The sequence below is a fragment of the Drosophila hydei genome, unplaced genomic scaffold (genome assembly GCF_003285905.1).
Source record: "Drosophila hydei strain 15085-1641.00,03,60 unplaced genomic scaffold, DhydRS2 tig00000063-arrow-pilon, whole genome shotgun sequence".
NCBI lineage: Eukaryota > Metazoa > Arthropoda > Insecta > Diptera > Drosophilidae > Drosophila > Drosophila hydei.
The window spans coordinates 3573761-3862118 of NW_022045657.1; the positions used below are offsets into that span (position 1 = coordinate 3573761).

Consider the following 288358-nt stretch of genomic DNA (forward strand, 5'->3'; position numbering starts at 1 on the left):
GCTGTGCTCGAGTGGAAGGTCGGGTAAACAAATCCTTAAAGACATCCTTCGCTTTGTTGATTTCCTCTATCGTTTGGCTTGTTTGCTCTCCGGTGAATGACGTAATGCCCGTCTTTGATTTATGGGCACGCAGTGAAGCAAATCGCATCGAATCGCAAATTAAATGTGACAAATTCTCAATCAATTGCCATACGCAAGTCAGATGAGGGCGTGGCAGTTGTGCGAAGCTCGCCAGTTGCTCGACTGATTGCGCGACTATAAACGACAACAAATTGAGTTAATTAACTGAATTACCCATGCACTATATACATTGAAAGGCTGATTATATCTAATAACGTTTCCTCCTGGCTGTGCTTGCATTTACAACTTGTCAAAGGAGTGTCCTTTGCCTCGCACGACACTCAATTAAGCCAGGCACCACTTGGGAATTATAAAATGTAATTTGTGGACATAAATATTTTATGACTCATACAAGCTTCGGTTAGCATAGAAAGTGGAGTGGGTCCTGTATATACTCACATATGTATATATATATCAGTATTTGTATGAGTAATGTCAAGAATAGTCCAGTAATGAATCAGATTAGTAAGACAACTTAGTGTACTTGAAGTTTACTCAAGGCACAGATCAGCAGCTCAATATCTAGAGTTGCTGTAAGTGGGCTATAGAGCAGCTTGAAGTAGTTTCCGCAGGGCATACAGCATAGCAGCACCAGTTGTAATGTTGGCTTATGCTAGACAAGTTTGAGAAAGAGCATTTAGTGTTCATCATAGTCGTATCCACCTGTTGTGTTCTATTTCAAATGACCGCATGATAGCGTCACCAGCCCGGAGGCTGTCCAAAACATTGACCTTCGTTTGCTTCAGCTTGACCCACAAAGTCAACTTAAACAAGCGTTGTCAACCTCTTGCGAACGTAATGCAATTTGCATTATGAAGCACGTTTCGAGTGTTTGACACACACACACACACTCACACACAGGCACTCAAACACATATGCACACATCACATTCAATATTTAAACAACTTTTCTACCTACCCAGCCGCCTGAGCGGCGGGGTCAAACGTAATCCCATTAAAGGATATGCGCCGTATGAAAAGCATTTCATATTTTCCCAGAAAAACGTATGAAGAGTAAAGTTGTATATTCGAGAGGCTCGCTGCTTGTGCTCGTCTGCTGATGATGTTTTCATAAAGTGGCCGCAGGGATGCATGTGAGATATATGTAAAGCAAGCAAAAGTTTGAGCGCTAATGAAACCTGAGCCAGACACACACCTGAGCTGCCCAACAGGCGGGCTATTAAATTAGCTAGCAACTTCAAATGGACAGAGAACAGAGGCGTCCAGTGCGAGGGGTTTTTATTAACAGACATTATTATCGCCTCAATCAGTCGACAGGCTAAATGCGAAGAGAAAACCAAGCCAACAGCAAAAACTGGAATATTTTGCTTATGAATTATACACAACCTTTCTTTTTTGGTAGTCCCCATAAAAAAGCCATAAATTTGAAAGGAACTACAGCGGATTGGGAGTGGGTTGAGGAAGCAGGCGGCCAACTAAGCACAGGTGGCTCGTACAAAAACAATACACAAAAAATAATGTAATAAGAGCAAAGAACCACGCACGGAAATGGTTGGGGAAACAATTAAGAGGAGGCAGTTGCAAAATGGTCGACTACGAGATACTACTTACAGGTCTTCAAAGGTAAGTCTTTCCTATATTATATAAATATAATAAATTTAAATAAATATAAAATATTTTAGCCAAGGGAGTTGTATGATTAAAAAATAGACTGTACTATATGCTAACAAATAATATATATATATGGTATAACATGCTGAATCTGCAAGTTGGAGATGTTATACTAAAGATATAAGGCTATAAATTTACTATAAATAAATAATTTTTTTAAATTTATTGATATCAGTGAGATGAAAGTATGAACGCATGGCCTACTTTTGGGGGATCCTTCAACCATTTTTGTATACTTTATTATATTATATTATATACCGTAAAAGCATTATATCCACGTAAAATTCATTATGCTATAAAGTTTCAAAAGTTTTTATTAATATATATGCTTTAAGTGACTTTGTCAACTTCAGTTTATACTGTCCAAAAGTTAGAGCTCTATTCTCGCTGACGACTGCAAAACTGTTCGCATTTGTCATGAGCCCAAAAATGGATACATGGCCAGCTGCAACAATAACTACAGCTAACAAAACACTGAGCCACGCCCATTGTTGGGCCTCACTTGATGCGCCCTTCAAATGTGGTTACACTTTAATTATGCCAAGCGTCAAGTGCAAAAAGGGAGGCAACGCAGGCATAACAAAAAGTTCGTGAAATCCTTTCGCGCGTCATAAATGTCTGTCACCGCTGTCGTGGCGACTGTCTGTCTGTCTGACTGTGACTGTGTGTGTGTCTGATTGTGTCAGCTTTTGCTGTCAGGCTATAGCTTGCTTTGTACATGTCACGGCACTTGTGGGCTGACAACACGGCGTATGCGTAACTCGGACAATGTTCACTTTTAAAGGGAGACACACTCATACACATTTGTTGTATACCTATACACCTATACACCTGTACACCTATACACCTGTACACCTATACCTATGCACAACGATAAACAGCAGCTTAAGCGATAACCAGGGGCCGGACTCGCCACTTACGACTGCTGAATTTTTAATGTTGGATTGCAATTTAGCTTACAGTTTGACAGCAACTGCTGCTGCTGCTGCTGCTGTGGCACTTAAATTACAGCAAAAGGTGACCAAGTAACAAAGCCGCACAAAGGACCCACAAATGAAGCACAATTGCTGGTGACACTTTTGCTTTTTGTTTTTTTTTTGCCTTCACTTTCACTTGGCTATTGATTCGAGCAGTTGGAATTGTCAGCAAAGGAAAACGCGCGCCGAATTTCGCTGGCGGCGGGCGCAACAAAGCGACACAAGAACAACAAACGTGGCGCCTCGCACGCGTCTCGAACACAACTGAGCCGCAGTCTGACACACTCAAGGCGCAGCGTGTGACCCACATTTGTCCAGCTGAAAACGACTCAAAGAGCAAGAGATTGACTAACAAGAGAGAGCGAGAGAGCGCGAGCTGAGCTTTGAGCGCCATTTTGTAACGCAAGGTCGCATTTTGTTTACGTTCGTTGCTATTTTTGGCGCCAAACTGACGAAACAACTGTTGCAACTGGCACTAGGAGTCTGAGGTGTGTGAGCGTCTGCTAGAGGTGTGTGAGGCGTGTGTGGCTGCTATAAATATTTGCTTAATAAGCAAGTGCAGTCACATCACTGCGCTTTATTGGGATGAATTCGGTTTTAATTAGTCGAATTAAAACTAACATATTTAAATATTTATGTATATTACGAAAATATTAATAATATATTTATATTATTATTACATTATATATATTAATAATATATTTGTTTTATTTTATTAATACGTAGTATAAAATAATTAATATTTGTTTAACAACATTATTAAACACTTCAGACCAATTAAGATATATGTATTCATGACAACGATGAGGTTTGAGCATGCGTACAGTTTGAGAGCCAATGTGCTTTGCTAAGTGGCCAGACAAAAGCATAAAGTTTGGGTGGAACTGTTGAAACTATTTTTACTTTAGCTTTTCATGGAAAGCATTTTTAACGGTTTGCATATTTTGAAAAAAGGTTTTTGAAATTAAAATAAATTGATTTATTTGATTTCATTTCATTTTCAATCATTTTTTTTGTGTTTTTTACTATAATTAAATCTTAAATAAAACGAAAGTTAGCTTAGTTTTTTTAAACTAAATTAACTTTCAAAAACATTGTTAATTAGTCTTGTGATGTTTGGCTGATGTCATAAAGTCGGGCTTTACTGTATTACAATTGTAGCTTTAAAATAAAAAATGAAGTAGGTTTTTATATTAAACTTCGTCTTCATTATTTTCGAGCTTCTTTGCGGCTACATTCGAATTGGCTATCATCTTTTATGTGGCTGTGTGTGGTGGGCCATAAAAATGTCATTCTAATTGCTTCCACGCACAGGTAAATTCATTAAAATTTTAAAACCAAGTACAGTGCATAAAATAATTTTGTAGCGACGAGTTGACAGCATTTATAAGCCAACTCTTTGTTAACTGTCGACTATTTAACAGCTCCACCAAATAAACTCTGTTCGCTTTAGCCTCACATCACGGCCGTCAAAAAAGCATTTTTAATAGCGTCATATTTTGCGTGCCAGTTTAGTTGGCACTAAAAATAAATCAAATCGGGCTATACACAATATTTATATTTATACAAATGTATATATAAAAAAATAGATAAACCCAAAGAGCGCAACAACGGCGCGACAAATCCAACAGCGCAGCCCGAAAAAGAGAAAAGATAAATACAAGTTTCCAAAAAATTCCTATGCCGTGAAATTTATGAGCCAGTGGATTTTTTATTAATAGTTTAGAATACTCTGTCCACAAATCCACAAAATACAAGAATCTCATCAGAGAGTGTGACAAAAAATCCAAAAATTTCTTCAATATTTATGGCACATTAAATGCAAAAGGCAAACAACTGTGTCACCTATCGTCCGTCACCCTTGCAATCCGTGCTCCTGGCACTCCCTCAATAAGGGGTTAAAATATGGTTTTCCCTTGCGACGGCACACGACATGCATAATAATAAATACGCGCAGAGGACGCACAACAATCCATATAATCATAATAATAATAATAAAAATATGACAAGAATTTCAGTTGGTAAAACAACATATTACAGGGGCTGCAGTCACAGTCGACCGAGTAACTTAACTCCACGCATGCCCAGGCAACATCATCCCACTACATCATCGAAAGTCCTCTATCTTAACTTGATTTTGACTTTACGACAGAGACATACAGCATAAATAACATATATGTATGTCTCTACATATGTATTTCTTGCTATATACATATGAGAACTCTGTAGGACCCCAAACATGTTCATATTATATGAATGAACTTCTTGAAGTATGTGTGGCAGAAAGTATAGATTTGTTTAGCATATATCTGAATTAAAAAATCAGTTTCAATTTAATTCTAACTGTAAAAACAAATTCATTGGCTTCCGATTCTGTTGAGCTCTTTTGTGCAGTAGATATCTATATCTATATCTATATCTATATCTATATCTATATCTATATCTATATCTATATCTATATCTATATCTATATCTATATCTATATCTATATCTATATCTATATCTATATCTATATCTATATCTATATCTATATCTATATCTATATCTATATCTATATCTATATCTATATCTATATCTATATCTATATCTATATCTATATCTATATCTATATCTATATCTATATCTATATCTATATCTATATCTATATCTATATCTATATCTATATCTATATCTATATCTATATCTATATCTATATCTATATCTATATCTATATCTATATCTATATCTATATCTATATCTACATCTTTATCTATATCTATATCAATGTCTATATCTATATCTACATCTTTATCTATATCTATATCTATATCTATATCTATATCTATATCTATATCTATATCTATATCTATATCTATATCTATATCTATATCTATATCTATATCTATATCTATATCTATATCTATATCTATATCTATATCTATATCTATATCTATATCTATATCTATATCTATATCTATATCTATATCTATATCTATATCTATATCTATATCTATATCTATATCTATATCTATATCTATATCTATATCTATATCTATATCTATATCTATATCTATATCTATATCTATATCTATATCTATATCTATATCTATATCTATATCTATATCTATATCTATATCTACATCTATATCTATATCAATTTGCTTATCGATTTCTTCATCTGTAGCCCCATCTATTTATCAAGCTAACAGTTCGAAAAGATACTTTATGTATGTGACGCTGTCACTCGATGATAATCTAGTGCACTTTAAATAACTCACAATCAGTCGCATTTGAAAAGTACATCCACATGCAGATCCTTTCCTTTTGCCAACACGCATACTTCTTTCTATTTCGCTATCTCTGTCTCACTCTGTTTTTCCCGTCTCGCTCTCTCACACACGCTCAGCACGATAAACCGGAAGTGCTTGACGCTTTTGCATATCCTCAAGTGCCACTAAGTGGTGCTATTGCTTTCATTTGTGTGCGGCTTATCGCACTCTAACTCAAACACCGCACCAACTCTGGCCGTCTCCCTTTGCCCATCCTTCCCCTCTGACTATTCCTGCCTCCCTTGTGTCATGTGCACAAGTGTTTGTAACTGTTCTATGGTAGTTTTTCCCGGTTTCGCAACAACTTGTTTTCTCTTTTTTTGTTGTTTTTATTTTTTTTATTATTTCGTATCGCTGACCATGACAGCTTTTACCCGTAAAACCCTTTGCCATGGCTAACTGTCCAGAACATAAATGACATTTATATTGGTTATAGAACGTATTTGAAGAAAATGTTGTTATTGTTGTTCTTATATGTTGTAGTTGTTGTTATCGTGTGTACGTGCGACCATTTTGGCCCATAAAAGCGTAACAATAACATGCAATGTTTACGACACAGACGTTGCCCAAAAAGGTCAAGTTATGAAAAATGACAACAAGAATAACAACAACAATTGCAGCAACAATAACAGCAAAAGTAATGTCAAAGATTTCTGCTGGCAGCAGCATTGAAAAACTTTTCGCAATATTGCCAAAAATAAAAAAATAAACTAAAGCAAAAATTAAATGAAAAATAATTGGAAATTCATGAGGCGCTTGGCCAACACGAGGAAAGGCTGCAGTCAAAAATATTGCGTCTACGAAGCGTTGCGAAAGCACACTCAAAGCCCCAATGGTAGGTGACACAAATGTGTGCGTGGTTAGGCAAAGCGCGTGCTTTTGGCATATTTGTGTGCCTACGCAATTCACACACACAAGCACACACACACACCCACATGTAGAATGCAGTCTGGCATTTAAAGTGAGCGCTGAACGCTTTGGCTCATAAATCCATCGCCACAGCCAATACAAATAAACCACGTTGGGGCTCAGGGCGGCGCAGACTGTTCAAAGCAGCAATAGTTGGATGGACACACCCACACACACACAAACCCAGAGAGAGCCCTGTGAATATCCTCACACAGACACTGCCTCGCCTAACATTAAAAGCCGCAGCCTTGCGCCTGACACGCGCTGATTAAATTCTCTTTAAATGTCCCGAAAATCGTACGTGTCAAGTTTATAGGCTGCACATTAGCAGCTAGCTCAATACACTTCGACAAAAACACTATAAAGATAAGATATTTTACACGTTTAAATTAATCTAAATTAGGCAACTTATGAAATACGAAGTGAGCTTTGATAACATTCAGCAGATAATACCTAAGGACAATCTGCAGATATATGTGCATAAGATGTAAATATTGGCAGCTTAAACAATTAAATTTATGCATGGCTTATCTTATAGTACTAGTAATTTAGATACTGACTTAAAATTTAATTAACTAAATTTCATCTAAGTCAATTAAAGCTGGTTGACATTTCTAAGTCTTAGATTGGACTGCTTACGGCATACGCATCAGTCACGGCATAGATGCTTCATTAGCCTGCAGCCCAGTTGTTGCCCATCTAGTTATATGGCTATGTGAAGCTGTTTGACTTAACAATTTGATTGATTCTTGACCCCAACTGACTTTTATTGTATTGTAAATGGATGCTTTACAAAAATTCCTCTCGAACTTAGCAAGTGAATGAAAAACAGTGGCATAAAACCTTTGGTTGCCAGTCAATCATCTTTTAATCAAATTGATTTAAAACAAATTTTGAGACGAGTTTTCTTTTCAATTTTAATATTTATGTCAGACCTTTGATAAGCAGAAAGCAAAAAAAAATATATATATATATATATTCTAAGGTGGTCTGGAAATCTCTGCAAATTTCACATCAAAAACGAAGTACAGAAGTAGATATAGAAATATGTTTTTTAATAAATAAATATAATATATAAAAATCAAATATAAATAAATACAAATAATATATGTAAGTTTATTTAATTAATTTTGTTTCTCAATTACTTAAATTAATTTCCGCGCTTCGTCTCTGGGTCACCTCAGTGTATTTGTGTGCTGAGCAATTTTTGATTTGTTGTTTTTTTGTCCGCCCAACTTTTTGGCCATGCGACATAACTGGCTATAGATTTGTGTTTATTTTTTCATTGTTTTGTTTTCTGTTGGGATTTTTTGTTGTTCTCGAACCTTTTTGGCCAAGGGTTGCCCGAAAGTCAGCCATGCATGGAGCGTTTGCGACCCAAACAAATATACTTTAAATAGCTTTGGCCCCTTGGGGGAATTTGTCCTTTTTTTGTGTTTCTGCTGCGGGGTGCCTAAATCATATTAATGAATTTTCTTCTGGTCATGTTTGGGCTGTAGTGGCACATTAATTATGCAAAATTAAATTTTATATCGTCGCATTAAAGGAGAACAACAAAAAAGGCAAGAGAAAGGCCAAAAAGGACGCCTCAACGCCTTTGCTGGCTGGCCATTTTTTATCGCGCGGCTTATTTAAATTTATGAATTGAAAAAATATTAAATGCCAGCAGTGCGAGACGTAATCCGTTTGGGTCATTAGGATGCAGTGTTTTTTTCTTTTACACACGCACACACATACACGCACATCCGGGGGCAGCTGTGACTTTTAGTTAAGCGGCTTGCATGGTTACACATCCAATTTCAGCTTTACTACGGTGGACCTCATTACCCTGCAGTGGCCAATAGTTTTTTTGGAAGCTTTTATATTTAATGTTTATCTACAGCCCGTTCATAAATCACGTCAATATGCTGGACGCGAACCGGCGCCAAAAAGCGCTGCAACTTTGTCGGCAGTCAAACTAAATGCTAGCGAGGCAGACAAAGCGGACTAATTAGACCGCAGGTGACCGCAGCTGGCAGATATGCCCAACAGCAGTCACAACCATAGCAACAACAATATGATCAGCGAAAAATATGTATAAATTGCAATTCATGTTAGTAAGCGTTAGTAATGAGCGTAAATGACGCAGCCAATGGGGCGTATGAGTGATAAACAGCTGTCAAACTTGATGCCAATGAGTAGCTGAATGAGCAGTTCAACTAATTAGCATAGGCGCCTAATGGCTTAATGTCAATCAACAGTATTTGAACACTTCCAGTCTAGACTTTACATTAGTTGCTTTCCAGTTTAACGCGACTTTAACAATTAGCTTGCTGCTTGCAATTGCTTGATGAATGGGAGCACTTATAAGAATATATTTTTAGTTCATTTGAAACACTTAACGATTCAGAAAATTTCCCCTCAAATCTCAAATGAATAAGGGATACCCGAATAGGAGAATTCAAATCAACTTAATTAATAATTGAAACAAGTCTCGAAAAATATCGAAGCTTTGCTAAATTTGCTAAATTTGTAAACCAAGTTTGTATGCAAAGTAAAGTTTGTTTTTATATTTTTTTTGTTTTCCTTAAGTTTTCCTTAAATTTGAAGCTTATACTATTTTTTAACCAGACGTTTTCACTCTGTCTCTCTCACTAGTCCTTTGCATCCACAAAGAATGGAAGTTAAGAAGATCTCCCTGCTCTAAATAACCCTGTTGGGATTCGATACGTGCCAGCCGTTTAAGCAGAAGTTGCAACCAATGGACCGACATAAACCCAATAACTAAGCGCTCAATGGGCTCTACCTTGGCGTGTGTGTGTGTGTGTACCTGCGTGTGTTATACGGGCCAATTTGCGCACGGTGCCGAGACCAATACTGAAGCCGAATACGGGTTTGGTCTACGTTTCTGCATAACCTACAACATTTTTGGTTCACCCCACTTGCCACGCCCTCTCTGGTTACTCTGGCAGCGGCGGCATTTGCAGTAGGAGCCCAGTTAGTGTCTTGCCAGGACGAACATGTAGTTACGATTAAAAGTTTTTTCCTGTTGCTGTCATTGGCAAATGTCTGTGGGCAATCAAGCTGCATGAGTGCATTTGGTGCCGGCTGCTGCACCTGCCACATTCCATCAGTCACCTACACACAGTCACCTACACACACACTCATACAACCATACAGCCGCGAGCGTGCAGCATCATTAACGTGGTCGACTGTTCGTGTGCAGCGTTTTAAGCCTTCGCCCAACTGTTGTTTTCCTTGTTGATTGTGTTGCTTTGGCTTCGGGTTTCGGCTGCATAAAAGGTGCGCCAAATCCTTTGTGCGTCTCTTTAATTATCGTTATCAATAAGCCAGCCAAACGCAGTTACCATCGTCTTTCATTTCATTACAAAATTGTATATAAGTATATATAAAGGAAACTCTACTACAGCTCCTTGTATCTCTAGCTGATGAGTTTTTAAATTCGTGCATTTAGATTTCTTCCCTCTAAAATTGAATTCGAATTTCAAGAAGCAAATTCAATCACTTTCGAGTTTCAATTATATTATTCTGTTCCCGTTGGTTAGGGCTTATCATGCGAAATGCAGTTTACGCTGCGTGCACGCAATTCCATATGAGGAATTCTGTTTGTAATTGTGGTATGATTGGAAATAGGTAATGCTTCGCTTGTTGGCCGTGCGAACTTGCTTTATGCACATCCAATTCAATGGCCCTAAAATTGGAGTCATTGACAAGCAACATATATATATATATATGTATATTTATATATGTATGTGTATTGGTGGGTCCTGTTTGCGTGTGCTCATCAGAGCCTGCATAATTCGATTGAAAATTAAATTGTTATTAGTTTGTGCAACAGGCAATTGAATATATTGAGCTCCGTGTGTCTCTCCCAGTTATGGACTGGCATAAAAGCTGTCTCATTAGCATAGAGACGATGCGTCGCGTAGCTGCCGCAGCGTGGATGCCACACAAATTTACATGCAACACTAAAAATAACATAAATATTGCTAGGCGACAGCAGCAGGCGACAAACGAAAAAAACCGAAAATAAAAAAATTACGAGAAAACGACAAAAAGTGAAAGAAGGCAAACAAACCGAAGCAGAGGAAAACTACACACAAAAAAATGAAATTCAAATATACCTTAAAATTGACTTAGCGACAGCAGCGACGCCGGCAGCGACGGCAACTGCGACAGCCAAGGCGACAGCCGGCAGCACAAGAAATTAACACAAAATCAAAATACATAAAAAAATAAGAAAAAAAGCAAAAAAAAACAAAAATGTTAAAGCAAAAACGTCAACAGCGCCGCTTAAGCCAGCAGCAACAGCTAAGCACAAATCCCTGAACTCGCACTTGTTAACGACTATAAAATACCCTTGAACTATAAGAGCTGTCTGTATGCCAGGCTATTTGCTTCCCTGAGTTTCGCTTATGAGTCAGCTGTGACTAGCTTTCCACAAGTCGGAGACGCCCGTTACAACTACCTAATGCTGTTGTTGTTGCAATTTGCTGTTGCTTGCCTCGATGGCAGCATGTTCCACTGTAGCTATGCTAATGCAGCACATCGAACTTGAACATGTTGCAAGCGAGAGTCGACATTGAAGTTGTATGGCAGTGGTCAGCGCTAGGCTGAGCTATAAGTTTTACTTTGTCTTTTATTTTAATTTAATATTAGATTCAATTCCTTTAATAAAGAATTTAGATATCGCTTTTCGTAAATTGTTATATAAAGATATTTAAAGAAAAAGAAAATAAAATAATTGCAAAATGAAAGTTCCCATTTTTGATAATTAAAAATATTTTATGGATTTTAGATATTATTATAAATAATATAGTTTGAGCTTGGCATTTTTAGCAATATTTCCTGATTCTTGTACTTAGTCAAGCTCAGTCCCACTGTGCCGTTTGTCGCGCTTAAGCCCGCTCTTCATGCCACCCACTCATACAGCCAGAGTCACACACACACGCAGAGCGGCACTCGCACACAAGCAGGCAGCAAACAAGTTCTCGACCAAAGTTCAAACGCAACCTGGTTGGCGTTGGCTGCCGGCGATGGCGACGTCGACGCCAACGTCGCCGCCAGCTCAGTTTGTTTATAAATTTTGTGCTGTGCGGACGTCAGCGCATCGTTTTGTCGCGCATTCGTGGATCGCATACCCGTTTTGTCGTAGTCGCCCGTGGCGCGGTAACTGCCGCACCTCCCCTCAGCTCCTCTCACGCACTCTTGCCGCCTACGCCGGAGCTAAAGGCGCGCGCGACAAGTGAAGCACACAGTTTATACATACATACATACGCATCTATATTCATCTATATGCGTGTCGGTGTGTGTGCTTGAGTTTTTGCCTATATTTGCATTTGTATATCGTGTTTACCGTGTGTCGCGTTGATTTCTTTTGTTTGCTGGCCAATTGTTGGGCTTAATTAATTGCAAGTAGCATATGGCGCAGCAGCAGCAACAACAACGACCACAAATACATTGAGAGACGTCGAGTCGAGTATATTTCGCAACAAATGAAAAGGTATTGAAAAAAAGTGCTTACTTCTCCACCAATACACATACACAAAAGCCAGCACAAGCAGAAAAAGCAAACAGCGGCAAACGAAGCAGCAGACGAAGCCAACACAAAACCAGTTTTCGACAACGCAAGCAGCGCAGTCGCAGCGGTCCGATAGGTAAGTGTGTGTGTGTGTTGTGTCTCTGTGTGAATATGTGACTTGCTGTTGTTTTATCAGTCTGTCTGTGGCAGACGTCATCGTTGTCGTCGTTGTCGCCCGCCCACACGCCTACGTCGACTGCGCCTGCAAAACTGGCTTCAGCTTTGAAAATTTAACTTTAATTTGATTAAAGAACTGACTCAAAAAGCTCGATGACTCCATATTGCCATCTCGCTCGCCCGCTGGCCCTGCCAGAGCAGCGACAACTTGTTGAAAGAATTTTATTTAATATGCCAACTAGTCGAACACACGCAAAAGACGCAGACAAAGAGGAAGAATTCGAGTCGTCAGCAGTTGCTAAAGGACAAAGCATGGGGAATAATTTAAATCATGCTAAATTAAAAACAAAACTAATTTGCACAGTTTTGCAGTTGGCTCCAACTTTGTCTGCGCTGCTTCTGTTGACAGGAAAAAATACTCATTTAGACAGCCAGCAGAAAGAAGAGCAGCACCAACAATATCAGCAACAAAAACTGCATCGGCAACAGCAAAAGCAACTGCAACAGCAACAGCAACAGCCATAGCAACAAAATCCTAGCAGCAAACTTTTTAATTGTCAACTTTTAACTGAGTCGCAGCATCGACTCAACTCAACTCGAGTTTAGCTTAGGCCGAGAGTTCGACTCAAAGAGAAGCTTTCAGCCGTGTTTTAAAATTTTTTTTTTTTTAAGTTTTTACTTGCATTCACTAATTGAAATTGAGTTTGTTCTCTTTTACTCGCATGCAGTGTGTATATATTCCTTTTGATAGACCAAAGTTTTGGAATCGCTTTGTAGGAAATTATTTAGAAGCTCAGTGAATGGACCACAATTTAAAGCTTACATTTGAAGTGGAAGCGTTGCAATAATTGAAAAAGGTTGAACTGGGAGCTTTATCAATTTTATATGAAATATACTATGTTATTTATGTTCAACTATGTTAAACCTGTAGTCCATTAGAAAATAATTTTCAAAATATTTATTGTATAACAATTCAATTGAAATTACAAATTAAGCTCGTTGTATGTTTGCATGCATATAATACCTGTTATAATATAATTATAATTAGATCATGCAATTTGCTTGTCTGACATTTAGTAATAATAATGTATTGTATATACTCAAATTCCCAATATATATGTAATTAATATATAGGCTCTCCAATAATCAAATATTCACTCAACTTCAAGGCGATTTTTGACTTGTTTTAGCCATAGTTATATTTGAAGCTAGACCCATCATAGATAAGTCACAAATGACTCAATTAACGTCTCCATGTGGTTGTGAAGCTCTTGCTAAGCTGTAATGTTGCAAGCACTTAAATCCTCTTTAAGTGTCTGTCTTAATACGTTTCTAATTGTTGACAGTCACTTAATACTATCTTTCAATTAGTCTGCAGTGAGTCGAGGCTTAGAATAAAATTATTGCCACATATAAATATAGAATGTGCTTTCATTTAGTCGTCAATCAGAGACTCATTAAATGGTTTATTTGTTTTGGATGTCCACACAACTGTTGCCTTTTGTTAAGTTAATTAGTTGATGCACTAATTAGTTCTTGCTAATATGAATTTATTCGAAAGTTTTTTTTAGCATTTCTTACAGGTTTTCTTTGCTTCGGGTGGGAAACTCTCATATCAACTACAAACTCGACTCAAAGTGTAGTAAAATAAATTTAGAAAAATATTTGGGCAACACGGCATTTAGTTTGTATTAGGTAAGCGCTGGAGCAAAAGCAAGCAAAACTTTCTCTCCTACAAGTTAGAGTATGTGTATGTTGTATATGTGCCTTTTCCTATGCACATCCTGCCAGCCTGAGGAGTTGTGGCAAGTATTCAACACTTTCGCCAGCCAAATATTTGAAATACATTTTGATGTCTGCGCCGAGCTTTGCATAATTTATGCATGTGTGCAAAAATGCTAATAACATGCGAAGTCATCTCTCAGTCCCTCATTCACTCCCTCTCTTTCTGTTTCTCTCTCCCTCATTTATCTTTCTCTCTGTCTGCCGTACTGTGCTGTGCTGCCTGTCTCCTTGCTGCCAGACAGTTTATATTTTTCAATCAGTGTCACAACTCTCGACAGCCTGTGATAAGTTTTATTGCCACATATCCCCAATGCGGTTGCTGGTATTCTTTAATTGCTTCGAATTTCATTAGATGCCATAACCCTAAATAACTGAGGGTGTTTTACTGGGCAGTGACCGACTGACAGTTATCCTGTCAAGTATTCTTTGCCTCACTCTATAAGCAATTTTTTAATATTTTCTTCATTTATTAAATGAAAGTTGTAAAAAATTTGATAACTGATATTTCGAATCTACCATTTGTTATTTAAATAATAATTATAATATAAAGAATTTAATTGTTTATGTCGAGTTTGTCGCATTTCCTTAGATAGATAGATCAGGAATCCTAAGCTGAACATTGATTTAAATCGATATTAGGGAAATTATCAAACAAAGAATATATTGCTGGGAATATATTGTCTTTTATTTTTGTAAATAGCATGCTTGCCCATATAGAAAATATACCCAGATTTAGGCATATTTTATGGTTACTGGGTAAAATAAATTTAGGCCAAGTCCCAAATGAATGTCATTCAAATAGAAAGTAACAATATTGAAAAGTCAATGGCAAATATATAAATGTACGTTTCAGCTCTATGCAACCAAAAAATATTTCACTTTAATTGTTTTCCTTCAAGAAATGTGCTGAAATATATTGCCATAAACTACGGTAAAAATTCTGTGGCAAAACTTTTCCAGGTGAGACAGAGAGAGAGAGAGAGAGAGAGAGAGAGAGAGAGCTATGCTGTAAATGACACTGCCCCATTGGGGCGTCTCCCGGCGTTGGCCTCGGCTTTGTGCTAGCAGATTGAAATGTAAATAGAAACCGAGTTCACAATGTATAAGCAAACATTTGTTAAGCCTGCGGCATGTGCCCGCCGAGCATTCAGTTGCAGTTACGTCAAGTCCTAACGAGCCTCGAGCTTATAGAAAAACTTTACATCATTAGAAAAGTAATTCAAGAGTGCAGTTAACGAGGTCACGAAATCAATCGAGCGACAATTTTTAAGTATACGAGCTTATCGAAACCTTTCGATAAAGAACGTGAAATGACAGCCGCAGCCAATTTAATAAATTAATGCTGAGAGATCGGCAAAAGTTAGAATCTGCTGAGACTAATTTTAGTCTCAGCTGGTTAACAATTGACAGGGTATTTATTCGGATTAACTTTGCAGCTTATGATTAAATAAAAACTGTTATAGTCTGATTGTAATCTATATTTTAGGAAGTAGCTTAGCAGTCGAATTGCGTATGTTTTACTTTGTCGTCCCACATATGTAGCGCCCACTCAAGATAATATCTGAGCAGAGCATACCCGAACTGCAAATGAATTATATTGCAATTAAAATGCACGGCGCATGCAAGGGGTACGAGCGTCAAGACGTGTTTCATATATATAAATATAATATATACATACATACAATTATTTATATATATATATGTATAAGTATTGGTGAGGTCTCCTGCTGAATCGATTGAGCGCTGACTGCAGGTCGCAAATATTTCAATTATCTAGAAACGTATCTTAATGAGTCATCGTATGAACGGGGCGGGGCGGGGTAGTTGGCAACAATAAGTCAAGTAAATATTTAATATTAAAGTAAATGAATACGAAATTGAATTTAAATAAATTAAGCTTTAAGTGCTACGCCATGAGGAAATAGGCATGAAATATAAATTACGTAGCACTTAATCTCCTCGTACCTCAAAGATACATTGTAACGCGAATGGTTGCTCATATTTTCAATTGTTTTACCTTTTGCTGCTGGGCCGCTGTTTTATTTTTTCTTATTTTCATACGCATATTTTAAAATTTTTATCTACTCTGTCTGTGGCGTGCAAAAAGTTTCAAGCAAGCAAGAAAAAAAAGAGACATTTTAAACGAGGCGTTGAAACGAATTTATTTTATGACTCATGTGCGGCTTTTTGCATCTTGCAGCGAACAGCAATGCGATTCAGCACAACTGCCACAACAGCAACAACAACAACAACAACTGCAACTTAATTGGCGCGCGTGTCAAAGAGGTGAGTTATAGACGAGAAGCCCTTGAACGAAAGCAAGCACAAAAACTGGCTTTAAGACTCGAGAATCGCGTTGTGTCAGATGCTTTGAAATGCAAAATGTCTGGAAGTAATTTGACTGCGGGGCATGCCACAAGTGGCTAACAGCTCTGCCAGCTAGCGGCAGGTGTGGGCAAAACGATAGCGAAGCCTGCTAATTGTATTCTTTTTTATCAATGGCTAAAGAAGGGTATACTTGAGCCTAAGGATATGTTGGACTTGGTTAGATTATACCAGTTAATAAGCTAGATTGTGTTTATTCAGTTAAATTAAAAACATTTTAAAGAAATTTCACTCTTTGTGAGTTTTAAGAAAATTTGTTGTTGTCTATAAATGCTATAAATGAAATTAAAATTAATTTTGATTGATGGAATTCTTGCACATCTTTACCGAAAGCTGATTTAGTTCAGATTTTCGAAAACTGAAACATTAAATGATGAGAACTCCAACTTTCTTTCATATCAACAATTTGGACAGGCAGAAAAGAAAATCGTTTAACTGAGATGTTTATTGTGCTCCCTATCTGGCTAGACATCTGTTTATATAGTATTATAATATTAGCTGACCTGCCCACAGGTGTTTTCAAGTCGACTAACTTTAGCTTTACTTTTACTGCCTTACTTGCTATGCATTACTTTTTCGCTTTTCTTTTTGTGGTCTGTCTACGGCTTATTTTGTAAATTACGGCGTACTTAGAGTGGGGGCAGAAGTGGGTGGCTGCACAGAATGTGGGATATAAGCAGGAGGATTACAGCTGTCAGCTCTCTTACTATGTGTGTGTGTTGGGGAGACGCCACCAACTTCGTTGCCACATAATGCAACGTTTTTGCCCACTATTGTGTGCGGTGGGCGTGTCTGGCTTGACTTTGGGCTGGGTAAGGTCAATGCTACAGGCGCCAGCAGAGTAAGAGACGGAGACGGAGACGGAGCCGGAGTGTAAACGGAGCTGCTGCCAGCTGTAGTCGAGTGGTGCACCGAAATTTACATTTAATTAAACATAATTGCAGCAATTTATACGGCAATTTGTTTTAGGCTTTCGGGCGTGGGGCAAATGCCTTATAGTGATTCATTGAAGCGTAATTTTGTGTCCTGATTTTCTATGGCAATTGTGGAAAGTGTCTGGAAATAGCATTTTAATTGCATTATAAAATTAATTATACGTTTTTGATATCCATATCCGAAATGAACTGTTTACAGCCTATTTGTGTCTCTGTTGTACAGTAGTGGAAGTAGCAATTAAGAAGTTATAAAACTGACAAACTGATTGATTGCTAATCACTGTACGTTATCTATCTTACAACTGGGAAGAGCTGTTGCAAATTGTTCTCTTTAAGTTTGTTGTTTATTTCGCAATACATGGCCAAAGCTGTGAGATCTACTCTTGAATATAAGCCAAGTTATTTAAGGTCTAAGATCTATTTAAATAACCCTTCAGAAGTGACTGAGTAGCACTTAATAAACTATATCCTTACATAGTATTATTCTTAAATAATTGCCATTATAATATATCCTATTATTCGATATTAGCTTCGGACTGCATTGCACTATTTTATGATGATATTTGCAAACACTTTAAGCAATTCAATTCGTTCATTTGGCATTCGAAATTCGGTATCTGCTCGATCTCATAATTAATATGCAAAATTTGATCTATTTTACTTAGCAGCAAATTCCGGCTGCCTTTAGTAAAAGTTTCTATCGTTGGCTTAGACTACCTTCTCAGTCAGTTGCAGCTGCCCATTATTTATTAAAGTTTGGCTCTAGCAGAAAACACACACTCACATATTTTGTGCATCATTAGGGCTTACAGATCTCCTACCCACCTGCGCGCACCTGTCCGAAGTAATTTCCTAGCAAAACTATTTTCGTTGCTGAACTTCTGGCCGTAGTCAAAGGCAGGCAACGCCTGTAGTGGGCTAAAGCGTAGGTACTTAAGGGGGGTTGAAAACCCTCTTCTGGCTATCGCAATACTTGGGTGGATTTAATTGCAATTTGATTTGAGTTTTAAATGATATTTGCTCGAAATGTGAAAAAATGTCAAAAGGAGCCTTTTTATATACAAGGGGCGTGGCAAGAGGAATTTCCGTTTATTTCCCCCATTTTTTCAACATTTCGATAGATTCGTTGTTGAAAACTCTTTGGACAGTTATCCTTGAAAAGGCTTGTGACACGGGGCGTGGCTATGGTGCAGGTGGGATGCATGGCCAAAGGCGTGGCATGTGGAGAGCTGTTCAGCACGCTTAATATTTGATTACCCGAAATGCAGAGGCTGCAATATGGCAACTGCTTGCCAATGGCAAATACCATAAGTCAGATGTTTGTTTATGCAGATTTCTCTCTCTCTCTCTCTCTCTGTGTTTGTGTGTGTGCTGAATTTGCTAGCAATCAGCATTGCATAGCCTGAGGGTTATCGGGCGAGTAAGAAGGAGCTGAAATAATTGTTAGCGAGCCAGACAAATATTTAGTCAGTTCATTAATTTTGTTGCCATTCAATGGGCATTTATGTGCGCAAATTAATATTTTAACTATAAAACAATATAAGTATAAGTAATAAATAATAAATAATAAATAACTTAACATTCAAATTTCAATTAAGATTTTAACACATCAACTTAAAGAAGCCTACATTAATTTTCCCAGCCGCATCTCACCTATATTTGCGGCTTACACTTTCAATGATATGAAGTAAACTTAAACTTTCAGTTAAAAGTTTGCTCGAAATTTGTCCCACTTTTGTGTAAAGCTTTCGCCACTAATGAATTATGCATTCTTTATTCTCTCAAGTTATTTAGAACCAATTATGTCATTTGATGTAAACTTTAATCTTTGAGTTACACATTTTTCTCGATGCTATATATACTGCTTATGCTATGATTTTTCTCAATCATTTGAACATTGATTTATTTGACCTTTGCTGCTTGGTCGGAAAAGTGCAACTACTCGAGGATTGCCTTTCACTCTTGCATTTCGTAATGTTAACCCACTTGCAGTTACCTCGTGCTCATGTGCCTCCATCAATATCTTGGACAGCTACTTCTTCTTCTGCTCTAAGTACCTTCTACCTAATGGCAAACATATTTGAGTACTTCCGGCCGGGCCGCCCGCACTGACTGCACTGGCCCCCAGGCCATGCTTCACAGCAAGCTGTTTTTTCAACTTGAGCGATTTATTTGCTTTAACATGATGCAGGTCACAGCCAACCAGCAACCAGCAGCCAGCAATCACCCCCGCTCTGCCCACAAATACCTCGCACTGCCATAAAAACAAACCTAAAAGTCAATAGCGCAAAATATATAAACCCGAGCAAAACTCGTAAAAAATCATTTCTTATTTATTTGAGCGCTGAGCGCGAAATGAAATATTGCGCAAGCAATGAAATTACATTTTTCCTTCATTTTTTGTGGTCGTTATTAGCGGCGCTGCTGCTGGAAAGAGGGAGACTTAGAAGACGAGGAGGGTGGAGCGGCTTACGCCAGTCGATGCAGTGTAAATATTTGCACAAATCTAATGAGCACTTGTGAACCGATGTTTAGGGCTGCGAAAAGAACGGGAGAACTAAAAGATGACGCTTGAAAATGTTTTGAAAATGATAACAAATAACCCCAAGTGAAATCATGCTAAAAGAATTCAGAGGTGGTCAGAGTAGAAGATACCCTGTAGAAGAGCTGAAAAGTGAAATTGAAGAAAAGTCAATATATATCGATTTTCAATAAACTAGATTACCTATTTGCTCTTAGCTACAACTAAATAAAATCTGAATATATTTTACCAGAAGAAAGGAATATCTTCACATCTATATTCAGATATCGATAAGTACTGAATAGTGAATAGTATTCCCATCGATATTTATCGACATAATTATATTGTTAGCAAGCATTTGACGCTCCCACATCACATTAAGTTTCATAACTTTAATTCAGCTTTAATATACCCAACCCGCCTATTGGCAAGTTATAAGGTAAAACACAACAAGAAAAGAGCAGACATAAAAATACGAGAATCTTTTGCACATTTGCGGTGCCAGCTCCCCGAGGCGTCGGCCCGCCTTCTACCCCAGGCCTGATAAGAAACTTGAGCACTTTGTCTCACTACCTTGGGTCCGCCCACACTTCAGATCAGCTGCCCTTTAGGCCAGAGCCAGCGAATAAGGCAACTAACTTGGTTCGTTGCGCATTGTTCCATTGGCACTATGAAGTAGCTGTCCCCCCTTCACCTCCCTTCCTCCTCCCTTTGCATCTACTATATCATGTTATCCACCCACTTGCACATGTGTTTTCCTTTCGGGCCATGGCCATTGTATATGGCAGCTGTTGCCCCTGGCCCTCCGCTCTGCCATCACAATCTTAGTTATGTGCTTTTTGCTTGTTGTCCTTCGCCAGCTTCGGCCTGCTACTGTCTGCTGCTGTCTGCTGTCTCACTGTGACTCCAGCTGATCATTTTCCCCTGCTTGTAGTGCCGGCATATTCCATGCTTCATTTCATGCCCAGCTGAAGTGTGTATATGGTGTATTAATAATGATTTACCTAGTCATAAAGTTTTTAACTTATTAAAGGAAAAAACGAATCAACTGCTGTTGCTGCTGCTCAATGCTGTAAAAGAAGAAAAGTAATTGAAGTACATCTTCTGGAGTTCAGATACAGGTTTCTAAATATCCTTTCTCACGCTCTTTTATATGATTACCTTTTTTGTCGAATTCCTTGTCTTGACCGTGCGCATTGGCGCTTGCCAGTCCCGGCTTCATAACTTTTGTACATCCTTTTATGAAGTCCTTTTTTGTTTTTGTTACTTTTGACTACTGGCATTTCATTATGCGTGTTGGTACATTCCCAATTTTCGTTTTATTCTTTTTATCGCATTCCGCTGCCTCATCGCTGCTTGCAATATTTACGCCTGATTAATTTTTGAACTTCCGAGACAGAGAGCGGGTCGGCCGGGACCGTCTTGCTGAGACGTTTTATCACGCGATTTTTTGCTTCCACACCAGCTCCATTTTTGGGCCTAATTGCATATTTTGGCCTTAAACGTTGCGGTTATTATGTGCACAGTTTGCTGTTGTTGTTGATTCTGTGGTTGTTGTTGCTGTTCCTTCTGAACTTATTAATTGTGTAATTTAGTTTGGTGTTGGCCTGGTCAATTTCAAAGGCCCATTTGAGCTGGCCAATCCACGTTCATGCACCGATACGCCTATGTTATTTTGCCTTTTGGCTTTGCTTTTGCTGCTTTTCTGTTCACAAGAATATATATAATCAAAAAAGAACTGACCATGCGTATCCAGTCGAGACATTGGGGCGGCTTATAGAGCCTATGTTTGTGGTTTCTTCTTTCTTTCTTTTGTTTAAATAATAATAATATATTTCGATATGAAGCAATAGAAAATTTGACTGAATTTAAGACAGAGAACAACCAAAATAATATTTAGTTTTAATCATAACAAATTTATTTTCTAGATATATTAATCTATATAAATCCTTCCAATGAAATGAATAAGTCTGCATGAAAGCATTCAAAATTCATTTGCAAATTAAAATTAAGCCTATTTTACATAAATCCTACAACGTCTTTCGTAGGCTTATACATTTTAAAGGTCTTTACTCTCATAGAGGGGGGGGGGGGGGTTTCCACGAAGGCCAATACTTCAGCTGCGCTCCGTGCGCTCGCCTCTCACAATTTATTGAATTTCTCGCCTAATTTACTTGGTTTTTATTTATTGTGCATGTATGTGTAGGTATATATGAAGACGTGTATTCATAAGCGAGCATTTTGTGCGCTTAACCACATTGCGTATACGTAACGTAATTTATAACTGCCAAAACACCCAAACCCACCCACATGCATGGGCTCACACATGCAGAGGCCGAGCAACTTTTGGAAACAACATTTGAAATGAATGGGCGACTCTTGGGGGTTCTTGCCTCAAGGATTTCAGCCTACCCACTGTCGGGAGGCGGCTTATTAGTCTTATGTTGCTCTTGTTGTTGTTGTTGTTGACGTTGCGGTTCGCGGCGCAAATTCAATTTCGACTCATTGTTAACAAAACTTTTCGCTCTGTGTTTGACGAGATGACACGAGCGCCGAGAAATATGAACACAAAATATGTAGCCAGCATTTCGTATGTTTGACTTTTAATAAAACCAACTTTCGTAGAGTTGCGATTCATAACCAAACTTTTCGAATATGATCCGGTTCTGCATGTTAAACACTTATTAAGTGCCTGCCGAACATGGACACCGACCTGATGCCGCCAACAACGATTCCATTCCCATGCCTGGCATAAGACACGCATTGCCATCCACTCCTCTCCCCCACACGGAGCTCCGTTTCAGACCTACAAATCAGGCTCAGAATAAAAAACCAGTTCTACAGCATTTTTATTTGAATTTTATTTTTGTATGTGGTTGAGCCACTCGATATGGCAGAACGTGTCGAAAAGGAGACTCACGAGCAGCGAAAGCAAAGGGGAAACGAGAAACCAAAGCGATTCTTATACTTATCGTACTGGGAATACTCTTTAAAAAATGCTGATCTTTTAAATGTGCAAATTATATAAAAAATAAATGTAAATATATGTATAAATTTCAAATTTCAAACTTCAAATTTGATATAATATGTATAAAGATAAGTATTATAATATTATAAGAAACAACACTCGGACGGAATTTGTTAAAAGTTTCTTTACTTTCAATTTGTTGTGTAAACTATGAAAATATATCTGGTAAAAATATTGGAAAAGTATATTGAAATTTGACATTTAGTTTTAAGAACTTTGAAGGCATCCTTAAGAGACATCGGGCTCCCGGCTCCATATTCAATTCCAGTTTTTCTGCGGTTGCCTTTTCTCTAAAGCTGCAAAAATTTGTGTGTTTTCGGCTTCAGTTTCAGTTTAAGCTCATCGTCAACTGCCACGCCCCCACCCGCCCCACTCATACTCTTGAATATTAAATGCATATTGGCGTGCCGCATGCCCAGTCACTGAGCAAATATAACGCGGAATGAACACTCAACAAGCAACACCAGCAAAGATTTTCGGAGAAATAATAAAATAAATAAAAAAAAATGAAATGCACGCATAAAAAATAAATGAATATTCGCTGTGCTGACTGACCAATGCTGAAGTACCCTTAAAAATTGCATGGCAAATGCATTTTGGTTTTAACTGATTGGAACCGAATGGTGTTATTCCATTAATTGCATCCGATACTCGCATTGGCATTGTTAACGTTCGAGTAAATAAAGAAGAGCTTTATAATTTTATTAAGTAAGAATTGTGGCGTCTGAAAATGTGTTTCCACTGATAAATTAACATTATGAACACGTTAATAACTGAGCATAATTAAAGTAAATAGTTTTTTATTTTTTAGTGAACTTCTATATATTGAATATAAATACTTAAGTATATAAAATATATTTTATTTAAATAATTAAGTAAATTATTATTTATCTGTTAATGCTTTAAAATTATCTCTTTATCAATTGAGGTCGCGTTATGTAAAACACTCCTTGCGCCATTGACCTTATCAAACAGAAGAGTAGACAGACTGCCGACTAGTTGTTCAGCTATATACCAACTATAATAAGACTAGATATAGACAGCGATATTCTATGTCCTTGGCTTTCTTTTTGCGCATATGTATTTATAGAAATGTATATACGGATGATATTATATATATATCCCCTCGGAGAAAACACAAGCTTACAACACTACCACAACAATAGCAATGGCTGCTGCCGCATGCAAGTGTGCCACAAATGTGGCAATCCTCTTGCTATGGCGAACAGTTTTATTGGCTTGTGGCATGGTCGCTGGCTAATATGTCGCGCAAATAATTTAAATTTACATTTTGAAAACATAAACATAATTTTTAATTGCACACTGCGGACGCGCTCAGCTGCAAGAATAATCGAAGGCTAAACGTGAAGTTGGATTCTGACAATAATTGCGCATACGCCACGTGTTTCGCACCCCATTTTGTTTGTACATATGAAATTATTGCCAGCCTCGCTTGCAGGATAATTAGACACAAAACGTAAACAAACATACATGCACACACACACGCGCACGCAACTGTCATGCATTTGACATTTGTATTTAACTGTTAACTGGTTGCGGTTGTGCTCGACAGACTGCGCCACATCGGAGAACAAACGGAAAATGTTTTAGCTGCGAGCATTTCATTTAAATTTTACATGAGTCAAAGCCACAGCCAACACACATGCACACACGCACACACACACACCAATGAGTGTGGGTCAACTTTTAGCCGAGATTGTGTAAAGAGATCGTGCCCCAAAAATTTAATTACTCTCCCTTTTTTGGTATCAGTCCCGCAACATCGTCCAGCCGACTTTTGTCATCGCAACGCAATAAAAAATTAAACTTTGCCAATTAATTTAATTCACATGCTGTTTAATATCAACTTTAAGCTCATTTCCGTGCCGCAAATGTTTGCGCTGTGTCAGCGGAATAGCTCGTGTCGCATGCTTGCAAATATCTAAGACATGCGAGTCATAACTTAGCTCGAGCATTAAAGAAGGTGCGGAAAATTAAGTTTATGGCTTAAGCAATGGGTCTGCTGGGAGCCCAATGGAAGCTCTTACCCAATGAACGTCAGCCACATTTGCATATTATTATGTACAGTTATAGCCGGAGGCTAGGTATGTATGAAATGTTAAGTATACGGCTATTAAATCTGAACATTTTCTATTATATCGCCAGTGTTAAGTGGTATTTTTAATGGGTTTGCGTTTACGATCTTACTATGTGTGTTTTTTTATCTGAACAATTTATCCTTAGGTTATTTTTAACTTTAATTTAAATTGAGTTGAGGTATTAGGAACTGACAGGAGCAGGAAAAGTTTATCTTTTCTGATCTGCATGGAGCTTCGATATTTGTCTTACTTGAATCATTTCATTTCTTTATAATTCGCTTTATACATTCTTGAACTATGTTTGCAAGTCTTTTAACCTGATTGCGTCTTCATTCTCTTCAATCTTCATTTCCTGCACCTTCTATTCTCCACATCCACGTGACTCAAACGCCCATTAATAGAGCGAAAGTAAATTACAAAGTTTATCAGCTATTTACCTCCCCCTCGTCGTCTTCTTCTTCGTCTTGATGCACGTTTCCGTTTTCATTATGTCAAATTTCATGACAAAGATTACGACTTGGGGCACTATATGGCATATAATACGTGCACGATGATAATGCTACGCACTGACATTAATCATTTCTTTGGCTTGTCGCTCAACTTTATAATTTCGGCAAGGCTTTATAGCGCATCTGTCTGTGTCTGTGTATCTATATACAAGTGTGTGTCTGTGTGTGTAGCTACAATTTTTCATACGAAACGATGTCATTAAACAAAGAACTGTAACGAACCGGCAACAATAATGAGCTCAAGCTGCACGGAAACCAACGCATCAGTGCAGGACGAACGGCAGGCAGGCTGCAGCATAAGCAGCGGCAGCAGCAATGAGCAGCAATGAGCAGCACTGAGAAAAGAAGATGAGAATGTGGATTGGATGTGACACAAAAATTGTGCGATAAAATCCCAAAACGATTTATATGAACCAAGCGAAACGAAGAACAACAACAAGCACAACAGGGGAGAAAATTTGGCCCAGACAAAAGTGACATAAACTTGGTAATACGTTAAGGCCCGGCCCATGCATACTTACAAATAATGAAGCAACAAGGCGTCCCGCTAGTAAAGTTGTTGTCGACAACGTGTTACCTCTTGACACGCGCCGCATCTACAGACAGTTTTAAGCCCAGAGCGAGGGCTGTTCGAGGCAAGGCATATGCTAGGAAAATTTATTTTGCCAGCTATTAGAAAATATACATATCTTAGAAAAATATTCTTTAAAGACTTTTATATTTATAGTTATATCTTTTTAAATTTTAAATATAACGAAAACAGATTTTGGCAAACGATTGCCGAAGGCAAACGACTTTTCCCTAATATTTACTGCTTAACTATATTAAAATATATATTATATTGTTATCTTATGTAAGCCTCTAAATTGTATTCCAGCAACAAAACAAATTGAATTTGATATCGTTGCAAGTGAAAACTTTCAATTTGATTCACTTTGCTAAATATACACTTAATCTAAACATTTTTCACTAGCCACTCTCGTCTATGTGCCTATGGCCGTAAGCCAAAAAGTTGGCCAAAACGGATGCGTCGAGTTGAATGGCTATAAAAGCGTTGAATGATGTTCTGACCCGTCGGACGGGCGGCTCATCAGCGGTATATGGCAAGTGGTTCTGGTGGCTTACGACACGGCATATTTTGTATGCAAGTCGGCAACACGAAAACAAATACAAACACACACACACACACACACGCACACTGACACGAACACACATACAGGCTGTCACACGAACACAGCGCTTTACACGTACTTATAGGAGGGCGCAGTACACAACATTTGGCCGTTTCCGTTGCGGAGCCTCAGCGCAAATCACGAGGCGCAAACATTTCGTTAACTAGCCCGGCTTTCAGGCGGGGCATGGTGAAGGGGTTAGGTTTTTGATAGGACGTGAGGTTGGCTTAGAGTTCGGGGTCGAGGCTCACCGATGACGTTGAATGACGACGAATTTTGAATACGAATTTCATTATACGCACCACTCAATTATTCAGTAATCTAGTTGAGGCAACAACAGTTTGTGGATCGGGCTGGAGCGGGCGGCAACAGCAGCTTGGATGTTGCTAAGAGACGAGCTATGCACCTCTCACCAGCTTCCAAGCCAATATTTTGGAATGTTAACAAAATGTTACAGTTGCTGCGCAGCACAGCTAATTAACGTAGTTATTTTTTGTTTTTGTTGTCGCTGTTCAAAATGCAAATCTGTACTTATATAACACGCAGCATAGCACATAAAACACAAATTGCTGCATTGGTTGGCAACACGCGCACGTCGCAGGCCGCACAAATTGCCAATTCTTTTGAATTTTGATGAGCTTTTTGTCAGGTTCGAGTTCGAGGTTGCTGTTGCTGTTGTTGCTATGTGCCCGTTGCTGGTTTTAGTCAGCAACTGAACAGCCGTTAGTTGCTGCCAGTAATTATAATTATGCATGTGTATACTAATTAATTATGCATGCGCCATTTGAAGTTCGAGCACATTTTGGGGGAGGAACAACAGCAACTGCTGTGCGGCTTAGCCGGCTCATAAGTCGGCGGGGTGTGTGCCTGTTATTGTGTCACACAGTTGATGATATATCAGGACAGTTTATTGAGCATTGAGCCATACGCATGTAGCAGCAATTAGATTAAAGCACTAATCGCCAGAATTTTGCGGCGGACCAACGGGGCGTATGGAATAATGAAATTAGTGTAACCAAAACAACAGCTAATAAATGGGCAACAGAGGGTCGTGAAAAACAGTGATCCACAGAGAAAGTGAGTGAGAGAGAGAAAGAGCGAGAAATATATAAATATATAATAAATATCTCTGAAAGCTTATCTAAATTGTAAATAGTTATTGTTTACTGAAATCGATGCAATAAAGATGAAAGTAATACCAATTAGAATCCTCTGTTAATGTAGAAGGAATGCACTTCACAGAAAATACACTGTGAACTATATTTCAATTGACTTTTGCTATTTAATTAAGAGGAGAATTTTCCTTTCGTTTACATTGTGAAAACTAATAGACTAAAAGAACGAAACTATTCCAAATAATTGGCATTTCGAGCTACCACCATTTATGCAAAATATTACCTCAAGAACTCCAAGAGATGTTGTCTGGAAATAATATGGCTGTGCTAGAAGCTTTGCTTATTTTATGAGCGCTGTTCGAGAATAGCCTTGAGTAAACATTCATATTATTTCAACTCTTCGTATAAGTTGAGTATGAAAACAATTTGCACAGACCACAAAATGCAACCAATTATTATGCAAAACTCAATTTTATTCCCCTTAAAATACTGTTTATCCAGCCAAGCTTTCGGTCTTACTTATGCATGCGCCGTTAAGTACGATTTGTTTATAGAGCAAACGCAAGAATCTTGCAATTTATGCAACTTAATTCCAGGACCCTCACGCCCTGCAACCACAGGACCTTCACATGCCAACTGCGGTTGCTCCAATTTCCCGGCACCTTTTGTCATTTTCTCCCTCTTCGAATGCGCCGTGCTGAAAATGCAAATGTAAATTATTGCAAATAATATGAGACAACAGACTGCAGTTGTGCTGTAATAAAGAGATAAACAGCAAGGGGCAATATGCAAAAATAAATAATATGCGCCACAAACTGTTGCAAAATGCCATGCACTCACTCACAGCTTGCGACCGCGCAGGTGTGCAGAAATAAAAAAATCTGAACTGACTTTATAAATATTTATGTCCGTTTATTGTGACATTTTATGAAAGCAAATTGTGAAAATATAGAAAAGTGAAAAGAACTTTTCGTTATTTTATTGGACTGCAACTGGAATAAAAAGAATGATATTTAAGACATATATATATGAAAGAGATATTGAGACATGCAAGAAAGTTTTTGATACTTTGGATAATTCTTTTTTACCAATAGCCGAGGCTTTGTTTGAAACTCTGCACTTAACTAGGGTAGGGTATCCCACAGTCTGTCACTCTCATCTAGTATAATCGCACTCATTTGACTTCGCAACTAACTGCTTCCAGCTGATGCAATGTCCACTTACATCTGCTGCCGCAACAACAGCAAAATTAAACTTGTGCTCATTCCAAACTTTGCATATTGGCAAAGATTTCATTTAATATATATTTTTTCAAGCAAAAATAAGTTGTATAACTTTCAGCAACCCAAACTTGAGTCTCACAATTCCATAGGCAAAGTTTCTTCTGTAGTTTGCGCTTTAAGGATTCGTCTGTATTTTGCTAAGTTGAACGGTTTCGGGCCTTGCTGTTTCTTGTCAACTGAGAAGACCCGATTCTGGCATTCTGCTTTCTGCTAGTTTACTAACATGTGTGACAAATGGCATTGGTAATTGCTACTCACAATTTTCATATCACAAGTCAGGGAGCAAAAGTCAGTCCTATGAAGGAAGCAGACAACTTTCAGCTGCATACATTGCGTATACGTCATGCGGTGCAATGGAATGCATAACCGTTGACATAATTGTTAAATAAGCCATCAAGAACCATTATGTGCACACAGCTAATAATTTAAGCCTCTTAGTGGCAAATGTACTTGTAATACCCTTCAAGGCGTCCATTAGTCATCAATTCAGTTGCTGCAATTAGGCGCAAAAAATATACTCATTATTTTTGAGAGCATTAAAAAAAGATGCACTTAAATTTAATCTGTCACTTCCCACATGGTCACTGTGGTTGAGAGGCTTATTGAATATAAGTCTGATTATTTATATATCTCAAATGTAAAAGTTGCTTGTGCTCCACATACACGCGAAGGCAGATCAAATTCAAAGAATAATCCTTATATATTTATACAAATAATTTCTAGATTACGGGTATCATTCCAATAATTGTCTAATATCTCAATTGTGTCATTATTTATATGCTGAATGCCGACTGTTGATTGGCGCTTTGTTTAATTTGAATTTGAATATCGAGTATTTGAAATGCATTCAACGGCAGTTTCCATTCTGCTTTTAAGGCCGTTGACAATGCAAATAATATTCTTAATGAAATTAAACACACATGTCAGCCAGCTGCAATAGAAACAAAAGCCGTGTTTAGGGTGTCCGAAGGGAGTTTACAATTACAATTTACAATTTCCGTGGATGGCAGAAAGCCGCACAAACTGTGTGAAATGTTTTGAAAGACTTTATTCATTTTTTGTTGATTCATTTGGATTATTTGGTGGAATTTCACTTTAAAACATACTCGTTTTCCCTGCTGCAATACAACAAAAAAAATATTGAATATAAAATCCGCTGCGGTCGGCTAAATGGTCACCGAAAAAATACTATGCAAATGAAATTATATAGCAGCAAAGGCAAACATCAACAAAAAAATATTACCGCACAATACGGTGATAAAACAAAAATTGCATTGAAAATGATATACAAAATTGAAATGCAGGCAAATAAACATTTAGTTCGACAATTGAACTGCCAAATGTATCGGGCTGCATTCGATCAAATGCAATTGAAATCCGCTTAAATTAGGAGCAAATTGGAACGGTAGCCAAATTTAATAAACTTACCTGATAATTAGATGTATTAAATTTAGGGAATGTCAGATAATTACAAAATGTGAATTCGGTATGTAAAGCTTTTGCTGTTACACAGTTTATTTAAAATTCTTTTGACGGAAATTTATACTTGTATTTGCCAATAGAATTGTTTGGTCAACACATGCATAACTCTTATGTATAACAGTAATGAATAACAGATATGAGTAACAATTATGCATAACAGATTTAAATAAGAATTATGTATGACAGCTATGTATAGTAGTTATGTAAAACAGTTACGCTTAACAGCTATGTATAAATAAAATATAAATATAACTATAAATGTATATATAACAATTATTTGTATAAGAGTAATTTTTATAACCGTTTTATACGAAATGTGTACATTAGTATTAAGCTTGGACTTCATCAATTTAGCTAAGTCTCTAGTTTTCCAATATGTTCAATATCTAAATAACAATCCAAAGATAATCAATAGCCACAAACAAATAGTCGCATATTCAACTCTCTCCGTTCTCAATAAAAGAAGTTTTTAAGGAATTTCCCAATCAATCGTATGATTAATTACAGTCTAAAAAAAAACAAAGAGAAATATTCACAAAATAGTCTGGTACCCATTTCTCAGCTACTTAGAACGGGTCACCTCAATCAAATTGGGTGCCGCACTTACCATTGGCTGCTCACATAATGACCCCAAAAAAGTGTTTCTATTAATAGAGGCGACTGCTAAGCAGAGCGGTTAACTGTGCGACATGCCAGCTCAACTGCACCCCGCCCGCACTGCCCCGCTGCACGGCTTCCTTGAAGCAATCGTCGCCCACTTAGGTAAAGTAGAACCCGTTGTGTAGCTCGTTTCGTAGACATTTTTCTCGTATCTGTATTGAATTTTTCTAGCCCAAGCAGTCGAGCATCTTTCTTGGCTACTCGCAGTCTGCACTGCGCCCTCTCTTTGTGTATCCCTATGTTCGTGTGTGTGTCTGGGTGTGTACACACTTTAGCGTATGTCACCAAATGTCATTGACACGATTTGCTTTATGCTGCATTTTTTCCAACCTCACCACAAAGCAACAAAAACAACAACAACAACCACAACTAGCAGAAGAAGAAAAAGAAGAGCGACGTGTGTAAGCATTATATATCTGGCTATATCTGTGCCGACGTTTTACACGCCGTTTACTTTGTGGCAGGCCACCTCAGCGTTTTTATACCCTGTAGCCCATGCAATGGTCTTCAAAAGGTATATTGGTTTTGTGAAGCTGTGAATTTTAATAAGTTCCATATATTTTTGCTTAAAATACTTTTAAATTATATAATAAAAGCTTAGCAAATTATTAGAGATCCAAAGCTATATACAAAATAGTATAGGAAATGTACTAGTCGGGCAAGCGCACCTAGAGCATTCTCACAGTGTTTGTCTTTGGTGTAGTTCGCCTACCCATTCAGCGATAGCAATGAGGCTGGGCGAGAGGGGAACACAAAGGGTCGAGAACTACATGTGAGTTGATTGTTATCAGTGTTGGGAAAAATGCCGACACACGTAAACGTAAACGCACACACACACACATACATATGCACTCACTAGAAGTAAAAGCTGCCATAAAATTCGTCCAATGATTATTGATCTAAAATTTGGGTCGTTGCACAGGTGCATATGCCAATTAACAGCAACAACAATAAGCATAATGCAAATTCGCCGCAAGCCATGTATGCAATTGTAACAAATCAATCAATCAAGCAGTCAAACAGCTAGTTAGTCAGTCATGCAATGAGTCATTTGGCAACTTCAGGCAAATTAAAACTAAATATTTGAATTGCATTTTATATTTTCAAATTGTGTGTGGCATAGAGATGATATATGCTGGCATATATAATACTAAATAATACAAATATATATATATGTAGAAATATATAAATATGATACATTTGCTGCTGTAGCGATGATAAGTTGGCCAACTAGTTATGCAAATAATTTGATTTTGCCTATCAATTAAAGTAAATAACAGAAAAATCCCATCAGTTGAAATTCTTTTACTGACCCATCACAGGTGAATATATAGCTAGGCGTATGCTTTAATCGTTATATATAACGGAAAATATTTAAAGTCACAAACTAACTAATAAATTATATTTATTCTTTCAAAGCGAAATACAAATTGAAGTTAACTTAAATATTATTTGCCGTATTCAAAGATGATTTCTCTTTACATAATTTTCTGTCAGTTGAAATTCAACTAATTAATTAATTAATTATAATTAACATATAAAAACGCGCAGTTGTTACAAATTGCGCACATACTTCATAAAAATAAACTAATGCAATTACTTATAGCAGCTGACATTTATTGCTTTTTTCTTTATTAATTTACATGAATTTATTAATAATTTGAATTAAATTTAATTTACATGATTCAGTTAAAATTCTTTTTATGCAATTTTAAATTTTTATTGAGCAGAAATGTTTAAAATGCTCAACGTTAAGTTTCTGACAAGGACAATCGATTAAAATGGTTAACGAAACGTGTCAAATTGATTGAGTAGTTGGTTGGCAGCGAATTAATAATAGGTGGCAGTAGCTGCGTCGATGGATGAGTTAAACAGATTATTATTGAAATATCCAAGAGATCTGAGACACAGTAGCAGCAATTAGAAGAGTTTGTGGGTCTTAAATAAATTTAATTGCTGTATATACACATATAACAGCTTGTATAATATAACAGTTTATGTTATACTTTGTTTAAGTCATGCCCAATACTATTATACTTCTGTTGCATAGCATTTTATAGACATTGTGCTTCATAGTTTATCGGGAAATTTAGATCGCTTTCTAAATATGCTCGTAATTATATGATGCTATACAAACTGTTATATGTACTGGTCGCTTAGACATATTTAAACTGTCATTTTCTCCCCAGCTGAAACCCACTGCAAGTTGTCAAAGCACACCTTTCTTCATTCCCTCCTAATAGTCTCCATTCATCCGTTTGAGGTTTATTTAAAGAACGTGAATACATTGGACGTTGCGTTAGAGCCACGCGCATTTCCACAACTCAGCAAAAAGCAATGTCTGCAGACAATCGTCGAACTCCACACATTTCTATGCACACATATACATACATCTATATATGTGTATAGAAATATATATATGTGGTTGTGTGTGTGTGTGGTATATCATGGTCTGTGAAATGTTTTGCATGTTTACTCATGTATTTGCATTTCGTGTGACATAAATCACGCACATGACACAACACAATACAACACGATGCGCGGCCCAAGGCACAAAGAGAAATGCCGAACGGTAGCGGCAGGCAGTGGGCGTTGCCTTCAAAGCGCAGGGGGCCGCCCACACAACCCATTCCCAATCCCATTACCATTTTCATTCCTGTTCCACAGCTACACAGTCGCTGCAACGGAAATGTCGCTCTGCATTTTTCAATGAGCGCGTTGATTATTCCGCTAGCCCTCGACCTTCCGTCACGGAACCCTCGTCCGCCAGTCATCCGAAACAGTTTCTTCAGTTCAAAAAGACAAAAAAATATTAATACCAAATGAAAATAAAAAATCATTGAGCACAAAGCAGAAGCGAAATTAATTAAGCTGCCACCTGCCACGTACTTTTAATCTAAGAATTCGCATTTGCAACATTTTGATGGATATAACAGCCTAAAGTGACTGAACGCACTGATAAACGAGGATAATTAACTGTAGAAAATGTATTCATGGAAATACTACAAAATTTATTCAAATTGCAAAAAAAGCAGTTTGAATTGAATTAAAAATCTTTATTAAAAGGATTTCATACATTTCATTTAAATATATATATATATATATATATACATATATATATAAACATATACATATACATATACATATATGTATAACATTTTTAATTGAAAGCGCATTTAAATGTCGACTCGATGTCATTCCGGCTTAATCTTGGCTCACTTTGCATTTGCAAATGTAATTTACGCATTTCGACTATATTAATTTCGCATTCCTTTTAGAGTCTGACGAATGTTTTACATTTTCTTGACGTTGATTGATTTGCGAGTAAAAGCCCAACTCTTGTTAATCAAGTACAGCCTTATCAGTTGCTTGTCATAATCGGGTTTGCCATATAGTGAACTCAAGGCAATTACCCAAAGAGCAGCCACATAAGACGCACAGCTAATTTGGGGCACTCAGCAGCAGCAGCTCATTTGATAGCCAATTTCATGGCTCTATTAACAGATTTGCCTTTGGCCGCCTATAACTGGTGGCTAATCCTGCTGATGCCACCTGGAATTTAATTATATTCAATGCTCAATTGAGGTGCCTTACAGGATTTACAAGTGACTTCCGATTTCCGCCTTCCTTGTGTCACATGACACAAATGGCACGCAAATCCCGGCCATAGATATATCTGCAATCACAGCCAAACATATCTTCCGGGCCGACTGGCCCAGGTCTTGTGGGGCAAATGTAATCATGAAATCACGACCGTAACCCCAAGAGGAGGAGGCCAACTGAGCAGTCGCTAATTCAATTAGCGCCCCAAAATATAAATTCCCTCAACTGTCCCCCCAGTTAGCAATTCAAAGTCGAAATTAGACTCGGAGTTGTAACTGCCGCTGGCACTTCTGCTTAGCCGGCCCATATAATTGGTTATAATGTGTACATAAATCAGGGGCGTTTGTCGTGGGCGACGGCGGCTATGAGAATCTGTGACTACAGTTGCGCTCAAACACATAACGCGTCATGATTTGCGGTGGGCTTTATGACAACACTAGCTAACATAGAACTTGAAGCAGCGAGTCGTCTTGGCGAACTAACTGAATAGTTAAGACAGGCTCATAATATACAGAAATAAACAGCGTATTGGTCCACACAAGTGCCAAAAACTGTCGCTTCTTATTCGGAATCTTAAAGAATATTTCCTAAATAAATTTTTATCATTGCAAGCTATTCTAGTAGCCTTTATTTGAGACTCTGCCTTCAGCTGATATTTATCTTTTATCTATCTATCTGAGCTTCCCTCTTTATAGACTGATTTTATTAGACATGTATTCAAATTGGTTCTTAAGTTTACTCTTACCACAAAGTAACTTTACTTTCCATTCTGCACAGCACTGGAAAGTCTTTGCGTGCAACCCGTAGGACAGTGTTGTGAACCGTAGCAGAGAAATGCAAATGCAGAAGCCTGAAAGTGCTTGCAACTGCTAATAATAGGCATTATCATTATGTTCAGGGGGGATAGGTAGGGTGCTCGTAGAGGGAAACTCGATAACTATTTCACACAGACATTCGGCTTGTTGAGTTGCACGCTGTGCGGGCAACCGGGGAGGGGAGATAGAGAGAAAGAGTAGCAGTCTTCTTGGCTGGGGTTTCGGTTACACACGCACACACACACAGGCAGACGGTTGCACACCCACTTGCACTCCTGCTTTAACATGCATTTCTCATGATACGGAATTTTGTTCAGTTGACATTTTGACATTTGGCAGCTGGTGCCAAATTAACGCGGCATCAATGCAAGCCAGCGTGGTTTAGGGGAATTGCGGTGTAAGGGGAACAGGGAAGGGCAACTGCTACAGTTGGCTGTGCTGAAAAATGAGGTTGAGCGCATAAACCCAGCCACAGAATGGCGCCCAAGGGGTAATCCGGGCGACTGCTAACCAACTGCCTGACGCACTCACTAATTTATCATGTTCGACAGTTGTTATTGTTGACAAGCTACAACAGACAGAGAGTGCAGCAATGTGTTAAATTCCAGGCCATGCTGGAAGTCTTAATTGAAACAGATACCCGGCTCTAGGTGGCCACTAAAGTGAGCTGCTCAGCTGTATAAAATATGCGTAAAGGATGTGGCAGGACAATGGAGTTTTGAATAATATACAGCAGCCAATCAACTATGCATGACAGGCAGCTCATATTCGGCATAGAATTTCAATGAACTATACCAAGAATCAGGCCTGATGAAATTGGAACTAAAATTATTCAAGACTAAATGGCAAAATCTTCAACTAATGCGTCCAAGGATGTAAATATAAGTCGATGACTCCGTGTTGGCGGGGGGTGAGGTGGAATGTGTGTGGAGGCGTCTGTTGTCAAAATCAGGCTCAAAGCCAACATGGACAACAATAGATAATGCATGTGACACATATGTGTACAACAAAGACAAGAGGCATAAAGAAACAGGCCACACGAATACAACAAGAGCTTGCCACAAACAGGAGCAGCAACAACAACAATAACAAGCGCAAGCAGCCTCAGCTTGACGATGGCCAGGATTTATTGTTGGCAGCCAAGAGCTGTAATAAATCGAAGTCAAGCAGACACTTTGCCGCTGCTTTTGCCATTAAAAGATAAAAAATCAATCTGCAAGAGAGATAAACGAGAACAACGCAAGAATGGAAGCAAGAACTCCGAAGCTACGCTATACATTTTCAGATTTGATATTAGTTAATTGTGTTCTTATTAGAACTTTATTAGACTGTGATGGGAGTATCATAGAAATGTAAATATGAGATATAAAATCTATGCGCATGCAATACAATGAACCAAGCAAATCAAGTGAGGTAATTCAAGCAGACTAACAAGGGAAGACACAGCTTCAAATTTGCGCTGGAAAATCCTCAATATTGTAGTTGTGGCAAACGTAATTTGAATCATAACAAAAGATAAGTTGACTCAATTTGAAATTTACTTTGTCAATGTATTTGCGACAAGTTGAGTTCTTTGTCCGCTCTCGAAATCCTTGCCACTGAGCTCTGCACAGGGACTGAGAGTAGCAACTAAGTTTATTCACATTTCATTCGTTTACCCACTCACATACACTCATAAATTGCCTTGAAGCTGCAAGTGGACCAAGCAGGAGTTGCTTGGCCAGTCAACGTGACGTATGCGCAATGTGCCAACACTTTGACTAAGCACTTAATTTAAGGCTGCCTTCATAAACAGAATGCAAACATGTGCCCAACTCTTGAGTCCGGCTGCACACACTTTGCCAGATGCTGGGCTCGCATTTCAATTAAGCTCCGGCTTTCGTAGCATTTTTGCAGACAATTAGTCCACAGCATGAATTATGGCTTGACTTTTATAAGTAAATCATGGTCAGAGCTGGTCATAAAATAATTTTAAATAATGGCCAGAAAAAAGCAAACGCAAAAAAAGAGTAAGCACTAAGAAAATTTAAAAAAAAAAGATAGATAAAAAACTTAGCTGCATGTGTGTAGTTAACTATTATGGCTGTGCCTGTGTGCCTGGGCACAGCTTATGCTATGCAACTTTTGTGCTTCATTTCCGTTTCCGGCTGCTCACATGCACATTGACTGCAGGCAAAGTCAAAGACTAAGAGAAACAGAGAGACAGGAAGAAAGAGAGAGAAGGATGAATATGTGAAAGCATATGCATAATGGCAAACGTGCCGAAAGCCAAAACTATATGCCCAAAAACAATGCTAGGGTGTATACTGAAAGAGGACACATATGTGTGTGTGTGGGTGGAGCAAACTGAACCTCGTTTGTTTTGACTTTCAATTGGAGAGCTGTTGCTTCTGGCTGCGAACGGCTGCTCGCTGCCAGCCAGCCAGCCAGCCAACCAGCCCCCCGCCAGTCAGCCCGATTGCTGTCTGTTTCCCGTGTGCCTGGCTGCCTGCTGCTACTGGCTCCTTGGCGAACTTTGGCCATTTGTTTGCTGCCTTTTGGAAATATAATAAAGACAGCACTGGGCACATAATGCATTTTACTTGTTTACATAAATATTTGCACAAGATGAGAAAAAAGAAAAACGAGAGCCGGCAATAGCAGGATGCTCGCCCACAATGCACAAAGGCCACCTATGGCAAGGCAATTCGCACATATTTTCTAGTATATTATATGAAAAATCTTTAATTTTGTTGTCAAGCTGCATGCACCATGCAATTTCTTCATAGGAACACAAATATTTGTGCCGTTTATTCAATATGTCTAGTCATATTTCGTTGTTTACACGACTCACGCTGCCATCTCTAGCATTTGGCATAACTTGCTTATCCTTTAATATATCCTTGCTCCAGCCCTTAGCCAATTGCTGTTGCTGTTGCTTATCAATTGCAATGTCTCGACTCGTTTACTTCATTCTTTACATTGTCTTGTCCTGGCCAAGAAGATGATGGGTTCAAGTTGCAATTCTGAATGTTTGTTTTGCAACCCCGGAGCAAATGTTCTTTGGTCCTTCATGTCTCGCAGGTCACTTTGGATATTTATCACAATTTTTATAGAACTTTTTATGTGGCAGCAGCCCCAGCAATAACTATGAGCATCAAATGGAAAAAGTTTCATTTGATTAGTCAACCAGCATGAGCAGGGGCGAGGCAATGGCAACACCCCTGAGATTTAGGCAGTTGACAGCTTCAAAATAAGTAATGAAAAGAAAAAAAAGCCAAAAGCAAATAGCAAATGGCTAAGGCTAATGGTAAAGTTGAAGTAAAAGTTGCTTCAAATAAATTTTGAACTGGAAATTCAAATGACTCGAGGACATTAATTGTAGAAAACTTTTTAGATAACTCATCCTTTCAAGGCAGCAATCAACTGTGACCTGACACATGTCAATTGCATTATAAAGATTAAGCAAAAAGGGTTAACTTTTAATTACTTTTATAATATATAGCTTAATACTTGTAATAACTAACTAACCAAATCAACTATTTCCATTGCAGCAGCAGCTCAAGTGAATCGGCTACATTAAATCAACTCAACTCAGCATATACCTTACGTAAAGTAAGTTTGATAAACTAAGAAATATTTCAACAAAGCCAACAGCCAGCCATATTGTCTTACATTAAGTTTTTATTTATGTATAGTTGGACACTTGTACAGTCTGCATTTTCGTAAATATTGAAGTTTTTCTAATTACAATTTGATTGGTTTTTCTTTTGCAATCAATGTATTCTATGCACTGTCAAAGGCCTCAAGCATTTGCTTTGGGATAAATACTGTAGGCAGACTGACTGTGCTTACCCAACACCCAACACCCAACACCCACACTTTTCAATTACCCAGGACGCCCGAAGCAAGGCTTAAGCAACCATGTCAATTTGTTGGGTACATACATTGCTCCACACAGAGCAGTTGAAGAGGAATGGCGCATAGGATAAAAAACGGAAAAGTGCAGCTCAAAGTCATTTGCACTGTTTGGTTTCCACATCCGCAGTTCCAATTACGTTTTGTGGCCGCGAAGTAAGCATTGGCTGTGCTGTGCAATATGAGATGTGCGTGCCCAAGGAATGCTGTTCTTTGCTACAATCTTCTACTCCCGTTTGACTGCAATCTCTCAGTTGCCAGAGCAGAGCGTACAGCCTTCACCCACATTCAGCGCAAATAAAGCAAAGTCAGTAGCAATGATTTAATTACGCAAACAAGCAGCTTAAGAGGTGGCAAGGGGTGTGCCGGCTTGAGTTGCTTGCCAGTTGGGAATATGTCAAAACAAACATAAAATGGCGGCTTGTGCCACTTGAGCTGCACGTTGCTCATACGTCGCGTTGTCAGCCTCCAAGGCGCATTCTCGACAGCTGTGTGCCCGTCTGTTTGTCGAGCGCCTTCTGTGAATTCACTCAACTCCACTTCCCTCTCAACTTCCCTTTGGTTGGGAAGCCTTCATCAGTCGCCGTCTTGAACGAAAAATGCAATTCAAGCAATTTTCAATTTTCGTTGCAGGCACGTCGCGCCCCTGGCACAAGATGCGCATAGCTACCCAACCAGAACAGTCTTTACTGTTGGCCAAGCCCCATCTTCCACTGTCTCTCCCTCTGTGTTCACATCTTACCCCTGGCCTTGCCAGTAAGCCTGCTTTACATCAAATTGAAAAAGCAAACTTGTCGCGCTAAAAATTTTTATCATTCCGCAGGTCTACTGCCAATTTTTTGCTTAACCCAATCCTTATCCCGCTCAGAGCAGCTGACGTTAGCTCCCTTGTAACCTGCTGCCTGACCCCTATTCGGCGTAACCCTCTCTCCTGATCAGCTACTTTCTACCAGCCCCTAAGCCTGGGAGCACTTTTATGGCTTAAGCAGCGCTTTGCAATGCGTTAAAATCGTGCGAAAACTTTTTGCACAAGATTTTATTTTATTTTTTCTTTTTGCTAAAAGTTGCCTGTTAGACGCGTTATTTTACACTCTCTCTCTCTGTCTCCTTCGTTCTCTCTCATTTTCTTTCTCGTTCTCATCACTTCGCTTGCAACTTTCGCTGTTGAGCTCAAAATTAAGGCATTAATGTTGGTTTTATGGATTCGTCTAAATTGGTTTCCCTTTCGCCTGGACTTGGCTCGAAGACTGTTGGCCTGGCAGTTAGTTAGCGAAATGTGCTTAAAGTACAGCAGTAAGCTTCGCAGCATTGGCAAGTGCATTCAAATAACTGTAACAGTAAACATTTAGTTAATCTCTTTTGCTTTTGTTCTTTAGCAGCTGCTCTGCAAATCTTTGCTAAACGAACTGAAATAATCTGCGAACTGGCCAACATTTTAAGTATGAGCTAAGACCAAGTTTAACGAGATTTATGTTTTTATAATGTTGTAATGAAATACATTAACAATGAATAGAAAACATTTAAGAATAACTGCGCCGAGATTGTGCTGCAACTTTGACATTTTGAACTGATTCATATTTACTCGAAATCGTTTACTTAAAATCATAAATACCAAAGCTTCGAAAGCTATGAAATTGGATCAGATAATAACCTTTTTTGAACTTAGCTCCGAAGCTTGTATCAAGGTTGTAATGGGTTCAATGATACATTAAATAATGCAAATACAGATTAAGACCCAATCAAACTTCATTGACACTAACTCAGATACTTAAAGCCAAATATAGGGTAAATATGAGAATCAAATAAAATTCTGTGGTACAATCTGGGCGAATTCTTATTTAATGTCACCAAATTTTCAGCTTCAGCTTAGTTAAGTATCTGTCAATGAATGAGTCGCAGGTCGAGCAGGGTTCTTAGCTTCGCCTTAGCCAACGTAAGCTTCTCCTGCTCCAATTTAGCTTAGCTGATAACTTGCTCGATTTGTACAACGAGTAAAGTTTTCTCTATTACGGCAAAAACTCATTAGCCCGAAGGTAGACTTCTATGTAAACACGTAGTTTGGACTGTTTTACATTTCGGCACAGCACCAGTAAAAAGTGAAACTTTACTCGTCGGCTTACACAACGTTTTGCTGCCTCTCACCCTGTCAGCAGTTGGCTAAGAGGGCCTACACACTTTTTCAAGCCCAACACTTGTCAAACAAAAAGCAATTTACAATGAGAGACCTCGACGATGGGAATGGTTGGGCCGGTAAAGCCTTCCAATGCACAAATGCAATGCTAAAACAGCAGCAACAGCAAAAACAAAAACAACAACAACAACGATAACAAAAGTAATACAAATGACTGCAAATACTCGAAGCAAACAGCAGCAACAAAAACAAAAGCGTTGAAAAAAAAACCCATAAAGAAATGAAAGAGATTTTCCAAAGTCATTTGGCGAGTGTCGAGCGACGAGACGACGACGACGCCGACGATAACGAAACCGAAGTAGGAGGGCCAAGGGCGGCGAGTGGCAAAGTAACGAAAGGAAAGCGGCGAGTGAAAAGTATCAAGTGCCGAGCAACAAAAGGCAGGCGACGAGCTGCGAACAATGCAACTGCTGCAACAACAGCAATTAAAAAATGAGTCTAAGTCTTGAGCAATTCGAATCAAAAAGCTGAAAAGCAAACCGTATAAAGCAAACACTAAAGCAGATTATATTCCAACCGAACTGCAAAGCTCAAAGGAAAAGAAGATGAATATGAAGAGCACTTCACGTTCGAAGGCATATTTAAATGAGAAGATATAATTTGAGAGTAGAGTATAATTCCAGAGTAGAGAGAGAGCTCGTTGTTCAAATATATTTATAAAATATTTCATTTATTTCTTTTTGAACAAAGGTGTTACATTACACTTTTAGCCGTAACTGTAGCTGGGACTTTTTTTTATTTTCAAATAGAACACAATGAACTCTTGGCCTTTGGTGACCAATCAATCTTGCGGCCCAGTCCTGGCCAATCCCAACAGCCTGGCCATATGCCTGTCCATGTCCATGTTCCCGTGGACCGTTATGCCGGCTGCTACTTCATCTTCATTCATTTCGGCAATTGCTTCGGCATTGGCTTTTACCAGTTTTCCCAGTTTTTTTCTCGATGTTCTTTTTTTCTTGGGTGGGTAAAATGTGTGTATGTCGACGATGGCGACAATTGCAAATATTTTGCAATTTTCCTGTTTTGTTAGTTGGCCATTTCTCTTACCCCAGCTCTTTGTGCGCTGCTGCTTGTTCCTCTTTCGGCACTTGCTTTGCATTTCGACTAGGAGAAGGATTGTCGTACCTCTGTTTGCCAGTTTGTTTGTTTCCTCTGACAAGTACAAGCGCGGGCCGGGCAGCTGGCTGGCTGGCTGGTTGGCTAGCTGGTTCGACTTGTCATGCTTGAGTGCTGTTGCCTGCAGCGCCGAAAGTATGCAACTGACTGTACAACTGACAGCAGGCCCTGCTCAGCCAGCCAACCAAACAGCCCAACAATACCCTATCCTCAACCCGTTTGCCTCAGCAATGAAGATTGATCACAGTTGGCGCAAGTTGAGCGCCGTTTTTACAGCCCCAACTGCAATTTTTATTCGTGCCACTTTCCGGCGACCTTCTGCTGCTCCCCATATCCACCCTCCCCGACTTCGCCATTCCATTCCATCCGCTGCCTGTCGTTTAATATGAAAAATTGCGCCAAATATTTGCGAAGCGCGGCAAAAGATGCAGCAAACGTTAAAAGTGGCGCCTGCTCTAATTGTATGAATTTGTCAGTATTGTAAAAGGGATAACAAATTAATAGTTGGCCCGTATCCTGAACCAAAGGAGCGTTCTGAACAAAAAGTGTCTGAGTAAAATTACACGAAATAAATTATAAGTCTAGTCAGAAATGTCTACTAAGATAAGAAGGCCCTTTCTGTTTGTCTGTTATATTGCCACCTGCGATGAAATTCATTGGGGCTTAGATCATAGAATAGACTATGGAAATACTTCTAAAAGTTTCTTCAGCTATTGCTAACAGAAGCTTTCGGCTTTATGCAATCCGAGCACATAAAATTCTTGAATATATATTATATCCACTTATATATTGTTTATTAGCTAATTTCCAACATATGCAGCAAAAAGTATGCAGTCTATATGTTGGACAATAATTTTGGCTATCATAATATTTTTATTTTTTATTTGTAATTATAATTCTGTTAAATATATTTTGGACCTCTCGGGCTTTTATCACATGCTTTTTCTCTTTAAATTTATACTAATTAAATAGTTGTTTAATATTCATTTAATCATTTTAATTGTAGATACTTTAGGGCATTTATGTATATATAAATATGCAATATATGTCAATTTCCAATTCCCATTAATAAAGCTAGTGAATATATTATACTATATGCAATCAGTTCCACATTACGTATACGTAAAATAACCCATACCCACAATGAGGTCCCAGCATTCTTCAACCGACATTCAAAAACATTTGTTCAAGCCACAACAATAGCAACAACAACAAGAACAGCTCAGCCGTGTTGGCCACTTTGTTTGTGCTCACTCGAAGTGCCCTGCGAAATTGCCGTGTCGCTGCGGTTGTCATTCAGCACTGCTGCTTTGCCACTGTGTGCCAAAAAGCAACGAGTGTGCAACCAACTGTTGCACGCTTACCCATTGACTAACGGACTGTCAAACTGACCCCTTGGCAGGTCCCTTTGTCTGGCACTCTGACCTCGTGCCCCCTGTCCCTCTGCCCGGTGTGCCCTTTGCTTAGCTGGCTTTATGGCTGCTGCTTTAACCTTAAGTGCCGTTGGCATAGTTTTAGCAACTGTCAGACGACGATGTTCCCAAGGCGTCTGCCACTATTTATAGCCGCTTCACTTCGCCCACATTTTGTTACCTTATTGTAGCGTCGCTCAAAAGCAACTACAGCGAGTGTTTTTTAAAAGGGTATACTTACTAAAGAGGGTATATGACATAGGAATAAATAAGCTAGCTTTCGGGATATCCTTTATTTCCAGTTTACTATAGGTGTGTAGAAATTATGTGTTATTTATAAGCCTTCCATATGCTATGATAATCGTATTAGTTAACACATCAGTTGTAGCTATATTACACTAGGTATTTTGTAGCACATCATACCCTGTGTACACTTGAGACGTTTGTCAATCGTTGACGCGCCTTTCTTGCTGCCTCCACTTATTGCTCTACTTCTACAGCTAGCTGTTAGACGTTGTTGGCGTTGTTGTTGACTTTCCATTTCACATTGCCCTGCGCTGAACGGCTTGGCCCGACGCTGACTGTGCTGCCTGGGCTTAGTTGCCCTCACGGGAGCTGTCCATTTATCTGTTGGACAAAGAGCAAAGGCGCACGGCAAACAGCTAACTGCAAACAGTGAAAGAGCCTTGGACCGGCCGCCAGCCCGGCTCAGCGCCACGGCAGAGATGAGATGAGATGAGATGCGCTGAGATGGTTGAGACTGGGCTGTGTTCAGACGGGGCCATGCATGGCAATCCAATTATCATACGCCCCGTGGTAGACGCTCTAATTGGAAACAAACAGCTGCGAGTCAAAGCTAAAAGCGCCAGCATAAAAACATTTGGCAGATTTACATTTCTCAAACAAGCGGCGAGTTTTATATATTTTCCTTTTTCATAAGTTTCCGCTTTTTTTAGTGCTGTAGTTTTTTGTTTTATCAGCGCGCTGAGAGCTGCACACAAATTTCAAATGCAAAATATGCCAAGTGAATGTAAAACAATAAAAAAAAGAAGGAAAAAGCTGATGCGTTCATTTTCTTTGGCTTCGTTTTTACTAACGCTGCTTTTTATTAAAAATTCATTCCGACTTTTTTATAGAGGGTAAATGTACGAACTCCCTCAATTTAAAAAAAACCCTTCTCAGAGTACGATGCGATCGAAAATATTGTAGTTGAGTGCCTCCACCTCGCACAAAATTACACACACACACTGATAAAACACAAAACCGAAGCACTTTATGTATTTCTAGCTGGTTTTTGGATAACAATAACAACAGAAACAAGAAATACTAAAACAAAAAAAAGCAGTTGTTCATAGAGCCAGAGTGCAAAGTTTCCATTAGAAGCCACAGCAGATGTAAAGCTGCCAGGGGGCGGCGGCAGGAATCAATAAACCGCGGCGATGCTTTCACGAGTTAGACACAGTTTGTTTCGTTCGCTTAAAAGTGTTGCGAATGGAATTTGGCAAAAGGAAACAAAAATACATTTTTAAACGGGTTTCGATACCACCAACAGACAGAATAGCTCGATTTAACTTCTTTTTTTTGGCTTCAAAGTTAACCGTTTCGCATGAAATATAGCCTGTCTAAGTTGATTGGTTGATAGTTTTAGGCAATAAATAAACAAACATTTCAATGCAGTGCTCATATATTTTATTCAATATTCAATTAAATACACTACTTAGCAGGAGTGCTATCCGTAAACTTTTGTCATTATTATATAACAGTAATTCAATTAAGCGTGTACAAAGTAGAACTTTCAAACAGTCTCAGTTGCAATTGTTTTTGTGCTAGTTTGCTGCTAGTTCTGAACAACAGTTTTCGACTTTTTAATGCTATTCAGAGGCAACTGCCTCAACGGGCGCCTAAAAATATGCAAACGAAAACAGATCTGGACAAAACAAAACGTCCCCAAAACAGTAAAATAAAAACAAGTAATTCCATATTCAAAGAGCTAAATGCCGCCACGAATTCATCAGAGCGGATTTATAATTCAACGCGGGCGCTTTAATGCAATTTGTAAGTGTCGCGCGAGTTGGCCGCGTTTCTGGCATATATTCGGCCAAAGCGAGAGTGAGTGAGACCGACTCGCAGTGTGCGAGTAAATTGGAGGAAGGGAGGGCGAGAGTGAGACGGCCTGCTGCAAGGCAAATGCATATTTGTGTTTTTCGATCTGGCAACGCTGTTTGGCCAGGGCAATTGTGCAGCTCAAAAATGACAGGCCGCACTCGCACTTTCACACTCTAAACAAGGCACACGCACGCAGGCAACCTCCGCCTTTCTCTTTTCCTGCCGCTCTTGAACATTTTTAACAATGCTCGTCGCATTCCTTCGTCATGGATCGCAACTGACAGCTGTCGGCTGTATTCGAAAAAGGATTGCAAATGCTGCTGCGTCCGCTCTTATTGTTTCCTTTGTTGGGCAACACGTGCAATGGCGCTTGGGAAGCATGCATACCTACATGCATCGAGAATGTTGCTGCCTGCTGCTCTTTGTATTCCAAGTGCTTTATTCCAATTATCAATTTGAATTCGATATACGCTTTAAGTGCTGCTTCACTGCCACCTGGGCAGGTGAATGGGCGTTTGAGAATCAGGTGCAGATTACAGTCGAACATTCCCAGCGTCGCCAGCAGCTGCCGAGCATTTAAAGCGAGGCACTAAACGATGCCTTTATGGCTCAATAAGTTCAACGTGCACGAACTGGATGTGAGAATACTTGATTTCAAATTGCATCGCATTTTATTATTGCTTGATTTTTTGGTTTATTGCGTAGTAAACGCATAAAATCCAGATGCCACTCGCAGTGAAAAAAGTATTGCTCAATTTGTTGAATCCATAGAATAATATACCTAAGCCAAATCCACAATAAATTCCCATAATACTTCAGCTAAGCTTCTAAATGATTTTTTGATCTGCATACAATTCAACCCAACTCCCCACATGCTTCATTTATGATATGCATGCCATTTATGTTATGCATACACCACTTCATATTTCGTCTATATTTAACATTTCATTCATATTTATGCTCATCATAAACCCGTTCTTAATTCACTATCTACATGGCATTCACGTAGCTTCCAACAGCTGTCCAATTTATCACCTCGTTCCGGGCTATAACATAATCTTCAGGTTGCAGCCTCTATCACATTTCAGCCAATTGTGTTCAAGAGCAGAAGCCACACACATCGCCGTACCTTATATAATTTTTTTACAACTTTTGTGGCGCGAACTGCGTGCGAAAAGTTTCCCAGACACAATAAGGGGAAAAGACCCACAAAGCACTTCGCACTCGCAGTGCCCCAGTGGTCGAGTGGCCACGCTCCCAGTTACTTTTATTCCGGTATTCAAGTGCAATTAGCAGTCTGCTAATTAGTCTAAACGTACCGAGCACTGTGGAACGTGGACCACGCCTTCGGCTACGTGAGGCACACAACTTGACACCGGACTTGGCGACTCAATGTGCGCTGTCTCGTAATTTTTACTTCACGCGGTGCAGTCATAATAAAATTATGAAGCCAACGTGCGCCAATTTTGTATTGCGGCCAGTGGAAGTGGAGAGGTAGCTGACCGCGGGGCACAGACGCAGCAGACGTTCCTTGAAACCACTCAGACAGAGCTTCCTGAATATGGACGTGCACGTGGATGTGAACGTGGTCGTGGCTGTGTCCTGTGTCCTGTGTCCTGTGCGCAACTTTACTAATTGAGTTACATGCGGCTGTTTGGCGACTGCAGTCGCATTTAATTGCATTTCAGAGCTGTCCTTATTGCATTTCCCTGACAAAGGCGTATCGAGCCCATCAGCGAATGAAAACCCTCACGCCACACGCATGCGACCCATAGCTGCATAATTTATGTTGAAGGAACTAAAGTAGGTTTTGCCACTTGGCCAGCAACTTTGGCCAAAAGTTTTTTAAACTTTTGTTTTTTGCTTAATGACTGCAGTGCCAAGACATTAAACGCTTGTTGGCCGCATTAGCTTTCCGTACTTCCAGCAATTGAGTCTAATGCAGTTGGCAACACCAAGTTGCCAGCGTTGCCAAGCGGATTAAAGCCAGCCATTCCAATTTTAAAGCGATTTGCAACACTAGCTAACTGAGACGTGACTTGGCCAGCGCTGTGCATGCCCAAATAAGTAGGCAACACATTGTGCTGTCATCGCAACTCGACGATTATCAGAAAATAATGCCAAGTGAATAAATAATACAGAGTCGGAATCATGTTAAGCGAATGAATGTAAAGAAAAAATTCATATTTGTATATTCATCAATCACAAATCGTGCACCATTTTGTGGGATTTAGAAAAAGCGCTTAATTTATGAAATGTAATCATGATTTTAGACATATGGCTTCATTGAACATGAGCTCTATTTCTCAGCATTCATTCGGAAAATTATACTTGGAGTGGAACATCAGGGAGAAGGATGTGTGTACCTTATCTACAACCGCTGTAAGAGCTATCCACTACTATCGCTCCAGTTGGCTCTGAACTCTCCTTAGTTGATTCTCTCTACATTTATGCTCTAATTATACTACACGTAGACGGTATACCGTCGCGTGGTACAAATTGAGTGCCCACCACCTATCGCTAACTGTATTCCGCTTTGCATTTGCCATTTTCCCAGCTTGTCATCCACATCGCTGACTCTCTGCTTCCCGATCCGACCACCCACATCCACAAATGCAACTGTTAAGTGCCTGGCACTTTACGGCTAACGAATTATAAAAGAGAACGTACTGCGAATACAAAGCACAAAACTCATTTTTATTTTTATTTTTTTGTACTTCATTCGCTTGTTCTTGTTATTATTATTATTATTTTACGCGCAAAAAGAGAAAAAACAATGAAACAGCAACCAAAATATAAAAACAGTTAGGGCTTAACGAACGTTAAATACACTTACAAATTACAGTCAGAGGCATAAGTTACTGTAAAAATATATTACACAAGAAAAGAAGCCAGAGAACCACATCTTCAATTTACTACGACTTGTGATAAACTAAAAAAAAAAATATAGAAAAATATTTCCATTGGCTTTTTTTCTTGCTTTTACAACTAGGTAGGAGGGGTACTTAACCAAAAACAATGTAGTGAAGAAAGTGGAATATTATTGCAACAGTTAAAACGCGCGCGCACACACACAGACACGTAGCCTCTTGAACACGTTGCAAAGTAACAAAAAACACGCGCGAGTTAAATTTTGAGTATGTGCAACTCATGGATGATTGTGTGTGGCTGTGTGTGTGTGTTCACATTAGTGTTCTGGCTTGTTAGGCAGCCAAACAGGAAGTGACACACACTCATACACTCTTTTGCACACGCTCACAAACACAGCAAACGCTTGACTTCAAGTGCTCGCCTCCGTCCGCCATTTTGCTTTTGGCTTTACAAAATGTTTTCATTTTTTTCGCCCTTTTCTTGCTTTGTTTTGGGCATAAAATAGCGTTTATGCTTTGCTGGTTTCTCCGCACAACAATAACGAAATGCAGGTGCGCAGAAAAAGAAACAAAAGCTGTAGCTCCTGGCAGTGTTGGTTAACGTCAAGCTGACACTCGCTTCACGGCTCTGCTGCTTCGTTCGCTTGTGCTTATTTCATTTTTTTTGTTTTTGTGTTACTCTCAAACCACATTAAAGTGTCAATATGCATGGTTGACTGTTTGCTGAGTCCTGCAACGTATTTGCCAGCTGAGATAATTGGCAATCAGAGATGAGAATGGAGGCCATTAAACTGCCTTTAGCTTTCAATTTAGGGTCAGGTATTCGAAGCCCTCATTAGCATTGGATGACCCCTAGCCACAGCTGAACGCGTGGACACATTCCTGTTACAATAAAACACCAGGAATGAGACGGCGTCAAGCAGACAGTAGACACTAATGGACTCATTTCGCAGTGGCCAGAAAATGTGGTAATCCATGGTCTGGACAAAAGACATAACGAGAGGCAGAAAGCAACAGAGAGAGAAAGTGGGACGCAGGGAATTTAATTGATCCATACTTTTTTAGTAACCATACGTTAATCTAATAAATTATATTACACTCAAAATCGACTTGTTATACCTGTATTATTTTAATATGTAAAATGCGTTACCAGGCGTATAAACGTAATTATATGCTATTTGACGCGTAGTTCAAATCGACTCAGCTTCATTTATAGTAAATTTTAATTAATAATAATAATAAAAATAATAATAATAATAAAAATAATAATAATAATAATAATAATAATAATAATAATTAATAATAGTAACCAACAAATTTCTGAAAAACATCCAGACACGATTTAATTATTTATTACAAACATTGTCAGGAAATCTTCGTCTGTTAAATATTGTGAACACTCCAGCTCACTCTCTTATGCTTCTCTGTCAACAAGTCCCTTTCAGTACTTGATATTTCACAACGAAATAGTATTTTCAGTTAGATTTCATTTAATAGAGTCTTTGCTTTTTACATTTTATTAGTTTGTTTAAATAAAACACTTTAAGGTAAATGTCTTACTCACTTTTCTTTGAAATATTACTTATTTAGAATTCATACCTAATGGCCTTTTCTCTGTCTTTATTATGTAAATTAAATGCATGTCAAATTCCTACACACACTGTTAAATGAAAGCATTAATGCAAACATCAAATTTAAACGGTAATTAAATTGTATTTATGTAATAACTGAAATACAATACATTTGACTGAAATACAATACATTTTACATATATACCTGAACAGAAATTAGGCAACAAAATTACATTTACAAAGGCTCTTTTATTATTATTAATTCTTATCTGTGTTTGCTACCAAAGTTTAAGAGTGTTTCGTCGTAAGCGCATTGATTATTTCGCTTAAGCTTTAAAAATGTTTTTTGGCCATTTCTGTGGCTGGCTTTACCTCTTGTCGATGCTAAACAAATAGCAATAAAAGCCGAAAAATAATAAGGTTTACTGCTGCCTGCGGTCGAATGAGCGTGGGGGGTACAGAACAGGTGGTGCCAGTGGGTGGGTGGGTGTTTGAACTTTATGTGGATACCTCGTCAGCTCGCTTGAGTGCCCTTTTGGCGTTTATTGTGGCTGGAGCAACCAAAAACTTTGGCACTAAACAGAAATTACCCATACGCTGTGGGTGCCGTTGATTGGCACAGTGGCTGTGGTTAGCTGGAGCAGAGACTAGACAGAGGCAGAGTAAGGGGAGAGATGAAGAAGATGCTGTACCATGCTTACCCTTTCATAAGCTCATAAATCTGCTACTTGCGTAGCATAAATTTGCCGTCATGTGAGAGCTGCATTTTGTGGCTGGCCTGTTGGTTTTCAGCTCACTTTAAAATACGTTCGCAACTAATAAAACATCTGCACTCTACTATTAATTGCAGCTCCGTGTCGTCTGGCTGGTACGAGATGGCCAAGGAACCGCAGATGAACCCTCAAACGCTGCTTGCGGCCTTACTGGCCATTAGCGCAGCCCTCTCGCTGGGCAGTGCTGAGAGCTCATCAAGCTGTGGACCCAACTTTCCGGTTGCCTGCTCCTGCGGCAATGAGATGTACGAGAGTGCCGTTCAGTTCATTGTGAACTGCACCAATGCGGGCTTGCACAATACCAGCGTTCTGGAGTACATGCCGGAGCAGGTCGAGATACTCATCTTTACGGGAAACTATATAACGGAGCTGCCATGGAACGTCTTTGGCAGCATCAATGACTACAAACAGCTAAAGATCGTGGACATGAGCAGCAATCATATACGCGAGATTCGTGGCAAGAGTTATCATCATGTGCCACGCGTTGAACGCCTCATCCTGAACCACAACAATTTGAGCATTTCCCGTTACGACGACGAGGTGAATCATCATCATCCGCGCGTCTTCTCTAACTTTGTCAATCTGCAAAGCCTTCATCTGACCGACGCCTTCGAAGACCACAGCTCGCCGCAACTGAGCGAAGATCTGCACGATATTTTCGTCAACAGCCAGCTGGTGAAGCTGGAGAAGCTGCATCTGGAGCAGAACGAGATAACGCACTTCAAGGATCGCAACGTGTTTTGTGATCTGCCCGCACTACGCGATCTGCATTTGGGCGACAATCTACTGAAGGACATTAATTTTGAGGTGCGTTGTCTAAGCAACCTTCGTTTTCTGGATCTTGAGCGGAACAAGTTTGAGTTTGTCAAACCCAGCGATATGCGCCTGCTTAACGAACTGCAGGAGCGCGAGAATCGCAGCGTCAATCTGATCGTCGACTTTAATCTGAATCCCTTTGTCTGCGATTGCAAAATATCACCTTTCCGCACGTGGCTGCAGGCGACGCGAGTTCAAGTGCGCAATCAGGATAGCCTCATGTGCTTCCATGGCCTGCAACATGTTGATCCGGCGCCGGCGCACATCCTTCAACTGGACATGGGCGAGTGTGCAGCCACAATGGCAGCGGCTGCCTCGTTTCTGAATATCGCCGAAAATGAGCAGCTGTACGGCCAACTACAGCCACATATTAGTGGGCACACGGCCACACTGATCTTTCTGCTGATTGTGCTTAGCATGATACTGTTGGGTCTGCTGGTGGCCCTCGTCTATGTCAGCCGCGACAAATTGAAATACATGATGACTCCGGTGTTCGACAACGTGGCCAAGAAAGTGCAGTATACATCGATCAAGGATGAGGATTGCCCGGAGGTTCATGTCTAAGCACAACTGCAAATCCCACCCACACGTCCATATCAAACAGTAGCAACAGAACTAAGTAAAGTTTCGTTTGATTACCATTTTATTTTTATTTTGCCATTCGCATAGCGCAAATGTGTGCCATTCACAGGGAACGACGTCTAAGAAAGTAAAATGTATGCAACCAGCCCAAATCTTTTGAAGAAACCCTATTCAGTTAACTGTATTTAAAAGCAAAATAAACACTCACAAACCTATTGTTTGATAGTACATAAGTGAATTGTTGCATTTAAGATAATAGAAGATCAACTAAAATGTGGCAAAGTTGGTTGATTACACGCAATTACAGCAATAATGTTAGCGATTGTCTAAGTAGCATTAAGCCTTAACTGTTATGCGTTCTTTGATTTCAATGGCCTGACAGCTAATAATATTTCAAATCCCCAAACATACGAATATAGTAAAAACGTACTTACCCTACATATACATACATGCATACACATACATACATATATATTGTAACAAACACGTTAGTGTAATCTGTGATTTAAGTTTAGTAGCTTTACTTTGTTAAAACTCAAACGAACGAAAATTGATGCATATTAAAACTTCAACTTGTATAACATACATATGACGTACTTAAAAACATATACATACATACATTATATATTATATTACTTACACTTATGTTTAAACTACCTATAAATGTTATTAATCATTTAAATCGTACTTTGAATTGATTTGCACTTTACTTTTTCTGTAATTAACACACAGTTTTTATAAATAAACTTTAAAAATTATACCGGTTTGTTTTTCTTTTGAATTCAGCATTTTTCGCCAGTCCCTCATTTGGGACTTGAAAGCGGTGCAGCCAAACTCTTCCAAGAAGTTGATTACATGCGAATTTGTTTGCTAGCGGAACATAATTAACATAAATTATGGAATATAGGTGATCAAAGCAATGGAATTGCACATTGTCATATTAATATATATATATATATATATATGTATAAGGAACCCATGAATAATCAGACATTCTGTTAAATAAATAGAAATATGTATTTAATTTTATGCATGCTTCAAAGTAAATACACCTATCAAATTTCCATTTTTCTATAGAATTAAAAGGCATTGCATATTTTCTTTTTTAAACAGGGAAATTGCGCGCATTTTGATTGAAACGTGCATCCCTGGTAACAGTGTTGGAAAACATGTGATAACAGCTGTTTGAGCGCTTTTAGCCTCAAGCGCGTTAAATTTTACACAGATAAGCCGATTATGTTTTTGCAATATTCTTAATTGACAATAAAGATAATCATTTGTGTGTTTTAGTCTCCTCCATTTATCTACACCATCATCATCATCAGTGTACTTTACATGAGATCGGCTGGCTGTTGGTTGATGTATGTATATGTGTGTATGAGTATGAATATCAGTATATAAACAATTTAGTCTTTCTTTTTACGTCGTTCGAATTTTGCTTGTGTGCTGTGTTCCTTATTTGCATTATGCAATGTCACATAGTTGTAAATTAAAATCAAAGTGTTAATAAATTATTGTTTCGTTGAAAGTAATTTTGCATTTATATATTTAGAGTAGACCACACTCACACACACACCCAAAGTAGATATGAACATTAACACTTAAACATTTTTATAACTGGAAATTTTCGCTAAATTGTCTCCATTCCAGATGCTCAAGAACTGTCGACGTGTGTGTGCTTTGTCTCGTCACACTGTATGTTTGAATTCTTTCAGCCAGCGGCTAAGACACATCCACAAAGTGCGCCCAGTGGCCAACAACAGCATGGACAAATTTGATTTGCCCAAGCGCCTTCAAGGCAGCACGCCCAGTGTATGGAATGAATATATTGCGTTAGCCATGCAATATAAACCATTGAATCTGGGCCAGGGATTTCCTGATGATGCAGCCCCGGAATATGTCACTAACGCACTGGCGGACATTGCCAAGGATGAGAATCCGTTGCTACATCAGTACACTAGAGGAAATGTATGTGCTTTAATTTCTTCTAATATCTTTCTAATGAGTAAAATTTATTTTAGGGTCATGTACGCTTAGTAAATGCACTGTCTAAACTCTATAGCGGTCTCGTTGGTAAAGACCTAAATCCACTTAGCGATATATTGATTACTTCCGGCGCCTATGAGGCACTCTACTCCACCATAATGGGACATGTGGACGAGGGTGAAGAGGTCATTATTATTGAACCCTTCTTCGACTGTTATGAGCCCATGGTCAAAATGGCCAGAGGCGTTCCTCGGTTCATTCCACTTAAATTGGTAAATTAAAGTTAAAAAATAGTTTTAGCAATCTTTAATATTATGATTTCTTTAGCGTAAAAAAGACGGTCCGATCAGCTCCGCCGACTGGGTGTTAAATGACCTTGAATTGGAGAAACTGTTCAATGAGAAAACAAAGATGATCATATTGAACACTCCTCATAATCCCACCGGAAAGGTCTTCCATCGCCAAGAACTGGAGCGCATAGCGGCATTGTGTCGCAAGTGGAACGTGCTCTGCGTTTCGGATGAGGTATATGAATGGCTTGTCTTTGATGGTGTCGAACACGTGCGCATTTGCACTTTGCCTGGAATGTGGGATCGCACGATTACAATAGGCTCGGCAGGTAAAACCTTTTCGGTAACTGGCTGGAAAATTGGTTGGGCCTATGGACCTCATCGCCTGATTAGAAACTTGCAAATGGTCCATCAAAACTCAGTTTACACATGCCCGACACCACTGCAAGAAGGCGTAGCGCGCAGCTTTGAGGTGGAATTGGCTCGTATGGGAAAGCCAGAAAGCTATTTTCTTACCTTGCCGCGCGAACTGCAGCCCAAAAGAGATTTTATGGCAAAGTTTCTAAGTGATGCGGGCATGCGCCCCACAATACCAGAGGGTGGTTACTTCATGTTGGCCGATTGGTCGCCGCTGGCACCGAAGCTCGACTTAAGTTCAGAGCTGGACAAGCATCGTGACTATAAATTCACTAAGTGGATGACAAAGAATATGGGTCTGCAGGGCATACCTCCTAGCGCTTTTTATAGCGAGCCTAATAAACATTTGGCAGAGGACTTTGTGCGATATTGCTTTATAAAAAAGCAAGGAAATCTAGACAAGGCAGCTGAATTGCTCAAAATTTGGAGTTAAACTTTGTTTGTAGTAAAACTATGCATTTACTTATGTCAATAAACGAATTTGTTTTGAAAGAGTCGATTAATCGTTCATGCATGTTTGAACGTGTACGCAAGTCATAACCTGCCCATGGTCATTACATAACAAAAAGGAAACCAAATGTTTGGGGTGGTAGCCTTACTCCAATCTCCTTTTATTTGCAATCCAATAACATGTTCATCCGCACGAAATACATTGGAATTGTGTGTGTGTTTCTTGTTATGTGTTAATTAAACTAAAGGAAAACGTTTAAACAAACGCCGCCTTACATATCAAAAACGGATTTGAGAGCCAATTCGGGCTTGTCGTAGCCCAGCTCCTCGATGGTCGGCACGCCAAGCTCCTTCAAGGTTGGTGTGATTTTCTCTAGCAAGTAGGGATAGAGGGTAGCCTGCTGGTCGCCACATTTGTCCTTGCAACCCTCCAGCCACCTAATAGCTAGGGCGATGTCGTTGACACGGCGGCAGGCGCGCAGTCCAGATTCAATAATTTTTGGGCTGGGCACCAAATCCATGCCAAGCAGGTCGTTCATGCCTTTACGTACCTCCCATCCGTCAATGCCTTCACGAGCGAAATACTTTTCGTAACGCTTATCGAACTCTTCAGCCGACTCCTCAGTTCCGTGCAGGCAGCGTACGGCGACAACACGGGTGGATGTAACTCCAAGGCTGCCGCGCATGGCGGTAGCGAGTTTACCGGCAGTAGTGCGCAACATGGCTGTCAAACGAAAATCAATTAAATAATTTAATTTTCCAAAAATTTGGTTAAGTAACAGCTTCGACTCACTTTAACACTCTTGCTCTTGCTATTTTTTCACACAGATGACAGAACTGCTAGTGTTGAACAGAATAGTCAAGAAATATCGAATAAACGTTTCGGATTTGCTTGTGTTATCGACACAGTGCTGTGTAATGCATTAGCTGTCAGACTATTGGACGAACGTTCTCGAACACTGTGTGACTTACTGAGTAGTCATTCTCATTTTGTGCCCGACAATTCGGTTGAAAATCGCATTTTCTTCTGAAAATAGACTTGCGAGCAGTGACCGCGGCTTAATAAATTAACATATAGCCAACTCAACAACAATAAAATGTCGACAGCAGGGTAAGTGCAGTAAAAGGATTCGCACACCGTCCAAATTTAGTCGGCTGAGTTCGAAATTTCTTCTTTTTGTGGCTTCTTTGTGCGACGCGTGCTTTTTGCTGCAGCAGGGGCATCGGCGGCGTCTATTTTCTGTAAAGAGCATAGCCAAGTAAATTTTGCTTTGTGATAGATGCAAAATATCCCATACGCATTTGATGTATTTGCTGCCCCCAGTGTCATTCGGTGGGTGTGTCCAATGCGCAACTGCATTGTAGTATTTTTGGACAGTTCGCAGTACATTACATTTGAGGTTATGTTTGGGTTGGCGCTAATTTTGTATCTGAGTTTCCCCAATGGTCAAACTCTTACAGCATGGACTTTTATTTCATGCAAATGAAATAATGAGTTGTATAAGCTTGCACTTTGGAACCGCTTCTGGAAAGAACGATATCTGGGTTGCCATGCTACGATAAATACAATACGCGTATCCAAGCCGTGTTCCAGTTCCTTGTTTGTTTATTTAAGCAACTCATTTGGGTTTCATTACAGTTCGATTCCGCCACCAGTTTCGTGGGCTCAGCGCAACGATTTGATTTACGTTATCATCGATGTGGAATGCAAAGACATTGAACACAAGTAAGCCTCAATCACTCGCTTGATAAATAAAATACGTTTACGTTTGATCTCGTTCACGAAATGCAGAGTGACAGACAAGAGCTTCACTTTCAAGGGTGTGAATGCGCTTGATGCCTCCAAAAAGTACGATGTCACATTGAACTTTTACAATTCGGTTGATCCGGAGAAAGTGACAAGCAAGAATATTGGACGTTGTTTGGAGTTCACAATACCCAAGAAGGAGAACGGTCCCTACTGGCCAACACTGACCACAGATAAGACCAAATTGCACTTCTTAAAAGCCAATTTTGCCAAGTGGCGTGACGAGTCTGACGAAGAGGAGGGTGGTAAGTATTAAAAACTTGGAAGTTTGAGGTTGAAATTTAACATACGTGTTTTAGATCCTAAGGACAGTGGAATGTTTAACAACTTCCTCAATAGTCCGGGAGGCGACTGGAACAACAAGTTTGATGATTTCAATGTCGACGAGGATGACGATTCCGACGACAACATACCCAGCCTGTCGCAAAATGATGATGAGGATGAGGGTGGGGAGGGTGACAAAGACAAGAAGCCGGCTGCCTAAGCAGCTTGCTGTACGGGCATTTTTGAAGTAATAGAGTCGTAGCGTTAGCCGAGACCCCTATACCGTTAAGTCACACACACATACACATCTACACACACACGAACACGATCATACGTTCATTAATACTTATTCCGAAAACAAAACTAGAGCAGAATATGCGACATGATAGCAGAAACAAAGGAGGAAAAATTGAACAAAGGATGCATTAATTTAACGCTGGATTTTCGCCCTTATAACTACAACCGGAAAAAAGCTACAACCAATTCATTGCGAAGTTTCATTTGCAATTTATTAATTTTCGTTTCCTGTAAATAAAGGGAATTAAAATAAAATATTAAAAATCAAAAGGTCAAATTTGTATCTTTCTATTTGATGTCACACACACACACACACACATGCACAAATTGAATTGCGATCATTAAAAACACAAATGGGTGGCAACTCTAGCAACACAGTTGCTTTGGCAACGCCGGGTTTCAAATTTTGTTTGCCCTAACAAAGTATGCTTGGTGAAAAAAGGCATTCCTCTGCTGCTGTCAGTATCAGTAAGTACAGATTGTGTATGAATTGTTATTATACAAAGTAAGTATACAATGGCACAGAATGGCAGGCTCTCGTTTATAGCCGAATGGTTTCATGTTGAAGCCGGAATAACACGCAGTTACCTATTAACATATCATTTAAACGACAATGCCGTTGAGTTGGTAAGTTTGTTATGGCATAGTAATTGAGATCAACTTAAGCTTTCCTCCAATATGCAGTATGATCAGCGCAGTAAGAAAACCTTCTTGCGGCGCACCAAAATGCCCGAGTTAACGCCTCGCGATTTCTTTGTGGGTTCCAAAATCAATGTGTTTGGACGGCCATTTGATATTGTGGACTATGCGGACGAAATATCTCGGAATACGTTGGCCAAATATCGCAAGCGGTAAGGCAACTTATTTCCATTGTATACAACTTATTGTAAATAAAAGCCTTGTTACAGCGGATTTGTGCTGCTCAAGAGCAGCATGTGGCCAAAGAACTTAGGCGAGTTTCTCACTACGCTCATTGACAATAAAATCAATATCAACAACGCTCAAATGGTTCAGTTTACACCGACAACTGTGACACAGTTCTTGGCCAGCAAGCAGGACGATGATGTGCACACCTCGTAAGCTTTCTAAATGCATTTAAAGAAAAACAAATTTACCTTAAAATCTGCCTCAACAAGTGTCTTGATGAACGAGCTGCTGGCTGGACCGGCCATTAGCTTGGAAGTCATAGGTGATAATGTGGTTGAGATTATATATGCCTGTTCAAAGTACAACACAGAGAAGGCCTCAACCAAAATTGTATTGTCGCCCAGCATGCAGCGCTTGTTTGAGCGGGAGGATGTGCGCTATGGTTTCTATTGCTCCGAGCGGGAAGAGAATGTGGCCAAGGACTTAAAGTTCTTCTTCGAGGAACGTCACAGTATTATCAAGGATTGCCAGTTCAAAAACACCACATTGGCCATCATAAAGCCTCATATAATCAAGGACGGATTTTTAGGTCAACTTTTAAAAGAAATCCTTTCATCTGGCTTTAAGATAACTGCCATGCGCATGCTGCTTATGGCGCGTGTGAACTGCGAGGAATTCTATGAAGTCTATCGCGGTGTCCTGCCTGAATTTATACCTATGGTGGCTCAGCTGGCGAGCGGAGTATGTATGTGCCTAGAGATAGCCAGTGAGGATCCAGAAAAGAATTCGCACCAGGAATTTCGCAGCTTTTGCGGTCCAATGGATCCAGAAATCGCCAAGCTGTTGCGTCCCCATACGCTGCGCTCCAAGTTCGGCAGTTCCAAAGTGCTGAATGGCATTCACTGCACCGATCTGCCGGACGATACAAACCTTGAATTGCAGTACATGTTCAAGATACTCGAATGATACCAATTACTTATATATATATATATATCTTCAGTTTATTCATTTGTCATTCGACCTAGGTGGTGTGTGTGCAAATAAATTACAAGTAATTATATTTAAATACTTATTTCACTTCTAGGCTGTGCAATCACCTATACTTTTAAAGGTTTTCAGCCAATACTACACACTTCCGCCCCGACTACTGGAGCTAGGTATATTGTCCGTCGCATTAGGCAGCAGCACAACCAAATCCCTTGTCTGGATATAGCCCTTGCGCTCCTGTAGTACATAGTCATAGGCCAGAAGGGTAAAAATTATAATGCAGACCAGCATTAGCACGGCATAGAACAAGTACTCGGCCTTTTGAGAGCTTAGAGCATCAAGTTGGGTCACTATTACAACGATGAGATTGCCAAAGGCATTATTTAAAAACCAAGCAGCTGTGACCACAGATTTCATGGATGACGGCGCCTGCGTGAACGCAAACTGTAAGCCCGGAATGGACAACAGCAGTTCACCTAGCATCAGCAGCAGGAACTGAGGCAGCTGCCAGGCAACGTTTATACTCTGAATAGGCGATTCCTATAAGAAAAGAACAACTATATTTAATGCCCAATTTGTAGCACTCATTGTGCACCCACCATAATGCGATCTTGTAGAATGCCGGCACAGAGAAATGCAGCAGCTGAACAAATGCCACCAAGGGTGACACTGTGCAGCGGCTTCAGCTCCCAGTTTAACAGTCGCCGCAAAATCGGAACTGTCACATATTGCCAAAGAGGAATGAGCATAAAGAGAAAGACAGGCCCAACGGCCTTGGCCTGATCCGGCTCAATGGTGACGCCCAGCACTGTCGTATTCATCATGGTTGCTTGAAAGGTCCAGCTGGAGTCCTGCTGTGCGAGCAGGGCAAAGTAAACGGGTAGTGGGATGAACAACTTGCTGATCTATAAAAATAATTGATGGACAATTGTGAGACCTAGCATAGGGAGGCGAGCACCGTCTTCTACTCACCCGCAACACCTTGGATACATCATTCACAAAATTCGCATCGTATGGCCCGATGGCATTTTGTAGCCAATAGTTGCATCGCTTGGCAGACTTGCGATTTCTCCACTTCTGCACCAATGCTGTCTTAATACAGCCACAGTACCTGAAGAGTATATTATCTCCAAATAGTTTCTCCTGCTTGTAAAAGCATTTGCCAATCAAAAAGATGACTGGAAAAAGCAAAGGTATATAAGCTGCTATAATGGAGATAAGGTTAGCCAACTACTTACTCCATGCGACCATGAAGGAACTGCCCAGCGTACCAAACACAGCCGGATAGCATGTCGTCTTATCGAAGCACTGCGTGTTGGCGCGCACCAGAGGTGGCAAAATTTTGCTCAAGAATATGCCGAAGTAGTAAACAAAATAATAGAAGGAGAAGTACTCGGCCAAATGGACTGCTTGTTCCGGCAGCTTAAACTGCAGCGCACCCAGCGATGTGATACACGCCCGTATAGATCCATTGCCCACCGCTATGAAGGAGATCGAGACCAGCAAACTGTAAGTAAGAAGAAACATTCATGCATACAGATAAATAAACGAAGGACTGGAAGACTGCTACTTACAAAGCCGTCACAGACATGCCCAAATATGGTACTGATGTCATCGTCAGCAATAACCAGCCAAAGCCATAGAGAAAACAAAATCCCGATATGGTCCGCACATTGCCCATATAGCTGTCCGCCAGCATAGCTCCAACAATTGGACAGAACTGTCCAAAGAAGTTAAAAATGTGCAACACAATCGTGGAGAAGCTTTCCGTGAAGTTAAGATCATCGCGCAAAAAGAGCACAAGGATCGCTGAAGAAAGAGTTCAAATATGTAAAATAAAACATCGGGACCTAGAAATCTCGGACAATTGAGTAATAAATATTAGTATGTCTATAATTTATGTAATACTGCAGATATCTTAAATTACAAATTACAGATTCATTTAGTAACTTGAAGCTGACTTGAAAAAGTAAAATTCGGTTAATTTGAAATATTTACTGTGTGTGAATTATATTATTATATATGTAAATAAGCAATAGTATTCGAAATGTAACAAACTTTGTTGATTATAATAACAATTTGATTTATATCCAATTGCTTGAAACAGAAACTGCTATTTACATAGCACATATTCCACCTGCGTAAACAATTTTTGGATTATTAAAGAATTTTCCATTAGCTTTTACTCTCAAGCCCTATTCACACAAAATATACATACATATATATAAAAGTATATACAAATATATATAGGCAAATATATATTTTTATTTATATTTATATATATCTCTCGAGCTGTTGCATCTCTTAATGAGACAAGGCCATGTGGTCATTCATATAAGCTATCAATAAGACCTCCCATTGTGCATGCGCTTCTGCTAGCTGATAAGCTAGACTTTTAGAATATTTCGACAATATAATGGAAGATTATTGTAAACGACCTAAGGCAACTGCATTGTACTGGTATAAACTGGGTCATATGCCTGCCCACATCTGTTCCACTTACTGCGCATGCCGTTTGCTGCAAAGGCCTCAAAGAACTTCGTAGCCAGTATAAAGCAGACGGCGCGTGGGTATTTGTATTCGAGGCGTATGTTGGATATGGGTGCAAATCCATAGTTGGGCAATGAGATGCGTGGCTTTCTTAGCTTCTCGCGCTCTCTAAAATCTGATAATGATTCAGCCGTACTCTGTGTGAGTTCCGCTAATGCAGGCAAAGCTGTAAAGCCAGGGAGATAAAAAGGTACAGAGACATTTGGTAGAATCTCTTAATAGTTGGATTATCTTATCGCTTGCAACTCACTTTCTTCGCTGCCGATTTCCGTGGCGCGGAACATTTTCCAGGTGCTTTGACCGCTGCTCAACCTAACGAACTAAACTGCGCCTCACAGTAAACGTTTCTCTGTCTATTTCTGTTGTCTTCGACTTGAGAGCTCAGGTTACCAACGCTGTGTCCGATTCGTTTACCTTGCGGCTTTTGTGGGTCGATTGTGGTTGAGGCTGTGCAGTCTGCCTGTTCGTTCGCTGCTCACCCACGCCGAGCGACAACCGTTGCGCAGTACAGCAGAGAAGCTACTAAGTGCCAAGATGTGTAGCCGGCGACTGTCTCGATTCGTCGACAGCGTAGACTGCGTGCACTCAAGAGCAAACATTGTGATAAAAGCAATAACAAAGCAAATGCATCTTAGCGACAACAATACGAATGCGGCAGGTTATCGCTGTGTTTGCAAGTCATGTGCCTGGGCCTCGCTAGTGATAAGGCCAAGCCGCGCTCAGTCAGGCAGAGCGAGTCACGGGACTAGCCCGGTGATAAGGATGCTGCACCGCTTAGTGATGCAGTCACAGTTCGTATTTTACAATGGATTTTTATTAAATTAGGCAGAAAAGTATTTAGCTCGGCAGACGAAACCAACTAGACAATTAAAACTAAACACGGATCTGGATGATACATCGATGAAATTCGCATTTGTAATTTGGTTGCATACAAAACGAGATGAAGGTAAAGCAACCAACAACCATTGCCGCGATACGCCCTCACACCAGTTTTTTGGCTTCGAAGAAACTCTTGAGATGACGCATCTGCCAGAATCCCATGCAGACGAGGACTACAGTCTGTGCCAACGACCACCAGAGGACACGCGAATTGGTGCTCTCGCTTGTGTGACGGAAACGTTCCTCTCGATAGCGCTGGTAGTTCTGCTCCTTGGTGATCTGTTCGACTTGGTCGAGCAACTGGCGAATGCGTAGCTGCAGTTCGGTTAGCTTCTCTTTTTGTGCCACATTGGCATAGTCGATAGCATGCTCGCCCACCTGAATATCGAGATGCACACGCAGCTGGGCTCCATTGAACCAGGCGGTGCTATTCGAGTACATGCAGATGACATGCTCGCCGGGCGTATGCGATGTGAACGAAATACGTCCCTGCGAGCTGTAGACGCGCGACAGAATCACTTTGTCATCACTGTCGCGCACCTCTACATGCATGCCAATGCCTGGTGAGGATGGCATGAAGCCATTGGAGCGGGGATCATAAAGTTCCACCTTGTACTTCACTGCAAAACAAAAATAGTTCTCACCCTCCATGCCAACAAGCAAATTATCATGTTGCTTACCAATTACAGTTGTCTCATCAGGAACCTCCTCAATGAAGCATTTGCGCTCCGTTTCCGATATGTGAAAGTATAGACCGCAGGCGCTATGCAGCGCACACAGCACCAGGGCAAGGCAGATCCATTGGTCTCGCATTTTTTGTAGAAATTCCACTTGAGCTTAAATTATTTGTATTATAAAAACTATGCTCGCCGACACGTCATGAGAAAAAGGCAAAGTGGCTACATTGACAAATACCCGTTTGACAGCAGCAAAAGAGCTGCCACTTGGCAATAAAAACACACACACGCACACATGTATTTTTATATAAAAGCATTACGGTTGAACATAACTGGCAACGCTGGCTAAACAGCTGTTGGTTTTGTTGACGTTTAACTTTTGGCATTTATGGTGCAATTTTGAATAAATAATGGACTTGATATTACTTTTTGGCATTGCAATTGCGTTGCTGGTGATCCTGATAACTCTTTATTTCCTGCAGAACAAGAATTCTAAGACAGGTATGTAATTTAAAATAAAAAACAAATAAATTTTGATATACCCTGCAACACTTTCCAATCAGAAACAAAGGCAGCTGCGCAACCTCAACGTGGCGTCCCACAGCGTGCTCAGGAGGGCGTGCCAAGGCGTGCTCAAATTGCGCGGAATCAGCGCAATCGTTTACGAGCGAATCAAAATGCTCCAGCGGCTGCAGCTGCAGTGGCTGCCCCTGCAGCCATAGACACTGATGATGACGAAGCGGCGGCAGCTGGTGACGAGAATGGGCCACGAGTGCCGCAGGGTGCTGTCCTGGATGAAAAGATGGGCGCGAAAAAAAGAGCAAAAATGGAGGCGAAGGAACAAAAACGTCTGCAGCGCGAGCAAGAGCTGCACGATCGTGAGCAGCGTAAGGTGAAAGAGGCCAAAGAAGATGCGGAGCGCAAGCAGCAGGAGGACCTCGACGCGGAAGTGGAACGCAAAAAAGTGGAGGCCGAACGACTGGCCAAGGAAGAGCGCGAACGCAAAGAGTACGAAGAATATCTTAAAATGAAGGCGGCGTTCAGCATCGAAGAGGAGGGATTCGAAGAAGGCGATGCTGATGAAAAGGAGAGTCTGCTAGCCGACTTCATACAGTATATCAAGGACAATAAAGTCGTTTTACTAGAAGACTTAGCCACAGCATTCAAATTGAAAACCCAGCAAGCCATCGAACGAATCCAAGAGCTGCAGGCAAATGGTACAATAACCGGCGTCATTGACGATCGCGGCAAATTTATCTACGTCTCAGAAGCGGAATTGGTGGCCGTGGCCAAGTTCATCAAGCAGCGAGGTCGTGTATCGATTGCCGAGCTGGCAGAAAGTAGTAATAACTTGATTAATTTAACGCCTGTTACAGCTGGTGAGGGTGGCGTAGAATGAGATTTGTTAACTATTTTGTATAAACTAAATATAGTTAAAAATTTTACAAAAAGTTATTTTCCGGACTAAATTGTTCTGTAAGCTCTGTGAAGGGAGAGATTGCTAGTAGATAGCCAAAGGTTTTAGAAGGTTTTTTAAGCTCAAGCGTGCAAAGTATAGTTGATGATGATCCATTTTGAGAGAGGTATGTAATTGGATTACAATCAAATTATCTTTAAGAACCGAAAGATCTACTTCATTCAATTACTCGGCTGTATCCGAGCGGGCTATTAAAATAGTCAAATTCACAGTTTTAAAGTCTAACGAAGTAAACAAGAATATTTAGCAATATATATTTTAAGGGTTATATTCGTAATAACAGTAGTTCGATAGGTTTATTTTTATACATTTCTACCCATAAGCGGGGTATACAATTTACAATTTAATTAAAGAAATTAGTAATTAAACTCATTGCATATCATCGTCATCGCAATCGTCCATATCCTCATCGTCGTCATCGTCCTCGTCACTTGTCACATCAGGATCAGAAGCTTGTGCTCTGCACTTGGGACACTGACATACGAATATATAATTTGCGCGTAACGTTTTATGCCTGGAATGGCGACTGCGTTCCAGCTGGCACTCATCCAAATACGAAATACATATCTCATCGCCCTTTTGTATTGGCGCCACAGCTTTCAATACGACAATGTCGTTGGAGTAGGGAAACGTGGACTGGGCGTTGGGCACACAACTGTGATTGATCTTGCTTTGTAATATGTACAAGCCGGAACCCTCATTGTTCAGGAATTCGCCAGCAACTGATTAAAAATTAGCAATATTATATTTTTTTGTATTAAAATGGAGTGGCGGTAACTTACAATCACCCACTTTCTCGTAGAGCTGGTCAATCACTTTGTCCAGGCTTTCCTTATCCCCATCAGGCAGCGGTAAGTCGGATACTTTGTTGACCCACTGGGCCAGAACGCTAGTGGCAATGCCTTGGCTATTGGTGCCCAATATGCCCATCAGGGTTTTGAAAGCATCCGGCGTAGTAAACTGTGAAGCAGATTGTACTTCTTAGAGCTGTATAAAACGCAAGCTTGAGGCGTCACTTGCCATCGCAAACTCCTCGCTCTTGAAAGCATTGCAAAAGGCTACATACAGTTGCTCCATTTGCTGCTCAAAGTTCTCGCCCAGCATCTTGTGGTAGATCTTCTGTTCTCGATTGACAATAAGTGCTTGAAACGATTGAAGTTGATCCAAAAATTCGGTCTTATTGCTGCTCTGTTGGTACATAGCCATCAAGCGTACAATCAGCATGATTGTGCCCGTCTCTGGCGGATAGTGCATCTTTTTCCAGGTTTCGTTTAGCACATTGATGGGATGTGTATCGTCGGACCGAAAGGCGCCCATGCAAGATACCCGATGATAGCGCTTCTGTGCTTCCACCAAACAGTCCTCCGAGCAATAGCGCACCTTGCAGCGTGCACACTGAGTGAATTGCGAAAACCAGGCAGCGGTAGGATCGTGCTCAACCAGGGGCACAGTGAGTGCTTGGTTGTTGGCCAAGCGTCGCACGTTTTCCAGCAATGTCTCCAGCTAGAAGTTATGTTAATAGCGAACAGTCAGCCAGTTGTTATTCGTACTTACGGGTCGCATACAATGGTCACAGGCTGCATAGCCATAGGCAACATTCCAAGAGAATTGATGCGACACGAATGGCTCCTCCTCGAAGATGACCTCATCGACAACAAAATTTTTTGTTGCTATCATGGCACGCCCCTTGCCTGGCAGCTCCTGTATCTCAAAATAGTTCATGTTGTCGCCAATCGCTTTGGTAATTTCGCATAAACAATTCTAGTTTAGAACTCTTTGAATATGCACGTGCAAGATGGTTTGTTGATTGTATATCGATATCGATAGCGTTAAGATTAATGATTGTTATATTGCAGCACTGTTGCAATCCATAACAATACGTATCGATACTGTGGTGAAGCAATTTTTTATATAGTAAACAAATTTATTGAAGCAACAACTTGGAAAATGGGCAACAACAGTGCAGGTATTAAAACTTTTTGGCATCTTGTTCCATGAAGCAGTTTACGATTTGGGCTTTAATTAACGTTGGTTAGTGATGAGCACATGTCGATTGTCTTAACATACCGATACTTGTACAATAGTATCGGAAAGAACGCGCCAAACATATATACTTCAAATGTTTTAAAGTGGCATCGCCTTTTAAGCAAGTGCTTAAATCTATAAAATACCTTATCAATAGTATTAGAATACAAAATTTCAATGCCAACTCAAAAACATCTTTAGACACTGTTAGTGGAAATAACAAAAATATAAATAAAATCTTCCCAGGCATTCCTTTTTCTTTATCAATGAATAAATTGAATACACCTTATATGTTTAATGGAAACAATTGTTTTTTATGACTTGTACTATGCTATTATATAATAATCAATTACATAATTTAAAATTTTAAGACATGCTAATGTAATTTGTTGATTTTGTTTTTGTTTTTCATGTGTTTTAAATATAATATATATAAACATTTTTGTTAACAGGTGTGTGTTGTGTTTTTAGTTGCTTTTCGTAAAATACATAATCATAATCATAATCATAATTATAGTTTATAATTGTAATCATATTTTCTCTCGTATATAATAACTTTTGCGCCTAACATCTAATAATATTCAAATATAAATTTTTCCACTCTGAATTTTTTATTGTTTATTTCCTTCTCGCTTGCACTCTTTGTGTTTATTTTTTTTTGGGTTTGCTTGTTTTTAAATTATTAAATTAATTCTTTATTCACTAACCAGCGCCATTTCGCGCGCCGTGGGCGTGGCCAACGACTGGCCGAGCGCCGAGGCAGCAGAAACGGCGCTGCTCAGCCCGTTGTCTCCGTCCCCATTGTCCGCTCGCGCCGCCGCAGCGATTGCGGCAACGGCTGCCTTTTTGCGCTCTACTTCCTGATCCTGATGTCGTACATCGTCATTGTCATCGTCTTCCTCATCGTCTTCGCCGCCTCCCCCATCATTGTCGGCTTGTTCATGCGCCTCATCGGCAAAGGACACTTCGGCTGGACTGTTATTGCTATCACCGTTTGACGTCGCTGTCGACGCCCCCGCCGCCAGCTCATGTTGATTATTATTGTTGGCTTTGTCTTCACTGGCGGACTTATTATCACTGTCAGCATCGCTCTTGGGCGCCGGCGTTGGCGCTGCCGTCGCGTCTTCCTCGGGTATGTCCTCGATAAGGCTGCGATTGCCAGAGCTGACTGCCGATGGACTACGCGGCGGTGCCGCTGTCGACTCCGACAACGACTCCGCCTCAGCTGCTCTGCGCAAGAGCACTGGATCAGAGGCACGTAGTGAGCTCTCGGAGCCACCGACTCCTTCGCCGCTTGGTCGCAGCACCAGATAGAGCAATATATCCGAGAGCGAGATAATGCCAATCACCTTGCGCTGATCATCGACAACGACCAGGCGATGCACCTCGGCGCGCACAATGCGCTCCATGATCGTATAGAGCGACTCATCCAGATTGCACTTTTGAACGCCTTCGAACCACTCGTTGCGATGCTCGTTCGCCTTGCGCAGCGAGACATCGAGATCGTTGTAGGTCTTCTCGGCAGCGAGATTCTATTGAAGAAAAAGTTTATTTTAAATTACTATGCTTAAATGCTTGACCAACTCCAATGTTCACTTACAATCACATCAAACTTGGCATAAATGTCAACGAGTCGTCCTTCAGAATCGACCAGCGGCAGCGCCGAGACACGTCGTTCCACGAACTTCTTGAGCGCTGTGATGATGCTTGTGCTCTCGTCGGCTGTCTCAATATTGTCGTAAGTGCCGATCTTCAGATCGCGCAAACTCTTCTTCATATATGCGGGCTTTGGTAATTCATTAATCTGCGAAAGACGGAGCAACATTATAATATGAGTTACTTGAATATCATTTATAACATATCATATATGTAAGATCAGTAGATCCATAAGGCTAGCTACTTTTGCTATATCAGATTGTCCCTGCTCTTTACACAACTGGGCAATATAAAAGATGTATGAAAGGGTGTTTAATCTGCATTATGTAATCTATATAGAACAGAGTATCGTACAGTCGGATGATTTCAAAGTGGTGTTTAAAGCGTATTTGTTTGCCAGTTTTGCATGATCTCAAACGAGATTTCTGACTGGAAAGTAAATTCGTTTCGATATATAAATGAATTCATTTGGCACCTGTTCGATTTGTTGTGGTCTATTTCTAATTTTTGTTGGTTCAGTATTAGCAGTAGTTAATGGATTTTACTCACATATAAAAACAGGAACCTCAGTATGCGTTTATGTGTCAATATGTACAAAACATTGCCATTCTCTGGATTTATCACCGGCAGGCGATGAATGCGGCTGTGTATGAGAATTTTGATGGCATCGTAGAGGGAAGCGTCTGGGCCGATGCTGACCAATGGCATTACCTGGTTATGTAGCACACCTGCAAATCGCAAACAGATAGAACGTTAGCATATATGGTCCCTAGAGAGATATGCAAAATTAATACTGACTGCGCCACGTGTCCAGTTTGTGCTCCTCCAGCTGCTCCATGGACGCATTGGGTGACTTATAATACATTTGCAAGATCTTTATGAAGTCTGTGATGGTGAGCATGCCCACAAACTGTTGCTTCTCCGAGTCCCAGAGCGGGGCCGCACGCACACCATTGTAGACCAGAGCATAGAAGGCCTTCTTCACCAGCAGCTGAGTGTCAAAGACAACCAACTTAGCGGAGGTGGGTATCAGATCGTAGCTCTTGTGAAAACGAAAGAACTTGACAAAGATCTGTGAATCGTCCTCCTCTGCAAAAGATAAAGGCAAAATAATGTTAGATTGCATTTAGTTTTAACTCGATTTACTATATCTCTATTTTTAACTACTCGGGCACCTTTGTTGAGCAGCTGGGCGAGCAGACGCTTCCAACCATCGGAGATCTGTTCGAACTCCTTAATGCTCTCCAATGGATAGTAGAGCACCTCACTGGGTCGACCGCTGCCGCCGAGCACCAAGCGGCCCGCATGATTCGAATAGAAATGCAGCTGTAACATGCGAGGAGCTGTGCTGCGGGGGCTAGCGGGTGGCTTGAGATGAGCCACAGCGACGCACCATCAGCTCAATGGAGACACTGTCAATTGACTGGAGCACTCACGCACGCACACACAGAATCGATTTGATTAAGCAACGCTAATTGAATGTTCAATTGGCCGTTAACAGCGGCTTAACAGCGACGCGCCCTTCCCAGCGCTTCTCACTGTTATGGAAACGTAAAACAAATGCACCAAAAACTAAATATTTATTTTCAATCGTGTTCTATTTGCACGACAGTTTAGCAACAGCGACAACTGATCAGATATAGTATTTATATATATATATATATATATATATATATATATATATATATATATATATATATATATATAGGTATAATATCTACTATAAGGTATATAGATATGTAAGTTAGCTATAAATTTGTTTTCCCTCTGCATTTCAATAAATTACGTTTAGACATTTTAATTAACATAAATTAAGCATTGCAATAAAAGCGTGTGGCGAGTGGCGAATTGACGAAGCGCTAGAATAGATCCTACAATTTCTGCAGACCCAAAATTCATTTAATCAAAATAATTGTCTACGACCATTTCACGCAATTGCCGTCGGTGGGGGAGCCCCCAAAAGGGGCGACATGCTCTATGTAAACGAATAAACATTGAGGCGTTCCGCTGGGTGTTAATCAAATAAATGTCTGTCATATATAGCTGAACGCTTATATGTCAACGACTGATAAATGCATAAAGCATACACAAATATATATATATATATATATATATTTTTTTTTTGAGCATTGTCTGAGCGCCCTATTTGAGAACATTGGTTAAATATTTGTGCCAAGAAATTAATTAACTCGCCCAAACATTGCCTGTGCCCCTCTGTCCCTAGGGGGCGAGAGTCTGCCCTACAAACAATCCGAAAATGTCCGAGAATGCGATATTATGATTTATGGCAAATGCTTTTCACTTTGAACTGATGATGATAAACTATTTGGAATATTGAAAATGCTCGCATTCTGAGCACTCAAATGGATCAATGTCAAATTAGCAGGCTTGGCACGCGTTTTTTAAACTGAAGATGCTTGACAAAAGTATTTTTAAATTTTAAAATATTATTTAACATCAATATCTCTTTTTTTATATTTAAAATATAACTTCTTTCCCAATTTCTTTGTTTATTCAAGGCATATTCTTTCTAATTCTAATTCTTATTATGATTCTAATTATTCCAATTATACTTATTCAATACGAAAACCAAAAATTTGGAATGTTTTGAATATTTATTTCTCTCTCTTATCAAGTAAAGTAGTCAAATATTTGGACTATCTTCAAAATTGTTTAATTTTAACTTGAATCCAAAACGAAATTATAAATATTTAAATTTTTTTATTTTAATTGAAATAAAACAAATTTTCAAGATTTAGAACAATTTATACAGTTCGATATTTCATTAGTAATTTCTCTCTAGACTGCTAATCTTAAACTTTTTTAATTTTCCTTTCACTTTTCGCCCTTTTCCAATTTGTTGGCGAAGCATTCATAAATTTAACTCATCTGCTTCATAATTTAATCTCCTACACATTTTTTGTGTTTATGCATATCTCATTTTGTCTTTGTTGTTGTTGTTGTTGTTTTTTAACAAATTATACGCCGTCCGCGCTGACAAAGCTGCCAAAAGACGAAGAAGCAGCAAAGTCTAAATAAAAAGCGAAGGTTGCTCGAGATAAACGATATAGAATAAGATATATATCTCAAATATAGCTCAGGCTATATAAATATGTTTCGATTTTTCTTCTTATTTTTATGGAGACTTCAAGTTTTGTTTAATTTTCTTATTATTTATTGAATGAGATAAAAAAAAACTGAAACAATGAAGAAGCAGATTGGAAAAAGGTGAAGGTTGTTCCCAGACGGGTGGGTGTGGTGTGTGCATTAGCATGTGTGTGTGTGTGTGTGTGTGTGTAGCTATAAATCTCTTTGGGTATTATCATTTAAACGTTTGTTGTTGTTGCTGTTCTTGCTGTTGCTATTCTGATTGATTTCTCTTCTATTTGTTTTATATCGTTTATTTTTTTGTTGTTTTCGCACAAGTTAATTAAAATGCTTCGCGTTCTTTTTCATTAATTCAGTGTTGTTGTTGTTGCTGTTTTTTAAACAATTGCAAAACGATTTCAATTGTGGCAGTTCTTCAGCTGGCGTCGCGGCCAGACGAATATTTCTATTCGTATTCGTATTCGTATTCGTAGTTTTCTTTTCTTTTCTAAAATTCTTCAACAGTGACTAATCTGCTGCTTAACCCACGGCGTTAGACCTTCAACTGCAGTGCATTGTGTATGCCCGATCGTTAGTTTCAGTTAAGTTCAACGTTTCGTTTATACTTTTATGATTCTGTGTTTTAAAGAATTGTGGGTAATATCTATTTTTCTTGTTGAACCGCGGCGCTTTGCTTGTTTATTTGTCGCCCGTCCAAACGTCTCGAGATTTTATCATAAACTGATTCAACAGTCTCTGTTGCTGTTTTTGTGTATTTCGCTTTTCCCATTGGTCGGAAAAGCGAAAAACTTTTTCGCGCAAAACAAAACACAAAAACAAGAAAGAATTTTCGAAATTTACGCTTCGCCGAATCTGTAATACTCTGCCAGGCATAGAGTATCGTTAGAGTGCATTTACTGCCCAAAAAGTGGAGATTCCAATAAGATCGGACTAGACGTTCTTATAAGAAAATGAACTTACAAATTTATAAATTGGGTAGGGTATATAAAGAACAATATGAACCTAACTAACTAAGAAAGAAGACGAGTTAAGTTGAGCTGGTTTAATAAAGTCAACGCGGATACTAAATACAATTCTTTCTATCTAACGAAGGGATTTACCTTGCTAAAGCATAAAATCTAAGCGCCAGAGAGAGAAGAAGACGCTTTGTATATTTATGTATATTGTGTATATTTATTTAAGATTAATTTCTAAATAAACAACCGAAAATTGCGGAACAAATTTTATAATCCACAACGGCAGATCCCTACCAGCTATCATATCGAATATGACGCTAATGATGTTCATGAAATGCATCGAATTGGCATCCGAATGCACAAATTTCAATGGGAAAATGCAAACGGACAAAGAAAGAGAAAAAGAGCGAGAGAATGAGAGAGATTTGTAGATAGATCATTGCGGGACGTACTTGGGAACTTATAATTAGCGCAAATGAAACCAAAAACATGGAGGTGTGTTCAGCATCTACGTCAACTAGATACGCCTTACTAATGGACTCACTATAATACACATTTAGTCAATGTATAACATATACATATAATTTAATATATGAACATGTTCGTCGCGTTGTAGAGCTTTATAACTCTATAATGTTTCTGCTGCCTACGCAATTTGGGTACTTTTAATCCCTGTGATATATGTTTTTGATTAAATCAAAAATACATATATATATACATATATAAATATATATTTATATAAATATAACACATATGTATTTTTATATATAATATATACATCTGTTCTTTGTGGTTAAATTGCGCGACGTGTGCCGACAGATAAATAAAAATATTGAGGCTCAGCCTCTTGACCAGCTGCCAAGTGTAGCTGCTAATTTATTTGATCGATATATGATTTTGTTTAACAATTTTCCTCGTGCATCCCCAACGGGGAATTCGTTTTATCGTTTACTTACCGAAATCCGATAGATTTACTTTGTCCAAGAAGGGATCGGCACGCGGTAACTGCAAAGAAGAAAGGCAAATTTCTTTAATAATTGAATAAATTTACAAGCGTTTCATTAGCAACTTTAATAATGTTAATGTTATAAGAGCTAATACGATAGTCTATTCGATATGACGTAATATATGTAAACCTCTGTTACTTAATATAACATTATTATGCTTAATATTAACAGCAATAACAGATGATGTAACGTAAGAGCTTAACATCAATATGTAAAACTGCACTGACATTTCAGTCTTACGTAACGATTCTTGTCTGTTACGTTTGACGAAAATGTACATTATTTTAACGTAAAGATAACGTAACGTTTACACTACATATAAGTAGGGGAAATCACACAAGTTTATTTACGTATTACACATGCATATGTAAACGTATTTGCTATTCCAGCGTATGTCTTAGGTTTGACTGCTTATACGCCGTATAATCACAAAATCAGATAAAAATGGTCGGATAAATTACTCAAATGGAACTCGTGCGCTAAGTGAACTAACAAATATGATTAGTTGACACTATTCAAGCAGCATCCATTATCATTTTCAAGGTACACTTTGCAGGCCGACTAAATAGTGTTTTATATTCGGGTCACACAATGACTGTCACACTATCAATTGGCCTATTATTTTTAAAGTGTATTTACATATGCGTGTGTATTTGTATGTGCATGTGTGTCTGTATCTTTATATGAATAAGCATGAGCAATTCTCCAAGACGTAATCGCGTAATCATAAAACAGCCGACGCAATCGCAGATAAAAGAATGCAAACTTCAATTTAATACTCATAAATTACTCTCTTTCACTCTCTTTCTGTCTCTCTTGCGCATTACATGCGTTTGTGTGGAACATATGTATATAGATGAAAAGTTTCATTTGAAATTAGCATTGAAATGTGCATTTGTGGAACATGTAGCAATCGTAAGTGCCATAAGCAAACAGTTTGCAATCTCTGTAAACAATTATAGAGTGAGCGAAACAGCGATAGAGGAAGAGAGAGCTTATGACGTGCTCTCGCTCTACGCTAAACCAGCTCTCAGCTGCTAAAAATGACCAAATGCGACGGACGCGTCAAGGCAATCAGATTGACACTGAGCGCAGCAAAAGCTGTTAGGCGAAATAAAGTGAATGAAAGATTTAAAACAAATGCCTAAAATTGTTGTAAATATGGGGAAAAACCAAATGCTCGAAAGCTTAGCTGTCAACCAAGTCTATATATCCCACCCTCACTCTTGCTCTCTCGTCACTTACGCTAATTTTTCGCCCTGTCTGCAGTTGTTGTTGCTGTCGCTTCCATTGCTCGATTTGTTCAATGCTGTAGTCGCTGCGTCGCCGCAAGAGCAGACACTGATGCACCGGCGCGGGTGATGAATGCCGCGGCGAATTGTGGGTGCTGTGGCTGCCACTGCGGCGCTGATAGACAAGTGATTGCTGCAGTCCAGTTGCAGCCAGTTCGTTGTGGCCACCTACCGGTGAATGACCTGCAGACAGACGCTTGCCGGGCAACAAGCCATTTGCAATATTGTTGCTATTGTTATTACGGTGCTGTTGCTGTTGCGGCGGCGGATGAAGCGGTTGTTGTTGTTGCTGTTGTTGTTGCTGCGGTTGTTGTTGCTGCTGTTGTTGCTGGTTCTTATTGCTGTTCATTGTTGCCTTGCGACGCATCAGCACTGCCGGCATAGCAGCCGACAGAGTTGCTGCCAGTTTTTTGCTATCTTTTTGTTTGACTTTTGTCTTGTTAGCGTTGTTGTTTGTGCTGGTACTGCTGCTGCTGCTGGAGCCGATGTTGTCATCGCGTCTGCTTACGTGCTGCGATTGGCGTTGACCATCCGTAAAATCTGTGAGATTTGCGCTATTCAGCAGCTGATAGTTTGCGCCGGCCGTGGTTCCGTTACTGGACAACAGTGTCGGTAGATGGCTGTAGCGCCTCTTTCTGTACAGCGGCGAATTGCTGAGAGAGCGCGCCTTGCGGGCAACCTTCGCGTGTAAACTGTCATAGCTGCCGCCTATGTTCTCGTAGTTTCTCTCTTTGCTGCTGCTGCTGTTATTGTTGTTGTCGCTGTCATTATCGGGCAGATTTGGGTCAAAGCGGACGCTCAATTTCCCATTATTGCTGTTGTGTAGTAATTTGGAAGCTGTCTGCTGTGGTAGACCCGCCGCTGCCACTGACACTGTCGCTGAGGGCAGCACACCAACGCGAGGTGTGCTCGACTCAAAGGCGGAATAGCGACGACGATACATGTGCAAATATACAAATACACGCGGACTTCAATAAATTCACTATACACACAAACACACACACGCACACTCACGCATGCACTGATAAAACGCGCTCGCGTGTAAAGGAAACAATGCGTATATATTGGAAAATTTGCAAGCGAGCGTTGCCTTTTGTGTTTGCTATTCTCGGTTCCGGGCACGTCTGCGCGCTCCCAAATGTAAACGTAAACTGGTTAACAGATTGTTCAGCGTTGCTGCCATATGATCGTCACATGTGTGTGCGGGTCTATGTGTGTTTGTGTGTGAGTGCTAAAGCTTAAGCAAACACATACACACGTACAAACAACGCAAAGAGAGGCCAATCTATGGCGTATCGAAGTTCAAACACTCTAAACCCAACGTCTCCATTATTCCGCTGAATATTTATCAATATTTATATAGTCAGCCCTAGTTATTAGTTCCCTCACCAACAGATTGATAGCGACAGCAGCGTGTGCTTAAATCTAAAATTAAATGTTATTAAATGAACCGAACTGCAATGCAGCAATAACAAATTACACTGCGATAATCATGTACTCTGCATATGCAAGTGTATCAACGAAAATAAAATAAACCAAAAAAACGCATGGCATTCGCTCGTTCGCATTCTTGAAGCTTCTTCTTCTTCTTTAAAAAAAACACACACAAATAGAGAGCGTGCACTTTAAAGAGAGCCCAAGTGCTAAGTGTTCGCCCACGTATAGGATAAGCAGTGGGCGAGTGCTAACAGAGCCATTACAGAAAGAAAGAGAGAGAGAGAGGGTGAGAGAAGTATATTAAGAAAAGAAGGCCGCAGTGAAAAGCTTCTTTTGTAAATATACTTCAGGCCGATAAACAAAGTAAACGTTGCTATAGATTGTAGACACAGAGAGCGAGAGAGAATTACATTTCAAATTCAGATTGAAATTCAGTTGGACTACGCATAAAGCAATCGCATATGAATTATGTGAAATACGCGCGATAATTAATCATAATTAGCAAAGACATAAACCCACAACCACACACACGCTCACCCACACGCGCACACATACATTTTACCAGCAGTTGTGTTGGGCTTTCTCCGCAGCTGACGTCAGGAACAAGCATAAAGAGAGGACTTTAGCAAAAATTCGTGCTAGCAGCGTAAAGTATCGTACTTGTCAATACATAGCGCAATAATAACAACAACAAAACCAGTTCCGCCTTAATGACCACGTTGCGGAGTGTGAAAAATTTGTAAACAAGGCATTCGTTGTAAGAATATTTAAGCCAATTACGTTGACCTTGTGGTTACGTCAACAACAATATAGAACATAGTGATCGGCGATAATGGTAAGGTTAATGACAATGCCCGTTAACTAGAGTAGCGCCCACTCAAGTTGATAAGAAAAAAAGTAAAATAAAATTATGACTAATTGTTTTTAGCCACTCAATGCTATTATTATCAGGAAAAACCATAACAAATGCTATTCGCAAAAAAAGCAATAAATTTTAAATCTACAGACCGCTTACATTAACAGCTGCTAAGCAGAAATGTTAACAGAAAATCTAATAATAAGCATTGCATACTCTAGGGCAGCAACAAAAATTCAACAAAGTTAAGCTTATTTAAAAAAAGCTTTAGTACTAAAGTCGCAGCTGACCTAACAGGGAAATTATGCTAGCGAATGAAAAGGGAAATGGGAATAGCGCACAATTGAATGCGGCATTAAGCTATTTGTCAATGTCAAACTAATATTGTGGTTAGACTGAAACAAGAAATTCTGAAAGGAATTTATATAAAAATGGTATTGCCAAAAATAATAAATACCAAATAATAAATGTAAATGAAAATATGCCACGAATTAGGGAAACACTGTTAGCGTATCTTAAGGGATTTTTAAAATCTAAGTTCTCTTTGCTTTCAAAATAGTGGTATTTTACAGTCTCTTAAGGTAAGATACATATGAACAATCTCTAAGGGTAAAAACTATTGAATTACCCAAAACTTCAATTATTTAGTAACTTTCTTTTGTTAAATTAGAGGATTACTTACACCTCTTGAGTCTCTGAAGAGTATGGCTGCATGGTGAGGATCTAGAGTGCCATCGCCGCGATAGCTGCGACCGGCTGCACCCACCGAAGCGCGTCGTTTCTCCAAATCCGCCGACGCGCGACGCATGTGAGCACCTAATAAAGAGAATAAATTCAATAGTTAGATATAAATATAAAGAAGAGAGCTTTAGAAGAGAACGTAAATTAAGACTAACTCTAGCTAGACAGCAAGTACCCAGAGAGAACCAATGTTACCTTCGTTGACTATGCGTTCATAGATCTTATAGGTCTCGCCGCAATCCTCCAAAATGCGATTGGCTCTCGAGAGCGTGTTAACGTCGAGACTCTTTGAGCGTGTGCGAAAGTTCTCCTGCGGATCGTTTTGTGGGGAGGTGCAAACACTTTGGGCATCATGATTCTTGCGCGGCCACACGTGCATCTTCTTGCCCAGAGTCTTGAGCATCTCCTGTATGGAGTGATGGTTGTGATGATGATGCTGATGGTGCTTATGCTTGTGGTGCACTTCCTTGTGGCCGGACTCCTGTTCGTCAATGCTGAGGCTCTTGGCAAAGGATGAGTTGTCGAAGCGTTGCCGCCCCACAGACACGTTCAGCGTGCCGCTGTCCATGCTGTAGACAGACTGACGCGATCCGCCGGCACTGTAGTCATCCATCGAGCTAGCTGCCGCGTTCACCCTGTGAAATATCGATATGGCAGTGGGTCGCTCCGAGCTGCGCTGCTGCCCGCTGGCGCCCGTGTGCGTGAAATACTGATGATCCGCTCCGCTCTCGTAAATGTCATCGAGATCGTGTGGAAAGTAGCCGCCCGATGGCTGCCCAGCAGGTGGTGAACCAAACTCAGGTGCGCCCCGACGCATGCTCTGCAAATAATACGTGCGTTTAAATGGGGCACATTGCCTCGACCTTCAATTGCAATGGAACCCTGCTTCAGTGACTGCAGCCCTTGTTTCTTTAGATCTATTTTAGCATCAAATCGATTCTAATAAAATTAATCGTCCGGAAAGATTTATCGATAAAGTAAATGTAATTGTAATCGATAACTAGTAAAAATATGCTTAGAATATAATTTTAATTGAAATTGACTTTATTTATATTTGAATTTAATATTCAATAGGCTACCAAAGTCTATCTCTACCTAATCTATTCAATTTCCAATTTAAACAAAAGCAATGCAGCTTAAACTGTCATCAGTTAACGATGAATCGTGACTTTGCTAGAGATGGACTTGACAGATTACGAACAAATTTGATTTCATGAGAAGTGAGCAATATCGTGTGCTGCAGTGCGAAACAGGGTCAATAGCAATGTTGATAAATTGATTGATCGTTGCTTACGCCATATATAGCCGGACTATGAGATCTTTCGAAGAAACTGCGCTTGGAGGAGGGTGTACGCTTCAAGCTGCCGCTGATGCCGGATCCGCTGGTGTAGCAGCTGTCGTAGGAGCTGCGCTGACCGCTCTGACCACCGCCGTTGGCCTGATGTAGCGGCGAGTTGTTGTAGTTGCTGTGCTGATGATGATGATTAGCCAGCGACTTGTGGGCATCAGGTACGGCTTGTGGCTGTGAGTGGCGCTCCGTCTGCCACTGGGAATAGGCGCTGCCTGTGACGCCGCCTAGCGCCGAATTGTTAGAGTTATTCGAATTGCTGCTGGAACTATTCGAGGAGGATTGCGTGCAGTACAGTGTGCGTTCCTGCAGAGAGGTGGATGGCTCGTACGAGTTTCTGGAGCTGTTCTGATTGGACCAACTGTCGGCGCTGCTGCTGCTGGCGCCATTTGCGCCGTTGACACTGCCAACGCTGATTTGCTTCTCCACAGCATGCTGCCGATAGAGATGGGAGATGCCGTGCATTTCGTTGCCGTTGTTACACTTTTATGGCGCAGTGTAAAAAAAATTTTATAGTTGTCAATTGCACCTTATGCGTTTGTCAAATATGCTTATTTACTTATGCTTTCTATATTTGCACTGTCACTCTCTTTCCACCTTCTCTCTCACTCTCTTTATCTTTCTCTTTTGTAAGTCACATAATCCTGGCACTGTAAATGAAAAGCACTCATCAGTTGTCGTTGTTGTTCTTCTAGCTTGCACTTGCACTTGTCAAAAAGCTTTTGTGCTTTTTACTCTTTGCCTCTCTATCACGCTTGGGAAAACGTCGTTAAGTTGAACGCACTCAAATTAAGTCAAAGCTGCAAACGATGGCGACGTCGACGCGTGTTTAGTTTATATATATACATTTTTTGTCGTATTAATATTATTTATATAAATGCGAGCACACGTCTATACGTGTGAGTGTCTTTAGTTATTGCTTTATTTGAGCTAGTTGTTAATATAATTACATTCGCTTAACAGCTACTATAACAGTTAATGCAAACATTTGCATTTGCTGTTAAGCGATTTAACAGAGACAACGTCAGCGGCCAGCGACTGCGCAACATGCACTTGAAAAAGTTCAACCCACCCCCAAAGGCCATCGTGTCAATGCGCGAGTAGCTTTTGTTTTGCATTGTTGCGGCTGCAGCAGCTGTTGCGCTCTTGTTCTGGGTTTGTTCTATACCGCGTACAGTTGAAAAGCCTCACACACAACCGTAGACGGCTAGCAAGTGACGCGATATTGCTTGTGACATTTTGGTCACCTGACTGACAGCCCCGCTGTATTTATATGCGTGCATACATATAGTAAAAGCTTGATTGAACGAACAACCAACCACGTTGCTTGAGTTGGCGTCGAATAAAGATATCGAATAATGGTAAATAAAGAATTAGTAATTTTAAAATATATAAATAAGATTGATCGATCGATTTCACTGTATTTTAACATTTCTATTAGCTGTGCTTGTTTGAAATTTCTAATATAACCAATTTCAAGCTGCTGTATTGACCTAAGCGCAATTGCCACTTAGGCGAGCTTTAATAAAGACATATTATAAACTGATAAACTCTCCCTAAAAAGCTGATAGTTTATATTTTCATGCACATCTGCTCGCGCTCTGCATGAATATCAACAAAAGCAACGTTGAAAAGAGACAAGAAAAGCGGCTACTGCGGCTGCCGTAGTTCTATTTTTATCATCAAAACGAAAATAATGTGTACAAGAATATGATAAATAACTAACATAAAAGACAATTTTAAGTTGCGAGCGCGTAATTACGTTTATTGATTACATTTTGGAGACGCACAGCAAAGCTGTTAAAATGTTTGCGCAATCGAGCGTAAGTTCAATTGAGGTTAAGTTGCAGCCAAGCAGCGCCTCTCACCCACAACCGCAACCGTAATCAAATTTGTGTAAATTAATGCGAATTATTGAGACGCTCATATATATATGCACGCACTCACACACACATACACATTAAATTCAATAGTAAGAACATACACAAACAGACGTCCGTTTGTCTAAAAATGCCAGCGCAGACTGAACATGCGAGAAAGAAAAAGAAACACTGTGTGCACGTGCAATACGTAAACAAGTGCCAGAGAGCGACTGTGAGGGAGAGCGAGTGGGAACAGCGCGTCAGCCTGTATGTATTATGGCGTAAAAGACATATTGGCTGGCAGCTGAATGATGCTGTCTGCTAACAGCGCACTGTTAAAAGTTAACAGCGTCGTGGCGCATTTACGGGTGGGTGGGTGATTGGTTTGTTTTCCTTTAGTGTTGTTTACATGGCGAACATGCCGTGGCCATCACCGTAATGAATAACACTTAATAACGACCTTGAGCAAACATAGTGCAATTAAATAAGCCATTTCCCCACTCGCAAATTGCAAATGCAAACGCAAATGCATTAACAGAGTGAAATACAAATGGAAGTGGATATGTTAAGTGCGCATTAAGCAGACTTTTGGTTTTCTCCATCGGAAAGCCTTTGGGAGCTGTTAACCTTTTTTTTGGAGAGGTCATAAATAAGCGCCCCATAAAGTAGCACAAAAATCTGCGAAAAAATACGCCGCAAACGACTAGAACGTGTCCTTTATTCCAGAGAAAGAGCAAGGCTACCAAGAGGGACAACGCATGCGCTGCTTGAAAGTGAAAGTATATAAAGCATGTATTTCGCAGCTATTTGTATATATACCTGTATGTATGTAAATACATACATATATTTTGCGTATATTAGCTTATAGCCATGCTGAAAACTCGAATTGCGCATTTAGGTCAAGTTGATGGAATATTTAAAGACTATCAGCAAATGCAAAATTAATAACTGATAAGTCTTATCAGAGCGCCGTCGCTTAACTTAGATAGACAGACCCCCACCAGACAGGAGCCCAGATAAGTCGGCCACTCTCAAATGCCATTGTTGTTATTGGGGTCTTAACTTGTCAGTAAATTGACAAAAAAAATCAACGTTTAATAAGGAACACTTAAAAAGTGTTTTTTTATTGGTCGTATAAAGAACAAGGCGGTGATAAGCGACTGCGAAATGCGCTGTTGAACGTCCTAAAACTAAAATCAATTGAAGAGATTCTACTTAATTAATTAATCTACTACATAATGATAGAAGACACATGGAAAAATATAAATAATGAATATCAACTTTTTGCGCAGTGTATAATAATTGCTTAAGAGCAAAATTATTGTTTAATTTTTTTTTTTTTTTTTGGCAAATATTTTCGGTTGAATATGAAACCGCACTGCTGACAGTGGTCAGCATTTACCTTGAACGTGATTGGGAATCGGATATGCTAATACATGTATGTATATGTATAAGCATATGTATATATATTTGTATATATGATCATTTTTGCCATAGTCTTGCGCCCCGCGTCATGAGCTGAACATGCGCCATGAGCATTGTTCCAGAATGTGCCCAGTTAGGCGAATTTTTGTAAAGTTTGCTTTCTGCGAGGCAGAAAACTCCAATTACAAATTTAAATTTTTGCTGATTTTTGTTTGGGAATCATAAACAAGTAACATATAAAGGTTGATATGGGTTCGATGACTCATCGCTGAATTCGAGCAATAATTATTTGTTTTAATTTATTGAAAAATATATTTTTTCTTCTGATAAGCAAATTTTTATATATGTATACATGTATAAATATTGATGTGATAATCTATATATAGGAAAACTTAATGTGTATTTCTCTATATTTAGACGGAATTTTCTGCACTGCAACCTTAAGGTCACGGAGTCGAGTCACTGACCTCTGCATTGACCTACTGCACACAGCCACAGTCACCGTCACACTCACAGTTACAGTCTATTCTATTTACTGCTGCCCGACATGCAGCTCAACCTTGAGCACGAACTTTGAACTTTACGCTCGTTGAGTTTTATAAATTATTAGAACAGAGTGTCTGGCCTGACCTTGACTCGCGTTTCGGAGACTTGCGACTGGGCAATGCACAAGCCCATAAAACTGTCATTATAATCGAGAAAGCCGAGTGATATCTATGCAACTTAGTCAGTTTTAATGTGCATCTATATGCATATGTATATATGCATACATATATATGTGTCACGCACTCTGTTCCTCTCTGCCTCTGCCTCTGCCTCCGCCTCTCGCTCTTTGCTCATGTTTCCTAACTGCTTGCGGTTCCGCATGCAATTAGACAAATGCAACCGGAAACGTTTCTCAACAGAAATTAAATAGCAAAATGAAAAGAACAAAACTTTGGCGCAATATTCAATTCCTTTTGTTTCACGTTAATTAGTCGCAGGTTTCTAGGGGATGGCAGAAGAAAAAACCTTCATCAAAAGATTCGTTAAAATGCATCGAAAAGTCATTGAATGCGTTTTATGTAATTTTTCGTTGTTGTTTTTTTTTGAATGGCTGCCAATTTGCGACATGATGGATGATCCTTAGCTGGTTCATGGATAGTACATTAAAGTGTTATACGTAAGCTATTACTGCTGACAGTCGGCTTGTCTATAAACAAGTTTCGAGTTTTACTGCAATTGTCATAAAATTACTAGGCGTTTTGTCTAAGAAACAGTTTCCTTCTATCTGTTATATAAGCAAGAAATTGCTTACTGTTATAAATAAGAATTACTTTTGTTTTGTAAACTGCAAAATAACTATTAAATGAATTGTTTTACAAACTGTTATATAAACTTTTGTACAAACTGTTATACGAACTGTTATACAAACTGTTATACAAAATGTTATCTATTATAGTTTTATATTTATATATCTATTATATCTTTATATTTCGGGCCATATACAGTTGTACAATTCATTTATTATACTGCTCACAGGTAAATAAATTCGCAAATCTTAATGGCTGCTAATTCCATAAACCTGAAAAAGACACAACTAAAATCGTTCGATTGATAACTCATCGTATGATTCATGAACAAATTATACAAAGCGCTTCCCGAAACTGCAAAGCACAAAGACGAGACCTTTGGGGCACTCTTTTCGATAATTATACAAACTGACGACGACGACTACGCTGACTACTTGATCGCAGTGGACTCTTGCGTTTGCTCTCTGTTATATAACAGCTATACGCTATTCGTCGGCGACTGTCATGTAGAGTCCCATTCTTGTTTGCATTAGCAGTCGAACCGGCAACATTTGCATTGAAAACGAGCCGGTCGCCGCTGAGTTCTCTACAGGTAAATACTTGATACTCTGGTAATTAGGTACTCGAAGAAATGAGTTGAGTTTAGTTGAGCTGCCGCAGCGGCGCCCCGTTGGGTTTTTGATTCAATTAATGGGTTCGCTTTTTGTTTGTATCCTTAATGGAAGCGGCAATTGACTTATTAACAAAATCAACAACAGCCGGAAAAATCGTTAGGTAAATATAAATGAGAGGCGCGACTTTTATTTATACTTCAACGATAAACGAATTCAGTCTCTCTTCCGCTTTACTGACTGACTGACTGTCAATCCGATTGATCTTTTATGTCACTATCTGATAATACCTATCTATCTGTCCTATTAAATGCGTTTCACGCGCCGCCTTTTTTGCGCCCGAATCCACTGAACATTTGAACATTAAGAAACGATTAATCAAAATACAAAAACCTGACAAAATTAATTTATTTTGATTACAAACAAAACTTAGGGAAAACTTTCTGTGTAGAAGTAGAACTATAAATAGGAGGTAGCTTTCAAATACTAATCAAGCAGTGACATATCCAGCTAACATAAATGTTAACGTAAAACTGTTAAAAGTGAGTCAAATGTTGTACTGTTACGATTTTAGAAACACCAACTTTCTTTAAATATTTTACTATAACTTGTAAAGCATGATGCTGATTTTTCTAAATGGCTAATAGTTTTAAGAAATCCCTAATGTATTTAAGCTTGATAACTGTATCAGAATTGTTTACTTTATTCTTATCTCCTGCAGAATAGGGGTAAAAAGCTATTTTTAACCAGCAGTTCTTGACTCAGCAGTTTTTTTATTTATGCTGACAGCAAACGCAGCCTAATCTGAGCAGAGGCAGGCACCCATCCACCTTGTCCCTATCGGAACGTGCTTGCCTATCGTTGGCCAAGTTTATGTGTGTTCTTGTTCCCACTTGGATACATAGTATACACTATGGTCTAGATTCTTTTATATGTACATATATGTTTTTCATTTCGTTTACGTCAATGGAAATTTATGTAAATGTGTGGCACGTTCCTCGAGTCTTTTGCAGTTTGTCAAGAGCCGCGAAAACAATTCAGTTCAGTTGCTCTTACTGCGTAGGTGCTAATTGGATTTTATGAGTTGCCGTTTGCAACAAATGGGCGTGTCTGACAGTTATTGAACTTGGAACATTAAGTGCTCACAGTGCATGATATATAGCAAAAACAATGCTGCAAGGACAAAGGAACAATTAGCAAATGGCAAAAGATGCGATTTTAACAAAACACAAGGATAGTGTCCAAGCTGACAACATAAATTTTAATCAGGCACGAATAATAGCTGACAGAGAAAACTGTTTGCGAAAGTGAAATGTATTCATTCGAGCGAAAACTCATTACCAATATGTTAAATAATAATTACGATGAGCTAAGAAATGATAATTTATGTAACGATGGTTCAGAATCGACAATATATATTTAGATAAATATTAAACATGTTACGCAAAAAAATGAATAAATAAATAAACCGTTTAACCTTCTGAATGTCATCTTAGCGCCAACTAGAAGCGAACATCGTCATAGCTGTCAGCTACAGCAGAGGCTATCAAGCGTTACATAACAGCCAGCTTCAGCCATTTCTGCATGATAAATAACTTAACACTGATTGCTATATGAAATCTTTGCAAATATTCGTTAGCATTCTTCAACTTGGCAAAGCGAAAACAATTTGTGCACTTGCTGCGTTGTATTATATTTATCAAATACAGCCGAGAACAGGTTTTTTTGGATCTATTCCCTGGATTTGTTCCCAGCTGCCCTGCTAAGGTTAATTAATTTGTTTGTTATTGCGATATGTAAAAACTTGTGGGCAAAGTAGAATTTATTTGCTTTACCTCGACGTTGACGATAAACAAACAAATAAAGTCAACATTACTGGAACTAAGTATTATTATTATTATTATTGCTGTTGTTATCAGGAAACAACAGCAACAACAACGGCAACGGCAATTGCAAATATAAGACGTGGCTTTGCATCTAGATACATATATGAAGCTATACCAAACACAAGTATAATATATGTATATATACAGATGTATCATTTAGAATGGGGCCCCAACAAGTGGCTGTGTGCAAATTTATGGAACGCCACTGGCTGAGGGCAAACAAATGCAAGCACTTATATATCAAATATATATATATATAGCCTGTGTACAATGTATTATATATGTGTATCGTTCATATTTACATTAGAATTGCCAATCGCTGGCTCGGTCAGCCGGTTCAGTTAGTTATCGACGTGTCTTGTTTACCATTCAAAGTCGAGCGAATCGAGCCATTGTTGACCAACCCCAACGACTTCGTTGGTGTGGATAGTCAGAAGAGAGCGAGCTTATACTTTTTGATTCCGCCCTATACTTTGATTCAAGGTTACATCCATATTGTATTCAAAAATATTATTACTTGAGGTCAAAATGCATTTGCTTGTGACTATTTCAGAGAGATCAATTGAAAATGGGATAATCATAGAGATAGTAGTGCAAGAAGTTGAAATATATATATAGATATAGAGAGAAAACAAGAGAGAGCGAGAGAAAGAAGAGTGGATAATATCTGTTAGAATCGCGTTATTGGACTGCGTGTCAAAATTTGCAATGTTCTTATTTAAGTATTGTTTTTACATTTGTATTTGTGTTTAATTTTTTTAGCATTTACTCGACTTTTGACCAAAAGTCACGTTCACACGTTTCAAATGGGCGAGATGGCCGATAGGCTATAAACCGAAAAGAAACACTTTCCGGACGTAATCAAATTCAAATGTTATATACAAAATGTATTTCACAATTTATTGATTTAAATGAAGAATTCTAAATGGACGTTTTGTTTAAATATTAAGCAATCACTAAAAGTTTTGAAAACTATAAAAATTAGTTTGTCATTGACCGCGATAAATAAAACGTGAATTTAGTATTTCAATTTTATGTTTTAAGTGAGTCAATAAGGAATGAAAATTTATATTAAATATGGAACAATTTTAAAAGTATCCTTTTCAAAAATAATTGAAACAGAAATGGTTTTGAGCTCAACTAAATATCGATTGCAGATGTCTTGAGCGTTTGTAAGCTTAGTTAAGGTCTGGTTTATCAACACTTGATAGGTTGCTCATTATCTGAGATTATTTCTGTGGTTCTTTGTCTTATTTTTCTTTCTTCTTCTTTTTCTTCTTAATCAGCACATGCCACAAATTAAACATCGCTGCAGGCGGTCGTCGTTTGTCGTTCCTCTGGCTTAACGACCTCGACTCAGACCATCTCTTTCTCTCTCTCTCTCTTGCTGCTTTGCGTTTACGTCACCTACAGCATGACCACGCCCAACTGAAGCTCATAAACAAAACACACAATCCCACACAGGCACAGGCACAGGCAGAGACAGTTGTACTGTAGAAAAGTTCGAATGTCCTTGAGCTGTTTTGGCCTGCGGCAACTTAATCCTGTGTCATACGGCCTATGGAACTTTGCCAATGATAAAGCGCGCCATATGCCAACATACGACAATGACACAGCAACAACTACAACAACAACCACAGAGGTGATTCCGAGTCGTTTCATAAAGGATGTGCATCATTATCATCTCAATAAAATAATTCAGCTTTTAGATACTTTTTAGCTCTGCCCAAGTATTTTCTGCTTTGGCGACGCCACGAGGCAACCATAAAAGTCAGCAATTAAAAGGAAAGCAAGCTTCAAGGCATGGAACACAATAAAGTCCTGACTGAGTTAGCCTTATCAACTCTAATTATTGGATTGACTACGTACAAGTATTTTAAAGATTGGCTTTTGGTACTCGCTTCAGATGCAATCTATATACTATACTTATAATACTGTATGTAAACTGGTTTATAATTTTGAATCAAAGGTTTAGGTAACAACAAATTTAAACATTTGCTTAAAATACTCTAAACTTGATTGCATTATAATAAGAAATGAATTTGAATATTTCGAACAATTATCTGAAAAGATCTACTGACATCTTTGGGTATCGTATTAAATATAAAAATGATATAAATATATATATTCTAGTGTTTATTAAAATAGTAGTGATGCGCATCGACACCCTGTATTTGCTAAGTATATGTGTAAATTTATGCAGTTAGCAAAGTTTGAAGCAAAACAATAATAATACAAATGCGTTGCAATTAAGGCAATCAGCGCGGCAACATGATAAATTCACAATATGAACAAAATTTATGTTGTTCGGTTTATAATTGAACAGAAATTTAATTGCCGTTTTCAGTAAGTTCCTTCACTTGACCCAATTCACAGACGACCCCAACAACAACAACAACAACCAATGTCTAAGCTTGTTTTGTTTTTCTCAGAAAATGGCAGCGGAATATTTCAATCGATAAAAGTCGCTCGATTGAGGTATTTGATTGACGCACAAAGCGAGTGTTGAATAGATTTATGATAGACCACAGCAGTTGAATCGAGATTTAAACATAAATCATAGGCAGCTGGCTGAAAATACTAGAAAATTCTCGTAGCCTAACGTCGAAAGTTTAACGAACTTTACTAAAGATTCGACTCTCAGTTTTCAATATTTCTTTGTTGATTTGAGAGAAATAAAAGTCGAGCTGTCGTGTGTAACAGGTTTTTGATTTCCATATGTATCTTGAACTATTTGCAGCTGTATCTGTATCTTTTACTGACGTTTCAGCTTGTGCTTTTACGCAGTTCACAAACTCTAACTAAATTTTGTAGTGCATTAAAAGTTAGTCAAATTAAATCAAATTATTGCAGCAGCCACATAATGCAATTATGAAAGTTTATAAGTTATGAAAATGAAGGGGGCTTTTCGCAAGGTCAACTTATATGGCTTATTCAGAAGTCTGGAATGTATGAGACTGCATGAACATAAAAAGTTATGTATATAAAAATATAATTTCAGTGGCATAAAAGAATATAGAGAAGTCTAGAATAAAAGTATCTTTTTTTGTTAGGAAGTTCAAGAATTGCGTATTCATAAAAATACTAAATGTAAATCACATTTTTTATAGTCCAGTTCAGAGAAAAGTCTGATGTAAGTAATAAAAAGAAGTAATCAAAACTATGATACTAATTGCTCTGAATTTATATGCTATATATAGATATATCTATTGTCTAGACTATATTAGACTAAATATGTTGAATGCTTTTAATTAACGTATGTCAGTCTAAATAATCATGTATTTCACATTTTTTAGTCAATTCAATAAAATATCTAATATGAAATTATGTAAGTATTAAAAAACGTAAATTCTAAGAGTTTTGAATATGTACGCTACATAGATATATCTATTGTCTAAACTAAATAGGTATGCTAATTAACATATGGCAGTCCAGTCAAATCCTCACATTGAAAGGTGTCAAAAATATATGTGAAGCTATAAAAATAGTTCAGGTTTCTTTTCTTTATTTCGCATAAAGTATTAGAAATAGTCAATTATTATTATTTTTCTTATCTATTCTATCTATTTATTTTTATTAGTATATCAAATCTGTTCTATATTCACTTTCAAGTGAACTGTTACATGATGTATCACAAGACACATATGTTTAGGCATATGCAAATTATACTCTGCACATACACAGACACTGGCGCTCGCACTTCCGCTGCTCAGATGCATGTATACACGGATATACACACTCATACACTTATACACACATACATTCACACACACACTGTTACACAAGTTCGGCTTGCGCAGATTGTTTTTTGCGTCGCAAATGAAATTTTTATACCTTCAATCGGTGTTTCTTGTGTTCTTGTTTCTGTTCTGTAGCTCGTTATCATTCTTGTTGTTGTTGTTGAACGAAAAAGTAACTCGACTGAAGAAAATGAAAATACGAAACACAATCCCAAAGCAAAATACCGGCAAAAGGGAGAATATAAAAAAAAGAAGTAACCAAAAACGCGCTGCGCAATTTCTTCGAGTTGTTTTTGTTTTTGTTTTGCTTCTTCTTTTGCAACTTTTGCTTCCCCTTCAACTTGTTCTCTCGCTTTCGCTTAAAATAAACGCAATTCGAAATCTTACAAAGCCGGGTGCTGCTTCGAAAATATCAATATTTCAACAATTCTAATGATCAAGCAATTGAGAAAAGAGAAAACAGAAAAACAAAAATAAAAATAACTCAAATATAATTCGATTAGCTTCACGCCTCAAACAACAAAAATGTATAAATCAAAGAGATTGCAGATATTCGTATAAATATTTAAAGTTGAAACAGAAATCTCTATAAAAAAAGAAGGGAAAATATTCAGATTTCGTATAAGTTTCGGAGAGGTTTATGATTTTGTATATTAGAAACTGACCTATTCCAAGCGTATTTCAATTGTGACGCAATTTGTTTAGTGTTTATAAAACTGATTTGTAATTATTGTGTAAGGCATCAAACTACTAAATATATATATATGTATATATATGGCGACTATATATAGAGCGGGTTATCGCTCGACCACTATGGAAGACAACGACGCTTGCAATTGATTCTGCTAACAGCTGCAGTTCAGAGGAGTTCTTATCAGCAGGCTCTAGTTTATATAAATACTTATATATAATATTATATATAATATAATATAGTCAAGAATAATAATGTTACGCTAATCACGTAACCAAGGCGATAATTTATTACTTTTATCAGATTGAAAATGAAAAGTGAAAGGAATGATGGCTGTCATAGCTTAAGAGATACAGAGCCATGAAATGTTGATTAGATTAATAAACTTTTAGAAATATTTCACATAAATATCTCTTACAATACCACTAAATTAACGAGTTAATATTTGCTTTTATTTAACGATCTCTAGTTCCGTTCACACTGCTAATTGAAAATGATTTCCTCTGCTGGCTGAACGCGCTCAAAGAGGGGCCGCTATAAATAATTCTCGGGCAGGCGCTATCCTCTATGCTGCTGCTACATTTCCAGAACATTTAACGTTTCACTCTTTCTTTCTCTTTTTCTATCTTTTTTGCACTTGGCGCAACATTAAGAATAAACAATAAAATTTTTTTTCTTTTAAATTTTCGCTGCGGCTTTTGCGTCACGAAATCGCCGCAAATTCGGCGCCTGCTGCCATTAATCAAATTTCTTTGGCTCAATTCTTATTTTTCATTTCAGCTTCTGCTGCTGCAAACAAAAACAACATTGGGAATACAGGTGGAGATCGTAAATGTACAAATAACAGCGAAATTTTTTTGCCGGCATTTGTTGAAAAGCAAATGCCATTTGCTTAAACTATCTTTCTTTATTAAAAAAAAATATAATTATAAAGCTAAAATGATTCAATTAATTTGATTATTAATTCATAAATATATATATATATATATATATATATATATATATATATATTTTATTTTTTATATATAAATATTTATTACAACTTTGACGTTTTTCCAAGCGAAACTTGTAAATAAATTTTAGTTACATTTTGTTCCTATTTGACCTTAATGGCTGAAAACCTTTTTTTTTATAGCTTAAGTTAATTTTCGAAGTATTATATTTGTTGTTTAATCTTTACGTAAAGTGCATTGTTTTGAATTTGAATTTTTATGAATTTTTCTTCACTTCATGCACTTTCCACAATATTTTGTTAAATGCTTTTTTCACTTCACGCAACGTTTTATTTTACTTCAGTTTATTTTGTATTGTTTATTAACAATAAAATGGCAGTTTGAAATGCTCGTTCATGCATATTTATAGCCACCGAGTCGAAATAAAATATTTTTTGTTTGTGATTTTTTTGTTTTGTACGAAAACCGCTTTAGAAAATCAAGTTTGATGAACACTCAAAGTTTTCTTTGTTGGATTTTTGTTTTTCTCCTTTTGAATATGATTTTTAAATGTTATTGAATATTTTAATTTGCTGTGGCTAGTTATTAATGAATGACGCATTAAACTATGCAAGTATTTAACATTCTTCAAAAATGAATTTTAAGAATTTGTTGGCAAGAAATCGCCCTCGAAATAAGGCGTCAACAGTTCACGTGTGATCGCTGACACGTCCAACGCGGCCGGCGATTAAAATTAAACTGAAAGTCAGCAATGTTGTCGCCGCCATGTGGCCAGGCTAAACCGCTGCCTGCACACACACACGCACACACACACACACACACACACACACACACACAAACACACACACACACATACACGCATTGGGGTATATAGAGTATGTGCAATTGTATCTGTGTGCCAAACCGGCAAGACATGTGCCAGCGTATGCACGCGTGTGTGTGTGCTTTATATATGTAACAGTAGAAAAAGGTGAGCACAACAAAAAGTCAAGCGAGCAATGCGCACGTAAGAGCCAAAAAAGACGACATGCGGTCTGTAAACAGCGAGCGGACTGTTAAGCAATGTAGGCGTGGCACTATTTTTATCTCACGTATTTATCAAAATTACGTTTTCTGGCTGCTATGTACTTAAACGACCTTCGCTGTTAACTAACAGCGCTATGTAGGCGACAGTCTTACTAATATTTTTGCTAAATTTTGCGTTGTGGCTATCTCATGAGCAGTCGACCTTTACTGTTATTTAACAGCGAAATGTTATTTACACGTAATTTTCTGCCAGCTCAATGTTAACACGTTAGAAGTATTACCATAACTGTAATTTGTATATAAATACAAAAATATTGGATTAAAATTATTTGTGTTTTTTTCACCCATTGGTTAATTAGTGATGTTCTTTTGTTTTTACATCACGCATTTGTTGTGTTCCATGCATTTTTATTTACATTTTTGCGCTTCCAATTTGATTCTTGTTCGTGTGCGCTGCGTCACGTAGACAGCAGCCGTCTCTAGGTGGTGGGTGAACAAACAGAAACACATACAAAAAGCGCCCTTAACATTATCTATGCGCTGATGTGGTTCTCCCGCGCTCGCAACCGCCGGAGCTCTCTCTCGCTCTCTTGTTCTAGTTTGATATGTTGCCTGTGCGTGTTTTGTGAATGTACTAGTGTGTAGGCTTAACAGACTTTCGCTTATGAATGGTTTACTACAATTGAAAACAGACAACAACACACACCCACACACAACCGTCTGCGACTGACTGGCTGCCTTCAAAATCAATGCCGGTTAATTGTGGCGACTTTGCGCAGCATTTTTTGCCGAAGCTTTTTTAAGTCAACAACATGAGATGACGACTTACATATACAAACAGACTCTCAAACACTTTTATAAATATATGTACATATATGTATGTATGTGTATGTCTTAATGTAATGTATTTGACGCGCCTCTTTATGTCATTTGGCCGGCTGCCGCCATCTCTTTCTCACGTTTTGCACATGATTTAAGATTACGTCATGGCCAGACACTTGATACGCTGCCGGCGACGAACAACAAGAAAAGCATGCAAAAAGTACATAAATACAAAGCCCAAAATATAAAATGCAAGACAACAACCACAACAATAACCCAACGGATGTGTGGCAGCAGGGGAGATTAGAGAGAGATAGAGAGAGAGAGCCTGCACGCACCAGGTGGCATTTACAAAGTTGTTTTGTTATTGTGCCCTGACATTGAAAATGCAAGCCATATTAATATGAACGGAGCAGTAACAAAAACTGCAGCCCATGTAGACATAAACACCAGTCAAGGTTTCACGGAAAAAAATGCAAAAAACTTTCAAGGTCAGACAAAGGGTAAACATACAAGCAAAGACCAAACTGCATCAACAGTTAGTTTTAATTCGGAGCCGTTCGCTCTCACAGTTCTCGCTCTCGCTTTCATATTGTTGCGATTGCGTATGTTTGTATGTGTGTATGAATTAAGTGGTCTGATCTTTTACATGGTACTCCGCATAGAGCTCACACAAGAATATGGCCATCCCCTTCAGACCACATTTTTCTGTGAGTGACATTATTCATTATTTTGCTTTTGCTCTCTTCTCGCTCTTTCGACTCTTGTCAGTGTTTACGGTTTTGACCAGTAGTTGCATAATCCATATTTATACAGTTGTCGCATTTTGCTGTTCATATCTATGCTTGTTTGTTTGTTTTGTACATTGTTAATAAGAGCAAAGCACTTAAAATGTAAATACATACAAAATAAACTGTTAAACTCTTGACTACCATTTCTGATTCATACCAACTAAATCATCACAACCAAACAAACAGACAGACTCCGATATTTGCCTTATTTGCATTTACATATGTAAAATGCATGGCAAGCAAGGCAAAACATAAAAGCTGTTTAACAGTGTTAGACGGCCTATGTAGCCTCTCCCTTGCACTCCTTTGCCCACTGTTAATAAAACTTCAGGTTTTACACATCGGTTTAGTTATTTTTTTTTTGTTGCGTATTTTCGCTGTTTGTTTGTTTGTTTTACTCGACGCTGTTTACTTTATATATTACATACACATACATATGTATGTGTATTTTTTATTTTCAAAGCCAAGGTTATTTTGGTTTGCTGCTTAATATATGATTAGCATAAGCTGCGCTTTAATTCGAAACGCAAACAGAATTAATTAATGTAAATGCTAACTGTCGCTGTAAAATAAATGTTTATTTAACATATACCTGGGCACTTGCTGCATCAAATTAACGTAACTAAATAAGGTAACATTTTTATTTGTTTCGTACTTACTTTGCACAGCCAACTGTTGTTGATGCGCGGCAACGCGCTGCAAATAGAAATTAAGAGAATATTTAGTACAGCACGTTTAAATAAGAGAATTATAAATAAAAAAATTAATTTGTTGTTTTCAAATTTCGCGCGCACTGTTACTTCAATTAACAGCAGACCTCCGGCACTTAGCGTGTGCACGAACCATTACTCACTTAACAGAGCGCTGTTACAATTAACCCAACTGCTAAGCTGACCTTTTAAATGAACCTAGACTATGGATAATTCAATTTGTGTATTGTCTTTTTTATGTATATAAAATTGTTATTAATTATTTTCTTACATTGGCACTCGCTAACATATTACGCAGTCCGTGAGCTTGTAGTGTTTGTACATCTAGCGAATGGCTGCGACCGCGCGGAGCTTTTGTTGTGGGTGAGGTGGGGGGCGGACCGCTGCTCGATGTGTTTGAGTGGGTGTGGCGATACAGCCAACGCTTCACAGCAGACATTTCGTTATAATTTGTGTGGCTTACTTAAGTATTACAACTAAGCTAAGTATGCACAGCCGATAAAAGTAGTTGAAAAATGAATTACATAGTACCCATTGGCTCCACGATTAACAGTACTGTTAACAATTAGTCGCGTCGCTACTGTGCGCTAGGTGGCGCGAGCAGCAGCAACAGTTTTTTATTTTATTTTTCACGGTTTGGTGTTGTTTATCATATTTTTAAATATTTTACTGCATATGCAATTTTTTAATATATGTTTTAATTGGTTGTTGTTGTGGTTGCTTGTTATAAATATGCGAAATTTGTTTGTGTTTTACTCGTCTAAATTACTTTTTTTTTAATTTTTAATTATAGGTGCTTGTTGTTGGCATCTTTTTTCTGTTTTTCTTTTTTTTCGAGGAAGCGACAAGTAAATGAAATAATTGTTGACGATCGCACAGAAAGGTGCACAATAAATATATATGTAAAACATATAAAAATTCGCCCCCTGACCATGAAAATGTCAACGTCTTTGTTTGGGGCGACTGATTTACAGAATTCTTCAAGTGGAAACAACAGAGGCGGCACATGTTAAATATATACGCATGCCTGCATGCACACACATGTTAATAAACTCACTCACACACACACACATACTTTGATGCACTCTTTGGGTCACAAATTAATCCTTGACCCTCTGGCAAGCTTTTAATTAAGAGAGTCAGCGAGACAGAGAGAGAAAGAGAGAGAGTACAAGCAGCAAAAGACTCTAAAGCAGCAGCAGTAGCAGCGGCGGTTTGTGACGCATTAAAAGTTTATTCAGCGCAAGGCGCTTGCATGCTTAGGGGGGCGTGGCACATGGGCTTGATTGACTTTGTCGTGTCGCATAATTGAAAAAAAAAAGAAATAAAGAATAGAAATCAAATTGATTGAAAGGTAAAAAGCAAACAAAGTGACCCAATATTGAGGCGAATTGAAATGCTAGAACAAAAAGTGTGCGAGTGGTGAAGTGAAGGAGAGCGCGCATAGAACTGTATACAATTTCGACTAAGCCCAAAAGGCAATAATATATTGCCCAAAAGGCAATAATATATTAATAACCCAGAATAAAGAGTCATACATAATAAAAGTACTAGAATGAGCAGACAAGTGGCAATTTTGCATTAAAGTCAACCAAAATCAAAGAGAGGCAGCCAGTCACAAGAATGTACTACAGAGTGTACTAACTCTATTATATGCATGCTGAGAGAATGTTTTAACTTTATTTCCTTAATACAGGCCTGTTATATCAAACAAAGTAAAAAGAGAAAGAACAGAATATGATAACGTAAGGATCTATAAGCGAACTGCAGATAGAATGTTCCAACTCTTAATTGAGCTTGCTGAGAATATGTACCAACACTTAACTTGCTGAGAGGATTTACCATCTGATTCTAGGCTTGCTAAGAGCATCTACCAACTATATTCTAGGCATGCTAACAGAATGAACTAACCTTTTTTCCTTTATACTGTTCTGTTACATAAAGCACTCTTAAAAGGAGAAAGAGCTAGCGATAATGCACGGTTAGATAAACGAACTACAGAGAGAATGTACCAACTCTTAACTTAGCTTGCTGAGAGAATGTACCAACTCTATTTTAGACTTGCTAAGAGAATGTTCTAACATTATTTGATTTATACTGTTCTGTTAAGCGCTTAAGAGCGTGGAATATATATAAAAATTTAACATTTTTGGTCCAGCTGAACAATTCCTTAAAAAAATGAGGCATGTTGCTTAATAAATTAAAAAATATGGCAAAATATTTGTATTTTGAAGACAAACACGTTTAATAAATAAAATCTCACAGAAAGCTAATTTTAGGCTTTACGCTATTTGTCCATTTGGGACTTGTGCTTATTTATTATTATTATTTTTTGTTTTACGTCGAATTTGTATTATTGTATTTTTCCTTCATCGAGCTGTCTATCTAGTTGAGTAATAGGTATTTTATAGCTAGCTGTATTTGTGTAGCGACAGCCTTTAGTTTATATTATTCTAGTCAATATTTGTGCAATATTCTGTTCGAGAATTTAATGAAAAACAAAAAAGAAAACAAAAACAAACTAAGAAAATATGTGGAAGAGCAAAATTTGAAACAATTCAGAAGCAAATAAATTGCTAAATACATTAAAGCTAATTATTCAACTGCGAAAGCTGTCAGAATGTTGGCAAAATTTACAACTGGAGAATGCGAAAAGCCCGAGGAGAAGATCAGGCGATCAGACGAAGCTAACAATTATGAGGAATTATGCAATAGCTAAGACTAAGTTTAATTTCAGTTCACGCTGAGATCAAACAATAAGAAAAGCTAAAAAAGCTTGAAATCCTCAGATAATAATGTAGTCTAAAAACTTGTTTTTCTGAGCTTTAACTGGGATATGAGCTTTCAACGCTAATGGAAGCTTTTTATGGTATTTATTATGTTAATGAAATACAAAAAAAAAACATTATTATAAGTTAAATGTATATGCTAAATAATATAAATAAATAAATTTATATATAAAAAAGGATTAAATATAAAATTTAATGTATATATGCTTTTGAAATCAGTGATCTTGAAATCCGTTGATTTTGAACTGTAGATGGATAGTTAAGTTTTTCTTTGGGCTTTATTTTCCTGATTACACATTTTAAATATTATTATATGTTTATGTAATTTTTTTAACTTTGCTCAGAGCTAAGCCTTCCCTCACAGCACTAAGCGCTCTGATTAAAGCTAATTAATCAACTCAAAGCTCACTTAAGGCGAGCAAAGTTAAAAAGGAAAAGCTTCGGCTAATGTTTGTTAGTTTTTCTATAATGAAAATCGCTCGTTTATATCTATTAGTTAATACCATATGCAGAATATGTGGAAATGGCAACAGAAAGCAGAAAGTGAACAAATATGTAGCGAACATCGTTGTAGTTGTCTTCAAGTGGTTGACCTTTAGACGTGTGCAATAAAAATAAATAAATAAATCTGTGAAAAGATTGCGACTGTCGTAGCTCAAATAGAGGAACAGAAACTGAGACAGTAGCAGCAGCAGCAGCAGTTGAAAATCTTTTGAAACTTAGAAGCGCTCGGCGAACTGACAAATGATTAATTAACAATCAACTACAAAGGAAAACAAAACTCGCAATTATTTATGTTTTTTTAGGCTTTCTTCTATTGCCCAAAAAGTCAAATTAGTTCCGAGTAGCGAATTTCTAAGTGAGAGTTACGCAAAATTTCATTTCCTTCTAAGACAGACGAAGGCGTTTGCGCCCAAGCAGTGGGCGTGATTTATCACCCCGTAAAGATTAGACAGTTGAGCGAGCTATTGACAAGCAAAAACTACGATCGATAGAAAAACACGTTTCACTTAACAATATCAATATGTGAAACTATATATATATATATATATATATATATATATATATATATATATATATATATATATATATATATATATATATATATATATATATATATGATAAAACATCGATAGATATTCAGTTATTTTTAATAAGACTCATAGTATATAGTTAAAAGTACAAAACTTCTATGCTATGTTATGATAGTTCCATATCGAAAATCTATTTAAAGCTCTCACTATGAGCGTTGCAAATTGAGATTGGTTAGCACAGTTAGCATAGCCATAGATAGCCCCGAGATAAAGCTTGAATTGAACGTATTATAAAAATCCACATAAAAAGCGTTTAAGATAGTAAACAAATGTGCTTGAGGAGGAAGTGCTCGACTAGATGATACCCTTAGCCACGGTCGAACTGCATTTTTTGCCATCGCCTTGCCTTCATCTAAATAAGTTTACGATTTCTATTTATTATGGTCTTAAAATTGCGTTCGATAAACCAAGGTTAGCTTAAAATATCGATCTCGTACTCGATATAAACCAATAAGATTTAAATCGACATCTTGAACTAATTTATATAATCTCTATATATAGATGGTTGCGTTAATCAAGACTTTAGACACTTTATGGACTCTGCCACGCCTCCTTCTGCCATTATATCCTGCATTTCCATTTCCATTGTGTTCGAAAGTCGGAAATGTCAGCTTTGTTGACTTACAAATGTAAACAATTTCTATTTGTTTTTTATGTGGGCAACAATTCCTATTTGGAAATTTTATATATTACTAATCTCTATACCAATTTTTTTTTATCGAAAAACAAGCGAAACATTATTTCCAAAAATAAATTGATTAAAAAAATACAATTAGAGCAAGTTGTGTAAATAATTTAAAAATAAAAATATTACTAATTAAATTTATTTATGAAAATATAAGTTAAATAAATTTGTAAATAATGTAAACTTGAATTAAATATGTGAAACATTTTTTTAATAATTTAAAAAATACAAAATACAAATTTAATTAATATATATTTCTTTTATAAATGAAAAATTTTTTCTTGAAATTAATTTTTCAAACTACCAAAGAAACTGTCAAAACATTGTTTATCACGAATACCTAACGGGTTATTTTTCCATAATTTACGTGATTCGTAGCTCTTTCAGGTTTTCATGTTTATTCTACAAATTTATATATGTAATTTATTAAGGAGCGATTTGCTGGGCTTATAGTGTCAAATAGATGCAGAGATAGTCTACCGACTTCTGCAGTTTTGTCTCTATATATGTATATATATATATTTATATATATTTAAATATACAGTTAGCTGTCTTTCATATGGCATTAAATACCGTATCTTATCGGCCCTGCACTCTAAATTAAAATTTCTTCTCTTCAGGTGTTTTTATTTACTGAAAGATAAAAAGGCGACTTTGATAGCATTTGCGAATGCGCCCACGAATAAAATTATATACGAAATGTAACTGATTAAGTAATAGTCATGGGTAAATGTGCCCTGAAGGTCTTGAGTGAGCAGAATTGAAGAGCAGAAGCACATCCAAGGCTTGTGTCAGTTCATGTTTACGAATTTGGCCGAGCAGCTGCGCGGCTTCACAGCGGGTCGAACTATTTTGACAGTTTTGTTAGCCGCCGCGAGATAATTGAGTGGGCACAAATCAGAAAATAGAAACAGTCTCTAAATATCTATTTAACATATTCGAAAGGAAATGTGTACAAGTTATCTATTGGGCTGTCAGTAGAAGAGAAAGAAGAGCCTTAAGAATAGAATTCCACTTCAAAGTATTTTATTGATTTATTTTGATTTAGAATTGAGTAATAATATAAGTCAAAAATAGAAATTCATGAATGTACTGACTTTACGAATGTTTGCTTATTTTCTGACATTTATTCGAAAAGAGACTTTGAGATGGGCTAAGAACGAAAGATATAACGTTTACGAATATGGTGCAAGGAATACAAAGAAAGTGTAACGTTTTCAAAATATGATCATATATGAACGATATTTCATCTAATTGACCATTGCACAGAATCTGCTCTATATATGGCATCTGAATGAGCTGTGAACCGAGTTCTTGACAACTTACTAAAGCTGCACCAAAATAATATCTGATTAAAACTCATGGCATATCAAAGAGCAAATCACAAAGAGCCAAATACATTCAGCTCTTTGTCAACATTGATAGGGATTGAAGTGCGTTCGCCAATTAATCTATTGCGGAAGAGCCCTCAAAGCGACAAGAGAGAGGGAGAGGAAGAGGGAGTGAGGGAGATAGCAGACTGGAAAGAGCAGGCAAATGTAGCCCTAGTTAGACATTTGACAAATTAGCAACTAAGAAAAAAGCTTAAAATATTAAGCAAAACACAAAAAAAAAATATTTAACAAATTTTTGTGAATACGATAATAAGTAGAGAATGACAACAATACCAACACACACACCAATACACACATAAACACATACACACAAACACACACAGCCACAAGCGATCACATGTTTGCCATTTGTTTTTGCTGACAGGTTTTGTTATTGTTTTTACTTAATATTTTTTTCTCTCTTTTCTATTGGGCTTAGCTCATTTCCATGCGCCGTTGCAAGTGCTTAAAATTTGTTAATTATATAAAATAAAAGTAGATTAATATCTATAGTAGAACAGAACGCGTGGGGCGCAGCCAATGGCAATGAACTTGAAAATTGAAATATATACAAAAATAAAATAATAATAATATATATATATATATATATATATATATATATATATATTTATATATATATATATATATATATATATATATATATAAAAGCAAATGCAAATTGGGAACACACGCGGAAAAGCAAAACACGAAACAAAATTTGCTTTAAATAGTCGCAATTAGCGGGCGGAATAATTTGAATTTTATAATATTCAAACAAAAAAATAGAAATTCAGAAAATAGTTCAATAAAAATGTAAATTTCTTGTGCTTAGCTAGTATATAAATTGTATTATTAAATACTATATTTTATTTCTTGTTTATTATGCAAATGTTTTGTTTATCATATGTTCTTTACGAATTTGTTGATATGTTTTTGATAAGAGAATTTGTTTAATTTTTATTACATTTATGATTAGTTATACCAGTTGTTTCTTATTATACATTTTATTTATTTCATCAAATTTTTGTAACTGTATTTTAGTATATTATTATTAAAACTTTTTTTAAGCTGCATATTTGAACAATATTTCACTTTTTACGCCTTTCTCACATATTTTATTTTTAATTTCACTTTACTTTTTATTGAATCACGAATTAAAGCTTGATTTATTTATTTTATATTCTCGGGCTAATTTCTATTTCATTAGCCAGAACCACAACACGAAATATTTGTAATATTTATTAAAAACAGTTGCTTGAAGCTTTTGCTGCCAAAATTCTTATTGGACAAGATTGACGCGCGCGTCTCTCTGCCGGCACAGTCCAATTGGAAATGCAATTGAAAATAAACATAGAAAACGCAGCGTGCGAAAGAAAACGGCAAAAATGAAATGACGGCGACGACATCAACGACAACGTCGACGTCGACGCGGACGTATACGTAATTCGTGCATGTGCGCGTGTGTGTATGTTTGTTTGTGTCACTTTTCCGCAAAGCCCAAAAAATTTAAGTCAATCGAGAGCGCGCACAGAGCAAGCAGAGAGAAAGAGAGAGCGGATGTGAGAGAACGTGCGTGAAGAGAAAGCCTATTAAGAGAGCTTTTAAGAGCACTGTTAAAACGATCACCTGTTGTCGCAGCTGTCGCACTCTCTTCTATTTAGCTTTCACTTTAAAGGATTTGATAACGTTCGATGAGATGGCACATTTGGTGTGATTAAAATGTAACATGATTTCCCACTGTTGTAATATCTACTTGTTTATCGCTGCTGTTGTTCAGCATTGAGACGTGTCTTAGATTGTGCAAATGGCAAAATGTGATGTGTAACATTCGCATATCAATCGAATCGCATTAGCGATTTATCAGTTGTTGAAATCAAAATTGCTCATGTCTATATTTATAATGAAATTGTGGTGATTACGCTTGATACGTTGATAAAAAATAAACTGTATACAATTCGTAGACTGTTTGGCTTTTTTTTATTGAACAAAACATTTGCAGATAGCTCGACAATCTCAATTGCATTTTTTGAGTGCTTGGAAATATTGATCTTTGGAAATTGTATACGTTATAAGTTAATTTGTTAAAAAGTATCTTAAGCCTACGGACGTAAGATGAATTCTAATAACTTGCTCTTAGCTCTCTTACATCACAACTATCTATTACTAAAATGACTTTAAATTCACAATCTGATAGTTTTCTAAAGTTATTTTGCTTTATTATTGGTAGGTTTGGTTCAATTTATTAATTTATCTTATATAATTTTAATCATTTTCTTTCAGACTTCGCTTTTTTTATTTTATATTCAATTCTGGCTTATCTTTCTGTTAACTAACATTTTGCTGTTAAATGATAGGCAATATGCTGCGTAACGAGCTAAGGTTTGTGTACATACTAAGCACACCACAAAGACTATTAAAGTTTGCTGTGACACATACCACATAGAGACCAGCTAAATTTATACATTTTAATTTACGTCTTTTGACTCTAATCGCACTTAGAAGATTATTTATTACGTATTTGTTTTCTATTTGTCAAATAACACAAATGTGCCCAAGCGTGCCAAATAGAAAACAAATAAATAAAAAGAAGCGCTGTTAATCAGCAGCCTGCTGGCACGTAATATGTTCCACCACAATAAATGTTGAGTTTAGCTATGACACTCACCGCTTTGCGTTTATCCGCCTCGCTGACCGCTGAATTTGAACGATGTCGAAACAGATCCATAACCTTGGTCATTGGCGATCGCTGGTTGGCATTGGCATGAGGACGCACAGCGGTAACCGTATGGTAATACTATGAGTACATAAATATATATATATATATGAATTAGATTGGCTAGTTGATAGTGGGCTGTGCAGGGCACTCACCTGTGCATCACTGCCCTGATGCGGATGCGCGCTGCCATCTTTGTACTTGCTCTTGGCGGAGACGGTGCCATCGGCATTGGTTATCGTTACGGCGGGATGTTGCTTATGGCCAAAATGCTGCATGGCCACTTTCATGGAATTCATGAGGCCGCCAGCGCCTGTTGCGCCCGCTCCACTAGTTGCTGTTGCTGCTGTTGTTGCTGCTGCTGACGATGGTGCCGCTCCGCCGGATACGGAATATGTGCTGCTGGTGGCGCTGCTATCCGCTGACGATGGATCCAGCAAATGCTTATCCTTGTGCCGTTTGGCATCCGATTTGGCGCGCGGCCTAAACACATCGAAAATCGTGGGACGGCGATTCGGCGAAGCGATTCCATGCACCGTCGACTGATTGAGCACGGGCGAATCCTCGCCACTGCGTCGTCGTTCCAGCGAGCCGGAGCGCGAGCCTCCGCTGCCCACCATGCGTTCCGTGCTGCGTGAGATCTTTTCGCTGTGCCGATTCAGCTTCTCCAGCTTCGCTGTCTCGCGCTCAATGCGACGCGCTGTCTCGCGCTCTAGCTTGCGTGCCTCCTTCTCGCGACGCGATTGCTCCTTTTCCTGGCGGCTGTGGATGGAGAGGAATATGATTAAGCTCTGTTCACTTTGAATACTTGATCTTGGCACTCACCGCTGCTCCTTTTCCATCTTTTTGTACGCCTTCTTGGCCGCCTTGCCGTTGGGCTCGGCGGGCGCGCTGGAGGGTCGAGAGCCGGGCACACGGGGCACACCATCTTGTTCCTGAAAGCGAACATGACGTTTTAGAGTGGGATTTGGCTTGGTTACTATATCTGTTGAGCTATCAATATCCACTGCTAAGTATTCGGCTTGCTGCATTGTGGCTGCCAGCGCAGCCCAGCACAAACTGAGCCACAGAGCAGGCATAAAAAAGACATAGAGCTACGGAATAGATAACGCCACCCATAGCGTTTATCCTGGCTGTTTGTACTGTGTGTGCTGCAATTATGCCGAATTGTCTACAAATACAATTTGAGGCCCAGCCCAAACCCCAAACAGAAGCCAAAGAATCAACACAAGAAACAATTCGCACAAAAACAACAAAAGGAGCCACAACGGTTCACGCGTATCGAATGTGTTTTATTAATTGAACAATTCCTGTGGCGCACTTTAATTGAATTTAATCAATTTATTTATGAATTACGCAAAAATTGAAGCAGATGGGGCTGCCGGTTGTGAAACTGGATAATGGTGAGTTGCTAAGGCAACCGACAGACCTGATACCAACAGGTTTGCGTCGTGACTAAACTGAATGAGTAAGTGTGTGAAAGAAAGAGAGAGAGAGAGAGAGCAACAGTTGTGAGCTGGTAGTCAAGCGAATTGCGCAGAGAGCGAATTAACAGTTATATTGGCACTGAGCAAACGAATAGCCAATCCAAAAGGAGCAAATACGTAATAAATATTGCAAAAACGAGAACGCATTTGATAAGTTCTATTAAAAAAAAGAAATTAATTGTAATAACAGTTATGCTTGAGGGTATAGGAATATATATACTTGCATATTGTAAAATGTTTTATAACTAAATATTATAAAAATGGAAGACTTTTTGTATAAATGTAAGCTCTTTAAGAGTATATGTACGACTTTTTCTTGGTTATAGCTCTTATATTCTCTTATCTATTATAAAGCTATATCTAAACTTCGATAGCTTCTACGTTACCTAAAGCACACCACTCCAAATTGTTTGCTTCCGTTATCTGAAGTTTTTAGTGCTTCTAGCAAATAGTTGGAGTGCGTTTAATTACACGACCTTTTCGACAACTTTCACAAACTGCCTAAAAACCAAGTTATTCAGCTTTGATTGGGCCCTCAGACGTACATACAGACAGGCCGACAGACAAACACCAGTATTTGATTTATTTTTAGCAAACTATTCAGCGGCAATTTCACAGTCAACAGGTCAACACAATATTTTTGTTTGTTGTTGCTGTGGCTGGTTTTCGACATTTTTGCACTTTGCCAAGTCACGTGCCTCGAGGCCCGATCAATATACAAATTGTTGGTTTTCTCGTTGTAGTTGTGCGATGAGCTAACAACAGCGCCAAATTAATGGACGGCATTAAAAGTATTCGAGTAATCGAGTATTCCGATGATTCCGTTGATTCCAATAAGTAAAGTGGGTTAAATGGGCGAGGCGAGAGCAAAAATAAAAGAAAAACAATGCAAACAACGATAAAAGAAGGGAAACTTGATATGCCGAAAGGGGAAATACTCTTTTTAGAAGAATATATTCAGACTTTGCCCTTGATAGGCGAAACTATAAGCAGTCATGAAAATCACAGAGGAAGGCAATAGGAATAGAGCGGAGGAGAGACGGAAAAAAGAGACATATTGAGAGACAGGCAGAGAAAGCGATGTTGAGGGTGAGGCGGAGAGATCGAGATAGAGAAAACGAAATATCGTGTCAGTATCATATATAATTCAATAAATCTAGAACATATGGATTATAGGATAACATAGACTTAAGAGCTAATATCTCGGAGAAGCTACCAACATATTTGTACTACCCCCAGCAAAAGATAGAGTATACATAAATGAAAACCAGAAGCTCTTCGCGCTTTTATTTGTGTGCTCGGCGTAGTCAGCGTGGGTGGGGCTGAGATTGGGGAGTTGAAGTGTTGCACATCAGCTGTTGGGCATTATCTATCGGGCAAAACAAATATGTGGGCGAGAGATAGGTACAGATGAGAGAGGGAGATGAAAGCTCTTCATGATTTGTAGGGGGAGGCCAGACGCGTTATACATATGCAAAGCAAGGAAATATCTATAATTGGGTGTGGTAAGTGCCCCAATGACGTAATTGTTTACCCAGACACAGACGTATCTGTACATATATACATATATATCTATTTATCCATAGGCTGGAATAACTGCCTAAGTAAATAGAGTAATAGAGTATATACACCAGTTTCCCAAACATTTGCATATAGTGTGAACTGCGTACTGCTTTATATGCGACTCAATGGCGATTGTTCAGCTTTTCAATATATATATATATATATATGTATATGTATATACATATTTATATATGCATATACAAAAGAAGGTGCTGCCATTGGCTCTTCGCGAATTGTGTCATTTGTCTGCTGATAAGCTCACGAATTGCACACGATAAAACAGAAAACAAAAAGTGAGAGAAAAGCCAAAAATACAAATATGGCAAAATATATACAATCCATATATATGTAGGTATATATAGAGTAAATTGAATACATGGATCGGACACATTTTCCGTTGTACGTACGCTTGTTTACATTTTCGTTGAAAAGTACACACACACACACTCACACACACATGTTAACAAAGCCACAAATATTGCGCGGAAAGCTACGTGAGTGTGCTATAAATCATATTAAAATATAACAACGAACACTAGTTACTCTATGAGAATTATTAAACTATGTATAGTATTCAGCTAGCTATTGTTTTATTGAAATTTATATATACATATAGATACACACTCACACACAAATATATATGTATATATATATATTTGCAATTTGTCATGCAAACCTGTTGCAAATTGTGTATTAACTCAAGCGAGGGTATGAAACACATATCTTTCTGCGCAAAATGTCCGACAAAAGTTTGGGTTAAGTGGTTGAGTGCCTGAGCTTGCACTGCAAATGGAAAATATCAAAGAATTTATATAAAAGAAATATTATAGTGAATTCATAATGCGTAGCTAATCGATCTCGATGGAAGTAAACAAACTGAGAAAGTAAAATATCAATAGTACAGAAAGTTGAGGTACTATAGTAGTCAAAAGTAAGGGAAGAATCGATTGGTAGCAACGCCTAATGATTAATGCAATAATCGATTAAGAAAAATGGACAAATTGATTGTAGATTAAAGACAGCAAAATAGCTGCTGATAAGATAATCTCTTAACTAGGCAACAATTAACACGGAAAGATCTTAGTTCAAGTTGCAAGCTTTCAAGTCGGACCAGCCAGCCAATAGATGTTAGTATTAGTATAATAACAAAATCGAAGGTAAACACAAACACAAATTTCTAAAAATAAATCAATTGACAGAAATATGTCATATTTTATATTAGAAAAACAAGCAGAGAATAGCAAAAAAAACTTTAGTTAATATTCTTAATCAAAAAACCTTTTTATCTTCCGCTTTCTACAAAACTTTGCTTCGCCACGATGCTTAGTCATGACTCTAGGCATAACTTGGATATAATTTTAATTTTTTTTTTGTACCGAAATATCGCGTTTTGTGATTGACAAAATGACGTCAGTCGACGACGTGTGAATTGACAGATAAAACAAGACTCTGAACTCAATTTGATGTGCAACGTTTTGACGATATTTCAAGACTTTTTTCTCACTTGCTGAATTCTATTGAAAAACGATGTTTCCTTTGTAGTTTACATTTTTTGTTAATTTGATTTGATTTATGAGAATTTTGTGCCACTTTTAGCAGGTAATTCTTCTTTGTCTTTCGTTTTCTTTGCTTTCGTTTGTCATCGAGAAATTGATGGGTTGCTATGCAGATTAACGATAAGTCTTAACTGCTTGATTATAGGTGGGATAAATTATCGCTCATTAACTTTTTGCTGCGCTGTGCAACGTCCAATTCTTAAATCTTGTCAGAGAAATGGTATGAAAATGTATTAGTTATTAATTTGTGGTAGTTCCAGGCAAGTGATTGAGCTAAGTTATCGAATTTATAGTAATCGATAAATAAATAAATATAGCTGAGCCTTCTTGGGTTCTTGACCATATTTCTTAGACTATAAATATTTTCTTATTGATCTTTGTGATCAACAATCTATTGATAATTCAATGATAGTAGCTTAACTACTATTTTACTGAATAGTAAACAACAGAAACAGTTAGTCTTAAAATAGATTAATACGATAAACAAGATAATATATAAGAATCGCTAATCTAATATAGGAAATCCGCAGAATTAACGATTTATAGGCTTTAGCAGAGCTGCTTAAAGATCAAGATTAAAGTTCAGTTAGGATAATGGAGGACCATCAATTTTATAGAAAGGATAATCTAAGTATAAGCCTTATGCTTCTCATTTAAATCTGAAATTGAGATCAAACTTACATCGTCGGACACAGACACAGAAACCGAACCCGAGTTGGTCAATTGACGTGATGGGCTCGTCGTCGAGTTGGTGCTCTCATTGCGCAGCATGAGGCGTGGCATTGTGGAGGCGCCACACAATGAAACGGATCGCACTTGAGACACACCACCAACTGGAGCAGAAGCGTCTCCTGGCATAGCTGGAGTACGTCGTATCCAGATATCGTCCAGTTCGCGTTCACTGGGAGTGCGCGGCTTGTTGGCCAGGCTGCTGCTGGAGTTGCTATCACAATTGAGACTTTGGTTGGGGCTGCTAGTGGCATTGAGCGAGAGATTGCTCTGCGAAGGTGCACGTATCTCGACCAGGGACGAGTCGAAGAATTGCTTTGAGAGATGCGGCGCAGCGACAGGAAATCGATTGCTGCCGTATCGCTGCGAGAACAAGCCCTGTACCGAGGAGTAGCCGCCAAAGCTGGAGGGAAAGCTAATCGTTTGTGAGTTGGCGCTCGGCTTCAGCTCACGCAGCTGTTGCGCCTCGACGCGCAACTCGGGCGTCTCCTGGGCGCGTGACACCTTGAATTTGCCGCGTATGATGAGCGGCGGCTCCGCCGCTTGTGGCAGCTGCAAAGGAGCAAGAGTCGGACTTGTTGGCATAGCAGGCGGTTCAACTGCAGTAGCTGCTGGCTCGGGCTCTGGGACCTCTGGCTCGCTGGGCTGTAATAGCTCCTTCAAGGCCTTGGGCAATATGGTGGCCGGTATGGGCGGCGGTGGTGGTGGAGGTGGAGGTGGCAACGACGTGTACTGCTCCTCAATATTGCGCGTATTGATCCGATCGATTTTATGCATAAACTGTTGCCGCAAACGTTCTAAATCCTTAAATTTCTCCTTGGAGGCTGCATCCTGTGGCGTGGGCGGACGTGGCGGCGCCTTCGAGACGCGGTCAAAGCGTGGTGCATCGCCACCATTGGCGCCCACTGGCGGCGACTTGTCACCGCTCTCATCTTCATCATCCTCCTCCTTGCACTGCGACAGACGACGTCGCTCGATGAAGGGGGGCAATAGATAAGTCGGACGCTGGTGATAAATGTCGTAGCGTCCATCGCTCGCTCGGCTAAACTTGGAGCTCAGGTTGAGTGCACCCACCTCCACATCGCCGCCATCATCGTCGTCGTTCTCGTCGTCGCTGCTGGAGCCGCTGCTACTTTGGAAATCAAAGGAATTGGCACGTGACAATTGCGGCTGCGGCTGCAGCTCCCCATGGGGCGTCAGCTGTTGACTGTACTGCAGGCCACCTATGCCGGCCAGCTGGGATAAGCTGGAGGCTGACGAGTCCGTCGCCTGGCCATTGGCACTGGCCTCCGAGTCCGATTCGTAGCCATCGAACACCGCTTGCTCCAAATCGTCCATGGTGGACTCGAAGGCGCACTCAAAGCTATCCATTTGATTGTTCAGGCAGAGCTGCTGCTGCATTAGCTGCTCCTCTGCTTGAAACTGTTCGTTATCCTTCTCTTTGCCATCTTGTTTCTCCTCGTGCTTGCTCATCGTTGAGACATTGGAGCTGTTGCTCCTTGTGGTTTCGTCTGCTGCGGCTGCTATTGTTGTCTTTGTGATCTGCTGCTGTTTCACATTATCCTCGTTGTAGTCGCAGTTTGTGGCCATTTGCAGTTTGCTTAATTGGCCCGTTCTTTGGATGCGTCTAGCTTATGATGCTTCCTCTTCTTCTGGTTTTTATGGGGTCTATATCAGTTTGTTATTCAACTGATATTGTGAGAGACGACATTGAATTTTTGAGCTTGAAGAATCTGTAAAAGAATTGGCATATTCGTATTCGCTTTTGACTACTTGGCGTTTCGTAGCCTTTAGCTTTCGTTTGTGTTGATATGAGAGAGAGCGAGAGAGTGAGAATAAAAGATATATGCATTCACAATTTCGGCGTAGCATTCAATATAGATACAAAAGATCGATTTTATTCATTTTTTTATGTTTATATTTATATATATTTGATATTTATATATATTCGATATTTCATGAATATCAATTAAGCGGTAGACAGTGAAGATACTTTGTGATACTTGAGCTTATATAAAAACACTATCCATACTTCAAATCTTTAGTGTCATAGTTGACAAACCAAAATCAAACAACGTGAACATATTGTCAATCTTAAAGATACTTTTGTATCTGTCAGAGCGACGCCGACAAAAAACCAAATAAACTCAATGGAAACGCAGAATTTGTAGTACGAGGTGAAGGTCGACAAACAACGGTGTACAGCATTTGGAAAATGCCAATTTGTATAGCATTTTTTTTGTTTTTTCTTGCATCTTATTTTGGATTGCTTTTTTGCGGCCAGTTCGAACCGAGTCTAAACAGAAGCAGTAAAAACCCGAAAGAAAACGAAATGAATAAAGAGAAGACAAGAAATATTTGTGTGCATATATTTGCGTATGGGCTGAAAGAGCAAAACAAAGCGCTAACAAAGCTAATTTAATTATTTACGCGTCGGCAAAACAAGAAAAAAATTACAATAAAATAGAAATAAAAGAGAAGAGAATCAAACAAGAAAGCAACAACGCAGAAGAAGAAGGAGAAATGCTAACATATGGCAAACATACATATTTGAGCACATACATATGTATCTGTATGTCCTCTACACCTTTGTCGGTCCAAAAACCAACCAAGTACATAAACAAAAGTAAAACATAAATAAAGCCAAATAAACAGCAGTGAGTCAGAAGTTGTCGTTAGCATGAAAGAAAAGCAAATACATTTTGATTTTGTATAATTGAAGAGAAATTGTTTATAGTTCGTTGCAATTTTTACTAAAAATTCCATATAAGATATATATTTATATAAACTAATTCTGAATGAATAAAGTTTCTGTATAAGATATATACTATTATAAAGTAAATTTAAGTGTAAAGCATAAGCTGTGCCTTTTTTCGGCTTTCGGCTTGGAAACAATTTAAGCATAAAATGTTTAAGAACTTGGAACTGATCTCAGCTGAAAATTCTCAAATTTACAATACTTTTTGACAAAAAAAATATATATCTAAAAAATATGATTTAAATACATAAGAGAATAAATTAGCGCTGGAACGTAGTACATCTTATCAACTGCTACTAATGATTAATACAAATCTCTATATATTTTTTTTAATAATAAATATTTTAATCAAAACAATTCAGGTTAATTTCAGCTCAAATTCTTTTCAGATTAAGTTTTTTCACAGATAGAAAATTGTGAACAATAAATTGTTACTTGGAGACTTAAGCAGCTGTTTCTAACTGTACAACTAAACCATGATAGTTATTCTTTTCTATTATTACTATTAATTTTCACCATATCTAAACAAAATTATTGAACGAAATATCAGTTATCAGCGCTTTACTATAATTTATTCATGATATATACAAAGGATATCCACCAGTTGACCGCAGTGAAGTCAGCAAAAGAGACAAGTTCATTCGAATACCTGCACTGCTCGGCAATATAATAAGGGGTCTAAGCGTTGTTGCGTGACATTTTGCATAGCTAAAAACCAAACCGCAATCGAGCAAAATAAATGCAAGCGATACACCCAACAATTAATAGCAATTAGATATGTATTCCTTTCGCATTGAGTGTGGGTGGGGTTTGCGGTATTTTACAAAACATATTTTGCGGTCATGCGGGGCGGCATGACTCAAGTAGATGTCGATTAAGCTGAATAATTTAAGCATGCAACTTGAACTGCGGCTATGCGTCAGAAGATTTTCCGAAATGCCGAACGTCGCTAATTATGTACACACAGTCACACACACTCACAAGCAAGTTAAGTGGAAATCGTAATGCTATTTCATCTGAAACCGAATCGCTCAGTCACAAGTTTTCATTTTCATTCGAGATGAGCGCGTGTCGTGAGCAAATGAAGCGGCGCGATACAATATTTTATTTAGACATCAGAGTATTTAATTATGAACTTTATGAATTTCTTTAGAATTTAAGTCTAAATGCTCACTAAATATATTTTTTATTTATTATTTTGCCAAAAGAACAGCTGAAAACAGATCTTTATAGAAATTAAGAAAGTAACGAAACTTAAAAATATTAGTCAATATTTTTACTACAATTATTACAATACGATTCTTCATTACTCACTCACTAGTATGACTAGCTTACTTGTCAGCCCTTATACAAATCTAGAGTAAATCTGGAGTCAAAATTCCAGCCATTGTATAGCTAACACATCTCTAAAAGCAAGTGCATACACTCGTCGTATATATAGTATAAGGTTTATATCAATATATATATATATATATATATATATATATATATATATATATATATATATATATATATATATATATATATGGCGTACAGCTGTTGCTGTCTTTTAATTATAAGCCATTAACAATTGCAACAGCCACAAATAATTGCTGGCAAATCGAACGTCATGTAACCGCTTTCAACTAGTTGTTATTGTCTATTAATCAATGACGCGCATCTAGAGACTAGTATGTATACTAAGCCAGACCAGGCTGCCGGCCAGACAAACTGGCGTCTCTTAGCTGGCTTTTTGCGTTTAAGCCAGTCGAGATCACTCAAATTCAATTGGGAACGTGAATCCACAATTTAAAGTAAATAATTGTGAAATATTTAGATTTGAGGAATACCCCTGCTGTACGTGTTCTCTGGCGGCTTCATATTCTCGTATTCGTGTTACAAACTATTTTAGCTCAATTTCAAAGGCTGCGCATAATTAAAAATATTTCGAATGCTGACAACAAATTACTGCAGTCACGTAATTAAAATAATTCTCGAACGAGAAGAACAACAACGAGTTGAGTGTAAAAGTCAACAAATAATTAATAAAAATGGCATTTAAAAAATTTCTAGTATTTCATTAAGCAAAAACAAAGTAGAATTCAAATAATTATTTTATGGAAAAAGATGAGTTCTGAAACGTTGCAAAACTTGCTTTGATCAATGATCTATTAGTTTGAATGCCAAGTAAATAGAATAATTAAAAATGTATATGAGCAGTTGGCTTTGAAGCCATGAGTGGGTAGTTTGTGCAAATGATGTAAGCTAAGAGTTTCAGCTGTTGTGGGCTTATGCAATCGCTGAGCACTGAGCACGTGAGTGCCCGTTCGAATGGTTCAAAGTGAGGGAATGATTCACGGCCGTTGATACCAAATGTCTCCAGATACTGTCGGCTTCGGAGAAACTAATCAATTAATGACTGCTACACGAAACACGAAACACAAAACACTCAATTTAAAAATGTTAAACTGGGCTTGGCAATATCGTGCACACAATTTTATATTGCAAACTGAGAGACGCTTTTCTTTGGGTTTCTTTGAGTGCAAACAAAGGGACATCTTTGTAATGTCATTAATTAATACGTATAGAAATTAGCAGAGCAATGCAAAAATTAGTGGGTGTGTGGCTTAGCAATTTGCTAGATGATCGTTAATTGGCATAAAAGTGCCGACAGCTGTGCTAAGGGAGCGACGAAGACCCGCGTTCTGCCAAGTTCTTAAATCAAACAGAGTCAAACATAATTATAATAATTAAAGAAGTATGAGAAGAGCATTAGATAAATTCGACTGCGAAAACCAGAGAGTATCTAGGTATCTGGGAACACGGAATAAATGAGAAATTTATATTCAAGTTTCTGTTTTTCAGCTCTTTATTATTTTTCCATAAATGTGTTATTGCCTCTCCATATAGAAATGCCTAATTTAAAAGCCTCATTATTTAATAATTTGTTGCAGCTATTCACAAATACCTCAATTGTTATTGCAAATGTATCTATTAGGTACATTAGCTACTTTGTCTCTTTATTTGCTTTAATAATTTACTACTTCAATAGAGCTCAAAGGCAATTTTTATTTGAATTCTCATTTATTTTTTGTGATAAAACTGGTTATCAGCAATCTTTGAGATATAAATGACTTTGATATATGAGATGTATATGATATATGAGATGTAAAGGCCATAAATATCAGTTGCCTTAAATATTTTGTTGAAAGAAAGATTAAACAAAAAAAAAAATGATTTGCAAAATATCAACAGAAAATTTGGTGAAGAATATAAAATTTCATTTTTAAAATTCAAACAAGATAACAAATGCATGATGACATGATGAAGCATATTATATATGCAATTTCATATATATATATATATATATATATATATATATATATATATATATATATATATATATATATATATATATATATATATATATATATATATATAAAGGTAGAGCTGCTGTTATTCTGTACTAAATGTGGCTCAGTAATTGACTGACAAATAATGATTTGCTGAGCAGAAATGCACAAGTCAATTTAGAGGCCGCATCAGCGTCTGAGTCTGAGACCGAGAGTTGTGGCAGTAACTTTTGTTGGGTTGTCAAGCGCATTTGCGTGTATTTAGATTTTTTGTTTCGCTCAACTCGTTTTTCTGTGTCACTTTAAAAGGTATTTGTTGCGCTCTCTCTTTCTCTCTCCTTCTCTCTCTCTCTGCCACTCTTGTTTAGGTTGGATCGACGTCAGTGTCACGTGTTTAGCTTTTGCCATTGTTCGAGTTTCATTTTCGTTGTTATTTTCATGTTTTATGCAGTTTCGATTTCTGTTTATGTCGCGCCCAGCGACAATTTAACGACTGCTAACCCAAAAAAACCCACCCGGTTACGACCAGCAAATCTATGATATAATATATGAGACAGCGTGTAGAAGCAACAAAGCTGTATATCAGCTTGCATCGGCGTGCACTCAACTGAGTCGAGCGCTGGCAAATATTTCAATAATTGCTGCAAAATGGCGAAAATGCAAGAGTGAGGCAAGGGGCACAATTTCAACAGAGTTTGAATGGAACGAGCATTGTTACGGATCTTGACAGAGAACGCTCCCAACAGCTGCAAGTAGCACACACATAAATAAGTCGGATATATCCTGAACTCCCTCTATGCATGTGTGTATTTATACATGCGGAAAGATAGTTGTTCCTAGCCCTTGATCGAGTCAGCCACGATTTTATCCATTCTTTGTTAAAGAATTTTTATTGTTATATAAAAAACAAGTTCAATTTGGCAGCTTAAAACTAGTTTTCAATGAAATTAATGGAAAATCTTTAACAATCTGATCAGATATCAGAAAAAATATTGCAGTTTAGGCAATTAGATTTTCCCTTTGAACTTTTAAGGAAAGCTGATTGGTAATTGGCATTCATTAATATTTAAGAGCAATTGCAGTTCCTTAAAAGTCTGATGCCAATGCCGACACTTGGCAAAACGAGCCACTAATTATTGAATATGTGTATCTATATTTGTTGGGTCAAGCGTAAGGCGTGTTATAATTATGGAATATTTGCCAGCTGTTGCATAGGTCAATGCAATTTCCATAACTAGCCTCATCAAATGTCAATCGCATTTATATTTTATTCACCTTGGCCCACGATCGGGACTAAAACAAGTCATTTTTGAGCAGTGGGGCATAGAAAAGCCCAGCAAATATATATGTATGAAGAAAGCCTATACCCCCATATATATTGTAGATATATATTCATAGATATATAAAAGGCTAACGTTACGCACGAGTGGGCCGCGATTATAGCTCGGCTAGCTGCCACTTTTTGGCCCGTGGCCCTCGTTATCGTTATTATTATTGTTTGCGGGCAGTGCCCAAATTGCAAGTTTTATTTATGAAAGTCGCTTCGTTTTTATGGGCACTTGTTTCGGAGCGAAACGCAGTCCATTCAACTGGTTTTTATTTGGTACTAGATCATTTGGTAATACCTTTTGGTCAACTTTTTTATTTTGTATAAGCCATATTTATGGGAGATATGAATCGTTTGAACTGCAGCTGAGACTGGGTTATATATATGTATATATATCTGAAACAGTCGAGCTACGGTTGAGGCTATAGAGAGTATATCTTATTGGAAGTGCTGGCGCCATGCTATAAAATTTATATTGTTTAAGCTTAAGTGACGGAAATATACGGCTTGAATATGCCCTGTAGTAGAATAGAATAGCCATAACATATATAAAATATGGCAATATATATTAGAACTAGATAATCTAGATACTCTAATTGTATATGGTTTACTGCGAGTCGAATAGCAGGTGGAGTATTTTATTAATTTATATAATTGAATGTAATAATATGATATGATATGATATGAAAAGTAATCGGAATCGGATGGGTTGAGATGTTTTGGGATTGTTTATGTAGATCAGTGTTTGATACATATACCTATGAAATCAATTAGTCTATGATACCGATTGGGACGGGCATACGGACAGCCGCTTGTTAAGTTTCTCACAAATTGTAAGAAACAATAATATAGCCACATTCAATGAGAATTATTATTGATTTCCGACCTAATGCAATTTTGTTCTCCGATTATTCTGAGGTAGATTTAGAGAGTGGGTGGGTGGGCGCTACAAGGGGATGCCGTACGCAGCTTGCAATATTCTCACATGCGCCTTATATGATAACTATTTAATTCTCTGATTGTTTTTGCAGCACCAAAGCATATAAATATAATTGAATAGGTGGTTGTTTGGGGGAGGCGGATTTATAGCGACAGTTGCCATATGGGTTTAGAGCGAAATTCGCACGTAAGCCATTCAGAAACTGACTTCAGACCTTAGCCGAACGTTGGCCGATTCGAATCAGCTTCAGTAGCGCGGCAACTGTGAACGGGTAGCATCGCAATAAAAATACTTGGCCAAATTTAAGCTAATAAAAATTAGGAAATTCTAGTCAACAAGATGTTAATGCATCGCATGAAACTGTTAACAGCATCCGCTGGTACCTTGATCTTTGCCATCATATTCGGCTGGGTTATATTTCCACAGATCTTAAAGTTTATGATTTCGAAGGTGTGCGAGTGCGAGTTCTTCAAATCTATATATATTGAGCGCTTCAGTATTTTCCATTCACAGCAAGTCACGCTGAAGCCGGGCACGGACATACGTGATCTATGGTCCGCTACGCCCTTTCCTCTACATTTCTATATCTACGTGTTCAATGTAACCAATCCAGAAGAGGTTTCACAGGGCGCCAAGCCTAAAGTCCAAGAAATCGGACCATTTGTCTTCGAGTGCGTTCAATATAATTCGTTATTGGTCTTTGGTGTTTTTTAATAAAAGTTTAATTTGTGATCACAGCGAGTGGAAGGACAAATACGACTTGGTCGATGATGTCGTCGAGGATACGGTATCCTATAATATGCGCAACACTTTCATATTCAACGAAAAGGCCTCAAGCCCACTGACGGGCGAGGAAATTATCACATTGCCACATCCATTGTTGCAGGTATGAAAAAGTTTTAGGGCATTAAGAGTGTTTGAGAAATTAACAAAGATCAGTTGAGAAAAAATTAAGAAGTTTTGAAGAAATTTAATTTTATTTTATTCATGTATATTATATAATTTAATTTAATTTTATTTATGCATAAGAATGTTTTCATAAAGTATTTCTTTTTTTATTTTTAAAAACATTTAAAAAATTTTTTGATTTGTTTCGCTTGGTTTGATTTTTTAGAAATCTATCAAATCTTGTGTTGTTCGCCTTAATTTTGAGCTCTCAAAGTTTAGCCCTCATGTAATACTAATTGAGAAAGGGGAAATAAACGTGGACTTAGAACTGTACAAAAAGTTAAAATACTAATGAGACGACAATGAAGCTACCTAAAACCACTTAAAACAAATTCGACGTCTATTGTTAGGTTACAGAGGCCTTGTAAATTATGCAAATCATTTAACTGAATTTCCCAGCGATTCGAAAATGTAAGAAAATCAAATGAGATTTAGCAGATCGCAAAAATAAAAACAAAATGATGAAGAAATATACTAATCGAGCGTTCCAGTGCGAGTCTATATGTCTTTATGACAATGTCTCAGCGCTTCAGCGAGCGAGTCGCGTTTGCCTTTGAAAATTGTAAATGAGTAGCAATTAGCTGGCGATCTATCAATGTAGTTGTATAAGTCGCGACTGCTCAGGCCTGTCTCATACACTCGATTTCAATCGTATCCAATTTTGACAGACCGTTGGAATCACCGTGCAACGTGAGCGAGCGGCTATGATGGAACTGATTGCCAAGGCGCTGACACTTGTTTTTCCCGATGCAAAGGCTTTTCTCAGCGCCAAGTTTATGGATGTATTTTTCCGTGGCATCGATGTGGATTGCTCATCGGATGAGTTTGCTGCCAAGGCGCTGTGCACGGTCTTCTACACGGGCGAGGTGAAACAGGCCAAGCAGGTCAATCAGACGCATTTTCTCTTCTCATTTCTGGGTCAGGTAAGCGAAACACTGAGTGAATTTGTTGTATACTAAACTGTATTCCAAAAATAATTTAAATATTTAAATTTCTATCGTCTTGATTTGCTCTAAATGCAGGCCAATCACACGGATGCCGGCCGTTTCACAGTCTGTCGCGGCGTCAAAAACAATAAGAAACTGGGCATGGTCGTCAAATTTGCCGATGAACCGGAAATGGACATGTGGCCGGGCGATGAATGCAATCGTTTCATTGGCACCGACTCGACAGTCTTTGCCCCGGGCATGAAGCGCGAGCAGGGACTGTGGGCCTACACGCCGGACATTTGCCGATCATTGGGCGCTGTCTATCAACACAAGACATCATATCATGGCATGCCCGCACTTAGATATACATTGGATATGGGCGATGTTAGTCTAGACGAAAAACTGCATTGTTTCTGCGACGATCCCGAGGACTTGACGACTTGCCCACCCAAAGGCACCATGAATCTGGCGCCTTGTGTGGGCGGTCCTCTAATGGCTTCGATGCCGCATTTCTATAAAGGAGATCCCAAGCTGGTTCAAGATGTAGATGGACTCCATCCCAATGAGAAGGATCATGCAGTTTATATAGACTTTGAGCTGGTATGTGAGCGAGTTTCACCTGTGGCTGGAAATTATTTTTGATTTCATTACTCGTTCTATAGATGTCGGGCACACCTTTTCAGGCGGCTAAGCGTTTGCAATTTAATCTGGATGTGGAGCCCGTTGAGGGCGTTGAGCAATTGAAACATCTGCGAAAGCTTATCATGCCCATGTTCTGGGTGGAGGAGGGCGTGCAGCTCAACAAAACCTACACAAATTTGGTTAAATATACGCTGTTTCTGTGAGTATTGCAATGTGCAGTTTAACAATTGGAGCTAACAGTGGATTTTCCATGCACAGTGGTCTCAAGTTCAATTCCGGCCTGCGCTGGACTCTAATTACGCTGTCCTTAGTTGGTCTTATGTCTGCTGGCTACTTGTTTTATCAGAAGTCGGATACCCTGGACATAACTCTGCCGCCCAAGATAATCAAGGATACGAACAAGGTGGCCAACGAGCCGAGACCCGAGAAGCAACAGCAGCAGGCAATGGCGCCATCAACTGTGCCCATACCAGGCGTTAATCTGTCCAATCCAAAAGTGGAGCAGAGGGAACGCTACTAACCGAGACTCACGTCATCGTAATTGCTGTCGTTATTGTTTTCGTATGTTATAGTTGAAAGCACCTGTAGTCCAATAAGCACGCGCTAATAAATGTGGCAGAGCCCAATCAGCTGTTCAGTTGAGCCGTCAAACTGGTTTAGGCCTAGATGGATGCACTTGACAAACGTCTTCAATGATCGCTGATCACTAAAGCCCAGACACGAGATGAATGACAACACTTTTGCACTCTCATGACACCATTAATGTGCAACGATCTTTGAAATGGCACAGCGATCAACGATCGCGCAGTAACTGTACCCATAAAATCTAACGCAAAATTGATGATCATGCGAAGCGATCAAAGAACTGATCTAGATACAAAATATAATTATCGAAATTCGATCTTAATGCTATACTGCAAACTTAAAGATCAATTACTTTTCATATATAGGAACTTGAGATGCGAAGTGATCTTGTTAGAGATCACTGAACAGATTTCTGTATTTCTCTATGAATATGTAAGTCTTTAACTGTTAAATATGAATCCTCTTTTCATCTAATTGCGAAGTTATATTTTGAGTCTGAGCTGAAATACTAATATAAAGTTTAAGATTCGGAAAGAGTGGAAATAAAACATATTAACAGCATTTATTTATCAAAGCTATGTTAGGCTATCGAAGTCATCTTCGAACCAAACCAGTTCGTCGGCTTGTGCCACTTCAACACCGGGACATTCCATAGAGTACGCTTCATGGTTGTTCACTTCATTGTCGAATATAGTTATGTGCTTCGGTAAAGCTGTATCACCCACAAACTGTTCCAATTGTGCGCATAACGAACCTGTATCGTCTATATAATGACTTTTGAGCTGGCCAAAGTCTTCCTTAATATAAATCTCACGCTGTTGATTGTGCCAAACATCCAGCACCTTCAGCTCTGGCAGCTGCGTTAGCATTTGATCGGGCCAGTTACTACCATTGGCATAGGATATGCTCAAGCGTTTTAATTGCTGAGCTGGCCACGGATTGGGCATGGCTGGCAGTTGCTCGAGGCCCGTCAAATCCAAATCTAAGAGACTGCTGGCATTATGTAAAAACTCCAAGCTCTGCAATTGAGAATTGCTGAGCAGCAGCTGTTCGAGCAGTTCGGCTTGATCGACTTGAAGGCTCTCCAATGGACAATTATCAGCCTGAAGCTCACGAATGTGACCAGCTAGATGCAGTCGTCGCAGTTGTGGATTGTCCGAGATTACGAGACGTTGCACAAAAGGAAAAGCATTCGCTGCGATTCGCTTTAATCGATTGCCGCGTGCTGAGAATAGCTGTAGCTGAAGCTGACCGGCGCACAGTTCCTCGGGCAGTTCGGTTAGCTGATTGTTGTCTAGATTGAGTTGCTGTAGCTGTTGAAGATCTGTGAAAATACCAGTTGGCAATTGACGCAGTCGATTGTCTTGCAGCCAGAGCTGCCTGAGTTTGTGCAGGCCCGAAAATGCTTTGGCAGGCAAATTGTCCAGTCGATTATCAGCTAAATTCAATTCCTCCAGCTCAGTGGCCAGAGCAAAATTTGCTGCATCAAGTTTGGATATCAAATTACCAGCCAGTTGCAATATCTTCAATTTGGTGGCACTCTCGAAGCATTCGGCTGCCACATGTTGCACTTGACAGCCTTGAACATCCAGATGCTCCAGTTTGTTTAGTATTTGAAACACATTCAAAGGCAACTGATTCAAGTTGGAATTGCGCAACACTAAACTCGTCTGGTTATCTAGTTCTCGTGCGATTTGTGTTGTGAAATATGCCACTTCCGATACGTCTGGATAGTTAAGCGCCTGACACAGGTGCTCACTACATTTGATGCTAGTCACTGACACTTGCTTGGGACCCGCCAAACAGCTGTTGAACAGCATCCACAACAGACATAGATACAACAATACAGACATCTCCACGCTAGACTTAAGTTTCCGCAACTGAAATATGTCACTGCTGAGATCCGCCTTTTTAAAGGCCCACTACCAACGAGGCAATCGGCAACCTACCAAAGCCAAATCACAGTCCAGCCAAAAACAGGTATGGCAACAACTAAGAATTGAGCTTTTACTCTATTTAACTTAGATTGAGGTGTTCAGAGTAAACAAATATGCAGCATATATATATATAATATCGAAAACTAAATCTACTGGACACATTGAAGTGTTTATTTAATTTTACTAGATTTGTAGTAAAATTATCGATGATTTCACTATTTGATAATTTGGAGAGTCTAAAAAAAAAACTATATAGATTATAGATTGTAGCATTTGTTAAATAATGACAATTAGAAGTGATAGGGATCTCTCGATAAAAATACTTCAAAATCGATTAAATTTGTTTTTTATTTTTATTTATGTAACCAAATAGTTTTTTATATATGTATTATAATTTCATTATAATAAACAGACATAAAAAATTATAAAAAAAGTAAGAAATCGATTATTTACACATAAATTTATATGTTATCGATAGATTTTTAAAGTAGATCAATTCTAGTAGCGTAAGCCTTTGCAGAACTAAAATAGTTGACAGAGACATAACTTTATATAGAGCTAGTCATATATATTTATTTTGTTTATCATCAGCTCGTTAAAACATATGACTAACGATAAATACATAAAGTGTATCCATGTTTCGTTCAGGCAAAGAATAAACTATTAGTTTCTTATGTTTTTCATGTTTGCCAGTCGAGTTGAAGAAATAACGCCCGCCGGTTTGTGTTAGAGCTAATAAAAAATGTATGAATGTGCCTAATATGAATATTCGCGACGTCAAGTTCTATACAAAAATAATATTTGGGCACAGCTTGGCGATAAGCACGTTCTGAGCGCACAGTTCCAGAAACATGTTTATACAATAATATTGAGTTGTGCGGCTTCAGTTTAGGGCAACTGGCATATCAGCTGTTCTGATATAAATATAATACATGTATAATTGTGTGTAGGTTGTGGTTATGTGGGCCAAGTTCAGTGACTAACATGGCAACTATAGCGATAAGCCAATCCTCTGATATTGTGCAAAAGAGTTGACTAATGATTGGCGAACATAATGATTGCAATTGAAACAGTTTTCTCTTCAAGCAGATGGCGAGTGAAGTTACAGTTAAAGAATAGAGTAAGAATCTCCATGAATTACAATTAATATACGATATTGACTATCGATATCAATATATATTTGATTTACTGACTATCGATATCAATTTATCTGTATTAATTAATCATTTTTCCATTTACTTCCTTTCGATAGTTGTTCTTAATATGAAACTTAAATACTTTGTAAGCATTTTTGTGGCTATGCATAGTATAAAAATGCAACTAAACTAAACTCAAAAGTTATATCATCATTATTAATTATATATTCTAAGGCAACAATTATTATCGATCTTATTTTAGGAATATTTATGGTCATGCACATTTTATTTTAATGATAGTCTTTCCATTTGGATATTGCCTGCAGTTAATATTTCGCTTGCTGCTGAACTACGTCAATGTCCAAATTCGATTTTGTCACACATTTTCGCACATGATCGAAAACTTGGAGACGGGGCCCAATAAAATAATGAACTCATATATGAAGGCGCCATAAAACGTCAGAGGCATTTATTGTGTTTGAAGACTCGACCGACTGATTGATTGTTGACTATGTAATAAATATAATATATATTTGAATATATATATATATATATATATATTCATTTGTATATATTCATTGTATATATTATATATGAGCTTTATACGCATTTGTTTGCACAGCAAAACTATTAAAGAAAATTTGATTTAAATTCAACGCAACAAACAAATTTTCACTCGAGCACAAAGTCCCATCGAATGTGGAGAGACAAGGCTTGTTGTTCGAGGGGCTTATGCTGGATTGTTGTGCTGCTATGCAAAGTAATTGGCGGCAAATTGAATTGAAAGAACGACGACAAAAAAATAATATAGAGAATTGTATCGCTAAACGAAGTCATGCCGTTCCAATTGACAGACAAGAGGGCAAAATGCTTTATCTATATCTTATCTATATATTCCAGCATAAGTATGCCTGTGTGTGTATGTCTGTGCGTGTGTGTCTACATCAAGAATTTTGAACTGTAATTGACAGTAAATAGATCGCTCGCTAATTACAATTTGACTAAAACAAACACTTGCCTTAGAAATACACACATAGGTATACATACTGCTATCATATATCTTTTATTTATTGAAAAATGCAAATTCTGTTATTAATATTTGTTTGTCTGCGACTTATCGTATTGGCCAGGAAACTGTTGCCAAAAGTTAATTGGATTGAAATTTGTTTGCACATAAGTTAATTGTGCTTTAGTTCGCATTTGTTTAGACTTTGTTGGCTTTTATTGTGCAGCCGTTGTTTATCTTCTGTTAAGCACTGTATGCGGCAAATTGAGTGACTGGAAAGCAGGTCGAACATGTTTAACAAAAGCCATAATAATGCATATTTATTTGCTTTTGGTCTTTACTTCTTGACTAGAAATTATTAAATATTACCATTAATTAGCCATGTTAATTCTATATGCATATGTAGATTTGTATGCCTATATATATATACAATTGATATTCTGCTTATATATAGATGTGGATCTATCTCACACCTGTAGGCCGACCGTAATGACCAATAATAATGCGATTTTGGCGGCTAAAAGGGCAAGAAAAGATTTCAATCTGGCCAACTGTCGCTCATAACTTTTTGAACCGTTGCCAAACTATACACACATGAACATATATATATATATATATATACAATATAAATAAACAAAAATTAGCAGCACACAACAAGCCGTGAAATTGCGTGGCGTAAATCTGTTTATCAAGTCGTTGGTGAAATGCTCTATGAAATGAGTCCCAGATGTTTTATAGAAATGATTTATATTACACATTTAGTTCATTTTATTACGCTCACAAATAATATTAAGGGCTGAGACCTTCAAAAATATTTTAATTATTTGCGACATATTTGCTGACCATTTGAAATTCCTTTGCTTTAGCTTATGTTTTTCAAATGTTTTCTTATTAAATTGTGCGCTCGCTATTTATAATTTTTTTATTTTTAATATAGCAATTTGCATAGTATTTGATTTAATTAGTAGCACTTATTAAAACAGTTTTAGAACTCATAAATATGAGAAACATTAGGAAATCCTTAAATAAATCGTATTTCAACCGAACCTAATTTCTTTTGAACCGAAACGATTCGAAACTGAAATTCTCCATTATTTTTATAAAATAGAAGACTAATGTTTTGCCTAACACCTAATCTTAAACCTCATATTTGGGAAAGACCCAGGTATTATATATAACTTTTATGCTAAGCTAATAACTATTTGTCTATCTTTTATCTTATCTTATTTAATGTAAATATGCATACCGTGGAATATTTTTTGAAAGACATAAAAAGAAAAGACGAGCTTTGTAGTCCTGATTAAAAGATGAATATATGACTATATGCGAAACTATTCAAATATATACTATATATACAATACAATACACATATATTATACCTGTACCACACATATCCATATACACATATAATGATGAATTCCCAAAATGATTGTAAATTCAAATATGCTTTTAATTTGTTTACAATAGCTCAGAACACAACAAGTTATAACTGATATATACAATTATTATTATGATTATTATTCCGAAACTATTAATCGTATTATCAACTACATATGTAAAGCGAACACGAATCTTAATTTTTATAACAGACATCATCAAGGTATATCTGGTTATCTGCAGATAGAGCTTCAGCTTGGACTATCTATCAACCACTCTGACACACCCCTCTCATTCTTTAACTTTTTGTATGCACATTGATTGTTGGAGCACCCGTGAATCTGATCGTTCCGCTGTCTGCTAAAGTATATGTTATCAGCTTTAAAAAAAATAACCAAAAACAACAAAAGTGATTTGTTTTTAGCAGAAAGCGCAAGGTAAACACACTAGAGTACACAACCTTATATAAATATATGTGCATATGTATATAGAACTGTGCTCTGATAAGCCACGAACCAACGAATGAACGAACGATCGTTGCGAGTTATGAAAGGTGAGGCTATAATAAGTATTGTATACTGATTTCCAGTGCTACTCGAACTAGTGACAAACAGTTTTCTCGATTTTGCGATTTGCATATGAAAGGCTCAAATATGCCTGACCAAGCGCTATGAAAACCAAAGCCAGAAAGACGACTGTGCCGAAAGGGGGAGCGGGGAACTCTATTCAGAAAAAGTCACAAACTGTGCAAATATTTCATTGGAATTATATACATAGCCGCATTATAGCATTAACAGGTATTTTGAGCCGGCGCGGATGTGCGACTTCAATTAGCCAGCGGGAGCAAAATATATATATATATATACAAATATATAAGCATAACATAATAAATATAACGACAAAAAAAGAACAAAATGATTATACATATGTCGAAATGCTGACAACAATATAGATTATATAGCTTCTAAATGTAATCATACAAATAGAGCTTTTCCTGACTTTGTTGTTTCTTTTTAGGTTTTAATGCCCTAAATGAAATATGGCAGCTGAATTGTGTCATAAACTTGGTGACAATAATGATGAGCAAATGAATGAGGAATATTTATAGTGTAGAAATGAATCATAGACTTTACTTATTAAATAATCATTTCAATATTTAAGTGAACCAACATTTTTCGGTAAATCTGTGAATGGAAACGACAATCAAAGATCTAAGTAAACATTATCTTGAAAATATTGCTAGAAATTAGTTCATTGGTCCCAAAATGAATGGCTACAATTATATACTAAATTCCCTATTCTTAATTTTCTTTTTCTCTATTTTTGATTCTGTCTACTTTTTTTCTCTATTTTCATTTCATGATTCTTAACTCCTTATTATCTATTCTGTACTCTAATTCTGGTTATGATACTATATTTGTTATTATTTATTCTAACTATTATATTTGTTATTTTCATCTATTTATTCTTGATTCTCAATTTTCTACTTTTCAGTTTATATTCTTTATTCATTGTTATCGATTCTTTATTCCCTATTAACTACTTTATACTCTCTACTTGCGTTTTTCTCTTTGAAAATTTGTTTTAGATTAATTGAATGATAAATAGCAGCTTTTTGAAGTTTTTCTTTTTTTACGATAAAGATTTAATAAAACAATTAGTAGTTGTATTTAATCAGTTGACATAGACGAGCGCAATGCAGTTTCATTTAGCTAAATGATAAATGTCGATAAATGTAATGTTATCGTGTTATCGATTTTCATGTTGGCCCCAGGTTTGATGTTTGTGCAGTTAAGCCTTAAAATAATTAATTATAATATAAATCAGATTCACAGTTAAAAATCTTGAGTTGAATAGGAAATACTAGCGTCTAGTAGAATGTAATTTATATAAATATATTATCAGAAAGAGTATTAAAACCGAGACTTGTATGCTGTGATCACAATTTTGTTTGTAATAATTTGTTCATGTATATTAGATCTATATATATATATATATATATATATATATATATATATATGTACTTAATTGTTGTATTTTTTTATTTCGCAAAATCAAAGCACCATGAATAGAACAAATGATTAAATAGAACTGATGAGCATGCGGTAGCTATACTAAATTATTTGCTAGCATGTTTAGCTGCTGTTGTTTATTGAGGATGATCGCATTTTCAGTAGCCAGTGAAACGCGTTGCTTGAAACACGCATACGCCATGAAAGCCCGACTTCGTATTGCAGTGCATCTCATCGTGTTGCTGTTGCTTGCCGTGGCCACAACCCAAGCCAGAAATCAAGATGACAATGAACTAGAAGTGGTCTTAGATGATAACGCAGGTAAGGAGACGGAGCAATACCCAACGGAGGCCACGAGTGAAGCCTCAACGGAGCGCGTCAACAAGATGCGCTTGGTCAACATTATGAGCCTACAAGAGTATTGCGAAATAAAGCAGGGAAAAGCACTGTGTAAAGGATTTCACTTTGATGATCCGGAGGAATTGGGCTTCTTCGATCTGGCAACACAGGTACGCATAGCGTCAGATGGTGCCACCTATGAGCTGGGAGCCAAACAACCTCTGAGCACACTCATCATGGAAAACTCGACATTTGTGAATTTTCCGCTGCATTTGTTCTACGAACTGCCGCTGCTGAGCGAGCTGGATATGCGGCATTGTCGCATGCAACACGTTAGCTGGGAATGTTTTGTGGCTGCGGACAAATTGAAGATTATGCTGATCTCTGACAACGCCATCACCGAGCTCGAAGAACGCGTTTTCACCTACGCGAGTGGACTGGAATTTCTATTCTTAAATAACAATCAGCTGAATCGCCTGCATGCGGATGCGTTCAAGGGTCTGCGGCAGCTGCGACATCTCGACTTGAGCGGCAATCAGCTAGAGGAACTGCCGGAAGGTCTGTTCGCCGATCTAAGAATGCTCCATCACCTAACGATCGCAGATAATCGTTTACGCTTTATCAGCAGCGAGATGCTGGCACAAAACGAACGCCTCCAGACAGTCATTTTGCAGGGGAATCAGTTACGACAGCTGGGCGAATACGCTTTCAGCTCGGCACCCCAGCTGCTCGCACTGGACGTATCGCACAATGAGCCACTGGAGGTGCTCGTGCTTAACCTCAACGCGGGTCACTTGTTGGCCTGCAATTGTTCGCTTCATCGCGTGAATATCTTTGGTGCCGTCACGAATGTCGATTTGGGTGATAATCGCGTGCAGGAGCTATACTTCTCGGCCTCGGAGGCACTGGAGGATCTAGTGTTACGCAATAATTCGCTGGTGCAGCTGGCAACGCTCTCGCAAGTGCCTCGACTACGACGCTTGAATGTAGCGAACAATCCCAAATTACGCGAACTGCCTAGCGAGTGGGAAACTCCACAATTGGAAAGATTGGACTTGAGCAACACGGGTCTGGAGCAATTGCCGCACGCGGTATTACGTGGCATGCCGCAATTGCGGAAGCTAAATGTTTCAGTTAACAATATCAGCGAAATTAATCCACAGGTAAGCAATCCTATTGATAAAATATTTGTATACATAGTTGCGGACCATTGAGAACAGGGAAGCTGCGGTGAGAAAAGTTATGAAAAAGTTAGAAAAGTTTTGTCATCGATATTCAAATATATCAGCATTCGATATACACTATGAAGATCGAATTCATATTTCAATTCATTGATCAAAAAAAAATATTTATAAATTTGTTTATTTATAAATTTATAATTTTATTTTTTTATAAATTTTATTTATTTATAAATTTATAATTTATAAAGATTATAAAAAGCTGTAGGTAAGACATTTATATGCTTATATTAATGATATTCATATCGATATCAACGATATATCTATGGAATTTACAGGATTTTCAGTACTTGTCGCAGCTAACACACTTCTTCATACAAGCAAACAACTGGAACTGCTACAATCTAAAGATGGTAATGGATATGCTCATACTGGAGCATGGCATTACCTATGTGCCGGACAGAGTGGATGCAGAGTTTCCGGGTAGCTATATTAATGGCATTGCTTGCATGTACCGCTTGCCCGAGCGGGAGCAGCTACAAGTGGAGTCAATCTCGGATGATCTATCATTGGCCTCCTCCGTCTCCTCCTCATCGGCTAGCATGGAATACAGAGAGCCCAGCGAAGTGGAGAAATTGCGCAAGGAATTTAAGTCTGTGGTCCAGCACATGGAGAGCAAGTTCGATAGTGTCTATGCGCAACTAAATAATCTAAATGCCAAAATGAGAAGTTTGGAGCAGATAAACAGTACTTTGTGGAGCCAGATGACAATTACTGTATGAATGTCAAATTAATTTGAATATATTTCTGAAAATATATTTCAGAATTTCTTTTCCAAATTGTATTTCGCCGAATCGTGCTAATATTTAATAAAGTTATAACTGTACAACAACTAAAAGAGTATCTATAATGACAATATTACAAAAAGCGTTTGACATGGCAACGCCATGATACATTTGAAAGCAGGCAATGCTGTATGATAGCAAATGGTGAAGTTTGTTGGTGTTTCATTTACATCTGGCAATGCCTCACATTTGGACTGGCAATGCTGTGAACTAGTCACTTTGAAATCTTATCAGACTAAAATACAACGGTAAACTGATTTCCGACAGTATTAAGAGTCGATCTGGCAATGCCATAAATCACAGCTGTTGGCCGTGCTGAACACGGAGTGTTTGTCTGGCTTTAAAGCCCATTTTGAGTCACCTTGTGACACAATTGAGCAAATAAAAAATAAACATTAAGAATATTCCATTTTGTTACACACATTCCGCAGCTTGATGGCAGTTTACAAATATTTTTCACAAGCTTAACAAAATATTTACAGCCGAAATATTGATTTACGAGGCAAGCAAAGAGGTTCTCAAAGCGGTTCATTCAACTTCAAGAGACGAAAATAAACCAGTTAACAAATCCGGACAACAAACGAATATTTAGAGGGCCTTGTAGGGCTGTGAATAATTAAGTGATTGCTGTAGTACTTAATGAAAATATTGAAAGAAACGAATTAATATGCAAAGATCAACAGAGTTTATGTATGACGTTTATAAGACTCATTTTTGCTCAGTTTTTTGACATTTTTGTAAAATACATGTTGTTGCGTTTGTTTAAATAAACATGGGACTGAAATATACGATCTACACTCACACACATATGCATTTGTTTATAATGGGTTTTCCATTTAACGGTAATTGGAATACACACACATACACGAGGGCAACTCGTGCCTGTTAAATGTAAACATTCTGTATTAGCCACAGAAATTTCGCTTTGCTCTTTGCTTTTTTTTTTAAATAGGAAAAAATAGAAAGTTAAAGCAAAAATAAGATCTGATTATAATTAATAATAAGGAAACACATTTGCTCAATTAAATGTTTTGAATTTCTTGCTGTCTCTATGGAAATTCTGTGATAAGAAACGTATAAAACTTTTGAGTTTTTATCTATACAAATAAAGGAAAAAACAAGACGACGGATAAGATAACAAAAATAAAATAGATATTCAAGTAACTAGATGCTAATAAGTAAAAAAAGTACATCTGTAATTAAAAACTAATTTTAATAAATAAATAAATGTTTTTATTTTTGCTTTCTAAAAAATTCTCCAATTTCATCGATCTTTTGTAGGCTTTTTAAGATATAAAATACGGTATAAATGAAATTGAATTGAACGCGTTCTCATATCAACACAAGGAAAGTAAGGCATACATATAAATTCACAATATTATTAAATGAAAAATCATAAAAAATAAATGAACAGCAGAAAACAAAACAAACCTGCGTTTTAATCACAAACTGGAAATTTCGTATTTGTTGTAAAAATCACAATTACTTTTCACATAAGAAACTTAATTGAATTGTGTTGCTCGTTTCGCACTTTTCTTATTAATCAGACACACACATACACAACGTACGCGGGAATACATGTGCAAAGATATACACTTGGCGAAATACAGGGGTTGGTTGCTTGATTATTGTAAACAATTTGAGCTGTAATTAAAGCACGAACATTTTATGCTTAACTTTTGTGTGGGGGCACAGTATAAAGATTAAATTTGAATTATTATGTTGTTTTGTTTTTCTCTTTAGATTTTCGTAGTATTTTGTACTTTTTTGCAACACTCTTGAGGCGTTGTCGCCTGATTAGATTAATTTATAACACACAACATTTGGCTAATGTGACTTGTTTGTTGTTGTTGTTTAGTAATTATCAGCCATTTTGTGCGACAGGCAAATAAATCACATACGCACCGCAAACACACGCACACGCACGTAGCGCAAACAACCACCACAACAACAACAAACCAATTTTATGCAGCAGCGCGAACTTCCACTTTGGACTTTCCAATTGGAGCACGCATCAGAAACTGATCAGCAAAGCGGACAACTCAGTGCACACAGCGCGTATGAGTGTAACAGAGAGAGGGAGAGACAGAAGCAGCCCGTTGCCTGCCTGCATGACAGAGTCACAATTAATTTTATATTGCAATTGTATTACAACAGAGGCTCGCTGCTATGGGAAATTTCCATTGGTTGTTGTTGTTTTTGTTTTCTGCTGTTGTGCTGTGCGTTTAACAGCTGATCACCGTACGCAGCTAGGCAGCTGGAGCCGCTTATTGATTTTGTGCTTCGTTTGTATTTGCTTGTTATATATTTTATTGTGTTTAATTTCTAAAGCATTTTGCGCATTACACTAAAGCAAATCAGCAGCCAAGTGCTTCTGCTTGTTGTTATTGTTGGTTTTGTTTTGTAACAAATTTCCTTGCGTCGTCAACGTCAACGCAATCGAAGGCGAAAGGCTTATCACGGAATATTTAACCGACATGAAAAAGCAACAAAAACCATTTAACTTGGTTGTATTAGACAAACATTTTTGCGCGTTTCTTTGATTTAATTTTCTGTCAAAAAGGCGCAACAGGTAAACACACACAAGTTCACACGCATACACATACACACACATGCATTACACTGACAGCAGCGTTGGCGCGCGCGCGTTGCCTGACTGCCGCCTTCGATGTGGCCAATCACAAAATGAATTACACTACATTTAACTTGTTGCTGCTGCTAATTGTACGCCACAGCTGGAAACTTGGGGTGGGGAGTGACGCCAATAAAAAATAGACGAAACGTTTTGTGACAATATACGAGACAGGGATATATGAACTTAACACGACAAAAATATATTGGTACTAAATTGTTATTGTGAGCAGTGTGACCGGCTTTGGGAACCGCGAAAATAGCGTTATATGATATACTGAAAAATACCAATTGTAATATTACTGATCACTTCTTGCAAATCGCTTTCAATCCAATTCTTCATTCAAATCCCTTTTCGATATGAAGCATATTTATATGGTTATTTTTATAAACATATAATACAAAATTATTCGACGATACACTATGAGCTATAATAAAATTCGTCTTTTAAAATCTGTTCAAAATTCAATGCTGTGCTTGCTCGTGTATTGACCCCAACAAACAAATCGCTTTGCGATCTGGTAGCACGCAAGGCTGCCAGAGTTGCCAGACACGTGTGCATAGCAGTGAGCTTTCAGGAGTGATTGTGTGGCGCCAAATTCAAATTTGATTTGATTCGCCGCTTGTATTCAAATCTTGTGTAAAACACATTTTATGAGTTGTATATGTCAGCAATAAAAAAAAACGTAACGCAATTGTCGGGTTACACAGCTAGTAGGGTTCTGTACCCTTTGACACGCTATTTAGTGGCGCATGCAAAAGCAAACTCCACGCCAAAGTTTCGTTCGCTCCAACGAAATCAATAAAAATGGCGCATTGCAATGAGAAAGGCTGACGACATTGGCGGCAAGCAACCACCAAAACTAGTCCCCAGACCAATAATTAAAATCTCAATGGGTCGGGCATGACGGCATATTTCTAATGTTAAGATAATAAATGAGCAGATGCTCGACTCGTCTCTCCTTACCTGCTCAATGTCGAAGTCCCACTCTGGCGAGGGCGAGCGCCGTTCGGCTTGCCCCCCAGGGGGCGGGGTGCATACTGCCGGAGAGCCCGCCTGTGGCTCCTCCGGTATTACGGCGAATCTGCCGCGTTGCAAAATCGGTGAAATGGCGCCATAATTAGCTACAAAAAAAAACAATAACAATGTCAGCTTATTAAGTCAAGCTAATTAGGGGGACGGATTGTTCACTTACATGTGGGCATGAGACGAAAGCGGCCCAGCGTCGTCTCCGGTGGTCCCGCCGGCTGCGACGATGTGACACGAAAGCGTCCCCGACGTGCGGCGGTCACCTCCTCGTAACCGCCGCCACCTGCAGCGGCTCCTCCAGCGCCGCTTTGCATGTTGCTATTTAAAGCTCACTGCTATACAACTGCTGCAATGGAAGGAAGCGAGAAAGAGAAAGAAAGAGTAAAGTTGAGTAAGCGAGTCCGATTCAAATAGACTAAGCGCTAAAATCGATAGGTCAATTGAAGTTGACCAACAGAGAGAGAGAAAGGGTGGACGGGGAAGTGGGGTGTCACGTGCTAGGTGCCCCAGCGTATGTCGCAGTTCGACAGAAACGTCAGCGTTGCCATCTTGTGACAAACTTTTGTTAATGCAGTTGCAAAACAAAAACAACTATTTGTGTTATTCAACCGTTCTCGCTGGCGTCAGACAACAGAGCAAACTGAATGCTAGAGCGAGAGGAAGAACACAGGCAACTGTCTTCTTGCCGACAGACAATGCGGCGTATGTGCGATATGAATGTGAAGCATCTATGTAAAGTAACAAGCCGAAGACGGTTTAAGCCTTGTTAATTAGTTCATTATCAACAAATACAGAACCTTCAGTCTGCAGGCAGTTGAAATATAGATAGCTCGCTAAATATATTCAATATTATATTTTAAGAAAATGTATATATATAAAATTATTATGATTTGCTTCATAACAAAGCGTCTTTTGAAATAGAATAGCTTTATATATACTATATGTTTTTATATCACAGTCCAATAAACTGCTAAGCACTTTTATTTGAAAGTAATAAAACTTGTTATATTTTGGTTGACTATATCAGTAAAACGACAGTTAGTGTTGAAGCAAATTCACAATTCTTATTTTACTGAGTTTTAAAGAGAATTAAACCATAAGAAATCTTATCAAAATAATGTCTTAGATTACAAATATGAAATAAAGTCTTTTAAATATTATCATAAATAAAAAATGTAATTTTGGAGTTATCTGGTGGAAAATACAGGCTAAAAAATTTGTAAAATAATTGTTGTATATAAATGTTCATAGCGCTACTACATAGACTATTATAGTATAGTGTTTATTAATTCAATAGAGCCCAAAAACCAAACCAAGCTGCAAGTTCATCAATCAATTAAGCAACTCGTCACTCAGAGACTTCGTTATGATTCACAATGTAAGAGTGATCTAGTGTGAAGTATCTGACTAGCAGGTACCTTACCCTACTGTTTATATGCAGGCTTCTGGAGAGAGAATGCCATATTGTATAACAACTTTATAAAAATTTGGGGTATTTATAATTTGTACAAGGTTCATTAGAATTGAAATACAAAATCGAATTCAATTAGCACTCGGCTGCTAAGCTCAATCAAACTCACCTACAGTTTAGTGAAACAAATAAATTGATAACTAAATATTTCTGACTTAGCTTGTCACTCATTTTACGAATTATCATAAGAATTGTTTATCGCTTAAAAAGTGTGTAGTGAGTCATAAACTAAATTGAGCTTTAGACAAAATAGAGAACACAAAATATAAATAAGGAAGGAAATATATATATATATATATATAACATTTTCACTGCGTCATCTATATATAAATAAATATATATATATATATATATATATATATATATATATATATATATATATGATGTATGTGCCTAATTAATAAACAAGATTCGAGATGTGACGCAGTGAAAATGTTTTGTCACAATTAAAATAAAACTTGCTTAATTAAAATGTTCACAATGTTTCAATTGGTGTTATTTCAAAGAACGCAGGACAGACAGAGAGAGAGAGAGAGAGAGAAAGAGAGAGGAGAGGGAAAGAATGGCACAGAAAGAGACAGAGAAAAACAGAGCAAAAATTTAATAAAATATCAAAAATACTCTAATAAAACAATAATAAATGTGGTTTAATAATATTAGCTGATGTTGATAAAGAGTAAATTATTCAGCTTAATACATGAAAGTTAATTGATTAAACTGAAAATAAATTTTGTTCAATAAAAGAAAAAAAGTAAATTGTATAAAAACAATAATGAATTACTTTAATTAGTTAGTTAGTTGTTTTATTTATGTTGTCTTTAATTACCTAAGGCAAATAATTTATTATTAAAACTTTTCACGCTTTTTTAAATGTTTCCAGTATTTGTTTATATATTTTATATTTACTAAAACATTATTAAATGTTTTAAAAAATTATTTAAGTAATTCAATAATTATTCTTGTAATTGAATTAATTCCTAGACTTTTTCATTTGATTTTATTTATGAATATATTATTTTTAATGTGTTTTTGTCTTGTTTTACTTTAGACACTATTCGTTACAATTGCGCGCTTTTCACTGTTTCTTTCTTTTGTTGCTGTTGTTGTTGTTCACTTTCGAGACGAATCCGAATTTGTTTCATTTTCAATTCGAAACGTTTGCATAACACGCACAACCAAACACAAATTAATTAAACACGACCATAGCGGATTGAATATATGTCTATAGTATATTGTAGCATTATTATTTTTTATTTTGTTGAAATTATTTTATTATATTTATTGATTTTTGAACTAGAAATATAAATCGAATGGGGGCGAAGCTCGGTTAATGTTTGCGGCGGTCGCAGCCGAATTGCACTTTTGATTTCGCGTTTTGTTTTATGCAACTGAGCAGCAGCCCAGCAAAAATAAAAAAACACACACTTAAATTGGCATGGCCAAAAACAAACAGCAGTAACAACAACAATAACAGCCGAAAATGCGGCCAAAAAGAATGCAGCACCAAAATAAACCGAAGCCCAAGCGAAACGAAACGAGTCACAAGCAAAATGCAGTCGCAGCCCGCAACTTCGAGCACTAATTGGCAGACAGAGAGTAGAGCGGAAGAGAGAAAGATAAGGAGAGAGAATGAGAGCGAGTTAGTGCAACTAGAAATTGTGTGTGTGTGTGTTGACAAACGCGTGCCATAGTTGGGGTTCATTTACTTGTGGAAATGAAAATAAAACAGCAAATACAATCCAAATGCAATAACAGCTAAGGCAGGAGAGCGTAAGTGAGAGCGCGAGGAAGACATGGGTACGAGAAACACAGAGTAAGAGCGTAACAGCACATCTGTAAGTTTAATTCATAAAAGCGCAGGCAGAAAAAGCAAAAGCAAAACGATAAAAATAACTGCAGCTGAAACAAAAACAAATTATAGACAAAGAGAGCGCTTGCAAAGTGGAAGAGCGCATGAATTTTTTTCACTTTGTTCTTGCGGTCCAAAAAAGAGCGCCAGAAATTTCTGCAGTGTTGATGTTTTGCTTTCGGAGAGAGTCTTTTAGTTGAGGATATTTTGACTGCACTGGCAAGAAATGAAATCAACGGTACATAGACAAAAGATACAAGGCGAACAACAGCTGTTGCAATTGACGTATACGCAATATATTTTCAAAAAGTCTGTAAACACGTAAGAATAATTTGATAATGTGGCAGCATGCCATAATGTTGGTGATAAGACATAATGATGATTTAAAAATAAATACATTTTATAAACTGTTGAACATTTTAAAAAGATATTGCGTTTGATTTAAAATACTTTAAAATGCATACTCTTTAAATAATAGTATATATATATATGAAAGTATCCAGATATAATCGTTGGTAATACATTTCAAATCTTAAAATTTTTTGGCAAATTAATTCGTGGATTGTAAATGTGTAAAATTCACGTTCTAAAGCTAAGATGTATATATGCATTTAGGAACTTTACTCGCACAGCGTCAATCCATCAACAACTCAAAAAATGCTGAAAGCTATATTTTTAGCAAATTTTCATTTCAGCAATGAAAATCTTTTCGACCACAGAAACAGTTTATTTAGTTTAGTCTTTGGGCTGGCGTCCAAACATGTGACCCAGCCGCTGATGACATCATTGGTGTGGGCGGGCGAGTGGAAGTGGGAGGCAAAATGTGGCAAATATGAGGAGGGTACTGATGATGCAAATGGCTGTTGCTACTGTTCAAGAAATGCGAAAGAGAAATGCATAGATCTGGCAAAACAGCCAGACATTTAGGCATACACAAAGAAAAAATATTTATGATATAGAATTGTGTTTATATATAGTGAAAGATTGACTCCAAATTCTCATTCAAAATGTCAAATGCGTCTATTGGCAATAAATTGAGCACGTGCACAGGTGTAATGATTTTCTTTTCAATGAAAAATATCATCTCTCTTATATCATCTCGTTTTAAACGTCAGCCAAGGATGTTAACAGAGCTAACTTGTGTAGCACAACAACGAAAATTAGAAACGGGCTACACTCTAAGCACTTCTAAGTCTAATAACTGTTTTATGTTATTCAAAAAAATTAAGAGCATAAGGTTTTAACTGATATGACTTGTATTAACAATTTAAATTCAGTAATCTAATTTAAGTAAACTGATTATCTTTTTACTAAAAAAATCAAACAGACTAAACTTGTGAAAAGTTAAACTTAAAAAGTTTTTAAGATGATTAACATTTAAGCTATTCAAAAGAAGTTTTAGTTAATTTATAAACAAATTGGCACACTTATTAGTAAAATCTAAGAGACATCATATGATTTAAAGATTGTTAATTTGAGAGTCGTATTTTAAAATTATCTATGTCAATATAAAGATTCATTTGGACAGACAGTCAACGCAAATCGAACGATTGGCATTGCTAATTATTGTTATTTTGTTTTGTTTTTTTGTTGTTGTTTTAACAACTTTTTTCGCGTTTGTATTCGGTTTTTGTTAATTTATTTGTTCATAATTATCAGCGTGAAAAACCATTTAATACAAATACAAGAACAATCCTATACACGTCTGTGTGTGTGAGTGTCTGCAGAGTGAGAGACTTTGTTTTGCTTTGGATTCTTTATACGTATACGTACTATATATGTGCATATATTATATATTTTATTGAAGCGCGATAAGAAGGTCCGCCACAACGCGCTTTGATGGCTCTTTATTTTATTTTGCTATCTGTGAGCTTTGTGATCGCGACGTCTGAGCTTAAATCAGTTCTATAATCGCATTTATACATATATAAGTATTTTTTGTATGCAGATAGTTGATGGTCATACAAATGAAATAATTTTACATAATGCAGTGCGAGACAGAAAGAAATTTTGGCAATTTGCGAGAAATGGCTAGAAAAAGTTTACGTCACGCATAACCAAAAGCAACAAAAACAGCAAAAGCACCAACGACAGCAGCCGGCAAATATTAACGGTACCAACCACCATTTTTGTATGTCGAGAGTGAGAGCGAGCGCGCAAATGTCACTCACGTGTGAGTTTGGCTGTGTGTGTGCGTGTGTATGTGTATGTTGGTGGCTCTGTGCCAGTGTTGTGAGGGTGTTTGTATAATGCGCTGGCAGCATGTGCTTTACTCGTAGATCCTGTTAGCTAAATACTAAAAACTTGCCACAGACAAATTTAATATATTTTAAAAATGCTTCGCTGCTTATCGTCTGCTGCCAATCACTTTCGATTCACTTTGTTGCTAAAATTAGGCTCACACATGCATACTTATACACGCATATACACCGTTTCGCGGCGACCCTTGTCGCACATACATACAAGCAAACAGCTGGCTGCAACAACAATAGCAACGACTCACCTAATAGGAAAATATTATATTTGCTTTACACTGTTTGTGTAAATTTCTTTGTAGCTTTTTTAATTTAAAACACTTTTACACACTTTTTTTAGCACTCTTGACACACATTTTTGATTGCATATATAACACTTGTATTCATTTGTAACTTTAGCTTTCTGAGTAAAATTTGCTCATAAATCCTTTTAATTGCAAAGGCACGCGCGGTTTTGCCTCTAAAGGAACGTACATTAGAGTAGAGCAATAATTTAAATTTAAGCACTCTGTTATCATGTATTGGATTCAAGCCGCGAGCGTTGACCGTAAACGCGCATAGCTAACGAACATAAACACTTAAAAAATCGGACATCAGCAACGAACGTCACTTGGTCGAAGCCGCCTCGATAACACGTGGCGGCAAATCGATACTAAAGTAACGATGTATCGATGCCAGTTGCAATGTAAAGTGCAACTCAGTGGCAACGTTAAAACTTACGCAAAAATTCAAATGAATACTATTTTGCTTTATTTAAATATATCAGACAACCTTAAGTTTTCAAATTAGATGTATTTAATTTAAATTGATTTGGAATGCTTTTTTTGTCAACTACTTAATACAACTTTTACTTTTGTACGTGTTTCAGCACATGCTAATTTAAAATTATAGGTGATTTGTATTGCATGACAAAAATAAAGCCATTATTTATAGTAAATTCTATGAAGTCAGTTTTTTTTGTTCCTCTTTCAGCTTGCCATCGCCAGGCGGTGACTTCTTGTTTGTAGCGGTATTCTGCTTCTTTCCATACAACATGTCCGTAAAAAGAGCAGCAAACACCAAAAGAGCGCCAAACCATTGACGAGCGATCAAAACGTTGCCAAATAGCAAAACGGAGCAGAGGACGGTAAAGAATTTCCGTGTAGTTGTGACCACCGAACAGGCCAGCGGTCCAAAACTAGCAACCATCAAGAAGATAAATAACTGGCCTAAAGCGCCGCAAAACGCGATCATGAACAAATGTATGCAGACCTCCGAGTGACGCAATGCAAATTGTATGAACTCCACGCCCTCACCTGTCCAATGATTAAAAATGAATTATCAATGAAAATCTTAAATAAGCAGCTCTTTGCCCTCTGGTTACCTGTTACAAGCATGGCCACGCCGAGCATGAGGGTGCTCCAGAAATTCATGGACAACATCATTTGCTGTCCCGATGGCGCACTTGCATCACGCATTCGCTCCTGAATAGCTCCCGTCAGCCCATCCATAGATAAGCTGAGAAAGAGTAGCAGTTCACCCAAGCCTGTTGTCTCTGTCGGCAGATTGGAGATTTTGCTCTCTTTGTACATGAACAATATGACGCCCAGCACAATGGTCAGCACACAGGCATATCTCGTCCAGCTATACGATTTACGTCCAATTAGTACGCCCAGAATCATAACTGGAATCGGCTTCGCGGACTTGCCCACCACGGCTGTAGGATATGGCACCCAGCGTAGCGCCATGTTTGTTGAGACCATGGCCAACAAATAGGTCAGCGAACTGGCCGCATAATATCCTGTGTGTGTAGTGTCCTCCTTCTGAGGCCTTACAGTGAGCATGCCTGAAGGAAAAAGTAATTCTTACGTGGACTTAGCTTCAACGAATGCGACTTACCTTTGGCAAATAGATAATTGCAGACACATTGTACCCAGACTAAGGCCAGTGTATATGTGAAGCGTTCACCTGTGTTTCCATCTGGTTGCAACTGGTCACCGTACCGGCCCCGTGTTAGTTTCTCTTGAACAATTCCATACAGAAAGTAGCTGATAAATATGCCCAAGGCGTAAATGGCAAAACGGCTATGTTCTGGTATATTCATCGCAACGGACCGCTTTGCTAACACTTCTCTGTTTTCCAACTTTATACTTAGAAAATAAATAATATATTTATAAAACGCTTGGCATAGTGTTTTAAATATTAAAACACTGAACTTGCTACAAATAATTCTAATACGTGGAATTTAGAGGTGCTTAAATGCAACGATAAATGTCAACATGTTATCGATACGAATCGAGGGATACCATAAGCAAGTTTCTTTATTAAATATCGTTAACTGAGCGGGTATTTTTGAATACTGACAACTTAACGAACTGCACGTAGTGAAAGTTCGAGTGACAGTAGCCAATTATAGAAACGTTCACTTTAGTTTAAATTAAAAAAGGTGTCAATAGAAATTGTATTTCGTTTATTTGGTTTAAAAATATGTGTAAAATATTTTAAACTATATAACGTTGCTCTGTTTATAATGCACTTAAATTCCTTCATAAATCCATACAAATACTTCAACATTTTGAGTAGTTTTTTATGCTAATAAAATAAAAGTATATAGATATATATGTAAATATATGTATATATATATATATTTATATTATATATAAGTATTTACCCAAATATTAGCTGGTAATGGTAATGTTCTTTTTTAAATTATAAATACACGTCCAAAATTAAACAACAACAAACAAGCATTAATTTAAATAAGCAACAGTTTGCTGTAAATTGGTGAAGCGACTAGATCTTAAAAGCGGAGAAAATCTAATAACAGACAGAAAATATATAAATAAATTTGAAAGGGGAGCAAAAAAATAATGTTTCACTTGTGGACTATGATATTGAGAGCTGCATAGGTGGCAGCCAGGTATAAAATAATATATACGCTGCGCTCGAGACGACATTCGATGCGTCAAGCGGTGAAACAACTTGATCATCGAACTTATACCAACGTCCATAGTTGGCGCTCTTGCAGAATGCTGTATAATGTCCACCCTCCATAGTGCCGTAGTGATTGGACACGGCATACAGTTGGTATGTTTTGGGCGTAACGGCACGCGATTCGGCACGTGCTATATACGGTTTCATTTCCAGATTATCCAGCGGAAATTGTAAATAGTTTTGCTTCTTAATATATGAGCCCGTGTTGCTGGGGTCCGCATAGAAACTGTTAGGGATAGAAATAATACATACAGTTCAAGAACATTTTTATGCTGATACACAAAGATGCTTCTCACCGCTTTAAATGCACAACCAACACTGGCGGCAACTTGGAAATGTCCAATTTCTTGATGGCATCCCGTTTCGTTTTACAGTTGGGACAATTCCAGCCATGAATTTTCTCGCCACTGAAGTACATGTCCATGCACTGATTGAGGTAGCACAGATTTGCATTTGCCGGTAGTTCCAGGCTGAGATTCGAAAAACACTCGTATGTGGCTGACTCTTTGGTGCAGGTTACACACTTGACGGTGCTCTTGATCTGACCATAAAATAAATGCAGTATTAGACTCTCCTGCGATTTGGTAAACTGCAGCCACGCTTTCTCTGAGGCACTGATAACATCTCGCTGTCGCGGTACACGCAACGTCTGCAAATCGGAATGCAGCCAGTCCATGAGTATGGTTAAAAATTCATGGGAATCCTGTTGATCAACGCCGCGAAAGATCTTCTGATACTGCCCCACAACGTACTGCAAAAATACGAAAATTTTGATTAATACCATAAAAAATACTTGTGATTTTAACACTTTTTCTTACTCGTAAATCTCGACTGGCCACGCATTTATATTGTCCGTTCCACAGCTCTTTGATAAGCGCGGCCACCTCTTCGATGACCTGTCCATTCGTTTTGTTACGTCGGCATATATGGTTCTTGTATTTGTCTGATATGCAGAACTCCATTAGCTGCGGCGTATTGCTCAGACACTGCAGTATGCTGTTCATATAGCAAGTATTGCCCAGATTCTTGAGACCCGTTAAGCCGCGACCCTATACGAATAAAGCAAAAGTATTTGTTAGTTCTGGCAATATATGTTATGCTGCTTGTTTTACGCGTCTCAGCGGAAATATGGAGCTATAAATGTTGTAAGTGGGTGGCAGCTGAATTTTAACACCCGCTACACAAATCATTTGTGCGATTTGTTGCAAACACTGAGCCAATTGAATGCAATATACTGCAGCGTCGGTTTCGAGCGGCGTGCAACGTGACGGCTTATTGATTGGGCGAAGAGCTATTTATAGCCATCGGTACAACCACTCACCACATTGTGCCCAAGCACAGGCGAGAAATCACGGACTCGTGGGGCTGTCGTCTCCACGTTGCGGCTCTGCGGTTTCGTCGACCGATCATAGACGGGTCGGCTTGTTGGCTCATCGTATGCAATCGAATGCTGTAGCTCGCTGCTTGTACTATTCGATGTGTCGTCTGAGGGCGTGGGTGGCCGGGCTATAATGGGTTCTGCTGGTGGCTTATAATGCTTTTTGGCTGCGCGTGCAATTGACAGTTGTTGTTCACGCTCGAGACGGTCCCGTTCGTGCTGTTCGTCCAGCTGCTGACGTTCCTGTATCTTCGATTCAATGCGTCTGGTTGCCTCGTCATCATTTTGCAAATATTTCAGTGTATTTTGCTCTTTATAACGATTCAGCTCATCACGTAGTCGATTGTTTTCCATTTTCTATACATTTTTAGGATCAATTAGTAACTACAAAATAATGTTGTGTTAGACACTCACATAGTCCTCCGCTTTGCTTTCCAGCTGCAATATATTGTAGAGCACCTCTTGCTCATGATTGCTTAGGACTGCGCCTTCGGCATGCAATTGCTTTAGCTCGAATATGCTTTGCCACTTCTTGGCCGCCGTGTCAAGTAGCATATCGTTATGATGTGCCCGCTGCAGCAACACCGTCTGATCGCGTATGATCTCATTGATAGGATTTTCCAGTGGCTCAAGCGGCTGCTGTTGCTGCTGCTGATTTGGTGGACTTTGATCGTAGGTGCGCACGGCAGCTGGTTTATTGGCACGATTAATGCTGGGTCTTTGCTTGTGCTTCACATTGGGCGCATTCATAATATCCTCCTTCATTGTTATATCATTTATGGATGGATATTCGATGTCATCAATCGTTTCGATGTCATTGTTGTTCTGCTGCGGCGCTTGGACGCTTGGATTGGTACAATGCGTCGGATACATCATGATGAAAAACTCGTAGCCACCCTCCAAAATTTGTATGGGCGAGCGATAAGTAACATCTGGATCCCACTGTAAAAATAAATAGGATTATTACTATTATATTACTATAATAACTTATACATAACTGAAAAATTTGTAATTAATTTCTTTTAGCTTATTAAAATTATAATAAAAAAAAAAACATTTTCTAACAGGGGGTTATTGAATATATAACTTTGATGTCAATAAAAAATACATTTCTTTTCAATAATTAGTTTCTATAAGTTAGAGTTGATCCTAAAGGAACATTGTATAGGTATATCAAATAGGTATATCAAATATCTGTAAGATATAAGTGAAATGTAACAATAGAAGACTCTATATCCAATAGTATCTACAGATAGCCATATGACCCAGGATAGTAGCATTTACTACCCTGGGAAAGTTTACATACATTTTTCAGTATGTCCAACAGAGTATATATTGCTGAATTGGTCGCAGGTTGAGCATCTTTGGTGTTCCAGTCCATCAGCACAACCGACTCCTTAACAGATCGCGATGCCCACGCAGCTTTGGCGCTGCTGCTTAGGCGCGCTTGTAGTTTACCCGCCGACATGCTGTACGAATAAGAATTTTGACATTAAGTACAGATTACGCAATCCTGAAGCAATCGAGACATACCCGGGCGTTATCAGCTCTTCGGGCACATTAAATGCACAATAGTAGGTCAAATGGGAGTTGTCATAATCGGAGCTGCTGCGACAATCCATGACCAGCACAGATTTCAGCTGCATACGTTGGAAGAGTGCCTCACAGCTAATAACACCCAATTGGGCATATGTCGAAGTCATTTTGGCCAATGACCTAGTCTCGCTAATTGGTTCCAGTGCTGGCGACGGCAAACTAATTGAATCCCCGCCATTCATGCTCGTTGGCAGCAGTAGCTGTTCATAGCGTGTACTAAGCGATTTGCTAATGAGCTCCAGTGTGTCCATTATACGCCGATTTGACTCCGTGTCGCCGAGCACTTGTCGCACCGTCAGTTTGTGTTGATTGTAATCAGATTTGTCGCGTATGACCGACAGCATGTTGAAATACTTCATATAGTTGATATAGGCCAATTCTTGATCTCCCTCCCGGCAATAATCCTCAGCGGTCAAGTACAGCTTACGAGCCGTGTTTAGTAAACTGCAATGGGATTAAATTTACTCATTTATTCCTGTTGACATCAGCAGAAAATATTTCAGTTGCTCATATTCTTCCCGCTGTAGAAGCGTGAGCGGTGCGGGGCATGACGTTTGGGGTCCACTTACATTTTCATGCTCTTGTTACGCACATCTGGAATTTTAGTCAGCTTCTCCAGACTTTCTATTCTGTCGGCCATGTGTAGTTTCTTCAATTGTGCCATGGTTTGTATTGCGTATGTGTGTGTTTGCAGGGCAGGCTCGCGTGCTTCTGTATTTTGTAGTTTTTCGTCAGTCCCGTGGCCGCAATTTTATGTGGGTGCTGCCGCTTTTGAGCCACAGTTTGTGTGTTTGCCAAACACTAATGTTAAGTAACATAACAGCTACAAAATCATTAACATTCACTAAGTATTCAATATCTGGGTTGTTACTAAACTCGAAATAATTATAAAATAAGTTTTTTACGCTTAATGTAGAACTAATTAACGCATAGATTTAGAAAATGTAGAACGGCGACACACGACGAATTGCAAAAGTTATCGAAGGCAACAGCAACAGCTGTGTCGTTATAAGGTGGTGGGCCGTCGATATACTAGCTCGCCTATCAGTTAACTTACCCGCAGTCATTCACATGTAAAAGGCAATTTAAGTTCTATATTCAATTTATTGTATTTACTATTTACAAACATATGCAAAATTCTTGTATTAATGTGAAGTATTTTACATTAAGTGAAATAATGGTATTTATTGGATAACAATTTTTAATTTTTGTGTTCTCTTGTAAATAGTCTTATTTTTTTAATATTCCGATACATTTTTCAAATAGTTAACACTTCGACTTTTGCATAATCTCACATTTAGATATCATTATGAGATTGTAAATTTCGAAATATTTTCATTTAAATTTAAATCATTAAATTTATATTTATGCTAGAAGTGACTTATTGATGACATGAGTACTGGATATCTTGGAATATTTCTGTTTGATTGTATTTCTTTAGTTGATTTAATTTCTGTTTTTTTTTTTTCATAGTTTACAGGATAACTATTTTTTTATACATAACTTTGAAAATAAGGTTCGGATTTACTGTCGCTGATGTTTTTCCCATTTGGAATTTTTTGCATGTTTCCGGGGTTTTTTTTTCGGGCGACGTTTTTTGAGTGGTTTGTATCTTTTGAAGCCGTTATCTGTTTTTACGAACATTAATGTGTTCATCGTTTTTCCGCGGACTCTATTGCTCAAATAGTATGAGTTGATTATAGTTATTTTAAGGTATTCTCTAAGTAGAACCAAGTTCGTATATATTGCGGGATTCGATGTATTCCTACAAGAAAAGCCAATGGATATGATTCCAACGAGCTTATCCTCAAAAATTACAGGACAGCCGCCATCGTAGATGCATTCATACATACTCTTTGGCTCCAGTGCACAAGCTGATGTTTCTGACAAAAAGTATTTGTTCTTACCGAGGCGATCAAGACAACTTTCATAGTCTATATGCGTCAAATTCACTAATAGAGGGTCTTCCGAAGCCTGTTGATACATCATTTTGCTATGGCCCCAGCCTAATGTGCTCAAAGTTATGTTACCTTCAGGCGCTTGTTTGGCAATACCTATGAACTCAGTCAATAAGCCTTCTAACGGTCTGTTTAATTTTACTACCGCAAGGTCATCAGTCGTATGCATGTACTGAAAGTCTTCCGGAATGAATATCATAGTTACCAGGGAATGGGTGTTTTCCTCTTCTTCTAAATTGGCAGTTGTTATCGCGTAAGATGCATAAGTTTGGTAACGGAACGGTGTTACGCAATTGGCGGATGTCAGCACAATTAATGGTGCGAGGTATGAACCACCACACGAAAACGATTGATCTATGGCATTTTTAATTTGTACCAAAAATCCACCTTGATAGTTGTCCGTATTTTGGCCCACACCCCCCCACAAGCGGTCCTTAATTTTCGTTTTTCTCATGATGTTGGTTCTGTATATTTTGCACAAAATTGTTGGCAGCCAGACAATCAGAAGCAGCAGCCATCGTTGATCCATTTTGATAATGTACTGAACTCTCACAATATGATGAATGGTATTGACTGAAATATAAGTTTCAGTTCTACAAATTGCAAGTATTAATCAAATTATCACAATTTAATTCATAAGGTGGAACTGATTGTGACAGTGGAATTTTTCTCGCAATCAATCTACCAAGGTTATACGCTATGCCTTTTAGATACGTGACTTACTGGGAAGACTATCGCTTCCGATGTTAAAATGTTTAAGTGGATTGTGGTTAGCCTGCTCTACAGATTGGCTTATAAATTAAATAGCAAGCCCACATCGATATTTGATGAAAATCATTATTTATTTATTGGTATGCAAGAATGTTAGCATAAAATAGATGCTGTTTGCTGTAGCTCATCAGATAATGGCTTTTAAATACCCTTTTTAGAATTTCTGTTATGTTCTAAAGTTTCAGTTATGAACTCATATACCATGGCAATGCTTGTATAAACGCCAGGAATTGTGGTATTCCGACATGTGGAGCCTATCGAGGCGACGCCAATGAGTTTATCGGCTAATACGACAGGGCTTCCGCCATCATATATACAGTTAAATGTTTCCCGTGGAAGTTTCGCGCACATTACTGTGTTTGATAGAAAATTGGCGGTAAAGCTACTCTGACATTCGCTTTGTTTTAACAATAGCACATCTGCCATTCTCGGCGCTTCTTCCGAAATCATGAAGTCAAAGCCCCAGCCAAAGGTATGATAAAATAAGTCAGATGCGGGCATAGTGTGGGAAAATCTGATAAACTCGGTCATTAGGCCTCCCAACGGATATTGCAGTCTGACAGCCGCTATGTCCATATAGGTCTTATCCATTATGAAATCCTCTGGTGTATAAATACTAGTTATCGCCGAGATGTGGACATCATCTTCTTCCGAATTGGCCGTGGTTGCCACGCTTGCCTCATCCAGGTGGTAGCGAATCGGAAACAAGCAGGAGGCAGAGCTTAACACCAATAGAGGCGAAATGTAGGAGCCGCAGCAGATGAATTCAGCCTTAGAACCACTTGTGATTCGTAGCAACCAACCGCCAAAGCCGTTTTCTGTTTTATGTATTTCTCCATTCCACTGACGCGATTGAATCTCTTGGTTTTTTGAAATTTCATTTTTATACACTTTGCTTTCCGATAAACAAAAGCATATAACAACCAATAAGAGCGGTAATAATTGTTGCATTTCGTTTGATGTTTCATTTGAAACTGGCGAGATTTTCAATTACCATTCATGCAAAGCTATTTGCGTAACTCATTAAAAGTTAATTCGCTTCTTTGTAACGCTTCGGCTTGCTAAATTTATATTTTAACGGTCTTTAACCGTTGGAATAAGTATGAGCTCAAATGCATACATATGTAAATGTTTATATAATGCAGTTTTTTCAAGTGTATATAAATATAATAAGTTGTTAAAATAAGTTACAAACCTATGTCAAATCACGTTTTTTTTCTTAAAATAAATATCAGCTCTCAATTATTTTTGGAATAGTGTAAATAATTAACAACAAATTATGCACTTAGCTAATTTTCCTTAGCGTATCACAGTTGGATTTTCAATTCATAAACCAGCTGTAAAGCAGATTTATTTCCCTATGGCTTGACGACGTCATCACCTGAAGCACCTGTGGAGTTAATTTAAATGATTTAAATATTCAATCAGATGCATATTTATGGCACAAAAACCCGTAATCAAAAATACAGCGACGCATCACAGGTGACATCACGGGCGGGTTTCGCAACCCACTTGCGTAGGTTGGGGGGCCGCGCTTAGCGGTACTTTCGCAGTCGCCACCACCCAAAAATATACAAAATAACCCAGCTAATATTGAGTCGGCGCGCATTTGAGTTGGGTGCGCAGTTATTTTGGGAATTGCGCAATTTGGGTTTCAAGTGCAAAAACTGGACGCTGAACCCATGAAATTAACAACAAAAACAAAAAACAGACAGAATAAAGGGCAAACACTTCCTGACAAATTGGGTGCGCAGGGCTGTGTGGATTTGCGGATGGTTGCTGGTTGGTCTTCCGGTATGGCCAACGGCCAGCGTCGCACGTAGTCCACCAACCGTTGGCACCCACTGTTAACTAATTGTCAGCCCATTCACGCAACATTAAGCTCTTCGAGCACCGTCATCGATGCCCCACAATTGCCATGCTTAACAGGTGTGCGAAGCGCGGTTCGCACGCCCAATTCTGCTCTTACCACCTGAACTCCCAGTCTATTTAGTCACATACCCTGCATAATTTCGGCGAATTGTCGTCGTAGCACCTGCGTCGCATCGCAAATTAGGCTAGCAGCGCGTGCGCTGTCCGTCTTTGACGTAGTTGCCCCATAGCCTATTTGCCTATTTCGCCAAGAAGCAGTTTGTATAACACCAGAAAGCCGTTTGGGCTAGAATTGACTGTGGGATTTTACTAATATGCAACTAGAAGCTCTAACTTATATTTTTAATAATAAAAAGCAATAACAAGAAACATAAATTGGAGTTCAGAGAGAAATATAGGGAGCAAGAGAGAGAGTGAGAGAGAGAGAGTGAGAGAGAGAGAGAGAGAGAGAGAGAGAGAGAGAGAGGGAAAGAAATACAATCTTTAAAAGAGTAAAAGTTAAAGTAAAAAGTCAAAGCTAAAACACCTGGTGTAGAGTAGGCTTCCTCTGCCTGTAGTGTATGGAAGCTGCATATCTTATACATACTCACATATAGATATAGATATATATTTATAAATAAAAAGAAACATAAACACATATATATGAGGACAACTTCATTCTAAATAACATATATTAATATTTCATTTAATTTAATCGCATATAGATAAATCAGTATAATATATATATACGCATTGCACAGGTCTGCTTAGTGTTAAAATGTGTTTTAAAGACACTCGGATCTAGCATACAAATCGCGTCTTAATTTGTACAAGTTTCGAGCATTGTTAACACAAATTTCCTTTGTTTCAGTTGGCAACAACTTCCTTCTACAGTCATACACATATAAATGAATTCTATAGAAATAGAAATAGTGCTTTACATTTTGTGTTCTCTTCTTCCAGAACTATATCAAAATGTATACATACATATATATATATATATATATATATGTATGTATATATATATGTATGTATATATAATATATATATATATATATATATATGTATGTATATATAATATATATATATATATATATTATATATATATTATATATATACATATAATATATATATATATATATATACATATATATTATATGTATATGTATATGTATTTATATATATTCTGTTTGTCTAGCGCTTTGTTTGGACAGGTATTTGATATCCTGCAGCACCTGCAACAAAGCACATAGTCTTTGCCACCCACGGCATCCTATAATTTAATTCTCTCTGGGATAAGAATAAAAATGAAAAAGAAAAAGAAAACTTTTTCTGGTTATAAGAATATAGAGGTGCTGAGCTGTCTGGCGTAATTTGAGATGGCTAATGATCTCGACCGGGCACATCTGTTGCTCTCGGTCTCCGGTCTGCCCGAAGATGCAGCTCCCCAGTGTAATTGACTCTTCCTGCCGTTTGTCAGGAAGCTGAAAAAAAAAATGTATAAAAATAATTTGTCAGACAGATCGGAAGCAGAGATAATATTTTTCGGTTCGTCCGGCCGCCGTGTCCATTGATCAGTGTAATAATCATCCTTTGATCTTGAGTTACTTTCAGTTATTGTCGTTCGAGATGCGAGAACTGTAGTTTCCTGAGTTTCACATTTGTGGTTGTTCCAATTCGTCAAATCAATAGAACTGCCTTACTTTTGAAATCTGCTTTTTGATATATATTCATTGCATACAGCTTCTTTTTTGCAGTCTTCTCCTTTGTAGCTCTCGTTGAGGTTAATAACTTCATGTGCTGCGGCGTAACTTGATATAGCACAGCGGAGAGGTGTTTGACCCAACTCCTTATTCTCTTGCTCCTTCTCTGTGCACTAAGCAACAGGCATATTGAAATCAAAAACCACTAATTGCTAAAGATGCTGCTAATCACATCCAGATGACCTTTACCTAACGACGAATTTTAACTTGTATATTCTATTAAATTGGTTGCTAATTGGAATGTTATACAATGCGGGTGCATCTTTGCCTGCTGCAGCTTAACCAGCGGTAAACTATCTAATTATTGTGAAATCTGATTCGTTATCTAACTGTGGTTTTGCTTTGTTCTTATCTGGTCACACTGCCTATACTCAAGCCGGCGTGAGTGTTGCGTCTAGCCACAAAACGCATTTCCGACTTCGAACATGTTCGTCCGTAGTCGTCCAACTAGTTGCAAAAGGATTCAGTTGGTTAAGTGTTGTATTGTGTTCGTTCAGGTTCGATTTGGTTGGTTCTTTGGCCTTTGAGGAGCGCCACGTGTAGAAGATATATTGCGTTTTGTCTTGGATAGAGCTGTCGATGAATTATACATTGACTTATGAATGGCTAACAGCTTTGCATGACGTTCGTGTAAATCGAGGGGAAGTATTTTAAGAGAATATAGGTTTTATATAGAAAATATTCTATATATAATAACACAAGCAAATGCTCTTATTAGGAATACTTCTAAATATATTCTAAATATATTAACTTAGAGTATTTTTATTTATAACATTTTTTCAAAATAAATTTAACAGATTATTTGTATTTTAAACAAACAAAATAATACAAAATAAATGTATACGAATTTAAATTATATTTAAAATGGCTGTTAAACATTGTCGATTAAATAATATAACAAAGCCCTGTATATTTTGGAACTTGAGAAAATAACTTTACCGTATCAAGTTGTTGGGAAACTGAAAAGTTGATAAGCTGAAAAAAGTTATGGCAAATTGAGTCACACTTATGTATTTGACCAAACTTTACTTTTTTATTAAGCCAACTTGCCAGCATGGAAAGTTTGCAACACTTTTGCTGCAGCTACATACAGATACCACAGCAGTAACAACAGTTACAAGAGCTACAACAGCAACAACATGCCAACAAGTGGCGTTTGCTAGAACACTTACGTCATCTTTGCCGTGCCCCAAGCGGCAGGCAACAGCGGTTGCCATGTGTACAGCACGCATGTTGTGTTTACCACCCCAAACCCAAGCCGAACCGATGTGCAACTCGAACTTGTGCGCAGGAAGTCAACAGCGAACCACAAAGTGCTGCGAAGACAAAAAAGAGCAAATGAAAGCAAAGAAACCAAAAACAGTTTCGCAACGAACGCAGCTCGCAGCAGTCGCAGATGCAGCGGAAGACACCAGTTTGGGGACGAGGCGCTGCTTCACAGTGTCCATGTCCGTGTCCGTGTCTGAGTCCTCATACTCGTTCGCCGCTCGTTTCTGTTCGCTTCGTGTTTCGTTGCACTCGTCGCAGTGAATTCGAATTCTGAAAGTTTCAAATCAGTCGCTGCCGACTTGTTGTGCCATTTGCATATTATCAACATCAGCGATCGAAACGCCCCAAGCCATCTCTGAATAAATAATACAAAATAAACGCAAACACACAGATACTAATAAAGAAGTGCATAAAATTTTAAGTGGCTCCTAAAATGCATAATTAACACAACGTTTGGCATATTATTGAAAATTAATAAACTGTCGCTCATTGCGCGAGTGAAATTTTAATTGCAATTTGAAATTTGACGTTTTCGCATTTGATGCTAATTGTTAACTGAGTGAGTTTCAATCTCGATTATAATTAAGTTCTTTGAAGTTGACTCTGCTCTCTATTGAAATGTGGGGCAGCACTTTAATATGTTAGTGAAAAGTTTTGAATATAATTTGTGGTTACAAAGTTTTTTACTCTTTTGCTAATTCACAAAAGTTTTGTCGGTTTATGTGGTTGAAACCCATTAAATAAAGTTACAATATTCACTGAGTTGCTTGATGCGTGCATTACAATTAGTCTGAACAATATGAATTAAATTTCAATATTTTGTGAGGATTTATTAAATGCTTTATTTGCGGAGTTTCCAGAAGTATTTTAGTTGTTTATTAAAGTTTTAGGTTTCATAACCAAAATTCATTTTAAATTAAAGTTTGTGTAATATTATTTTTTTTATTATTATTTAAAAAACTACATTTTCGGGAAATGTGAAAAAGTTGTAAAGCTATTTGGCGTCTGTTCTACATACGTTAACTAATCAATTTTCTTACAAATAAACTCCGAACGTTTTTCAAAATTAAAAATAAATTTTTTAAATATAAAATTGTTATCAAAAAAATATATATTTTGATTTTTATATATTTATATTTTTAACTTAACTTTAACTTATTTATTCTTAAAAATTTTAACTAAATGCTAAGAAATATTTTTAAGTTTTCGTGCAATGAATTTTCTTATATTTAAAAAATTTTTTTATTAATATAAATTGTTATTTCAAAAAATGTTTTGATTTTCATTTATTTATATATTTCATTTATTTAATTTTTGAATTTGTTTTATAAAAATTGAAGGTAATTAGATATTTTTGTGTATTGCTTAGCGAAAATATATTTAAGTAATAAATAATTTATAAACACAATTTTTTCCACTATATGCCTAAATATTAATATTTCTTTCGACTATGCTTAAAAATCACTTGAGAAAATTTTAATTATAATAAATTTATAATAATCCTAATAACTTGATTTTATTAACCATAAGCTTCAAGTGAAATGCACGTAAAGACGAGGTGGAGCTTCCTCAGATTTAGAATTGATTAGCAGTGACTGTAGTCTGAGGAGGCTGAGATGGGACTGAGAGTAGCCATGAAATTTTCATTTAACTTTCTCTAGACAACACGCATACAAAGAGATGTTACGCGTGTGTGTGGGTGTGTGCTAAGCTGAACATTAACATTATATGGGTCGGCATGGAACTGAAACTAAAAATAAAGACAATGCAATTTTATTGCGCAATTTCGCAATGGCAATGTCTTGGGAAACGATTTCGCTGTAGCGGCAGATGTATCGTCGGCTGAAGGATAAAGCCAGGCTCTGTGTAGGCAATACTATGCGGTAATTTGCCAATGAGACGTGTTGGTCCCGCTGCTTAATGTTGCCTTTTAGCGCAGTTTTATATTGGTTTGCTTACATTCAATTAGGCGAACGCACGAGCGCGCTCAAGTCCCGCCCAAGTATCCTCCTTGTCTCATCCCCTCAATAAAAGGATAACACGAAAAAAGACAAAACAAAAACCCCAGCATACAGAACAGTTTATGCCACTACTCTCACTGTCTCGCTCTGCCTCTCCCTTTCTCTCTCTCTGTCTCCCTGCGTGTGTATGTGTTGTTATTTGAGTTGGCCAGGGTCCTGCCACAATGTGTGTTTAATTGTATATTACATATACGCCACATTTGACGCATTGTGGGCGTCGCGCGCCCTACTTTTCCTGTGTGTGCACCGCTCGTTGTATTTTGTGGCGTGTATATCTGAATTAACACATGTGACAATACACATCTTCATAAACACCAGTGTGTGTGCTTGTGTGTGTGAGTTGTAAATTATTGCGCGTATTTAGTTAACATTTGTATTTGTTATTTTCTGCCGGCTTCGAAATTTGTCGAAAATTCTCTGTGTATGGGCTGCGACTATAATTGCACGGGTATAATTAATAGCACTGCAGACATTAAAAATGAGAAATTACTTTACGGTCGGCAGGCCGTTCAACTGAGGGTGCTAACTGTCCGATCAGCCAAATGAAACTTATAATGCATTTAATGACTGCAACATTTAATGAGCCAAATGGCCAATAATTAATATGCATTCAGCTAAATGTTTCACTTCGCCCGTGTGTGTATCATTAGTAATGCATTTGTCTATGTAGTTATGAATGCCATTCTTCAAGTATCACATTCTATATAAAGAAATATTCTGTAAGTAATTGCTGTACAGAAAAACCCAGAAAAATATCATTAGCTGATGCTTATATAATCGTAATTGTTTCTTTAAAATCACTTTGTAGATTGGGCATCAGAGGGATAAATGTTTGATACTACTCACTTATTCGAAACCAAACACATATTCAGTGAGCTGCCCCAGCTCCACTTTATTGAATTACATTGAAATCCATTTGTTGGCGTGTACCAGACCCACTGGATAAATAAAACTATAATGGAAAATTATTTATGCGCACTTGTTTCACTTGATTAAATCAGAATTTATTTATCGAAAGTAGTCAAGCAATTAACCCAGCGCTTTACATAAATTATTTATTTTTTATTAATTGCATTTAAATTTGTTTTACTTTCAATCACCTGTAAGCTCCTCAGCATGAACACCGGCATAATGAGCTGAGGTGAGAAATGAATGAATGAATACGAAAAGTTATTACCATTTCTGCTTACTGATGAATAAAATATATTTGAATATGACTTTCAAATATTATGATTTTTTCTTTAAATTTTTTAATATTTAATTTATTTTTTATAAAAGGCCTGATATATAAATTCATAATTTGAAACTGTTTCATTTTTGAGCTATGACCCCGCATTGTCAGTGCGGCCATCCATTAAATGTTCTGGTTCAGTAAACTCGTGGCATTAATTTGCAGAGGAAAAAGGGACAGCTTTTTGAGCGCATTATGGACCCATGTCCACTCAGATTATTTGATGTTCGCTAACCGCACAACAATTACAATTACGAGTCCTGAGGACAGTGGACTTGCGGGCACTTTAACTGCTTCAGAGCACCGAATTTAAGCTGTAAGCGGAGACAATATAAAGATAAATAAGAGAAAACACCTGTAATGGAAAAGGAAAACAGATTGGCAGTGTCTTGCAAGCTTTTAACTACGATTTTCACGCTTGCATGGCTTTTCACGCTATTCGCCTTATTTACTAGTAGAACATACTCAGATTATACATTTTCTATTTTTATTTCGGGTGCTTCGTTGGCATTGGTGCTCTTTCTGCTCGTGCGCTTTGTCTCTTTGAGTGTCTACAAAGTCGGAATCATCATAAAATATTTAACAACCTGAATGCACTCACACATTTATGAAAGTGTAAATATTTAATGATGAATGCCTTCGGCTCCGCCTTACCAACCAGTCAGAAAGCCAGTCAGTCGGCCAGCTGGCCTGCCAGCCAGCCGCTTAGTTAGACTGCGTTTCCTAGATTTCGGATGCGGCAAATTTGTAAGGTGGTCTACCTGAACTTTAATGGCCCCAACAGTGGTTTATTGTTACATGCGGCGTATGTGTAATACATTGCATGGTAAATTATTAATCGAATGTGTTTTGCCAATAAACTGCGCTCAGAATAATGGCGAGGTTGGACAGATGAGTAAGTAGAGAAAGCTGACGTAAGCTCCTATTTAATCCACAGTTTCTTTACCTCAAGTGATCGATAACAGTGTTCATTATACATGATAAATTATCGATAAGCATTAGTGTCATTATCGATAAAAATGTTAATAGTTGTATCGATAAAATTATTTATTGCCCACACGATTATTTTTTCGGTAAGCCAAGAAGAAAATCTTAAATTATATATTGTGATTTTTGCCATCTGGTTTGAAATGCGACTCAGTTGCACCTGAAGGAACTCAGGTGACCCTCGAAAAAGGTGGCTCCATAGCCTAACAACAATAGGAGCTATTAAATTCAGCGAAACACTTGTTAACCTTTTGCGGCAAGGCCTCCAGGGCAAAGATTTTCAGAGTCTAAGCCCTATATAAATGAATATATACATACTGTATATATATACATTCAGGTATTTTTTGTAATTAATTAAAATTATGCGCGTAGTACTCTTAGCAGTCATAATTAAATTCAGGATGAATTGAAGTTGACATGGTTTCAAGGAGTTGGCCTAAAGGACAACGTCGCGACAGTTAATCAACTCACGCAGCTCACGAGAGGGAAAGATATATAAAACGAGGGAGAGAGAGATTGAGAGAGGCAGGACAAGACGAGCGCAAGTAATGAAAGCCATTAAAAATACTGGCGGTTTAACACGGGAAAATCGATAAAGCCAACGAAAGATGTGAGAAGTGAAAACTGATAAAATGCAGCACACACACACACACACAGACACAGCCACGAGGACACAAGCACGCGAGCAATCTAAGCGACCCGGTCTTGCAATGGAGTCTGTTATATTTCATAGTTAGCTCACACACACATACATCCAGGTGCAGGAAAATTTCTGGAAAAAAAAAACGAGGCATGTCAGCCATGCATTGCTATTTCTCATAAACCGAACCATTAAAGTTCTAATATGCACCTGGCCGAGCAAGGCTCCGAACCGAAGCTAATGATAATGGAATGTGCTGCTATTTGTGTTTTTTAAGGGAAACTAATTAGCTCACCCAGAGTCAAGCCATAAGCCATCCAGCTTTTCAATTATGATAGCACAACACGAAAAGTAGGAAAGGTTTATGTAGTATGATTGAAATACCAGCTTTTTTAATTGTGGGAGTTCGGGCTTATGCATCAATTTATTTGAATAATACTTCTTTGTAATTTACATTTAATTCTGAGTACAAGAGTTATATAATGAGAATTTAGTGCTGAAAATAATAAATAATTTAATGATCATTCATATTCCAGAATATCCATACAAATTAATCTGCAAAATGTATATATATATATATATATATATATCAAATTAAGCTGGCGCTTAGCATGATTTAAATTTATGTTAGTAGACAAATTAATTGGACAGGCTAAAGGATACGTTAATAAATTGTCGCTGACCCCTATACCTGTGACACGACCCTGGTACAACGTTGCGTATGCGCATTTTTATTATACAACATCGTGTCAGCTGGAAGCAAATTGCAGTCGCCCAAGGCGCACCCAATGTTGTTCATCTGACCCTCGGCGAGCGTCTGCCAGTTGACAGAAAGAGCAAGGCTAAAGTGCATTAAAAATTCATTAGACAAATGCATATATAAATATAGTATGCATATATCAAAATACCGCTCCTTGCGCATAAATGTGATAAGCAAGGGACAAATTGCGCCATAAAAATACGAAGAGTGGAGAAAAATAAGGAAAACAGAGTTGAAAAGTGTGGATGAAAACAAAACAAAACATTTGATTTACGCAGCTTGATGCAAGGCGTTGTTTTGTCTGGCGTTGACAAGACGCCCCATGGCGCGGACAAGGCGCCTCTAATTGGCAACAATTTTGCAGTGCTCCATCGCACACGAATGCCCCTTCTACTCCACGCTGTGCTGATGATCATCAGCATTCGTAGTGGACACTGAGCGCTGGTCTGGCATTTTAATGCGCGCACGTAGCCCTGGCAAACTAATGGAATTAATCAAATTATTTTATGGTCTGAACAGCAGGAAATGTAAATGTGAGCGCGTGAAACAGCAGGCCGCAGTCATTGAGCCACGCAGCCAAGCACAACCACAACCACAGCTGAGCTCAGCTGACACTCCTTTCGAAGGAACAGCTGAAGAAGAAGTTCACTGCAATTGGAAGCTGTTGTCAAGTTAAGCTTCAATTTCAATCCAATTGTCCCTGCTCACTTGCAGGCACTTCATTATTTCAACTAATTTCTCTAGTCATTGTGTGTCGTACGTGATGTCGTTGTCGTTGTCGTTCTTTTTCATACTCTCTGTCTTTTGGAAATGCTGAAAGTGGGATATAATACAGTTGAGAACATTTAAAATATTTAACAAACGAACCAAAGCTTCTTCGCCTAGCACGTCGTATACAAATTTATTAAAATTTAAGCTTAAGATGAAAAGAAAGTAATTTTGATAGGTCGGAAGGCATGTCAATATAAATCAATCAGCTCAAGCAGAACAATTTGCTACTATATTCGAATAATTAATGTAATGGAATTCAGTTCGTACTTTCAAAAATAATTCAATCATTTTTTAGTAAGTTAACAATTATTGATTCTTATGATTAAAAGTCATTACTCAGGTACAAGACTATCAATATCAATATATCTTCTCTTGTGTTATTTCGTCAAGCGATAAATATCGATTATTCAATTACTTTTCTTAGTTAATCATAGAAAACATATAAAGCACCATAGTTAAAAGCTCTCTTTCTATGCTTCTTAAGTCTTTTTCAGTTTATCAACAAACCGATAAATATCGATTATTATCCTTTCCATTGGCGCAGTAAATATGCTCGATTGCGTATAAGACAGGGTATCACTTGCACGCTCCTTCACGCCTTCAACATCTGATTTGTTTGATTTGAGCATGTAAGCGAGTGAGTGTGTGTGTTGCCAAGCGAATGTCCTGGCCATCATGAAGTTCATTTGGTTGCGTTGTTCTTGAACTTAATGCCGCAACTGTGGCAAATAATACACTTTCTCCCCCTTTATGTATCTTCTTTTATTATTTTTATTATTATTATTTCTGTTCTTCTTTCTGCGCTCACTTTCAAGGTTCACTGACATTTGTCGAGCGCTCAATTTGATTAAGTGCGGGGCGCTCAGTGGGAGTCACTCAAGGCGAGCGTGTGGCGTGCGGCGTGTGGCATGTGTAGGTGGTATATAGGTGGTGGTAAGAGGCTAAGAAGGCGTGGCAAGAATTGCGTCTAAATGCAATTATCTTCTAGCTTGCAGGCGATGCTCCCGACGCGTGCTCAATGCCAGGCAAAATTGCATTTTATCAGCGCGTCGCATTGTCATTGCTACTATTGCTGTTGTTGTTTATTTGCGTTGAGGTTGCATGCCCCATGATAATGACCAGCGTTTGAATGGCCAACTGTGATTCGCTTTTCGCGCGTGTACCTAACACCGGCCCCACGTCCCCCTCTGGTGTGTTCAGGTTGCGTCTTTAAGCTTGCCGTCTGCATATCTTTTGCATTGCATACATTTCAGCGAAGGTGAAATGTCCGCTCAAGTGGCTGTTTGTTTTGCTTCTGCTGCTTCTTTATTTAATTTTTTTGCTTACCTAAACTGGCACTAAAACAGAATATGCTACTGTCACACTTAAGCCAAATGCCTTTGTCCCTGTGCGCAGAGAGAACAGCGGCCAACAAAGAGAGGAAGAACCACAACAAATGCGTCGAGGGACAGCACAAGGGACAAGCAAAGCCCTGAAGGTTTATGTGTGCAGCTGTGTTAGGGTATGTTTTTTCATAGCATTAGATGGGTTGGGCTTGTGTGAATTGTTGTGCAGCAGAGTCTCCTCAGAACACACTGCAAACACACCTTGTTGGTACTAAATGTAATTTTTTCTTATTGTTTTCTTTTCTTTGCTGCAGCTCTGCATGAGAGCATCTGTTGGACGTGTGTAAGTGTTGATAGGTACTTAAAGGACTCTGCAAATTATAGCTTTAAATTAAATTATATTTTTAACTAGAAAACTACGTATTTAACCACTCACAGATCGAAATGTATACTGCTATATATCGAGAAAACGAATCGTAAACTTTTAGAGTATCTTTAAGAACAGCGCGTTTTTTCAGTCAAAAAGATTTGGTTTTACAAAACGCATCAAAAGGTTTCATAGTTTTCATAATATGAAGGTGGAATTTATATCAATTGTATAGTTTGTATCATTGAATATTCTACTACGAGTCAGATAAAAAATTTAAATTACATCTTCATGTGCTTTTATTGCACGATAAATATTCCGTTTTATATCCATTGAAAATGGTAATTCTTTTGGTAAAATTTATTCAATATATTCATGGTTTTATAAGCCTAGAGCCTAGAGTCATTTATCATACGCAGTATGTGATGGTTCACTCCATATTGTCGATAAAAAATGTATTACAATTAGTAGTGACTTGTTCGTTGTCAAATACCCACACCTGAATGAAGTTATTATTTCCTGAAAACTCAATAAAATGCATTTGGATCAATAGTTATTAAATAACTAATTACTGATGGCAAAAATTACGAGCTACGTGAAGTATGCATGGAGGTGTGTGTGTTCGGGGTATTTTCTAGTCGGACACTCCTCACTGCTGTAATCTAACTTGCTTTCAAATATTTTTTGTGTATGCAGAAATTTCATAAAAACTTTTGTTCAAAACAAAAAATGTAGCCATACAATTTGTAAGCTAGCAACTCTAGCACTTGTCAAACACAAATACTTCACATGAGCAATTACATACAACACAGAAACACAAGTAAATACACACTCCAACACACACACACACAACCTTTGAGCTAACTGCAGAGAACAATAACAACACGCTGGTTTTGTAGATATATGTATAAATATATACAATTTGTATTTGTATTTTTGAGTACAGCTCTAGAGGGCGTGGCAACTGAAGTGGGCAGTGACATACAAATTAAGGCAGTGACTCAGTTGTGTCATTTGATTTGTATGCAAAGAATGAGCCCAAAATTATGCAACATAAAATTATAAAGTGCAAAAGGACGCGCCTACTGCGGTTGGCAGGCGCACTCTATTGCGCCTTATATCCAGCAATGCCTCGTTAAGTCCCAATTTTGTCTTATTTCGGCTGCTGTTGTTGAATGTTGTTATTTTTCCATTCTTCGTTTTGTGTATATTTGTGAAGCATGTTGCTCTTGTTTTCGCTCTTGGCTGGTGTGCGACTGCCGCATGCCAAATGTAAGTAAATAAAGTTACTATACAAAGTGGGCGAACTGTGGCCTTAACTCGGTCAACGGTGCAGCTTGACGTTAGCTTGAATCCAACACAAAAAGTTCGCCAACAAAATGTTTGCATGACTGGGGGCACTATTGTTATAATCGTGCTCTATATAAGGGTATTGTGATTTACTGCATAATTATGTTACCTATAGGTAGATCCAGAATCGTGCCACTAACTCCAAGTAGACACAGTTTTCTATCATTATTAGTCTTTTCAACAGGGTCCCATGTTTTAAAATTTTTTTAAGGATTTTCATGAAATATTTTAAAAATATTTTTGAAATATTTTGAAATTGTTTTTAATATATTTTAAAAATAATTTTACAAAACTTTTAAAATCAATTTAAAATATTTTTAAAAAATTCAAAACTGATGATAAAATATTTTAAAAACTATTTAAAATTGTTTTTAAATGAAAAAATGTAAAATATTTTAAATATGCTTCTATAAAATTTATTTATTTATTATTAAGTTATTTTAAAATATTTTAAAAATATTTTGAGATTATATACAAATATTTAGTAATTTACACAGTTATTTTCATTATTTTATTATAAAAATGGTCAAATTAAATAATTAATAGTTTCAGAAAGCGTATAAAACTGCTAATAACTTTCTTTTGCTTATTAAGTTTATTTTCGTGCACGGCCCCAAGCTTTGTTCGAATATTTGACTTTTTGGGCTATGCTTCCTCAAGCAGGGAGCAAGTTTGCTTCAGTCAGTTGCAGCGTTCAACACTCTATGTGAATCATTAAAGAACAAAAATAAAGTAAAACAAAAATATCATACAGGAAAATTATAATCAAATTTTGTGGTGTTTTCATTTTATTTGTTTAGTGCCCAGAAGCGGTTGGACACGAGGCTGAATGTTATTACGTGTGGGTGCTGGAGAGGAGTATTGTTCTGAAGGATTCTTGTATGATTGTCCGAAAACACAAAAGAACAGCGTTTTGACCTTTACAATAAATACTAATTAAAAACAAAGCGTGGGCGCTTAGCCAGTTAAAATAAAGTGGGTGTGTTCTAATGGGATTTATTTTTGTACCTCACTAGCTGTTCGTTTCTTTTTGTTTGATAATGATCCCAGCCAACACTTGTTCTTCATTGTCATTACACTAAATATAGAAATAAATTTTCCGAAATTTATTTTGTCAGGACTGAAATATTATAGTTTGTTTGTTAGTTCGTCGAAGGACTTTGAAGCTGTCTGCCTGCTTTCATTCCTAAAACTTTAAGCTTAAATCGCATAAGTTAGTTAGTTGATAATCTCTTTATATTAAGTGCCTTAAGAACCTGCATCATAAGTGTTTTCAATGACAATTTGAAACTTGTTTCTGTAAGACATCAATCAAAAATTCATGATAAGAAAAATGACTAAAATTTTATTTGTGATTTCTTCGCTTGGCATAAAACGTTTGCCCCAAAGCCAAGGTTACTTACTGGAAAAATATTCGTTTTGTGGAGTAGTCTGCACCGGGCACTTGATATGCAAATTGTTGACTGTCATGAAAATATGCACATTAATTTTCCGGACTTTTTATTTGTGAAAAACTTTTTGCTTTTTTTTCACTTATTTATTTTCATTTTATTTTTTGCTCTCTGCGTGTTTTTCCCAACTCACGTGTAAAACGTTACACAAAACGTGAGACATAGGAAAAATTGAAAATGAAAATGTCGCAAAACGTGAGACGGAGCACGCACGTGAGCTGGGCCAAAACGCGACAGTTGCAGGTGGGCGTTCGCTATCAAAGCGAGCATGTGTGTAGGAGGGTCCCCATATAAGGCGTGGCATTTGCCACTTGTTAGGGAGACTGCATAATCATATGTAAACGCTTGTATGAGAAAATAAACAATGTAAGGCTGCCAACTGACAAGCATAGCGCGCTCCATGTTGGCTTGCTGTTGCTGCTACTGTTGTCGTTGTTTTTGTTGATGTAGAAGTGATGTGTTTGCACTGCATTTATGGCCGCACCTGGGCATCCTGTTAATCAGCTCCGGCCGCAGCCTTGCCGCCAAGCAGTCATGTCAACAGTGCGTATGCGCGGTATAAAAAAGAATAAATATATGTAAAGTATTATGAATAATGACAGCATCCATTTATAAACAGCTGCCAGTTGGACAAACAACTCTCTTAACGTTCATATTAATGGCTGCTCAAGTCACACAATTCCAGGTAATAAATGTGTTAGACAGCAGCATTTTTAAAGCTTCGTCTCATCCATTCGCTAAAGCCAACGCAGGTTCCATCTTCACCTGTCTAGACGATCCCAGCAGCCAGACCTAAAAGTATAAAGCATAGCTGAGGTAATCGAAACAGGGTCTTGAGAAATCGACGCAAATATGAAACAAAGAATCTTACGCGTGGCTTGATTGGCTTAACGGTGCCAAAATACTCTCACATAAATAGCTGACTCGTTGTTTATAGCATTAACAATTTACAGGTGTCGGTGCTGAATATCAATGAATCTTAAAGTAAATATAATATAATCGAAAGTTCAAATTAAATAAATAAACCAGTTGATAGACAGAACCGAAAAGCAGACAGAAGAAGGCATAGAGGGATGAGCGTTGTTGCCTTATATAATATTATGAAAATTTATAACGACCACTTGCTTAGAATTTGAAATGAAATTATATTATTATATATATTATATATATATATATATATATATATATGAGAGGATGGGAGAAAGAGAGAGCGCTTACGTAGGATATTTTTTCATTGTTTACCTGCCTATTGACTACATACTATAGCAGCATTTTAAAATCTTTATTTTTTGCTTACCTTGTGCCGTTTATCACTGTGTGCTGCATATTTGGAGTGTTGTAGCTGTCCTCATCAAGCTTACATCATGACCCATGTCAGCTTAATGTTTGCCCACGAGGTTCTACCAGCTGAATGCTCGACCCTTGCGCTATTTCTTTTTTAGTGGCACGTGTTGCTGCTAACTACGTTTATGTAGCCTCTTATGATACTCTTCATTTACCCAATCTCACTCTCTTCCTCTCTATCGCTTCCTGTTGAGCAGCTGGTCGCCCCAAGATAAATGCTCGTAACGACATGCCATTTTCCACTAAATTAACAAAAAAGTTTTCTGATATGCGCATTCGCCGTCAAGTGGCTGGTAAACATTTTTGCTAGCATTTTGCGTTGTTGTGGTTGTCGCTTGGGTTTTTTGCTCAAATTATAAAAAATGGCATAAAAGCCCCTGGAAGCAGCCATGGCTGCTGTTGCACAATCTCGGAGGAGTCACAAGGAGCACTTCGTAAAAGGTTCTGGCAGGAACAGGAAAGTGCAACGTGGCGTGTGAGTGACATATAAAACTTTAATGCACACTTTTATGCGAAACATTTTTGTGGGCTTGGTTTGGTTAGCTCTTCACACCCGACGTCAATCTGTGCGAAGTGTAAGGTTGTGGGCGGCATGTCAATGGGTATTTTGCGATGTGCTCATAAATTACGCAACCGACACGCCCTGTTATTGAGGGGATGCTGTAAGCAAAGCCATAAACTGATATATCCCCGGTCATGGCATTCATTCCCTCATTCGTTCTGTGAATTTCATAGCGACTTGGCTTAAAGCTTATCGGCTTAAGTCAGAGACAGCTTGGCTAATTGTGTTCATTTGCAAAGCGACAACGTGACCGGAAATGCGACTTTACCCCACTTGGCATTAAGACTATTTAAATCGCATTTGATGCAATTGCGACATTTTGCACTCGCTTGTGCGTTTGAGAAAGTCGTGCGTTTTGTGACTTGCGAGTTGAGTTGCTTCGAGTGCAATTTGTAAGAAGTATGCCAAGCCGGAAATCCGTGCGCACTTTCAAGTGCATTTCCGCTGCAACAACCAAGCCATAATAGCAACAAGAGCTGTTGAGGCGTGTCCTTGTATGAATGTGTGTGTGTGTGCTCGCTTGTGCATTCTTCGTGCCTGTGGCACCATTTGGCTGCAGATGTCGCTCGAAAAGCTCCAGGCACGAAAAATAAAATTGTCATCTTTACGTAGCTGTCCAAAAACTGCCACGTGGTACAAATAGCTGCAGTTGTTGGCATTGTTGCAGCTGCTGCTCGCAATGGAATCAATGAATTGGCAAAGTGCCGGCGCGTGTGCACCGTCAAGAGCCGCTCGAATGTATGCTAAGTGCTTGCACATGACATCTTCATTCCGACTGCAATTAAAAACCTTGCAGTACACTGAAATGGCAAACATATTGTCCGACTCAGTTCATTAGTTAACTCAAATATTATTTGTGGATTATTAGTTGTGTTGCCTTTCGGAATGCCACATAACTGAGTGGTACTTCATTGAAACTATTTACTTAATTAACTTAGTTTAGTTTTCTTGATAGATACGGGCAAATATGCAAGCAAATAAGTAAAATAAACGTAGGTTGAGCAAGGCTTAGCTTGTATACTTTAATAGTCTGAGATATTAATTGCTTCTGACTTTGAAATCACTGACAGTGTTTCGGGCATTAATTTTAGAGGACTCTGTTATTTCCGGCAATTGCCACTGGCAGTTGGCGGCCAATCGATTTTTCAGAGTCTTCTACAATTCTAGTTGCATTTCAAACTAATTTCCGCTTGGATGTAGTCTGCAGATCTAAAAAAGTTTACTTAAACTTTTCGACTGTGCCATGAATTGCATGCACCAAATAATAGATTTCATGATTGCCCGAAATTTCAGCATTTTCTGGTACTTGTTTGTCTCTTTTAATTTTCTATTATTATTCTTAAACAATATTTTGAAGAAAAATAATAAAAGTGAAGAAAATAAAAACTTTTTTCTAAAAAGATCAATAGTTTAAGTTACGATACAGATTTTAATTAAGGCCATAAGCTTAAACTCTCGGTTACATAAGCTGCTGACCTAAGGGGGAAGTTCATGTGGTGTGTTCATGCATTTGCATTTCTCTACTAAAGAGCACTTGAGTTGACATTTAACATTCGCTTAGGGTTTCCTCATTAATAACAATGAAGCGCATCAAATGTGTTGGAAAATATTTGGCCACTTGATGTAGCACGTCAGAGTGACATGGAGAGTGAGACAGACAACTTGCTCTCATCAAAGTACGGCGTAATTTTGTAAAGTCAAACTAATCAATTTTGCGCATGATTGATGCCCAATTGTGCTGCATTCTTTGTTTGAATCGAGCTGAGGCATTTGTCATTCACATTGAGCTGTTGACCGAGCAGTTGCTGTCGCAACTTTGTTTCAGTTCAGTGCGTGTCCAAAGGCAAAGTTGAAAGCTGAAAGCTCTAATCGCATCATTGATGCGGTTTCAGCCCTTTTCCAAGGGATACATTCAGCTATTGTTGGCTAGACTTGATGACTGCTGCTGTTGCTACTGCTGTCGAGCTGGGTTTCGAATGAAAAATTGTTTAAGGAATTTTGTTTCAAAAAAAAAACAAAAATATAGATTCGGAATTGCCCGCCCGCCTTTTGTCAATTGACTTTGAGCAGTTAAGGCAATCAAGGATGAATAACCGCAAGAAGACACCTGCTGTCAGCTTGATATTTAATAAAGGCTCTGTGTTCATTTCAAATGTCAACAGAAAATCAATCCAACTGTCACTTCGGGGCTGCCTAGCCGTTGGCATTTATGAAAATCGAGTTGGAATATCAACTACGCTTAAATTTAAATATCATTTTCTTGTTGTCTTTCCGTTTGTGACTTGCTTTTGTTTCTCATTTGCTTTGACTTCTATTGATGCAATAAAACCAAAATAAAAGAAATCGTTTAGGGTGTTGACAAAACACTTTTAATTTAAATGCGGGAATTAGAGCAAGCTAGAAAGCTCAGTCACTGAATTTATGTGTGCTGTGCGTATACGTAATGTGCAACGTCGCACGGCTAATCAATCATTTGGGAAAATCCTTTCTTGCACAACAATTTAACTTTTTTGTTGTGTGTGGGTGTGTAGTGTAGATAATGTTCGTCATATTATATACCTATGCGTAAGTCGTAGCTTCGCGATAAATAAGATTATCGCATTTTATTTAAATGGAATTTATTATATTTATTGCTTAAATACCTTTTAATTGAAGTTTTAAGGTTATTTACGAAAAATCTGTATTCAAATATTTATCGAATAAGCTTAATGTGTGAATACCCTGTAATGAACACTAATACGTTATATCATAAATATAAATTAAATAAAAATTACTTTATAAAAATTATTTAAAGTTCCAATTCGGTTGAATTCTGAAGTTAATCCCCAGTATTTCTATTTTAGTAAGTTATTTAAAATTAATTGAGAATCAATTTCGTCTTATTTTATATTATGTTTTCTTCGTTTTATATTCTTAATTATTTTGTTTCTAATATATATATGCACTTAACTTTATATAATTTATTTAAGCTTCGCTAGTTTGTATACCCCACTAAGGGATTGTTTCTAGGCGCAAATGATAGCTCCACTTTACAGGGTATACAAACAGTAGTCTCCCAGCGACTATTGGTTTATCGTGCTCCCATTTGGCTACCATAAAAACCAGAAACAACTTCATATTTTGTGCACGCGTCGTGTTCGCTGCTCTCGAATTTGTTTGCACATTTAATTGACATGTTTTATTTTTAGCAACAAATTAAACAATGCAAATGCCGCTGTAGTAAAAGGCACAATACGAACAACACTGAATGCAGAAACAACAACGACAGAAGAAAATTTCAGCAACATGCGTATACAAATTTGCCAAACATGAGCATGTTAACATGCTGGGTAAACAGTTTTATAGGCGCCGCTTGTTTTTCTTTTGGCTTTTTATGAATATTTATCGCACAAATTGATTAAATGAATAGCAACAATATGGCCCCGTCCCGACACTCGTACTCACATGTCAGCTTACATAAAACTGGGCCTATGTAATTATTTTGCGCGAAATTCTACGCAAACTTGGACGCGTGGCTCTAATTGGGATTTGCGGTAGGGAGGCCTACAAATTGCTGTTGATTGCACCAATGGCCTCATAGCCGATTTCACCCTGAACAATACAGAGGTGCGAAGCTGTGAAAACAGATGCTTTGTCAAAACTGTACCAAACAATTTACTGAGCTACGAGATTGTGAGACGTCGATGATCAATTTATGATGATCTAAGAGAATTTGAGCTTGTGATCTTTAAGGTTAAGTAAACTCCCTGCAAATTAATATATTTTTTGAATACGCAAAAATTCACACTGAATCATTGCTGTTTTTTGTTTTGTATTTAAAAATTCAAATGTATAAATTAATTTTATTGTTGGTAAATTAATTTAAAGTTACGGAAAATATAAAATAAAAAAATTTTATTAGAATTTAATTTTTACGGTCATTTACTTTTTATTTATATTAACAAATATAGAACAAACTTATCTATGGAAAATATTTTAAAAACTTAAATTTGAAATTAGAACTAATTTATTATATTTATAAATTAGGGTTTAATCTAATGTAGAGGTTTAGCATTTGCACAGAAATCGGAGATAGTTTTAAATAAATTCAAATTATTTTAATAATGCAATACAATTTACAAATAATTTTACAGTATTATTTGCAAAACTTAGAACATCATCAACGCAATAGCCAGTTTAATCAATGCCGTTTGAATTTTTGATATTAATGAGAAAGCATTGTAAGATCTTATATCAAAGAAGCCCAGTGACCCATACACTGATGGCTGCCTATCTGTGCGATGCCAGATGTGTTGGCTGTTGTTTTGCCAACACAACTGCTGGCATCAAAGTGGGCCTTGAACTCAGTTGTGACCAGCCATCAGCTTGTCAATGGACTGGCAATTGAAGAAAAACATAAACGGAGCTTGTGCGCCCTTCAACCCGCACGGAATATCTTAAAGCCAATGCACGGTATGCTAGCTGGGGGTCAGAGCTGTTGTGGGGTAGGGCGTTTAAAATGCAATTCTTGGTGCGAACAGCGGACCGCAAACCGCAAGAACGAACATCGAAAACGGTTGCAAATTAAACATACACTTAATTTATCGCATTATTAAGTATTAATTATATTTACATATTATTTATTTACACGAGTTTAATGAACTGCACCAATGCAAACAATTGTATTACTTCCCACCCTCAACTTCCTCTCTCTGCCACATACTAGAAGGCAAATAGTCAAAAAGCGTATCGCCTGCTTTGCACCCACAACTTGACTCGACGTCGACGGCAACTCGTGCTGCCATCTTCCAGTTGGTTGCCTCGTACTCTCATGTAAATATAATAAAACTGGGCAACCCGTAAATCCAATTTTCCAGCAAAACTTAATGAAAATGAAATTCAATATTAAATAAGTGAATTGCCATTTTACATAGTTTGCAAATTGCTGGAACGTGAGCCTCGACCGGGCTTGGGCTTTTGTGTTAAAAGCATTGAAAAGGCTGCAAGCAAATATTGAATCAATTGTTTGCGAACTATTAAAAGCATGTACTATAATGACATCAATTGACAAAGTAAACAAAAATATTCCAAAAAGAATTTTTGAAAAAAATGTGCAGTTAATTAAACTTATGTGATAAAATACTATTGTTAATAAGTATGATTTATCAGGGATAATTTTTTATTCAATTACAATTTGTTAAATAATTTTTTTTAATAAATAATTTATACAGCATACACTAAATTTTAATGTAAATATTGGAAATATAATATATATAACGAAATCAATGTTTAATTCTTTTAGCTTTTTGAATAGATAGAACAACATTTAAATAAAAAAAGTTTATTTATATTTAAGAAATAATAAAATTTTTTAAATATAAAAGTATTATTTGGTAAAAAATATGAATTGCTAGTTTTACAGTATTTGAAATAGCATACTGTTCATATGATTTTAATATTTGATCAGCGAATACACTTTCATAAAAATATAAATTTAAATTGCTTATTGAGCCCTTTACTCAACTGCCTAGATTAACATTGTTAATTAATGATGTTAGTTCTGTGGAAATGCTTTTAATATACACTTTGACCATAGCCGGAGGTAATAAATCCAATTTGCATGGATAATATTTGACCTGTTTTCCTTTCTCCACATATGCGTGTGTGTGGCGTATGATTGATGTCTGCTGTGGACAGCGTGTGCATGAAAAAGTGCATAATTCGATTAGTAATCGATAATGTTGCATGCACGGCACACGCTGCCAACCGATTTGCACTAACAACTATACAAATTTAGAGGAGCACAACAACGCAATGCATTGGGGCTGGCAAGTGGCTGGGTTTGGGTCAAAGGCTCAATAGGTTTTGTGCCACTGACCTAGTTAAGCCCAGGCAAAGCTGTGAGTTAGAGGTTAAAGCACGAAAGGACATTAACCTAGTTTGCGATACTCATGCACACACAGACACACTCTTGCTCTCTCATTATTTGCACAGCCACTCAGGCAGTTTGGTTGGTTGGTAATTTAATCCTTTCGTTGCACAGCATCTTTGGTAGCTGATCGTTTGGGTCGTAAAGATTAATGGCTAAAAAAATAAAGTGTGGGTATTAAATTCGCTTTGGCCACGTGTCAACCCGGCAGCATCATAAAACCATCACCAAACACTGACATATCACACATACACATATAACGTTATCATCAGTTCAGCGAATGTTTTTTTTTACATTTTTTCGTCGATCGATCGCTCAGTTGGCACGTGTACAAAAGTGCTTTCTCTCGCTCTTTCTTAGTCTATTATTTATCTCGCTTGCTCTTGTCCATTTAGCATCTATCATTCACCGGTCTTTCTATCACGCTACTTGGCTTGTTTGTCCAGTTGATGACGCTGGCTATTAAACCCATTAACCATTAACACCTTCGATACGCACACACCCACACATGAAAGAAACCTAAATCTGACTGCGATTTTTATTTATTGGTTGTTTTGCTTTTTTCACATATATTTTTCTCTTTATATATGATACACGATTATTGTTGACATATCAAAGTTTGTTTATTATATGAAGATTTCTTCTATAAATAAACAGAGAAAGCTTGGCAGGACGTGATACGCTTTTGAACTGCTTAGTCGTGCAAGAGTCGTATTTTTTTTGTATTCCCTAAAATTCTGCGTATATTCTTATTTAATTTCTTAATGATAATTTCAATACAGCGTACAGTGTGGTTTTAGTTTGTTTAAAATCGAATATGTTACACTGAAAAACAACTTAGCTTTGTAAATGAATTTTGTTCAAATTAATTAAATGAAAAAATGAAAAAAATATTTTCATATATAAATATTTAAATATTTAAATAGTTTTTTTTATTATTATTTTTTTTATTTAAAATTAAGTATTTTTCAATATTTTTTTTTGTTATTGAAAAATGTAAATTAAATTATATCAATAAATTAATACATACATATATATATATTTTTTTTTTTTAATTCAAATAATTATTTTTATTTTTATTTCTAAAAGTAAAACTAAGCATTTTTCAATATTATTTTAGTTATAATTTAGATGATAATTTTGGTAGGAATATATTGACTTCTGGACACTATTCGAAATACTAATTTTTAATTTTATTGAGAACATAATTGCTTATGCATATGGTATAATAATAAAAACTGCTACTAATTAGAGCAGATGATGCGACTAGCCAATTCGAGTCATCATATAATTTTGCCTACTATACATATGGACTAATTTGTGAATGATATGCTTTAGTTAGTCAAGATTTTACCTTGTGCTTTTAAGGTACTTATATATCCAAGTCCAATTCACAGCTCGATTTGCACGTTGTAAACCATAGCATTTTGACGATGCGTGACTTAAGTTTTGGGGATTTTGCAAGTTGAACTCAGAATTTTCACGTGTCTCAAGTGTGCACAAGATAAAACAAGGTAATATAGTTACATTTATATATATATATATATATATATATATATATGCACACTTATTTTTTTTATTTTTTATATATGATACTCACCGGCTATCCGGGGCTTCAATAAATCTGCAGTTATTATTCTTTTGACGCACCAAAAAAATTTCCAATATTATATGATTTCCTTTTCCAAACAAAGCCAGTAAAATTCCAAATTGATTTGCTGCAAATTTACGGGCTTGACAACCAAACGATTGAACACTTTTGCGGCATCGCGTCGTGTATATCAATGGCAGGCCTTAACTGTTGTCAATTAGAAATTTTGCCACGCCATTCGATTTATTAAGTGGGCAGGGCAAAACGGAGTCAAAACTTTTCCTCAAAAGAAATCAACTTAATTGCTTAGATGGCAGATTTTTAATTGCTTTTCAATGTCGCTGACGAAGAGCAAACATATTTTTTATGCATACCCTATTTGCATATTTAAATGGCTAAATGGAATGGATGTACACCCAAATCCGACTATAAATAGTGTTAATACATTCATGATGGACCTAAAACTATTTTAAGTATTATTAGACAATTCTAGTAAAACGTTAGGCTTGATATATGTTTAAGATGATAAATTATCCAAATTTTATATAAGATGTTAATCTTGGTGCTCCCTATTAAAGTCATCAAATTTTGAGTTGCCATCACATTTATATATGCGCATATGCCAATTAAGCTCTATAGGGTATATCGAACACTCTAATTTATTTCATTTTATTCTTGTTCCTTTATTTTTCTTGTGCTGTATAAAAAGTTGAGTTTAAAGTTCAACTTAATGGAGGGTAGAAAAGTTCATTTAATTTGCTAATTGTTGCACTTGGTGCAAAATTTGCGTGCTGCCACTTGAGGCACTTGAAGGAGTGGCCTGCTCTTGGGCTCCATGGGGAAATTAGTCAACAAAGGCCGCGGTTTGATGTAAGCGAAAATACATTAAGCTGTCAATCTTCATTCCAAACTCAAAACACACAGAGAAACCGACAAGTGTCGGGCACCGAAAATATTTTGGCAAATGCTTCATACTATTGGATCGAAGAGGAGTCCTCGGGGAGAGAGATGGGTAGGAGAGTGCAGATGCCACCAGAACCTTGAGTGGCACTTGTGAACTTTGACTGTCGCTGACGTCGCTTTGCTTCAATTGATTTCTGTTGATGTAGACAGGCAGCCGAACAGACAGTCAGTCAGTCAAGTCTTTCACACAGTGTGCTGCCCTCTAATACCCACACCTGGCTATCAAGAAAAGGGCAACTGAAATATCGCTAATGCTCGGCGTGTAAATCGACTTAACTTGTATCTTTGTTTGCTTCATACTTCGAACTTCATACTTATTCGTATCGACTTATTACAAGTCAAGCCTCAGTTATTCAGGTGTGAGTTGCTCGCACTTGAGAAATTGTAATATATTAATATTTAAAGTAGATTGCGATAAGATTTCGAATCGAAATAAGACTAATGGAAATCAACTCTTGATTGAAGTATTTCCACCAAACTCATACTTTGGTGAAAATAGAATTCGATTCAGCAAGACCTTGGCCAGAGGCACTGGTGCATTAAACCCCTTAACGCCAGACACAGGGTACCTTTAGTTCACATTTACATTAGCATTTGTTTGATATTGAAATTCGCAAAAAATAAAAAAGATTTTCTTTATGAGCTGTGAACATTTTCTTGTTATTTATGTGAATTGATTTTATACGTATTTATATGCTTGGAATGTTAGTAAAACAGAATATAGATGGGGAAAGAACATATAAAAAGAATTCGGTGTATTCCAATATCTGACGCGAATTCCCTTTGTTCACAATAATTTGAATAAATTACAATATTGTAAGAAGTTGACTCAAATATAAATTAATATAAATCACGCTAATAGTATAGACAGAGTATTGATTGATGTATTTTCAGAAACTTTGTGATGATTGTGAAAACTTATGTTGGTGATTGCATCTCGCACGAGCTTACTATAGCATCTATGGCCAAAGTTATATTTAAGCATTAATGTCGTGAAATGTTCCATTGATATTAAAAATACATATTTTAATCTTATTATAATTTATACTTCTGTAACTCTAAAAAAACACTCGACACATTATAATAAATATTTAATACTTGATATATAATTAAAGAATAATGAATTCCTGAAAAATTATAGTGCAATGTAGAGTAATTTGTTGTAGTATTTTAATGACTACGATATTTTCAGTTGTTATTTAATAATAAATATATATAAAAAATAAATATATATAAATATATATATATATATATATATATATATATATAAATATTATATATATATATAAATATTGACAAGTATTTAAACTTAAAGAAGAATATTGGGTATAAACGCCTGCAGCTGATGTCTTAAGCACAAGAGCTCTTCAAAAGGCTAAGTATGAACCCTTTTCAGTGGTAAACGAAACTGATATATACTGATTTATATTGACACCATTGTAGTTTAGACATCAGTTGTATATGTTAAGAGATGAAACAGACAACAGTCAGAATACCCGTTTGGGTGTCGGGATCATGAAGTGCGTATGTTTGGCTTTGGCATTGGCGCAACTTAATGCACTAAGTTAAACGATGACCCACTCGACTACGAAACCACACAAGCTTCTGTTATTTATGAGTTTTGTCATAAACAAGTGGCATGACTTAAGCAGGCCTAGAAAAAATATGACTTTGCCATTATATTGAAGAAGCTACAGCCTATTTGTGTGTTTATAAATAACTATATTTTCCATGGCTGCTTGTGGTACTTTATTTTATATTTATTTCAAGCTCAGAGACTATTTCAAGCAAAATGCTCATAAGCTATCAAACTATCAAGCAGAAGCAGAAAAATAGCTCCACAAGCCGCTTGCCATTTCTTATGCTGCATATTTCCTTCGTTCTTACGTTTGATATTGAAATGTTGTTTTCCTGCTTTCTTTATATTTGCAGTTTTCCTGTCGCATTGTTGTTTCCATCTGCCAGCTGACAGCTAATTTGGTGCCCGGACAAAGACTGTGGACCGGCAAAGAGAACGAGTAATTCAAGGTTTGCAATCAATTCGTATTTTCAGCAACTAAGGCCACATCTTCATAATACTCTTTTGTGAGCATAATACTTATATAAATTGTAAGTCTCTTAGAGAAACATTAAGCATAGGAGGTGTACTTTCATTTGATATAAATACCTTGATTTAACGACTTGTTATAATATTGACTATTTTATTCACATTTGTTATTTCGTTGAGGGTCTTCAAAATGTCTCCATTTAAGTTTCAGTGAATCACTATTACCACAGCCTGTAATAATAAAAACTCAGAAGTTAGGCACGCAAAGCTCGTAAAAGCAAATATTGAATACTTTTCAGAATATTTCCGCTGCAATAGTTATTTACAAGAAAAAATTCCCCGCTTTTCGCTTTAAGTTTATTTTTTGTTCTTGATAGCTTTACAAATGCTCTAAAGACTTAACATTCTTCCTCTGATAACTATGGTTTATACATTTTTGTATCTATATCAAATACTCCAATGAAAATTTCCGCATAATAAACACATATCAAAATTGATTGTTAAGTGTATCACAGTTAGGCATTTGCTGGCAAAACTTTTCCTCAGAACATTTCAATCAGATTCTTGTTTGAGCCTATTTGTGTATATGTATAAATAAATGTGTGTGTGTGCGTGTATTCTATTCTATTGGCACGTAGGAGGCCGGGCAGGCACGTGTGCATAAACACATCGATACTTTGGCCAAAAAAATTGATGAAATTCTCCTGTCAGCTATTCCAAGAGTTATATATTGAAAATATCTCAGTTCGTTGTTTTGTTTTTGTTTTTGTGTAGCTGTTGTAGCCAAAGAAATGAGTTTTGGCAATCGAAATTGTAACTTTTGATTAGCACATTTATGTAATAATCAAGTTGTGCTCATCCTTGAGCCAGGCACTAGTAAATATTCGGCTGATTGATGGACATGGCTGAGCTTGTGCTCCGCATTTCATGCGAACACATATTTATATTTATCTAATATATATATGTATATATATATATATATATATATATATACATATTTATATTTATTCTTATATCTCATTGTTGGCCTCTCCAAATGGCACTTCAGCTTATTTATTGTCCTCATTCCTATGCTGTTGCTGGGGGGTAGACAATTCCTCGTATTTACTAAGTGGACGAGTGTGTGTTCAGCTTTGAGTTGTGAGTGCTCTCCACGTTGAAATAGCTAAACAATCTGCCTATTCTTGTACTTTGTCTAGTTTGTCCATCTGATTTTGCAAGTCTCAAGTTTTCCGGCTGGCGAGAGGGATTTTTGCTGCAAAGCCATATGTAAGAGTTTAGGGAACTACATATTAAGGGCAAAGTCAAACTGAAGTTTAGTGCACTTGGCTTGAAGTGTTGGGGAAGTGTTCACCGAACATGTCTGGACTGTAATTGTGTAGCTTTCAAAAGTGGTCTTAGCATTGATCAATCAATATCTACAATCTCGCATCAAGTAGCTTTGGAAGGCAATTATCTAAGGACGTCTCGTAACTCGCTAGTTGAGAGAGTTATGAAAACTCTTCAAGTTGCCACTTTTCCCAGGCTGCGCAACTTTCAAAATTAATTAGCTAAGGGCTGGCTCTCGGCAGTTCTTGAGTAAATTGTTGGCCGAGTGTGCTAATAACCGCTAGCAACTGATAAGTGTAACCTATATTTCTTTTTCCTAACTACCTCAACTTCCTGTCGCAGTTTAATGAGGTCATCGCTTGGTATTTTATCACTATACTCAGTTTATGATACATTAGTAGTATGGTTTTATCATTTATTGCTTTGGCGTCATGGTTTATTTAAAATTATGCGTTTAATGTTTAATTTCATTTTATTACTTTATAAACATTAACTGTCAAATGAGATCTATAGGATTTTGTGCTCGATTTACACATTTTATGGAGTGCAACTCACTTAGCGACGAGTTCCCTCAGCTGTTGCTGCAATGCGATTATATCTCATATTTCGAGTGGCATTACAAATACCTTGTAATCATAAAAAGTTTAAAAAGGTAACATAAGGCAGTGGTGTCGGAATGAGAAGATGCATGGTTTTTCATATTAAAAATTCCAAAATCTATCATTTATAATTGAAAAATATATAAAAAAAATAAATAATAGTATATATAATAAATAAAAAATAAAAATGTATTAAAAAAAAATTTTAAAAGTAAGTTTGAATAAAATTACTTTCACTAAAATGAAAAATCGGAAAAAATTAAAAATAAATATATGTCTAGATATATAGACATACATAGATAAAGCTCCTTTTATTATTTAACGATAAAAAATAAATTTTAATTTTATCCAATTCTTCTTGAGTATATTTTAATAAGACTACACTCCAACTGATTGCAGGGTATCGGCCAGTCAAGTGAACTTGTTTGGAGCTCTGTTACTTGTTTTATGATGATATATTAATGCAGCAGCCATGAGGTGCCATAAAGTGAAGCCACTTCAAAAACAGATGCAAACACTTTGCAGCAGCAAGAACAAGACCAACAACAACAACAACATCCCATATCCGCTTGACTGGCAATAGCTGAGTCTGACTAGTTAAGTATGTGATACACACGCACAAGCACACACACAAAGCTGGCACCCATAAGCTGTATATGATATTTAGCACTTTTTGTTGTATTTGTTTTTGTTCTACTTAAGCGTTAAATTGTTTATTTTTATATCAGTATATATGTAAACAATTTGATGGCTAGCTATGCACATAAATCTTGGCCACTTAACTGAACAACAAAATTGGCAATAGATTGCTCCGCCAGCTGCGCCCAAATATCATATTATAAATTGTTGCATCTTAATTGCATTTTAATCAAAGGCAAACATAATATATGTGACTCGTCACACAGCTGTGCAAACACTTTGTACCCTTGTGATAGGGCGAAAGCTGGGCACAGGGTTCGCCTTTATGTCGATCTGCCAAAAGACTTGCCTAACGTCCAACATTAAAATTCATGTGTCAGCTCGTTGGAAATTGCTAATCATGCGGGACACCCAATATATGCACACACACACATGAGTATAGTATCACTTATGGGTTTGTTGGGCAAACAAACGATAACTATGCAGCGAAGTGGGGGTAGCGGAACGAAGGAAAAATAAGAAAATATGAGCCATATATATTGTGTGTATTTAGGTTTGAAGACAGAGCCAACTCGACTGACTCAACTGAACTATTCCATCAAAAAAAATATATGTAGGTGCAATAGGGAAATTTAGAACTGGGTCATCAATTAGTGGCTGGGCTGAAAAGCAGAATATGAAAGATTTATGAATATAAATATTTAAATTAATTTAAAAATTGTGTTTGAAAAAATTCCGAGAAATTCAAAAATATTTTTAAAAAATTTAAAATGTTATATATGAAGTGTAAATGATTTTGGAAAATTTCATTATTTAATAGACACTTTTTTTGAAAATTGTTCTTGATGCTTAAAATGTAAATGTAAATATCATTCCCAGGAACATATGCTCATTCAATACTTTATGAGACAGACGTCATGGCATTATTGCCATGTTTAAAGTTAGAACAATTTCATTACAATTGAATTCTATAAAAATAAACTTGCAGCGCATACGAAATTATTCCCATTACGCATACGCAGCGTGTGCGACTGTTTCTTCCAGCCTGTTATTAAGACCCGCTGTGCGACAGCCATACGTATTTGCACGCACACAGTATTCATTCACAGACAGGTGAGCGAACACATACACATACACATAGACACGCACTGGTACTCGTTCATTCATTAGAAAAGTAAATTTCATGCTAGAATAAAACACAAAGAAGAAGAATATGGAAATAGAAAGAAAAATGTTCTTCGCACATTTTTTTTGGCAGCAAGCCAACTGAAAATGAAGGCAAGAGAAGAAAAAGAAACAAGCAATATAAAAAACGTTGCTCACGTTTCTTGCCGCTTGCGGTTTTTATTTTATTTTTTTTGTATATGTGGAGCTATCAAATTTTGCAACAACTAGTGGGCTCTTTATGACGCTATCAACCAGCTTGTCGGTCTGCCGGGTGTCCTGTAACCCTTGACGCGAGTCTGACTTCTGCTTGTTTGTCAAAGGTTCGGCAATTACTTACATTTGTGTGTCATTATTGTTGATGTTGTTGCCCAACGTGCTGGCCAAAAAGTCAAAGTTAGCCTCGCACATCACAGTTTGACACGGCTGCGGATCTGCCTCCTTCGTTTGGATAGATGAATGCCTTGCGGTATGTTGGGCGTTAACGTTCGACGTTCGACGTTCAACGTTCGACATTCAACATTCGACGTTGGCGTTGTCGTTGACGTTGACGTTGACGCTTGCCGGCCGGATTGCCCTTGTTTTCCTTCATGTCATATCGATTTTCAAATTTGCGGCCAGCTCCAATTGTACCTCGTGTCCAAGTGTCATTTGGCTGACGGAACTCGTGTTTGCGAAATTGTCGCTTGTCACTGTTCTTGTATTTCATTTCATTTTTCTTTTATTCTGATTCCCTTGTTGGCTTGAAGGTGTTAACTTTATCACACGGCCCCAGCCGAACTCTCTTATTTATTTTCTTGTTTTGCATATTTCAATTGTATTTCGTGTACACACAATATAAACACTTCGCATTTTTTATCTGTTTATTTTTTCTTTCCATTTCACAGAAATGAAAAGCAATTTGATATGCCAAGAAAATTTGAAATACGTTTAAACTCATTTGCGAGGCATTGCAACATTTATATAATTTGTGTTAAATGACATTTTTTGAAGGAAATAGAAGGAGGAGATGCACAAATATAACCGAACAGCATATGCTCTTTTAATGCTCATGTTGTAAATATGTTACTCAACAGTTATCGACAGTTTAGTTTTTAAATGAAAAACTCTTAATATCATGATAAAATATATTATAAGCTCTAACACCATTTTCTATTTTTAGTTCAATTATTTGTTGATCCGATATCTTTGATACAGTTAAACGATTTCTTTACTTTAACAGCTCTTTATTATTGTTAAAACAAGCATACATAATTCATCTCAAAAGCCTAATACCCAGTCAGGGCTTAATATCTAAATTCTCTTGTCTTTTGGTTTGGCACGTACCGTTCCAGTGAATGTCGCAGTTAAGAATAATTTGAGCATTGCTTTTGTGATTTTCCTGCAATGTAAGTCTTATTAAAAAGTACAATGGACATGAATGATAAATATTTGCAGAATATTAACTTTTTGATTGGGAATTTAATAAACGCTGGTGCTGTAATGGAATATTACTCCAGAGAAGCCATTGAACTATTCAAGGCTCGTTAGAGATAAGTTGTAGATATACTATGTTATCTGTTACTGTATTATATTTACAGTTGATTTTTTTCTTTCAAATTGAAATGGGCGTTGACTTGGTGCATTTTTCTTTCCTCTCTCCGTCTAGTCAGTTTCAGCTTAGCTCATTGATTTATAAATCGCAGCTAACTTGTTTAGCTTAGCTCTCAGCCGGGTAAGTACTTGGCCAATAACTGCTAGATAAATGCCTGATAACCGGTTATTAGGTATAAGTAATGAGGGTTAATCTTTGTTAATACTCTCACTGCCCGGCTTCCATATCCGGTTGGCCCATTAGCTCTTAATTACAGTAATTGCAGCTCTCTGAATATGCATTTTGGTATTGGTTCAGCGGGTCCAAATGTTCGGAAATATTCTAGAAACTCTACGTCAAATGGCTAAAGTTTAAGTGCTGATGCGAGTAATTTGTCAGTAACTTAAATTCATAAGAGTCCAAGGAACAGTTTCTATCGCGATTTCAAATGCGGTTCGTTGTAATTTTTAGTTTTCTGATTTGCCTTTTTGCAACGCTGCAATTTTCCGCACGATTGCAACTTATGACTGCAAAGTCAATTATTATAGCTGGCAATCGGGTAATTCAAAGCTCTGACTAACACGCTTTTCGGCATAGAATCTAGTGCATTGAACCCGAGTGCCAAGTTTGAGAAAACAATTCAATTATGGCCACAATTACGAGTTCGTTTTCGATTATACGCCCTATTGATACGTCACATAGCTCACAACAACAACAACAACAATAAAATTATAAGCAAATTGCCTGCTAATACTTTTGTAGTTACAAATATTTAGCTCTACTCTATAGGAAGGCAATTTGAATATTTTCATTTAACTTGGCTTAAACTTAATTTAAATAACAATTATAGTTATCGTTTGCGCCAAATTGTTCTCAAATTGTAAAAGTCATGGCGAATTTTGTGAAGCAAAATCACAATTTCATTGGATTTAAAAATATTCCACTTTACTTAAAACTTTTTTATTTTTGGTCGGTTGTTCAAGTTTAAGGCAACCCTGAGCAAATAATTAAAAACTTTTATGATTACAATAAAAAATATCTTGAATTACTTTTGCACCTTTTTTTATACTTTTGGCTCGCGACCATTTGTAATTCCTAAAGATAACGAACATTTTCTAGCTACTGAATAGCACCTGCGTTCAATTACCACATAATATGAAAACGGTTATATAAAAGTAATTTGATGGATATTAGTTTGTTTTAAGGAACTAACAAAAGGGCTTTTCTAGAATGGATCAGTGTCACCGAGCAGTTTTCAATTGCCGTAGTTCATTCAAAATGCAAATTATTGAAACGTTTTTGCTTGAACGACTTTCTTGGACGCTAACGGAAATAATTATATAGTGCCAAGTGCAAAATAGTCAGGCGTTCCATGCATGGATAAAGACCTCGTCATGGCATTTACAACAACAAATAAAAGAACAAGAGCCAGTTCACAAACCGCAAAATGTTCGCGAATAATAAAAGTTGAACTTTGTAACGACTTACAAGCTTTAGTTTGCTCGGTTCAGCTAGCTCAGACAGTTAGTTAGTTGGGCATTGTTTGGCTTATAAAGGGGTTGGCCGTGTGTGTGGGTGGCTTTTGAGGCGAAACCTATGAAAAGTTGAGCATGTGTGAAAGGAAAATGAAAAAAAATCGCTGTAACTTCAAATCTCAGATGATAATTTTATTGATGTGCCACTCAATTATGATAATTTGTATAACGCTATAAATATTTGACATGGAGATGAATGTGAGTCTTTACACAATCTTATAAAAAATACTTAATCATATTCCGGCTCATGAATATGTAAATAAATTCCCAGACATTATTCAGTATATTATTTATAATCGATCCAAGTCTATCTCTGACTATATAGCGCACTGTCAAGCCCATCTAGCTGACTTTTATATATTTTTTTTAAATTTGTGCAAGATTTATGCCACTTGATGGCCTTCAGCATGGTATCTTTTTATTTAATTTTTTTTTGTTTCTTGTTCCACAGTGGCTATTAATAGCGACATCAACCTCCAAGAGGTTACAGCAACTGCAGCTCATACACATCATTTAACCAGCTGTAAATTATAAATAACAGCAAGTTGTATTTTTTATTTTTGTTAAATTGTTTTACAGGGCTGCTTAAATTGTTAAAGTGCCTGTTTGCCCTGCCAACAAGAAAAGCAACAACAAAAGTCAGCTAAATATAAAAGGGCAGCATGAAAGGCCGCGTATTTGCCAGCTGTGACCGCCAGAAACTTAACGTTTACCTTTTCTTAGCCATATTCATTATTTGGGCCAATAAAATGGGGCAGCTCATTGGGCTTAGCTGGCCGTCTACAGTCTGTTGTTATTAATTGAAGGTCAGTTACAGGCTGCACTTGTTTTTTTGGTCAAAGGCCTAACGATTGCTCGTTTCAATAAGACCATACGACTTGCCCTTAAACATTTCGATGCCCTTACAGCTGGTATTATAATTTGATCATTAAATGTGTAACACATGACGGAAAGTAGTTCAACTCTATTTAAAATATAACAATCCAATTATATATTCAAATTTTAGTCCGATATGGAAGATATGTTGTATTTTGTTCTTTTATGAGCTTTCGTGTTCCATATCCAAATTCCCACCGGAGCAAATTAGTACAAAAATAAAATTATTGATAAGTGAATTCGATATTCGCTTTGCCTTAATTGGTGGCTCAATTAATATTTTCATGTTTTTATTAGTGCCGAAGGGTGTGTCACATATTTAGATAGTTTGGCCGACATTTAGGCCAGTGTGTGCGTGCTGGCTGAAGGCTGCATGCATGTTGTTACCAAGACTGGTAGCTGACTAAGCCATAACTAATGCAAATATTTAATCAAAGTAGTTGCATATCACACAGTTAAGTATTCGCTGGCTTTTGATAAGGCCTGCTGATAAGGTGCAGGGCTGAAATCTGATTTGTATCGTAGCGTCGTTCGGTTTAATGTAAATATCACAAAATAATTTATCAAAACGAAGAATTTATCATGTCGCGCCACTCAAAAGTAATTTGACTGTCAGGCTTGCCGCCTCCAATGGTCCCATTATCACTTTCAGTCAGCAACCGCGTGCATTTCTCCGATCCCCTAGCTGCTATAAGTGATATGTGGCTTGTCTCTAGATTAGATTTGTACAAATTTTCCAATGGAAATTAACCAGCTAATGAAGTGACTCATAGTATAGCCTCCGAGATAAAAACGATCTTGTAATTGAAAGCGAAAATGTATGTCGAGATAGCAGCATGACTAGATATCTTTCCTTCGCTTAAGATTTAAGATAACACATAGTTATCTGCGTACGTTTTAGTTGATGTGAGTCTAATGCAGATCAAGTGTTTTCTACGTATTCTCAACAAGTGATTACTTATTATAATTGTGAAATTTGAAATTTGAATTTTTTTCAATAAAAAATATGTAATTTTCCTCTATAAGAGAGATAATTAAAAAACGATAAAAACTTTGTTGGTTTATAATAAATTTCTTTCATATATTTTCTCTAATCAATGTGTAAATAAGTTTTATTTTGTTGCACGTTTTCTTGGACAAGCTGACTTACAATTTTCGCATGTCTCTAAAGTATTTATTGAATCCGAAGATGTAAGTTTAAGATTTCCCACGAATAGACAACCATAGACATCATCATAAATAATATAGAAAAATGGATGATCGGCATGAAATGTTTTGGGCCTCGGTGGACCTGGCATACTTCTCAAACTGACTTGCATAGAAGTAGCAGCTGCAGCTTCAGTACCCTCTTCGTTAACCTCGATGAATGCCTTGTGAATAATGTGGGACACTGTCAGCGGCTGTTCTTCTTCCAGCATTAGGTCAAATTCTGGACTGGTGAATATTTTGTCCATGCCCAGGGACTTGAAGACAGGTGTTAATTCCATAGCGAATTCAGTTTTAAATTTGGGCAGCTTGACAGATACTTTCACTTGCTCCAATTCAGATATTATACTCTCCAGTGTTGTTGATTTTAGATCCTTCTCAAGATCCTGTAATCCATCTTTTTTGTTGGGCAGTATGATTAGCATGGATAATTCAGTATCCTTGTAGGTCATCCGCAAGACTTTTGCATCTAAATTTGAGAGTTCGGCGTAGGGGTAATCATGAGTTGTGTTCATCATAGATACTTGAGAATTATTTTTCGCATCCACAAAAAAATCTTCGCTCACAGTATTTTTCTCATTAAATTTACTGTTCCATTCCCCCTTGAAGTAAAGCGCATTGATCAGCACGAGACGAGTTTCTGAGCTAAAAGAATCTGAACTGACTAGGTCTTTCAAAAGGTTATTTGTCTGCGCCTCAACCCAACCATTGATAGTATCAGCCGATTTTTTTGCATTTCTGAAATCTATATGCTCCGGAGTTGAAAGAAACTTTTGGGTCAACACTTCGCTGAAGCTCTGGAGTAAGTTATAACTGTCCATAATGTACACTTTGTTGGCCATTCGCAACACATTGTAATGCTGGTAATACTTGAGTGCATTATGAAAGCCATCAGCCAACTCATTGACATCGGTCGAGCTGAATTTGAGTCCGGCGTCCAGCTGACGGCTAGTTTCGCTATCATCCTTTACGCCCATGCGCAGCATTCCACCGCAGATTTGTACCGAAAGTGGGGAACATATTAGATTTTTATCGGGTGAAGAATGAACCAGCTTATCGTAAAAGTCTCGAGAGAACGTATCTAATGATTTTGCAAATTCTTTCTGGTCATTTTTCTCCACCATGCTTATTTAAAAATTAACGAAAAAAAAAAAATAAATAATAAATAAATAAATTCAAATAAAATTTGAATTTTGACAATTTCTGATTTTTCAGAAAATCTGAAGTAACAAAGTGAATGAGATGGAATTATGGAACGGGCTTATAAGAGAGAGAAAGAGATAGCGATAAATAAAGAAAATAAAATGTGAGAGATAAAGAGATATATTGAGTAAAAGAGAAATGGAGATAGACACAGACTACTGAAATAAATACTTCAATCAAACATATAACTTTTTGTTACATTAATGTTAATTAAATTGCATAAATTTCATCAATGCAATACAAATTGCTAACTACATTGAAGTATACACCCAATTTAATTGATCCGTTTTTGAGCTATCTAAGTTTCTTTAGAATTACGAATTTCATTTTTTGACTCATTGTTTGTCTATATGCAAATAATATCAAATATCGCTATCATAAAACTGATAATTTTCCGATGGGCGCCCAAGCTCGAGCACATCAATCAAATGGGGAAGCACTTGCAGAAATGTTGTGATATATGACTTTTAGAACACCTCAACGGTTCACTCACTGCTGGACACGTGTCTGGGCTCAGCAGTTTGGCTATCTGAGGTGAACAGTCGATTGGAGAAGGCCAGTTGTCAGTCAGCTTGATATTGGAATTTATAATTAATGTTCAATAACTTTTCAATTTAGGCACATTAGTAAAATATGACTTCCGAAATGTGTTTTCGGCTGATGTGTAAACTTGTCAATCAGCATAAATCAGACACACTTTTTCACTAGTTCTTGGCTCTAAGGTCATAAATATTTATATTCATATTATTATATATCTGAATATTACGACTAATATTTCAACATGCTCTATACACGCTGCGACACGGAACTGAATGTAGGTCAGTTTGCCTGCATGGCGTGTTGTCCAGCTATAAATAAATGCATTTTTGTTTTCATTTCTGAATTGCCTAGTAAACACAAACAGAAACAGAAACAAAAACGGAAACAGAACAGAGCAGAGCGGTGGGCACAATTTTCAATTGACTAGCGTAGGAGTCGCTGACCTTGTTGCTAAAGTGGAAAACTGGGAAAATCGGGGACAAGTCCACACGCGTCAGAAGTGTGGCCACTGCCAAGCCATTGGCCTTAAGCATGTGATGTGACAATTGTTCAGACTCTAGCTTAAATAAAGCCATCGACTGATTCTCTTTTTGTCTGTGTTTGAGTTATCCTGCAAACATTTTTATGTCAAATAATATTCCAGCATGAGCATGAGCTGTAGACCGCGAACTGCGTGTGCCGCAGGCATCTCTATTGTCTATGGCCACTCGCATGTGCAAACACTTTGACCTCGACGTGGCCAGTGGCGAACATTTGCTATATTTTCTTCTTTTTTATTATTTGCATTTTTATTATACCCAGCAGTTAAGGAGGGAGCCGAACAGACATTTTATTTACTTGGCGAACTCTTTATATAGTCAAGTAATAGAATTAATTGAAAGCTACTTAGAAGCGTCTTTAAATTTGGTTTTGGACACGTATTACGGCTGATCCACTTTAATATAAAATTCTTTTTCAGCTGTACCATGTTTATTTACTGAGTATCTTCGAGTTCGGCATAATAATTTACACTCATTCTTTTCTGTCGTTTGGGGTAATTGGATGCTAGTAGCCAAAATCGTACATCGTCTGCCCCAGCCCAAAAAGTGCAGTGAACTCGTTCGTTTGAAACGTTGTGCACTTTTTACATAAATTCGAGACGATCCACATAGCAGAGCACCGCCTAAAGTGACACACTGAAAGGGCTGCTAATGAGATATGGATAATGTAATAATAGAGCTCTGACAGGTTGTCTATGGGCACACAGGTGTCACAGCACTCGCCCCTCGGCACTCAATACCCATCAAGCCATCGCCCACAGCTTGTCATCATCAATTGCATTAAACCCTAATCAATGGCTCGGATATATGACCTGATTGTTGCCATTTGGTATTGGCCTTTGGTTAGACCTGAACATCCAGAGCCCTGCTGATAAGCGTATTGTTGTTGCCAGCTGTGGTTTTCGCACAATTAAGTAAGTTTCAAGTGGTTTGCACCTGGCGCTGAGTTCCCTTAGTTTAAGTAACTTTTAAAGCTGTAATTGGTTAATTATTTTGCTTGAGGGTCGGCAACTGTTATATTGGCTTGCAAAATGTTAGCCAATACCAAGGCCAATCCATTTGGGTCAATTGGCAGCTGTTTTGGATTATAGAACCGAGAGTCTCAATGCGCTAGTTAGTGTAAACTGTAATTATAATTACAATATACAAATGTGGGCTGCGGTATTACATGGAATAAATGCATAAATTCAGTTGAATAATTAATTGGTCTGCATTACATGATTAATTGGAAATTATGAAAAAATATAATCCATGTAATAAATGCATTATAAGTACACAGTGTATATGTATGCTTACGCAGAAGTATGATCAAGCATATATCTTATGGAATCGTAGGTGCTTTTATATGCCTGTTACTTACTTTTTGAAAACAACACAATATCCGTGACCTCGTGCTATAGAAAGTTCCCCGTTTATAGTACCTATTCCATAGTTAACATAGGAGTTAATCATATCTCTGATTGTACTCATTATTATTGTTACAATCGACCTGCTATCGGCTAAAGACTAGACTATATATGCATATCTTATTGAAAGATCTTTCGTTGCAGTCTGTTAGTTCGTCATGGTATGCACTTGCTCAGGTTTTTAAGCTGTTATGCTGCGTAATTGCGACAGATTGATTATCTTTCTCAAGTCATTGTGTAGCAAGTCATTCTGTAGATCTCATTAGCGGAAAGAGTAACTGAATCTACATAACTGGAGAATTTCTGTACGTTTCTGTTAATACTTTACTACCGCTATATCAAATTATACAATCACGAACTCCCATTAGGCATTTTGAATCAGAGATGAGAGCGTAGTACAGAGTGGAGCCATATACCTGAGAATACAGCACTAATCGCTTAGACGGAGTTAAGTCTTTAATTTGAGTTATAAATGGCATTGACAAGGTCATCGTAATTTCTCATATTTGTTGGAGTAGAAAGCTGTCATTAACTATTAAAATTGCTTTGATTCTTTTCATGCTTTTAACCCTAACCGATAAACACAACAGAACTTCACAATATTTTTAGCCTCTGTGTTTTATTGATTTTTACATTTAGTTATTCCTTTTTTTTTATTTGAAACATGTCACTATATATTATTTTTTTGCCCTTAATCTTGGACAAGCTGACTTACAGGGTTCGCAGAATTCTGAAGCATTTGTTGAAATTAAATCTTTATGCTTAAGATTTCCCGTGAAAAGACATCCATAGATTTCATCATAAATAATATAGTAAAATGGATGATTGGCATGAAATAGTTTCGGATCATGGTTCATGCTAAGAAAAACCACGTTAACGGAAGTCGCAGCTGCAGCTTCGGTACCCTCTTCGTTAACCTCGATGAATGCCTTGTGGATAATTTGCGACACTGTCAGCGGCTGCTTCATCTCCAGCATTTTGTCAAATTCTGCACTAGTAAATATTTTGTCCATGCCCAGGGACTTGAAGACAGGTGTTAATTCCATAGCGAATTCAGTTTTAAATTTGGGCAGTTTGACAGATACTTTCACTTGCTCCAATTCAGATATTATGCTCTTCAGGGTTGTTGATTTTAGAGCCTTCTCAAGGTCCGCTAAGCCATCTTTTTTGTTGGGCAGTATGACCAGCATGAACAATTTAGAATCCTTATAGGCCATACGCAAGGCTGTCGCATTTAAATTTGAGAGTTCCGCATAGAAGTAATCGTGGAATGAATTCATCATTGATACTTGAATATTGTTTTTCGCATCCACGTAAAAATCTTCATTCTCCGTTTCGCTCCGGTCGAATTTAATAACCCATTCACCCTTGAAGTAAATCGCATTGATCAGCACGAGACGAGTTTCTGAGCTGAAAGAATCTGAACTGACTAGGTCTTTCAAAAGGTTATTTGTCTGAGACTCAACCCAGCCATTGATAGTATCAGCCGATTTTTTGGCATTTCTGAAATCAATATGCTCGGGGGATGTAAGGAACTTTTGTGTCAGTACATCGCTAAATCCGTGACGTACGTGAATACTGTCCATAATGTAAACTTTGTTGGCCATTCGCAACACACTGTACCGCTGATAATACTTGAGTGCATTATGAAAGCCATCAGCCATCTCATTGACATCGGTCGAGCTGAATTTGAGTCCGGCGTCCAACTGACGGCTAGTTTCGCTATCATCCTTTACGCCCATGCGCAGCATTCCACCGCAGATTTGTACCGAAAGCGGGGAACATATTAGATTTCTATCGGGTGACAAACGAACCAGCTTCTGATAAAAGTCTCGAGAGAATGTATCTAATGAATCCGAAAACTGTTTTTGGCCATTTTTCTTTACCATGCTTATATACAAATTAAAAAATAAACACTAGTTATATTTTAATTTTGACTATTTGTGATTATTTCAGAATTACAAAGTGAGTGCGATTGAGTGGAATTATAAATATTGCTTAGTGGAGATAGAGAGAGAGAAGCTAAGAGAAGGAGATAGAGATAGGAAAAGAGAGAGAGATATAAAAATAGAATGCAGAGAGGGACAGAATGGGAAAGAGGAAAAGACAGCAGACACAAAGGGACAGTGGGTATTTTCGAACTCTGGATACGCAACAGATTAAATTATAAATAGTTAAATCTAAATATGATGTGCACTTTTTATACCTGGGTTATTTAATTAATTTAATTCATTGTCCACAAATTCTTTTATGCTCATCAGTTCACATATGGAAATCGTCAGCTACATTTAAATATATGCTCAATTTAATTGATCCGTTTTTAAGCTTTCCCACTTTTTCTATCATATTGATTATTTTAATTCCACGTTGGGAATTCCATTGAATTTCTGTATGCAAATTTGAGTATATCAAATTTCGTTATCATAAAACGGAAAATGTTCCGGTGCGTGCTCTAAGCTCGAGCACTTCACTCAAATGGGAGGGCAGCAGTTGCAGTAATGTTGTGTATATAACTTTCAGAGAGCCCTAACGATTCACTGAGCTATTGCATATTTAATTCGTATTTACATTTAGTTACACTTAGTGGTTTTATTTTTCCACCGGCCAATAGGAAAAAGTAAAAAAAAAACGTCACTTACACTCCGCCAGACGATGATTGTGAATCAATGACAGGCAGACGACAACAACGACAGCAACAATGAAGCAACTCATTGGCAACGATGCTAATGTGTTTGTTATTGTTTATCGCTATATTTTTTTTTGCTTTTCTGTTGGCTATTGTCGTGCTGGCGAGTTAACGAGCTAATGGAAAAGTTTATACTAGAACCTATAAAGATGGGGCACACACTAGCGCTCACTCCTCCCAATCGTGCCCGAGTCTGATGTGTAATATTGTTCGTTGTAAGTTTCCATGTTTCAAGTTTGAATTACAATTTTTTAGCTACAATTTTTTGAGCCGCGCACATTAAATTAATGCAAAAAGTGGAGATCAACGATCTTAAGCAGTATGTATAATATTGATCATTATATGAAGTCAAGCTGCTGAGGCGTATGTATAATATACATCATTATAAGAAGTCAAAGTTCTGCGGCGTATGTATAATATACATCATTATAAGATGCCAAAAGGTTAAGTTAAACACTTTTATAGTACGAACATATGTTCGTATCTAGTACAATATCGTACGATTACGACGAAAACTGTAAAGATGCAAATATTTATGTGTCTTCCACAAGTATTCTCAAAATGAAATGGAAATCAAGCTAGAAGTACGATAATGAGAGAGGGCTAGTAAAGAGACATATTAGTTGATGAAAAGTATACAAATTAAATGCTCAGAGATGGTAGCTTTGATTATAGGGCATCTGTAAGTCAACTATTTATTATTAGACATATCTTTCGTTTCGTTTCGTTCAACGATGACAAAGTTCCTAAGCTCAGATAAAAAGTTGTGCCAATATTTGTCTTTTTGCCATCGCCTTTGATAAAGCCGCATTTTATTCAATTATAGGCGGATAAAAAGAGCGTATCACATAAATACCTACTTATATATAACTTCGCATGCATGTCTATACCCAATACAATAGCCGGAGCAAACTTTTGCCGGACAGTGTAAGCAGTTGGGGGTGTCGAGTTAATTAAATTGGATTTATGTTAATGGTATTGGGAGTTGTGTATCGAAAGCTGCTGTTCGTTTTTTCTTATTGACCGTAGTTCGTTATTTTCTTTATCAGGCTTAAGCAAAAACCAAATCGAAATCTTATCAACACTCGAGACACTGAACCAAAGACTGATGTAACGCAGCTGAATGCTTTAACGAGCACTTATATCTATATAGGTGTATATATATTTATATTTGGACATTTGTCATGCTGTCTGACACACGTCTGACTTGTGCCTTGGAGGTGTGGCACCCTGTCACTGTCAATTAGCCGAGGCTTAGACTAAAAGTTGTAGAAACATGCTTATTTGACACCGGAAAAGAACAACGTGTGAAATTAATTAGCGTTCGGTTGAGGAAATGCGACGTACAAAGACCTTATTATGGATTATAACAAATCATGTATTGGCTTATCACAAATTATACGCAGTTTAAAATGCAGCTTTGTACTATTTGTACTCGTGGTATAATCCCATAATACCTTAAGCCTTAAGAAGAAGTTTAAAAGATTACAAACTAACTAACTAACCCACCTATAAGTCTACATTAGATAATCGAATGATTACTGCCTATATTAGTGACACGCTTAAGAATAAATCACAAAGAGAAATGTCAATTGATCATGCGAGCGAGGCAGCAAAAAGCAGTAACTATCTATTCCTCACGAATGCCTCAAATAAAGAATTTGAAAATATGAGGTACAGAGGGATAGCAAAGGAGAGAGAGAGAGAGAGAGATGGGAGAGGCGCCAAGAACTCATTAACGTTTACGAACAACTGGAAAGCGAAAATCTGAGAGAGCTTATGGAACTTTCTCTTGAGCAAATTAGCTATATACATGTGTATAAAAATATATATATATATATTTTTCAATTATTAATATAAGAAATATACAGTTGGCGGCTCGTTAATGCGCGCAAAAGTTCATCCATTAAAGTGCAAATTTTTTCCAGCACACGCCAATTTCATTTCAATCACCGCAAATGCAAATCACATGTTCAACAATAATTCAAGAGAATATTTGTGAATGTGGTGTGCCAGGTACATAGAATCAATATAATTTTCAATTATTAAAGGCTTATTTCAAGAGCTTATTTGCGGCTCAACAGAGCGCAGATCACATTGCAATCAACGGCCAGGTGAGTCCCATGCAAGAAAGTGGAATCATCGTGACCGTTGCGATAATTGCGACAAGCTCAAGGACACCTCACGTAACAAGACTTATAGTCCAGTCTTATAGGCAGTCTGGCTCTATATATATGTGCATAAAAAATATATTAATGTCTGTTGTCTGACCATTTTTAGGCTGTGGTAGGGGCGCACGGGGCATTGTGTGTAAATATTGGAAGGTAACAGCAGCGAAAAGAAAAACGATATAAGGAATTTCACGCCCATTTTCAGTGCGAAATATTGTCAGCCTCAAATATGGGTTAAATATCATTTATATCAAATTTATTTATGGGCTCATGAGGCTTAAGTGCCTCAATTTGTACGATAGCGGGACAGACGATCGATACGACGCGGCCAGCCAGTCCAAAAATGAGTGCAAAACTTTATATTTAAATATCAGGCTGCAGTCCACATATGAACGTCAAAAGTGACGTCACGTTTTAAGAGAGAGAGAGACAACGAGAGAGAGAATGAGCGGAAAAATATGTAAATATATATATATATGTTTATATAAAAGAGCAAAAGCTTAAAACCGGCTTTATACGTGGAACATTGACAGTTGAATGTTGTTGTTGTTGGTGTTTTTGGTGTTGTTGTTGGTGTCGTTGCTGTTGCACTCGTTCGCCTTGCGTGAGCCATAGTTTTTGTGTTCTTTGTGCTGGGATTCACAAGCTGAGCCGTTGTTCGCAACAGGTTCATATTGGCTCCATCTAGAGCGCCTTGTTAAGCGTATCACGTGCTGAGTAAATCCCCATCAAAATAATGCCGAGCCTCTTTAACCAAATTTTGATTGCTCATGCAGACGCAGATGGCGACTTTGTTTTTAACTTCTTGCTATAATTTGTGGTTAAAGCTTTGTGGACCTGGCTAAATATGTTTTTGTGCTTACGCGGCGTATGCGCCATCTAAGAGTGGGAGGACTGTGGGGTGAGGCTCTCCACCTGATTGAGTTTACTCATGCTTCATGCTTTATCTTAATGCTGTTTCTTGCCAAGTCATGCAAATGAGCGCATTCTCAGTGACTTGTTTACACGCTCCAACTGTTAGACCAGCTATCGAAAGGCTGCGCAACTGTTTCTTCAGAAATATACATATGTATGGGTATATATGTGTTGGAAAAAAACACACTTCAATTCGTCTCACCAGACCGAGATAAACAAAAGCCCAGCCAGACACTTAGACACTTAGTCAGTGAGTTTGAGCTGTCTTCGTCTTTTGAATGCAATTTATGCAGTTCGATTCTGGTTTTCGCTGATTTAGTTTAAATTGTATAAATCAGACGTTATTTGACCTAAGCCCCAACACCCTCAAGCTATAAAAAAGCAAAGCTGCCATTCAACACTTATAATCTATACAATATTTGATCAAGTGCAAACTGCCTTTGTTCCGTTGCATTATCTGTCAATAAAAATGTTATAGAGCCGCATCAGCTTAGACGCGCTGATAAGCACTAGGAAACAAGCGAAAATATAAGTAGAAATAAAGCAGCGAGTATCTTACGTTTGTTAGGTACTCTGCTTTCAATGTAAATTAGTGATCAAAAATATATATATTGACTATTTTTAAGGAAAGGTCCTGACAACAATTTGTGCTTTCATCTCGTAACAAGCTTTTATTTGAATTAATTTTGTAACTTGGCCTGACTAACGTTGGCATCTTGTGGATTTCTTCTGTCTGCTGCACTTTTCTATCAAAGATTCTGCTTCAACCAAATATACCTTTTTTGCATTGCCATTGAACAGAGAATAAGAAAAACAATTTTGATTTCGAGCAAAGCCGTGTACAGATAGAGCACTTTGTGTTTATTAATACATATGAATACGTATAAGTACGTACGTCCGTCTTTGCCTTGATTTACTTTTCGCGTCAATATTTGCTTTCCATAAACTGCTGAGCTGCTGCTGACTGAAAAGTGTACAAAGCAAGCGTTAAATTCACACCCCTTAAATGCCGTTTAACTAGATTAACTAAGTGCTTGAAAATATTCAAATCTAATATATATACAGATTACGTTGATCTTTAGCAAATTGTCCATTTGGCCTTTTCTCGCCCTCTGTTGACACAGCATTCGGAGACGCGTTTCAGTTCGTGTGTGTAATCGATTGGGGCGTGTCTTCAAAGCGAAACAGACGCTTGGAGATAAGGCTCAAAATGTTTGGGTTTTGGCAGAGTTTGTTCTATTGCTCGATGTAGGGTATTTAGGATAGGCCTTTATGAATTCTGTAACGTTTTATTTAATTTTAGAGCTAAATGCTTGAATTAGGATACAACTTTTGAGGTAAAACTTGAGATGTTGGCACAGAGACAGTCACACTCCCTGAGTCTCTCTCTCTCTCTCTCTGTCTGTCTGTCGTACTCTTTTTCTTACGAAGAAGGAGAAAGTGAACAATATGGAATTTAATATTGATATTTTTTCTTTTTGTTTGGTATTACAAGACATTTTGATGGCATGCCTTGAGCAAGCCACCTAGTTCGGAGAGATAGCTCAACAAATACTCTTGGCAAAAACGGCTCTTTGCAAATATTGTTTGTTGCCGAAAATTAAGAGCTGCGGCTCCATTGCAAACTTGCAACTTCTTGTTCCATCACGTCTCTCTTGACTCAATGTACTCTGCCTCGTGCTTAAGTAGGGCATGTAAACGGCGCTTTAGTCCGGACGTAAAAACGAAATAATTTTTGTTTACATTTCACAGTCGCTGGTCGCGTGTTCAATGCTCCCATGATGTTCGACTCTGATCACATTTGCCCAGACAGCCGAATATATATATATATTTGGATATATAATCGCTCAGTATGGAAACTGGTCGAACGATAGAACGCAGCTCGGATGAGCTCATGTGCCCGGGGTGTTGGGGACTTGCCGCTGTGGGTTCAAAGTTGTGCCGTTCGAGTGGACATGTCGCAGTCAGCTGATAGTCATAAGTTGCTTTGTTGAAGAGCTGATGCGTAGTAGTGAAGACGTGCTAGTTAAGCCCAGTCAATAATTGTAAATTCACTTAATTGGGGTTTTCGAAACATGTGGCTGTTGAGTGCTGCATGGCTAGAAAAATATCTGTGAATCAAATAAAAAACTCCAGATGAATATAAATATATATTTGTAACTTTAAGATATGTTATATTTTTTGTGTAATATTCTTTCTCTTTCGTCAGAGCTATGCATGTTCACACAATGCTGAAATACTTTTACCTACAGTGCGTTCTTATTGCTTATCAATAGCTGGTCATTGTTTGTGATTTGCAGATAAGAAATGTTTACCCATTCAATGTGACATAGGGCCAACGCGTGCCTCTGCTCTTAGAAGGCCCATGCAAATATTACAAATTGACTCTCTAACTGAGTCACAGGCACACGATTATATGTACACAGACTTACAACCACATAAATATATATGCATTACTTCTGTGTATATGTGCTGTGTCATGGTCCGAAGCCTGTTGATATTTATTTTTAATTTCACAATCAAAACAGAAAACGTAAATTGTTAATTTACATATTTTTTTTTTAATATTTATTGTTTTTGTATTATTTATATTATTATGAAAATAGCGCAAGGGAGTCTCTTATCTCATAATTTGACGTACCATCTCTTTCTCTCTTCCAGCTGCGGGTCTGAGAATTTCATCAGCTGTTTCGAACGGACAACAGCAGCAACTGCGGCAGCAAAATCATTGTTGACTTGCGCCTAATAAAAATGCAATTTTTATGGTTAAGAAAATAGAGCGTGGCCCATTGCATTGGATGTTGGATGTTGAACAGAACCCGAATAAAAGCTCTGGAAAATATGCCAGCGGCGACAGCAGAAACGACCGATTGTGATGTAATGAGAGCGAAGCAAAAGTGAAGCGGCTCGCCAATTGCAATTGCACAAAGATTATACAATTTGTGAGCTTGCAGCGAACTAGGACAACAGCAACAGCAGCAGACAGACTCTGCAAGCTGATAAATACCGGCTGGCAACAGCTAGCAACAATGCGGTCTGCAACAGCAGCGGCAAAAACAATAACAACAGCAACGACCGCAGCAGCAGCAGAATAGGCAGCATAAATTCAAAGTCGCTTCGGTATTAATTGAGCGGGAGCGTGGGAACTACAAATCACAGCTGCAGCAGCAATCAGCAACCAGCAAGCAGCAACAACAACGAGAACGGCGACAACAAATTGCCGCTCAGCACGCTCACAGCTCTCAATGTGCTCCGAGCACAGCAGCAACAGTTGCTGGCGCTCAGCTGAGAGCGTTCACTTCCCATATATATTTTGAGGCGTTGTGGTCGACGCACACGACAGTTGTGCTTGAAACGCTTCGTAGTGAAGATCGTGCTCGATCAACGCGCGGAAAAAGAAACAAAAAGCTTAAACAGAAAATTACAATTTATAAGGCAACAACAATTTGTTCAAACAGAAGCAAAAAGTAAACGCGAAAGATCCATAGAAATTGGAAAAATCGAAAAAGAAATTTTTTAGAAATTTTTGTTCAATATCGACGACGAGCTTCGCGCGTAAATTAGCAAGCGTTTGCAAGAAACAAGCTACAATAACAACAAACAAATTGGAAAATTAACAAGCAAAATAATAAGAAGAAAAAGACGAAAAAGTGTGCAACGTGTAAGCCAAGTGAAATTTTTTGTGCTTGTGTCTCAAAAAGCCAAACAAAAATAATTATGAAATAATATATAAAATGCAAAAAGTGACTCTCAAACTGTAAAGTGATGTGTGTGCCACAAACACAACTACAACAACAACAGCTAAAGCAACCACTAGAAAAACAGATAGAACTGTTACTAATAGCAGAGCAACAACAATTGTTGGTAGCATAAAGAAATGGCCATTGATTTTCTCATTTTGGCCCTGCTGCTCATCTCGTTCATCATCAATCTGCTGGCGCTGTGCGCATTCTGGATAACGCCGGGACTGCGCACCACAGCAAATCGTTTCACCATCAATCTGCTGATCATCAATTTGATTGGCTGCTGCATTTTGGCACCGACTCTGTTCTTGAGCGGCGTCAAAAGCTTCTCCGGGCCGGAGCAACAGCTGGTGGGCAGAAATGCGGCCGGCGACAGCATTGAGTTCTACTCGAAGCCGGGCAACCATCAGCTAACCATACGTCGTCATGGCCAACTTGTGGAGCAGGACGGCATTGTGGTGCGTCGCAATATCACCACCACCAACGGCAGCAGCAGCAGCAACAATGACAGCTCCGGCGATACCATTGAAATGATTTATAAGTGCAATGCCACGTATTGTCGCGAGCTGACTATCGATGAGCGTGGAGATGGCGGCATTGTCATCACGGAGACGGAGACTCAGGAGGATAATCTGAGTGTGCCGGTGCACAGCAGTTTCTCGTTGCCGACGGTGCAGCTGCGTTGCTGGTCCATTGACATGACCGCCGCACTGGGCGCCCTGGCGGTGCTGCTGGTGGTTGGCGACACATGGTGTGCGGTAACCGATCCGTTGCGCTATCATAGTCGGATCTCAGGCGTAAAGACATGGATATTCATCACGCTCACCTGGGCTGTGGGCATACTGTTTGGTGCGCTGTCCGCATTTCGTGTGCTCGACTTCGAGGCGGACACGTTGCTCAGCAGGCAGCGGCGCTTGGCTGCTACCTACTTCAACATCAGCAGCACAAACAGCATTTTCGGAGTGGTCTATGCCTGCGTGTACTTCATAGTGATCATTCTGTTGCCGTTTGGATTTGTCTGCGGCATGTATTGGCGCATCTTCAGCGAGGCGCGTGGCAATGGGCTGCGCATGCGCCAGAATGGCTCCTCGCCGCTGCTGCAGAGCGCTCTCAATCTGACCAATCATGCCCAGGCCACGCCCGCCACGCCCTACACGAACAGCCTGTGTGTGCACAGACATTCCATATCATCGGCCAGCTCCCACGGCGGCGGCGCCATTGTTGCTGGTGGCCTACAAATGCAGATCGACCAACGTGCACCACGTAGCTCGCCGAGCTGTTTGCGTCGTGATTCGGCTGCCAAGGTGCTGCTGCCCACCATCTCGGACGATGGCTCCGATGTGGATGTGGAGAGCAGCCATGGTATGCCGTTGATGAGCGTGCCCGAGCAGTCCTTAGCGTTATCGGATCGCAATCAGAACATTTTGCTGACTCTACAAACGGCTAGCGGGGAGATCAAGCGCAACTATTCAGCCAGGCAGCTGCCCTTGTTGGGCACGTCGTCGCAGGATTTGCGCGAGCTGCACCGTGTGCATGGTATACGTCAGGTGCACAGCTCGCCGAATCTGCACAAGTACACGGAGTTGCAACAGGATTTGGTGGGCGAGGAGTGTAGCTCGCCGCATTTGCTGCACGCCCATCGCCAGCAGGAGCAGCCGCAGATGCTGCAACAGCAGCAGCAACAATTGCCGCCACAGCAGCAGCAGCTGCACACACACTTCAGTACTGCTCGCCAACAGGCGGCAGCAGGACATGCACTTCAAATTCCCGCTATACACGCCTCGCCAAAGGCTCTCAGCTACATGAGCTCGCTGCGTCATCGCCTCAGCAATGCCAGCTCCCTGTTCAAGTACCGTGAGGAGTCCCGCGCTGCACGCATCAGCATCCTGGTCGTGGTCATGTTTGTGGTCTCCTACTTGCCCTTTGGCTTGTTGGTGCTACTACAGTCGCGCCTGTCCGCTGCGAACTTCAGTGGCTCCACACAGCTGGCCATCTTCATGATCCTGCTGGCCAATCTCAGCTCCCCCTTCATCTTCGCCTATCGCAACAAGCGCGTGCGCCGTGGCGTCAAGCGACTGTTCGGCCTGGACTCGGCCAGTGCACTGCAGCGTCACCCCAGCAGCAGCATGAAGACCAATGGCAACAGTGCGGCTGCCTCCAGTGCACCACAGTTGCAGCGCAACAGCAGCAAATTGTCGCAGTACAGCAGCAACAGCTGCAGATATCTAACGCCACAGAGCTCGTTAGTCAGTCAGTGCCAGACGGCAACGCCTGTGCATACAACACTGACACTTCGTCCGAATAGCAGCTGCAGCACCATCATCAATTTCGGTGGGCACAAAAAGGGTTCTGCGGACTCGGACGAGGTGCCCTCGCTGGAGGCAACACCACTGCGCCAGGCTCGGCCCAAGCTGCAGCGTGGCATTACGATCGTGGAGCATATACATATAGCAGCCTCGCCCACCAAGTTTCAGTCGAGGCGTGGCCTGCTGGATATGTTCTTCCGTGGATCTAAGAAGCTGCAGACAGACTGTACACAGTCGATGCCAACGGAGGTCTAGATAGCCTAATTCTAAGTAACTACTAAATATTGATTTGCTTGCTGAAGAATTCGCAGAACAGTATTCGTAACTTGTAAGTTTAGCAGAACTAAGCCAAAAAAAAACAAAGAAACAAAAATAACAAACTACAAATCTTAAGTTAATGCTGTGCTAGAAGCTTCTCATGCCAAAAGAAAAAACCACAAAACAAAACAGAAAATAACTATTTAATTTTACACAAATTTAACATATGCATGTGCTTGTCAAACTGTAAAAGGCACGGGCCGAAATCTATACGTACCTTGTAAAAAAACATTTATCCAGCTAGATAAAAACTAAAAATACAAAGATAACAACAATTGTGAAAAAGTCGCAAAGAAACAAAATGAAAATACAAAACATTTTAAAACAGTCTTAAACAAATTAAGTAAATAGCTTAAATGTTATATCAAAACGGGAATCAAGCAGCCAATTTCGAGTACCTAACAAAAGAACAGCTAAACATATGAATATTGTATATATCTACACTTAAAGAAAAAAAACAGCTACACTTGTTACGTCAATTGCTAAAGACTCTCACACACAAGAAAAAAACACAAGAAACGACACTTATTTATTTATTATTATTTAATTTCGTAAATATTTATTAATTAAACACGACAAGCTTTAACAAAAACAACAAAAAAAACACAAAACATTCTGTCTAAAACCCAACGCTAAGCATTCAATTCGTAAGCTAAGTAAATGTGCATAGCATATATATATATATATATATTACATTGTATTAATATCTATTATAGATTTTTATGTATACTATAGAACCTGGCACCTAGTGCTATATATATATTTATATATATATATATATAATATTATTTCTTGATATTGCAAGCGGCAGTTTTCATATTGAAAACTTGTTTCTGTTCTGTGCAATGTCTTCTTCTTATGTTCGCTGTCAGACCTAATTTTTTTATTTAATTTTTAAATTGTTCTTGATCATTGACCATTAAAGTCAATTTTCTTTCTAGTACTTCAGTCATTGCGTGCTAAATACCTCATTAGTTTTAATTTGAAAGAAGAATTATATAAAAAATATATATCTATTGTATTTGCCGCCTCAAATAGAAAGCTTTATAATATTTAAGTTCCATTCAGTAACATTATTTAATTTTTGTCGCCATTTGACTTGCTTACATCTAGCAAAGCCTTTTGTAACTTAAAGATACAAAATATACGCACACACACACACTCACGCACACACACATAAAAAAACAAAACCTCGAATTTATATTTCTAAAAATTTACATGAAACAAAAATTAAGATATATTTATATGTATTATTATATAAAATTATATATCTGTGTATTGTGCATGATCTGTGTGTGTAGACATCAAACAAAAAACAGTTCCCAGAAATTTCAAAACCAATTAATGTGATGCAAAGATAGAGATAGAGAGGCGGAGAGAAAGAGGTGAAAGGATGGAAAGCTAAAGAAATGTAAGGAAATGCATTCAAAAACTAACTAAACATGTATTAATAGTTTATAAATATATACAAATAATGCTATTTTTTCAATGTCAAAAGCTATTTACTATGAATGTAAACCAAAAATAAAACAAAACACAAATTCGATGTGACAAATTACCTTACAAAGTTGAAGAGCAACCGAAACGAAATGAAACCAAACTAAAAAAAAAAAAATGAAATACACAAAAAACTTAACTACAGTACAATTATAAATTGGTAGCTACAACAAGACATCAATTTTATCAAATATATTCTAGTAACGCTGCTAATTTCAAAGATGAAAAATATATTACAAAAACTTAAAAAAACTATGATATTCCAACAACAACTATTTAAATAAAAGAATATGTGTCTTAAAAATAATTAATTATTATGACTTTTTATTTTCTGGACTTTAAGTCGCTTTTTTATTAATTTTTTCTTGCAGCCAAACTTGTTCTATGTGCGACTGCCCACGCAGTCATGCACATAGATGATGTGTGTGACATAATAGAGGGTGTATTCAAAAGTTTCCAAAAAATACTTTTGAAATATCTATTAATAGAAAGAATTTCATATCACATATTTTATAGAGAAATATTCGGAGATGATGGGCATCAAGCGTGAAAAATCATTTGAAATTGTTAAGAAAAAAATAGTTTGACTGAACTTCAAAATTACTTTGAAGCTTCAAATCATTCGATCAAATCAAAGACTAAACTAAGAAGTCTTAAAGCCAGTTAAAACTGTAGCAAAAACTATTTATTAGTTAGGCAGTTAGATTGACAAGTAAACTACTTTTCTATAAGATGAACTTTATTATATTCAATAACTTATCGATCCAACCTCTGTTGGAAAACCCGACTCTTTGCCGCTCTGTGACTCGCATGCAGCACAAGAGCTCTACAACACGAACAAGCACTTGACGACGACTGTGGACTTTAGGGAGCCACGGTTCAACAATTCAATCGCGAATGCTGTGAATACTTTTTTATATACGTGACCATACTAATTGATTCATTCTGCGGGAGCTACAAAAAAACTGTTAGACTTTGCGACTGGTTTAAAATAAAATTGAAGTGAGATATGAAAAAAAAAACTAATATTTTTTCAGAACTGATTGTCACAAATGGTGGCCAGCAGCAGCTGTAAATGGGGCGTTGAGTGGTGCCGAGTGGTGACAAGTGCCGCACCACGCAATAAATAATTCACAAAGCCAACGGCTTTGCCCATTTGAAGTTCAGCTCGAACTCGTGCTCGTGCTCGTGCAGCTCGGGCTATTCATATTTGGCAGTACACGTGGCGTATGGGCGTTCTGAAATGTTTGGCAGCGTGGTTTGGCGATTAATTTCAAGTTTATTTAACGGGCAGTACCACTTGCACCACTTGATATTGCCATGAGGCGTGACTAATCACCAAGCATGTTAGCTTACCTGTGAGTCAGTCGCCTCTTAGCGCCTAAGTTTGCTATCTGTGCGATTTGCTGCATAAGGGTGACAAGCTCTGCACAAACAGAGCACACATACACCTACCTCAAATCAACATAGGCGCCGACCTCATGACCCCTCTGACACTCAGCTTCCGTCTCACAGCTCATACATAGATCCCAGCTCTCAGCTCTCAGCGGATGCGTAGCTGTCACTCAGCGAATCGGTCACCAGAACAAAAACTCAAACCCGAAAACGAAACAGAAACCGAAACCAAATGTTTATTTATTTTATGATTCACTCGATTCAACTATGCGTGAAAAAATGCCGCTCTCTCACAATTTGATACATATATGGTATATATATTTTATATATGTATAATTTATATACATATGTTATATATGGATAACAACGAAAGCAATTTTTTTGTTGGTCCGACATTTGCCAATTGTTGGGCAAAAAATTGCTGCAAAATAGAATTTCAAGTTGGATATTCGAAGCACATATATGTAGCAAAACAACAACGTTGATTTAATCTGCATTTTGATGAGCTCTTTGATGATGAGCAAAAGAAGCGTCCAATTGCTTGAATATACAACAGCAAAAAGTGTGCGAGAAAAATGGTTTCTATAGAAATTGAAGTCTAGTTGGTTATTTTAAGCAAATCGATCATATATGGAACATAAAAATCACTAAAGAAATCAATAATATAAGAGTTCTTAAATTTTATATAATCTAAGTCACTGCAAAATGTAAATGAGTTGTACAAGTTTAAATCATAATGAAACAACAAAAACTATTTTTACTATAAATAATATTTATATCGTTGGATGCAGAACTTTATGCCGTTATTACAGAAATGTTGTTTTGGCCATTATTAAATCTAAATCTAAAATGCCAATTTTCACAATCAACACATTTATTTTTAAAGACATATGGACCCATGACTCTGCTAGTCGTTAAGAGCACTAAACAGTAAATTTCTGTGTGTCAAGAAAATCTTGTAGATTATACTCACTTCAAAATAATTCTGCTTATTTATGTGTTCAGTCAACCAAAATGGACTTCATCATTACGTGTACGCCAAAAGATGGACAAAGTGCACGATGAGTTTGACGAATAAGCCCATTATTTTGATAAACCATTTTTAGAATTTGCAATTAAGCCTATTGCTAATAAAATGTCAAATCACACTGAACCAAAAGCAACTCTTATTTGGGAAACGAGTTATCAACTAAAGCAACGTTGACAACTTAACTTTGTGGCCTTCTAAATAAATATTCTATGTTAAGTTAAGTTCTAAGTTCTAAGGAAGCATTTTTATTTTATACCTAAAAAGATTTCTTATCAGACTTATTTTGTTCAGATTTTTCTTTAGCTGGAGCTTGACTGTGTGAGTGCCAAAAAGTTGGTCAACCATCACTTGATAAACATATGTTTGATTTTAATTACAAAACAATAGGAAATAGCTTGAGTTCGTATTACTGAAACTGAAGATGAAAAGTATTGCAAACAAATTATAATTCGTATATGTTGTCAGGGAATATATTTGTAATTTTAAGCTCATATATGTATTAGAAGCTCTGCTCTTAGTGACTGACTTTGAGTGCGACTTTGCAATACATTATTCAAGAAGTTTATACTCAATATTAAACCGTTAAGTGCCAAACTTGCCCCAGTTGAAGTGCCTTAAAAGTCAACTTGCTTCCGTAATGTCAAGTAAGCGATGCCAATAAAAGCCAATCCTAATTTGAATAGCTGCATAATTAAAGAAAAAATTAATAATCGTATTTTTGAACCACAGCGAGCGGACAAAAGTCCGGTATTTATATTTGTATATATATTATATTATATGCATATATATTTATATTTAGCAAGAGTCATTAGAACAAATTTGTTTGTTGGCACAGCGACACAGATTTTTGTTGGTTCGAGCTGCCGAAAAAAATAAATAAATTGAATTTAAATGCTTAAATCTGAATGAATGAGCTGAGCATTTTTTTGCTTCTCTGGTGACTGTCAGGTGAGGGAATCTGCTAAAGCATCTGGCGGGACCGTGTGGGTGGACATGCGGCTGTCAACTTGAGCAAATTGTCAGCGCTTAGACAAGGGGAAACCATTTTAAGCAGCGGCATGTGCACAAATCGGAGGATAAGAGTGCGTCAGAGCTGCGGGTCTAAGTTACAGCTGACAGCTAAGGATGCGACGACAGTAGCTAGCACTGTAAGTGGCCGATACCTGATATATAGATGGGTATTCAGTTGTATAGTGTATGCAGAGATATGTTAGATATACTCTCATGCAGATTGACTGATTAATGTTGCTATTGGCTCTGTCAGCCTACAAGCGTTTAGTTGCTCGTGTCAATGAACCGTACGGAAGTTGTGGCAGCTGTCAAAGCGTTGAACGTATGTTAGAATCGAATGGCATAAATCACAGAAGAGGCGGTGTCGCCAATCTAGTAAGCATTATCATAAATCTAATGCCGCCAATTTTGGCGATTTTCAATTTGCATGTGAACTTGAGTACAGCCGGTTTTTTTCTTGTCGAGTACGTTGACTTTGGGCACACAGAGAAGCCTTGGGCGTACTCTTCAGTTGGTTATTGCACTGGCTCTCCCCAACGGCTGATATCTGCGCCCACACCATGATTGATATATCTATCTATCTATATATACTATTCATGTGCTCAACAATTACCTTGTTTTTCCGCAGCCTGGCCAAACTAAAATTTATGACAGCTGCTCCCAAAGAGAAATTTCACTTCGGTTGCCAAAAGCAAAATGAAGTTGTAGGCTTGAAGTTGAACAGATGTGTCTAGGCACTCGTATTAGCAACTAGACGATATGGGCTGTAAGAGCAATATGCAAATATATGGGTTGGCTTATCAGCTTTCTGGCTTATCGTTGCTGCAAATCTAACAACAGCTTGATTTAATATATTTGCTTATAAACAAACGTCGGTTGATGCTTGCTTTTATTATTATGCGCTACTTCTGATACCCTGAAGCTCGAAATCTAAAAAAAGAGAAGCTTATCGCAAGTATGTTTGTGTTACGTTCACGTACTTGGAAAAACTATATATGAGCACTAAACGTACTTGATTAACTTAAGTAAAAGTTACAAAAATAATATTTATAGATACTGTGGATTTCAATACCCACAATTATATATAAAACAATCATTTAATAGATTACAGGGTATTATCACAGTGAGATTAACTACTTTGTAGTTTTCTGTATATATCGAAAGATACAGACTTTAAGTACACGTAGCTGAACGTATTTTCGGTATATTTTGGGAATTATGCTTTGCAGAGATAACTGTGCCATTCTCACGCAGCTTATACGGATTGCAGTAGAAATGAGCTCATAAATATGCCAACCGGCTGACTGACTGCCCGACTACCCGACTACCCGACTATCTTCCCGGCTGGCTTGTCTACTGGTTAAAGGCCTTATCGCAAAGTTTAAGTTGCCTCTCAGCTGCCTGATATGTGCTGGCATGACGTCACAGTTGAAATAGAAAATGCGTGTGTGATTGTGATGGCATCTATAGAGAGTTGCCTGACAATATTTGAACTTGTGCCTTGTGTCGACTGAAATCAGGGGATAACAGCGTCGTCAGCTGAGCTGGCTGGGTCTGGCCCATCCTGGCCTGGCCTGGCCTCGATTGGTTTGGGTTATAGCTGTTCTCTGTTCGTGGAATATTCCATGACACGTTTCAAATATTGTCACAGCGCAAGCAAAGTGGAAGCTCCGCCTTGGAGCTGTCATTCTGTGCCGTGGCAGGGCACGTTGAGAACTTTGTATAAGTTTTTCAAAGAGCAGCAAAAGCAAGCTTATCAGGCGACAGTTGCCCCAACCAACAACAACTGCGTCTTACCAACCCACCAGTCCAACGCAAACCAGACAGAGTCTGCCAAATTGAGCGAAACGTAAAAATCTTAAACATGTTTTGACACTTTCCAATTAGACGCTGTTCATTCGCTCTCATTTGCATCTCATTTATTTTGAATGCTCTTTGAGCAATGCAACGTGCTCCGCAACTAAGTACCATTAAATTTATGCATATGCAGACAAACTGATAAATATCTACATAGCATTTGAATAATGAATAAAGATGTATATGTGTGTACATCTATGTAAATGAAAACTATAGTTTTACTGTATTTTTGGCAATGAAGAAATGCAATTTATTATTATACGACAGGCACATCATTTTATTGCAGTTCGCAGAAACGGGTTGTCGTTAAGTGGTATTTCGTGCTCAAGCAGAAATATAGATGGTTGAATTCCCCTTATATTGATATTTTATGTCCCTGCAAACAATTACTGGGAACTGCGGAAGTATGCTTAGTGTTTCTCCGAAGTGTTCTGTATTTATGTTGATGAGTTCTGGGATCATCATGTCATCTTCACTATTTTCACAATTTAAATTGAAATTAAAATAAATTGCACATATCGATTGAAAGAATACTCATGCTGATGCCTTACTATTTTTAAATCTCTTTATTTTTAGTAGGGATTTTAAAATAAACATGAATTGGCAAATAAATAACAAAAAGTAAATTTATTTGTTCGATTTTTTAGTGCGTAATTCGGAAAAAAACAACTACATTTTTATACTAATTGAAAGCTTGAGCAGACGAGACAGCATATAATTATTTATTTGACTTGTTATTTAACTTGACAAGCACGATGTAAATTATTTACCGCCACAAATAAATATTATTTGTATATAGTCTAAATACATATTTATTTGCTGTAGCCAAAAACACTTTTATGACTATTTTTGAGCATAAGTGACAGCTTCGTGACTCAAATCTGATTCAAATTTATTTGTGGAGCTTATACATATTATTTGATTATTATTTACATCTCAAAGTAATTGTAGTTTATTTATTGATATGTTTAAAAAAATAATTTAATGATTAAATATTGCAATTATTAATATTATATATATATATATATATATATATATATAATATTAATAATATATATATATATATATATATATATATATAATTTCTTAAAAACATTTACAAAAAATTACATTTTATAATAATTATATTATATGTATATATATGTGTATATTATATTAATTCTTGATTACAATAAAATAAATTTTAGTGCAAATAAACTAAACGCAGAATAAATTCTTTAAGAACAGAAAAAAAATTTTAAAAATAAATAGTTTTAATATTCTCATTATTATTTTATACAAACTATTCAATAATGGTCTATTTTCTTTAATCACAAAAATAAATGAAATGAAAATAAATCAGAGGCAAAAATAAATCAAACGTAACTTATCGTCTATTATTTTTTGCCTCATCTGTCGCGCTCGTTGGCTTTTAGAAAATAAATTTGAATTTCTCTTTGGCTTTCGGCTTTTCGCTTTGCTGCTCAGTAGCGGGTGACAGTCCATGGTTGTCATCCGCTGCATTTGGCGGCATCTGGCGCGTTCTTCTTGTTGCTGCCAAAATAAATACTCGGCCATTGGCTGCGAGCAAGTGCAGAAAACGTGCTGAGAGCACTCGAAGCAAAGTACACTTCCCTGTTGCACATAGACCGAGCCCCCTTCGATCTATGTTGACGAAAAGCACAATTTATTTCCGTATCATTATAAAATTTGCAAGATGCCAACCCGTGTTGCCGTTTAAATATTTATAAGCGTCGCGTACGAAGAAAAAATTGAGGTTTATGGTTGGGTAAATAGTTAAAAAATACGTTTCAATAAACGTCTGCAGGTTAAATTTTTTTCGATCGCTATTATTGAATTTGTGGCAAATTTGCCGCCAGCTTCCATTTTTTCATGTTTTGTTTAAGGTATTATTTATTTTTTGTTGGTTTGCTTTATTTTCTACAGTTGACTGCGCTTTTTGCTAGTTTGGCTAGCAGCCAAACAGTTTTTTCTCTTTTGTTGGGGATGGTGTCTCAAAAAGTTTACAACCTGGTGCCTCTTACAACTGGAAAAAAGTGAAATACAAAAAAATAATACCATAACTGTGGGCTCTCAAACTGTTGTTTGATTTGCTCGTTTGTTTGCACAAAAGCGTGAGCAGAGTTGAACATATTTTGTTGAGGAACTTTAACAGGCATCACTCGCACACACAGCTAAACAAATATTTGAACAGCTCAGTGCTCGATACTTAGTGCTCGCTACTCGGCTATCACTGCCGGCTTTATGGCAACAAAGTCGGCTTTAGGTTCAGCTTCACGGCTTGACAGCATCAGGCGCCATCACGCACCATATAATAACCGTTAAGAAAATACTCGAACACAATAACATTTCTTTATCCAAGTACCAAATAAGTTTTTTCGACATTTTGGCTCTGTTTTTTTTCTGCCACTTTTTATTTTTATATTTATATTATCGGGCTCCACGACGACGACGACACAGGAGGATTTTGCTTTAAAGACTACAAAAAAAAAAAAAAAAACAAAAAAACTACTCATAGCTTTTTTGTTTACTTATATATTGATATATATTTGAGCTAACATTCTCTACTGCAAAGCAACACATTGCAGAGACGTGCTGTTGCCAGCATGGCACATGCGGCGTATACGTAATCGGTGTAAATTGTCTGAGTTCGGCTTATTTTTGGATTCAGATTTAGCAATGATTTACTTTGATGTGTTAGAATTATTTATAGTATTTTTTAGTTTAATTGCACTTTGGACTACAAAACAACATGAATTCAAACTGTTTTTCTTCGGAATAATCCAATTGTTTTTTTGTTTTTTTTTTTTATTGTTTATTTGAAAATAAATGTAAATATATACAGTATTTTTACAGTTTTTACAGTTAGTCAATGGGTTGTAGCTTGGGGTTAAATAAATATAGGTTTATAGTTTTAAAAATAGATTTTAATCGTGTGCGATTACGATTACAATATTACACAGCTTTACACAGTGTAAAGTCTGGAAGGCTGTGATAAGAGATGTTTCAACAGATATTATAAATCTTCTTTCTTTATTATACATTATCATTTGACTGATCACTCAGACATTAAAGTGGTAGCTCTATACGATGGTAATACGTCTGCACTATCAGTTCTGATACTTAAATAAAAATTCACTTTAAAAAATATTACTAAAATTATAAATATATTTAAGCAAAGAGTATGGATTAAGTGGAATGAAAAATGATTGATTTTTCCTTTGAGTGGAATGCAAAAGTATAGGTATATATAATATTTTAATATTTTAATATTTTACTTTTGCTATTTTTAACTATTGTTAACTAGAGATTCAATACGATTATTTGTAAAGAGAATTATGCATAATTTCTCTTGATTTCAATTACTGCCAATCTGTAGTATGCTGAGCGAATGACAATTTAAATTTATCGGCTTTTAGACTGAATTGATATGCAGCTGTATTCAATATATTTGGCTTCTATTTCTTGCTAAATTAAACTGTGAGTCTGCCGTATTCGGGCTGAAAATAAATTACAAATCAGAGGCATAGACTGAGGCACTGGCGCCACATTAACTTGAGCCACTGACACGTCGCTGGCAACTCTGTTGTGTATGGACTAATTAAAGTTGTATGAGTTAAGGGCCCAAAGTAAGCTGAAATTGTGTTTAAAGATGCATTCAATGGCAACCAGCTGGCACAGCATGCGCCACATGGGGAAAAACAACATTCACACTTTTTGTTTGCATGGTTGCTGTTGCTGTTGTTGTTGTTGCTTTCTTTGCCTAGCTCATGTCAGTTGCTAAAAATTACAGAGTTTTGCAGCTCACGCCAGCCGGCAGCAGCCAACAAAGTGGCACTGAAGTGCGCCGGGTGCGGCGTACAGGCAAGCGCACGACAACACTTAGAGGTTAACCTCCAACCACAGAAACCACCAAGCCACCCAGCCACATCCACACATGTGCACATAATGAAATGCAGTGCCTTTACGGTTTGCTTCATGCTTCAAAGCACTTTTTTTCGTTATCCTAGCGTCGAGCAAACAGAATATTGCTCAAAGGTGATTGTTCACAGTGATTTCCCTAGTTACTTACTATCATTGTGATTAATGCTGTTGCACAAAGAGCCAGTGGAAGCGCCCTTTGAGCTCGTATGTGGCATTGTTTGAGCCTGGCAGCCACTTCTTATAATAATGAGTCAATTATGCGGCTGACTTATCAGACGCTAATCACAATTTCAAAAATACAATATTAAAATGTATTAATAAATATTTTTCATTCAATTACATAATATACGCTTACAATCTATGATTACTAAATCAAGTCTAAAATATGCAAAGAGCTAACAAAATCGAACTTCGTTTCGGAAATCACAAAATATGCAGCATCATGAGCAGTCACCACATATATTGCTGCAGCACTGTGTGGAAAACCACTCTACGTTCAGTGCAGTGCTATATGCAAAAGTACTTTGAACCAAAAATCATATTGTAGACTATTTTATCTGATTTTTGCCGGCTGAGCACAGGCTTCACTGGGTGGCTGGGTTGGCGGATGATTGAGGTTGAGGTTGAGGTTGAGTGGTGGCGTGTGGAAATGAAAAACGACATCGATTATGCAAGAGCGCTTCACGTGCCGGTGACATGCTCGTAAGGATATTGTTTTAAAAAATATTTATTGGTATTGGGTGGAGATTGGCTGAACTGAAATTGGAGCAGCATTTGCGGTTGGGTGGTTCAATTTGTTCACCTGTTTCGAATGGCTGGTGACACGATTGAAATTCAAATGGCGTTATGCCAATCGATATGCAAACGGCTGCGGCTTAACCATTCCTCACTTCGGTCAGTGGCACTGCTGCACAGCAACGGAAACCGGACCCAACTAACAGAAATGTGAACGAATGCAGCCTAAAGCTAAATGCCGAGCTAGTCAACAAACACACGACGCATATGTTGCAGCTATAAAAGCGAATGAAGCAATCGGCCAAGCCAAGTGGAATCGACCCTCGGCCAAGTCGACCAAGGCGGCCATTGTTGGTGGCAAAGTCAAGGTCGCCGCAGGGCAACTTTGCAGCTGTTTACAATTTGGTTAGCGAGCTCTGGGACCGGCAACTTTACCGCTTTGCGTGCGGTAGAAACTGGGCTCCTTTGCAAAGAAATGGCGTTGGGAACAGTTTCCATTTTTATTGCATTGTCATGCGGCTGCAATTGAATTTACAGCAGCTGCACAACATGCAACATTTTGTGGTTAAGCGCACGGCACGTGCCACAGCGTTAATTTCTGCTCGGTGTCGCTGGGCTTTGTGAAAAATTCCTCTGACAGCTGCTAAAGTGAATGCCTCAGCGCTTCAGCCTGTAAACCGCCTTCTGGAAACTGTGCCGAAAGATATTTCCGCTGCTGTCAAGATTTTCCATTAGCACGAAACTTTTTCCCTCTCGCCAACAAAGCACATTAAAAATTGATACATTTTGAGTATTTAATACTTTTTTTTCGAATTTTTTCTGATTTGCTTTCGCCCTACCACTTAGCTCAATTAACTCGCAATTATGTATTCAGAAGCAAAAAAAAAAATAATGCCTAAATATTTACGTGTCTAGCATAGTTTTACGAATTATTTTCCACACTCTTAAATGGGTTTTTTCATTCTGCTTCTTTCCTACTTTTATTTATGTTGCGCATAAGACAAATAATACAATTTTTCTTGTATTTCCGGCTCGGCGCTTATTTGCCTTCATTTTATTTACGCTGCTTAGAAATTTAAAAGAAAAACAGAAGGGCAAAAGTTATGTGGAAAAGAATGACTGTGCGCTGTTGGAGTTATCCCTGACCACTTAAAGTACACAGTGAGGTTCGCACATTATCGAGTGAAGCATTTTACCTATCTGCATATATATGTTTGCATAGGAAGATATAAGACTTGTTTGAAAGACTGACAGAACGATTCTTGATGAGCGCACAGCCTAACCCTGTGGAGGTTATATCAAAGGAAATTGTTTGAGGCGAATGAATTGCACCGAACAAGGTCGCGGAATATTCATTTTTATAAGTATATATAAGCCCATTTGATGTGTGTACTTTTTCCAGCAAGCTGTCAATATCTGAGTATTGCTTAAAATATGAAAATTTATCATCAATTTAATTTCCTAAATATTCCCATTTAATTTCCTAAAAAATCCAAATCTGTTAGAAACAATTTAAGAATTTTATTTTAGAGCTTCACAAACTTTTTACTTCATAAATATAAATTGTTTCTAAGATATTTTGATTATTTACGAAATTAAATGGGTATTTCATTAGTTTTTATATCATCAAAAACAATCATGGTCTTGATTTGGAATACTGTGAAAATCGGCATTCCAGTCGTTGCAGCTATAAGCCAAATCATATTTCTGCAATAATGTCATAAAACTTCTTATATAATAAAAGTATTTTATTGATAGAAAATTTATTTTTTTATTTTATTTTGGATTTAAATTTTTGCAACTTTTGAAAACTTCAATACTGATTCAAATGGCTTTTCATTTATTCAAATATAATATATATAAACTATATTCAGATTTTTTGTATGAGTACTAGCTTTACTTCGATCAAAGGCTCTCTCCTTTATCTTTATCAAGAGTCGTTTCTTTCCACTAGTTAAATGAAATAATTATGCATTGAAATCTATTTTTGTTATATATTTAAAACTCATTGTAAATCTCAATGAAAGATGGTTTTTGTGTATGTTTATTCTTAATGAACTTGAGATGTTCCTTTGTTAATGATTGCTCCTACTTATGTTTATCTTTAATGCTTTTGGCAATAATCAAAAAATACTTCATTAGTTTACTGCTAATATTTTTATACAGCGACCTTTGATATTATCATAAACAACTTCAAAGTGTTAAATTGAATTTGTTTTTAAGCTTTTGACACTTTTGGGGCTGTGCCAAATTAGTTTCAGTTTCGGCTTAAATCAAATAATAATAATCGTGCCATTTAAGTGACAAATTGATTGGTCTCCCCACACATACTCAAAACAGTTGTGTGTGTGGGTTTCTTAAACATATTTGGAGCACTTGTAAATCGATAAACATCAGCCGTTGGCATTGCCCCCTTTATTAAGCCTTTTGTTTTCAGGAAAACTTTAAGCCATTGGCAAAAGTAAATAAAAAGAGAAAATGAAATGGGAAAACAAATAAGCTGGCAGACAGAGCGCAAGGGTTGTACCCCATACATCCGGCGACAATGCACTGACAGAGGGTCAATCAGGCCCAGGTCGACACTCTCTAGCTGTTTGCTGTTAGCTGTTGACCTGACTAAAACAAGTTGAGCCTGGCATTGAAAACGTTTCTTATAAATATTTTTAAATTTAAACATTCAATTTCCGGTGTCTATGAATAAATGAAAGATGCACCAGCTACCATGCTTAGCTCATAGACTCTGCGCACATAAAATGCCAAAGTTCAGTGCACCTGGAAATGCAATTTACTCGGGCCCATTTACTCATGTACTCGACACTCGATTCAAGTGGTTCACAGTGACGTCGCAGCCATATACTCTGCCAACAGTCCATACCCATCAGACTTCTCTGGCTGAACTTTACACTCAGCCGAAGTATTCGCAGTCATCGCTGCCGAGAGCTAGGCAACTGACAACTGGCAGTGACTGGCACTTTAGCAGCGTTTTAGCTTAACTGAAACTTAGCTCCGGGTCTGGCGACATGCCGTCTCTCCGCCACATTGGACTCTGGCCGAAAGAGTTATTTAATTGGCCCAATCCTCTCTTGACTGTTGTGGTTTTTTTATGGCGCTGTGAATGCTTTTGTCTCACATTTAAAATTCTCTAGCGTGAATCTGGGTAAAGGGCAACACGCGAATAATGTCATCTGTATAAAAATATTACATATTCATTAACGTATTATTTTTCCTTTGGACAGCACAATTTCAAATTTATTATATAATTAATTATTATTTATTTTATTTTTACTGCCCCTGGAACTGACGAAGCATGCATATATTATTTGATTGTGGCCAGAAACTTTTTGCAATTGACAGTTTTGCAAAGTTTCATCAGCAGCGCAGGAATATTTTATTCTTTATATATTAATTTTTTTTAACAAGAATAAAAAACGGGGCTGTCCAATTATATTTTTATAACTGGAAATTTATCTGTTATCTTTTAGTAAAATGTCAAAATTTGATAAATGTTATTGAGTTTTTTCAAGCCAAATAAATGTTATGCAATATTTTATTGCAATTTAATTTAATAAATTATTTAATATTACAATTCAGTTAAATAAGAAAGATTATTGTAAGCGTTTTTTATGTAAATAGGGTTCCAGATAGTTGTAAAAATATAATATATTTTTTAAAATGTAAATATATTGAATTAAATACATATTATATATTTTTTCACAACATTTTTTAATCTATCTAAAAAAGTTTGACTTTTATTTATCATCATTATCTGAGTTACTTTTATTACATGTTAAATTTTTATTCTTATTCTTATATTTAATTATATTTCTAAAATTGTATAACACAATTTTTTTAATATTAAATATAGTTTTAAATTTTATTTTTGTAATTTAAAATTTTTTAACAACTTAAAAAAAATTGTTTTGAGATTTTATTTAGATTTTATTTAATGTATTTTCTCTGCCTTTATTTCTATTATTATAACAATTCAAATAATTTTTATTTAATAATAAATTTATTAACTCACATATATATATTTTTTAAGCTTTCCATTTGCGTCTGCCACATTTTCTGCATTGCTGCTTGCCTTTACAATTGGTTGTCTTTGAGATAATTTTTGATGTGTCATGCTGCAAGAGGTGCGTTTAACTTCCGTATTTATTTGTGAGGGCGGCTTTCAACTAAAGCTTGTGAAAGTCACATTACGAATGCAAAAGAGTTGCCAGCGTCATGCATTTCCATGTCAAAATTCGTGTGGCTGGCATCAATAACAGCTCACACAATAGAGCAGCGAGATGTGGCACGCGAATGCTGTGCAGAATGCCAAACAGATTGGGCAATGCTTCCGCTTGAAGCTGCGACCATTCCGTGCTCTCTCCACATCTACCACTATTCGTCTCATCCACCCTTTGTCGGATAAGCTTCGGCTGAGCCAGAGCCAGGGGTCTGCGGTTCTGCGGTTCTGGGGCTCAGCCAATAAGCTCGACAGCTGATTGGCATGCCAAATGAGGCGCGTGTGCTAGGGCCTCACATGGGCTTCCGTGCTGAGGTCCACGGTCTGAGGCTCACAATAAATGCCGCGAATGATTTTATGCCATATAAATGAAGCGCACGATAGCGAGACATGGGACGTATAAAACGTATACATAAAACGTAATCAATGTGCGCTTCACATGAAATGTTTTGGTGCCAACTTCTATGTTGAAATCTAATCAATTTATGAGAGAGCTGTATCTAATTGATCCTCGGCTTTGGCTTTACCTTTACCAACAAAGTCCAACTTTGTTTAGGCTTAATTTAAATTAACATTTTCATCCTAATACTCACGAGGTTGCGTCTGCGAGTGTTTCTAGTTATGTTTTTTGGGGTTTTTTTTTATTTTTTGGCTAATTAAAAAAGCTTTTGCATAAATTATCTTTGGTGTCTGTTATGTGCCATGTTAAATGATTTAACATGGTAATTTTCAAAAAATAAATATAGATATATATATTTATATATATATATGTATCTGAATATATATATATAAATATATACATATGTATATATAAATAAAAAAAGAAAAACAAAACTACCGATAAATAGCCACACAGTTGGTATTGATTTGCTTTTATTTCATTTCATTTTTTTTTGGTTTGTTAATTTTCAAGTTAAAACCGCAAATAGGCGAAACATGTTTACGAGTGCTATAATGAACGGTGTGTCGTGAACAGGTCCATCTGGTGCTATCCACAACTTTGCCAATATGTATAGTATGTATTTAATATATAAAGTAATTTCAGGGCTGCAAAAGAAATAACTCCCAAGAAACTAACCTAATGGTTGAATATCAAATATCAGTAAAACAAACAGCAATTAACAGAGAAATTACAGCAAATATATTTGTAGCTACATTTTTAAATTTGTTAACATTTTGATTCGACTTCAATTAGCAACATTTATAGAGATTCTGATATAATAACAAAAATATATTTTGTCTCATTTTAGAAATTCACAATGGACTCTAAAAATAAACTTTTATTTTTATTTAATTAGCAAAAGTCTTTGTAGGCGTGTTACAAAAGAAGAAAAATAATATGTTATATTTATTGCTATTAACACCTCATTGAGTTTATTTTTTTGTTTTTGATCTGGGCTTGCTTGAAGTTTTGGTTACGAAATTATGACCTTTAAAATTAATAAGTTGATCTCGAAGTTGCAGCGCTCGAAAACCAGTTTGGGATCATCGTTTTAGTTTCTGCTTAATCCAATGATTGAACCTTTACTACGAATTTTTCGAGTAATACAGAACTCGAAAGCTACTAAAGAGATTCCAATTAAGCACTAAATATATGTTGAGTACTGACTCAATTCCCAGAATATTTAGGATAACAAACATGAACCCAATTAAATATCTCTCATAGCTGCACGAAATATACAAGTCATTTCCGGCTACTATAAACAGTTTAGCAAAATTTTCTCTTGAATTTAGGCGCACGACGAGCCCTTTCAAACGCTTCACGCAGCCCTCGCAGACGCACGTGTGTGTGCACAAAATAAATCGAACGAACGCATAAATATTTATGAAATCGACTGGGAACCAATGAAACACACACAAAGAGAATTAAAGATATACAATATATATAATTAGATTCATTGGATTTTGTGAGTGTTTGGAGTTGCTAAAAGTAAATCCAAGCATTAGAAACACTGAATGCCCCTGACTTAAGCTAAATGGGCTGGTCGTAACTAGTTTCAGATTTTAGTTTTAACCAGACGAACTGGCGACGTTATATCAGACTTGCAGAACTGGTTCAATTTTAGTTCTAGGCCTATGTCTGGCTTTGCTTTGGGCTCCAGCTCTTCTCATTTTGGGGTCGCTTTGTTCACTGGTCGATTATTCACGAATGAAGAGGCTGATGACTTGGATATAGCCTCTGGCCATAGCCAGTTGTCTGCCTAATGCTTGATTCAGCTCAGCTTCAGCTTGGACTGGAGGAGCATTTACTTTAATTGCCGCCTGTGCTGTTCTTTGTTTTGCTTAATTTTGCGTTTGGTGACACGCCTCACAGCCATAAAACCAAGTGCCACGCAGAGACGTTGCCAAAACACTAAAATAAAACATTTGTACTTTCCCGCACAAAACAAAAAAAAACAAATCTAATTAAGCACCCAGTCAGCCAGAACATAATACAATGCGAGCCAGTTCCATTCCAGAGAGAAAAGTCAGATGCCCGCAGCTTATGTCATTGGAGGTGAACCAGCAGGCCATTAACCAAACGAAAATTCCATTCATTTGGGTACTGAGAAATACCCTTTATTGTGTAGTACCGTTTAGTATGGTCTGATATTGTATATAGTACAGTCTCTTATATATTATATCTTAATAGTTAATTAATTAGTTTTTACAGTTAATTCAAACTCTACATTAAATTACCGTATCCACAATACTAAGAAGTTACCTGTTTGTCGCTTAGTTGCTGAAGCTATATAGTTACAAAACGGACTACTCGCTTCGGTCACTGCCTGCAGGGTATCATAAAGAACCACACAAAAGGTTGTGAGAATGAAATAAAGCACATTTAGGGCACGAATAACAAATTGTAGACAACATCACTTGAATACAAATGAAAATCACAAAAGAAGCATAAATAGAATCTTTTTTCAAATGATTCAATTGTCGGATTTGGACATCAAAAAGCTCAACACAATTTCAGCAGTGAGCGCTTGGGCGATTCATTCATTCATTCAATTTGCCAAGCAATCAGTTTTCAATGGCAAGATCAGCTGTTTGCTGATCTGGTTAATCCACATGGCACAGTGGTCAAAAACGTCACAATTAGTACAGGTTGACATTTATTCAATGGAGATCACAACAACTTATGCTAATCAATACTAAATATAAGTGTTAAAAAATAAAATTTCTAAATATTTTTAAGCAGTTATTTATGCAATTATACATATTATAATGAAATAAAACTTAAAAAAAAGTAATAAATATTTATTTTATTTTGCTCCATGATTCATGACTAATTGCTTTACGTAACCAAATACTTCGTGTTCACAATCACACGAGAAGTATTTCTTCACTTCATTTCACTCTTGTGTAATTTGTTTTGTGCTCCATTTCAATTTTTCTAAGCTGCTCATTGCTTACAATTAGTTTGAGTAAAAAGCAATAAATATTTCGAAGAAAGTAATGTTTATTTATTTTTTAGTAACTTGTTGTAAATATTTATTAAACTATAAAAATAAATAAAAGTATTATTGTAAACAAATATTTTTTAAATTCATATTGTAGTGAAAAAGTGAATAAAACGGTTTTCAACTTAATATATGCATCATTGCGTGATTCGCATTGGTGAACTTGTCGTATGTGTAATATGTGCAAATCAAATGTCGGATGCCTGAGAGAGCGATTACAGCATGCAGTTCTCTTTCTTTAATCCAAAAATACAACAAAGACAGAGAGAGAGAGAGGGCTGGCCTCCAAATGTTGTTATCTGACAGTGACACTACTCTTCGCATGCTTTATTTATCGCACATACGCAATGTGGTGCATGAGCATGGTCAGCGTAAATTAAGAATATTAATGGGATAGCCAAAAAACAAAAACATTCGAATGTGCCCCATTCGCCAATCTCCCTCTCCCTCTCCCATTCCCATACCCAACCCGACCCCGACCAGCGGCACTGTCGATGCAGCCGGCGATGACGACAACACGATGAACCCGGGTGCTAATTGATGTATGTCACTTTTTGCAGCTACTGCTGATGTTTACTGTTTTTGCAATTCATGCGCTGCTGTTATTGCTTTTGTATTTTGTATTTTTCTGGGCTTGGCGCCTGCATGTGTCAATCAGTCAGTCAGTCAGTTATATTTGTCCCACTCAACTGAGTACCTTGAGCTTGAACTGCCAGCTCAGCATGTTATTTTTTGCTTGATTATTCGGAAAACTTCAGATTTTTTGTTTAAAGTTGTAAATATAAATGATGAATACGGGCAATTTGGCCCATTCATAAGCCAATTAACACTCATCGGCTTTCTATTCAGCATATATAATGGAAAATTCTATATTTATAAATATATATATATATATATATATATATATATATATATATGTTTCGAAGTGACTTACGATTTTTATGGCATCATAAATAGAGCTTTTCGGTTCGGGGTTTTCCACTTATTTATGACATTTATGGCATTTGTAGTGCTTTTGACTTTACTGAATGCCCTCAAGCGCCACTTCCAGAACTTTATTGATTTCACTTCGCTCTTCCATCTATTTGTTTGTTTGTTGTTATTTTGTTAGTTCGCTTGTTTGCTAGTTTTGTTATTCTAACTGTCTGTGTTTGGCTGACTTGGCGGCTCGTGGCGCTTTGCTCAATTTGTTTGATACATTTTGCCGTAGTTTTTATTTCGGTTATTAGCCAAGCTGGCGGCGCACTGAATAATAAAAATCAGTAGCCCAAAATGTGTCAGCGAACTCTATGTCGAATTTCCGATGCGCTAAAAGTTTAAGTTTTTTAAGATTCTCTTTTATAGTAGCTTCTATATCGAGCAAAATAAAACTTAAAGGCCAAAAATAGTAAAATTATATAAAATATATGTATAAATATATATATATTATATATATTATTATATATATATATATATATATATATATATATATATATATATATATATATATATATATATATATATAAATGATTATTTAATAATGATTCAGTAATTTATTTAATTTCAGCATTTTATTATAGAAATGAATCGTTAGTTGTGGCTTAACAGAATTTATTAATAAGAATTTATTAGTTAGAAGTTCAATTCTTAATATATGGTATATATACATATATTATATAATTCATAACTTAGCAGGTTTTGTTAGTTATTTATATTGTAAGTATAATTATGTTGTTTGTGCAATCGGATTTAGTAAATTTTATTTGAGTTCATCAGTAGCTTGCCATATTAGACCGACGCTTAGCTGTAGGGTATCTGACAAATCGTATGATAACAGCTTTCTTCTTTATGACACCACCCACACATTGGCTGAATTTCAGACGTAGCCCATTTAGTAACTTACCCACAACTTTGAGCTGTGATTCCGTTGCCAGCTGATGTCATGGTCTTCCTCTTGCTGTCGCAACTTGGCCGAGACAATAAGTAGTCGAGCTGAAACCGAAACCAAAACCAAGTGGAAGAAGATGAAAACACGCAAAGCGAGACCACAGAAAATGCCAGAGCTGCTGGGACAGCTGCCCGATGAGCAACTGTCCAAATTTGGTGGGTCGACTGGCAAAGAGTAAACTGTGATTATTATTGTGGGCGTTGGCTCAGCCAGATAAAGTGGGCCCATTGCTTGAAAAATTCCCAAATGGAAAATTACGGCAAGTCAAGAGTCAAAGCCCGTCCCGTCCCAGCGCCGATTGCATTGCCATTGCCATTGGCATTGCATAAGCGACGAGTATGCTATAAATAGAGCAACCCGTTCAAGTCAACCTGGCTAAAAATGACGCACGCTGAGAATACCAAGAAGTTATGCAAAATGCAAGTCAAGCGTATTAATGGCACTCACCAAAGTTTTGTTAATTAAATGCATGTCGTATACATGTCTCGCTACCAGCTCGTCAATATTTACAAATATTTGTTATTGCTCTGCCTTTTGCTGTTGGTCTCACTGTGGTTGTTGCTGCAAAGTTGACAAGTTGTCAAACGCTGAGTCAGCCCAGATCGGCTCACAGTCAATTTTAGCAGTTTAATTAGTGGACGATAGAGATAGTCAGAGCGATAGGGATGTGGGAAGGGCAACTGGAACAGGTATGACCTTTGGATAAGTCACTGGCTATATGGCCAATCAAAAGGAAATTTTCATCGATGGGTAATTGCTTGGAACCAATTTCCGTACACGATTGAAGGCTGTGTGTGCCCGTGTCTCGACTGTCCTTGACAGTACTTAATGGCCTTGATAGCAATTCTCGTTGGGCATTAATTGACAGTTGAGTTGCCGTCGCTGTACCGTGAGATCCCTGCCACATGTGTGCCCAGTTTATAAATAGTCTGCTGCATGTCTTAAATAGCTTTTTTCTTCATAAGAGTCGGCTTCACACACATTCGGCTCGTCCATTAAAACGAATATGCAAAATTGTCACGTCATTGAAAAGCATTTCAGACACGCTCAACTAAATCAAATTGCATAATGTGAGAAGTGCATAGAGAGTACGCTGTAGCAGACTGCTCAGTGCTAAGTTTATTAACTATATGAGAAAATTGAGTTTTCAGTGAGTGGCAGTTGGCTAAGTGAAAGTGGCTTGGGTCATAACAAGACTGAATGCTATGTATTTATAGAGACAAATGAATAATACTTTGAAAGTGATTATCGTCACTCTATGGTCTGACTGAAACTGATTCAAATGGAGAATTCGATAATTATAAATTCGATAGCTCGAAGATCTTATAAAATTAGTCTTATAATGTTCTTTTTGGAAGTTGTCTTTCTAATGGTCTCTAAGAGACTGTTTCAGTTTCGGAGCTCATCTTATGGTGCATTAATGGTAGACACTTGTGGGACTTTTCAAATCTTTTCTGATTAAAATTCAGCTGCTGAATTAACTATAACCGAATTTCTAAACTAAATATGTAAATATTATTTATTTAGTATTATCGATTATAGGTATTTTATATAGAGTTCACTTAAGCTAAATTTGTTAAGACTTATACTAAGCATAACATAAAATTATTTGAAATATATTTAATATCTATGACATCTAAAGGAAATTCAAAATAATCAAGCTGCTTTGCTTTTGCTTCACTGAAAACCAAGTTTTATTGAATCGTAGCAAATTGATTCATCGTCTACTTCCGGGTGCAGAACTTATATATTTATATAATATCTTTTGTTATGCGTATTCTCACTAAAATTTATATTTAATAAATCGAAATTTATTTCATTAATAATTTTATGTATATTATATCTTGATTTTAAACTCTCTTAATTTCCGCTGAACTGAAGCCAAAAATGTTTGGTTACTTTACCTTTTTTTGTCTTGCTTTGTTATTGTCAAATATTAAAGCAAATTTTATTAAATTTTTTTAGGTCTTCACAACGTAAACTTTTTTAGCTAATTTCAACGGGCATGCTTCGAGTTTAGTCGGTGAGCTTCTTTTTCTTCTTGTTTGGGTGAAAAACTTTGTTGATAACAAAATTTATTTGCAGCTAAAACAATTTCCGTTTTCCCAAGTACAAAAGGCTCACTGAATGCTGAAGAGTTCAAGCAGATGAAAGTGAACAGCAGGGGAAAGTGAGCAATGGAGGAATAGAAAAAGCAGCTGCAAAGTCGCATCCAGAACGGCATTGAAAGTCACCGCAGGTAAATTGTGCTACATTCCATAAACTTGGACATTGTCTGACAGGTGACATAGAACAGTAACAGCAGCAGTAGCAGCAGAAGTAGAAGTAGCAACAATGCTCAGTGAGTAACAATGCTTTTCTATTCATAGAGTCGCTTTTGAAATGGAAATGCATTCCAGCTAATACAATAAATGTGTTGAGATGTGAGAGTGTGAGAGAGTCAGAGAATCAGAGAGTCGAGAAGTGAGATACCAGATTTCTATGCGACTGTGCGAATTCCCTCAGCCGCCCGCCCGCTCATCCGACTTTACAGCGAGTGAATTTCTTGAATTTTTTTAAGTGACTTGGTTTGGAATGTAATGAATTTTTTTTGCAACGTCACTTTGAATCCGATTTTAATTTCAATTCTGATCGATTTGCAGGCAGTCGCCGTTGCGACGTCAACGTTCAGACCCAATTTTCGCACTTTATGCAAATAAATAAGATATGGGCAAAGGAATCGGCGCATATATCAATTGAAAGTATACATGTATGTATGTCAGTCAGTTCGTCAATCAGTCAATCGGTCAGTCGGTCAGCCGGACAGTCGGGCATTTAATCAACCGGTTCAATGCTTCGATTCCATTTTGAAGGCAATTGCAATTCAGACAATGCATGCAAAACTGTTTGCTCCGGCCAGAGCTCCATTGACAATGGCAATGAAATTTTTGCAGCTGTCTACTGTGCAGTAAATGTGACAGGAAATGATGCATTGCTGTTGTAGTTTGCCGCTTTCACGTGTCCCATTGCTGATTTTGTCAGCGCATTAAGCATACGCACCATGGATGGAACAATGGAACTATGCTACTGGCTCTGTAACCCGCCGCCCCAACTACAATGCGAATACAAATTCGAATACCTGCTAGTATATGTATTTATATTTGTATTTTGAGCGTGTGTGTGGAGATGCGCATGAGGCTATGGGCATAAAGTGCATTCAGCTTAAGTGTGTGTTTCGAGCACCCAGTTCTCTTCATGTCTACGCAAATGTCGCTGCATTTATTTCAATTGAAATGCTGATGTTATTTGCATCAGCGACATTCTAGCGAAGAGCCAGACAAACAGTATGACAATGTTGTAATGGTTTGGGATATTTATAAGGAACTACTTGAGTCGCTAAGCGGATATATATCTAAAGTGTGAATAGACAAGTGTCTCTAGTCTCTGCACTGCAGCCATGTCCATTCTGTATGAGATTCTTGTGAATGCATGATACTGTAATGATTTACTAAAGAACCCGTCTGAAAGCCTTGAGTAAGAGTAAGTTTACTAAAATTATTTAAAGTAATGTAGCATTTACTTACTTTCTTCTTTAAAGAATAGAATTGCTATTTCTTTAAAGAATATACTTTACTTTACTTCTTTAAAGAATATAATTGCTAATACACACGATACTCGATGTGAACAAAATTTCTTTATTAACAATGGAAATATATTTATTTGTGTTTCCCTCACACATTTTTCATATTATTAGTTCACACAAATACAAATTAAACATGAGCCTCAACTAGACAATATAATTATTTTATATAATTGAAAGTTTGCCCAACTCAAGTATTCGATTTCAATTCTTGGTCGTTTGATAACAAATAAGCTCTTTTGGTTCTTGCACTTGGTCTGTCTGTCTTTCTCTCGTGGTTTTCAATGTCAAAGTCAAGGTTTTAAGCTGAGCCAAAAATCTTCAAAGGCAGCATTAGCTATCGTTTAAGCAGACATTTACTGCAGTAATTTGCTGTGATTTGCTTTGCTTTGGTTTGGATTTGTCGAACGACGCATTTAATTGACGTCAGCGCTTGGCTTGCTTTATCCGGCTTCAGTCTTATCCCGACGGCAAACAATTTCAATTAAATTCAAAATTCAACTGAGCGAACGACAAATCTGAAGTGCGCCCCAGCCAAATCTCTGCAGCGACCGGGAACATAATCGGCAGCCAGTTGCGACTGTGAGAAATGCATTTTTACCAAGATTTTGGCATAGCTAGGATATTATATATATATATATATATATATATATATATATATATATATATATATATATATATATATATATATATATATATATATATATATATATATATATATATATATATAAATAATATATCTTTAATGGAAAATCGCAATGGCGTCATATCCTTTTGTCGCTTCCAAAACTTTAATTGCTAAAGTATGCGCGAATTTGGCAGCCGAGTTCAGCTAAGCTGAGATAATTATGCGAAAATACATATATTTTGTCAACTTCACGTGGGATGATGACAAAGTCAAAGTCACGATTTTGGCTTGCTGTCCTGACAAAGGGCATTAAGCCCGTACTTGTTGTAGTTGTTGCCATAGCCGTTGCTGTTATTGTTGTCACGGCTGTTGATGTCGTGTCAAAGCACAGTGGGTAATTTGCCTGTGGCTTAGTTGTTTATCCTGGCAAAATGCGTAGCACAGTCCCAATCATGGGGCGTATTGCATAGAGTTCTCACGTCCTGTTTTGTTTTTAGTCCATGCTCTACGCGTGACATTTTAAAGGCACGCTCTGAACTTGACTGCGTGTACACAGTAAATGCGGCTGGCAAGTTAATATTGCGTATACGCCAGGTGGGTCAAGTGGTTTATTTTGCTTATGCCATTCAATTTTAGTTTTTTTTGACACGTGAAACCTTGATGTTATCACGTTTATCTATTTATATGTTTTCTTTTATGTAATTTAAATAAGACAACCAATTATCCGGCCAATCAACTGAATAGTAGAAGGTGTTGATTTTTTGCGTAAGTCTTTGTATTTTTAATAGTTGCAAATTGTTTACCTATAATATGTGAATACCTGGAGAGCTTAAGTGCTTTTGCAAAGGTTTTTTACTTAAATTGTTACGAATATTTTTTTATAAAACTGAACACTAAAAGGCTTTGCATGTTTCATTTAATTAAATGTTTACAAAAAAAAAAACAATTCAATGAAAATATGCACAAAAAGAAACGGAATCTCATAACATCAAAGTCGCAAAACGTTTCAACTGTGACACGCCCCGCTTCCGCCCCCGTCCCCGCCTTTTTTAGCTGGGTGCAATTAAATGGCATTCATTGCATTGCTCATTAGAGAATATTTGTGCATATAATTACGTGTGCACAGAATGCTAAGTAAATGCCAGCCCTACCACCCGCCAAACGCTCCTGCTCTTCTCGCACAGCTGCGAAAATACAGGCGATGCCATACCAATGACATGAAGCTGTGAGCCGCACAGAAACTCAAATTGGCGCCTTGCACGCAGATTGCATGGCAAAGGCATTTTAATTGCAGAGGAAAATGTCAAGGAAAATGGAAATGTTCTGCGTGGAACACAGAGTGAAAGGCATTGCCTATAGTCAGTCTATAAAGCATACAAAAATTCCTTTGATTATATTTTCAATAGTTGTCATTCGGTTCGACGTTCATTCACCTGTCAGTGGGGTATTCACTCGACACAGCTACACCTGGCAACTTATGCGGCTCCAATTACGGCTTTGCTTTGCAAGTATCGCAAAATATTAACAACAGTTAAGCGGCTCACGAGCTCGGTAGCTCTCACAGGTTTAAACTCAGTGGTTCAGTTGGTTCTCTGCCCAAAGCGTTGATTTATGTGAATACAAACTTATTACAGTGTTCTACGCCGTGTCAATTGTGGCAGCAAATTAAATTGAATTCACTCTTAAAACTCAACTATAACAATGCAGCTAAATATCTATATGCATATATACGTATATATCTACTCAGTCAGTCATTGTCAGCGCGAGTGTCTATGTGCGACACTCGCTGTCTCGATTGCATGTTTGCTGAGCCTCACACATGCATTATGGGTACTCAGCTTATATAATATTTGCACGCAACGGATATCTCCAATTGAGTTAAACTTGATTCTCGAAAAGCTGAAAATCATATGCACTGAAACAATAGCGCTAAGTAGCTGGCAAGCTATGAATTAATGTAATGCTAAGGCAGGAAGTAAATTCAAATTCAGCCTTAGACTATGCCGAGACTGGCAATTGAATTTCGTATAAGGCCCAGAGTGTTATATAAAAATGCATTGATTATTTTCTTACAATGACTTTCAATTACACTCTTAGTTGATGCGAGACAGTTTGATATACATTTTTAATTTGAGAGACAGTAATGAAAGAAAAAATATATGCATGCATTTCTTACTGAATGCAATATTTTAGAAATACTTTAAAAATATTTTACGCTACTGAACAGCAATGAAAATATTATTTTTTTTGCATTCCATTGGTAAAAGTCAAAGTTTGCAATGAAAATCAAATGAAAATCAATATGCAGCCAAGAGCTCGAGATAAATTGAAATGAATTCAATGCAATTTTTTGGTAAGTTACTTTCAAAGTAAGAAAGCAATATCATGTGCTGTTTAAGCTGTTAACTTCTTGAAAATAATCGCATCAATCAGGCCTATCGCTTAACATCAGCCAATTAAATTGCCTATTCGCAGCTCATTACTGGAGACTTACACAATTCAAATCAGTGCAAAGAGTAATATTTGGATCCATTTCAGTGGAAAGCCTGGCAACCAATTGGCCACAGTTTAAGCTTAAATGTTTTCATCATATTACGCATACGCAGCATGTGTTGCCGGCAACAGCAAACAGCGCAGTTGATGCAAATGCGTTGGCAACAATTTTTTCTGTTGTTTTGTTTTGGTTTGGGGGCTGTCTTTCCGGTTTTGGTTTCTGGCACACGGCCAGCAAATGCAGCGCTTAAAATGCAATCGAGTGCACGCCACTCGTCCATTCAGATATTCAGACGTATAGCGATTCAGACGCTCGAACATTTGTTCGTTCGGCCGCTCTGCAAAGTCCAATATGTGCACTCCACGCCCCGAAATAAAATTACATTCCATTAAAAAATCATGCCGCCGCTCGCAAATCAACATCAACTCAATGAACATAAATTGCCGACGCAGTGGACGAGCGTAGTCGTTACATCAGGGGTGCTGCAAAGGGAGTTGTGTAGCCATGCCAAATGGATCGATTGGCCTTCACATTGGCCGACATGGCGACGCGTCGACGACCACAATGATATCCAGTGGCTGTCACGCTGGCAACAATGCTCATGGCCCAAAAAGCGCAAGACACATACGCACACACACATAGAATTACGCACACACGCATTGAACAACCGGCAGGACTTTGCCCTGTGCCCCGTACAGTGGGCGAAAGGATTACACTCCTCATTTCTAGTTAAAGAATGCATTTTCTAATATAATCAGTTTCAGGAAAGCCCACAAAACCTGATACATAAAAAATTACTTTGAAATTTAACGCTTTTCCATAAAATTTCATTTTAATTTCAGCTTTGCCTGAAGCCTCAAATGTGTGTGCATTCATAATGAAATTAATAATGCATAAACTGACAAGATTGAACTCATGCCAAAATTAAACTTGACCTTAGTGCATGAATATAACAAATATAAAGTCATTTAAAATTAAAAAATCTGAAGCGAATATTAGACATTTTTAGCCAACCTTAAGCTGAGCTTCTTGTGCCTTGAGCTAAGTTGTTTATTTATGTAAAGTGATAGAAACGAAGTTATGAATTCATTCCAATATAAACAATAAATATTGCAACATAATAATGGAAAGCTTTGGAATTTCAGCTTGCTTTGCCAGCTTTACGTTATAGGAGTATGAATAACAGTTATTCTGGATTGCACCTAAATATTTATACCAAGGTGTGATATAATAAACCATTTAAGCTTTAAACCAACAAAGTAACTTTTTGAGCATTTCATTTACCATACAAATTGCCTCCTTAAGGTTTTAATTTCAGCTCTAAAATAACGATATTTTGATCTTATGAGAAGCTCACATGTAAAATTTGATCTTAAACTGTGGAAGACTTCTGGCAGAATAAAAACGTGTTTATTTTTTATATCAATAATTTATATTTTAAACCGAAGCCCATTAGATATTAGTCAGGCTTATCGAACATCTCTAGTTCTGAAAAGTGTGCGCCGCCTGTGAAGCACAGTGTGAATTTGTGTGGTCAGTTTAAGTGCATTGGGAAGCAGCGGCGAATGGTCTCAGCTGTCAAACGAGGAGACGTGGGCGACGTGGCGACTCTGGCAATTTTCGCTGCGTTGGCGGTAACACGCACTCAGCTTTGTTATTGGACCCCCGAGTGACGTTTGCCACTAATTAGAAATTGCTAGTGAATGAACATGGAGAGCACTGAAATCCATTCAGCAATTACGACTACAGTTGCGGTTGCATAGCGATACAGTGCATCATATTTTGTCACGTAAAATGCGTAAAACCACAGCTCGTAATGAAAATTTGTCCAATTAAATGCTTATCATGAAGCGACTTTCGATCGATTTGCGTGCAAGCCAGTTAATTGGCGACCCGCAAATCGCAGTCTAAATTATGTAAAGCTCAATCAGCTGCAGAGGCCTCAAGGTGCGCGTTGACATGAGGTCTTCTCTAAGCGAGGCGTGTATAGTTGTAAGTTGTGGCTGGGGTACACCCAGTGTGTGTTACGACGTGTCAATTTCCGGCTCAACACGTTGATGTCGCATCATTCTGAAACGACTTTGCTTCCACTTCCTTTTTGGTGCCGTGACATGTTGTGTGTGCGCTGTTGTGTGCGTGCTGCTGTGCATGTGTGTGTGCGTCAGGCGCGTAATCAGCAACGTCGCAGCTCAAAATACGCGCCCGCATGGCAGTCGCGCCACAGGAAGCCAAAGGATACAATGACGCGCCTTTTGTGGCACAGCCCAGCACACAGCGGATAGCGAATGCCATTCAATGGGTGGCAGCAGGTGCAGTTTAGAAAACGTTTCAAGCCAGAAGCCTGACAATGGCACCAGATAAAAGGGGCACATCAAGGGGGTCAGCCAGCCAGGCAGTCAGCAGCCAGTCGGATCCTGCCTGATGATGTTTACATGCTATGCAAATACAATTAATTCTACTTTGTGGACAATCTTTGTGCTGCAGCACCAAATGGTTCGGTTTGGCTGGCTGGCGCAAACAGCTGATAGCATTGGCAACGGAATTGTTGACATTTCCGTATGTAGTCTACCAGCATATGGTGACAGCATTCAAATAGTCCGCTTTGTGGCATTGTGTGATTGCACTGGAAGCACCAAAACTTTTCCATGTGCCTTCACTGTACAGGTGACAAGTTGCAAAATTTGTGGCCTTTTGTGCTGCAGCCGAGTCAAAGGCGTGTGGTTAATATTATATGCACAGAACTCAAATTCTTGATATGTATTTGCATATTTGTGGAAGCCTGGTAGAATGCTTAAATCGTCAAGTCATGGCATGAGAAACTAAAAGGCAAACTTGGGCATTGTAAACGATACAACATATGTTAATATTACTAAAGCCTGCTATTAGAAAGCGAATGAATGTCTGTGCGAATAAATAATATAGAGCCTTCACTTTATATCTGCTAAAGTGAAGTTGGCTTGACCTTTCAGCAGATAGATTTTTTTTATCCGCAATGCATTGACCTGGATGAGTTTAATAACAATTTGCAAGACAAATTGCTCGAATTGAACCGAATTACAATGGCTCATAAAGTTTATTGTACAAACAATAAATGTTCAAAAACGCTGTTGAATGCGGTTCATCAAGGAGCTGCCAAACAGAACAGAAAGCAAACCTCAACAACAATAAACAGCCGAAATACAAACGAAAAAATAATAAAAACTGCATTTGACCTGACGAATAGCAAATACTCTAAAATAGACAATCAGTAAACTGTTTTAAAACTACCAAAATATTTCATTTAAATTATATATATTATATTTGACACGATATTACAAGAGAACTGTAAGTCTCACAGGTGTAGAAACTCTCGAATAACGTATTCCCGATGTCTTCGACAACCAACTCCATTTCCAGAATCTCAATTTCATTGAACCAAATATCAATCTCGCTCTCACTTGGCAAGACCCGGTTGTCTCTTTCCCACTGAGTGACTTTTGATGGTTACAAGCCAGAACTGAGAATCACTCGGATTATTAACCGAGGTATTCGTCCACAACAGCTCAGTTCAACTCTCAGGCTGATATCAACACTACTGAATCAGTAGGAGGCAATCATGAATGGGATGCGTAGAAAATAGACTCTGCTGCTGAATTCACAGTTTCAAGTCATATTATATTAGCGATAAGGCATATATTAATATACGTAAACTGGATAATTCTAATAAAATCTATGCTTAACCCACAAGCTGGAATTTTACATAATAATGACATATAAACGATTACACCTCTATCCAAGCGTTACCTGTAGGTCTTTACAATTGCTATACCCTGTGGAGAAAGTGTGCTAAAACAAGAGAAATAAATTCAGCATGTCGTGTGGTCAAATATGGGCGACAGCATTGGAACAGCCCTCGTCGCGACTTGGATTGTCGTCGAACTGCCTGTTCCGCGCCGTTCCCTCTCTCTTACTCTTTTGCAGGTACTCCGTCTCTTTCGGTCATGCCGTGTCTGTGTCATTGCGCATTTTATTTGATTCTGATTAAGGGAACTTTGCACTCAATGCAGCTGCAGACACGACAACGACAATAACAACAACAGCAACTGGCGAAAACATTGAATTGCGAATTACGAATCATTGGCCAGATTACGTTGCCTTTTGTCTGTTTACATTTGCATTCGCAATGAAGGAAATGTTAAATGAAAATTGCAGAAGACACGCTTCAAAAAGCAGAGCTGGACAATGCGTCTAGCTTTCGATTATTGAAATGCATTCGTCGTTCGCGTCTCAGACTTGAACTTGTGCCCCGTAGCTCAAGTATATTGATAGTCGGCACACGCCAAGCCACTTCGCTGTATAGCATGGGGCCAGCTTTCTCGTCTGTGTGTATAATTGTTAATTGTGATAAAATAGCAGATATGCAGAGCATCAGATACGAAGACGAATTTTGTACTCTAAAGAGCAAACATTTCAGCAAAATTTAATTTCGAACTGATTGAAGGAAGTCGAAGTTGTTCTAAAAAACAAAAATGAAAAAAAAAAGGGAAACAGCAGGAAACAAGCCCCCAATTGGAAGAACTTGTATCGCAAGAGGGAAATTTATGATGGCTATCAATAGACAGAGAGTGAACAGCGCTGGAGTAAAGTTGGATTTCTGCGAGATTATTACGGACTTAAGAGATGTTTGCAACTACTTATTCTTAGTTACCAATTAAAGCCAGCATTTTTGCTTCAACAAATTGGTAAGCGGAGCGGGCAAGAAAATAAAAAGAGATTCATTACAGAAGTTTAAAGCGCATTGAAATGATAGTAGAGAAGCACATGAATCAAACATGAGCCAAACTGCTTCGAGGCCTGATATTGTTAGCACTACAGGCAGAGTTTTTATGACAAGAAATTAGTTTTGGTACATGAAATGTTTGGAATTACAAATGTATCTTAGCTTTGTCTGCATGGTTTATTGTTAGGTAATCTGCGGTTGTGAATTTAGTCTAAAGAGTGTCTTTTTAGTCTTCCTATGGTATTCGTTGGAGTTGGACTTGTGCTTCATATTCTGATTATGGAAATTGTGTTGGACTGTAGCTATGGGATAAGGCATGGAACAATCAAATATCTCTCGAAAATATTTAATAAATATTTAAATAGTTATAGTACAGGTTCACAAAACAAATACCCAGCCAGGTAAACGGGCCTCTATCTCTATCTCTATCTCTTTCTGTGTATTTTACTTGAGAGGTAATCCACTTTTCTATATCCATTTGTGAGTAACTTTTCAGTTTACATTTCGGCATCAGCAAACAAATTTGAATACCAATTTTGATATGCGTAAGTGCAAATGATATTAATATGCTTGTTGCTGTACAAAATCTCTAGATACATGTCCATGTGAGCACATGCCTAACTCAAATATCTGCTTTCATACACAGAAGCGAAATCACATGCCTTGCTGTTTATTTACTGCACGGCTTTTGAGATTCATATCTAAACAACATAAAGATTTTAAGACAGACAAGCACTCAAACACTTGGCTAGCAATAAACATTAACTTATTCATATCGTTTATTAATGCTCGTGAGAAATTTAAGCAGGCATTTAACAGGCTAAATATGGAGTATGGTACAAATTCGATGATTTCTCTCTTTAGGCAAGTTCGGTGACTACTTTAAAGATAAAAATTCTATCTTCAATTTGCAATTAGCGATAAAAACTTGACAAATATCAGAGGGAAATGCTTAAAGGTATTTTGATAGAAATAAATTTATAAACTTTTTATTTATTCTTTTACAGTTTCAGAGTTGATACAGTGCTTGTCAAACTATATTGTGAGCTTCATAACTACCGCCCTGCTGTATGCAACGGTATTTTTATCGGTATTTCGTTAGTTAATTAAAACACATTTTGATATTTTTTGCTCTTTTAAGGTTTTGCTTTTATTATTGAATGATGTTGGTTCAACTGTGTCAGATACAATTGGTTTTTGCTTGCTTATTTCAGAATCTTTGTTGACGAATTTTCTATATTTCAGCCATAAATTAAGGAAGTGAAACATGATGTTGCTGTTGTGGTTGCTCTTAATGGAGTTCGAACATGTTGTTATTGTACGTTTCGCTTTACGGATTTAAGAAACTAACAAAAAATGAGATTTTAACCATTTCGTTATCATTTCTTTCAACTAATCAAGTTTGCTTATAAATGTAGGGTTATATGCGCTGTGTTGCAGCTAAAATGTTTGCGATTAACAACGATATGCAGAAATACATATATATATATATATATATATATATATATAGATAGATAGATAAATTTGAGTAACACATAATAATAAATGAATCATAAATATTCAAATATATATATATTGAGAATAGATAAATATGGGGTTAGTAGTTGCTCGCTTGCTCGTGTTGCTCTTGATTTCAACGAACGAGAGAGGCGATAAACTCTCTCTATATATTAACTATAACAGTTATGAATAGGCTGCAGACATCGCACATGTGCCAACTACAGTTGTGAAGTCACCATGCGAAAAACTTATAAATCATAATTTTCGTAATTTTCTCTGTTTTTCTTTTGTTAATAGTTTCTTTCTGCTTTTGTATAATATATATAACAATAACAATGCATTTCATTTTGTGTATATGTATATTGGCTTGTCTTGGGCCAATATAAGTTAGTCATAGATTTGTTGTTGTTTTGTTTTTGTTGTTGGGTTAGTTTTAGGTATTCTTTTTTATTTCGATTGTGTTTGTTTATTTGCGTCATTTTGTTCACTTAATAATTACAATCATAATCATAAATATAAAGTGTAATAATTATAATTATGAAAAATAGCATTTTTCGTTTTTGTTTTTGTTTTTTGTATACAAACATTGCAAAATATTATTGAAAAAGTAGAAACATAATAAACTCATGTGATTTCAATGTTGAAAATCTTTGATGTTGTTTGTTTTGCTTGCGATTACGATTTACGACATGCTACTTATTGTTGCAAGTAGATTTCGAACATTGAAATATTACATAATATTTATAATCATATAATATATATATATATATAATTTGCATAACTTCAACATTTTGGTTTTGTTTTGTGCTTAGAACTAAAAGTAAATTTGCGTCTCAATAAACATAAATTTTTCATTTTTTAAACATTCTTCTGTTCATTTTTTTTTAACATTTTTGTTGCCTTCTTTTTAGCTTTTCGCTTGCTTGGTAACTTAGAAAATAAATAATGAAAATTGCCGCGAGAGAGAAACGTGAATTCCTTTTTCTCAGCAATTCGCTTTTTTATGATCTGCTGCTGCCCGCCTTAGTAGGCGTGGTTGGCAATGAACAGGGAACCGGAACCGGAACCAGCGCTGCCAGCAACATATTTGCCCAAAGAGGCATCGCCGTTAGCCTGAAAATGAGAGAGAAACAAAGAGAGAGAGAGAGACAGAGGAGGGGGGAGAAATATTAATTAATTTGCCATTAAAATAATACTTTTCAAGTTTTAATATACAAATTCCTGGACCTGAACTAAATGCTCAGCCTAAACTTTCGACTTGTGCCGTGATTTCTGGTATGACTCACTGAACCGTTAACTGTGCAGAAGAAAGTTGAGTCCCAGCCTTGCCAGCGGCCATTTTTCAAACTTTTACGCATAACCCGAAATATTCAACCACCCACAACACACGTTGGTTACTTTACGTAATTTCAATTTGCAATTCCCCCTAAAGTAAAAAGTTTATTCGATTACGGTTAATTGTGCTGCAAACTCTGCCAGACCCCAAAGGGGAAAAAGTTTCCTCCTCTTTTACTTATGTCTCTGATCAAATTTGAGCACGTAATTCCTGTAATTTTGTATACGCATCGTTGTCCGACATGTCTGGGTGTGGGCGTGTGTGTGTATGTGTTTGAACGCTGATTCTTCAAAAGCCTCGCTGCAATTTACTTAGTTATAATATGTAATGGTTACGTAAGGTATAGCAAGCTGTACAGTTTGACAAGCATCGGATCTAAAATAATTTTTAGCAAATAAAGTAGTCTTAGCTAACAAGACAAATATGAACAGAGTTAAGGATTTTGAATTAATAAAATGAATATTTTACAGTTTGACAAGCATTAGAAGAGTTTAAATTGCAAATATCATAACAAATCTTGGCCTATTTTTATAAAATATATATTTACATAGAGTAAAAGGAACAGTTGGTCTAAGATATAAGCAAAGGATAAAATTAAAACTTTTATAACAAAAAAAATGTTTAAAATGAAAATGAAATAAAATAAAATAAAAATATATAAAAAAAAAAATATATATATATAAAAAATACAAATGAAAAATAAAATATAAAACTAAAATAAAAATAATATTAAAATTTAAAACTTGATTTTCATTAAAAGCTAAAAATTTCAAATGATTTTCTTTCTTTATATTTTTCAACATAAATTTATTCGCATTATATTTTTCTTGAGTTTCGAGAAATGTAGAAAAATTTTAACAGTATTTAATGAGTATAAATTTTTTATTATTAGAATGCTAGTTGTAGGACTATATAAGGTATGTGTGCGTAACTCCATTTTTGGCGCAGGACTGTTGGGGCTTTGGCTCAGCGCAGTTGAGCCAATTGGAGTCAGATTGCAGCCGTTAGGAATTGCATTTGATTTGTTTTGTTTTTAGTACTTGTGCTGGGCAACAAACAAACTGGCTGAGGCCGCGAACGAGGGTATCGAACCAGCCACGTATTTGCCTTGGCAGGCGAGTGCATTGGCCTAAGGATAGCGAGGATAAACATAAGGAAAGCAGGAATAGGTTTAGGGATTAATCGAAAAATAGCGTGCAAAACGAATTACAAACATAAAAGCAAAATTTCAAATATTCAAAAGATAAATGAAATATTTGTTAATGATAAAATTTTATTTTAATGCAAAATGTGTTAAGTATTAATGAAATAATTACAGAAATTAGTTCAGTCAGAAAAATAACTTCATTTAGATGAAAATTGTGCGAGAATTATAAAAATTAGCTTATATAAAAAATTGATAGTTAAGTTAAGCAGAAATGAGAAAAATAAGTTATTTATTATTTTATTTAGATAAAAATTGTGTGTTAATTTATAATTTTATTGAAACAGAAATTAATTTATGGAATACGAATTGAGATGGAACAATTAGTGTAAATAGGTTTAGGGAAATGAACTTTTGGAAACGTATAAAAAGGAACAAATTTGAATAGAATTTTTCAGTTTTTATTTTAGTCTTGCATGCCGAAGGTTAGGAAAGGTTAGGATAGAAGCTCTTCGTATAAGACTGTATTAATGAAGACTTTCGGGAAATAATTTAGTAAAATATTTTTAATGCATACTTGTCATTTTGCGTATATAAAATATATATGTAGAAAAATATTATGAAAAACTAGATAATGATCTTGAAAAAATTACTACGATCACATATAACATTTTGAGTTTTACGCTTAGCAAAACCGTACACTTCATAGACCTTTCGATCCTCTATATAGCTAGATTCTTGGCCCACTTAAATCCATTTTGCTCCATTTAGCCCCTTTCAAGCGAACGCATTCAATATTTATGATTCTCGACATGGAGCTCAGAGGTTCCGTCAGCTCCCTTAACAGAGCCAGCCACATAACAGCCGAAAGAGGCATGTCCATTAGCCTAAATGAGGTGTGATGGGTTGTTGAGGTTTGTTAAATGATTTGATTAATGTGGCTTCTGACACCTGACAGGCCCTTGCGAACATTCAAGGTCTTGACTAACCCAAACTACAGCTAAGCCCAAACTCCATTTAACCATAAAATTTGGAACTCACCTTGGCGCGGTTGATGAGTTCTTGCTGGCCAGCACCAATGTTCTCTTTCTTGCCACCCCAGGCGCGCAGGACAGAGGCCTGCAGGGCACGACCGTATGAGAAGGTCAGCTTCCAGGGACGGGGCGCTGGAGCATTGTTGATGGCGCTCAAGTTGACAGATGCCTCCTCCTCGGACTGACCGCCCGACAGGAAGGTAATGCCTGTACACAGCAAAGATGCGGTTAGCCAAATGGGTCAATGTTTAGAGGTTTATGTCATGGTTTCTTTACCGGGAACAGCGGCGGGCACAGTGCGGCTAAGGGCCGTGACTGTTGCCAGGGCAATCTCCTCGGGTGTGTTCTTCTTGGCGCCCTGGCCAGCGGTGACCATGTTGGGCTTGAGGAGCGTACCCTCCAGGTAGACATGGTGATCGCTGAGGGCCTTGTAGACGGCAGCCAAAACGGTTTCAGTGACCTTCTGGGCGCGGTCCAGATCATGATCGCCATCGGGCAACACCTCGGGCTCCACAATTGGCACAATGCGCTCCGACTGACAGATGGAAGCATAACGGGCCAGCACATTGGCGTTCTCCAGGATGGCCTGGTAGGATGGGGTGTTCTTGCCAATCTTGAGGACGCAACGCCACTTGGCGAAGTCGCATCCCTCCTTCTTGTACTTGGCGCAACGCTTGGCCAGATCATCGAGACCCTGAGTGGTCGACTCATCCTCGGAGCCCATCAGATTGACAACACCAGTGTCGACCTTTATTCCGGGAATGATGCCCTTCTTCTTCAACAACTGGACGAAGGGAGTGCCATCATCGGCCTTCTGGTACACAGTCTCGTCGAACAAGATGACGCCCGAAATGTTGTTGGCCAATTTATCGTCAGTGGTGAACAGGAGCTGGCGGTAGGCGCGACGGTTCTCGTCGGTATTCTCAACACCAATATCCTTTAGGCGCTTGCCCATGGTCGAGACGGACTCATCGGCGGCCAGAATACCCTTGCCGGGGGCAACGATCTTCTGGGCAATCGACCTGAGCTCGTCCTGCAGCTCCTTGCTGGGATAATTGAAGTAGGTGGTCATCTTTGATTTTTGTGTATAGTTCTGAAATGGTCCATTTTGAGTTTGATTTTGGGTTTTACTATTGAGTGGTAATTTAATGCAATAGACTGATTGCAAAACTCGGAACGTGTAAACATGCATTTTTGCTCAAATTGGAAAGAAATGCGTTCTCTCTCTACTAAGAATTTAGACACCGTTTTCAGTTCACGATATTCGCTTTAGATGTACATAAAAATATCTATATATATATATAAGTATGTGTATGATAAAGCCGAATTTGTTATTCTCAACCAAAATATTAAAAAATTTGTTATACAAAAAGACTACGTGTGTCCGAAAACTGTATTAGTGTACATATAAAATACATTTTTATCAATCAAATGGGGCTTAAGATTTTGAAAGCTTTGCAAACGCACAGCTGTTTTCAGTGACTAACATCGCTCTCTCTTTATCACTTTGTGAATAGAAGAGAGCGTCAGCGCACGCTTGTTTGCAGCATTTCACAAGCATACACAAAATGTTGCGGAGCAGCGCTAACAGCAATGTGACCAGGCACACACATTTGTGCAAATTATAGAAAATAAACTAAAGCTTTGCGCACATGTATAAATTCCCGATATACATAAAATGTTGCTTGAGATGGAGCAATAATGTTGCCAAGGCATTTGCAGCTCTGTTAAATGTTGTAATGAAATGTACTAAAAGTTTCACTTAATTAACATATATTGATAAATTCATATTTATAAATTTATTTATTTATGTATATTTATTTTCATTCGTTCCAAGTATTTTCAATTTCCCCTTAACTTCATAAATTTATTCAGACTCCTAAAAGTTGAGCGAGATTTCATCAGCACTCATCACAGTTTTACAATAAAAGCAGCCCTATTGCAACACACTTTACTAATTACTGAGTATTAGTCACTAATCGCACAGATCTTTATTTAATTTATTTATTTGTGTTTTTACTCTTGAATAGATCGACCAACCTCGACAATGCTTTCTGAGCAACTGAGCCAAGACGCAACTACGAACTCAACTGCAGCATCGACTGATGTAATCAGAGCGCTGAGCGCGGCAATTCAGTGAGGGCAAATGTAAAACACATTTCGGTGCAGAAGGAGAGTGGGAGTAAGAGAGAGGAAGAAAGAGGGCGAGGAGAGGGGGAAAGTTGTCGTCTACTCGACAACTGTGACGTTCACTTTCACTTTCGCTGCGTGGCGTGTGCGGCGCATGCTTAAAACTTTGACATTGGACAAGGTCACAGGCAACATGTTGCCGCGGCGAATTTGTGACGTGTTGCTTACGAATCGGTTAAACAATCATAAAGCGCGTGTGGCACAAATGAGAGAGAGAGAGAGAGAGAGAGAGAGTGAGAGAGAGAGAGAGATAGAGAGTAGTAGAGCACAAGTGTCATATAGAGAAAAAGTTTTAGATACAACAAAGTTGCTACGATGCTTGCTTGACTTGTTTGACATTGAAAAGAAGCACGCACTACCGCACGAAAAGGTATACAATGTATACATATACATATGCATATATAGTGTATATGTATATAGGTAAATATACAAACTGATTAAAGCCTTAACAGCAGGGCAAGTGCAGTCTAACAATTGTTGACTTGATAAATATTTGATACATTTGACAATATATTGCTCTAAAGTTGCGATTAGTTTTTAGTAAAGCTGATTCACTTAGTTTACACACACCTACACGAGCCGGCAATCTTTCGAAAACTGAACTGCAGCTAAAAGAAACTCAACGAAAAGTTATATGAAAACAAAAAAGAGACGCATGATAGCAGACAAAGGGAACAACAACAAAAACAACATAAATTAACGCTATCAGAAAAAAGACACAAGCGCACACACACACGTTGTATGAAAATAAAATAGACACATGTGTACACATATCGCATAATGGCAGCGGCTGCGAGTAAAAAAAAAAACAAGTTGATAAAATGACGAAAAAAGAACAAAATTAAATTTTCGAAAATTATGGAAGCTTTGGAAGCATCAAAATAGTCTGCTGCCTGCGCTGTCGTCAGGCGGTTAAACATTTAACCTTCGACTAAAAAAATAAAAATAAGCAAGCGAGCCCCCCCTCATTTCACTATGGCTTAAGTTATGCTTATCTCCCAATCCGACCCGTTCGGGATGTTTTCGTAGCTGCTCGACTCAATAACAGGCCCGGCCTCCCAGACAAGTAGCAATAGGTCAAAAGAACATAAACACGAACTGCGTCAGCAGCTCCAAAAGAAACTGATGATCCAAAGGGCACGCAGAAGTGTGGTTGAGAGAGAGAGTGTGTGTAGAGAAAGTGAAAGAGAGAAAGAGAGAGAGGGAGAGAGCGCGTGTGTTTAAAGGGCGTTATATTGTGAATGAATAGGAAAAGCTGTAGCAAGAGTTTTGGAATAACTGAGCTGAATTGAAAATTAATATTAAATAATTATAATAATATATCACACATAATAAACAACGAGGTTACTCTATTTGATACATATATTTTTTTGCTTGGCAGCTAGTCTTCATAGATGAAATTTAAGTATTTCAGTTATTAGATATATATATATATATATATATATATATATATATAATCGCATATATATATATATATATATATATATATATATATATATATATATATATATGCGATTATATTCAATTCAATACGCATGTATATTTTTTGCTGCAGATAACATTGGAAGCTTCAAGCAGCGAAATCGTTTTCATTCACAAACTTGTTTTTTTGCGCATTTCAATTTAAGGGTAGTTAGCGTTACTTATTTTGTTATTTATGCTCATCTTATACGCTTCTTAAAATACTCTTATACTGACTATTTCTCTCTCTATCGTTGTCTCTGTTCCTCCCCACGGATCACTATCTTATGTAAAGCCATAGAACAAATATTCTTTTTCTTCATTTCTCTCGTGCTATCTCGCTTTCTCCCGTTTCTTATTTGTTATCATGTGCTAGAACAAAAGGTTTCTCAATGCTGCATAGCAAATGTCAATTGACGATGTCAATAAAGACGCCGCAATGACGACATTTAATTGAAAACTAAACGAAAGCTGATGAATAGATGCAAACTGACAATTATACATGATCATCTTATAAATGTGCTATGTATGTATAAGACTTGGGGCGACTATTTATAAAGCAATTTGCAGTTGAAGCGCTGCCAACAAGCAAACGAACTCAAGAGTGAAAATTTAGCTAAACATGTGGGTGGGGGAGGCGGGCTCAGCCAGTTAGACTGGCAGAGCACCGTTATACGATAGCTGAGAGCGTACTCAAGTTTCTTATCAACATTCAGTTGCATAGGTCAACGACGTTTCTTTATCGCAGCCAATGGAAACAGTAGAAACTTCAAGAGGAAATCGTAAAATAAGTCTAACTCATAACTAACAAGAATTTATTTTCCAATTAGAGGAAATTCCAGTTTGAAAAAATAGCACACACACGCAGGCAAACTACGAGAGCTTTCTGTAACTTTTTTCAGCTTAAAGAAACTGCAAAAAACTATTACGAAACCAACTTGGGTTGAGAACGAAAAAGTATTGCACTGATATAACCAGATTACGAACTGCACTTTTTCCCCCTTAATTGCTCTTTTTTATTTATATTTTATATTTATTATTTTTTTCACACACGTTTGCACAGACACACACTCACCGATCTGGAAAATGAAACTGTGTGGGTGTCTTCGGTTGCTTTGCTCCGCTCTCTGCTGCTTGGCTACCGGCTGGCTCTGCTGCTGCTGCTGCACTGGAGTTGAATTGGCGACGCTTTTATTTTCGGCTCGCGGCTGCGGCGGCGAGAAATTCCAAAGCGAAATAAGTAAAAGACAGCCGAATGTAAAACAGCGAAACGTCAAAAGGTTGTTTGGAGGTCGTTCGGTGTTGCCAAATACGCGCGAAACTTTGTGCCTAAATGTAAAATACCAAAAAGCTTTTAGTATCTAAAAGCCTATGAAGAAGCTTTCCAGCGGGTTTGTGACTAGCGCAGCATTTGCATATCTGCGGTAGAGCTTATTTAAAGCTTGCACTGCTTTCCAAGGTAATCTAATCTAGTGATGGCATTGAACTGCACTGCTTTGCACTGCTTGGCCTGTGGCGCTGCATTTTGAATTTAGGAAGTAATTTAATGAAATTTAAATATGATTTTAGATCAATTTTAATATATATATTTTATAAAAAAAAAAAAACATAAAATGCATGATGTAAGCATTTAGCCATTATATATTTTTTGAAATATTTTTATACGTTATTTTTCTATTTATTTATTTTTAAGTTAAGTTGGGATTGATTATGATTTGAAGGGCCTGCGATATATAATATATTCTAGAGCTTTTTGGCTCAAGTCACCAAATTTTTGGTGCACATCCTACCAAGAGATCGAGACAAGGAATCTGTTCCTTTTTATTTTATTTGGAGTATTTTAGTATATATTTGAGGTATTTCTGTGCCTGTACATTAGGCGTACATCGTCTTATTGAAGACATACATAATTATCTTATGAGAGTTAAGTTAAACCTTTCTTTCTATTAAATGTATTTAAAAAGTTATTATGAAAAGTACGGTTTCAGTGCCGCAAAACTGAATCGTGAAGGAATCGTTATTGAAGAAGGCTTACACACAAAAGATTGACCATTAAACTGCGTGCCTCCCTTTGGCAACCATCGCAGACACTAACAACAATAACGAAGCACTTGAAAACATGCCTGACCTCCAGCAACGTGGAAGGACTCAAGTCTGTTGACTAACTGCTTACGGAACAGCTGATGAAGCGAAACCACGAAAATCCCAATATTTATCAAGTATATTTTCGTAGATTGAGTGAAAGAGAAAAGTTGGCACGGACTCTCCTAGCCTACGGATTAGTTAAAGGAATTCCGTGATGGGTCAAACTAGAATTGCCAATTAAATCAATGAATCAGTTAATTTTTTCGCTTTTGCTCAATTGCAGATATCCTGTTCTTGTGTCTTCGTTCTGCTCTTATCTAATGCATAGGCCGACAGCAGCTTCACTCAAAGATGAGGAGGAAAGCGGTAAGTGCTCTGCTCTCTGTGGTGCTGGCGCTCTCAAACATTGAGCTCGTTCGGCCGCTTCGTGCGGTCTTCGTGTTGCATGGGACACTTGTCCCACTGTGCGGCGAGCTGTGTTCCACATTTGTCGCCAGTTTCAGTTTCAGTTCAATTTCGTGCGTCGGCCGGATGAGTTGTGTGGCAATCGCGCGGCTTTTCAACAACCACACGTGTTGCATTCGCCTCACAGGCAAACTCGCATACACTTACGTACACGGACGCACACAGACAGACGCACTCGCAAGCACGCAGACGAGCAAATTACGTTACGTATACGCCGTGGCTGCCATTGCCCTTAAGGCGGCAAGAGCGACAACAATTACGCGACTTTCTTGTCGTGTGTGTGAACCAAAGCAAGAAAATTATGTGAATTATAAGTGAAGTGCAAATAACAGCAACAGCAGCAGAGCAAGGAAATCGAAAACAAAACAAAACTGAAAAGAAACCTAAGAAAAAAATCAAATAAAACGAAAAAGAAAAGCAACGGCGAGACGACTAACAAGCGAAAGCAAAGTATTAAAGCTTAAAGTCACTGAGCGTCTAGGCGGCTGAGCATGTTAAACGCTTTGCACAATTCTGGTAAGCGTCCAGGCCCATAAATTGTAGCCCACAAATATAGAAACACACGCACACTATATCTATGTCTGTATGTATTATTTATATACCTTATACAGACGATATATATATAGTATTTATCTGGCAAAAATTGAGGGCCTGCGGTTCATATGCAGATTTTGTTGTTATTGTGGTTTTTTTTTCTTTCGTGGCAACCAAATTCGTAATATTGAGATATTGATGATTGCTTCGAGCAGCGCCCCGTTTCCATCCTGCCCCACATCCTGCCTGGCTGCGGCTGCGGCTGTGGCTGTGGCAGCCACTTCATTAATATGCAGCAGGCGACATGCGAATGCTGTGCGTTGTCAAGTCGCCCGCTGCCCAACCCCAGCCAAAAAGTTCTATATAACCAATACACACACACACACATTGACTTTAAATGGCACACACACAATGGGCGTGTGTGTGTGTGTGTGCGAACCTTTCGCTTGTCGTCTGCATTTGTTGAAATGAGTATCCCATAGCTGGCTGAGTTCGTCCTGCCTCTTGCTAACGATAATGTTGATTCTTGCCTTCCGCAACAATTTGCTTTGAACTTTGAGCTCAGACCGCAGACTGGCCCGCAGTCTTTATATTGCGCTTGTTGTGGCATTTGTAAAATGCTTGTTATCTCTCACCAGGTGCTTAGGGGGCGTTGCCATCGTTTGAACTGTCCACACTTGCCATTAGGGCAGAGCGTCGACCTGACCTCGACTTCGGAAGAGCCCAATTCCCTAGCTGCTACCTTAGTAGAAAATCTATCAAAATGTTTTAGCCATTTGCATTTTAATCATTTATCGTAATTAATATCGGCTTTGTTTTTATTATTGTTTACCCTGAGCCACTTTGGCTTTAACTCTGGACGGGTATTAAACTAAATTGACCGCATCAGCTTTGATTGTTATTTTACTTAAATTACTAATTCAAATTAGGAAGAATTTATATACTTAAAAGAGAAGATAATAAAGCTCGGGAAAAGGCTATGTAAAATTTAATATTCATATGACTTGCCCCAATAGCTTTTTTATTTTTATATAGATTCCTTGTATGGCGCTTGTGTTGTTGCGTTAGTTTGAGACTCTATTATGTTAGCTAACAGAAGATGAAATCCTTATCGAAATTTAATAATGAAAATGGGTTCCGCTTTTGTTTTTGAAATTTGAAGTTGATAATATATATCGAAAATATTTCATATGCTTTAAACACTTCAAGCACTTCCAATCAATGTATCACATGTCACAAAATTAGTAATTATTTTATATAAATTAATTTCAATGTAAATAATTGGCTATTGAATTACTTAAATCAATTTAAAATCAAATAAACACGTAAAATTATTCTGCATATAAATTATACAAATTACAGAAAAAATAACTTAATTTAAATGCGGGGCAAGTAAATAATAAATAAGAAAAAATTGTGAATTATATGTATGACATTATCAATGAAATGCAAGCATTAATCACGCGGAAAACGGCAAATTAAATTATAGAATTAAATTATATTATATCCCTGATATTTTTCATTTATAATACTTGCTGGCGATGGGTAAGCCCTTGAATTTAATAAAAACTATTTAGGCGAAACATTCCTTTGATTGCGGTGAGCACTTGTGTGAATCGCTGGCCTTTTTAAGCCTTTTAGAAATTTCTGTTTTTTCAAGCCGTGCATAAATTATGCCATAAAGAAACAAAAGGGCAAAGTACAGAATGCCAAGGCAAATCAAACAACGACCAAATGTTGTAAAATTATTTCAATTCATTCTTACGCACGCATGCCTTTGGGTCGCAGCTCCTTGGTAATTGGCATTGTATTGCTGCGGCTCTCGCATTTGTTTGCCTGCGCAAGAATTTTATTTTACTGCCAGCGAAATAAGCAAGAAAATAAGTTTAATACATTATATACATATAAAATATATATATATATATATATATATATATATATATATATATGTGGGTGTTTATTTTTTTTTTCATATTTATATATATATATATATATATAAATATGAAAAAAAAATAAACACCCACACAGCGCACAACATCAGCTGCTGCTCTGAGTTTTTACTTATTTCGCCTAAATTTTAAGAGTAGGCAACGCCGTTTGTATTAGGGGTATGCCTGCATTCAATTAATGTACGCCGTATGCTCATTTTGATTTCGCTTATTGAGAGTGGCATCAGATTGGCATTACGATAAATATATGGCTAAATATTTCGTGCTCAACTTTCACTTGATTCCTTGGCTTAATCATTTGTTCATTCAAGGGAGAGAAATGTTTGAGCTATCATAATAATTTATAGATAATAAAAACATGCAAAATAAAATATTAAAAAATGCAAATTAATATAAAAATATAATAATAAAAATAAAATAAAAATAAATATAAAATAGAATAAATAATAAAAAAGAAAATAATTGTAAAATATATAAATAAATAAAAAAGATATAGTTTTTATTTCTATTTATTAATTTAAATATCCTTATTTAGCCAAAATTTAAACAAATAAAATGCATAAATATATTATAAAAGTAGTTTTCAGTCGTTTTTATGTGATGACATATTGTATAGAATTTATATATAATAAACGAAAAGCAAATTTGAAAAGAATTCTTAAGCTGGCTTGGGCGCTGTTTGTGCGGAACAAAGATCAGCTCTGGCTATTGGTTTCCAATATTTCTTGAATTCGCTTTATGATGCTTATTAAAATGGAAAATTGTTGTAAGTCGAGCAGATGTGGTTACTTGAAGCTTTGTATGAAGCGCTGCAGGCAGCGTGTTATTATTGTTATTATTATTATTATGATTATTATAGCTAGGCATTCAGAGAAGCGAATTTGTTGCTGGTAGACACGGTGCTGGCATTTGCCTGGGTGCAAGGACTCGTGAAGCCCCCAAGGAATGCTCGAGCTGCGGAAAGTCAAGGCGTGGAAATTGCGAGGCAAATGGAAATTCTGTGCGACTGATGGCTGGCAACAATCCGTATTGAATGGAATTTGGCTGCTGAATGAATAGCAAGCGAATGAATAAGGGCAAATGAAAAGAAGCACCAGAGCACAGGCAACAGGACCAGCAATTTCTGGGGCTGCAGTGGCAGTGCGCGGGCAAGGGTTGCATCGTGTTTGATTATAAATAACGTTAAGTAAGCGCACATGAATGCATTTTGATTGTCTGTTGTAGTTTACGGCACGTTTCCTTTGCTTGCCATGAAGGACGACAAACTCGCTAGTCCTTTGGCGACTCAGCTCAGTCGCTGTGTAACTTCCTTAAATGCAGCAGTAGCAGCAGCGCTAATGTCGCAGGCAAAGAATATTTTTATTATTTTTTATTTATTCGCTTGCCACTTTGTATGAGAATCGCAACTGCAGTCAGGACATCGTAAGCGACATCAGCGACGTCGCATTTCCTTGCTGCAATTTTGCAACGCGCGTTACGCTTTTCTGCTACTTTTTTCGCCTCCTCGTCTTCTCTCTCTCTTCTTTTTTTGTGTACGTCGGTTATGCGCCGTTCTTTTTTGAGGCCATGCAAAATAATGTTTTATATGTTGCAATAAATGTACGAGTCTTCGCATTCCAGCACGGCGTATAGCACAGCGCACAGCCCAGCGCACCCACTTCCCTTATAGTCGCATGACATTCCCATGCCCATTGCCATTCCTTTTCCCCTTCCTTTTCGCATTCGCATTTACATTTGCGGAGGCAACGCGCATACGCAATGTTGTACGCAGTTATCCTTGCGCCCATTTTGTCTGGCTCGACTATGTTTGCTTCTGTGCTGCCCACTTGCCAACTGGCAGGCAACCGAATTCGGTGATCTACTAGCAAACTCCCAGAAGTAAATACACTTCAATTTCCACAAAAGACTTAAAAATATTGCAATTTACTGTTATTTGTGAACAAACAAAACACAAAATTTTTTTCCCTCAGGAAGAATATTTTTTTATTTTACAATTCCTTTATTCAAGCCAGCATATAGGCATATCTTTTTATCTCTTTGCCGCAGGCACGATTTCTGTGTCGTATTACTATATCGAGTAGCAAATTGATTTCAAAATGTATTATTTATTATTACTATATAAGCTCAGAGCTACAATAAGCTGTTAAATCTCTTCAGTCTCCAGTTCATATATTTTTTACTTAATTTCTCAGTAAAGAATTGCATCTTACTATAAATTTATCTAAAGACAGTTAACTTTATGATAGGTAAGTAGTATCGTGAGCTCTAGAAAATGTAGTTCAGAATATTAAACTAAATTGAGCATATAGCAAGGTCTGATATGAATTGAGGTCATACATCGTATAAAGAATATCGTATATTTCTTTTAAGATTATCAGATTTCAGCCGTAATAGCTTAGTTTGCATTTTGGTTTATTGTTGACAAAGACTTCAAATATTTACTAACCAATGTGATATTAAATTTAATTAATTTTATTTAGGTAACTTTGGTTTAAATCGCTCCTCGGCCTTGGCAAAATTTGATATTTTGAAATATTTGATGCAAAAAATGTGTTTAATTAAATTCATATTAATTCAAGTTGATTTCCCAGTTCATTTGTTGCTCGGGTGTTGCGTGAAACCCTAATGCATTCCAGTGGGATTCCCCATTTGCATTGCTTAACAAAGGAACTGAATCGAATGACAATTTAATTAAAGATCAAATGTTGAGGCCCTTTTCAGTTTCAGTCGGGGACATAAATGTTTAACGAAGCGTCTGAAATTTTTGATTTTTGCACTCGCTTTTTGTTTGTTTGCAGCTCGATTGTGTTGCTGTTAACCCAATGGGCGCTCATTTGGGACCCTTGTGTATCACGAATTGTTGTTGTTGCTGTTGCTGTTGGTCCTGTTGTTGTATTAATAATTCGTGCGTTGCGCTTCTGTCACGTTTCGCAGGACAAGCAACTCGCAGCGCGTTGTCGTTGTCCTTGTCGGCGTCCTTATCGACTTTGTCAATTTTTTGCATAATTTTTAGCTAAAGCAAAATGTTAAAGATGCCAGCAAGATATAAGTGTGACAGAGAGGAAGACTCGGACGGCAGCGGCACATAAGATATGCTCACTAAAGTTTGTCGAGTGGAATGTTTTCATTTTTGTGCTCAAGCAACAGACCATAAAAATCAACATACGAATTCATGCCTTCCGACTCTGTCCCTGTCCCCAAGTCCGCCTTTGCCACGCCCTTTTCCAGTCCCCTACACACATGTTTTTTTCAGTCTATTTGTATGCTCTACAAAATGCACATCAGCAGATGCCATACGAAGTTTGTGCAAATGAAAAACTCGTGAATTGCATAAAATAAGAAATAAAACAAAAGAAATGAAGATATACAAAATATTTGAAAATTTGGCATACGAATGGCAAGTTATCAGAACTAGATGTAGACGCTGTGATGAAAAACAGAAAATTACTTAGAAAATGAGATTATCATCGCAATCGAATTAATGTGCTGCAAAGCCAAGACTTTGGCCTTTATCAAAATTCTAGACCAATTTATATTTTTTATAATGTAATTTAAAGCAAAACGTGATTGTTTGTCGATTGCAAATATTTCGATGCTGGAAATTTCTCCACGAGACAACAATTAAAATTGATTTAAAGAAATTCAGAAAGTTAAATATGAATTTAAATGAAACTAATATTTGATTGAACTTATTTCAGTAGGGCAAAACTCAAAAATTAATATGTTTTTATTTGCCATGTCCCACTAGGCGGACTTTAGAATTTATAGGTCTAGCTGTGAACACTCTAAACTGTGGGAGATAAAGCTGCTAATGATTAGAGTTCATAGCTTACCCTATGCCGTCAACTGTTCTGTATGATATCTTGTCATCAGCCGCCATTGATAAAGATGTTTATTTCCGTGGTGTCAGCAGATATCTTGATTATAATTTTGAATTATTTCATAGACGAGGTTAATCCATATTCTGTTGTACTATTTCTAGCTATTAAGGTGTAGAAGAAACATTATTTTCTAATTAATTTTTGACTACTATTAACTTAAATATCAGAGCTTATGTTGTAATATGTAATATCTCCCGATTTGACGCGAACGAGTATATATGTCTTTCACAATAAGTTTCACGTTTGGATAGTTTGTAGAGTTATATTATATTTATATTTAATCACCCTCACGAATATACCTGCTAAACATATTTAGAAGCAGGTATTATAGTAAAAAGTAGAGTTTTGAGCAATCTTATAGCAATTGAACAAACTTCAGATTTAGCTGCAGCGCATTAAAGTCTCGCTCTCCACAACTTCTGAGTTCCACAGTCTTTTGTTGGCCGATGCCATTCAGCGACTCGCACTCGAAATTGCACTCGCATTGCATCAACCTGCGTGCACATAAACATCTTTATATATGCATCACTTAAGTTGGAATTTTATTTTCTTGGCTTTCAGTTTTATATGCAGCTGACTTATGCATTAAAAACTATTAGATAACTTTAGTGTAGTTGAGTTCGCTGTGAGTTTTGCCGCTGGCCAAAAAAACTTTAATTTGACTTTTGCAAAGAAAATTTGTGAAAATGAAAGAAGGATATATATATATCTCAATGGGTTTTTGGGCGGCTATTTTTGGTGTAGTGAGCGCCGGTCAATACCCTCAGCAGCTGTCAGCAACTGTGGCTTACTCACATGCCACTGCAACCCTAGAATTGGCTTCAATTTCCTTTCAGCATTTTGTGTTTTTTCCTCCTTCTGCCGCTCACCTGTATTTTCACCAAAAAAACTTTATGTGGCCTTACTAAACTCGGGCAAAAGAAATGAAAAGCTGCAGAAAAAGTATTCGGCAAGTAGTTAAGCTGTCTTGCTCTGGCATTCACGTAGTGCTGTTGCTTGCCCCACTGCGCAAACTATTTAAATTCGGCGTTGGCCTTTTTTTTCCGTTGGTTGATCTGCACGCAAAAGTTTGCTATAAATAATCTTTGCATTTTTATTGTGCATTTTTATGCATTGAGTGCTCGGGCTCGATATCGGAGTTAGCTTGCAAATAAATATGAAAAGTTTTATTTATGTTAGCCGCCCGGGCTCAGCCGAGCCCCAAAAAGTCCGCTGGCGTTATATTTATGGCATTTGTTTGCCAACAAGTTTCAATAGCTCAATCACGCCATTGGCCCACCTAAACAAATAGAAACCTCATGCAATATTCCTATCCACTACTTCGCTCCACTGGCATTCCATTTCGATTTCAACTGGTATTTGACTTTCTTTTGTTTTGCTGCACACAGCTCGAACGACAAACATCATCAATGTGAGTGCCGCGTGGCTTGTGCTGTGCTGCTAGCTGCTCCTGGGGGCAATGAAATCGAGGAAGCTGCCCAAGGTTTGTGGCCTCAACTGCTTGACCTTACTCTGTATACCGCTGGTGTTGCCCATCCTAAGATGCACGGCCGCTGGCCCTGGCAGCGGAGGCAGCGGCAACGGCGGAGACTTCGACTATCGCTTGCAGCGGGTGAGGAACGTGCTGAAGGAAGTGCCCCTAATCGATGGCCACAACGACTTGCCCTGGAACATACGCAAGTTCCTCAAGAACCAGCTGAAGGACTTTCACTTCGGCGGCGATCTGCGCGAAATGGCGCCCTGGTCGTCGAGTGCCTGGAGCCACACGGATTTACGTCGTCTCAAAGAGGGCATGGTTTCAGCACAGTTCTGGTCCGCCTACGCTCCATGCTCCTCGCAGCATCTGGATGCGGTGCAGTTGACGCTGGAACAGATCGATCTGATACGACGACTGGTGCAGCTCTATCCACATCACATGGCCCTGGTCACCAGCGCAGCTGGCATCGAGCAAACTCATCGTACGGGCAAAATCGCCAGCCTGATTGGCGTCGAGGGTGGCCATGCGATCGGCACCAGTCTGAGCGTTTTGCGCATGTTCTATCAGCTGGGCGCACGCTATCTGACACTCACACACACCTGCAATACACCTTGGTAAGTCAATTATCGTGCATCCAGCGAGAGGGCAAAGCATTGACTCTGCATAAATGCTTACAGGGCGGACTGTTGCAAAGTTGACGAACCGGGCAAATATCCACACATAGGCGGACTCTCCATATTTGGCAAGGTGAGCTATAGAGATGAGTAGAAAGCTTTTAGTTAACATAAGTAAGTTATATTATATATTGTAAGTATTTCATATTCAAATTGGAAATATATATTAGACTACATGCACAGATGCTCTTTACATCACAACTTTTTCATATCTCTTCCACGTTTCGTACGGATTGTGGAGAAACGTTGCTGGCCAATACTAAATAACATTCAAAATCAAAAATTCGAGCAAATAATGAGATTTGGCAGAATGAGATTCAGGCGACACATGAAAGAAGAAGAGTCAAAATAAAATTGCGATTCGCTGGGAGAAAGTCAAATGGAGTCTGCAATGCCCACTGGCGATGCGTCACAATCACCCCCAACACCGACACCTACAAATATACATATAACTATATATGTACAAAGAAACGCTGCACTTCTTAAAACATTAGCCACATGAAAAGGGACTTCTTCCGATCGTAAATAAAATAATGTCCATTTTTTGATTAGCATAGAATTTAAGAAAAAAATTCGCCCCTTCATGTAAATAGTAGAGATGGATAAAAGTAGTTGAAAAAAATATATAACAAGAGTAAATTTTAGATTTTATAGACGCAAAAGTATTTCTTCCTTTTGATAAATTTTAATCTGACCTTAGCTCACATTAATTCGTGTGCTTTAGCATTGCCTTAACAAATACTTTTAGCCAACACATTTCTTAACTTTAAGTAATAACTTGCATTAATTCTCTTCTTATCCTACGCAGCTTGTGGTGAAAGAAATGAATCGCTTGGGCATGATTGTTGATTTGTCGCATGTGTCGGTGCCAACAATGTTGGATGCTCTGGCCACCTCCCAGGCGCCGCTCATATTCTCGCACTCCTCGGCGCATGCCATTTGTAATAGCTCTCGCAATGTTCCGGATCATGTGCTACAGCGAATTGTACGTAATGAAGAGCTCAGTTTATGCTGAACTGGACTTTCTATCTGGCTATCTTTTGCTTTTGCAGGCCATCAATGGGGGTCTGGTTATGGTTGCATTTTATCCGCACTTTGTCAGCTGCTCGGGTCAGGCGACACTGCATGACGTAGTGGGTAGGTTATGCGGTCTCTGGAATAACTTCTAACTGAAGTACTAACTTGTATTCCCCTTATGCATTTTTCAGCTCACATAAACCATATACGCGAGGTGGCGGGCATTGATCATGTGGGCATTGGAGCTGGCTACGATGGCGTCAATCTGTAAGTCAACAAAGTTTTAAAATAGTTTCGGAGTATTTTTTGAATATTTAAATGGTAGTTTCTTGGTATTTGATTGGTGCTTTTTGTTTGTCTGGTCTTTTTACAGCGTGCCCAAAGGCTTAGAGGACGTATCCAAATATCCGCATCTCTTTGCTACACTGCTCGAGTCGGACAAGTGGACAGAGGGGGATATAGCCAAGCTGGCTGGCAGGAATTTTATACGCGTCTTCAACGAAGTTGAAGCGGTGAGTAGTCTGCGCTATTCGTATGCCAAAAAAAATGCAGTTTTCGGTCATTTGGCATTCCATTGTTCATTTTGTGTGCATTGGCAACATTTTCTGCATGGCTTCGACTAGTTGTGTATTATACCTTGGGGATTAGGGCTTAGTCAGTGCTCTAGACAAAAGCACATTTCTTGGTCAACAAAAAACATGTCCTCCATTGAGCCAGTGCTCAGCTAGCCCGAAATAAGCCACCAAGAAGCTGATGCTGAAGTTGTAGCTGCTGCCGTCGGCATTCTCCAGCCCGCTTGTTATTGCACTTGGAAAATTCCTTTCAAAGGATAAAGAGAATAATGTGGCTTTGCACTGGAATTTGCACATACTTGGTGCGGATAGCAGACGGACCAAGAGCGGCACAAAACGAAATGGAGCAAGACTCTAGACTCTAGAGCGTCTCTGGCGTCGAAAAGACGCAAGTGAAATAATTTTAAAAGGATTTTCAAATGGTTATTCCGATATTTATACATGAGCATGACCAGCAGTCCAAGCAGTAGAAGCTGATGCAGTTTGTTTGCGGATGTGGTCAGCTTGTTTGCTATGTGCTTGGCTGGCCCGGATCGGCAAGCTTGCAGCTTCTGTTTGTGCCTTTTGCCAGCACAACTGTGGCTGTCACTAAAGCTGCTGTTGCTTCTCCTTAAGCAACATTCAATTTAAATCAATACGCAATGCTTGACTGTTGCACTCTATGCTTTTGTGTGTGTATATGTCTGCGATTGTGAGTCTTTTGAGCAGGCTACTCTATTCAGTACGAATGCCACTCAATGCTTAGCGCCATTCAGCCAAGTGTGCCCAAAGCGTTTGCTCTACAGTCGAATGACTGCCTGAGCCAACATTTTGGCTCTAACAGCTCTAACGGGTAACTATGGCATGTCAAGGATCTTTGTGCCTATACAAAAGAGTGTATATTTTTTTAAGCGAAGCAAACTGCGTGTCTTTTGAAGCCTTTTTAGCTACTTGTTCAGGGATTGTGAATTTAAATACGCATATTTAAGGTTGAAACAATTTATGATTTAATTGATAATCAGATAAGATTAAATTGGCTTTGAAGAAACATGGTTTTCCTTCTCTTGGTCTAAGAACTAAAAAGGAAACTAATATTCCATTTATATCCTCTCTTATTCGCAAGCCACTCTGTTATTATTGCTTTGGAAATAGCTTTTGTTAAGAAACTAATTCAAAATGTCCGACTGGAGTTTGTAGCTGAACGGCAACGGTCATTTTAAGATTTAATAACAAATATAAATCATACGCCCCCTTGAACTCGGCCGCTGTGGCTCGCATTTTATTGCTATTGCTCATTAAAAATCCCCCCCAGCCCAACTCCAACTGCCTCGCTCATAAGTTGCGCCTCACAAAAACGAGATGCCACAGTATTTTTAATTTCGCGCTTGTCTCGGCGTCTGCGAACTTTAATCATATTCTCTCTGGCTCACTGTCTGTCTCTGTCTCCGTCTCTGTATTGTCTTCTTGCTCTGCTCTGAGCCGTCTTATCTGCCTGCAACATTGTAATTAGTTTTGGAGCTCAACGCTTCTTTTCTATGTGCATTAAGCAAAAAGCAAACTAGTATATCCCAGCAATGGCTCCTCTATGTGATTACAATGCTTATTTTTATATACATACTTACTTAGTAGGGACATTAAAAAGTGTTGCCGGCTCTGGCAAAGCGGGTGATTAAAATCGCAGCGCTTTTATTGCGTTTTGCACTCAAAAACAATGGAAAAAAATATATATATTTCTATATATATTTATATTTGTATAAAGGGCAGCCATATAGTAAATATAAATATGTATTACTGGCTTTAGTGCTGTTTTATTATGTGGCATAATGCTCATTAAAATTTGTGCTCGCATTGTAATACTTTGCGTTGCTCTTTTTGCTATTTGTTGCAATGAGTAACTCAGCCACAAAGTAATTAAAAACGTTGCCCAAGCGCACATTTTATATTTGAGTATATATTTATTTTGTATTTTTGTGTGCTGTGTTGCTTTGATCTAAGAGCCTCCCGGCCAAAGGCTTGATAAAAAATCAGAGCGCTACTCCCATTTATTGAGCTTGGTGACCCGAATTCACAATAAAATATATATTATCGCAGCCAGCGTCGCCTGTAATGTAATTAAATGAACACAAAAACCAGTTCAAATGTTCAATTATTAGACGCTTAATGCTCTTTCCCCAGAGAGCGACCCCATGGACCCTGAGCACATTGCCGCAGTAGGTCAACAGGGAAAGGACTCTCATCTCTCCCAGAGTGTGTGTGTTTGTCTGTGCTTATATTTGTATTTGTGTGGGTGTCTGGAGTGGGCGTTGGCATCGTTGTGATAATTAAGCAAGTCATAGAAATTAGGCAAAAAGCCATTTTAATGATTGTCATCTCTTATGCACACACACACACGCATACAGATGCCCATTTGATACCCTTTTAATGCCGGACACTCACGAGTATGAAGCTTTCAAATTGATGTTCTTGTTCGCTGTTTGGGCTTTAATACGTTTGTTGCATGTATATTTTTTAAATATATAATTTCATTAGCTTGCCTGCCTTTAGTTTTAAGTTTATATAAGATAATAAATTGTTTTATTTGACATCATTTAATATTTTTTCTTTTTAAATCAAATTTTGAAGTAATTCTTAGGATATATAATAATTTAAACAAACTTTAAATATAATATAAAATTTGTATTTTTTGTATAATTATTTGTATTTTTTAATCACACTTTTTATAACATTTGGCAATGAAGATTCTAATTAATCAATCAGATTTACAGTAAATTTAATTATTTTTATATTGTATTCATATACATTGATCTACATTTTTTATTCAATAGAAGTATTTTTAATTTGTTATCAGTTTTTATATATAAACTATTTAATATTAAATTACTATTTAACCTTATTTAAAACGCAGTTTTAATTTTGAAGCGTATTTTTTTAGGCTATACAAAATTGCTTATTTTCACTAATTTTAGTTTAATCATTTTATTTTTTTTATGACTTCATCATATTATTCAGAATTTTATCTTATATACTATAAAGAAAGCAGAGTCTTCTAAAGTACTTTAAATTTTATAGAACGCCCACTAGCTAGCCGTTAGCCCATAAGTGTGGCGTAGTAGTGATAAAAATAAGCGAAATTAGGGCAATAGAGATTTGAGGCAGCTCATGGGAATGCCACACAGTTCGGTTCATGCTGTGGCGCCTCTTCAGTGCGACCCAACAACAACCACAAATGACTGAAGGGTAAGGGACCATACGCAGGGGTGAGTTGCTGATGGGGGTGGTTGGGCATAGTGCGGGGCAGCCATAGCCATGAACATGATAATTTTCTTGACGCCAGTTTTTATCTAGACAAAAGCAGAGGCAGCAGTGGCAGCAGGGGCTGCCGACGCAGTTGAGGCAGTTCAGCCAGTTCAGGGCCTTGTGCTTGTGTTTGTGTGTAAATGTATCTTTTATTTTAGCCTTTTATGCGAGTATCTAATGCGAGCATGGAAAGGCATTTGGCACGACACATAGCCCAGCTGGCGGCATTGGGCAGAAGTTCTCGGCAAATGGCAGCAATTTGTGCGAGACAAATTCATTTAAATATCCTTTAGCTGGCCTGTGTGTGTTTACACTCCCTGTGCGTGTACGTCTGAGTGTGTGTGAAAAGTGACCTTCTTACAATTGATTTGGTTAGCATGGAAATGGCGCAGCGGCTCTTTAACAGCCATTTTTGTTTTGAACTTTTCACTGAAATGTAACTGTGAACTGTGCTTTTCATTACTGCAGCTCAAAGCGGCCGGAAAAGCGCTGCCAAAGGCAGAGCCCACAATAGGACTTGTGGCATGTTGTGCGGTGGGGCGGTCTATGGGGGCGTGGCCAAAAGTGCAATGACTGCGTCTCACAGTCTGAGCCAAAAGCTGACGTTTTATTGTTGTTTGTATGTGGCACGCAGCGCGCATATAAAGCCTCATAAAAAAGTCGTAAATTCGATTGTTATACGGCTTACAAAGCACCGGAAATGGGCCGAGCGAGCTGGCTGTGCTTCTGCCCCACCCCCTGGTATTCCCCTTCGGCTGCTACCCTTCTCTGACTACGACGACTGCCTTTGCGTCCCAGCTGTGCGGCCTCTAAAGGTGTTTGGTGTTGAAAACAAAACATTTTTGTTGTTGTTGTTGTGTTTGCATTTTTGTTTTCGTCCTTTATTTTTGTGTTTTTTGCCTTTGCATATATTTTGTTTTATTGTGCCTAACGTTTCGCTTTTCCTTTACTTTATTTTTTTTTTGCACGGCATAAAATGTGCTTCAAACTTTTCTGTAAGGCACACACACTAGGTTGGCCAAAACAATCGCGAAAGGCTCGAAAAAGCTTCACTGTATGCTTAGAAGTCCTTTAAGGACTCGCTGTAATGTATTGCCAATACGGCCAGCGCATAGCCCTGTAATACGGAATTTACATATGAATAATTTAATGGCAATATGATTGCTTTATAAGTAGCTGAAATCCGTAAAGTGTAAAGATTTTTTTCATATAAACACGCTGCTGCAGATTGTGTGAATAATTGAACCGTAAAAAGTCACTAAACAAAGTTGATTTGCATTTTTTTAAAAATTGTTCAAGAATTTTCCGCAGTTTAAAGTAAAGTTTATTAGCGCCTGCCAAAGTGTTTGAACAATATTTTTAGGTGGAAAAATATTTGGAAAACAAATTTAAACAGTTATAAATAGAATTAAAGAGCTATTAAAGCAGCTAAGATACGACTCGCGAATTTTGCAATAATTTTCGGATGTTTAAAGTGCTTAAAAATAATTTTAAAAAAATTTATTTTTGACCATAGAAAATGAATATTAATAAGAGAAATATCCTTTTTTTAAATAGCCCAAAAAAAAAATATTCACAAATTTATTCATATTAATTTCAGTTAAGTACTATTCTCCCAGACATATTTTCCGCCTTTTTGGAAATTAATATTGCATATAAAAATTCACAATCATTTGAACTTCTTGTTTGAATAGTAAGCAGAAACTTTGATCATTTGCTTGGTATAGCTGAAAACTTAAATGGTTTACACAAAATTTGTGGCAAATGCCATAAATTTTCATTTCATTTTGCATGCGACTCTTGGCAGGCGCAATCAAACTTAATTCATATTGCGCATACGCCCCATAACACACAAGTTATAGTTGAAGCAGTATTTAAAATGTGTGCTTTATTTGGCTTTCATTACAGGTACGTGATCAAATGGACTTATTGCGAGTGCAGCCGATTGATCAGTCAATCCCAGCTGAGGACATTATGGGCAGATCCTACTGTCGCTATCAAGGACCAAGAACGTGATAATTTCTTCATATGTAAAGTTTCAGCATTCACACAAGCACATACACACATCAATGCCAAAGGCCAACGAACAGAGAGACAGAAGAAATTATGTCAAGCGTACGTGTTGTAAAGTGAGACTTGTTTTAGGTTAATTGACAAAGTTTTTTCGTCGTTACATGCGAGCATTTGTTTTTATAGTATATCTATGTTCAAGTTGTGTGTCACACACACATAGACACACGTTTAGTTACACCCACACACATGTACTTTGAATCTCTCAGACTCCACGTGGCAGCTGTTGCCAGGCAACATTGTGCGCAGCTGGCCGTGCACATAAACAAATACAAAGTGGCATAGGGGTGGCCACACACACAACTACACGCACACACACATACGCATGTCCACCCACCATATGCCCTCCTTCTGGCAGCCACTACAACACTGAGGTTACCATAGCTCAGCCAACATTGTGTAAATATCATTGTCATGTTTATTTTCATCTTTAGCACTTAGTGAGGCAAGGATCCGCAAAAAGAAAGCAGCAAAAAGCAGCGAATGCCCGGACAAAACCAAAAAGAATGAGCGTAAAACAAACGTACTGAAAAATACAAAAAAAAAAAACAAGCAAAAAATGAAGAAAAGACAAAAGCTGGTGAACAAACTAAGTAATAGGAAAAGTGAAAACATTCTAAGCCTGGATTCAACAAACGAAAACAAAAATGAAAAAAATTAAAAAAAAACAACAAAATATCGTCTATAAATGTCCTCTTTCAGGCGAAGAATATTGAAAGAGGTTCATTGCGTATTTTTTCTATGAAAAAGTTATTATTATAAAAATATTAAATAAATATTCAAATATATGCCTATGGAAACTATATTATGTGGCAAATTTCCCCTTTCTTTATAGAACATTTAATGTCATTCGAATTTCTTTATGTTCTGCTACGCTCAGTACAGTTGCAAATTCATTGAAATTTCTTATTAATACATTAGTTGATTACAAAATTTTAATTTTGTTATACCATTAAATTAGTTAAATTAAATTAAACAATTAATTGGTTAATATGTAATAACCAAGAAAAAAATCCACGCGCGATTCGCATCACTTGGCTTTTAATCATCAATTTTTAATTGATATTCAAATTATATGAACTAGGTATCGTATACTTAATAAATCCAAACAAATGTCAACCCGCCAAAATAAAAAGAACAACAAACAAAAAATAAATTCACAAATTCATTGAAAAGTTTACAAAACAAGGAAATTGTAAAGCAAATACTAATACCTAACATTAAATAAAAGCTAACAAAAATAAAAATAAAATACAATATATAATTGTCAAACTATAAATGTTTATGCCAGAACCATGAAATGAACATAGCATATTTCAAATATATATATATAGACTTATATATAAATAAATATAAATATAGAATTATTTACTTACATATTTTTTTAATAATTGAGTTCAGCAAAAATAAGTTCACAAACAATTTTCAACTAAAATGCGAACAAAGCTGCGATTGTTTGTTGGGCTTGGACTGGGGTCTCACCTGGTGCAGCAGCCGTTAAACAATTAAACAAAGAGAACAACAGCATTTCTTTTGTTGAACGAAAATACCAGAACATATTTAACGTTTAAGCGGGGCGATAAAAAGTGAAGGTTAAAGTAAAACAAAAACAAAAAGAAAAACAGATGTGATGAAAAATTTAATTATATGAATTATGAATATGAATTATATATTGTAATAACAATGATTATTTAATAGCTTAAAGGAAAAGGTTTACAGTATAACACAAACACAAACACAAAAACACACATACAACTACCGAAAGAGCAAAAAACACAAAAACAATGTTTAAACAATTTCTACTGACCAGCAGCAGAGGCTGAAGCCAGTTGTAAGATTTGCAACATAAGCGAAATAAATTTATTGATTTAATTGTACAACTAAAGATAAAAGATATTATTAATATACTTAACTGTACTCCTATAGATAATTCCATTGGAAAATTATATATATACTTATATGTTATGTGTATGGCTGAACTCAACAGAAGACAGAGTGATCAGCTTACTACTCTTGTAAATATTTGTATGAATAAAGAATTGTATGATTATGTGTAAGACATGAATTAATAATTATCATAAAACGTTGTGGATAATAACCAAATTGAGCATTCGTAAGTGTATTATGAATAAATGTCATAAATGGCCAGAAAAATAAAGATAAATACATTGAAAGTCTAAAAATCATGAATAGAGTTTGACTTTAGTTCAATTTTTAAATTTATGAAGCTTTTATCAAACTAAAGAACCGAGCTTAAGCTTGACTATATTTTCTAGCGTCGCAGGTTACAATTAATTCATAACTTGTAATTAAATTCAATTCATATGCATTTTTCACTCTATACCCTGATATCCTGATTTCCCATATTCAATGGGATCAGTGTATAAAAATAGCTATTCGAATCATATAAACAACTGCAAGCCATTAGTGCGAGCCGCTTATGCAGAAATTATTTTTAATCCCTTCATAACCCATAAGCAGCTTGAGGTTTTCATTAATTAGCAGAGCTCCACCTTAAGAGTGCATTGAAAAATTACTGGCAATCCAATGAGCTTGCTTTTAGAAAGCTTATTTGCATGCTCTGACTGCGAAAATAATTCTACTTACATGGATTTCGCTTTTCGAAGTGCTCTCCCCGTTGTCTGTGTGCTGGAGGAAGACTTTTCAACAGCCATCAACGCTGAAACACTTCCTGGAACTTCAAATCCTTCGCCATCGTACTTGCTTCCCTGTTGTTATTGCTGTTGTCATTGTTGATGTTGTTGTTGTGCTGATTGCACTCGAAACACACACTCAACAAACACTTCAGTCACACATCCGCATCCTGCAGCTGGCGCTTTTACTTTCCGTCTGTCTGTCGGATTGTCCCATCCTGTTAGCTGAGATATGTGCACAGAGTTCGTCTGTCAATTTGTTAAAAACAAAGCAAAGATACCAGATTCTCACTTCCCAGCTTTGCTGTGCCAACAGATACCCCTTCACAGTAAGTTTGCTTAATCAATTTGCTTATATTTTCAATTCAGTTAAGTTCAGCTCACTGTGCATACCCATTTATGTTTTGCTTGAGGGGTATCTACGTATATCGATCCAGCAACAACGCTGTGCTTATCTGCGTGCATTTTGGTAAAAAGCAAGCATTTTATTTCATTTCATTCCATTTTATTCGCCCAGCACAGCTGAAGATAAAAGTCCGGTCGAGTTCAGTTGCAATAAAAAACGCCTGCTATCGCCCGTGGTCCCCTAGCCGAGTAATTTATGTGTGTGCACTGTGTGGCCAAAAGTTCAAACATTGAAAAATCATGAAATTTATCTCATTTTGGCAAAGGTCAAGTTGTGCTGCGTTCAGTTAACCCTCTGCTCCATCAGTTCTCGCGTGCCCCCCACATAATTCAAATGCTCATAAAAATTTACAAATATATTTGGCATTTAACAATTTTGTGTGCTGCCACGCGCTATATTCAAAATAAAAGTTGTATAAAAAAGCTATGCATCAAGCCCAATGCATGTTTTACATAAAATTTCAATTAAATTGGATAAAGTTTCAGCGACGACAATGTCCTTGGCAGCAGCAGTTGGCTCTCTGGAACGTGCGACTTGCCTAAATCATTTTGCTGGCAGTCGAAATTAAACTGGCTTTGGCAACAAATGTTTAACAAAAGTTGCTGCCAGCACTCGGCAAGGGCCATCAGTTAGCCCAAAAAGCAATAAAAAGCACAACAAAATCGAAGCAAAACTAACGCCGAATGCGTCGCGAAACATGCGGCGTAAAACTAACCAGAAATAAAGAACATTATACATTTTTGAGCCCCAAAGGGAGCTGAACGAGTCAAAGTTTCTCTCGCACAAACTCTAAAATAAAAGGAGATCTATGAGACGATATAACCTTTTATTAATATACTTTACTATTTTGCTTACTGGCTTGAAAGTTAGACTTGATGTGTTGGTTGCTTTTCCTTCATTTAAAACTTTTTTATTGTTTAATTTAATAGATTTAAAGTTAAACTGTATTAAGTTTCTTTATTTATTTTTTTAAAAAAAAGTGATCAAATAATTTAGTTTCTTTTAACAATAATATACATAAATAGAAAAGTCTGTACAAATTTATATATTTTTAAAATGTATATTTAAGTACGCAAAATGCGAAATCCTTTCTTTGATTTCATATTTTATACTTTAATATATGATTTCATATATATCATATTTTTATTTTTAATTTCACATTTATTATTGAAATTGTAATTAATATATCGTTCAAAACCGAAAAAAATATATTTTTTCATCTCTTGTTTTATATCCCAAAAAAATAATCATCTAATATTCATGTAGCTCATTGATTGATATTTTATTTCACAGTTTTTATATTTTGAATTGTATCATTGATACTAATTTCTTTTTTAATCACAAATTTGTTTACTATATTTAATTATTTGACTGATATTTTACTTAACAGTATTGTGTATCTTTTACTTTTTATGATGGACTTCAACAATATAAATAAATCTCTTTTTGATATTAATCATATTATATTATCTTATATTAGTTCAATTTATTGCCCAACGGTATCTAGTTTGCAGAGCACAATATGTTCAAATCTCTATAATTTAATGGAGCACATATATCATTTTAATATTTAATAAAAACAAATCTTTGTGCACTGTTTAATTTTAATTTAATATCGTTAGAGAAATCGCTTTCCATCGCTGACAAGCACATAAATAAATAGAGCGTACGCAGGGCAGCCAAACCTCGGCAATAATAAATAAATATCAAAAAAGAAAAAGAACGCACTCACAAATAATAAAAAAAGAAACGAAAAAACAAAATAAAATAAATAAAAGCTCAAATACAACTAAACATTTTCGTTTAGTTTCCAATGACGATTTGCTGGCTAGGCAGCCACGCCCACTTGCCATAAACAATGTGAGCGCCCTATCCGGTATGTCCACTGCTGACTCTCTCTTTCCCTCTTTTTGACTTTCTCTTCTTCTCTTTGTTTGCGACTTTTGGTGACCGAGTGCGTCCGTTGCCCCTTGACTGCTACAAGTCCGCCGTAAAGTGCCACCAAAAAGGATTGCTGTGCGCCATAAATTGTTGTATTTTATTGTCCAATTTCTTTTTATTATATTTTGGGTTATTTTTCGCGTTGCGTTTTGCTGCTTATGCTTCATCTACTGTTTCCCTTTTCTTCTGATTTTTTTCACTGCTTTCTTTTTCTGGGTACTTTGTGGCACATGCTGAGCTCGTGTTCTAGCCATGGGCGGAGGGTGGCTCCGGACTGGACCAACTTGGCCATGATTCGCATTGTCGCTTGTTGGAAAATTGTTTTTTAAAATAAAATACACATACACATACACAGATACATACCCAGGCAGTTGACAAACGCTTTCTCATAAGAACAACAGCAACAAACTTGAAGTATTAAATGACGACCCACAACAACGGTAGTTCAAGCTATAACAACAATAGCTGACCCTGGACGTGCGTGCTTACGCACTTCTTGTAACAATTAAGAAATTCTCGCAATATTCACCGTGCCGCCGGACAATAACAGCTCAACTCTTTTAGTCAGTCCAAGCCATTCTCAGAGTTGCACTTGACCCTGGCTGCAAGATGCTAGCGGCTTCCAATGTCACAAAATTACATGTACTCATGCTCAGGGAGACACATACACGAGTGCTTATGTATTCATTACTGTTTCTGGCGCTTGTAGTGAGAAGAGCAAAGAAATACTTTGACTGCAGATGGACCGGTGAAGCAGAAGAACAAAAATGAGGAATGAGGTGAAGCAGAAGAACAAAAATGAGAGCACCAAGGGGAAACATATTCCGATTTCTAGTGTAAAAAATATTTAAGGAACACAATATTATAGATAATATTAATTGAAACAATTAACAGGGTTCAAAACAGCGGAACAGGTGAGAAAATACAGTTGGAATGCACTCACAGCATATGCAAGCTGAAAAGTCCTATTTAAGTGCACGAAAACTACATAGAAAAGCAATTGGGATAATAAAAACTCCTAAAACTTCTCTAATGCTTTGCTAACTGTTTGGGCTTGTGTAATACTATATTTTGCTGTATTTGTATTTGCTGTTGCGTAGAAAACGGCTGGATGCACATGCGAAACTAGCATCTGTAACATAAAATAAGCCGATTTGATTGTAAGTATCATAAACTCATTTACCGAACGTTTGTAACTTTGACATGGACCAAATTTTTCACAAATCTGCTATGAATGCATGAGCAATGTAATATGGGTACTCTAAGTGTGGGCATGGCATGGCATCGTTCACTTGGAGACAATAAAAGGAAAAGCTATACCAGATGCGGGGCGGGTCTCTCAATATAGCAGCCTATACTGGTGCGCCTGAAGCGGCCAACTATGCGTATTCGTAACGTGGCAAACATTTTAATGAGCGTTTGCATAACAAACGCGGTTTTTAGCAGCACACACTTACGGCCCGGCCAACAAGCCCGACAACCAATCCTCGTTGCTCCATCAAATGCCCCGCTTAACCGCACGCCGCACAAACTGGCAGCAGCTTTTAACGCACTGTGTAACTGTAACATGCAATTATATTTAATGATGATGTTTATTGTATAATGTACTTACAAACAAAAATATACACACATATACTTGGCACACCTACACAATCATAAAGCAATCCAAGTTTATTATGATGATTTTTTATCTCTGGCATATGGGCAACGAGCAGGCACATTTGAATTTACAGAAATTGATTTTGTATTAACTAAATTGAATTATTTATGATGCATTCAAAAAGCATTATAAAATAAGTCAACCTACTCGCATTTATTATGTCTGATTATACGCAGAGACAGCTGCTCAGCGACGCGTCATATTTCACCCAATCTGGAATTTATTTAAGCCTAACAAATCCTCACAGCTGCCGCAGGACATTAGCGGCTAAAACGCCTAAAAATGAAGGATGAGCTATGTGACGGGCACCATTGTGTGTAAGAAGCATGCTTGACCACGACTAGGAGCTCATAATAGAGCTTGAAATAGAGAGTAATATATGTTGGGGAACATAGTGCGTCTGACACTAAGTGAGATTAGCTTTTAAGTCACTTGGAATCTTACAGACTAATAAAGATTCACTTATTTGTATTACTGCAGATATTTGATGTTTTAGCTTTTAAACAGAAACTTTTTACGAATTGAGTTAAAGCTCTAATAGATAATAAAAAATATTTAAATAAAAATCTATTTTTGTTTTGCAGAGTTTTAATCTATATTGTACAATGAAATCAATTTGCAATCGTACAATCCATACATACTTAATTTGGAACTAATATTGAGTTACATAGATTGAAGAGACACTGATTTAGCACGACAACAAAATCAAGTAATATGTTTGGTTTCGGGTCCAGTTACGTTGTACCTTTCAATATCGTAATCTGTTTGGGTCGTGGGTTTCAGCTGTTGACAACCGCAAGGCAATTAACGCTAAGCACCACAAATCCTTGTGGCAGCATCTTAAAATATTCTCAAATAGCAAAGTTTCCTAGCAGAGCAGAACCCCTACATGTGTTGAAGTTGCTTGTAAGCGGCTCTCCGCTGGAATGAATCCAATTATGTGCTTAATCACTAGTAGCGAGTGCGATAGAGAGAGCGCTAGGCTCAAGAAAAGACTCGCTGACAATGCTGCCCACACAAACACACACCCACAGACTACTCCAGCTGAGAGCCGCTCAACCACTTCACGTATGTCTCTGAGTCACATATGCGTAATGCTCGTGCTCTCGCTCTCGCACTAGCTCTTGCCAAGCAAGTGGCATGTGGCATGTGGCAGGGCTTAAGCCACACGGCTGGTCGCTCAGCTGAGCCTTTGAGCATTAAATACTTTAACACACAAGCGCTGTTAAAATTTATTCATGGTCGTTTTTAATGCACGCGGGCGACGGGCGTGGCCAGCGTCTGTCGACTTGACATGCAAATGTCTGAGTGTGTTGGGTGTGTGTGTGTGTGTGCATACGGGAGACAGTGTGTGTGTCGGGTATTCGAGCCTTTTTATTTGCCGCCTGCTCATCCTCGTTGATGCCGTTGCTGTTCATGTTTTTGTTGCTGTTTGTTAAGGACGCTTTTGAAAAGCTATTGAATATGTTACCCCAGCCACCCATGCAGAGCGGTCTCGATTTTTAATGGCGATTTTTCATACTCATTTGCCAGTACTTTGCCCTCACCCAATAGGGCATAACACATTTATCGCCCAGTTTACATGAGGGCAATCTATTGATATGGATATGACATATTTTAAAGCAGAGCTAGGCTAAAAGTATATAGTGATATATACTGATACAACAGTATTTTATTTAAGCTTATTTCAACTTAATAGAATAGAAGAGTTGCAATCCAAAATTTCGCTTTTGAATTAGTTTGCAAATTTCAAATGATCCTTAAAGAATATATTTGCAACTTAAAAATAGAAAGATATATATATAGAAAAAGTTGTTGGATTTCTTGTATTTTTAAAGACGAAGTTTTTAAGTAGCCTCTAATTGGTTGACTACTTAAGAGCTCTCTTTTTGCTATAGAGTACACGAGCTTCGCTGTGTACATTTTTCAGCTTCATTTAGATTTTTTCTGCCCTTTTCGCTGTCCATTGGGTGCTCCATATTGGGCCCTCGGGGGAGCCTCCGAGGACCCGCTGTGATCCAATCATCGGTTAAATGGCGAGTAAAGTGGATGAAATGCTGCTGCTGCTGTTGTTGATGTTTTTGCTCATGCTGCTCCTGCAGCCTTGCCCTGCCCTTAGCTTTCATTAGTCGTGGCTGGCGTTTGTACCAATTGATGTTTTCGCTGAAAGCGGCAATTTAACACTTTGGCTCTGCCGACAATAAGGTGCAGTGACAGAACTGCCACTGTTAGGTATTAAAGTTGTTATTTTTGAATCTAAATCTAGGCATTTAGTTCACTGCCGGAGTCCGTCAATTTTCGAGCATCTCGAGTGGAAGTTTTCTGAGAACTCGGACTGAACCGTGACGTGCGCCATAATTTGTGATTCCATATGTATAAAGGTCCTTCACTTGTAGTTGACTGCTTTCAGCAACAGTTTCGAGTAAATTGCTTTGTTTGTCATTTGGTTTGCAGAAAGGCTAAGTCCCTGGGATACAAGAGCAGAGCATGGGAGAGATAAAGTGAGGGCACAGTTCAAAGTTTCAAGTGCGTATACGTAATGTCAATTGGGTTCATGTTTACTCTTTATGCTTGGTAAATAATTAGGAATCTCATAGTTGGCATGCCATAAAAATATTCATTTTCTCTCACTTTGTGTATTTGCGTTTGTCAAACAGCAAAATTTGTGGCGTAATTTTTGATGGAAATTTGTGTAAATTTTGAGCTGACTTTTCGCATTTGCAATTAGCAAATTACTTTTGGCATAGGACAACTGGCAATTAGCAGACTTTCTAGAATTTCACTTACACTTTTTATTAAATCAACTGCAATGAGAACGGCAGCCAATTCAAGTTCTTCACGCAGCGGTCGGCATTTCCAAGTTCTGGTTTTCTTTGATAGCCCGTTTCCGTTTGCAGTTGTGTGCATATTTGTATCTTTGAGTTTAGTTTCATTGTGTCCATTTACAGCATTTAAGCCAACTACCTTTAAATGCTTAGAGACTTTTTCTACTTTTTTATTATTTACCGTCTTTGTTCTTTGCTTAACTTAAATTCAATTTTAAACACCAACTTCGTTGCTTCAATTGTTATTGTTGTTCCTGCTGTGTGACTTGTTGCAAACGGAATTTCGCCGATGCTGCATTGTCCATTGTTGCGACGACTTATAGCACTATTGCATTGTTTTCAGCAGCTCTTTGCTCTTATTGTTCGGCTTTTAATTTCGTTCAAATTTGCGTTTCCGACTAGACTTGCAACCAAGTAACCGCTTAGTAGTCACTAAAAATATTGCAAATAGGCGTGGCGGGGGATTGCCAAATCAGAAAGCATGGAGTCCGGAGGGTAAATTAAATACGCCAGCTTCCCAGGGAGCTTGAAAATAAAGCTGATTTTACGCTTGACGCATATTTGCCAAAATAATGGTTTTATGCTGCGGCTTGATATGAAAAATATTTTTGCACATATTTTCATAATGTTTAAAAATAATTTAACGTTTGAGTCGCATTAAAATAATATATATTTATTGAGTACAGAACGAACTATTGTGTCGCCGATTTGAGCAAATATTTTTTATGTACCTCGAGGACTTGGGCAAATAATTCTCAAATGAGAATTTTACGTAAAATATGTATAAATGAAGCTTAAAAATAATATTTTAAGTTCATAGGGGGCTTTGGTGTTTCAGCAACAAATACACTATACATATTCTATGCATTCTATTATAAGTATTATATTTTTCATTTATTTTGAAGCTGGAGTTATTAAACATTGAACAGCTTTTGATGTCCATCGCTGGTTATGCAATTTGTGCATTATTTGGGTTTTGGTCACATTAGAAACGTGTCCTTTCTGTCAGCTTTAAATGAGCAGAGAGCAAAGTTTTAATTAATTCCATAAAAACATTCAAAAGCCGCAAGCAAACAAGGCAAAAGCAAACAGTCAAATGGGAGAGTGGGAAATAAAGGGATCAGGGGGAAAAGAGAGAGTGCAAACAACAAAATGTGGACAAAAAAAAAACATAAAAACCAACTGAATTATTGGCAGTTACAGGAAAGTCCTTTGAACTGTGCAAGCCAGCGATTGTGTAGCAGGGCCGACGACGTTTGGATCGTGGGTCTGCAGCGTTGTCGTTGTCAAAGTCGTTGTCATGCTAAATACTGCGGCATATTTAAACAGCAAAAAAACAACAATAACAACAACAACCGGCAGCAAGCAATGTAAACAAAAACTTCCAAAAACATACTCGTATGCCGAACAAGGCAAAGGCAACAGCAAAAGGCAAATGAAAATGCAAAGGAAGCAAGAATAAGGCAAATGAATTGGCAAAGAACAAAAGCAGTCCCGAACAGCCCTCGAGCACCCGTCAGCCTGCGGTGGGCGGCATTAAAATGTAAATGCCAGCAAATGCCAATAACAAGTAGATACTTAGTGCAAAATTTTCGGGCATCCACATTATAAAAGTGGCCTGGATTTGGGTTGTTTAGAATTGGAGTGGGCGAGGGTTGGGCTGGGATTGCCAATTGCCAGCAGCAAGTGCAAAAATGATAGCAAACTGTATCGTGCTTAGTTATGTGTCTACAAATGTTGTAAGAGCAGCAGCTGAAGTCTTCAATATGAATCACTCGAACGCAAATTGCCAAGTTGTAGTTAATTATTTTCGAGTAGATCAAGTGCGTGCTTTCAGGCATTAATTAATTAAAATGAAAACATGTATGGAGAATTGTTGTGGGATTATATATATTTAATTTAAGCTTATTGTATATATATTCAAAATGGATAGAGAAAGAAATAATCTTTTGTGGTTCTTGTTAAATTATACATTGCTTTATAACATTTAATACTAAATAAATAAACACATGTATCAAGTATACATTTTCATATACGATTTCAGTCTAGATAAATTTCTGCATGTGTGTTGGAAAAAATGCATATTTAGCATATATAAAATATATCAAGTATACGCCAGTGTATCACAACTTGTCATAATGAGCACACTTCCTGCACATTTTGCTATGCTTATCGTTTCCTGTTCCTATCAACGCGCTGTCCAATTTGTTGCATACCTATCTAGGCAGTCGTATATGTTTTACAGCAATTTCTGCCAGCTTACATCCGTTTAATGACAAATTCCGGACGAACTGGAAAGCTTTGTCGCCAGTCAGCCAGCCAGCATATACAAAAAAAATGTGAAAAGAGTATAGAGTAAAGAGAACAACAGCAACTTCAACTTGAACCAAACAACAATATGGGAAAAGTTCGGCGCTCGGCGCTCGCACCGTTTCATGTGTCTGGGCTCGTGTTTAGGCCATCAAGCGATGCCGTCGTTGCCGTCGTTGCCGTCAGTACTCTGATTTTATGCATTTTATTATCTGCCTTAGTCACGTTTCAATTTACGGCCCATTGGCGGTTACAATTTGCAATCACGTTTCGCCCTCGCACAGACCCAAACAGTCGAGCAGCCAAGCGGTTGCCCTCGCCCAGTTGCTGCTCGTTGTTGCAACTTTCTCTGGCATGACACCTTTATTAGGACTGAAAAGCACCTACCTACCTACCTGCCCGACTGGCACTTTACTCCAATTCCACAATTCCAGCTACAACTGTGTTTATCATATGCCCGTTGCCTGCGCCACTTATACGCTTGACTGGGCCTGCGAACCACTTGGCTTTAGCTCTCGGCCCTGTCTCTGTCTCTCTCTCTCTCTGTTGGCGTTTGTGTCCTCGTCTGCTGGTTTGAGGCTTGTTTTAGTTTTGAATTTATTGCCATTTTGTAATTTTTTCCATTTTTTCTTCTTATGCTCTGCTTTGCTTTGTTTTCTTTCTCTTTTCCATTTGCCTTTGTCTTAGTTTTATATCTTATTTTGTCGGGCAGGTGCAAATGTTCATGGCGGGCGTCCTGTCTACGGCAAGCAACCAACCAACCTGGCGCGCACGTCTGCTTTGGCTTCATTGTTATGTCTTTTATCTATGACGGTTCATTGTACGTTGCCACCCAGCAAATCCATGCTACCCTGCCCTTTTACCGCTACCGCTACTTGCACCTGTAGCTACTCTTTTGGCTTTGTCTCACACTCCCTGTTTGTGTGGGTCACGTGGCTGGCCACCTACTACAGCTGCAGGAGCGATCGTAAATTGTAACTTTTTATTACATAATTTCTGTCATTACCCTGCTGGTTGGTTGGTTGGCCATAAGGACTGCTCTGGTTGCTGCCGTTGTTAACCCTCGTCCTGTGGCCATATTCGCAATGACTTCAATACATTTCGACTGTCGCCGCCTGACTGACATCCATTCGAGGCTGCCATTGCCACTGCCATTGCCTGCTGCGTGTCCTGCATACATACGACATAACACTAACTCCCCCTACATCATTTTCTCTACTACCCAACCCAAGTTTCATTCTACGTCTTGATGTGGCTTTTTACTACCTTTGACGCTGTCTAACTGCCCAGGCCGGGTAATGTTAATTTAAAATGTAATTAGTTTAAGTAATGAACACAGTTTTGGGACGTCACTGCACTTAGCACACCTTTCCTTTACCTATTTGCAACTTGCTTCACGGCAACTGTGTTCCCGGAGTCTTTATCGCAGGCATTTCAACCGACTTTGATAGCTCTAAAATGTTTTCACTGTCTATTCATGATCGTAAAACTTTGTAGGTCCCCTATATGAGGTACTGCAACAGAGTCATGTGTTTCTGAATATGAAAATAATATACATAATTAACTGCTGAAGCTTTCATATATTTTCTGAATTAAATAAGTGATTAGTAAAGCACATTTAATTAAAACAGTTTCCATAAATGATATTTCTATTTCTCAACTTTTAATTAAGTTTGTGTCCAATGCACCTCATATTTGAGCAGGAAACGTTTTGCGACACAAGCACCGGATTATATAATCTTTTGACTGCATTTTAAATTAGTTTCTTCAGTTTCTCTTGCTCTGCATAATTTTCACATTCACGTAAAAGTTTTTCCGTATTCTTTGCCGTTTAGCTCTCATGCCCCTCTGCGCACTACTTGTCAGCTAATTTTTATGCTTGCCATCATAAATCAAACAGCCTTTTGATCATCAGCGCCAAGAGCCGGACATGGCCAAGACTGTTAGAACCGAAGGGTGAGTGGGTATCGATGGTGGGCGTTAGCTTCAATCTGGACAAGGCTCTAATTAGCTGGTGGGCATCCTTTGGCTGGGCCATCGTTTGCCTTGTTAGCTTTGTCAGTCCGCTTTATATATTTTTGCTTCATTAAACCAATTTCCGTGTCGCTGTCAAAACAACAATTGATTTCCGCGCCAATCGCCGGCATTGCCTTTTCAGCGTTGGTTTCACCTCTTCCCCTTTTTTTCTTTATACTACTTTACGCTTTCTCGCTTTCTCTCCAGCGCAGCTTTCTCTTTTTCTTTGCTGTACTTTTTATATCTCTTGCTCCATCATTTTCTTTCACAACTATTTACTGGGCTGGCTTTCCTTTGCGGCTGGCCACTTGTGTTTACATTGGCAGCTGCTGACAGTAACGAGTTGTTCTACACACGTCCACAGATCCTCATTCCCTTTCCCGTTCACGTCTCTGTTCATGTCGCTGACCATGTTCACGTCGATATCAGTGTCCGTGTCCAGAGCGAACATCCTTTGTCAGCACATCGCCTGTTTGTCTATCATTCTGAGCGACAGAAATACTGCTCCTACATACTTGCAAATATTACGAAAATCTCTTAAAAATAGCTTGGTCATGGCCAGCGGGTACCGGGTGCAACATTGTTGTAGTTTTTCCTTAAATTGGGCCAAGTAATCGATGCTGTTATCGATGATGTTTGCACAAATGCTTCAGGCAAAGAACTTTCATTTCAATCGCATTAAGAGCATCAGAACTTTGCAATTAACTGCACCGAAAGCTAGAAGTAAGAGACAGCGTCTGTCATAGAGAGAGAATCGGGTTTTCCTTTCATATCTAGTTACTTAAGTAAAAATCTTGAAGTATTCATTTAATTTGGTTGTGGTGAAGTTCTTTGCCATAAAAAGAAATTTCTTATTTCGTTATTTAAAGTTAAGCATTTCCAGGAAAAATAAGAATATTTTCAATGTTTTTCTACTTGACTTCCAGATATGTATCGAAGCTATTTGCATTCTACTTGGCTGCCGTAGTCACTTTTTTCTATCGATATTATATTTGATTATTTTTTGCTTATTCTCCAGCTGCAAGTGGCAAGCGGCAAGTGTCTGTTTTGGTGGCACGTTGCCCAGGCAATATGATTGAGCATTCGGGCATAGACGTGCAGCCAACATGTGTCTGCCTTGGCATCTGCAAATTGTAGGGCATTTGCGTAACGGGCTGAGTGCAGTCGCTAGAGCTCGGTTCACGGTAGCTCGGTGCTATTTAAATAAATGCATTCCTGCTGCATTTGTGTATTTGCGGAAAGGAAAAGAAAACATCGACACACGCCGAAGGCAGCGAGACAAACAAATATCGAAGTTGCATTGCTGCAAGAAAGAGCAATGGCAGCAGCCAAAAGGCTACGCATAATTTACAAATGAACACGTCGATGCAAATATGGCACTCACACACACGCACCATATACATGCGCAGCGGCACACGGACCCATGCATGCAGCATATGTGCAGTTCGAGTCCCAATCGCATTCTATGCGCTAAAATTACTCGTCCGCCTTTACCGTGCGATTTATTTTACGGATTGCAGTGAGATAGTAGCGCACATTGCGTATACGACCCGTAGCCGCCGCCAATTCAGTGAAGCGCACGCGAGTATGCGACTGTAATTCGATACAGGCACAGACACACACAATATATATATATATAAATACGTACACATATGCATATTTTTGTGTATAGTTGTCCAAATGGATCCTTTAGTTGCACATTTTGGAGCCCTGCCGGAATATACGTGTGTGCGATGTTAGCAAGGTTTGACACCCATTGAGCTGCCTGATAGCAGTTGGCAGTCATAGCATGTGAAACTGATGCCAGTGAGATGCGTTCACATTCGGATTCGCACTCCCCTGGATACTGATGCAATGACATGACATTTTCATGTTAAACACAAGCACATGAACACAGCTGAATTGGATATGTCAAGCGTGGCAAAATGCGCACTGAACTGCTGTAACAATGCGAAAATCATGCATTTGCATAAGACGCATGTTGCTTTGAATGATTCTTAGAAAGTTTACACGCTTTGCAATAAAGAAAAACAAGTGTTGTCAAAAGGAAAAATCTTTTGAAAACACTTTTAATCGCGAAAGAGAAAAATGCAATTACGCCAGCTGACAATTTCCGATTGCCAGCGATATCTGAGCAGAAGATAGATATAAGGTTGCCTTAAAATAAAATGAAATATAATTATAAATGTTTCAGCCTTTGGGTGTCTTAGAATTCCTCTTACCTGCATCGCTTAAGTGAAATATTTTGGCTAGAGCTTGTGATGAATTCTTGGAATTGCACAAAATTACCTGTATGATAATCATCGGGATTCCACTTCGGCTTCGACTGACTAAATTTGAATGGAAAATTTAACATAACTGCATTGGCCATATTTGCCAGTTGGCGGTATAATGAGCAAAATTATTCACATTAATGATATCAAAATGTGCAAATAAACAAATGAATTATGGCCAGTCACATGGCCCAGAGCTAATTGTGCGTATGTGTGGGTGTGAAGTTCATTTTATTAATTCATTAAAATTCATAGTTCACACACTCACATAGACATACATTTGACATTCTACATACACATGCATCAGTAAAACTAATAATAACTTAAGCCACATAATTAGATGCGAGTCCCCGGACAGCATAGACAACCCGCCCGAATTAGTTGACCCCAAATTTCAGTGTAGCCAGTGCCCGCCTTTCATTTGCCATACATATCTAATTTATTTTACTAATTTAACGCATTTGCACCTCTTCAGGTTGATTGCGCATGACATGAAGCTATGCAAAGTGGACAGCCACCGAGGTCAAGCCATCAACTCGCAGCCCAAAGCCATCAGCACCACTCACACACTCGCGCTCATAGAGTACACCCCAGGGAGCTGCACATTAATGGACATCCAAATAATCAAAAACTAAATTTTTCGTAAGCAAGTGGCAAGTCCCTCGGGCTAATGCTAACCCCCTAACCGTACTTTCATGTATATAATATTATATAAACTGACTTTCAACGGTTGGAGTTTTATATAAGACAATCAAAAGGGAGCTAATCAGAGATTGAATTGCCAGGGTGTCGGGTAGCTGGTCGGAATCAGCTTCGACATTCATGAATTCATTCATAAATTATCGGTCCCAATGCAGTCATAAAGTGACCGAAACAGCCACCAAATATCGCACAATTGCATATAGCCAGCAGCAGCAGCAGCAGCAGCAGTAAGCGTCACACAGGACTAACGCCTGGATAGCTGGTTGGGTGTTGCTGTGGCCAGAGCAGGCAGGTGATTATTTATAGCTGCTTAAAATAATTGCTTTGATTTCTCGCCGCTTGTAGGGTAATATAAATTGTCAAAGTAATTGAAATCAGATAAATAAGCAACGAAATTTAAAAACAGTATACTGTATAAAGTAAAGATATATATATTTCTTGAGAAGAAGCAATAACTAAATTTATTTATCGGACTACACTGTTGTGTTGGCTAGTGTAACTGATGTATTTGTCTTGCTCAATCTCAACTCTTAGTAGAATAGCACCAAAAATGTTTATGAGTCGTTCGATGTGCCCGTTGATTGTGCCCATGTCTACGATAAATGAATTGGCAAACAAAACATACTAATCTCTGGCTGGCTTTCGCACCATTTAGGTGGAAAGAAGCGTCAGCAGCCACTTGAGAACAGTGAGCGGAGATGGACAATTGCATTGTGTACATTGGTCATGGCCCTGCGTGGGCCAGTGCTATGCATATTGGCATTGTCTGAGTCCTGGCCTAATATGCATTTAACCAGAATGCGGCAACAGGATGAGAACTAGAAATTGAACAAAGGCACGTGTTTTCTGTGCGTTAGAGCATGTGTGTGTCTGTGTGTGCGTGTGCTTGTTCGTGTGCGTGCACTTGTATGTGTCTGTTCTCATGCAATTTTTGATCTAAATACAAAAATGTAAGAGTACAATGGTGCAATGAATGCATTTTGATTGCATGCACCGTGGAACGTATTGTATTTAATAGTCTAAAATACTAACTTCAACAAATCCGAGATAAATCATAAATCGTGTCTATACATATGATATAGCATCAAGAATGGGCATTAAAATAAATTTGAGAAATTTTCATCATATTTTATGCAGTATTTGGTTTCACTCTAAGATTTTGTTAGTTGATAAATTTATGATATATGTATTTACTAAAGAGATTGTAAGAGACGCTTTATATATTTAATAATACATATATTTCATAAATATTCCATTGGTCATGGCTTGTACCATTGTGCAGAGCATTGAACATGATTGCATCGCTTCTGTTTTGTGCAGTTTTAACGCAGAAGGCAATTGGAAAAAAATCATTGCATAAATTATGAGACAACAGTAACGAAAACGTCCACATGCAACAAATATGCATAAGTTCAACTGCATTGTTGTTCCTACCTATCTATCTCTCTTTCTCTCTCTCGCTTTCTCTTTTCTCTGTCTCTCTCTCTCTCTTTCTGTGTCCCGCATTGTATGCCTGGGCCTTCGCTTCGTCGCAGGACAGCACAGGTGCAACGATGCAGCTACGTGAAATGCAATTGCCTCATCCCTGCAGTTGTTGTTGTTGAAGTTGTTGTTTTTGTCTGTGGAGCCATCGCTCATCTGGCTTCTTGACTGCCAATTAAAGTGACACGTTGTCTGTTTGCCCTGTCGTTGGCTGTCAACAAACCTGCCGAACCAAATCGAAGCATTGTCGATGGCTCATGCCCCATTGCCTTAAAGGCCCTTAACATGCCCGGAATCATATGCCGCGCCCCAAACCCTCTCCCACTCGCCTCCATTCCCCGATGACTTTGACACTTGCTCATTTATTGTCATTTCTAATTTATTTCGGCTGACATTCATTGTCCGTTTAGGATTTATATGCAGCACATAGTACACATACAAATAGAGAGCATAACATAGCTCATTCCCCAACATCCTGTTTATGTTGGGGCTGTATGTGTGGGTGTGTGTCTGTGTGTGTTATGCCTTGCGGCTATTTGACCAACACCCGATTACCCGTCCAGATACATCTACCTCAACGCTCAATGCTCCAATGCCTCTCGGTCCAATCGTCTGTCTGCCTGTCTCTCTGTTGTCTGTTGTGGTTTATTGGCTAACTGCTGTAAAATTGATAAAGTTGACTTTCAACATAATCAAAAGTAATAAATATTGTAGCTGGTGTGCTTGAGTGCAGTCTGCCAGCATGGCGTCACATGCTCGTCCTCTTTTCCTCTGTCTCTCTCGCTCTCTGTCTCTCTATATATCCGTCTTTCTTCCTCTTTGGCTGTGTCAGTAAGCGAATTTATTTATTTGATTCGATTCGATTCGATTTGATTTTGCTAACTTAAACACAGCGTTGTATTAGCTTTGACTTCCGTCTTCTACTACTACTTCTACGTGCCAAACGCATCACAAATTGGGTCAGTATAGTATAGTTTCCATCCCAATTGATCTACCCCCAAGCAAACTCTTGGCCATTTCATATCACATCCGCATGTTTGCTTTTTGATTTCCTGTCCTTCTCATTCTGACCCATTGTAATAATGTTCATTAACTCAAATACAAATTTTTGTATTGTCGCATAGCTCGATATATCGATTTACAATTAAGCGACAATGAGATACGCATATATTTTTCAAGCCTAATTACTTGTGCTGCTAATTGTTAAAATATACAAGCACTGAGAGAATTGACACCACACGCCAATATTAAATGCTCAAACAGACATAGACTTTACTTGTGCATTCTCATATTTATTATAATATTGTTAAAGTAAAATAAAATAATTTTTTTGCTGAAAACTGAAGGGCTCCAGTATAAACCAAATAATAAATTGTAAATATTATTTTATGCAAGCTCCTTATTTTTGTGTATTTATTGTAATATAGTTTTCTTCCTGCAGCAATGTATCAATATGTTAATATTTTTATGTCGCTTCTTTCGACAATTTCATGTGAATCCATTTTGTGCCAGACAAAAGGCAATTGGTAAATGTGTGTCAAGTGGGTGCTCCTTTAGCCAACTACATTGTCTTTACTGGCTGCCACTTTGCTCTTGCTTCCCTGTTTCCTCGTCCTGCTGTCTAGTCATTGTTGATTGTTGCAATGTCTGTCCCGACGTACTTGTCTTGGCTCAGCTCATGTTTGCTTGATTTGCAGGGCTTGCATCACGGAAAATATCAAATTTCAATAAATCAAATTCAATTTGGTTGCACACACACACGCACGCACACTTTGGCAGCATGTGATAGTAATATGTCTTTGTTTCTGTCGGTGGCAAAATATTTGCACAGTCTTGTTCTGGCTCTCGGGCACACTATTTGCTATGCTTATTTGTTTGACTTGCAGGGTGTGTGAGTTTGTGTGTGTGTGTATGCGTGTGTCCATATTTGTAATTGTGTTTGTATATTTGATTGTCATCTCACTCTCTCGCACACTTACACCAAATCAAAGAAACTCTGGGTTGGGCCTGCCGAAGCGGAACCGCTTCTCAAGGGCAACATTTGTGTGCCTGAATTTTATTGTTTATTTTGCTTGATATCATGAGGGGACAAATATGTTGATGTACGTATTGAAAGCGTGCACACAGCTTGTGCCAGAATTCACTATATAAGCCACATGAGGCCAGCCTTCGTATATTATGATAATTATTATAAGTATGATTCGAATGGCTCCCACTTAGGATGGCCTTCATTTTAATAATTTAGTAGTAAAGGCCTCTTTTTTTGCGACGCGTGCCTTTTTCTTTTCCTTCTTCTCGGAATCTTGAAATATGCGCCAAATTGATAGCTTGCATAACCAATTAAATGAGAGAAGCATACTTTTGCGTATATGTAATACGAAAAGCTACTTTCCTCTGGCTGCTGCACTTGTTTGTTTAATGTGCACGTTCTACGTGCTTCTTAGGGGTATGGCATCGCCATGGGCACACTGACAATTATGTGGCCAACTTATTTTTGTTCAATTTTTCTTCTGCGCTGAGAGCGTTTGGCATGCGTTGATGCCGACGTCAACGGTTGATAAACTCAATTTATTTTTCGGGACATTTTTCCACTTACATGTGTGTGTTTCGGTGTGTGGAGGCAACGTTCGTTGCCATCCTGTATTTTCTTTTCATTTATATGGAAAAATTAGGTAACTGTTGGTGTGGGTTAAGCGCACGGTCGCGCGCCCGCACATGCACATAAAAGACTGTATTCAAATTAAATGTAGCATACATTTATGGGCCAGCGATAAAGAATTTCCAAATTTGATCCGCTCAGCATTAGTCTGGTGTGTTTTCGCCAAATTGGTTTCGAAATTCTATTGTGTCTGCATTGAGCACTTACGGTAAGAAAGAAAAGCAAAATATAATGGCAAAAAGGATTTGCGTAATTGCATGCAATATTGAATTTATTTGTTACTGTAATTTGCTATACAAATGTTGAAAGGGTAAACATTGAAAAAGCTCTCATTATGCACTTCGAATTTAAGTACTAAGGAATTCTTATCAAATATCGTATACTACGTGATTCTTTTAATGTATAGATATTATTGTTATCTGCAATTCTATCTTCAAGCTTATTTGCCATCTTTTACTTCTGATTTCTGAAAGCAGACAAATAATCATTCTGCTTATTTGAATTTGAGTCTATGACATTTGCTGAAACTTTTTATTCATTTGCCAATAAAGTCCTTTGACTCAATATAATATAAAGTGTTCTGAAGAGAAATTAATTTTATAGATGATTCATGGTACGCACTTTCGGACACACATTGAAACGTTTAAATACTTGATAAAATCTCCTACCTTGCCTTATTATTATTTATTAAAATTTGTTTCATTTTTGAACTTGTATCGGCAATTTGTATTTTCGTTTGTCTGCTGGCTTAGCTATTGCTCGAGTTAATCAGAAATATGCCAGACGGCAAATCAGATGCAGTCTGGCGTGTCTATATCCGTTTGAGTCTCAGAACTAAACCCATTTCCGTTGGGGCATATTTACAATGTGTATCGCATTGTTGAAGTTAACTGGAAATTATGGTGCATTGGGCTATGGTGTTTTACAAGCATATGCGCACCGTTTTAAAACTCGTGCATAAACTTAGTGCGATGCTTGTGAAGCTGTTTGTATTTAGAGGAATCATCTAGATCACTGACTCTAAAATCTATTAATTTTGAAAAAGAAAAACAAGTAAGAAAGCTCTAGTCGGGGTGCCCGACTAAGAGATACCCTGATCCCAGTCCTTTGAGTTTTTTAATATTTTCCGTAGTTTGTATCGAGTATTAAAAAAAAATAAAACAAATAAAAATCGACATTGCGAGACCAGGTTTCGAACCCGGATTATTTGCGCAACGTGCACAAACTCTACCAACACCGCCACTTCATAACTAAAAAAATAAAAATAAAACAATAAGAAACATTTCGTCTCCACTGGTCTCGAACCCGGACCAAGCTGCATATGACCGGCTCCTCTACCAACGCAGCCACCGCCCTTCTTACGCAATCTGTTGCAAATTTAAACATAAGTAGCAGCTAATAATTCAGCACAATTCAATCGCAATTTCAATTCTTGGAATAGAAAAGAATACACGCATTTGAATGTATGTGTGCACACGCATAGGAAAAATGCGTGCGCGTGGCGCTACTGACATGTGCTTTTGCAAATTGGCCAAACGTTTTGTTTAATAACTTCTGTTTTACTTAATGGATTTTAATGAAATTTTCAGCATATGATCTACATATCCTATTGGCTTGGTTGAGATGCAAACGCCTTCTTATAATGGCCCTAGTTCCAACTAAACTTTAATTTTAAGAATTTGGGGGAATTTGGACCCGGTATCCAAAATCCAACAAAAATCAAAATTGAATAAAATATACATAAGACTAAATACAAAATTTGGAGGCTCTAGCTCTTAAGACCTTCGAGATATAATTTATTTACTGCATTTCAATAATGTTTTTATTCGATAACAATTAAATGCGAATAGTTATCGAATATTTGAAACAAACTTGACCTGCGCGTGCTATACACGGACCTACAAAACAAATTTCAAGTCTCTAGCTCTTATAGATGCTGAGATCCACGCATTCACACATACGCACAGACGGACAGACGGACGGACAGACAGACGGACAGGGCTCAATCGACTCGGCTTGTCGTCCTGATCAAGAATATATATACTTTATGGGGTCTGCCACGCCTCCTTCTGCCAGTTACATACATTTGCACAAAACCATTATACCCTGATTTCCCATTTTCAATGGGATCAGGGTATAATGACTGACTCACAGTTTTCTATCTTCATTTCAACATCTAAGTTACATGATTTTATGGAGAAGCAACTGATGATTTCATTAAAGTAAATAGTTAAATAAAATCTTTTTTTTTTCATACAAATAAAATAGTATTTGAATCGTGAAAGAGTATCAGGCATTCGGCTGCATCTCATGACAATATTCTAACTCGTTTTCTTATGCAACAGCGCTGAAGGCAGCTAAATAAAATGGTATTCGTTGCAAGCGTTGTCTTCGTCTTTGTCACTTGATGTGTCATTTTTCAAGCTCTTTACTTGTCGCCGTGTAGTTGTTGCACATTTATAAATGCAGCTCGGCAAGGCGCAGGCTAAAATGATTGCATTTAGACGCTGTGAAACGGCTACAGCAACAATAACAACAATAGAAAAGAGCCAACACAAAAGTGTGGCAAAGCGGAAGCGTGAGGAGGTGCCATGTGACTATTTTAGTTAAATTAATGACACTCTATTTGCCGTGTGCGAGAGCCACCCCAAGGCTCCGATAAGTGCAGTCAGTGTGAGTAATAAACGGCTGTGAGCACAGGTGCCACTTGTACAGCCATATGCCATATAGAGCTAACTGTTAATAAATAGTTTTTCTGATAATAATAATATTATTATTATTATACGGTTTTTGCTACTTGTACATAATGATATAGAGAAAGAAGACCATGAAATTATCGAACAAATGAATTCAGGTCGTTTATTAGGTTTTCAATTACAGAAATTATAATTATTCAGTTTTTTTTGTTTCATACATTTGTTTTTTGATATTTGATTATTCGCTGGGTCGCTTTTTGTTGATTTTTCATATGGCTTTATATTGCTCGCACGATTTATATTTTTATGTAATTTTTTATTTTAGCTGGTTTTCGTGTAATTACTCTTTGTAAGTGAAACCAATTTGCATTTGCTCCGAGGAATTGCCGTTGATGGAAATCAGTCTGCTTGTATCTTCGGCTTGATCAATTTTATTTTCAGCTATGTTTGATGTATCTGCTTTTGAATCCCTGGTTTCTTGTTTTATCAAACTTTATCAAATTGTATTATCTAGTAATATATTAAATTTATTATTATTACGTATTAACTCTTATACTGATAGAGAAACAAACTTTAATCACAATTGCTTTAAAACATATTGAAATATCAGTTTTCGACTATAATCCTATATCATCGGATTTGCAGCATGTTTAATCTAGAAGCCATCGAAATGGAATAATGCCACTGCTTTTCCCTGGCGACTGGCAATATTTAAGGCCAACGTTTGTCTGACATAAACGCGAGATTATTGGCCTTAATTATGAGCCTGGGTTGAGGATTTCGTGCAGTGACTGCTGTGCGTATTGTCCAAATAACCAGAATATTTATTGAATTGGCAGTCGCATTCAATTGTGGTTAATGAATGCATCAGCACGCACACATAGACACTAATTCGAGTAACCGCAACACGAGCTTGCAACAAATCAATAATAAAACTTGGTCAGTAAATAATGAAGCAGGTCTTTAAAGACTCTGCAAATATCTACGTACGTAATTGTACTTATTAATAAAAAGAAAAAAGATGAGTTTAATGATTTTTAACGCTACAATGAAATAATTTTCGTATGAAAATATAACAATAAAAAAACTCGACGCATCTAAAGCATCATTTTAAGTTCACCGCAGTAGTAAAAACTTTGCTCAAATTTTAAATTTCTGTCATGAAAACAAATGAAGTTGAGCATTGCTTCATTCCCTAGAGGCTTTGGCAGAAATATAATTTAAAATTTGTAAAATGCAAAATAAAATTTTGACAACAGATTTGCTGCAGCCCGTAAAATGCATATTAGTCGAAGAAGTGGGCATATATTAAATTCAAGCTCATACACAGCACATGCATACAAAATGTGCTCTTAGAATGTTTTATGAACACTTTGGCTAAACAGAATTTAGCTGCCTGCTGCTCAACTTGGCATAAAATTGGAAAACAAATTGTATTATTGAAATTGAAAATCAGGAAAAGTTCTGAAGCAAAAAAGTAGCTCTTAAATGTATTGCAAGCAAATGCCTGGAAAATACTGAAAAAGCTTACTTTAATCTTAATATAGTTATCAAATGGAATGTAACGTAGCGCTTAGTTGTGTAAGACAATAGTTTCTGAGCAGCCAATGGCAAGCTCATAGATTATTTTTATACATTTTATTGGGCCCAACAATGATGTGGAATTTGAGTGCCAGTAAATCTTGCGGCCAACCACAAGATGAACACAATCTACACAATTTACCTGAGCGTTGGCCAGCCTCTACATGCTTAGAGAATTTCAATTATTTTATTAGCCGCATGGCATCGGATTCCATCTTGCACAAAAGGGATGAAGCTCAGGTGAAAGTGTGTCAGGCATTGTTTACGGGTTGGTTTTACAACCGGTAGCGATTATTATAAAATATGTAGCATAGTTTCAGGCGAAGAGCGGGTAGGAGATGCTGAAGAGGCTAAGAGGCGGCTCTATGCCGGGGCAGAAATCTTTCATGTATGTATATGAAAGCATATTTGCTAATAACCCAATATCCTTTTTGAGCTACAAAGGAGCTTATAACAAAGGACAAGCACAGAGCAGCCAAAAAAGGACATACTAATTTGCGTTGCTTTAAGTTTAGTACTGAATACTATGTATACCCTGCACGCATGAAAAGGTTTTTTAAAAGGTATGAGCAAATGCAAATGCAAATTCCATATAGTTCATATGCTCCTGATAGGTTCCAAATGTTACCCTAAATATTTCTTAATAATATTTACTAAAGTTTTTGCAAAGAGAGCAATAAATAAATTTAGATATTTAAGATAACAGCATATATAAGAGTTGCCTATGCCCGCTTAGATAATTCTTAGCTGTTTCGTATTTAGCTGAGTGCTCTGGGCCAAGTTTTAGCAGAAAGGGATACTAGAACAATGAAAATCTGCCCTTGCCTATACATATTTTTAATTAAAGCTCAGAAGCCGAAAAACAAAGCATTCTTAATGGCCATAGACAGCACGAGCTGCCGCTGGATATGGGCCTGAAAAGTAAATGAAATATTTATTAACAAACCGTCGACATTCTTGGCAGCTCGCTACGCGCAATTGAAAGGCCGCAAAAAGGAAAACAAAATAAAGAAATGTATATAAAAATAAACTACAAATAAAACCATAAATGAATTCAATTACATTAAGTTTCTTTTATTTTTATTTTTTGCTTGTGGTGTTCAACCTCTTCACATATACTTCGCTTAACTCTAAGGTCGGAGCCCGCGAAAAAGAGGTGGACACGTTATGCTTTATACGACCCGACCACCCACACACCCACTCGGGCAATAAAAAGCCAAAAGACAAAAAAAGGCGCCAAAA

General features: G+C 37.5%; 20 protein-coding genes across 36 annotated transcripts; 9 read left to right on the plus strand and 11 right to left on the minus strand.

Annotated features, from left to right (window-relative positions):
• Positions 1-12032: 12032 nt before the first annotated feature.
• Positions 12033-53870, plus strand: LOC111593315 (trophoblast glycoprotein). 6 transcript variants are annotated; one of them, XM_023306012.2, is made up of 4 exons: positions 12033-12602; positions 16629-16714; positions 39569-39629; positions 52049-53869. In XM_023306012.2, exon 4 carries the CDS (start codon positions 52074-52076, stop codon positions 53349-53351), a length of 1278 nt encoding a protein of 425 aa, XP_023161780.1. In that variant the 5' UTR covers positions 12033-12602; positions 16629-16714; positions 39569-39629; positions 52049-52073; the 3' UTR covers positions 53352-53869. The 6 variants fall into 6 exon arrangements, with proteins under 6 accessions (XP_023161780.1, XP_023161782.1, XP_023161784.1 ...); XM_023306014.2 differs by having other exon boundaries at positions 39572-39629; XM_023306015.2 differs by lacking the exon at positions 12033-12602 and adding an exon at positions 15274-15388.
• A 711-nt stretch (positions 53871-54581) lies between these two features.
• LOC111593314 (kynurenine--oxoglutarate transaminase 3) lies at positions 54582-56554 on the plus strand. 2 transcript variants are annotated; one of them, XM_023306010.2, is made up of 4 exons: positions 54582-54730; positions 55020-55337; positions 55391-55627; positions 55683-56554. In XM_023306010.2, exons 2-4 carry the CDS (start codon positions 55020-55022, stop codon positions 56493-56495), a joined length of 1368 nt encoding a protein of 455 aa, XP_023161778.1. In that variant the 5' UTR covers positions 54582-54730; the 3' UTR covers positions 56496-56554. The 2 variants fall into 2 exon arrangements, with proteins under 2 accessions (XP_023161778.1, XP_023161779.1); XM_023306011.2 differs by lacking the exon at positions 54582-54730 and adding an exon at positions 54777-54897.
• Positions 56555-56642: 88 nt separating this feature from the next.
• On the minus strand, positions 56643-57394 carry LOC111593317 (cytochrome c oxidase subunit 5A, mitochondrial). The gene is made up of 2 exons (XM_023306020.2): positions 57306-57394; positions 56643-57236 (listed from the first exon to the last, which is right to left on the minus strand). Exon 2 carries the CDS (start codon positions 57232-57234, stop codon positions 56785-56787), a length of 450 nt encoding a protein of 149 aa, XP_023161788.1. The 5' UTR covers positions 57235-57236; positions 57306-57394; the 3' UTR covers positions 56643-56784.
• Positions 57395-57448: 54 nt separating this feature from the next.
• LOC111593316 (uncharacterized protein CG16817) lies at positions 57449-59046 on the plus strand. The gene is made up of 4 exons (XM_023306019.1): positions 57449-57623; positions 58152-58238; positions 58305-58564; positions 58619-59046. Exons 1-4 carry the CDS (start codon positions 57610-57612, stop codon positions 58801-58803), a joined length of 546 nt encoding a protein of 181 aa, XP_023161787.1. The 5' UTR covers positions 57449-57609; the 3' UTR covers positions 58804-59046.
• Positions 59047-59315: 269 nt separating this feature from the next.
• LOC111593321 (nucleoside diphosphate kinase 7) lies at positions 59316-60728 on the plus strand. Its single transcript, XM_023306026.2, has 4 exons — positions 59316-59507; positions 59565-59731; positions 59789-59956; positions 60017-60728. Exons 1-4 carry the CDS (start codon positions 59397-59399, stop codon positions 60711-60713), a joined length of 1143 nt encoding a protein of 380 aa, XP_023161794.1. The 5' UTR covers positions 59316-59396; the 3' UTR covers positions 60714-60728.
• Positions 60729-60749: 21 nt separating this feature from the next.
• Positions 60750-63920, minus strand: LOC111593320 (solute carrier family 15 member 1). Its single transcript, XM_023306025.2, has 7 exons — positions 63535-63920; positions 63238-63450; positions 62309-62543; positions 61973-62241; positions 61707-61912; positions 61334-61639; positions 60750-61274 (listed from the first exon to the last, which is right to left on the minus strand). Exons 1-7 carry the CDS (start codon positions 63566-63568, stop codon positions 60873-60875), a joined length of 1665 nt encoding a protein of 554 aa, XP_023161793.2. The 5' UTR covers positions 63569-63920; the 3' UTR covers positions 60750-60872.
• Positions 63921-64082: 162 nt separating this feature from the next.
• LOC111593325 (transmembrane emp24 domain-containing protein eca) lies at positions 64083-65082 on the minus strand. The gene is made up of 2 exons (XM_023306034.2): positions 64844-65082; positions 64083-64783 (listed from the first exon to the last, which is right to left on the minus strand). Exons 1-2 carry the CDS (start codon positions 64974-64976, stop codon positions 64266-64268), a joined length of 651 nt encoding a protein of 216 aa, XP_023161802.1. The 5' UTR covers positions 64977-65082; the 3' UTR covers positions 64083-64265.
• Positions 65083-65156: 74 nt separating this feature from the next.
• Positions 65157-66291, plus strand: LOC111593324 (DDRGK domain-containing protein 1). The gene is made up of 2 exons (XM_023306033.2): positions 65157-65341; positions 65404-66291. Exons 1-2 carry the CDS (start codon positions 65251-65253, stop codon positions 66237-66239), a joined length of 927 nt encoding a protein of 308 aa, XP_023161801.2. The 5' UTR covers positions 65157-65250; the 3' UTR covers positions 66240-66291.
• A 294-nt stretch (positions 66292-66585) lies between these two features.
• Positions 66586-68209, minus strand: LOC111593333 (SET and MYND domain-containing protein 5). Its single transcript, XM_023306044.2, has 4 exons — positions 67872-68209; positions 67338-67820; positions 67100-67277; positions 66586-67039 (listed from the first exon to the last, which is right to left on the minus strand). Exons 1-4 carry the CDS (start codon positions 68037-68039, stop codon positions 66687-66689), a joined length of 1182 nt encoding a protein of 393 aa, XP_023161812.2. The 5' UTR covers positions 68040-68209; the 3' UTR covers positions 66586-66686.
• A 784-nt stretch (positions 68210-68993) lies between these two features.
• Positions 68994-135839, minus strand: LOC111593318 (5'-AMP-activated protein kinase subunit gamma-1). 7 transcript variants are annotated; one of them, XM_030222846.1, is made up of 13 exons: positions 134532-134685; positions 133264-133476; positions 110494-112274; positions 106032-106141; positions 105362-105968; positions 105159-105287; positions 96502-96538; positions 79337-79470; positions 75019-75067; positions 70797-71087; positions 70548-70726; positions 69943-70146; positions 69038-69874 (listed from the first exon to the last, which is right to left on the minus strand). In XM_030222846.1, exons 3-13 carry the CDS (start codon positions 112129-112131, stop codon positions 69038-69040), a joined length of 4215 nt encoding a protein of 1404 aa, XP_030078706.1. In that variant the 5' UTR covers positions 112132-112274; positions 133264-133476; positions 134532-134685. The 7 variants fall into 7 exon arrangements, with proteins under 7 accessions (XP_030078707.1, XP_030078706.1, XP_030078708.1 ...); XM_030222847.1 differs by lacking the exon at positions 134532-134685 and having other exon boundaries at positions 68994-69874; positions 133264-133725; XM_030222848.1 differs by lacking the exons at positions 110494-112274; positions 133264-133476; positions 134532-134685 and adding exons at positions 135431-135588; positions 135660-135839.
• On the plus strand, positions 119227-122242 carry LOC111600295 (sensory neuron membrane protein 1). The gene is made up of 7 exons (XM_023316350.2): positions 119227-119348; positions 119412-119569; positions 119637-119784; positions 120515-120769; positions 120869-121375; positions 121438-121616; positions 121676-122242. Exons 1-7 carry the CDS (start codon positions 119238-119240, stop codon positions 121935-121937), a joined length of 1620 nt encoding a protein of 539 aa, XP_023172118.2. The 5' UTR covers positions 119227-119237; the 3' UTR covers positions 121938-122242.
• LOC111600294 (insulin-like growth factor-binding protein complex acid labile subunit) lies at positions 129616-131874 on the plus strand. The gene is made up of 2 exons (XM_023316348.2): positions 129616-130972; positions 131326-131874. Exons 1-2 carry the CDS (start codon positions 129617-129619, stop codon positions 131767-131769), a joined length of 1800 nt encoding a protein of 599 aa, XP_023172116.2. The 5' UTR covers position 129616; the 3' UTR covers positions 131770-131874.
• Positions 135840-141902: 6063 nt separating the features above from the next.
• LOC111600266 (solute carrier family 35 member B1 homolog) lies at positions 141903-143304 on the minus strand. Its single transcript, XM_023316314.2, has 3 exons — positions 142947-143304; positions 142432-142893; positions 141903-142363 (listed from the first exon to the last, which is right to left on the minus strand). The coding sequence occupies exons 1-3, from the start codon at positions 143149-143151 to the stop codon at positions 142008-142010; spliced, it is 1023 nt and encodes a 340-aa protein (XP_023172082.1). The 5' UTR covers positions 143152-143304; the 3' UTR covers positions 141903-142007.
• Positions 143305-143762: 458 nt separating this feature from the next.
• On the minus strand, positions 143763-148000 carry LOC111600280 (ubiquitin carboxyl-terminal hydrolase 8). Of its 2 annotated transcripts, XM_023316329.2 has the most exons (8): positions 147585-148000; positions 146953-147459; positions 146726-146888; positions 145834-146361; positions 145363-145776; positions 144860-145090; positions 144338-144792; positions 143769-144267 (listed from the first exon to the last, which is right to left on the minus strand). In XM_023316329.2, exons 1-8 carry the CDS (start codon positions 147677-147679, stop codon positions 143934-143936), a joined length of 2727 nt encoding a protein of 908 aa, XP_023172097.2. In that variant the 5' UTR covers positions 147680-148000; the 3' UTR covers positions 143769-143933. The 2 variants fall into 2 exon arrangements, with proteins under 2 accessions (XP_023172098.1, XP_023172097.2); XM_023316330.1 differs by lacking the exons at positions 145363-145776; positions 145834-146361; positions 146726-146888; positions 146953-147459; positions 147585-148000 and adding an exon at positions 145154-145258 and having other exon boundaries at positions 143763-144267.
• A 389-nt stretch (positions 148001-148389) lies between these two features.
• On the minus strand, positions 148390-149526 carry LOC111600269 (seminase-like). Its single transcript, XM_023316317.2, has one exon. The coding sequence runs from the start codon at positions 149500-149502 to the stop codon at positions 148540-148542; it is 963 nt and encodes a 320-aa protein (XP_023172085.2). The 5' UTR covers positions 149503-149526; the 3' UTR covers positions 148390-148539.
• Positions 149527-155171: 5645 nt separating this feature from the next.
• LOC111600298 lies at positions 155172-202986 on the plus strand. The gene is made up of 3 exons (XM_023316353.2): positions 155172-155186; positions 177831-177926; positions 198988-202986. Exon 3 carries the CDS (start codon positions 200204-200206, stop codon positions 202628-202630), a length of 2427 nt encoding a protein of 808 aa, XP_023172121.2. The 5' UTR covers positions 155172-155186; positions 177831-177926; positions 198988-200203; the 3' UTR covers positions 202631-202986.
• On the minus strand, positions 186721-188044 carry LOC111600299 (antichymotrypsin-2-like). Its single transcript, XM_023316354.2, has one exon. The coding sequence runs from the start codon at positions 187988-187990 to the stop codon at positions 186773-186775; it is 1218 nt and encodes a 405-aa protein (XP_023172122.2). The 5' UTR covers positions 187991-188044; the 3' UTR covers positions 186721-186772.
• LOC111600300 (antichymotrypsin-2-like) lies at positions 191217-192517 on the minus strand. The gene has a single exon (XM_023316355.2). The coding sequence runs from the start codon at positions 192441-192443 to the stop codon at positions 191232-191234; it is 1212 nt and encodes a 403-aa protein (XP_023172123.2). The 5' UTR covers positions 192444-192517; the 3' UTR covers positions 191217-191231.
• Positions 202987-237673: 34687 nt separating the features above from the next.
• LOC111600252 (fructose-bisphosphate aldolase) lies at positions 237674-245209 on the minus strand. Of its 4 annotated transcripts, XM_023316297.2 has the most exons (5): positions 244987-245209; positions 240537-241353; positions 240268-240467; positions 239137-239211; positions 237674-237859 (listed from the first exon to the last, which is right to left on the minus strand). In XM_023316297.2, exons 2-5 carry the CDS (start codon positions 241330-241332, stop codon positions 237770-237772), a joined length of 1161 nt encoding a protein of 386 aa, XP_023172065.1. In that variant the 5' UTR covers positions 241333-241353; positions 244987-245209; the 3' UTR covers positions 237674-237769. The 4 variants fall into 4 exon arrangements, with proteins under 4 accessions (XP_023172065.1, XP_023172064.1, XP_023172063.1 ...); XM_023316296.2 differs by lacking the exon at positions 239137-239211 and having other exon boundaries at positions 244987-245208; XM_023316295.2 differs by lacking the exon at positions 237674-237859 and having other exon boundaries at positions 238978-239211; positions 244987-245208.
• Positions 245210-246526: 1317 nt separating this feature from the next.
• LOC111600263 (dipeptidase 1) lies at positions 246527-262398 on the plus strand. The gene is made up of 8 exons (XM_023316311.2): positions 246527-246977; positions 254214-254916; positions 254980-255049; positions 255785-255961; positions 256029-256113; positions 256185-256260; positions 256367-256505; positions 261750-262398. The coding sequence occupies exons 2-8, from the start codon at positions 254285-254287 to the stop codon at positions 261855-261857; spliced, it is 1287 nt and encodes a 428-aa protein (XP_023172079.1). The 5' UTR covers positions 246527-246977; positions 254214-254284; the 3' UTR covers positions 261858-262398.
• The last annotated feature ends 25960 nt before the right edge of the window (positions 262399-288358 follow it).

What these genes read in the sequence shown, in the direction of transcription:
- LOC111593315 (XM_023306016.2), top strand. Translation starts at nt 52,074, where the DNA reads ATGGCCAAGGAACCGCAGATGAACCCTCAAACGCTGCTTGCGGCCTTA.
- LOC111593314 (XM_023306010.2), top strand. Translation starts at nt 55,020, where the DNA reads ATGCTCAAGAACTGTCGACGTGTGTGTGCTTTGTCTCGTCACACTGTA. An exon ending in ATCAGTACACTAGAGGAAAT is followed by an intron (nt 55,338 to 55,390) that starts GTATGTGCTTTA and finishes AATTTATTTTAG; the next exon opens with GGTCATGTACGCTTAGTAAA. An exon ending in GGTTCATTCCACTTAAATTG is followed by an intron (nt 55,628 to 55,682) that starts GTAAATTAAAGT and finishes TGATTTCTTTAG; the next exon opens with CGTAAAAAAGACGGTCCGAT.
- LOC111593317 (XM_023306020.2), bottom strand. Translation starts at nt 57,234, where the DNA reads ATGTTGCGCACTACTGCCGGTAAACTCGCTACCGCCATGCGCGGCAGC.
- LOC111593316 (XM_023306019.1), top strand. An exon ending in TGCAAAGACATTGAACACAA is followed by an intron (nt 58,239 to 58,304) that starts GTAAGCCTCAAT and finishes CACGAAATGCAG; the next exon opens with AGTGACAGACAAGAGCTTCA. An exon ending in GTCTGACGAAGAGGAGGGTG is followed by an intron (nt 58,565 to 58,618) that starts GTAAGTATTAAA and finishes TACGTGTTTTAG; the next exon opens with ATCCTAAGGACAGTGGAATG.
- LOC111593321 (XM_023306026.2), top strand. Translation starts at nt 59,397, where the DNA reads ATGGCACAGAATGGCAGGCTCTCGTTTATAGCCGAATGGTTTCATGTT. An exon ending in ACGACAATGCCGTTGAGTTG is followed by an intron (nt 59,508 to 59,564) that starts GTAAGTTTGTTA and finishes TCCAATATGCAG; the next exon opens with TATGATCAGCGCAGTAAGAA. An exon ending in GACGATGATGTGCACACCTC is followed by an intron (nt 59,957 to 60,016) that starts GTAAGCTTTCTA and finishes TGCCTCAACAAG; the next exon opens with TGTCTTGATGAACGAGCTGC.
- LOC111593320 (XM_023306025.2), bottom strand. Translation starts at nt 63,568, where the DNA reads ATGTTCCGCGCCACGGAAATCGGCAGCGAAGAAA. An exon ending in GGAAATCGGCAGCGAAGAAA is followed by an intron (nt 63,451 to 63,534) that starts GTGAGTTGCAAG and finishes CTGGCTTTACAG; the next exon opens with CTTTGCCTGCATTAGCGGAA. An exon ending in TGCAGCAAACGGCATGCGCA is followed by an intron (nt 62,544 to 63,237) that starts GTAAGTGGAACA and finishes CTCTTTCTTCAG; the next exon opens with CGATCCTTGTGCTCTTTTTG.
- LOC111593325 (XM_023306034.2), bottom strand. Translation starts at nt 64,976, where the DNA reads ATGCGAGACCAATGGATCTGCCTTGCCCTGGTGCTGTGTGCGCTGCAT. An exon ending in TGATGAGACAACTGTAATTG is followed by an intron (nt 64,784 to 64,843) that starts GTAAGCAACATG and finishes TTTGTTTTGCAG; the next exon opens with TGAAGTACAAGGTGGAACTT.
- LOC111593324 (XM_023306033.2), top strand. Translation starts at nt 65,251, where the DNA reads ATGGACTTGATATTACTTTTTGGCATTGCAATTGCGTTGCTGGTGATC. An exon ending in GAACAAGAATTCTAAGACAG is followed by an intron (nt 65,342 to 65,403) that starts GTATGTAATTTA and finishes CTTTCCAATCAG; the next exon opens with AAACAAAGGCAGCTGCGCAA.
- LOC111593333 (XM_023306044.2), bottom strand. Translation starts at nt 68,039, where the DNA reads ATGAACTATTTTGAGATACAGGAGCTGCCAGGCAAGGGGCGTGCCATG. An exon ending in GTGACCATTGTATGCGACCC is followed by an intron (nt 67,821 to 67,871) that starts GTAAGTACGAAT and finishes CATAACTTCTAG; the next exon opens with CTGGAGACATTGCTGGAAAA. An exon ending in AGAGCGAGGAGTTTGCGATG is followed by an intron (nt 67,278 to 67,337) that starts GCAAGTGACGCC and finishes TCTGCTTCACAG; the next exon opens with TTTACTACGCCGGATGCTTT.
- LOC111593318 (XM_030222847.1), bottom strand. Translation starts at nt 112,131, where the DNA reads ATGGCCACAAACTGCGACTACAACGAGGATAATGTGAAACAGCAGCAG. An exon ending in CTGTGTCTGTGTCCGACGAT is followed by an intron (nt 106,142 to 110,493) that starts GTAAGTTTGATC and finishes GTTCGCTTTCAG; the next exon opens with GAACAAGATGGTGTGCCCCG. An exon ending in ATCAGGGCAGTGATGCACAG is followed by an intron (nt 105,288 to 105,361) that starts GTGAGTGCCCTG and finishes ATGTACTCATAG; the next exon opens with TATTACCATACGGTTACCGC.
- LOC111600295 (XM_023316350.2), top strand. Translation starts at nt 119,238, where the DNA reads ATGTTAATGCATCGCATGAAACTGTTAACAGCATCCGCTGGTACCTTG. An exon ending in TTTATATAGACTTTGAGCTG is followed by an intron (nt 121,376 to 121,437) that starts GTATGTGAGCGA and finishes CTCGTTCTATAG; the next exon opens with ATGTCGGGCACACCTTTTCA. An exon ending in GTTAAATATACGCTGTTTCT is followed by an intron (nt 121,617 to 121,675) that starts GTGAGTATTGCA and finishes TTCCATGCACAG; the next exon opens with TGGTCTCAAGTTCAATTCCG.
- LOC111600294 (XM_023316348.2), top strand. Translation starts at nt 129,617, where the DNA reads ATGATCGCATTTTCAGTAGCCAGTGAAACGCGTTGCTTGAAACACGCA. An exon ending in TCAGCGAAATTAATCCACAG is followed by an intron (nt 130,973 to 131,325) that starts GTAAGCAATCCT and finishes TGGAATTTACAG; the next exon opens with GATTTTCAGTACTTGTCGCA.
- LOC111600266 (XM_023316314.2), bottom strand. Translation starts at nt 143,151, where the DNA reads ATGAATATACCAGAACATAGCCGTTTTGCCATTTACGCCTTGGGCATA. An exon ending in CAATTATCTATTTGCCAAAG is followed by an intron (nt 142,894 to 142,946) that starts GTAAGTCGCATT and finishes TTTTTCCTTCAG; the next exon opens with GCATGCTCACTGTAAGGCCT. An exon ending in CGTGGCCATGCTTGTAACAG is followed by an intron (nt 142,364 to 142,431) that starts GTAACCAGAGGG and finishes ATCATTGGACAG; the next exon opens with GTGAGGGCGTGGAGTTCATA.
- LOC111600280 (XM_023316329.2), bottom strand. Translation starts at nt 147,679, where the DNA reads ATGGCACAATTGAAGAAACTACACATGGCCGACAGAATAGAAAGTCTG. An exon ending in TGTTGGACATACTGAAAAAT is followed by an intron (nt 146,362 to 146,725) that starts GTATGTAAACTT and finishes TTATTTTTACAG; the next exon opens with TGGGATCCAGATGTTACTTA. An exon ending in TGGCCAGTCGAGATTTACGA is followed by an intron (nt 144,793 to 144,859) that starts GTAAGAAAAAGT and finishes GTATTTTTGCAG; the next exon opens with TACGTTGTGGGGCAGTATCA.
- LOC111600269 (XM_023316317.2), bottom strand. Translation starts at nt 149,502, where the DNA reads ATGGATCAACGATGGCTGCTGCTTCTGATTGTCTGGCTGCCAACAATT.
- LOC111600299 (XM_023316354.2), bottom strand. Translation starts at nt 187,990, where the DNA reads ATGGTGGAGAAAAATGACCAGAAAGAATTTGCAAAATCATTAGATACG.
- LOC111600300 (XM_023316355.2), bottom strand. Translation starts at nt 192,443, where the DNA reads ATGGTAAAGAAAAATGGCCAAAAACAGTTTTCGGATTCATTAGATACA.
- LOC111600298 (XM_023316353.2), top strand. Translation starts at nt 200,204, where the DNA reads ATGGCCATTGATTTTCTCATTTTGGCCCTGCTGCTCATCTCGTTCATC.
- LOC111600252 (XM_023316297.2), bottom strand. Translation starts at nt 241,332, where the DNA reads ATGACCACCTACTTCAATTATCCCAGCAAGGAGCTGCAGGACGAGCTC. An exon ending in AACTCATCAACCGCGCCAAG is followed by an intron (nt 239,212 to 240,267) that starts GTGAGTTCCAAA and finishes CGCTATCCTTAG; the next exon opens with GCCAATGCACTCGCCTGCCA. An exon ending in CGGCCTCAGCCAGTTTGTTT is followed by an intron (nt 237,860 to 239,136) that starts GTTGCCCAGCAC and finishes TCTCATTTTCAG; the next exon opens with GCTAACGGCGATGCCTCTTT.
- LOC111600263 (XM_023316311.2), top strand. Translation starts at nt 254,285, where the DNA reads ATGAAATCGAGGAAGCTGCCCAAGGTTTGTGGCCTCAACTGCTTGACC. An exon ending in ATCATGTGCTACAGCGAATT is followed by an intron (nt 255,962 to 256,028) that starts GTACGTAATGAA and finishes TTGCTTTTGCAG; the next exon opens with GCCATCAATGGGGGTCTGGT. An exon ending in GGCTACGATGGCGTCAATCT is followed by an intron (nt 256,261 to 256,366) that starts GTAAGTCAACAA and finishes GTCTTTTTACAG; the next exon opens with CGTGCCCAAAGGCTTAGAGG.